The 253920-nt window shown below is 40.5% G+C and overlaps 2 protein-coding genes and 1 long non-coding RNA gene across 4 annotated transcripts; 2 read left to right on the top strand and 1 right to left on the bottom strand.

Annotated features, from left to right (window-relative positions):
* The first annotated feature begins 15881 nt into the window (after positions 1–15881).
* On the top strand, positions 15882–28057 carry GDF7 (growth differentiation factor 7). The gene is made up of 2 exons (XM_032104051.1): positions 15882–16209; positions 18712–28057. The coding sequence occupies exons 1-2, from the start codon at positions 15882–15884 to the stop codon at positions 19632–19634; spliced, it is 1251 nt and encodes a 416-aa protein (XP_031959942.1). The 3' UTR covers positions 19635–28057.
* Positions 28058–31512: 3455 nt separating this feature from the next.
* On the bottom strand, positions 31513–144024 carry LDAH (lipid droplet associated hydrolase). 2 transcript variants are annotated; one of them, XM_032104052.1, is made up of 7 exons: positions 143901–144022; positions 129850–130008; positions 111671–111805; positions 95755–95924; positions 70754–70994; positions 47214–47296; positions 31513–34680 (listed from the first exon to the last, which is right to left on the bottom strand). In XM_032104052.1, exons 2-7 carry the CDS (start codon positions 130001–130003, stop codon positions 34489–34491), a joined length of 975 nt encoding a protein of 324 aa, XP_031959943.1. In that variant the 5' UTR covers positions 130004–130008; positions 143901–144022; the 3' UTR covers positions 31513–34488. The 2 variants fall into 2 exon arrangements, with proteins under 2 accessions (XP_031959943.1, XP_031959944.1); XM_032104053.1 differs by lacking the exon at positions 111671–111805 and having other exon boundaries at positions 143901–144024.
* LOC116441765 lies at positions 112088–119178 on the top strand. Its single transcript, XR_004239234.1, has 5 exons — positions 112088–112218; positions 113279–113407; positions 114047–114168; positions 114295–114362; positions 118313–119178. It is a non-coding gene; the product is annotated as an uncharacterized LOC116441765 (long non-coding RNA).
* Positions 144025–253920: the final 109896 nt, after the last annotated feature.

The following is a 253920-nucleotide window of genomic DNA, read 5'->3' as shown; positions in this document are numbered from 1 at the left end:
TCAGTGGTGCTAACTTCTGAAGTTGTGGAAATAATTGGGTGATTTTTCCATGAGGTTAGGTCAGGGTCTTTCATCAGATGGTGACTGTGAAGAGTGAACCTCTGCATAAAAGGTGCACACAAATCAAACCTATTAGGAGAAAACTAATATGCCAAGAGAGCTGTCTGCAGGAGCTGAGCATCAGCTTGCCTCTTTCAGAAGCAACCACCTAAAATACTTGGGAGTTTGATTCCCGTGTTGCTTTGGATGCTACACAGAAAATTTTTCCACTGAACCCATTTTTTGACTCAATTATCCACTGGAAACCTGCAGGGGAAAGCCTGTGGGAGAATGTGCGAAGAATCTGAGAACCAATACCAATAGCAGTCATCACTTACAAACTTATGTTTTCCTAGCTACTACTTGGGTTACCCTCAGCTGTTGCTCTCTCCTCCATGGTCTCCCTTGCCTCCGTTCAATTGTCTGTGAGCGAAGGAAAGAAAAGGTAACTCTGAAGTTTCAGGGCTATTTTCTTTGGGATTTCTGGCTTTTTTCCCTACCTCTTAACTCTGCAGTACTGACTGGTATGGTAGGTTTCTTGACTTATTGTTACCCATTCTTTTCCTGGTTTTTTTTTCCCTTTCTTTCTGTACCCTCAGCAAACTGAATCAGCATATTCATGCAGTCAGTGTTTACTAGCCTAATTTATGCATAGCTTCTGTAATAAAACTATTAATTCATTTGCATATAATAACTGCATAAATACAAACCAATGTTCTTTTACTGCAGGTATGTGTGGTACTGCATTAGAGCCTCAGTGGTTTCTGCTTAGATGGGGCAAGGCCAAAGATGACTGCTCCAAGTGGGAGAAGATACTCAAAAAAAAGGAGGTCAGTCTGATTTCAGTCAAAAGTCTCTAGAAAATGAAGGAAAAGAATGAGTGGGAGACAAGTAATTAAGCTCAGTAGGAGGTTGAAGGAGTTTTATTTGTGTTCAAGATGTCTGAGCATTGGGAAGTGTCTGTGTAAGAGGAACTCATGCTGGAAAATGGTATCGTCCAGGAAGCCTAAGACAATAGATCTCCGAACATAGAGGTAGTGAAGAAGCCAGGTTTTAAACAGAGTTTATGGAGAGATGCATATAACCTCTATAACTAGAGGTGTAGTTGTTTCATGAGTCAAGTGGCTGTTTCTGGTTTTACTATCACCATCATAAAAAATCTTTTAGCTGTCATTTTGCAGACATAAAAGGAAAATGAGATTAGTTATTCTCAGAACTCAAAACTCAGATACCTACTATAAGTAAATCCCAACTGTAATACAATATTCTTATAAATTTCATGATTCTGGGACACCTTTTGAACATTTGGGTTCAGTAATATGGTTCTGCTGATCTGGGATTACCTACTACATAACTGTGTCCTGAGCTGACTTCCGTAATAACCTTGTTTTTACACTGACATAGTCTGGGTTTCCACTTTACCCAGTGGTTTATCACTTTGTCCTGTGAAACAAGAATATTTTCCCTCAGAGCTACTATGTCCAGCACAGGCAGGGCTTTGAGAGCAGAGGGCTCCTGGAGGCTCAGCAGCAGCTGGTAAATGAACTCATATAATTTTTCCCCATTTCTTTCTTCCCTTCCATGACCAATGTTTCTACTCTCCTTCCACAGTACCTCTCTGCTCTTCTACTCACTGACTACACACAGGAGCAGGAACTGCAGGTGTTTTCTTCAACACAAGGAAAAGCACTGCAGAATAGTGTAAAGGGGTTGAGGTGGTACTTGTGCTTGGAAGTCAGCTCTTACCAGGTGAGGTGGGCATCCCCTGCCACCCTGCACTGCTCTCTCATCAAACCTCTGCCCTGCAGTGTCACATATCAGGAAGACCCAGCTTTGAGCCTTCCTCCCAAATCCTGCTCCCAGAGGCTCAGCACAGGCCCATGGTGTGTGGATATTACAGACCTAATGCCTCAGACACTCAGCTGAGGGTGACTTAGGCTCAGGGACTGCGCATCAGCTTTGTTCTGGAGTAGTTTTTCTGTCCACTAGAGAGCACTCAAATACCACCTATAGACCCGGGATGGGCCACTGGTGCTGACTGCAATCCCCAGCGGTGTCTCATTGTGATGGTTTTGCCTGCAGTAGAGTTAATTGTCTCCATAGTGTCTGGTAAACCATGACACTCACCCTCTGGGAGCCGAGTGCCCAGCTCCTGTCTGGCACCATTCACTCACACACACAATCCCACCAGCTCCAGTGTAACCCTCAGCTCGTGCTCAAAACCTGGCTCTGGGGCCAGTTACACTGGGATTTTCTATAGAACTGAAGTCAGTCAGTGATGTGTTTGCAGTTAGGACTGATGTTTGTATTTGCTTTTGATACAAAGTTTACTCCCTATAGTTAAACTTTCACTGACACATAGCCCAGAGGAGTTTTCTCAGCCGCCTGCCTCAGCATGCATGGAGGGGACCAAGTGGTATGAAAAAGGGGAAGAATCGCCACCTATGCTCAAGGACTGCTCACAAGCCATCTCCTGCAGGCACTGAGGTGCCACAAAGGGTTAAAGGAAGGAAGAAAAACCTCTCAGAGACTGTTAAAATATTGAGTGATTTGTGGCTGGAGTCTGTTCCCTCTGTTCGATGCAAACGGACTGCAGCCCTACAGTTTAATCCCTCTCTGTTCTTCACAGGGGCACAGGGAGATGAAGGGTCTCTATGAGGGTCAAGGTGTGACCCCTTGAACTCATCCTAGGGTCATGTCTGTCTCCTGTACACTGAGCAGGGACCAGCTCTCACAGCACCGCATCCCTGCCTGGGTGTGATTCTTGGCAGCTCATGGATTTGCTTTTCATCTCCCCCAGAGCAGCAGGAGAACAACAGTGAGTTTATAAGCCCAGAGGGAATTGTCCACCAAGTTTTGAATCCCTGGCAGAGGACTCTAGCTGTAATCATGGCAGGATGAGGGGAAATCAGAGCCCTGCTTAGGGTATAGTATATGAAATGTGGGGGAAAAAAGCAAGGGCAGAGGAACATAGTTAAAAACAAAATAAATTGTCTGTGGAAACGCAGTTTAAAAGCTGAACATAAAGCTTTTTTTCAGCCTTGATTTGGGAGAAATGAAATATAATTTCATTACTGGAAAAGGCTGTGCTAAGATTCCAGTGAGATGATCACTCACTTATCACTCCTAACACTATTTGTTTTCAGATGACAATTACGAAACCCAGATGTGAACCACTAGGAGATTTTATATTAGGACTGGGCTTCTCAGTGAGTTTCAAAGGTAGCCAAAATGGTAGATTTAAAGTTCACTCTTGTTATATGATGGGGTAAGGTTGTTGATAGCCTGTCATGGCAGTCTTTTAATCTACACACCTCCTAAACTCAGTATAGATTTATTCTGGAGAGAAGGCAGCAGAGTTATAGAGCTGTTATTCATTATGTCTCATGCTTTTCTCCCTGCTTTAAACATTTAACCTGTAATATGATGAGCCACATGTCAGGAATAATCTAGTAGAAACCATAGGTAATCCCTGCTGAAAAATAAGCCTGGCTCTTGACCTGCTGCAGCCTTGGAATTAAAATTCCACCTCTCTTAAGTTTGGGGGTCCTAGGTAAATCATGGATAAGTTTCATGGTAGCCAGTGAGAAGAAAATATGAGATTTCCTGGTTTGCCCCAGTTTAATAAAGTTGTGCCCTAAAATACAAAAAATTGTCTGTATTATTCAAAAATCACATCTGCAGTAGACATATACAGTAATTTTTTTTTTCTTTCCCCAAAGAAACAATAGTTTTTGGGTAGTTGAATCTTTACATAGCAGCAATGAAAAGTATTTCCCCAGTCAAGGAAAGGTGAAGGAACAGTCAATAACTGCACAAGTTTCCAGGTAGGCTCCTAAATATGTTTGCCAAATTTTTCAGGTCCATCATCACCACACACCTGACTGAAGCTGGTGCTCAAGGATTTTACTTTGATTTCCCTCACTCCCACCAAATAGGTTCTGGAGGTGTTTATGTTTGTGCTAAGTTATTTGGTAAGAGATGAGCAAGAGCCCAAGGTCTGCTTGGTTTGAGTGCTGGCTCCTGGTTGCTCATTACCTGAGAGAAATGTGAAAACTCCCTTTATGAAGATTCCTGACTGCAAGAGTAAAGGCTGAGATTCATGGAGACCCAGGCTTCTCTGCTGAACTACCCACCAGAGCACAGTGTGAACCATTCAGGTTAGAGCTGGCCAGGTTTTGTTCCTGGATTTCCTTTTAAAATTAGGAAACCTTTCAGGGTCATTGTTGGAACAATTCCTCTATTTTATGAATGATCCTGGACCTGGCTAAAATTCTCCCAAAAGGAAAAATTTGAACTTTCGGAATTAGCATGGAAAAGAAAGGGCTGGGAGGTGAGGGGGTGTTAGTATGTTATTCTTCAGCACCTCTTCCTGAAAAGATGTATGCAGTTGCTCCATGTATCTGCCAGTCTCACTGTCTGCTCCCCACTGAAAAACTCTGCAGTAACCCAATGACCCATTTTAACCAAACACAACAGAGGAGGAAATTACTGGACAGCTTTCAGCTCCTCCAACTATTGTGAAAACCTGGCAGCTCGATAGGTGAGAGGCCAGGATTTGTGTCCCTCCAAGGGAAAGGCTGAGGCATAAACTCAGCAGATACTTGTTTGATTTGGCTCAGTCGCCTCTCATGTACCTCCAGTGTGTGATGGAAATAAAATGGAAGTACAATGCAGGTTTTTTGGTAAACTGAGTCGCACTGGTTCTGCTGCACTCTTTTCAATCCAAGATAACTAATTTGGCAGATGCCATGAAAGAGATTTCAATGGCCCAACCTTTTCTAGGTGACAGCAAGCCAGGATAGAGTGACCCAGTTGTCCAAGGAGATCTGCAAGATGCCTCTGTCTCACAGCACAGCCAGTACAACCCATCTCATCAGCCAGTCATTCATACACAACTGTGGTCAGAAGGTGAACATCCTTCCAGGTGAATGGTGTTTCTTCCAGGAGCTGAGTTTAGCTCGCAGATGTTTTACAACAAGTATTTTAAGTCAGATGCTCAGACTCTTACCTAGAAAGTGGCTGAGAGATTCTGGGTTTCACCAGGTCATGGACATGGGTATTTAAATTCATGTTTTTTAATGAAGATATTTGTGGTTGCAATTGTAAAGGTGTTATGAAGCAGTAACAACATGACTATCCAGTTTCACACAGTGAGATTATTCTTGCTTAAAATTAGATTTTGACCTGCTCAGCATCTTGCTCTGTGCTGATCTGGTAGACTTGCTTTGTAGTCAGTGGACAAAAGGAAAAATTCTGGCCCAAAGAGTGGCACAGCTGATATGTGTCCAACAAATCTCATGTTGTAGGTCAAGTGAAATGAATCTACCCTAAATGCTTCTTTATCACACTCCTCCAAAACAGTAAATACTAAAGTGGCACTGTATGGGTGCTGGAGATTTTAGAGAAATGGGTGATAGTGCTTCAGAAAGACAGAGGAAATAACATCCTCAGAGAGATATGTAGCTATTTATGGTACAATGGTGTAGCAAACATTTTGGATATTTCTCTCATGAGTCAAGTTTTCAGCTTTCTGTAGTGCTAGAAGAAGCAACCACCACCTGGTGAGAGAAACAATCAGCCTAGGAGAACGGAAATGAAGTCTCCTTGGGAGACCACATTGTTCAAGCTGCTCCTACAACCAGCTGTATCCATTCCCACTTCATATGACTGGAGCCTAAGCTGGAATCAGTCACTCGGATGTTCAAAGCTACAATTAAAAAACCAGAATGGTAATTGCTACCCAAGCATTACACAGTCAGGGGAAGTGGTTTGGGCTGTGCTGAGTTGGGGAATAAAAAAGGAAATGCAGGAATTCAGGAAAAACTGGTTGCATGGAAGATACTCTTCCTTCCTGAGTCTCCAGCAGGAACATCCATATCAACCCTGTGCAAGGTTGTAAATACACCTTTAGTATTTCCTTAATCCCTTTCCCAAGCTGCCCACAAGAGCAGCCCCCAACAGGGACCTGCTACTACAGAGATGGAAAAACTAAGATGTGAAGGAGAGTGGCTGTCCCAGGTCCCAGCCAGCACTGGCTGAGGTCTCTCCCCAGGGCAGTGTTCTTCATTGCTCTTGCTGCCAACTTCTCAGCTGCCCACCATATATCAAAGGCCCAGACTTTTCTTCCAGGAGCTGAGTTTAGCTCACAGATATTTTATAACAAGCATTTTAAGTTGGATGCTCTGACTCTTACCTAGAAAGTGGCTGACAGATTCTGGGTTTTACCAGTTCATGGACATGGCTATTTAAATTAATGGTTTTTAACTAAATTTTTTTTTTATCGCCTTTCTTCCAACAAGAAAAGCCACTGTTTCTTGGCTGGCAAAGGTCCAGCCCAGCCATGCTGGAATAAGCTTTTGAAGGAATGAGGGCAAGGCCACAGACAATCCTGACAATGACCTAGGTTTTCTACACACAAGCCCATTGGGTACCCCGCCCTGATCTCCAGGGTCTCCAGCATTTCATTTACACAAGTAAATTAAATAGTGCCAGGGAACCAAGTCAGCATTTTCACAGAGTTAAGAAGGTCTCCGGTGTGTTTTTGGACTCAGACCCTGATGAATAGTTCCTGGGGCAGTTCAGTTGCTAACACAGGCCAGGGACCTTTCTCAGCTGACAGCTTGTGCATGACCACCAGCCTTGGAGATGATGGGAGTTTATCCATGTGGACATGGGCTGATCCACAGCACTTGACCTTGGTACCAATGAGTGGTACCAATTTAATTTAGTCTAGATGTAGCCCAAGTGGCTACCTCTACTTGCACAATTACGTCCACCTGAAGAGCTCGTGAGTCTTTACATTCACAACCTAGCTTATAAATACTGTATCTACAAGCCATTACTGTACAAAGGAAAAAGCTATGGAGAAGATTCAGAGGAAAAAAGGTATGGAGAAGATTCAGATTTGGCTTCATTTGCAGTTTCCACATGGCTTATTCGTCAAGGCCAGGACAGCCTTTGACTGTCCCTGTGCCTTTGACTCTTATAAAATAGAACTGTCAGCCCAGACTGAGTCTGCGTGCAGGGTGAGGCCCTACAGAAAGGACAGTGGCAGAATTTAACAGCTCCTTGTTCCAAGTGTGAAGTGTTGGTTAGCAAATCAGCAGCTGCCCTCCCAACAATCATTTAATATCATTTCATTTCATTTCATTTCATACAGGACCTAGTCATATTACATCATTTTGAGCTGCACTTTTCTTCTGGACACAGATGAAGGAGCCCAAAATGGCATATTTTGACTTACTAACCTGGTGAGATCAATGTGTGAACTGTAGAAACAGGCAGAGCTGCCTGTACGCTGCTGAAGTGACCCACACACAGTGCTGTGCTCTTCAAGGATTTCTTCAGTATCAGAAAGTCACATCTTATTTATTTTTTTCCAACTAAATTCTGATGATCTTCTCATAAAGTCGTGCTCAGGTGCTAAAATAGGTACCTGGGGTTTCTCTGCAGACTGCAGGATACCCAGGACACCCCTGATGACTCACAGAATCACTTAGGTTGGATCATTTAGGAAAAGATCTATAGACATGGTGCTGGTCAATGAGGCAGGTTAGAACGCCCCCCTCTATTCTGAGGCAGCAGCTGGAGGTCTGGATGTCTCAGGTGGCACCATATATTCCCATTAAAGAATCTGATATTGTCTCAGGTGCCTGAACCTACACAAGTGTTCTGGTGTGTAAGGACAGACAAGTGGGCAAGGCAAAGCAAGCATGTTGCCTGCATTAAATATAAATCATAGAATCATAAAAATGCCTGGGTTGGAAGGGACCTTAAATATCATCTTGTTCTGCCCCACCTTCCCCCCCACCCCCTTTCCCCTCCCTGTCATGGGCAGGGGCACCTTTCCCTAGATCAGGTTTTTCAGGCCCCATCCAACCTGCCCTTGTACACTTTCAGGGACCGGATATCCACGGCTTCTCTGGGTAACCTGTTCCAGTGCCTCACCACCCTCACAGTAAAGAATTTCTTCCTAATAGCCAATCTAAATCTCTCATCTTTTAGTTTAAATCCATTCCCCCATGTCCTATCACTATCTATCTGTGAAAAGAAAATTGTTCTGCCTCATTTCTATACGTCCCCTTTAAGTACGGTGAGGCTGCAGTGAGGTCTCCCTGGATCCTTCTCTTCTCCAGGCCGAACAGCTCCAGCTCTCTCAGCCTGTCTTCATAGGAGAGGTGCTCCACCCCTGAGATCATCTTTGTGTCCTTCTCTAAATTACAGATCTGTGCCTTTCTTGTTGAGGCAGAAACAGATGCTACCTAAATACTGATGTCTGTACAGCCCACACCAGCTTGTCTTCAAAGAACTGAGATAGGCAGTTGTGAGCACACACCACTATGATGTGTTAGGAAATCAAGGTTGTCCCTAATAGGGCACTTGACATCCCACACTGGAATGTGTCAGTGGCTCCATCCATGCGGCTGTCCCTGCCCAGAGGCATGCCTTTAACTTTAGTGGGAGAACTAAATAAATATGCAGGGGCTGCAGGATGTAATACATTGCATATGTCTCCTTCTATTGTGTTTACCAATGGAAAGATATACAGGCAGAAAGCTTGTTCAGAATTACACCTCAAAACTATGCAAAGAACCCTTCCTTAAGCAAGATATGATTTGCTCTTTGTGTTAACTCGATGACTCTTTGAGACAGAGTCTAAAATGTGAAATAAGATGGAACTTCACCTGATACACCCGTAGTAAAAATTTTAACACCTGATCCTGCAACTCACGCTCAAGTCTGTTTAATGCACAACACAGAGAAAAAGGGATGTCCCCACAAAATGTATTCCCATTTTCAGCCAGTTTTCCATCTCCCTCCTCTGTACACAGCACACACTTGTACTGGGTTGCTTTTCATGTGTTTCACAGCCTACAGAGAGAGAAACCAGAGTGGGTGCCTTCCAAACTGCTAGTGCCTTCCACATTCCATCTGTGCCGCGGGAAACACCTATATGGATTCTCAGTGCTATAAATCCCTTCTCCAGGAGATGGTGCTCCTGCCCTGGGAGAGCCGTGTCCGGGCGCTTCCCGAAGATGCTCGGTCCCACCGCAGCCACTCGGCCCCTTTGCTGAACTGGGACGGGGTCACCCTGTGGGATGGGTTCTTCTCTGAGCTTCATGTGCTGCTCAGCGGATGAAGTAGAAAGAGGCCCACGGCACTAAATGTTTACAAAACAAAAAGTTGGAAAAGGCAAGATGGAAAAGAAAAGCAGAAACTATGGGGTTAAAATGCAGAACTGGATAGGAGACCAGAAGGAACCAGTGGTAAGAATTAGTTTGTGCACTGCTCAGTTTGCCCCATGGTCTGTGCTGGTTTCTGTGGGGCCTTTCAGGTGAGAGTCATCTCTCCTCTGGGCCCAAGCCACCCATGTCTGTCATGAAAGGACATGCTGCCCTGGCAGGGAAATCAGGGACAATCTTTGACAAAGGTGATGCAGACCATGCAAAGTTGCAATCACACGGAACTTTGCGCCACATCTTTTCCCCCACCCACACACCCACCTTCCTCCATCAATTCTCCTCCTTCTCACAGCCCAGCACAGCAGCAGGAATGGAGGAGTGAAGGGAGGAGTGCTGGGCTGGAGCTGAGAGGTGGAAGGTCTTCTCTGGCCCTCCGCACATCTCAGCTGACCCCCAAGGCTTGTTGGTATCCCTGGAGTAACTGTCCAGGAAACCAAATTTGCCAGAATTTAGTTCAATTTGTCAGGTCTATGGTGGAAAATAAAATCATGGGATTCAAGCATTGAAATGAACGAGAGAGAAAAAGTAGCAACAATACCACAGGGATCGAAGATAACTTAAAGGGAAAAAACACCCCAAACACCTTCCTTCCATGTTCATAGTGGTGAACAGCTGCATCCAGAAAGTTATGAGTGAGATAACCAGTTATTATTGGAGTTATTACCAATAACTTCAGTTTGCGATAGAAAGCAAAGGACGTGGGTTTTGTATGGAGTAATTCTGTCTTAAGTGGCAGAGAAGTGAGCATGACACAACAGCCAAGAGCAGCACTGGCTGGGAAGGGATGGGGAGAGGGCAGAGAAGGGATCTCCTAGGAATAGTTGGGAACTAGAAAGATCAGGGTGAGGTACTCTGTTCCTTTTCTGGTGTTCCCTTGGGTGTCCGCTGGCAAATACTCTCCCAGACAGGTCTCCCCTTCTCCTCCCTGATACCTCCAAATCTCAGGAGCCTTCACAAAGAGACTGGGAGCTGGAGGACAAGAAGCTGGGGAGGAGCACAGTGATGTGGGAAACTGGTAAGAGAAAAAAAGACTGAGTGGAGATCTAAGGATTTAATATGTAAAAATAAGGAATCATGGAGCAGAGCTTGAGAAAAGCTGTAGGACAGTGCTTCCCCTGGTGACATCTCACATGTTCATCCAGGGGTGGGGAGGAGGCAGCTGAGGGCTTTCTTCACCTCTGCAACAGCTGTCTCAGCTGGGCTCTGTGTTAACGCTGTAGGAACTGCTTTCTGGAGGTATTGCTCTCCCTCCAGGAACTAGTAATGGGAAGAAGGTGATTAGTTAGGCTGAGAAGGAAGCCAGAAAGCAGGGAAGTGAATCCCACCCCTTCCAACTAGATGCTGGCCTAGACATGCATGAGGACACTTGGGGTGAGTCATCACCATGACCCAGCGTCTGTACTTGGTGCATTGACAAATTACTTGCTGACTCTGCACTTTTCAAAAAACAAATGGGCTTTTTTTTTTTTTAATTGACTGAGTGCTCAACTGTGTTTTGACTCACTATTTTCAGGTGGCTTATGCCAGACCCTGTTGACCAGATGCTGAATAGAACAGTTTTCCCTGAGGAAAGCCTTTTTCAAGAAGCTTTTTTGTTTCCAGAAAGATTGAACTCTCAGCAAAGCATTTCCATAAGTCTCCTGTCCCCTAGCTAGAGCACAGTGCTCAAATAGAAAGTGATGAGAGACAATCACGGCTTTAGGCAGCCAGACTAAGCTGACGTCAGGTCTCTGAGCCTGAAGCAAAGCAGCCTACAGGGTCCTTGAATCCATCTGATGTTTCATGCATGGAGTTTGTACCTTGATTTTTCTTGTCTTCCTTGTCTATCCCTGTGCAGACAATCAGAAAGAATTCAGTTTGGCTTCAGTTTAAGTAAGTTTTGGAAGGAGTTGCTGGAAGATTTGGAAAGAAAAAGATGCTGTTGCTTAGCTACTTGCTGAGCTGGCCCTGCCATCACTTGTAGCCATCTCACTAGAAGACATTTGTTAAGAGAAGCCCCAAGAGGCTTCTTGTGTGGTCACTACATGAAAACACACTCTTCCAAATAGGCACTGGCATCAGTATTCTTATCACTCTGAACTTGCTCAAGACTTGAAAAGTTGGTGGAGCCCTACTGGCTCAGCTAACAGAAACAGCCACAAACACCTCCAGTTTTGAAGCATGGAGGCGTTTTGTCACTGTAGCTTATTTCTGTTCCATCAGAAAGGGCTGGGGACAGGAAAGGTGAGGTGGAGGTGCAGAGCTCTGCGAATGGGCTGAGACATGAGGCATATGGATATTCCTTGAGGATTTCCCTTCTGCCTCAGTTTCCTCATTTGAGAAGTGGTCTTCTATGCCTGGTGGGGTTCTAGTTAAATCAAATTCATTGCTGTGCTGAAGAGCATCAGCAGGGCAGCCCCTCTGCCAGGCTGGGACCTTGCCCATAGCTGCACAAGAGGATGTAGCCATGGTAGGGTGATTCACCCTGACCAGAACTGAACCCCTGTGCATGGAAATGATTCAGTGCTCCACACGCAAAGGTCCCCATCTGCCATGGACAATGCAGAAGGGCAAGCAGGGCGGTGCTGGGCACAAAAATAGGGAGCGGAGGAAGGGGTACTGCAACAGAGGGGACAAGCCCAAGTGTCAGCCAGACAGGAATGATTCCTTCCTGAGCCTGAAGCAATCAGCATCTGGGAAAAATTTTTCCCAGTGAGAAAACTGGCTTAGTGAGATGACTGTCCGCTTATTTCCAAAAGCCTGACCAGAAGGGTCTATTAGTCAAGGAAGGGAGAAACTGTAGTGGGACATGGTGCAAGCTGTTTCAGGAGTCAGGATCCCTCCTGGGCATACAGCCATTGGCTTCATGTTATTTGGGACTGGTTCTTAGGGAAAAATTAGAGGCAAATGCGGCCCTTCATCTTAGGTTTTGGCTCACTTCTGAATTAATACTCGGTGAACAGGGTGTCAGGACAGTCTCAAATCTGTGTTTTTCAGCTTGTGATGGAGATACCCAGAGGATCTGTAAGAGCAAAGAAAGATGGAGCAAGTGAGCAGGGCTGGATCCAGGATCACTACGTTGGCTGAGGGGCCCCATGGCAGGAGCACATCACTGTGCCCACAGCAGTGGGGAGTGCCCTCAGGAGAAACAAGTCTGTTTGCTGGTGAAGCTGAATGGACATAAAATCTCCCTCAGTTATGTGGGTGTTTTTTTCTGTATAAACTTGCTAATTGAGTTGTAAAATAAAACTGCAGCCTTTCCTCTCCAATTTCTGCTGCTGCAGCAGCGTGCTAATTTGGGTTTGGAAGGGGGCTGGTAGAAGGTGGCTTTTTGCCAGCGTGAAATTATGCGCAAAAGTTTTGCAGTGGGAGAGAGGGGAGCCTGTCCCCGGCACAGGGAAGGACTGGGGGCAGGAGCTGCTGTGCTGCTGTGCAGGGCTCGGGAGGCTTGGGAAGGTCTTGCAGCTGGGCTGGGCTGGGCTGATGGAAATTCAAGAAAGCCCAAAAGGGTTTAAATGAGGCTGCAATGGAGAACAGATGGGAAAGTCAGTGCTCGCGTGTCTCGCTAGACACTGTGTGGTTGAGAGGATGGGCTGTGGGATTTCACATCTACCCTCCGGCACGGCCAGGCAGGATTTGCTGCTTGGGTTGGTGTACCTGTGTGTGTGTGCATGTTCATTCATGTGCCTTCTGGTGTGGGCATGTGTGCGTGGTGTGTGTCTGGCTCACAGATGTGTGTCCATGTCACTGGGGTTGTGTGGGTATGTGTGTGCCTGTGTCTGGGTCTCCATACAGACTGTGAGGACAGCGATCTGGCTCTTGTCACCCAGCAGCACAATGCTCTGTCATGGGGACAGCTGTGCACAGGGACAAGGATGGTGTGGTGCAAACCCATTGTTCAGCTCAGCCAGCTTGCACCAGGCAGGGATTTGGTGCCGGTGCCACACTGGGGGCTGAGAAGAGGACTGGTCTGTGGGCAAAAGAAGTGGTGAGGAAAGGATAAACAGGAGGCACAGCTGTCTGTTGTATCAATGTAACTTTAATTTTTGAAAGATACACATGAAAAATGCAGTGACAGTTCCAGTCCCAGGGTGAAGCTTGGGGTTCCACATGTGTGGCAGGTACATGCACCCCAACCTGCAGGAGGATGTACAGTCTTGGGGGCTTGAGGCTAGGCCTACACTCACCATTTTTGTACCTTGCACTGTTTCCCATAAAACTGACTGTGTGAAATGATTCCAGGCAGGATGCTCCAGAAAACATTGCAAGAAGACCAGAGGTTTATGGATACACTTGTCTGCCGATTTGACAGTCCTTCCCATCCCATCATGTTTCCACCCTTTTGCTGACCCTTTTGATCCCTTCCTTGGGCAGCATTGGAAGGGAGTGCTGCCATGCACTGCAGCAGGAGCATCAGGAGCATCAGCAGCAGCATCAGCTTGGAGCCTGGGGCTGCTCTTCGAGGTGGGGTTGAGTGGAACAGGACTGGACAGTACTTTTCAGCCTTCCCATCTTTGGGAAGAGATGCCCTGAGCACTCAGCCCTACTGCCATGTGCTGGTATTGTGGGGGCTCCCGAGTGGAGTCTCAGCACCCTGGCCAGGGGGGAGTGAGGCCTCAGGGGCTGGAAGGCCTTGTCAGACAGTTTTTAAAAATGACCTTTACTCTCTGAAGAGCATCAGGCTGTATTGAATAAGGGACTGACAAAAGAATAACAGTTAGTGAAGCCTTCCTCTTGCTGGCCCTTCCTCTGCCTCCTGCCCCAGCTGGGTTAGGGCTCCCGGGGGTCACTGACTGCTGGGGGGCTGGTGTGTGCAAGGCCCTGTGTGAACACGCTGGGTGTGCAAATGCCATGCAAGCCATGTACACTCCATGTACAGGCTGTGCAAGCCCTGTGCAAAGGCTGTGCTAACTCTGCAAGTGCTGTGCAAGGTGTGCAAATGGCTTCAGGCCTGGCCATCCAGCACTGCATGGGACAGGGATTTCTTGGGATGGTGTCCTGGGAGCAGCGTCTGTGTCTCTGCACAGTGTGTGTGTACATACCGAGCAAAGCCGCTGGTTGGCATTAGAAACCCGCTTGCGATACTGTGACAAAACACCTGTAAAATTACAGCAGAAAGAAATCCAAGAGGCTGCAGTGACAAATGCTCGTGAGAAGCAATTGTTTCGGGGGGGAGAAGGGAAAAAAAATCCGTGTTTGTTTTGGCGAAACACCTACATTCCTTCAAATAAATCATCGCAGCGCTTGTTTTTGTATTTGCGGAGAAATCGCAACAGACATAACCAGGGACTTAAGAGACTTGAAATAACATCCTAGTAAATACCCCACTTTGTTATTTTAATCGACACCCAAGGAAACATCTGAATTTTACCAAGGAAACCCTCCGTGCGAGGGAAAACATCAGCCCGCAGCCCGGCCGGGGCTTTGTTTTGCTCCGGTGTCGGACTTCCGAGGCGGAATTACCGGGGCCGATGGAGGCTCGGGGCAGCCCGGGGCATCTCGGAGCGGTGCAGGAGAGCCCGGGGCCCCGGGGCCGCCCCACAGCGGGTCGCTCCGGCTCCCCCGGCCGCTCCCGGCCCCGGCCCCGCCGGCAGCATCACCCCCGCGGGCCAGTGTCGGGGGAAAGCGGTCTGCCCGGAACGTGGTTCCTCCATTCGAAATAGAGCCGGGGCTGCCTCATCTCCAGTGTGGGACCGGGACCCCCGCCCCACTACGGGGTGGTGGGTGACACCCTCCAATAAGGGGTGAAGTTTCTCGGTCCAGTCATCGGTGGGGGGCTCCCCGCTCCGAAAAACGACCCCTGCACACAGAGATGGCGGTGCCCCCCCAACTTCTCGCCATCCCGAACTGGGGCAGCCTTCCAAAGTCGGACACAACTTCGTCCCACCCCACAGTTAGGCTGGGGTGACGCCGTGGCACGGGGCTGTGGGACGCAGCTCTCCCCGCCAAATGAGGGGTGTGGGTTGTCCCCACCGGGTGGGGGGGCCGGAGCCTGGAAGGTTCTCTCTCTTGCCGGGAGAGCCGGGGCGGGGTCCGAGGGGGGGCCCGAGGGGTATCTGGGGGGGGTCTGTCACCTGCCGGGACAGGCGGAGCGGGCTCCGGGGGGCATCCGGGGGTCTCTCACCTGCCGGGACAGGCGGAGCGGGCTCCGGGGGGGCATCCGGGGGTCTCTCACCTGCCGGGACAGGCGGAGCGGGCTCCGGGGGGCATCCGGGGGTCTCTCACCTGCCGGGACAGGCGGCGCGGGCTCCGGGGGGCATCCGGGGGTCTCTCACCTGCCGGGACAGGCGGAGCGGGCTCCGGGGGGCATCCGAGGGTCTCTCACCTGCCGGGACAGGCGGAGCGGGCTCCGGGGGGCATCCGGGGGTCTCTCACCTGCCGGGACAGGCGGAGCGGGCTCCGGGGGGCATCCGGGGGTCTCTCACCTGCCGGGGCGGGCGCGGGGCGCGGGCGGCGCTCGGGCGGGGTGGGGCGAGCGGCCGGCAGGGGGCGCCCCCGGGCGCGGGCGGCCGCGGCGGCGGCGGCGGCGGCGGCGGCGGCGGCCGGCGAAGACGATGTTCAAAAGCGGGCGGGGAGCGGCGGCGGCAGCAGCTCCGCGCCGAGCCCCGGGCCGCCGCCATGCGCCTCCCCGCCGCCGCCGCCGCCCTCTGCCTCTGCCTGCTGGGCGCCTGCCGCCTCCGCCGCGGGCTGGAGGCCGCCGCCGTGCGCGGCCCGTCAGCGGCCGCTCCCCAGCGACCCTCGGCAGCCGCGCCTTCCTCCGCCTCCTCCTTCTCCGCCGCCGCCGCCTCCCCCTTCTCCTCCCCGCCGCGGAGGGACGGGGCTCTCCGCAACGGCACCGTGGTGCCGCATCACTACATGGTGGCCCTGTACCAGCGCCTGGCCGCCCGCCGCGCCCCCGGCCGCCGCGCCGACACCGTGACGGGCTTCGCGGAGCGGGCGCGCAGCGGTGAGTGCGGGAAGCGCGTCCCCCCGCGCCGCTCAGCGCAGCGCCCGCGGCCGGGAAGGGGAGCGTGGACCGGCCGCCCCGCCGGGACCCCGCCGTCGGGCGGGAGAGAAGTCGATGCTTGGGCTTGGGAATGGGCTTCGGAATGAGGATGGGGCTTGGGGATGGAATTGTGCATGGATGTGAGGATCGTGCTCCTATGTGGATGTGGGGATGGACACACGGGGTTGTGCATCACTTTGAGCGTGAGTTTGGGGACGTGGTGGCACGCGGAGAGGATGTTCACACGTTGGTCCGAGCACGGGGCCGTGCCTGGGATAGGGCTGTGCGTTGGTTGGGGAATAGGGCTGTGCGTTGGTTGGGGAATGGGGCTGTGCGTTGGTTTCCGCACGGGGTGGTTGCAGGGGATGGAGCTTCACGGGATAGGGGCTGCGCATCCCGGTTTTTTAACGGGAATGAAGCCGTGCGCGAATATGAGCGGGGGAGTGCGGGCGAGTACAGGGCTGGGAGTGGGGTTGTGCGTGAGCATATGTTTAGGAGGGTGACGATGGGGACAGCAAACGGTTTGTGCCTGGCACTACTTGCCGACGGACATGAGCGTGGTGCTGAGCGGGGGTCGGGGGTGATGATGGGGTTGCACAGGCAGTCGGGATCAATCAAGGATGACGCTTGGTGCTGGGCGTGCGGTTCGGGACGGGGTGCGAGGTGCAGCCAGCCAGGACGGGGCGGGCGGCCGTGCGGGCGGCTCTCGGGACCTCCCGCCGCCTGATGCGGGGCCGGGGGCTGCGGCGCAGTTTAAGAGCAGCTTCTCCGCACGGCATCCCCGTCCCGCCAGAGCCTTTGCAGCCCGAAAAACTCCGCGGGGCACCGCGATGGGCCGGGCCGAGGAGGGAGCGCAGCCGCGGTGCCCCGGGGGTGCTCGGCCGCCGGCGGCCGCGGCGCTCCGGAGCGGCTCCCGCTAACGCCGCCGGCTGAGCTCGGCATTGCGGTCCCCTTCTCCCTCTTCGTCCTCTTTTGCCCTCTTCATATCTGCGGATCTAATAATGATAATCAAATGCATATAGGCACCTAACGGTATACTTCCAACAAATACATGTGTATATGTACTTCGCTCCCTGCCGGCTGAGTTCGCTCGGCTGGGGGAAAAAATAATACATTCCCGATCGAATAAAATGAAAACGCAAACTCAAAAGCAGCACAGCCGCCCCTCGTCGCCGGCTGCCCCGGGGTGGGAGAGTCCCCCAAGCGCCATCCCCAAACCCCATTCCCACACCCAGAAGGGGCCGTATCCTGCCGGCAGCCTTTGCGGGAGGGGGTTTACTGGAAGCTGAAGGGGAAACGTCGAGGGAGCGAGGCGGGACCGGGGGGAGGATGCTCCGGTGGGAGGGTGGGCAGTGCTCGGCTTGGGAGAGCTGGGCGAAAACTGCGCACAGGTCCTGGGAAGTTTCAGCACAAAACGAAACCAGATGAACTCTTCAAAGGGATCTCCTTATCTGCTCTTATCTGCTCCTCACAGGAATTTTAGATCTGCTTTTCAAATAGAAATTATAATAGCTATAATGAATAATTATACTACTATTAATGATAATAATAGCAGCAGCAGCAGCAGCAAATGACGGGGAGAAAACCCGGCGGGCGGTGCAGGCTGCACCCAGCGGCGCTGCCGCGGGGGGTGGGAGGGTGCCGGGCGGGGGTGTCGAGTAGGGCTCTGCCGGCAGCGAGTCGGGGTGCTCCGGGCACAGCAGAGATGTTTGCAGCAGCCCCAGGCCAGGTTTCTCGTTAACGAGGGAGAAAACAAAAAACGACCCTCCCAGAACTGAATTCATCTCTTCTTCCCAGCTCCACCGCCTTCAGTGTTTTTTTTTTTTTTTTTAATTCACATTGACTATATTTATTCAGTGTCAGAAACTGCACAAGTCTGTGTCAGGTCTTCAGATCCACCAAAAATAGTGACAAACTGAGGCTGGGCTCACTTTCATCCTCTGGGGGTACCTCTATCAGACCTGTGTGCCTGTGCCTATCTGCAAGGCGGAAATGGGATTTTTAACAGCATGTGTATGTGTGTGACACTTGGGGCAGAGAAAATCAGTGACAACCTGCTGATTGGGGATGGTAATGTGCTGCACAGGTTCAGGTGTGGCTTCTGTGCCAAAACAGAATAGCAGTGCATCTGGGGTCACTGGAATACCTGGGAGGAGACAGAGAAGCCTCCTCAGGATGTGGGGAAAGAGTGCTGATGAGAAGCCACTTGTTTGAATTGATTCCTCCCTCCCTCTGTACCTTCTCCTCCTCATTTGTTTTTGGTGCTCCCAGCCAGAGTGATGCTCATGGATGCAGGACACGAAGACTGTGTCCCGCTGGGATGCTCAGGGAGCTGTGCTGCACAGTGAGATCTCTCCCATTAGCTCTGCATCCCTTGCACTTCACCATAATGAGAGCTTTGCTTTGGCTTGCTGATATTTTAATTTTTTTTCCTTTCTTTTTCTTCTGTGTTATCTCTTCCAGATGCCTCCCCATCTGCCTTTGAGCAGCGATACCTCTTTGACATCTCCAGCCTGCCTGAGGCAGAGGAGGTGACGGGCGCAGAGCTGCGGATTCTGCGCTCCCTCCCTGAAAACCGGAGCTTGGCCCTGTCCCCCGAAGGCACCTTCCACCACCTCCTCCTTGCCACCTGCCCCAGCCAGGATGGCGAGGAGCCCCGGCTGCTGGACTCCAGGGCTGCAGACATTTTGGACACGGGCTCCTCCAGATGGGAGGTGTTTGATGTCTGGGAGGCCTTGCGAGATCAGAGGCAGAGATCGCTCTCGGGAAAACTGCTGTGCTTCCTGCTGAGGATTGTCTTGGATCAGTCGGGGCAGCTCCTGCCCCCCCGGCAGCTGGGCTTCGGCAAACCCCGGCCACAGCCCCATGAGCGAGCCCTGCTCGTGGCCTTCTCCCGCACCCAGAGGAAGGAGAACCTCTTCAAGGAGATCCGGGATAAGATCAAGGCCCTGGGCAGCCCCCCCTTCCTGGAGCCCCCTGATCCCAGCCAGGAGGTGTATGCCAAGAGGAGGAAGAGGAGGACCACCATTGCCGCCCGGTCTGGGGGCAGAGGCCATGGGAAGAAGGCAAAGACCCGCTGCAGCAGGAAGCCCCTGCACGTGAACTTCAAGGAGCTGGGCTGGGATGACTGGATAATCGCCCCCCTGGATTACGAGGCGTATCACTGCGAGGGGGTCTGCGACTTCCCCCTGCGCTCCCACCTGGAGCCCACCAACCACGCCATTATCCAGACCCTGATGAACTCCATGGACCCGGAGTCCACCCCCCCGAGCTGCTGCGTGCCCTCCAAGCTCAGCCCCATCAGCATCCTCTATATAGACTCTGGGAACAATGTGGTTTACAAACAGTACGAGGACATGGTCGTGGAGACATGTGGCTGCAGGTAGCAATTTCTGCAGCTCTCCCTACCCCTCTTGGCCTTGCTCAGCAGCCCTGCCCATTTTATATATAGAAATATAAATATATATATATAAAATATATATATACACACATACACATTTTGGTGTGTGCCTTTCCAAAAGCCGAGCTCAGAGCAGGTGTTCCCTGTCTTCCTTGGGCCACCCTGGCCATGACCCCAAGAGTGGGCCCCTCTGAGACTGTGAGGCTGCCACTATCTCTGTGCCTTGCCTGTTTCCCCCCGGAAAGGAGGGACACACAGCCTGGCAGAGCCCCAAGGGAATGTCTCCTCAGCCTCTGAGTTTTGCCTGATACACTCGGTTTGCCAAAGTGGCGCTGACAACATCTTTCCCAAAGGTTTTGGAAAATGTCTAGCCAAAATTTTCTCATTGGGAGTGACGACCTGGGGAGGTTGAGTGGTGTCTGCAGCAGAGGGATCAGGTCAGCATTGCCCTCTGGCTGTGGCGGTGGGATGGAGGTGAGGTAGGAATGCTCTTTCCTTTGAGTTAAAGGAGTTTTCCTGGCTGCCTTCAAATCTCTGCCCTGAGTTTCCTGGTGGAAAAATAAGGGATCCCTGGGGGAAGGCAGCGAGTGGAGAACTCGTGGCTGGAGTGGGCTGTAATCACTTGGTCCAGGACTGTTTGCAGTGGGGAGAGGTTTGTGAGCCTGCTGGCAGAGACAGGAAAGAAGGAGAACTGGATGCTAAAAGAGTCAGGTCTGAAGCAGAGCTTGTGCTCTCAAAAAGATGGGAGTGGCCCCGGGAGGGGTTAGCTGGAGATGCCTCCACTCCACGTGGCACTGGCCCTGTTGTCTACGTCCTTCAGGAGGTACCAGTTGGTGGGTCCCCTCCCTTTCCTGCACAAAACTCCATTTCCAAGTCATACTGGGAACCCGGCATCAGGCCCACAAGTCACACAGCCATCCTGAGCATGTCTGGAGAGAAACAAAGGTCCCGAGTTCCCTAGGGAAAAGCCATTTTGCTCGGGTTCTTCTCTTTCCAAATAATCTCTATAAAAGCACTAGGCTCCACCCTATCTTCCTTTGGCATCGATTTCCCAGGGAACTGCATCCCTCCCTGGACTGCTGGCTGCTCCCTGCTCCATTAAGGGAGCTGGATCCTCCAGGAACAGACCTTTCCCATGCAGAGGGCTGAGTGCTACCCTCTGGGCCTGCTACATGAAGCAGGGTGCTTTGACATGTGCTGAAAGGGCTGCAGGGTTTTACTAACTCAGGAGCTGAGTATAAATTACACCTTTAAACCAGAGAAGCCCTTCATCCATGCCAGGGTGTGCTTTGGATGCTGGGAAGCATTTCTGCTGCACCTCAGTGGCTTTTGGTACCAAACTTTGGCTTCATGGGTGGATTGGCTTGGACCAGAGATGTATTTGCACAGATTTTGTGTTTGATGGTTTGTTTTTTTCTTGTGGGCAGGGTGTTGGTGTGTAAACATCAGTGCTTATTGGTGATGGTAGTTTGCTTTTGGAGGAGATAAATCCCTGCTGGAAAACATGGGATTTTTCCTACATTAATCCAGTTATCCTCCATGGCAGGGGTGTTCTGCTGGGAGGGCTGAGCCTGGCCAGGGCAGAGAGGGCATCACCTCGAAGAGCTCTACTGAGATCCAAATGATTTCAATGGTCAGAAAAGCCTTGGTGAGCTCCAACAGCACCTTCCCCCCAAGTGCATCTGTGGGAAGTAAACCGTGCCCGTTGATAACAGGGACAGATCCACTGAGATAACACTCCCAACCTCCCTCCATCCTCGCCCACAGAGCCTGCTCTGCTTCCTCAGGCTGTGGCTGGTGGCAGCTCAGAGGAGCGAGTGTGTTGCCCTTAAGTCTCATGTACCCCCTTGACACCTGCAGAGCTCCTCTGGCTTTACATCCATGAATCCAAAAGGAAAACCTATCTCCCAGCCTCAGCACAAATGTAAATATATGCTAATGATGTACCTGTCCCCAGGGAGATGCTCAGAGATGGAGGTTGAGAGGGGAGAGGAAGGTTGAGGTCCATGCCATGGGTTTTCTCCCTGTCAGCATTTGGGGAGGCCAAGGTTCCTGAGTGGGTGAGGAGGAGTCAGCATGAGGATTTGTGGATTTCCTCTGCCCCTTGGCTTTAGCACAGCTGGTTGAGGAAGGAGGTTGGCACAGCAGTGCTCAAGCTGCCGGATTCCACATCAGTTATAAAGTTATCAAGCTTTGGAAGTACCTAATTTTTCAATTGCCTTTGGTTGTTTGATAGTTTTTCTCACTGCTGAGACAATTTTTTAAAATGTTTTTGTTTCTTTTACCCCCTCCCCTTCCTCCAAATATTTGTGGTGAAGGTTCACGGGCAGTTCAAATCCAGGCAAGATATATATAGCTCCTGGCAGCCCCTGCTGGCTGGTGGCTCTTGTGAGCCTCCACCAAAAAGGTATCCTGAGATCTGCTCCTGTGGGACTGTGTCCAAGGGGACATGACTCTGGTGTGTGTGACTCCCAGTTCTTGTGGTTTTTGTTCAGCCACAGTTGCAGGGAACAGACAGATGTCACCCTCCTCAGGTCCGGAGGTGGTTGATGGAGAGCAGGGTGACAGGTTGGGTCTTGCAATGCTTCACCCCGGTTCTGGGGCAGTGCCCATTGCTGGAGTTCATATCCTGAACCTCACGATGGCTTTGCTGGTTCTGGGGACAAAAGCAGTGGCTCAGTTTCTGCAGTTCTGTAGCCTGGATCATTATAATAACGAGAGGGGAGGATTTGGGGAGATGCAGAGGCTGCTGCTGGCAGCGATGCTGTCCGTAGTTTCACCCATGTGGGAGCCAGACCTGGCTCACGTGGCTGCAGGGAACCTGAACAGGGGTGTTTGGTGGGGGAGCAAACTTCATCCCCCTGAGGGGAGCCCAGCGGTGCTGGGGCCTGTGCCAGGTGCCACCTGTTCCTTTCCTGGGAAAACAACCTCTGGAGGACAACAGGAGGGCAAAGGATGGAGTGGGAGCCTCTTTCTGCTCCTCTAAGGAGTCAGGGGAGGCAGCTCCCTGCCTGGGGCTGCTCCAGAGGGATGTGTATGAGCAGGGCAAGGCTGGAGGAGAGTGGAGCTGGGGCTTTGGTGAGTAACTGTGCTGCTCCCCCTGGGTGAGTGTATCAGCTGCAGGGCTTGGCTGTCACATTGCTCATTGCTCCCAGAGGAGTATTTCCAGAGCAAAGGCCACCACCGCCCCCTTTATGAATCTCTGCATGACAACTGCAAGGGCTGCCTCTCCATCCCTGGGCAGATTTGGAGATTGCACCCAAACAGTGGGATTAGACTTAGGCAACAACCATCAGAGCTGCTGCAAATGTGTAGAGGTTTAGATTAAATATCGGGGGAAGAAAAGTCACAGAAAGAGTTGTAAAGCTGTGCCCAGGGAAGCGGTGGAGTCACCATCCCTGGAAGTGTTCAAAAACCGTGTGGATATGGCCCTTGAGGAGATAGTTTAACGGTGAACATGGTGGTGGTGCAGGGTTGATGCCAGGACTTGATCTTTTCCAGCCTTAATGATTACATGATTCTATGTGGAAGTGGTGGGGTGAAAGCCTTTCTGGGGCAGGGAGCTTCCTTCAGCTGAGTTGTTGCAGCCCTGCACTGCTCGGGGACAACACAGGGATGTGTCTGTAGAGGGCATGGAGCAGTGAGTCCTGCCTTTGCAGAAGGGTTGGTGGGGCACTGGCTGCAGGATGGTGGTAGCCCAGCCCAGCCCCCATCCCTGGAGCTGCTCCTCCGCAGAGCATCACCCTCTAATGCCAAAGGAAGGGTACAGAAAAAATGTATTTCTGATCAGTTGCCTCTTGCCTGAGCTGATTTTTGGGCACGTGTAAACTTTATAAATAAGAGACTAGAGGCTGAACATGGACAAATATTAATTCAGCAGACTCAGAGTGATTTTAATGGATAATTATAGGTTCTCAATCTGCAGTATTTATACAACCTTTCCAGTTAAAAAAAAACCCAAACAGTTTCCATGCAGTGCATATTCTCCTGGAGGATTTGTTTGACCTTAAGCACCATTTTTATCTGCAGGATATAATTACAGTGAAACTAGAAATATTAAGCATTTTAAACGAACTATGTATCCCTGCTTAACTGGCTCCCTCCTCTCTGACATGGGAATGTAATTGCTCAGGAGTAGGGAAACTTGCAAAATGATCCCATTTGACTTGGAAGCACTGGGGCTGGGATTTGGGGAAGCCTGCCCAGTTGTGACAGGGACTGGTGTGTGTGCCTTGTCTGGGGGCTCCTTGAGCTGGCACCCGAGCCAGTACCTGCAGGAACAGTCAGAAGCAAAATGACTTTATGCCCTGTTTAACCCTGGTGTCCAGGGGTGCTTCTGGCCTAGAAATATTTCCCAAGAATCACAGATTTTTTTTTTTTAAGCAATAATTGCTTTTTAATTCTCTTAAAATAGGGGGCTTGTCTAACCATGTGTGGCCCCCTCCCCCCTTTTTTTTCTTTTTTTACATCATACTTCAAATCCAGTGATAGGAGGGAAATCTCTCTGGTAGAGAGAAGGGTTCATGTGGAAAAGGGCTGATGTAGCTTCATCCTGGCACAGCTGCATTGCTCCCAGTGGCCTCACTTCTGATCAGCACTGGCAGATGGAGCCACATCCTCTTTGCCTGTTGACTGATGGTTGGCATATCCATAAGGAAAAGGCTGCAAAGGCACCAATTCTGATTAAAAGCAAACCCCAAGCCTTGAGCCTTCTGCTCAGGTTTGAGGGCCAGTGACTCCTGTGTGTGTTTGCACCCTGTGGGTTTCAACTCAGTGCTTGGCTGTGCAGCTCTCGTCGGGCAGCGCTGCAGTGATTTATCCCTCACACTCCCCTTGCAAAGCAAGCAGCTCCTTTTACAGTTTTAAGCTCTTATCCCACACACCTGAAAGAGGGATTTAGGGACAGTCACCTGTGCTGGCCCCCAGGGAACAGCAGATACATACACTCACCCTGCTGTTGGCAGGGAAGAGACAAGGGAGGCTGGGGCATCACTTAGGACCCTCTGGGAATGCAGGTTCCAGGGGCTTCAGCTGGGCAAACGGAGCAGAGCATCTTGGATGCTGATGGGATGCCGTGGCTGAACAGGAGTTTTGTGGTGAGCTTCTTGTCATGATTGTATCAATAGCAGCATTTACATTTACATCAAAACCCACAGGACTCATTTAATGTGGCAGATACATCATAAATACCAGCCCAGCTCATACTTGTGTTGGATGAAAAGTGGTGGGAAATGTCACGGTTTCCTGCTGAGCATGGAGCGAGTTGTGAAATCCAAGTGCCTTCTCTTTTGTCTGTGCTGGGGCAGCAGGGCCTTGTGCCAGGAAGAAAAAAACTCCATGGGGCAATGGCAACAAGAGCCTGGGTACTGCACAGAGGCTGTCACCTGAAACAGGGCTGTGAGCCACTGTGTTTGAAAGACAATCAGAACAAAGGGCTATCACTTGGACCCTGGCTGGGCAGTTCCATCAAATCACTTGCTGTGTCCCCTGTCCTGGGTGCAGCTGGAGTTGTGGTGTGAGTTTTTCTCTCTTCCCATCATGCTCTGTGGAGGTGAGTGGATGGGAAAACCTGTGTGGGAAAAAGCAAGGTCTTTGAGAGCAGTGTGATTCTTTTCTTAAGTCCTCATGACCAGCAGATCATGGGTGTTCCACTGGCCTCAGAGAAGCTCCCTTGGCATCAGGGATCACTTATGGTGGGGCCAGAATGGAGATGCTGGGTGGCAGGAGCAGAGTGTAGTGGTGTCCCCACTGTGGGAGTGTCCTCCATGGAAACACAATGAGGAAAGGAGTTGGGGAGTACCCGTTCTGTGGGTTGGGTGTGTCACAGGAGCCTGTGATTTTGTGTGGTAGGGGCAGAGTTTTTCTGTCTTTCCTGTCTACCAATTAATGGCTGGTAAAAGAGTGAGATGTTCCACCAGGCTGGTGTGTGTGACACCTTCCATTTTGTCATAGCTGGGTTATGTCTTCCAAGGTAAAACCAGCTGCATTCAGTCCTTTAAAGCTCTTTGTTCGCAGTACAACATGTTGTGAGGTACATAGAAGTGCAAAGATGTCTCTGGAAATCACTTATGTCTTATCAGCCAGTGATCTGGGCCTTCAGAAAATGACAAAAATTTGGAATTCATGCTGGTGTAACCCACTGACCAAGGAGCCCACCCTACATCTTAAAGGATGTTTTGCATCTTTGCACCTTGAGACACAAATAGCCCTATGGCTGCTTTTCCCTTTTACTGGCAGCAGTACCCAAACAACCGCTGGATTTTCCATGTTGGAGAGGAGCCTGATGTATGTGGTGGTGGGAAGGAGCACTGGCAGGCTGACGGATGCAGTGGGTTTGACTCTTGCTGAATGGATGGGCTAGGGTAGGAAGCTTGGGCTGTGCAGCATTTTCACAGAGCTGCTACTGAAAAATCTTAAACCAAAGCTTGATCCATTCCCATCCATTCCATGGATGAAACCAGAACTCCACACGTTTTCAATGGTTTTTCAGCAGGTTTTACTCTCTATTTTTCTGTCATCACCACTTAATTGTTCAGTTGAACATTTTGCGAGCTCATTTTTCTGCTTTGATACTTGTGCTCATGCTTTGGATTTTCAGGACGGGGAGTGTGGAGACTTGGCTGTGGTGTTTGGTGGGGGAAGAAGGGTGAGGAAGGGATGGCTGAGCCTCAGCAGCAGGAGGACGTGGTGCAGTCTGTGCCTTTGGGCAGGGGACGTTGAGGGGACAGGTCTGGCAGGATTGAAGCTGGTGGGAGGAGGGGACCTGCTCACGATGGGTCACACACTCAAGTGATTCTCTGATGGAAGGTGGGAGTGTTTCTGATGGAAGGTGGGGGTGTTTGGGTATCCCCTCCCCTTCTCTTTGCCACAGTGTCAACCTGTGCTGGTGCCACCCTGGTGTCCGTCATTGGAGGAATGAGACCCAGAGGCTGGGCCAAGCCTGGCCTCCCTGGGAGCTGTGGCATTTGCCTTGGTCTCAATTTTTGGGGAGATGGTAGCCTTCTCTGTGGTGTTTCATTTATATCCTCCATCCTGCCTTGGTGAAGACAGGGAAGGAGAACAGTAGGGAATAAACAGGAGGCAAAATTTAGGGCTGCTTTGCTCCCAAGCTGGTCGTCCCAGGGAGCTGTGTGTCAGGAACTGCTGAGCACCAAGGGGCTCACAGGAGCTCAGCCAGCAGCAGCAGTGTGAAATAGCACCCACAGGCCAGGAGAAGGGATGGTCACACATGGAGGGCCCAGGAAAAGGGATGGTCACACAGAGAGGGGCCAGGCTTTGGTCCTTGAAGGTGCCAGAGTTAAGTGGGTGTGTAGGAAGTGATCAGCTGGGGATGGGGCATTTTGTAGGAGCAGCTCATCCTCTCTTTGCCCAGGGAGGGGGTGATCATCCTGCTTACACTCATCCCACCTGCTGTGAGTGATTAACCTTTTAAAGAAGGGTCTGAGTTCCTGAGGTGCTCCATGTCCAGAGCTCCCACACGCTTCGGCTGAAGCCACATTTGTGCAGTGCCTTTGCAAATGGAGCTCTCACAGCCGGAGGACTCGGGCTGTGCCCACCTGGAGTCACGAGTCCTGTCTTGCTCTGCAGTTCCCACTGGAAAAGCTGGTGGAGATGCTGCTCAAAGGAAATGGACACCTGTCTGTGCAGCACAGACCCGCTCTGCTCCTGGTGCTCCCTGTCTTGGATGAAGCAGGGAGCAATGTTGATCCGGTTTGCTCAGTCCCTTCGTATCCCATCACTGCGCGCTGTTTCCGGAGCCTCAACACTTCCTGGAGTTCCCTTGACAAAATGAGCCTCTCTGCTGGTCAGTCATGGTTTTATTTATATGTTCTTTTCTTTGATTAGAAAGGAAAATGTCAGAAAATGAGAAAGTTTCCAATAACTGTATCTGTAGTAGCTACAATTTTTGAAGCAATACTCATATCCCTGTGTGTGCCTCTGAACTATCCATGTATTTGTTCAGCTTTTTCAGGTCTGGGTGTGTGAAATATCTCTAAAGAAGATAGCTCTGTACGTGATGGTGTAAATGCATTGTTTGTATGTATCTAAAGTTTAAATAGATTGTACATATGGGATTGTAAATGAACTGTAAACAGCAATCTATATTTTCTTGAATATATTATATAGCAGTATATATTTGTTAAATATTCTTGTATACTCTTCAATAACCTTTTTAATATTTTGTACAGATAAGTTTATTAAATATTTTATTGATAAATAGACCTCTGCAAGATTTTCTTTTGATGACTTGTGCCTGTGTCCTGAAACCAGATGTCAGAGCAGCCTTTGTAAACCACCTTTATTCCCTGGGCTACCTAAGGTGTTAAACCAAAAATGAAATACCCATTCATTTTAAACTGCCTTCCAGGGCAGCCACAGGTGTTTTCCAATAAATAAATTCACACAACAGTGAGTGTTTGTGATGGATTTATCATCAAAATGCACATACTTTTTCTTCCCTGTGTTTCTGACTAGTGTTCACCTGCTGTGATGAGTAGCTACCCAGCTCCAGCCAGCCAAACAGGATTCTCTCCGTTGACTCCATCAGCCTGGACAACAGAAAGGCTCCATGGAGACCTCAGTATGGCCTTCAGTGCTTAAAGGGGGGCTTATGAAAAAGAGGAAGAGTGACTTTTTACACAGGCAGATAGTGATAGAACAAGGGGGAACGGTTTTAAACTAAAAGAGGAGAGATCTAGATTGGATATTAAGAGGAAATACTTTCCTGTCAGGGTGGTGAGGCTCTGGCACAGGTTGCCCAGAGAAGCTGTGGGTGCCCCATCCCTGGAAGTGTCCAAGGACAGACTGGAGATGGAGAGTGAGGTGCTTTAGCATGTGCTCCTGCAATGGACATCACCCACGTGCCTTGAAGGCAGAGTGAAGGTAATAAGGATTATGATTCTCTCTGCTATCTCCCTAAGCACACAGTACTGTGAACATGCAGGTATGAAGTAAGGCACATTTGGAGGCATGGAGGAAGTCCTCAAGGCAATCAGGTATGTGGTTTAGACATAGCAGAGCAAATTCAGCTTTCAAGACTCAGAAGAAACGTGGAGAACTGAAAAGAGAGGTTTCCCTGAAGGACTTAGAAATTAATTATTAAAATCCTTGTATTTTCTAGGCTGTCCCTTCCTCTTAAGCACACATGGAAACACATGGCTCAGTTGGAGTAAGGCATGGTCATTTCTATTCCCAGTGGCATATGGAGCGACAGACCAAGCAGGACCCACTTTTTGGTCAGTGTCCTGCATCCCCACATGCCCATTTTATGGTCACACTGGCTAAGGGGATCTCTTGGTAAACGTTCTCTGGGGAGGGAGGCAGGATGGCATTTGCGCCCTTGCCCCCTGGCCCACTCTGTGAGCAGCTTTACAGGAATGTGCCATCTTAACAAAGTATTTTCAACAGGACACTGAAGGGTGAGAGCAAATGGTTATTCACAGGCATCCCACCATGTCTTCACTGAAACCAGTAGGAGTGGTGGTGGGGTTTATGTTCAGTGGACACGGGTTTTTACTCCACAGCACTTCATACTACTCATGTGATTGACAACATATGCTAGTCAGTTTATAACTGAGGAGAAGTCAAAGGCACAGCAAGGACAGAGGAGATGTCCAAGGTCACACATGAATACAATGGAAGAAAATGCAGAGCATTAGTAAAAGAGGACATAGTCTGAACTGGGACTGGATCACTCTGGATGCTTAAAATCCTGTGGGATTATTTTGTGGGTGGAAATACAAGTTCTTTCCTGTTACTTCCAAAGGGAGCCGGAGGAAGGGCAACCCGGTGTGCCATGACCTTCCTATAAAGAGTGTCCTGCAAGGAACAGCTCTTCCAGGGGCGGTGGCAGACTTCCCTGGGCAACAAGTGATTTCAGCAAGTGTAGCGATTTCTCAGCTACAAGTGATTCCAGCTCTTGTGATTCAGCTCTTTGTGAAATCACCCAAGGTGAACTCGGGGACAGAGAGACAGGAGCCTCGTTTGGCAGTTCCACAGAGGTCCCCTTTATTGTCCAGCAGCCCCTGTGAAGGGCTGGCCAGGAACAAAACTCCCTGCATCAGGGCTAGGGGGCAGAGGTTATATGGGGTAGGCAGGGGGTGGGGTAGAAACCAATCAGCCAGCTGGGTGCTGGGTATTACCACACAGAAACAAGGCGTGCTGGGGGTGGTTCACTTTCTCACCATGACCCAGAGGAAGGTTGCTTATTTCTGGGGAAGATCATCTCGCCCTCAGGCTGTTCTTCTCCAAGGGAGAGCAGAGGGCTCCTGTGCCAAGGGCTCCCAGTCCTCCACAAGTCCACCTTCTTTTTTTGCTAAGAACACCTCCCGGCCTTTTTAAAGCAGCGTAGCTTTGAGGTGAAGGGGAAGGGTTGTCTTCACTTTTCCTCCCTTTCCACTTTCCCATGAACACCAGTGAGCTGCAGTACTCCCTGCATGATGAGAACATGATGTTAGCACTTCAAAACATTTATATTCTGTAAATGGTATTCCTGTATCCTACAAGGATAGATTGGAACAGCTGAATCCTTATCAAATTTTAGGGGTGCCTGTTAGGAAAGAGGAGTAGATGAGTCTTGACATTGCAAAAGCCTGTCTTTCCTAATTCCAAGTCATCTCATCTTCATGGATTCCTCTCAGTGTACGAAACATAGTATTTCAGAGTCTGGGGGCTTTGCTGAAGATGTTCACAAAGGGGGAGAGTGGGAGGCACTCCCCACTTCCTCCTTCAGTGTGAATTGCTTCAAACAGGAGGGCAGAAGATCTTTGAGTGTCTGACTGGCAAACCCTGCAGTCAGGTACAGTCAGGCAGATGTTTTAAAGAACACCCTGTATTTTATTAGCTGCTGCAAACTACTTTCCACAACACAACTATTTTCCTGCAAGCACATTCCTGCAACAGGCAAAACCGAGGCTGTTGACTATCAGCTCAAGCACTCTGAAAGACTTTTTAATTAAATCCCTCCCTGCCTGTCCCATCTGAGAATGAATGTTAGCCTGTTCCATAACTTCTGCGTGATGCTACTGAGAGCAGCGATCGCTCCTGGCAGCTGCTTGTGCTGTTACTGCTGGATCTGCTGCTTGTGCTCAACCCCCATCAGCTGTTCCAGAAATATATGCTGTTTTAATAGTTCCTGGTCACTCACAGACGCTCTCTGGATTCCTATTTTGTAAATGTGCCAGGAAAGAGCATTTGCCTGCAAGTGAAGAGCCTCAGAAACTTATTGTAGTTGGGAGTCTGAGCATGACCTGTGACACAGAGTAAAACAAGTCTCTTGGGTCTATTGAGTTTATCCAAACCCAGTAATAGTTTGAGTGACTTTAAAATGATAACATTGAACATCTTGTTTAAAGTCTTTGCTGGCAATTAGCTAGACCAAAGAAAGGGATGGGGAGTGGATAGATGTATAAACCCATTTTTTGTAAAATAAATACATAAATGACCTCAGCTGCAGAGAAGAGATTATCTGCCGTGGCTCATGTATGCAATCTGTCTCCGTGAGTCAAGAATCTGGTGTTTAGCTTGGAGTCCAACTCCAAATTCTTCACCATAAACACTGGGCAAGCACTCATCCAGCTTCCTGAAGGGACAAACCTCACTGATCCACACACTCCATAGCTCATTCAGAGCAGCAAACACGGAGCTGGAGGCAGCAAGGGGAAACTGATTGATTATTTTGGAGGGGCTCTGGATAAAAATGCTTAAGCGAGTCAGGTGCCTACCACCCACGGATTTTCTGTGCACTTGGCAGATGTCTGCATTGCATGTGAAATTTGGGGTTTGGCAAGTATTTTTGTAAATTTTGTATGCATGAAGTAATAAAGGAGGTGAACTAGGACTAAACAAGTTACCAAAACAAAGAATCAAGTTACATTTTACCATAAATTTATTTTTGTTACTGGAGTTGTGTACTTTTAATAAAAGGTATCGATCTAGCAAAACACTTGCACATGAGTCAAAGTCACTGCACTAGCAGGGTTACTCGTGTGGTGAGAATCAAGCACAGATGTGAATGACAGTGAGTAGGTGCTACAGCATACAGTCAATATATTTGTGATAGGTTTTCCAAGAATTCTTAAATAGTCTAAAATAGGCAAGACCACACTGTGTTTTCATGGTAAATTGGCACATTTGGACCACAAGCACTTCTGACACTCTTTGCCTGGGGTGACAATGAACACCATGGGCTTCTGAGGAGCTGGATTCTCACTGTGTGGGATCTGCTCCTCTCAGGAAATACAGCTGTGGAAACTAGGCCCGTGTGTTTTAGCAATGAATAGAGTAGCAAATTTTCAGATCTTAGCCTTACAGTAACAGCTTCTAGGAGGAAGGTAGCAATTGAATCAATATGGTTTTGGTAATTCTAGAGAAAATTATTTTTAAGAAAATTGTAAGGCATTCTTCTGCAGTAGATCTGGTCATCACTGACCAGACCTAATCTCAGTTTAGGTCTTAATGCAGTTAGGATTTAGTATAATGGATTAACATTTGTATAAAAGGCATACACAAGTCAAGTACAAGTATTGCTAAATTAATTTCTCATACAAAGTATACGAATAATGCACTGTAAACAACTGCTTGTCATAGGTGCTTCAGTTTCCAGGCTGTAATAATTGCTTTTCATCTTTGGTTAATACAAGACTTCTTCAGGTCTCAGGAGATCCACTACAACAGCTGAACTCCCACAAACTGAGTCTTTGCTGATTCCCTGATTCCACATACTTTGAAGAACAAATGTTTTGTTCAACCAGATCAATGTGCAAACCAAAACAACCAAGTGAACTGCAGTTTTTATGCTGCTGACACACAAACAGGTGCACATGTACAGGTATGTGTACACTAATGTATCTCCATGTATGTGCACGTCCTCCCCGTCTCTGCCCCAGGGAGCACCTCAGCCTACGGACGCAGGGAGCATCTGCCACAAGGCCACCCAGCTGGGATGATGCCAGCATCTGGGGGCTATGCAAGCACACACAGACACACACAGCTATGGACTTCTAAAGTGAGCTCAAGGATTGTTTTGATCGTGACTGAAAATGGACCTGTAGAAAGAAGGAAAGTCCTGTGACTCTCCAACGAGCAGAATCAGTTGCATGGGCAGCCCTCACTTTGAACGTGTCTGGTTCCTCCCCACGCTGCTGAAACTGTGCTCCCAACATTCCTGCCCCACTCATCAGTACCATTTCATTACATGGCAGTGTAATTGGAAAATCCACTGGCTAGTCTCAAAAGCTGAACCAGTTTCTGATACAAAGAAGGTCACTTAAATCCACTATCAGTCTACAGGTTTGAAAACGAGTCCAAAATTTCCAGGAACTGAACTCTATTACAAGTTGCTCTAAATACTAGTGAAAGGTTCAAGGGGGGGGGTTAGAGAGCAGTGGAAGGGGTGTGTATAATAGTGTAAGAAAATGAAGCAATTAATTGATCTTCCTGCATCACAGAGAACATTCTCCAATACCATTCTCACCCGTATCAAAACTGGTAATAAATCATGTAAGTTAGATAGTCAATGCATCATCTAAATTCATCTGTTTGCAAGGGCAGGACCTTGCCTGACTATACTCTGTAGTGTTTTGCTTATTTATAAATGTCTCTCTGAACTCCACAGGGAGACTATTTCACAGGTTCATGGCTAGAAAGCTTTTCCTGATTACACTTGGCTTTGTTCCCCTTACTTGCAATATTTTCATTTCTAGCTATTCTCTGTAACTTCTTTTGTTATCACAACTGGTAGGATGCTTTTTTCTATTTTTTTCCATCTGTAAAGGAGAGGGTTCACCAAATGTGAGGAACAGTGAACTTGTCAGCACCATGCAAGGGTCTGGTTCTCAATAGTAACGTTCATGCCATGTCATGGGTGCAGGCGTGGCACAGTAACAGATGTTTTCTGATGGTGAACTTACCTAATTTGTGGCTTGGCAGAAAATTTCATACTTCAGTCCTTAGAGCAAAGAACTGAAATTTAGACATGCATCAAAAGTGGTTTAATTCTTTAAAGTTGCTGAGCAAGCACTGTTCTCATGGACTTCATTAGGAGAGCTAGGCCACCTAGAAGTTGTTATACATGGATTCTGCAATCCATTTTAACCTTTAAATACTGGCATTTTTGACCAGTGTACTTTCCCTTCTCTACAGTCAACTGAAAAATGAAACACTTGGCCATGTTCCAGGCAAGAGATCCTTATGTATTCCCTTGCTGAGCAGCCACAGATACCTTACAGCATTTCTAATACCCTATGGAGTCCTGGCAGTGCCCCAAACCCCTGGTGAGACTTGGAGAAACTGTACACCTGATCTACACATCTCCCCAAAACTCATCCTGAACTCATCCTGAACTCAGCCTGACCAACCCTCTCTGATCCAGAGGAGACAACATCAGGGTTGTCCAGGGCCTTGGGCTGTTCTGGCTGCCATGCACCTGGCTTACACAGATGGGTGAGACACAAGGAGAGGGCCAGGCCTTTCACAGCATTCCAGGATCCATGGCCAGGATCCACCCTCATCCCGACACTTCTCCAGCAGTGAGTAAGGTGGTAGTAGCTCAGGTACAGTTGTATCAGCATTGTCTACAGCACCAGCAGACAATAAATATTCCACCCTTTGCCAAGTCTTACAGAGTCCTGAAGACTCAGGATGAAACTACATAAGCACTGAGTCAATAAAACTATACTTTGGACCAGCCAGTCTCTCTTTAACTTTCGCCAAAACATCTCAATAGAAAACAAGCCATAATCTATAGTAAACAGAAAAAAAATAAGACAGACTCTCTCACAAAATAATTACACGTTCACAAAATAATTACATCATTTTCTTGTTAATCACTGAATTAGTGTTTATAATTTGGTCAGATCGTCCTGTAGCCAGTCTGTGATCATGGCAGCCATCTCCTTGCTGGCATCGAGCACGAAGGCGTGGCGGAGCCCCTTCTCACAGAGCCGAATGTCCCCGTCTGGAAAATCCATTTTGATCTCATCGTAGTAGTGCTGTGGACACCAGCTGTCTCCAGTTCCATAGTAAAAAATCAGCTAGAAAGCAAAGCATATCAAATAATCAGTGTGGAAAGTTACTGAAGGAGTAACCAATACAATAATTTGGAAATAAGCAATGCATCAGGTGCTGACATATACTGTGAGGAAGAGCAGATTGGTACTTCTTGGTTGTTTCCAGGTCTGCAGGTATGATGAAGACAATTAAATGCTCTGTGACTCAGTTTCCTCAACTGCAAAACTGTGGAACACAATACAGGCTTAACTCTGAAAACAGAGATCTGCTGATGAAAGCCTGGCTGACTTAAGAAATTTCTTACTATGGCTCAAATAATCAAGTTGTCCATGGAGCCTACCCCTAAGCAGTCCAGCTGTTTTCCATAACTGTTACAAGTTTTTTGTGTTAGCTTTCCAGCTATTTAAAAAAAGCAGTGACCAGGGACATCTTCACCTGTATCAGGTTGCTCAAAGCCCCATCCAACCTGACCTTAAATGTTTTCAGGGATGGGACATCCACCACCTCGCTGGGCAACCTGTGCCAGCGTCTCACCACCCTCATTGTAAAAACACTTCCTCCTTATAGTCTGAATTGATCCTCTTTCAGTTTAAAACCATTGCTCCTTGTCCTATTGCAACAGGCCTTGTTAAAAATTTTGTCCCATTTTTCTTACAGGCCCCCTTTAGGTACTGGAAGGTGCTGTAAAGTCTCCCTGGAGCCTTCCCTTCTCCAGGCTGAACAGCCCCAACTCTCTACCTTATCCTTGTGAAGTTCTGCCTGTGTGGAGCGCAGGCACCTCCCAGAGATCAATGAACTTTCTTCTAGGTTGTAACATGGAACTAAAATTCTGCAGAAGTCCATTTTGATTTGATCTTGCCCAATATAACCTTGGCTGATGACATACATGAAGCAGGTGCTACCTGCCGTAGAGCCCACCTAAACACAAAAGTCCTAAATTCTAGGCAAATATCATATTCAGGGAAGTGTCTTTTCTCTCTGTTAGAAACAGTGAAAGTCACGTTTCCCCAAGTCATCATTTCTCCCCATTTTCATCTTGACTTTGCATGCTATAGCTATGCTTTTCAATTTCTGTTAAGTATATGAGGGGAAAGGACTTGTCTGGGAGAAACCTATGGATTTCAGACTGAACAAGAACAAGATTAATGATGAGCACTCTTCATAGTAAAATGTTTGAATGCAGGTACCAGAACGATGCTGATTGCTCAACACATCACACACACAGCTTGGCCCAATTCCATTATTCGCATTTGTTTCATATTTCATTTCTGTACTTCAGTGAATAACTGAGCAATGCTAACATAAATTAGGGGACAAGAAGTTTTCCTTTCATCAAAAATATCTTCAATTCCATCATTTTTGTAGCCATGTGGAATATAAATAAATGGACCCACTGGGGTAGAGGTGGGCTAAGAGCCCAGACTGCATTTCACAAACTGTTACAAGGTTTTGTCTAACTCACTTTTCTCTTGCTGAAATTTGCCACATCTTGTACATTATTGACTATTGGCTGTACCCAAAATACAGTATCTCAGTTGCACAGACACCAACCCCAGCTATACTTCTATTTATGTGCAAAACATAGAATATAAACCATCCCATGTTAACAGACATTATTGGTTTCCTTTGTCACTCACTACTTACTGAAAACAAGGTGTGTTGTTTGCTCTAGCAGAAAATTTCTTTTGATCTTGTCTTCAATTCATCAATCACAAGATGTCATACTAGCAAAAGTTCTTCAGAAAAGCCAATGTAAAATGTCCAGATGCATTCAGGCCTTTTGGAAGCGAAACATCTAACCAAATTATGTTTAACCCTGGGCTCCATTACCAACAGATACAGAAATAAAGATTATGAAACTGAGGGGGGGAAAAAAGCAATGGAGCAACTCCAGTTTAATGGAGTAGTCCTTGAAATGGTTGGATTTTTTGAAAGGCAAGTCTTAGAGTCTCATCACATGATCATTTAGAAAAAGATGAAAAGCCATTTACACTTACAAAGGTGGATAAAATACTTGGCTTAGTCTGGATGGACTGTGAAATGGGCTGTTCTCCAGGTACGGTTGTAAACTTGAGAACTCACAGATTTGAAAATGCCTAAACAGACGATTTATGTGCATTCTTAGCTGGCCCCTGGTATATTTGCATTACAGTTTAATCTTTCACTGCATGATCCAAAGGATCCTTGACTCTCTCAATCCACTGACAGGATGACATTCAGCTGATGAGCTGCTATTTGATAGTATTTCTCGTTTTAAATTCTGTGTGCGGTCTGAGGATTTATTTACTACATACTTCACAGTTTACAGACAGGATTTATTTTCTTTATGCTCTGCATTCCTCTGGCATGCACCACTACAGGATTTGCATGCTCACATTTATTAATTTAGTTTTGCAACACCTTAGTGGCCAGTTTTATCTCCATTTTGCAGGTGGGAAGCACAGAAATTAATGTCAAACTACATTTATTAATTTGAAAGCACGCAGTGTAGAGTGAAATATCTCAAGCTGGTTTTCCAGTGTGTGCAGCATTACACAGTATTGACTATACTCAAAGCACTCCTGGACCACACTTGCAGGTGTTCTGAAACACTGTTTATCTATCTGTATTATACATTTCAAGGTCTTAAATGAGATATTCAGAAACGTGAGAACTGTGACCACATATGAAAAATACTGATGACTTCACCAAGACACCATTCTCTTTAAAGTTTAGGTGCCTTTACCATGAACTTATTTACTCATATTTCAATAGGCATTTTACCCCTTCTGCCACAGGTGAGGTAGGAGTTCTGCATCCTGCTGTCTCCTTCGTTACACAGGTCTTTTGGTTAGTGAAAGAAGAAAAAGGAAAAGGGATGTTTTAACGAAAGATCAGTGCTGAATGCTTACACAAAAGTGTCTGAATTGAGGTCATTCCTCCCCAACTGTGAAATGTTTGGTAATGCAACATCAACTGGTTTTAGCAGAACTTGTGTGTACAGTCTGCTGGGCTTTGAGGAGGTCAACCAAACCCCAGGTATTTCACACGTAGCACCTACGTGTACTGCCAACAGTGTCAACACCTCTAGATTTGCTGCTTTAGGCCTCTGTTCCTTAAGGTCATGGCATAATTGAAAGAAGCAGCACTGTCAGCTTCTGGCCAGAGGAACATGGGACACCTTTCTGCTGGTGTCACATTGGAGGCATCCAGCACAGAAATTAATGATTTATTTTGAATCTATGGGGTGTTTTTGTCCATATTTAACATACTTTGGTTCACATACTTTGGTTACCATACTTTGGACCACGTGGAGCTCTTCCAACTGAAACTAAAGCAAAGATGCCCTTCAGGATCACACTTAACAAGCTCCGGTCACCAATGGACATTCAGTCCATGGGACCAGACAACTGTTGGCTAAAGTAATAACCCTCTCAGGTGCCTCCACTGGGAACACCAGGTCCTCACCACTTACTATCCATGTCTACAAATTCTCTTCTATAGTGCTGCTTCTGTTCTTAAGGTAAACATAGTCACTGGCACCTGCTGAGAACAGGAGCAGTAAGAGTTTTGAAATTCAGGTTCCCTTCCAAGCAGAAAAGGGCAGGACATCTACGAACTACTTGTCCAGTTACTTGTCCACTCTTTACAGGTATGACTTCTTTTGTCTTGTCCCTTTCTGGTCTCAAGACTGCTCTACACCCCCTTTGGTTCTTTATTTCAGCTCTTTTCTCTCTACCTCATCAATTCCGATTTCTACTACTTCTAGTCCCACATTCTTGCTCTGCAAAGCCCAAATTTTAGTCTCCTGGGTCCTCCATCTCATTCTGTGTCCCAATTCCAACCCTAGTTGTTTTTTCTAGAGCCTCTACTCCCAGTGCTGCTCCTCAAGCACCTCTCAGACTATCAGTTGTTCCTAGCATCAGGGTTGAGTTCAGTTCAGCATAAAAACATCTAAGTACAGGTCACTGTATTGTGGTGTTTACATGTGTACCAGGCATCCCAATTTCCATCACACATTCAGGAAAGATGGCCTTGCTTGGTTAGCTCCAATCCACCACCTCATATAGCACCAGAAGCCTTCCTCTGGCCAAACAAACAGAGCCTTTGGTTCTTCCTGACTCCTCCTACTCTCTGTTTACTGCTCCCTCACTAGTTCCCCTCTTTACTAGCTCAGCATGTGTCTCCTCTACACTGGAATCAGAAGCTTCCTTCTCCAAGCTAGGAATTGTTACCATGAGAAAACAATGCATTTTCCCCTGAGCTTTATCTGTAGACATTGTAGAACCCTTTGGATTGAAATAAACCCATTCAAGGTAGGACAGGCACTTGTGTCATATATGCAACTAAGGTTTGGGTCTGTTATAACCAACTAAGAACAGTTTTTAAACAGGAGACTTGGGGAGCTTGATTTGATGCTGCAGTTATTTTGTCTGCTTATTTCCTGTGCATGTGCTGGTGTGTGTGCATTCTGTCCAGGTGCCCATGCTTGCACATCCAAAACTTTAACAGAAGTGTTTCTTAACTGCAGGATTGTTTTCAAAATGCTTCCTTATTACTGGATTATGAGAAAGAGCAAGACTGCAATGAAGGTGTAAATTTTTAGTGATCCAGATGCTGGTACAGGGCCTAGGAAAACAGACAGCTACTTGACTGTCATTTGTGAAATTGAGGATCTCCTTTTGAATGACAAAATGTCTCTGCTCTTTGCCTGTGTCACACACAGACACAAAATAAATGACTTTAAAATGTCACCCTCTTTACTAATGTATTTAAACAAAATAATTTTAGATATATTTAAGGCAAAGTTTCCAGAATCCATCTCCTCATCTTCATTTTAACATCAGGAGCTTTGCTGTTGCAGCAGGTAGGCAGGAATAATTAACAAATTATAACCATGTGTAGCCAGAGGCACATGGGATCTCCATTAATGCAGGGAACACTGGCATGCACTGAATGGCTTGCATGGATCTGTAAAGTGCATATTTTCCTGTGGATGGTGGATGGCTGCAAAGACATCCTGAGTCAGCACAACCACTGCACCAGCAATGGAAAGCTGCTGCCAATCTAAGCATTCAGAAATGATGAGTCAGGCCCCCCAAATAATTAGACTAGCTAAAAATAAACAGATTTGCAAAACAATAAATAGGAAGTTCTTTCTAATTTTCCTCTGGGCTTAAACTTTCCAATATTTGCATTTTTTTAAACTTTTCTGCCATGAGGGTGAGAGGATTATCTTTTAGTCTTTTGCAATATTGAATGGTGAGACTTCCAGGTATTCCTGACTCAGAAGGGAAATGGCAGCTACCACTGGACATGACAAGGACTTCATGACTCCTGATGCAATATCCTGCTTGCTATGAGTGACTAAAACATGTCCTCTTTCAGGATCTGATGTTGAGGGCAGAGTGAAGGGGACGTGGGCTGTCTTTGCCAGCCATTTCAATGCTGCATTTGAAATACTTATGCAATTTCTAAATTTCAAATAGCTTTAAAATAACAGCAGTATTCTTAGAAGATGATTTACCATTAAATGGCTCAGAAGTATTTTCAGCCTTAGCTTCTGCAAAATAAAACACAAGTGCAAATAGGGCTCTGTCAGCCTCATACCCTGTAATATGGTATGTGTACTCTGACACTGCACAATGATGGCAGCTGCTAAGTAAACATCAGAAGAATCTGAGATTTGTATCAACAGGATGTTTACATTTTAAAGAGTTTCTAAGAAAATAATAAAGATTTCCTGCAGTTGACTCCATTGGCACTTGTTACAGCATGTATGACAGTTTACAGAAGTAAAAATTACAGAGAGATTTCTTTTCTGCCTCTTCTGTAACTGACATTAGCCAGCACTGAAAAGCAAATCAAAAAAGTTAAAATATATTAATTGAGTTTTTTCTATCTCTCTGGAATTTGGTACATGTTATAAAAACTTTAGGATCTTACTCCACGGGCAGGCACCACTCCAGTGATGGCCAAGAGTGAAGGACTGATCTCTGTGGATATAAAGGAGCAGCACACGTGCAATAAACAGTGTCCTTGCTGAAATCCTTGTCTCTGATACACTCACATTTTATCAGTATTACTCCCACATGAATTCACTGGCTGCCACAGCAGCTTCTCTCTGGTTGACACCTCTCGGCAGTAACCAGTGAGTAGTTTCATTTGTTCTTGGATGAAAACTCGTTTAAAAGGCATTATCCCAGAACTAATTTTGAAATTATTGGAATGGAATATGGAATTATGAAAGTGTCTCACCTTACCCTGCCAAAAGAATAGGATAAATGACATGGGAACAGACTGATTTGGGACATACTTCTTTTTTATTTGCTTCAGTTGTACTTTAGCTTCTGGGAATTCAAAGAGCTGGCATTGCCCTAGGAAGCCCTAAATGCTATGGGATATGGTTCTCTGAGATACCATCTCTCTCCCTCATGATCCTGCCATGGTTGAGATCAGCCAGTTTGATGGTAAGGTCCTGGGAACTTGTTCTCAGCTTGTTTTACCAGAACTGGGTTTTCTCAACTGTGCAAGGGCAGTGTGAAGCCAAAGGTTTCCAGTTGGAGTGTTTTGAGAAGAGGCAGTTGACAATCTGGGGTACACGATGCTCTTTTGAAATACTGATCTGTAGGACTTGTAGCTATGCTGTAATGGGTAGTTCAAGAGCTTGTGGAGAGTTTATTTAACACAAAGATGGTGGCCACTTCTGTTAAACCAGTATAAATAAAAACCAAAACCAGCTTCCCTGGCTGTAAAGGAGGTGGAGAAACATTTTACTATCAAAGAAACTAGGATGCAAACCCTTAGACAGGGCCTGATGTAGTGGCTAACTTGGCATATGATTCCAGGTATGTTACTGCTCTCCCCAGTGTCCAGTAAGTGATCTACACAGTTTTCATGCCTTTATTGGTGCTGAAACTTGGTAAATCGACAAAGGGAAAAGGGCTTCTCTTTAACTCTGCTGCAGTGTGTTAGCAGTGCCACCGACTGCTCCGCACAAAGACCCATGAGATCAAGAGAGGCCACTTTCATTTCCACTTTCTCACAGATAATGATGGGTCAAACTCAATGCAAAGTAGAACTGTGCTTTTAAAAAGGATGCACAGGATTTATCAACAAATCAGAGTGATTAACTTATTTAGATTATCTATGTTACTTTTAAAGACTTAAAAGCATTTCAAGGGTATATATTTAGATGTGTCAGGAACATGAGTATTTCAGAAGTCAAGTCTGTATAAATACCAAAATAAAAACAAACAGACCTGAAACCACTATTTAAGCAATACAACTGCTGGGGGACAGATTCTTCCAACCATATTTACTGCAAATAGTTTTTCCCTCTGAGTATCAGCCTGACACTATCTACATTCAGTGGGATGTTATCTAAGGTAAATCAATCAAATTGCTCTTGCAACAGCAGGATCAGCATCTGGCTGTAAATGGCAATGTTCCCCAGTGGTGTGCACAGTAGGAGGTAAGAAATAAAGGGGTAGTAAGGGGTCAGTGGTAACTTTTAAATATTCTTCAGAAGGCTGGGGAAATATCGCTGTCTTTGCTCATTGTGTGCAGCACACACCTTATACCCACCCCAAACATTTTGGAAATTCTTGTCATCAAGAATACCACACTAGAATACCACACAGCACAAATGATGGTAACAGGCACTCAGTTACAGAGTAAGGATATTGTGCTAACTGACTTTTTTAAATGCTCACTGGGATCCTTTTCCACCGAGGAGAGAAGCTGCTGATCCCTGATTAGGCATTCTGGGCGCTTCAAAGAGAAGGTTGTTCTTGTGGTTAAATGACACAGGCACCAAAATCCCCAAGCACATGTGCAACTTCCCTGGCTTCGACTCTGCACCTCCAGGGAACATAGGCCAAAAAGGATGTGAGACCAGCCAAAAAAAGAGGTGTTCTTGGCTCAAGAGAACACTTTGCACCTATTCAGAAAGAGTGCTTGGAAGGTTTTTCACAAATGTAGGCAAGCACCTAACTCAGGCTGTGGGCAGGCAAAATATTTGTAGAATTCTTTTAAGCACGTATCTTCAGATCATGCTCCTCTCACTGGGAATAATTACAAACCCCCATGGATGTCTACAGAGACTCAAACAAAAACACTGGGCAACATGAAAACAGCTGCTTCAGGGGTCAAAATAGTTCTTGGTTGCTTAGTTTTAAAAAATTTCTGTAGCAAGGACAACTTTGCAAAAGAAAAACCTAGCACTTCTCTGTGGAAAGGAAATACTTCATTCTTCAGCTTGTATTCTAAATCTCTGCATGCCAGTATTTAATTGTTACCCTTGGAGAACACATTACGGTATCATTGGTGTGATACAAACTCGCACTGCTTTAAATTCTAAATGCAAGAAGTAGTAAACATTCACTTCATTAATTTAATTTTTTCAAAACTGAATTTCTTCCCCACCTACACATCTACAAAATGAGTGGTTATAAGCCACCTACAACACAGACTTCCATGGTTTAAGTGAAAATAGGTTAATACATCCATAAACTTCCAGTTTATATCTTTCTTCTCAGACAACAGGTTAGTTTTTTCATCTTTGTATCTTTTCTTCAGATGTTTCCTGTCTTTTGCCTTATGTGATCAACGCAACTGCTACACCAGACCACTGGCAAAAAACTCAAGGAGCATATCAACGTTTTTTGGTTTAACATGCTAACCAAAAGAATCCTGATTTGCAGTTGGAGGAGATGGTTTATGATCTTAAAAAATTACGAACCACTACAGAAAATTCACTGATTCAAGAATTCCTGAAGCCTGTGGAAGCTCTTCAATGGATTTAAAAGGGCTTTGGAGCAGATCCTACATTTCAAAATAGGACTACTGTGTATTACACACGGAGTAATGAACCAACTGTATTTCTCAATAAATATAAAATCTGAGGGGTGATTATTTAAAAAGAGAATTTCCTCTGTAAGCCCCCTAGTTCTACCCTTTCGTGCAATTATCTCCTTGATTTATATAAGGTTATATTTATTTTAACAGGTTTATAAGCTTACTTGACAGAAAAAGAGTCAATAAGGCTAAATCTTAAAAGAGAACAGTGAATGGGTCATGACACAAACTTAAGAAGTTAAGTGCAATAGAGAATCTCTCTAAGGAAATAACACTGTCCATTCCAGGCATGCTAGTGAATGCCCAACACATCCATTTTCCTGTGCCTTTTAAATTTCTTCTTATTCTATTTGTAAAAGCTCCATGATGCTCAGTGCTGATCCATCTTTTAAGAACATGGAATTACACCCACTTCCTTTTGTGCAGGAATTACAATAAACTTCCTCTAGTTCAGTAGTTCATCTCTGCCTCCAGCTTCTGTTAGGAAAGGGAGTTGGTGTTATGAGAGTGAAAGAACGTAGGTAGCTCAGCTGCCTTAGACATGATCAGCTAATAATTAACCTCCAGAGCTGAGGAAATCTTTTATCAGTATCCCTTACCTTATTTGTTTGGTGTTTCTGGTTTATCACAACCCCCCATGTCATTGCCGTAAGAAGCTCAAATTCCTGTACATTCATGTACTGCTTGATCTGGACAAATAGTTTTACACAATATTTCAAAAGCTCTATCATATATTACTTATATTAGTTTGTTAGAAGACAGGTCTCCATCCTCCTCATAAAGTTCCACTGCTATTTAATGTGCACAACTTCTGACTTTAAAAGAGTTTAAGTGAAAAACCTCACTTAATTATCCAAACAATATTCCAGATCCCATTCTTTCAACATAAATCCAAGCAACTAACTTTGTTAGACTAAGAATCTGAAGTCTGGTGATAAAATTTCTCCTGGTCCCTAGCTAGTATTAATTATAGTTAAACCTGGACATGGAAAGATTGGAATAATTTTGTGTCTCTTCGTTCAGATCACAGAATGCAAATAACATCCAGAAATAACTTTTCTATTCCACAGCAGCTGGCAAAGTCAGGTGTTAAGATTGGCTTTTACCACATGATCACAGCGACTACTAAACAGTATAAATTTTTTGAAGCAACAGCTTGCCAGCTCTATAGCAACTTGGACTATAGTTCCTGTTTTTATAAACTTCCAACCTTTATAAGTTAAGCCCATTTTTATTGTCAATACTCTTCAAATTTAACATGATGCCAAACTGAAAATTTTTCCCTTAATTCTTACATTCCCAGAAATTACTAGAAGATGAAAAAAGAGAAGCATTTAGCTTCATTTTTAGACCAGTTTTTTCTTCAGTTTGCCAATTCTTGTAGGCTTGCTTTAACTTTTTGTTTTCTTGAGTATGTTTGCCACACATGCATGAGGACATAGAAGAATCAATAAAACAAAGCTAGCACAGGTTTAAAACAGCTCCTGCCTGCCAAGGCTATGCTTAGTTTGACAGAGTCAACAAAAGCACAGATGGAGCAGACTAGTACACCTGCAAACTCTTACTGTTGGCTATGGGCCTTCACTCAGTACAAGAAATCAGATTTTTTGTAATGTGAAGCATCTGACAGACCACCTGAAGTCACCGGAGCTGCAGCTGATTGTCACCACCACTGTCCCATCCAACAAAGCCCTTATGCTTAACTTCAGGCAGGTGTGCTTGTGATTAACATTTCCACAAGCACCTGGACTCCTGCTCCTGCACTCTTCAGTTTGTACCCTGACCACCACAGGGACCTGCAGTCCCACCCTTCAGGGCACTGACAGCCCTCCCCAGCCTTACCTAGCCCCCAGCCCATGCTCCCTGCACAGGGCTCCAGGGTCTCCAGCTCCCTCTTTCGCCTTTGGTCTCAGCCTCCCAAGCTACACTGTAGAGTGACTCCAGCCCTGTGTCCCAGACTGACATCAGACCTACACTGTACACAGCTTGTCACCTGGATGGCTCCCACCTTGCAGCTTCCCTTCCACCATGTCTCTGGCAATCCCTCTTGGGTAGACTTTGGACCCACATTGTAGCCTTGTCGCCACTCCTGCCTCTGTCCCCTTTTGCTCCTGACTGGATTCTCTGGAGGGATGCTGGACCTGGTTCATTGTTTTGCCTTGTCTGGGACAGTCAACAGACCCTGTTCTGTGCTCTGCTCAGGTGCTGTGGGACTGCATCCTGCTTGGAGAGGGCACTGCCTGCGTGGGGTCAGCCTTGGCTCATGTCCAGAGAACAGGAAGGCCCTCCAGCTCCCTGACACTCGGAGGGGTGATTCAGTCAATAAAATCAACCATTTTCCTTGAATTCACTGGGTTTTGGATCGACCCATGGAAAGTTTCATTTAAGACAATGGGAGTATTTGCAGTCTGCAAGATGAGCCCTTCACTCTCACTGAGATTCCCCACAAAGTGCAGGAGACCTTCGAGTGCTGTGCAACAAAAATGAGAAAGCCCAGGCATGCCAGCCGCAGGGATCCCTGTTCATGTGTGCTACTTCAACTCCTTTAAAACATGAACATACCTTTCAAAGTGCAGAGAAGGCAAATGGGCTAAATAAAAAATAAATCTATTTTCAGTCACAAAAAGAAAGACTGTTTTATGAAATGAACTTTGTACCATTTCTATTTAAAAGGCACAGAGTAATTTTGCAGAGATCTAGGACCTCTATCCTAGAAAACCCCATTCTCTGAGGAAAGTCTCTTCCAGTGCAAAGTGCTGGAATCACTCTTCCAGCAAAAAGACAGGGATGATACAAAAAAATTAAGGGAAGGAAGGGGACACAGTAGAATAATATGTTATACTGATTATCTACTCACACAGAGGCTATCTCAATGGAAGTTTATTAAATGTGACAGTTTTCTGGCTCATAAGCCATCTGGAATTGTCTGACCATGGTCACACTATTAAATTATCTCAGCCTCCAAAACATGGTGACCACAGGGTGACCACATCAGAACTCCAATTAGAACAGTTCCTGGCCTGTGCCAACCCCTGAACCGTGACTGGGAAAATGCAATTAGTCCAGATAAGAACTTCACATAATCTCTTTCAACAATAAATCCAAGAAAGCTCAGTGTGAGAAAGGTCCCTGAAATGAATTAATTCACCTGTAGAGCAGCAGCTCCAGCCTCAGGAATTTATCTTACACTACTGTCCAATGTCTAAAACAGTGGAGCCATAATGTTGCTGACTCCTCTCCATCACATTTTGAAGCCATGGAAAGAGCCTGCAGAATCCCATGATAATAACTGACACACCCCAGAACAGAGGATACACGTTCTTCTTGACCTGTCCAACAGCAAAGTCAGAGGATTTGGCCCATCAGCCCCTCATTTCCAGCCTGGCCACCTGTCTGTGTGATCAGAACCCAGGTAACTACAGGCCCCACTGGGAACCACACCTCATGCTCAGCCAGAACACAGACTGCTCCTCCAGCAAGGAAAACAAACCAGACGGGTTGGTACACCTGATAGCAGTGAATGCTACATCTACAAAGGTGTGGATCAACACATTTTAAGGATCAGTGACCCCTTTAGTGGCTTCTCCAAAGTTAATGGAATGACACTCAAAAAAAAAGTACAATCGAGCCTGCTGAAATTCTGGTTTTGTGCAAATATAATGGGTATAACATCTCATGCATGTGGGCTTCCTTTGAAAACTGAGGATTAAATAGTTACCTTCTTTAAATTTTGCTTTATGGTTGTACTGTCTCTCTCCACCACCTTCATCATTTCTTGGCTTGCCATGTACAAGATGTTGGCTGCAGAAAGAGAGATAGGCAATAATGTAAATACACAGCAAAACTTTTAGAAAAAATAATACAGACACAACTCTGCAAAAAAGCAGGGCAACTAGAGCAGTCATCATCTCAACAATCCCAGGGAAAAGAGTGCCAGTGACAGAAAGAGCAGTTTTATCTCACCTAACCAAATGATTAAATGGCATACAGACTGAATTAAGTCACCTCCTATTAATCAAATCCATAATGAATGGAAAGGATCTTTGGATCATAACTCTATCCATTTATCCTACAGACTTCTAGATCAACCCATGGTGATGACTGTCTCTCCCCTGACCAGAGAAAGAACTCCAATGACCGGCTTTCACTACAGACTTTTAGAAAGGTAAAGGTTAAGTATGATGTATCACCCACAAAAGGTTTTCAAGACTGGGCTTTAAATACAAAACATACATTACAAGGTGTTATTAATTAGTAGATGATTAAATTATTGACATCTCAATATGCAAGTCATTAAAATATTCAACACAACAAATAGTAAAAACAATGGCAAGTACAAATACGTGGCTGTCTTGCATAAAACAGATGGTACTTGCCCAGTCAGGACTGGACTGGACACCAAATGTCTAAGTCTTACCTTTCTGGAATGTAAAGTATTAAAAATGGCTCAGTGCAATTTATTTTGAGTTGATCTGCAAGATACTGTCTCGGAGACATAAATGATTGAGTCTAATGTCTGGACACCTAATGAATTTTATGAAGTCTTGAGTTCATAATATACATATCCCATGTATGTTAGACAGCAATGGAAATGACACACTTCTGAAAAGCGGGCTGGTCTGTCTGGGTACCTAAATATTCACCAATTTAAACACTCGGACACAGAAGGATTACACTGTGTCTACGTAGCCTGACTTTTGTTACAACAGAACCTACAGAAGCTCAATGTATAGTCCAAAACCTGGCTTTGAACTAGCACTGTAGATTATGAGTTCCACTGCTCCAACAAACGTCATGTATTCAACTGCAGAATCAGGAGTTGTTCCATGCATTATGTTTCCAGAATATGAGAGGACCTTCAAAGGGTGTTTTAATAAGGACTATCCATTTCTGTCATCAGTGCTGTACTGAAGAAATGTGAAACTAGCCAAAGAATTAGCACTTCTTTTATCTCTCTTTTGGACCAGTCAGCTTACTGGGCTAGTAAGATGGCCAAGCCTCTCCTGACCTCTGATCACAGAGACATTCATAACCTATAAGTGGTAATAAAGGACAATATTTTACTTTCTCACCAGTTTACAAAACCAATGTGGCTAAATTATCTAAAAGCATTTCAATTTCTAGGTCTTAGAATGACTGAAAGTATTTTAAGATACTAAATCCTCTCCTGAAAAACAGGAGAAAAAGGAAAGATTCTGACAATTTTTATAATCTGGACCAATGAAGCTTAGTGCACAAGTAGTTAATGACAGTGTTGGATCTGATACTGCTTTGAGACAGGAGTAAACCATTCTCACACTGTGATATGGGAGAGGAAATGGCAATCACATAGGTCTTTGGTGGTGACCAAAACATGGAATTGGCTGAATTCCAGCAGTGCTCTAAGGAAACAGAATGCCACCAGAGAGATGAGTGATGGCACTGGAGATCAAATGTTAAAAGACAATGCCAATGCTCTCAAATGAAAAAAAATGAATCCTAGAAAGTAGTATCTACTTCTGAGCCAGCCAAAATGTTGCAATTCTGTTGTATGCCTGCAGAGCTCTGCCTTCTTCACCTAGACAAAATGAAAAGGTTATCATAGACAATCCAGCAAATTTGCTGGTCCCATCCTACTCTGCTGAGCAAAGGGGTCTCTGTGCAGTTTCATGTCTAGTAACCCAGTCATTTAATCCTGTGGTGCTGCTGGCAAAAGTCTGTTTATCTACAGCATTGTTGAGTTCATATTCTGACATTGGTCATTGTCTTCTCAATTCAGCTCCAGATGAATTACACACCTTGTTTTTAGAAGAACACGCATCTTTGAATGCATCTTCAAAAATCATCTAGGAAAAACTTAAATAAGAGATAGGAAAGACAACTGGAACAACTCCAGAGGAGAGTCACTAAACTGATCACAGGGCTGGAGCACCCCTCCTGTGAAGACAGAATGAGAGAGTTGAGGCTGTTTAGCCTGGATGAGAGAAGGATTTGGGGAGACTTTATAGCACTTTCCAGTATCCAAAGGGGCATCAAGAGAGATGGAGAGGGAATTCTCACAAGGGCATGGAGTAATAGGACAAGGGGGAATGGCCTTAAGGTCAAAGAGGGCAGGTTTAGATTGGATATTAGGAAGAAGTTCTTTACTGTGTGGGTGGTGAGGCTCTGGCATGGGTTGCCCAGAGAAGCTGTGGATGCCCCATCCCTGAAAGTGTTCAAGGCCAGGTTGGATGGGGCTTTGTGCAACCTGGTTTAGTGAAAGGTGACCCTGACCATGGCAGGGGAGTTAGAACTGGATGATCTTTAAGGTCCTTTCCAACCCAAACCATTCTATGAGTCTATAATGAGGAATTCCTTAAGGTAGGTAATTCATTTCATATTGAGTCCTGTTTCTAATGTGGTAACTATAACTTTAGTGCTCAGAACGCCTACCTATAACTGAAGGTATCTGTCTGTCAAAAGCCCTGCTCTGTGTCAGAAGGCAGGATGTGGAGTGCAGCCCTTGCTACTTTAAGCGCTGGTCCTTCAGGTAACCAAGGTGGCTCACTATGGATTTACAAGACTTCACAAAGCACTAAGTACAAGAACATGGATTTGGCAGGATATCTGTGGCAACAGGGCTTGTACCAAATGCACTACATGAGGATCTTGGCATGTCAAGACTTTCCAGCCCAGAATGAGGTCCTTGTTATCAGGCCACAACAGATAGCATACCTGCAGTCAGAGCTTCTGCATTACCTTGCAGTACCTGCAGTGGATGGAGGGCAGGGATGACAACACCAGTGACCACCAGTGCAGAACCCAACAGATTCAACACCACTGGGACTCTGCAGGCAGCTCTCCATCCCCAGTTCAGTCATACAGTAGGAACAGTAAGTACTGCCCTGCTCCCCTTCTCTCATATTCCTGGTTCCTCTGTCCTATCTCCTGTTCTCCATGCAGTCTGCTCATAGTTCTGGGTGGCTTGTGTGTTTTTTTCAGTAAATAACAAGAACTGAAGTGGCATTCACACACTTAGTAAACTGAGATTAGTCATAGAGATCCTAAAAGTAAAACCATAAGACAGCAAAGGCAGTAAGAGCAGTACTTCAAAAGGAAATGTCTCTGAAGGTTTGGGTAATGTGCAAGAAAGGGAACCAGGAAGGCAGGATTAAGCTAAACCGGATGAACAGCAAGGTTCAAGAGTCTATTTCAACCAAACAGGAATCCTTCAAATTTTGGAAACATGATCCTAGGGAAACCAATAAACAGGAACTTAAACTTCAGCAGGCGTTAAGTAAGAGGAAATTGCAAAGACCAAAAGTAGGTTTCCAAGAACAAACATTAAAGGATTTAAAAATAAACAATAAAATATTCCTTAGGTATACCAGAAACAAGAGGCCTACAACAGAATTTGTACAGGCTAAGGGAGCAGCTAAAGAAGATAATAACACTGCTTGGAAGATAAATGACTTTCCTTGATGGCATTCAACTTTCTTGTTCAGTACATTCAGGAGGTTTCTGCTCTATATATTCTTTTTCTGGCATTAACAACTTCCCTTTCAGTAGTGAGATATCAAGAAGTAGCAACAGTGGAGAATACAGAATATATCAGGGCTAGAAGGCAAATTTAAGAGTTTGAAAGAACTCTAAATAGAGAACTGCTAAGTTAGTAACAATCTTGCTACACAAGAATCACCCTGTCCTATGGCTTTGGGAGTAGAAAATACTATCCAATTGCTACTAATTTTACAAAGGAAAACAGCATTTTACTGATCTGTAAATTCTTCAGTATGCATAACCAGATAACAAAAATTACAGGTTGTTTAAAAACTCCCTCACACATCACACAACAATTTTTGGCTGGAATTAAACATCTGTAAATGAAAGATTGTAATATGATAAGGAACTTGGAAGCAAATAAAAAAACCAGGCTTAAATAATCTGGTCTTCACAACAACAAAGAAGGTCTAGATCCATCACAATTTTAAAAATAATAAATTTATAATAAGAAAATTTAAATAAACAATAGTAAAAGAATACAATTTGAAATTTTGTTTTAAAATCTCTAAATAATCATTGAACACACCTGGCAAATTGATCATTTCTGGGATGGATTAAATCACTTCTCAAGATGACTCTATTTTCAGTGATAACACGTTTAGACCTTAACCTGAATTGAGGTGGAATGAATCCTGGCCTAAGATTCTAGTCCACCTCGATATCAAAACAATGGGTACCTTATTTCTTAATGATCTGGTAAATGGATAAGTACTTTATTCACAGCACTTGTACAGGACATGATGTTAGTCAGTTTGTGAGGAACAGGCAGTGAGAATGTGAGAAATCCAATGAGAAGAGAGAAAAAGAATCAATGCACTAATGAAGTTCAAATTAAAGAAATCAAGATACATGCAGAAAAAAAAGCAGAGTATTTTTTTCCATTACAGGCTTATAAATCAATGCAAAGAATGGAATCAGAATGATTCCACCCAAGATGACTGGTGTTCACTATCTACATTAACTCAGAAGTCCAATCAGACCATGTACTAAGTTTCATAAATAGGAGGAGGAGGATGATAGAGAATTCTGCAGTACAGCTACAGAAATCACACTGTGTGACCACAGCTGAAGGACTGTGTATGCTGACAGCCACATCCCCTGAGGGACACTGCAAAACTGAGAATGGCGGGGAAAACAATCAAAGAAGTACAATTAAAGATCTGTTGCCATCATGTTCGTGATACTTCATGACACACTAGTTTTCCCTCTCTTACAGCACAATATATTTAAATACAAAACAATAAAAGGAAGTACCTTTTAATGTCATATGCAATTAATTATGAACCTTGCTGCCCCAGGAAACTGACCCACACACATATTTGACGCATTCACTTCAAGTGTGTTGCCCTGAGCTCGTCTAACAGCAAACACAGTTAATACAATCAATCTTAGGGCAAATCTCTACAAAGGACAGATAACTTATACGTACATCAACCTCTCCTTTTAGGTACCATTCTCTATGTCTGCTACTATTCTTTCTTGGGTTCCTGTGGATAAGTCCAGTGGCTCACCTCTCTTGAATTTTACTAATGCAGGCTTTCAGCTCATGCCAGTGTCTCTCCCTCTTCAACAGCAGATCTGCACCTCTTTCAGCCCTTGTACCTCTCAGTATGTATGAGAATCATGCCTCACTTTACAACACATTAACCCACATGAACTTGTGACCCACAATATTCCCATGATTTTTTCTTGTGGAACTGTTGCTTAACCAGTAATTTACCATCCTTGTAAGAAATTTATGTACAGAACAACTTGGCTCTTTAAGGAATGACAGCATTCTCCTCTCCTTGCCCCCCAGCACTTCTCTTAGCTTGTGAAGGTCACTTTGATCCTGTCCCTCTCCAGCACATCTGCAGCATATTCTAGCAAGGTGCTATCTGTAACCTCAGCAAACACACACACTGTATTCTGCCACTCACATCCTAACACAGCTACTGAATACTAAAGGAATGAAGATAAGACTGTTACAAAACCCTACTACACACATCTTTCCAGTTTCAAAAATCTTCCTGAACCCCATTTTCCAAACAGTCATATGTCTTTCTAGTAGGTGTTTCAGGTATGTCGTATTTCCCAAACTTTGTTAAAAGAACATAATGGGAGGCACTGTAAAATTTTTTATTAAGGTCAAAATATCCTAAATCCACTACTTCCCTCTAATCCACATTACTGTAAGATGTTTAATGTCAGTGGAAAGCTACATTTAAAGATATCCCATTATAAAGCAGGAACAGTAACATTCTCTCTTGCTGCTGTGGAATGTCAGTCTGGGCTTCTTCAGAAAAGCTATTTTTCTCAAAAGCTAAGTCACAAGTTCAGGGAGAAATCTCTCTGCTATTTCCTAATGCTATACTCTGCTAACCTTGGCATTTTTTAAATATTTAGTTCTTTCCTTTTCAAAAAAACTTGTTCTGCTTCCTTATTTCATGAATACCAAGCTGCTTTTTCTAAGCAAATAACTCAGAACTTACTTCTTTTGTGTGCAATTAGAAAGTCATCGCAAAAGGCTCACAAGGACTGTTACTTTGAGTTTTTCAGTAGCTCTGAAAATCAGGTTGTGAACTGGGCACAACCAGAAGCTGACACAAAATGAATGGCCTCTGAAATCTTTCACTAGGCTTTGAAGAGGAAGGTTGTCCTGTGAGATCACCTTCTCAGTGTTTTCTACGTGGTGTTAGAGTCTCTGGAAAGATTTCCAACCTGTGCCAATGCTTGCTTTAGCAGGAAATCTCTCGAGATTCCCAGAATCATTACCAAGAGTCCTGGAAAAAATATTTATTTGGTTTGTCATGATTTCAAGTAGATTATAAAATGCGATGTAGAGCCCATATGACGAACTCCCTGTGTGATGAAGCTGTTTCACACAAACCTGCAGAACCAATCACTGCACAAAAAAAAGCACATCTAGAAACCTGCAGGACTGTGGCTCAAAATGCAAACACAGGGAATGCACATAATGGGCTGTGTGGAAGCTCTGCTGGAGTTGTGACCTCAGTGTCCGTGCTGGATTAGGGTGAGTGTGTAGCTTCAATCTGTTCGACATTCACCACTAGTCTCCCACACTCACTGAAGAAAGAAATATCCAGGGTTCAGTAAAGGTAAAAGAAAACTGAAATTAGTGTTCTGAAAAATCATTATATGTGAAAGATAAGACTGTGGGACGAAAGGTCAGGAGGCCTGGAATTTTTCTGAACTATCACTGAAACCCTCTGAGACCCTGTACAAATTACAAAATCTCTATGTCTCAGTTTTCTCATTTTAAAAACATGCTTCAGGCTACTATGACAATGAAGAATGTTTTGTAGACTGTCTTAAAAATACTTGCGAGTGAAAAATGTTGTGTAAAAATGTCTATTAATTAGTCCTTGAAAATATATTTATCAATAATGAAATTTAGAGCCAAATTCATCATGTTCCCTTAGAATTGCCCACCACTACCTTGAACGTTGCATTTTACAGTGATCAAGTAACAAAATCTTCACAGCTATCCAATGAAGAAAACCTCAAAAACAGAGCCAAAGGTTAGCCTGTAAGCACCCAAAGTCAAGATGTGCCTCTGTGAGAAAACTGCTTGTTGAACTTAAAATCCTTCTCTGAACTGGCTTAGTGAAGCCAACACAAAAGGCTTGGAGGATCTAATATTGTACCCACGTTTCTGCATATGATGTCTGGCCTCTTGGCTTTTAGCAGGAATGCTTGAAGTGACAGTGTTAAATATTTGAAGGATGAGAAGTGTCCGGTAGTCTGAAACTGGCATGTCTTCCATCAGCCCGCAACTGATACTTAGTTCAACTGAAATAAGCTGATCCTGCCATAAAATTAAGGTCCAAGCAGTGGTTGCCTGAGCTTTATGAAAAGTTGTGCACTTGTAGAGCTTCCTCCCAAAAGCAAGCCAGTTCTACCCTGCTGAAGGAGGGAATTCACCACTGATAAACCATGAGAACACTCAGTGTCTGAAGAACCCCACCACAGCACAGCTATGATGGGATGTGTAAATGAGATGAACACCACTTACATCGGTTCTTTTGGTAACTTGGATATTCAGACCCTGAAATGAGGAGGGAGTTCTCATGGACGTGGCTGTGTGTGCTCCACAACTCCAGTCACAGACACACACAGTGGCTTGAAAGCTCTTTACTGGGCAAGGATGGCCTGCAGTATCAATGCTGGAGTTAAATCCTAAATCCTGCCTCGCAGGGATGTGACTTATGAAGCCATCTCTCTACCCAGTGAGGATACACGAACTGCAGTTCTCTCCTGAAAAGACTTTGGAAGAAAGGAACAAAACCTATTTTTTCTCATCCTTTGCCTGCAAGGCAAAAGGCCAGTACCCCTGCACTTTCAATTCCTATCTAGGAAACAGGCTCCTAAAGATTTGGCTTTGAACTAGTCAAGGATTTCTAGCAAAAGAACATGTAGAAACTCTTTAGCTTTTCCTGTAAACATCTTTTTGCTTATTCAATTTGCTTATTTGGTTTAACAGTCCAAAGCAAATTTGAGTGGGCTTTGTTCTTAATTTTCATGGTATAATCCCATTCCTTCAAATCTGTACTTCTGCCTATACTGGACTGATGCATGATGAGTCAGTCTCAGTCAGTGGGATACTACAAAGCACAGAGAGTGAAGTTTATAACATGAATTTTTCCAGTACCATGGCCTTTGTAAATATTCCTTCATGTGAGTCTGTTTCTCACAAAACAAACAAAAAAATGTGGTTGTAAACCTACAGAAACTGACCAAGGTACCTGGTGACAGCTGTAGAACCCCAAAGTGTTTTTATCATGTTCTATTTCATCTCAAGTTGCCAATACCCCTTGTAATTCATACCCAGGTCATTTTTAATAACAAAAAAAAGCTAGTGTTAATTAACTATCATAAACAATTATGTCTTAGAGCTTAAAAGTGAAATTAAAGTTTAAACAGACAAATACCATGTTTATTGTGTTTATAACACATAAATACCTTCTTAAAATGCTGTAACTTTTTATATGCAGATCTTTTATAATCTTTTATACAGATTACCTTGAAAATGGAAGCCCCTCATTTATTCCCAGGTCAGGCTTATGAAATTTACTGCCAACTTAGCTTCTCCCCATGATCCTGCCAATGACCTTTTTCCTGCCCTGGTAGGATCATTCCCCCTCCATGGATTAAAGGCGATTAAGGATCAGTGTCAGTTCAGTCTCATACATTTGCTAAGCAGAGACGACAAACTGTGCCAAAATGTGTCTGATTTATTTGTGGGGGTTTTGTGATAGAGGAACCCTGATTGGGCTCAAATCAAGGATCCAGAAAAGAAAAGAGTGCTTTATATCATTGGTAGCTCTTTAACCCAAAGTGTCACAGCAAGGACTTAATATCCTTCAGCTAAATTATTAGTTTTCACGAACAATAATGGCTGAAATCAATCAAGCTTTTCAGTGCTTCGGGTTATTTAATCACCCATTCAAGCAGCCAGTTGTTAGATGAATACCTGTATCTATTGAGCTGAACTTCAAACACATTGATACAGCCACAGTGCAGCAAAGCAAACAATGTGTGAAATAGAAAATTTCCCGATTTTTAAGAAATGCATGTCTAGCATTATAATTATTATTTTATGAAGATTTTAGAACTGTATTCTAAACCAACTTCTTGTCCATTGACTCTATGGGTATCAACAGATCTATGCTAGAACTTGGGAAGTTGTGCAAATTTCAGGGAAGAAACACATTTCTAACTCAGGACAGATAAACTTTATACTTGGTTCTTGAAGCAATACAGAGATTTCCTGTATTTGGATTGAAATATGTATTTTTCCTCAAGTCTTTGAACTTCTTGCTTGATTATTGAATATCCAAAGAAGATTTGTCTGCTTATTTGCAAGGAAAGATTAGACTAGGGCTAAATTAATCACAAACTCACACGAAAAACTGTCAGGTCACACTACGTTGTCTGTGGAAATTCAACACGATTTGGAACTATGTCTTTACAGAGAGAAGTCTTGAAAAAAATGACTTACACATGGCACACATACTCATAAAACATAAAAGGTTATGTATTTCTGTCTTAACCCTGATAAACTTTCAGAGATATGCGTGCCCTTGATTAACTCAAAAACAGCTCTGCGCTGTAGTGCCATGACTAGAGCTCATTCTGTGTGGTTTGCTCTGTAGTCTGTATCTTAATTACATAAAAATGATACTGTGTTCTTTGCTGGGCTAAGGAAATGAATTTACTGTGATGGAAAGAATAGACAGAAAGATGCCATACTAATGAAACAAGGGACAATAACAAAGGAAAACAAATCCTTTTCAACTTCATTGGCTAGTGATTTTCAGGAAATCATCAGATTTCCAACAAAAATGAGTGGTTGTGAAGATAGCCCCAATCTAGACAATTTAATGGATGCATGCACATTCTTTAATAGCTTGTTCATCAGACAAAAATAAACATAAGACTACAAAGGGCTACCCAAACTCACTTCATTTCCCTACTGCTGCTGGCTTTAGATTATGTTGACTCTATCAACAAGATTGTGGCTGTAGGTGTAAATTTATTAAGTCCCACACATCAAAATATTGTTATATAAGTTAGTAGGAGCTATGCTCTGGAATGGATACAGGGAGAAACACGAAGCCACATTTTTACTTCAAGGTCCAGATAGTACAGATTCAGCAGTATCAATCTTGGAAGAACATACTGTAAGAGTTTCTAGAGTGGACAAACTCAGAGGAAAAGAAGAGCACGGCCCTGCCTTCATGATGCCTCCCAAATGCAAACCTGGTGCCTCTACTCAGGTCCACCAACCCCTCAAGGAGATGAATACAAAGACTGGAGAGACACCTCACACTGTCTTGTGAAGGTCACATATACTAAGACATTGTCTTTTTTCACTAAGAAATTAATAAACTTTCTTCAGCTAGAACTGGAGGGGTTTGTAAGAGATCAGTGATCCCCTTGTGACTGTAGTGCAGGCTGCAGGTATTCTCAGTACTTCTGTAGAGTATTACGAGACTCTGCAGCACAAAAAGTTTTATCACCCTTCCCATCCACCCCCACCCACCCACTACTGCTGGCTCCCTTGATTCTGTTCCCCACCTATAGGGAACCCATGCTTTACACACTTAAAAAAATTTCTTATGTATTCCATTAGCTTTATTTTTCCAGGCTGAATGTCAGTCAGTTAATTCATTTACTTTTCAGTAAAACAACACTTTCCAGCTGGTCTCTGTCCTCCCTTGTGTTTGAGGCCTTTAATGAAAGACAGCTCACTATTGATTAAAAGCTACAAACCTGAAGCACTACCAGGCCCAGAAGAGAACTCCTATAGTTATTAAAAAATCTTTTGTATATCATTTGTAATATAAAGGAGTATTAAGAAGTAGAACAACATGTGAAAAGAAAGCCATTTTACACCACATAGGACACAACCCATTACCATAAAAACTTGTCACGGCCAAGAAATTAGCAAGAGAGGACAAAGACATTGGAAGTCAAGAAACATTTAGAATTCTCTTCACAAACTATCACCAAAATTTAGAGCTACATAGTTAGTCTTTGTAACTGCAAAAGCCTCAGATCTTTAAGCCTTTACCTCAAAGAATGATGCCTTTACTAACTGGCAGACTTTTCTACTGAAGAGTTTTTGCCCATTTCTTGGAATTATTTTGTTCTGACTACTGCTGGAAATGAGAGACCATGCAAGATGGACTTGGGACCTCATTTCCAGCTATTATTTCCTTTGTAAGTCAATAGTATATCTCAGTATGATAATGTTTATATTCATCCAAATTTGAACTAATTTTTCAGCAATATTTGTCACTATCTCTTAAGAAAACAAGTTCTCATTTAGTACTGTATTATTACAAGTACTGAACATCAGTTCTGCTAGACTCAATATAAAAAATTGAAGAGTGACTACAACTTAGTCCACATTTCTTACATAAAAGTCTGAGCAAAGCTCTTTATTAGCTTGGGCTCTGACATTAGAGTCTTAAAGTACAGGTTTGCTCTTAAACCCAGGGCATAGTAAAGTTCTCTCAGACATGGCTCGATGGTTTGGGAAATGCTAGTGCATTTCATTGTACTTTCATCAAGTACTCACTTGTTATAGAAAAATCTAATTGTTCCATAAATGCCAGGCTGTAAAGCACGTATGTCCACACTGGCTTGCTTTTGATAGCCCTTTGTCTCTTCACTGATCAACAGCATTGTAAAAACCCTTTCCTGCTCTATCTTACCCTTCTGCCAACACAAAATGCAACTTCTCAGCTTCTGCTTTGACAACTGAGAAGTCCAACTTCCACAGTCTGTTTTCTCACAACTGCTCTCCAACAATTGAGCTGTTGTTGCTTTTGCAGGTACAAATATAGACTAGATCTGAACCCCTGTATGAAATGGAGCCAGGAGCTATTCTGAGGCCCTGAGGCCAAGTGGAATAGAATGGTTTGTTTCCACAGAATTAGACTCTTCCTCTACCCAAACTGCTTATGGGGAAGATGCATGGCAGTGCTAACTCCTGACCTGTGCCTGAATGCTAGGAGAATGCTAACTGGAGAAGGCTAAAACCATACCAGAATTCATCATTAATAATTTAGCAGTATGTATGATAATACTCCAGTGCTACCATGACTCCTATATTCAGCTGATTTCTAGAGGTAACGTATCTACCTTTGCAGGTCTTTTTATAACGATTCTGTATCCTGCATTCACTCCCTAGAATGCAGATTCATTCAGACATTCAATCAGACCACATTTTCTGAACTTTCAGATTTGCTTTTAACTAATGTCTGACATTAGGAATGTTTTGCCTGTATTTGTGTATCCTCAATCATTCTGTGTTGTATCTGTTCATCTGTTTTTCTTGGTTCTTCTATAGTAAAGTGCCTCTCATTAAGGGTTCTGAAATTCTCGATGCTACTCTTGTACATTTAATTAGTGTATGACATTACAGGGCTGGAAGGGATCTCCATTGGTCTCTTCTTCTTAAGATGAATCAATGTTATATGTTATTTTCAGCAGATACTTATGCATCCTGTCATTAGGAAGCGCACATGATGAAAGTTTCATTATCTTCATAGAAAATCCCATCTAGAATTCCATTAATATCATTAACTAAAATCTAATCTGAATCACTTTTGTTGCAATACACTCCATTATATATTAGCTCATCTACCATGGACATATAAGTTAAATTACTGCCCTTTACTTGAAAACTCTTACTATGTCCTTCAGTTGTCCCTTGTTCAGTCTAAACAACTCTATTTTATACCTGCCATAGGATTCACCTGATTAAACATGGATATCTAAAGCTTAATTTTTCTTTCTTCACAGTCACAGGAAAGTACACAGTTCATCTCATCCTTAAGTACTGACCTAGATAGATTAGACAAGTGTTACCTATTTCTCCACTGACTATGGCAGGATTTTAAGGGGATTAGTGAATGAATAGAGCTTTATGTTGTAAACATATTAAGTATTTCTGTTCTAGCACAGGTGTTACCCTTTTGTGAAAATATGCAGCAAATCTGCCTCTTGTCTTCAAATTACCCATATCAAACTGCCATATATTCTCTGCTGATTGCTTTCTCTGATATATAAATATATATATATATATGTTTGTGTGCATGTGTGTAAAGCAATGCACTATGAAAATTAGCCGAACAGTCTATGTTGCTGGATTCCTCCCTCTACAACTGTCAAGCACTTTACATATGGCACTTTGGATAGCTCCAAATCTTCTCAGGAGTGCCTTGAATCCATCTGCCATGCACTTGACATGCCTTGAACTCATCATCAAGCCTCCTTAACTAAATGTTCCAATGTTAATCACTTTTTCATAGCTAAGGAAGCCAAAGCTCCCATGACACTTGTCAGATTGAAAGTGCTCCAACCTCTGTGCATACCTGCAAATATCCTTTTGAGGAAGCACAGTGGTTTTAATAGCCAAGTCTTATGCGGGGTGAAAAACAAGCAACCTCATTACCCTGTCATTAGTCTCTCACTCTCTATAGTTTGTATCCATACATCTTTCTTCCTCATATTGACACTGCAGCTTCCCAGGACAGTTCTGATGCTCTTCCTTACAAAAGTATAATTTACTGTCAATTTTTTCACAGAATGAATCTGCTATTTCACCATCTGCCATTTAATTGCTATTACTGCTATTACTTTAGACTCTTATTTGTGTTGGCTAAGGACCACAGCAGAGACTGGGGACATCTTTTGTCAGGTACTGGCAGAACTGACATGGAAAAGCCTGAAGTGATGCTTTCTTCTGTCACACAAGAGACTCCCACAGAACCTCCTCAAATTCTTAGTCTCTTTCTTCCAGAACATTTCACTGATGCCCCCTTAGTAAATCTGCCAGGCAGCAGGATAATTTCACAATAATCTGTTATCACAAAATGCTTCAGACATATTTTTAAATATGCAAAATGACAACTTTAAATTCCCAGTCCTGGCCTCTGTAAAGATAAATTGGACAATATACAATTAAATTGATAAATTGTGGGTATTTGAAGCCAAAGGAGACTCCTGAGTGCCTGACTGGATCTTTTTTTTTTTTGCATCTAAGAAAGAGTTATACTGCATGGAGTGCTAAAGGTCCCAGTCAAGCTGGCTTCAGTGTCTCAGAGGCTACTTAGGCTATCAGGAAAAGTAACATTTCTGCTCAACAGATTTTATAGTTTATTTCTAAATGCATTATTGCTGAACATCGAGTTCCAGATACGCACACAGAGTTTTGCTTGTCCTTCTGAGGGATTACATGCAGAGGGTACAAGAATAAAATAATTTGACTTCAACGGCATGATTATTGCCAAAGACTCTCCTCTGAAGACAGGCTGAGAGAGTTGGGACTGTTGAGACTGGAGAAGAAAAGGCTCTGGGAGACCTTACAGCACCTTCCAGTATCTAATGGGGCTATAAGAGAGCTGAGAGGGACTTTTACAAGGGCATGGAGTGGTAGGACAAGACAGAATGGCTTTAAATTGACAGAGGGAAGTTTAGACTAGATACTAGGAAGAAATTCTTTACTGTGAGGGTGGTAAGTTGCCTGTCTTACTGAAAGGTTCTTCAGTGAAGTGTAACATTAGTTTCCTTTCCAGTTTGTCCTTTGCTCCTGAGGAAGCAATCTCTGTCATTCCTCTGAAGGAGTCAGAAAACAGTGGTAAGGACTAATAATACCAAACAGCACTGTAATTTCCTATGGGGAAAACATATTTTCTACCAGTAATTATTGCCAACAGCAATCTTGGAAATATCGTATAACTTATTGTTTAAAACATCAAACAGAAGGAACTGCTTTGTATCAAGGATGACTAATGCAGGAACATGTGCTTCCACACATGCACACACACATTAGATAAAATGTTGATGTTTAGAGGTTTACAAGATATAAACATTGACTTTGAGGTCTGCTTAAGTTTACACTTGAATTTAGAATGAAAACATAGCAGTTAATGTATAACCACGATGGACATGAATAGGCAAAACCAGCTGCAATTGCTACGGATGGGCTTCTCCAACCTGCTTAGTACTGCAGTTGCAGGAAGATCAGAGCTATACAAGAAAATCAGTCAGCTGTGCTTGAGAAAGCACAGCAGAGGCTAAAGCCACAAATAAAAAGTTATTCAACAATTATACCCAGGTGCTTTACAAACAATAGATGCTTTGTTGGGGAGTGCGAAAAACACTCATTTGCTTTGTGTGATGAAGCATGTGCAGATGAAGCGGGGTGTGTGATGGAAACTGAAGTGTCCACGGGCTTAATCCTGCCCAAAGTTACTTTGGAACAACTCCCACCATCTTCAAATGACAGAACTATCCCTTAGGTAGAAAAATTCATCTCCAGATTAAGCTCTCACAAACCATGGCAAATGGCTGTGATGCTGGGATTTCTGCCAGGGTCCAGATTTTGGTCATGGAAAGTGACTCCCCTTACCCTGCAAGAGGGGCACAGAAGGGCCTTCTTTAGGTGGTGCTCAGTCCACAGGGAATAGCCAGGATGGACACTGCCTGCAGCAATTCAGCATCTCCACACTATGGTTCCTGCCTGAGCTCTACGGGATTACTCTGCTCTGCTAGACAAGGGTTTATGCCTGTGAGTAGCTACATGGAGGTCAGTTTAACTGCCCTTCTGGACCGGGACCTGGTGCTCATTCTTTCTTGAGGAAGCAACTGGAACACTCATCCTTTGAAAAAGGTGAACTTTCTCTCAACTGGAGTGGCTTTGATTAGTAAGAAAGGTGGGCTTTATACCACTTTGTACTTCATAAATGTAATCCATTATTTTTAAAGCTCATTTTAAATAGACCTGACATTTGCACTAACTAGCAAGCAATCTCTTGTGCCACTGGGTTTGCTTAAGATAAGCCAGCATTTCCTTCCCAGATCCATGAAGATTCTGTAGGAATTTTCTCCTTGTCAATATTGTCACATTAAAGAATTAGTGAGTGCTGGCAGACATCTTCATGGTAAGGAGCAGCAGCAAAGTGGATTGCCATACTGTTTTAGCTGATCATAGGATCAGTCCAAACCAGTGTCCCCTTCAGTCACATGGAATAACAGGTACTGCATTAATTACCAGCTTTGTAAATGTCATTTTCAAAAAACCCCCTTATTCCAATACACAAACATCTAGAGTTTACCCATGGGTATGGATTTAGCATGTGTTTAAGTGCTTTGCTGGTACTGCATGATGGAGTTCAATGAATCAAGCTAAATTTCTAACCAATAAACACAAGTTATGACAGAGCCAGGAGTTCTACTTCAGATATTCCTTGGGGGAGTTTAGACAGACAGCTTTGATTCAAAAGGCATGAGCCTACTGCAGAAGGGAGTCCTTCCCATGAATTCAGAGGGCTTTGTATTGGGCCCAGGGAAAATCAAGTGCCAATTTGCAGATGACTGACTGGCATAGTTTAACACAAAGCAACTGTAGCTGGTAGCACTTAACTGGCATATACTTATTTTCAACATCCTTTCTGCTTTGTTGATGTTACCTCTTCCTTTTCCATGCCATTTGCAACACATCATTAGACTCACTGCAAATTTGTGGGCGTAAATTTTATCCCTGGGGATGAAACCTCACCAGGGGTGAATAAACAATCTCCCCTTCCCCAACCAAATCCCAACTGTGCCTCACATTTCATGGAAATGATCAGCAGTTCCACTATCAAAACATTCACGCCTTATGAGTAATATTTATGATGGGAGCTTTTTATGTTGGGTTTTCCCCCCAAGAAAAAAAGAGGAATAATTAACAGAAATAGACCAAATGAGAAATTTCCACATTATTACCCTTATTTTCATAAGGCTTTCACAGGAAAGTAAAAGCTTTTGCAAGTAATAAAAGTCCTCATTAAACATCTTTCTTTCTTTTGGAAATGGGGTAAATGATGAAGCAGATTGACTTTAAAAAATAAATAGGACTATAAATACATAAAAGTCATTGCTTTCCTCCAGTAATTTAATATGAGCATCCTACTCTGAAATAAGGAAAAGTTTATTCACTCACAGAAAGAATAGAGCAGATGTGAGGTTTTTCCGTCAGCTTAAGTGCTGCCTTGGTAAGGTGAGTTGTCCGACTACATTAAACAAACATTTTAGTCAGGCATCACACAGGAAAATAAACAGTAGCAAAGGAAACATGAAAATATTAAAGGCTGTTATTCTTTGGCCCCTTTTCCTGCGAAGCAGGTGATAAAATATTACTGTGTTTCCACAGGTAAGGAAACATGCTCTTAAACACTTTGCAGAAATACATATTACGATCATCACTTAAAATGTCAGAAGTGGATAGGACTCAACTGTGACAGCGCACAGGAGGCTGCCGAGAAACGCTGCAGGAGCAGAAGATTTAGCACACTGGGCCTGGTTGCTGGGCTACCTAAAGCGGCCTTCTGGCAGCAGCAAATTCAGAGAGGCAAAAAACGTCTTGCAGGAGACAGACGTACAGTTACCTGAATTCAGCATAGACCTCTCTTGAATCCTAATTAATCAGATGTTAGTGAGAGGGAGAGACATTATCTGCTGTATCATTTTTGACATCTTTCTGTCCCACTGAGCATCAAAGAATGCACACAGGAAGAGAGCAGACCTGCTGAGCTCCATTGTTTTTGCCCACCTGTGATATACTGTGCTACACTGCACAGATGAAACACGGTTTAGTTTATGTAGATGGAATTTATGTACCATGTCAGTCATTTCTGTTCGCCATGAAATTTTGTCTGGCTATCCATCATGTCTGAAATTCTATACAGATTTAAATATAAAACATCCTTGAAATGGTTTCTACATTGTAGCCAGAAGTTATCTAAAATGTACATTCATCAGAAGAAACAAAGCAATCACTCTTTATTACCAGGGCTTGGATTTCAATAAGCCTGGAAAACCAACTTGAAAATCTCCTGGTCTGCGTTCAAAGATCTGTACAGTTGCCCAGTGCCCAGGGGGTAGGGAAAGATTTTATTCTCCTGCCCACTGTGAAAGATGTAGGTGTGAGATTGCAAGGCGCTACCTGAAATCCTTTGTAGTATCAGTTTCTGTCTCTATTTTAAAATGCACTGCATGCACTGTCTGGCCAGCGTGGTTTGGAGAAGCTGCTCATGACAAACATACATATACATTTATAAGGTTAAACTAGTGGCTAGGCAGGTTCAGTAGAACAACTGCTGCCCTGGGTTGCAGGTCTATGTACAGTTCTGCTGTTGACCAGCGATGTGATGCTGGGCAATAGCTCATCCCTTGTCTCGAACACTGGGTTCTTTTTTCAACATGCTGGTACAGCATTTGAAATAGTAAAATGAAGATGAGAATATAATGTCCATATCCCCCTTAGCTGTGCATGCCTCAATGGACAGGTTTTGTTCCACTCAGCATGGAACGCAGAGCTCTTTTGATTTTGTTCCACAAAAGAAAATAAAAACCAAAAGTACTATGTTGTCTTCTGTGCTGGATTTAGATGTGCTTATCATAACTTCTGTTGTATTTTAATTTAAAAAGCAAAGCAAGAAAGAAAAGTAAACTAAATTTTAGCTGTGCAATTATACTGCTTTTATAAATAATTTTTCAGGGGCAAAACCTCTTATTTCACCATTTCATGTGAAGTTTTTTATCAAGTGATTACCTAATACCTTAAGCACTGGTTTTTACCTCTGAAAAATAGAAGCAGAATAGGTGGAGGTGCTACTGAGTTCCATGAACACAACACCGTGTACTGTCCCTAGCCAAGTATTTTGGTTAGATGGGTATTTCCACAGCACTTCAGTCCCAGAAAAAGAGCTCCAAAAATTTCCCATCTCAACTTGTCAGGAAATTGAGGTGGAAATGTAAAATGAGTTTTCAAAGAAGGCAGGAAACAAACAACACTCTCACTAGAAATCAGCAGCTGTAAATTCTAATGCAGCCAAAGTATGAGATATCTGACTGTCCTGGCAGCAAGGGTAAAAGCTGCATGGACAATTTGGAACATATTGTTTTCTGAAGCAAAATGAACAGTCAGTAGATACTGACTGGCATTTGTGGTTTCTAGTAGAGAGTCCCTCTGTGATCAGTAAAATGCATCAGTCATCTGCAGGGTGTGATTCGCCTTTCCTGCTTTAACGCCAGCTATTCAGACAGCATGATGTCCATAGTGATCAGATGAAGACCACCCATAATGTTGCATTTAAAATCTCTCTGATAAATAAAAAGAACTGGACTAGAAACAGATCTCAAGCCATGATAACTCGTGAGGTTGGAATAATTCAAACCCAGAATGCAGCCTCCCAGTTGGCTTCCTGGAGATAAATAACTTAAGTCAATGTAAAAGCTTCTGTTCCATTTTCATAGCAACTGGAAGCTTACGTTTAACTGGCTTTTGATGTAAATTTATCTCCCAGATGCTATTTGATAGTTGTGCAAAATTTATCCTACAATAAAATGTTTCACTCTGGCACCTCAGGGATGTAATTTTATGTTCCTGTACATCCAACAGGGAGAAGCTGCTACTGCTGGGAGACAAGCCTCCATACCTCATCTGGGACTCACTTCCTATACAGTCCTGTGGGCATAAAAGTGGAGTGCCTGAAACTGCCTTAGCCCTTTTTTTACTCTGTAAAACAAGGGCAATGTAAACACTCCAAATGAAATCTGAACGTCTCCATGCTTAGAACAAGATAAAATTTAAATCACAGCTCTGGAGTTTTATCTTAATTCTTTGTCTTACAACTTCAGTCGGATGTTTTAATTAACTAGGCATCTCCTGTTTCCAGTTTGCACTCGTGCAACAGCCTAAACTAATCTGAAAGCCTTGTTTCAGGCTTCTGAGTCCCCTCCTTCCCAACCTGCCCCAACAGCACAAAGCAGACCTCCCCCTGCCCCAGGCCACAGTGCTCCCCGACCAGGTTAAACAAACAGGGAGATTCCTCCAGGGAAGTCACAGGTTCAAGATCACAAAGGACCCATCTCGTTTGGGCCAGTTGGAGGGTTTTTTTGCTATTGTGCTTATCTGTATCTTCTCTGTCATCCAGACATTAACCTCTGACCTGGGAGCCCGCCTCTCAAAAAAGCCGTGCGGTGTTTACCCATTATGTAATGTCTGTGCTTTTGTGGAAATTTTACAGAAACAAATGGAGGAAGTTTGCCAGTCAAAGGGCTGGACAATAAATCCTGTCCCGTGTAGATAGAATGGTTTACTGTCACTGTAAGTCTGCTACTGGCATCTGTCACCGAAGAAATGTTTACAAATTTCAGGGCACTGGAGTGCCAAAGTATTCCAGCACTGCAGGACTGTACATGATTTGTAGAACCACCACTAGTGTGCCAGATAGGGGTAGCCTTGTTTTGCTAGCCTGAATAAACAGAGTGACAATGTTTCAGATAAGTCAGGGTCACTAATGTTCAATATTTCTGTCTATTCATCTCCTAAGTTCATAAATACAGGTACCCAAAAGCTTGTTTGTTCTTCTTCTTCTGCCCTAAGATACCTTTGCTAGAAGTTAAACCAGGTAAGCACAGTCCCTTCAGCCCCTTTTGCTTATTTCTGATGGGTCCTTTGTTATTTATACACTGTATGTTCCCACCCTTCCTTACAATCCATTTTCTTTACAGTCCCTGCTGTCTCTTCTCCTTCTGTACTGTTTCCCCGTTGGGACAAGACATTTTATTATGTTCCCTTTCTGGACATTGTCATCACAATTCCTCTTGTTGTGTAACTGGAGCTTCTACATATAATCAACTATCAAGTTAGGACAACTGAAATATGTGTTTGGATAAGAAGCAGGAACAAACATGATTTAGAACACTGGGACAGATAGGTAATGTAATTCTTCCTTCACTGACTCTTTCGGCTAAGGGCCCGATCCTGCAGCAACTGAATGGAGCTTTTCACTGTCAGTGTCAAGAGGAGAAGCACTTGGTCTAAGAATTCTGCTCTAATTAAGTTTCAAATCTCATTTCCTTTCAGAGGAGAGAAAACATTGTTGTGACTAAGCTTTGGATGTGGTAACAAATCCCTGGCAGGTTGGTTTGTTTTAACGGACGTATTAGATTTAAGGAAACTTTTACCACCTTTTCTGCCCTTAATCATAGCTTTTATTACAATTATAGTAATGCAACCGAAGTACATGCCAAAGGCAATATGTATATTTTTAATGAGTTGACATGCAACCTTCCTGGAGAGGAGAAACAACTTCATTTGCTGAACATTTCTGAACCATATCTAGCAATTTATTAAGGGACAAGAAAATGTTTAGAAAAGCATCTACCACAAATTCAGAGGCTTCAGCAACTCACAGATGAGCAGTATCATAAGACAGACTCAGTTGTTGTGCTAGATTTAGCAAATTTTTGCTGAATGGTAACATTTTCTATTGTCCTCAAACAATAAAAGAGAAGGTTAACAGGCAATATCCAGACGCTCAAAGATTATTAATCCACGCATGTGGTCCTGAGTCACTGGGCTGTAAAACATCATCAGTTTCCAAAGATGCAAACCAAAGCGGAATTCTGCTTGAGAGAGATGCTATCACAAACCCAAAGGAACTAGTTGCATCAATAAGGCCTATTTATGCAAGTTTTACAAGACACTGGCTCCCAGGGGTTTTCATTCTGGTAGAATTAGTTCAGTCAGTCACATCCTATGAGTGAAGAGCCCTCCGCCTGGTTTCTTGCCTCAATTTACCTTACAGCTTGGACACAGGTCAGACACTGGTGCACGTAAGAAATTACAACAGGCAGACAGGCACACATCTACCAGGCTCATTCACCTGGGGGCTGAGGAGCTCACAGGGTCAGTCTCCAACAGCAGCACACAAAAGCCGTTCTGTTAAATTATTTCTGCCCACTGCTGTGGCCTGGGCCAAACAACACATACAAACAATGGCTGGCCATGCTTTTTTGGAGGTTAACACAGGCCAAGGACCATTTCCAATACAACTCTGGCTACGAATAACCTGTTTTTTAGAGGCAAAAGTTTATCTGTGGGGACCAGAGAAGGATTCCTGGCTTGCGGAGATGTGACCCCACAGACCTCCACATACCTTCCTCTGAGACAAAATTATCAAAGACACTTGAACATCTCGTGTAGGTATGACTGCATGCTTGCTTTCTCCTTGGTCACCAGGAAACTGACATCAATTAATAGGATCTCAAGCAACTAATTATAGGACTCCTATCAGAAATGTGTATTATCAACCCAGGAGCCTGATTTTGTCAGGCACAGGACACTGCGAGGGAGTGACTGTCATAACGTCCGGTTTGTACAATAAAACTGGGGCTGTCCAGGCTGGCAGCACAACCCCCCACTGCCCATCCTGCTTTTGGTCTCTGTACAGTCCTACAGTGAGCCTCCCACACAGACCAACACACCCACAGATCCGTGAAAGGCACAGCCCCTCACTGCAATCCCAGTTACTCTGGCACATCTGTTTGGATGATTAGTAACTAAAATTTAACTGATAGAAGACAGATCCCAACTGGAAATGTAGGAATGTGTTTTTACTACTATTAATGCAATCAAAACTTCCTTCTTGCTATTATTACTGTGTTAGCACGTCAATTTTATTCCAAATTGTTTTAAACTGTTAACTTACCAAAATACCTGGAGTATAGCACAATTCACGTTCTGGTTTTCATTCTAAACTTAACATAATTTATCTGAAATTATTCTGCTTCTTAAAGTTGTTTATCTTGCTAGAATGTGAAAAATATGTGTACAATATGCACTGGAGGAACGTTAATCTTTCTCTTTATACCCAAAAAAATGTTGAAATTCAGTGCATAAAGTAACTTCTAGTGTCTTTGTAGGCTGAAGGTCCTTTTCTGAATTTACCAATATTCCAATTCAGATGACAGAGTCTATACAGCTGGCTAAAACATAGCTTAAAAAAACAGATGCAAAGAACCCTTTGTGAAACTGATGACTGTTTCATATTCACCATCCAATATGAATGAAATGCAAAAAGTAAGCAGACATAAGTCACATAAAGTAGATTGTAAAAAGAGTGTTTTAATCACATGAGAAATCACGTCAGTAGTATAGGTCAGTTTGCTTAAGAAATATATATTCTTTGGGAAAATATTTTGTTATTTTGCCTGTAAGATTTTTTTTTAATTCACTCATATGAGATTTTCCTGTGCCCATGGTCTTAATTTTAGAAAAGACCAGACCTGTTATTCTTCAAAACTGATGCTTTAATATTAAAAAACTAAATCAATATTTACTAAATGAGAAAAATACAAAAGATGGTTTAACACAGAAAAGGTGCTCACCAATGCAGTCGACGCTGAAGAGATTTATGGAGGTCGTTATTGAAGACTCATCACAGGTCTTCATCCCTCGCAGTGCAAACCTCACCAGGGAGGCCTTGACTCCCTCGGGGAGGAAGGACAGCAGGTACACGGGCATGTACAGAGCGTAGCGAAGCTTGCACAGCAAGGGGGTCATGAGCTTCCCCTGGGGGGACTGAGCCATGCGCTCGATCGTCGGGAACAGCAGCACGGAGCGCAGAACCTGCCAGACCACGAGAAACCACTGTCAGCAAGGCCACAGCACCACAGCCCAGCCTGGCAGACTGAATCTTTAAATGAGCCTCCATCGCAATGAAATGGGGCTTCCAGGCGCGTTGCCCCTCAGGCTGTGTGGTGTGCCCAGGTTCAATTTCTTTAAAAGGTGAAGCAAACAAGTACACGGCTATGAAATTATGCTTTATGATAAGACAGGGAAGAACTCAAGAGGTGAGTGGCCTTTGGGAATCAATATGAACCAGGAAGCACCAGCAGGAGTAACCCCAGCAGAGGGCAGCAGGCAGGAGCCCTCCGCTCAGTCCCAGAGGGTTTTTTACGTCAGGAAAAGTACGCTGCTTTTCATTTCACCTGGTAAACTATTTTCTCTAAGTAAACCAACTAATCAAATTAGAAAATGTCAGCTGCTGCGATGATAACTTTACAAATTGACAACACAGAAGGTTTTCAATCTGCAGCTCAATACAGGTAAACTTGGTCAGAACAAGAAGCAGCACACAGCCCCTTCATTTCAGTGTGTACACTGGCACACAATACTGCTTTTTATATGTTAGAATGATATACACATATTCTGAAGCTGGTAATTACTTCATGTTATAATAATACACTATAGCCTTAAAATACAAAGAAATTAATTAAAATCACACCCACACAAATCAAAACTGAGTTAATATACCAACTCTGAGTTATATTTCAATGCTAAGATCAAGCAAATATTCTAAAAGAATAACTTCATTTTTTTTCTATAAGTGAAAATATATTGCAATAATTCATATAGGAATAACCCTCAAAGAGACACACCCCTACCTTAGAGAAGTATCAACAAAAAGAAGTAAGAGGATCTGGATATTGCATTGGCAGGTAATAAGGCATAAACATCTGGGCTTTCTTGGTGACTCAATATCAGTAAATGTAGTTACATATGTCTGCTTACTGCACATCATTCTACATGTTGTGCAAATTAGTATTTTTGTAAAATATATTTTATGATAATTTTCTTTGCTCTCGGACAAGACTTGGCTAATGTATGCCACTACATATGTATGCAGCACTGCTGGTCCCAGCAGGTCTCCAATGGAAGGCAGGGCACGCCACCAAGAGATGCTCCCAAAATCTGGGCATTGTAACACAGCAAACAGCAAACATACAAACATGATAAAATCAGAGAATCCTTTAGGTTGGAGAAGGTCTTTAAGATCACGGGGCCCAGCTGCTAACCTAGCACTGCCACACTCATGAATAAACCATGTTCCCAAGTGCTACATCTACACATCATTTAAATACCTCCAGGGACAGGTGAATCAACCACTTCCGCTGGCAGCCTCTTAAGTGCTTGACAACCCTTTCTGTGAAATCTAATCTATCCCATCTAAACCTCCCCTGGGCACAACTTCAAGCTGTTTCCTCTTGTCTTATCACTTGTTCCTTGGAAGAAGGGACTGATCCCCACTTGGCTCCAACCTTCTTTCAGGTAATTATAGAGCAATATGGTTCCACTGAACCTCCTTTTCAACACTCATCCCCCTCACCCGCTCCTCATCAGACTTGTGCTCCAGAGCCTTTCCCAGCTCTCTTGTCCATCTCTGGACATGCTCCAGCACCTCAGTGTCCTTGTTGTGAGGGCCCAAAACTGAACACAGCACTTGAGGGGTGGCGTCACCAGTGCCCAGTACAGGGTGACAATCACTGCCCTCGTCCTGCTGGCCATCGACAACTGTGTGCCTAAGCTATGTAGTAGATCACGAACCATTTCCCCTCTGATTACGGGGGCTTCATTCTGCTTACTGTCCGTGTCTGGATACCCAGAGAACAAATGATCAGAGTCAGGTATAAATCTGCTGGCTCTTCCTGTTTCTTCCCTCATCGCTCCCTGCAGCTGGAAGCACAGGGAACACTAACCGTGCTCCTGAACCCTTAATCAGTTGTCACAAGGCCTTGAAGTCTCCCTTGATTGTCCTTCGGCTGCTTGTTGCAACTTCATTGCTGTCTACCTGAAGAATCAATAATGGATAATAATCCAAGAGCTGCACCAGGGTGGGAAGATGGGAGGCTTTCTCTCCACATCTTTAACCTGGGCCCAGGGAGGAAGTGGGCTTCCGTAAGAAATGGTCCTTCTGTTTCCTTCAGAATGAGTCTCCTATGAAAATGACACATCTTTCTTTTTCATGGAAGCAGTTTTTATGGAAGCAAGTTGTAGAGTGCCAACCTCAGCAACACCTCCAAGCCAGGTGAACCATTGTCCTGGTTATTGTTCTCGCAGAGCCTCACACCTGTCATTCCAAGGCACCTGGAGAGGTGGGGCAGTCCCAGAGGATATACGCTGGCTGTGCCAGGCAGGAACTTGTCACCACTGCCCCCTGTCCCTTAAGTCACTGTCTTCAGCCAGGCAGAGAGAGGGCAGGGAACCCTCCATGTCATGCATCCATCATCAGAAACTGTACTTCTTACAGTATTTTAAAAGCAGACTTTGAAAGAGTTATTTTTATAAAATACAGAACTATTTTAAGAAATCCTTCTACTTTCCAGCTGATATTACTTTGGTTTGAGACAAAGAAAAATACTGTCTCAGGGAAATCAATCCTGGGCCTCTTTTTATTAAAGGCAACCAGCAGCTGAAGTATAGGAATGCGAAACTTTTACTAAATTACATGGTAGTTTCGTGATACTTCAGCTAGGAGCTGAACCCAAACTGTTGTGATCTAAAGCAGATTTGACCTGCGTTCCCAGGCACACTTTAATCCTTTGACATTGCAGTTTATAGATATAGGATTAGTTGCTTGGAGGGCTGCACTAACCACAGGGGAAGCTGCTAAACCTTGGCAGAAGAAGGACAAACCAAGAAAGCTGTTACCCTGTCCTGTGCATTCCTGCATTTTGTAATGGGCCACAAATTTAAAAGATGGAGGATAATTTAATTTTGGGGTTGTTTTTTTAAATATTTTGCAGACAATAATAGAGGAACGTAGAACTTGCATTTTTCAAACACTTATCAACTATTTCTTAGTTTACTGCTAGATTCACAAACCAGGATCTTGAACTGTGCATTTCACTGCAGAATAGCTGCAAGATGCAGTCCAACTTCTTTGTCATAGAACTGTAGATATGACAGATTTAACCCACTTTGTTATAATGACACATATAATCACAAAAAAGTATGTCGTATTTGTGTCTTGAAATAAGTGAAGTAGAAACATTCATGTAAAATTTAGGAAATTAATAATATTCAAATGCACAACATCAATTAATATTTTTTTTTTTTACTTTTCAAATGCCTGGATCTTATCTATACACAGTTTACACTAGCTGAAATCAGGTAGACGGCACAGAACTATATTCAAGTTAAAATTTTTGTAATTATTATAAGACCAATTATTCTGAAAATGGAGGACATTGCCTGTCATAAGCACCAGGTATTGTCACAACTATGAATGCCACAGTAAATACCATGAAATAATGTGTAAAGGTTAATGATCTCCTTATTTATGGAAACCCTTCTCATAATTCATGAAGTTTCTTGTAATAACCTTCAGTCAAAATACAAAAAGTATTACAAATATTTATTTATATAATACAAAATATAATATATCCATGCATATATATAAGTTTAGATATAATGCACAAATGTTAAAAATATTAGTGAGTGAAATTCAGATTCACCTAGTTTAAACTACCCCCATTTCAAAGTCCAGTAATTTTTATCTGTTAAGCACATGGAAAGGCAGAGAGCTGGACAACTGGAGACACTGGAAAGAGCGACTTGAGTGGATCTGGGGACTACAGAAAGTTGGCCAGTGACTCCACTGAAGGCAAACAGACCTTGTGTCCAGGAGTTGCTGAGAGCTGTGGCCTGTACCACCTATCCTTGACTCTGCTTTGGTCATCCCACTAAAAATAGTACATGTACACTTAAATTGTACTGAAATTGTCACTACTGATGGTTGTGACAATCAACAAACAGTATTTGTACAACTGTAATTCCATTTATTTACCATTTACTTATCATGTATTGAACTGCAAGATTTCAACACTCAGGACGGCACATACACTGAAGTTCACTGTTCCAAGGCATAGACGCTCTCTGGGTTAGTCACTAAGGCAGCTGCATCTATTTCATAATTAATTTTTAACTCTACATTTCACAGAGCTCAAGCCCTGAATGGTTCAAGGGCCTGCAATCTGATGCAGTGTCTCAGAAGGTCCACTTTTTGTTGAGAACCAAAAGCTAACATTACCTGCAAACTCTTGACATAACTCGTGTGGGTGCCAAGGCAGCTCCTACTCCCTCATCTAGCAGTGTATATATATCACTGAGAAAATGAAATGGTGCATGGCCTGAGCACGTGTCCAGAGAACAAACCAGCCCAGAACGTTCTGCCCTTGATTCTTTCAACATACACCACAGGAGGAAGGTGTGGGGACTTTGGGAGCTTCCCTTTTGACACTGTTTATCTGTTTTGGTATCTAGAGCAATCAGTCCAGTAACTTCAGGAATGTATGACCTGCACAGTAAACTTTAGAACACAGAGGGAAGAGAAACTACTTATTTTATAGGAAAAGTGAGCTCTCAAAGCAGAGAATATTAAATACCCATTCCAAAAAAGCATGGCATTAACCAAAGTGCTTTGTTTAGGAAGGATCCCCAATTAATATGATTCACTTCCCATGATAACTGGTCCCTATAAATATTAAAGAATAAAACAAAGGCTTCCAGCAAGCTACCTACATAGAGTACACATATATTCCTGTACATCCAGGCTTTTGATTGAGCTTTTATCTAAATCTATCCAAAGCAAAATGTAACAACGGAGTACCTTCAAGTCTTCACCGCATGATGGTTATGTCAACATGGGTTTGGATTTGCAGTAACAGTTGGAAGTTGTTTTGATTAAAATGAGAACAGAGTACAAAAAGTCAAACAATTAAATTTACAGTAAGTTGCTGTGTAACACTGAGCAATTTAATAGCCTCAACCACAACAGCAAAGGATTTCTGTAAAATGTTTCCATATAAAAACACTGCAAGTATGCAAATTGGATAAAGTTAAAAACATCCCCACAGTAATATTTTCCACTAGTGCCTTCTACTGAATGAGTTGAAATATATTTTCAGAGACAATTTGAAGTTTGAGTGGGTAATACTACTTGTTTAAGGGACAGGTAAATGACAGTGCTGTGGCTGCAAAACCACGCTTAAAACCTGGATGCCGCTTACAACCAGTATTCAAAGAAGTCACTTGATTTTCAGAGCAGTTAAGTCCTTCCATGCCAACGAGGGGAGGTCAATGCTTTTGAAATCAGCCAGTTTTGATTACACAAGAAATGCTGGTTACAGACTCAGGCCCCCAGGTCTGCGCCTTTCTGAGCTCACACAGCCAAGGGCCTGCAGAGGGCTGTCACACTGTGCCACTGTGTCTTAATACAGAGACACTTTGCTAAGAGAAATAAAATGGGAGACAAGAGCAGTCAGGATGTGAAAAGGACACTGACCAACAGAAAGCAGCAGGAGCCATTTCAAAGAATTTTTTCAGAAGAGACTCCAAGTAGGTGAATTCAGTAACTACAGCCAAGCTTTCTCAGTCCTGTCCCTTGGCTCTCAATGGACAGACCACCCATGTCCATGACAGACCACAGGTATGCTCAGATAGCTCTATCAGAGCCATAAAATAGAAAGACTCTGATCCACTGAAGAAAATACTAGAAAGTGAAGCTTCCTCAGAAATAAACCACTGGTTCACTCTGCTTTAATTGCAGAAGAAATGGTTGCTGGAGGCTCTCACTGACTTTTGAGCAGGGAAGTTTTTGAAAAACATTTGCTCCTGCTGCATAACCTGCTCTTGATCACTGGGGTGGCAGAAATGGTCACTACAATAACCACCAACAAAAAGATCACAAGGCTCAGATCCAACACCAGTTATGCATTCTAGAGCCCACAGGGAACTCAGACTTCAAATCAGGGGACAGAAACAAGGAAACAAGCATGATGTGTTATAATGGAGCCATCGCACTGACCGGTGCTCAGTAATGGAGTGTCCAAGCATGGCACTGCCCCTGAACATCTAGCTCTGGAAAGAAAACAAGCAAGGAAGTTTAATTTCAAATTCCTTCAAAACCCTAGGAAAAGCAAGAGCTGCTTCTCTGTCAAAAGCAGCACTTCTTTTGATATATACTAGTTCACCCCATGTATTAGTTTGTTATTCCTCTCCTGTGTTGGCAGAAAAAAAGCTATTACCTGTCAGGTGAAACCTAGTAGATTTCTCAAAGATAACATAATGATGCATTTAATGGTAATCTACAGTCTACCCTTGACACGAAATGTCACATTAATCACACAATTTCTTCTACATAGTATGCAGAAACCTGCAGGCAAAACAACGAGGATCAGGGAAGTATTCTGTGCTTTATCGTCACAGCTGTGCTGAGCAGATTTCCAAGAAAACACACAGGACAAACCAGACAGTGCTGGCTTGGGTTGTTCTCTCCCCACAGCAGGACTTGCTGGGCTTGCCCGTTCACTTTGCTCACTCATGAATTACATATAATATAATACAATAAAATACGTAAAATATAGAGTTCGACTTCAAAGTCTTGAATAATTTCTTCTTCAGCGGATCAAGATGTCATTTGGTTTGTTGTACCAGTGAACTCTGTCACAGGTCAGTATCAACAAATCCACAGGATTTCATGACAGCAGAAGAGCTAAAGAATAGACACAAGTGACAAAACATTGTTTTTCTCCTGGTGTGAAGTCAAAACATACTGTGTGCATTTTCTCTATTTTACCCTATGGATCTCCTGTGATACTAAACAAATGTTTGGGCTTATTAAAGAGGCACCAAAACAAGTATCTCAAACACAGTTAACAGGAAATCTTATCACTGATAATTTCAAAGTGCTTTATAAGAATTAAGTCCCACAGAGAAGTCTTAGCATGCTTTTTATGGACAAATAAACTGAAATTTGTGAAGTTAGATGACTCCACATGAAAATATACTTCGTAAAAGCAGGAATAATTTAAATGACTGTATGGTAAATCTCAATTCTCTGCTCTAACCAAAACTTACTTTTCTGGGTAACCAAACTGCTTCTGTAAAACAAAATGGTAAAAAGTTGCAAATAAATAATTTTGTAGGAAAGTTTGTAATTTTTGTTACAATTTATAGTTCATTTAGTGGCTGCTTAGCTCAAGGGAATCTTCTGTTAACATCTTCTATAGAACCCTCCCAACATACAGGGGCTATAGAACAAGGTAGAGGCATATGCCCTTGATTTCAAACTTTCATTTTAAATTTTCTACAATTCCTATTTCTTACTGCCCAAATTTTTCCTTTGGCATCAGATGTGTTCAATTTTTTCTATTCCTTTCCTTCCAGACTTCTAATTTTATTACACATAACCTGCGAGACTAAGTGACAGAAGGAAAGATTTTTAAATTTTCTACAAAAAATCTTTTCTTATGAGGAACATAATATGCTTCCTGTAGAGCTGAATTTGTTTTCCAAACAAATGCAGAGTGTATGCAACTCTGTGACCATGCTGGTAAAACTCTAAAGAACACACTTAAATTTTCTCAGATGGGCTGAAGGAATTCTTGCTTCCTAGGAAAAACACTTTCATGTTTGTCAGCTCAACTTCACTACGGGATATTTGAATTTTCATAGTTTGAGAACAAACTGGATGAAGGATCCAGTACTGATCACAGGACCTTCTGGTACAATTTCCATAGGCATACTGAGGATCCAGCTAGGGATTGAGTTAAGGGAATCAACACATGCAGGGCTGTGAAGGCACATGCAGGATGCACGGACACTCATACAGGCAGAATTTCTCTCACAGTGTCTGAAGAAATTACTGTTCTGCAGAACTACCATCTTTAAACATACAATGACCCAGTCAGTGTTTTCATGTAGGTGAGAGCACAGCAGCGTAAATGCAACAGAACAACAAAAGAGAGCAATGATCCTAAGGATGAACACGATTTACAAGGTCAGGATGCTGTTTTCCTTTCATATAGACACATATGCACCCAAACACCCAAACACCCAAAGACATAAAACACGAGTATGTAAAATCAAGTGCACTTTTAAGGACTGAGCTTAAAAGCATGCAAGTAGCCCACAGATCCATTTACCACATAAAATTTGGATTGAAGTTTGCTTGACAGCTTCAGTGCCTTTACCTCTAAGGCACTGGGCCTCGGCATTGCCTTGGGCAGATGCCAAGTCCAACACATGCACACACACACGTGCACATACCCAGGTACATGCTTCTAATTCTTCACTGAATAAATATAGCAATACCTAGAGATCTCCTTCCAGCACTCAGGTTACATGAATATTAATGACATCTTACACTAAAAGAGCAAATTCATAAATACAGTAAAGTACGCATATATGCACAGAACTGAGCTGTGCCAGAACAGCAGTATGACAAACAGTTCTCTTTGTCAGTACAGCACTAACCTGAGCTTTATCATAGTAGAGGCACTCAATATTGATTATCCTGCATGGTTTTTTTCCCCTTGTATGTCTTCTGTAAATGGAAAGAGGTGAAACTAATACAAAATTTTTTATCATCTAAAATGTGACAACAACCATGTTTTCCAGTCTGCATCATAATCTCAGTACTGGTAAATGCAGGGGTAAGGCCTAGGCTCCAGGACCAGCATCTTTTAGTACGTTCTCTGGCAGGATTTTGGCCAAAGCCAGCTGGACATCTGGGCACAGGTTAGAAAATAGTGTAGATCAAGGATTCTTCTAAATACAAGACGTTTGTGAAGCAACCATATTTGGGTCTAGGAAGGCTTCATGACTGGAATCTAAGCTGTATTTTGCCACTTGCTGTCAGAAGCCACAGGGTGGGCCCTGGTTTGTCTTATATAAAAAAAGAATTTAAATACAACTCTTAGCATATTTAACCTCAATCGGGAGATACCTTGACCTGTTCAGTGATATTTAATAATCGATTTTGCCTACATGAGATTCTAAACACACTGTGGGTCATCCTTGGCAGCCACATACAGATCCTCCCTCTGTTATCAAGAGATCATTCATCAGATGCTCCGCAAGGAAAGAAGAGCAAGTCACTAGCTCTGTATGTGTTTACATACTTAGGTGTTAAAGGTATCTGCTGAACTTGCACCATGAAATGGTGCAAAAATAACTGAGAATAAATCTTTGCCCTTTTCAGATTTCATTTTGGCTCAGTGCTATCAAAGCTCACCAATAGTTCTTAACTGAGGTTCCTGAGTTAGGAGTTACATCACCCCCAGACTCCCAACTGAAGTCAGTCACGGACAGATCATCAGAAAACACCAAGTGATCTAAAATCACTTTCTAGTGGAATTACCTGCTTCCCGCTAATTAGAAAGGACCTAAGACTTCTAACTAGGAGCTTTGTCATATAGATCAAAATGAGACCCCTCCTCTGTGGGAGAAGCAGCAGGGCACACTTTTCAACAAGTATTTTGAGGGAAACAAATGCTACTATTAAGCAGTATTTGAGCAAGTGTTCTCTAAAGAGGCCCATCCACAGCAGTGTATGATCACCAGCACTGAAAACACTTTGTAAACATATTGGTGTCCCTCAACATGGCAATGTGAAAAGACCAGAATGTATTATTTACTTTTGTAAAAACTGAAAACATGCAGTAATTATGATATTAGGTCAATGTAGAAAATACCTACCCACCAACAAAACCCCCAAAACAACACCCACCTTCACCTCACCCCTGAAGTGGAAAGAGGCGGTATAATAAAGAGGTTCTGCAAAGTTAAATTTGGTGTTTCAATTATTCAGCTCGGAGAACCAACTCAGAGGCTACTACTATTTTTAAATATGTCAAGTAAAAATAATCTAAAGCATGAATGAGTAGCAAAAATCCTGGCAAGTAATACAGTGGTAAAGACATGTGGGAGATGGTGATATGCAAGTTTGCAATATGATATGGTGCAGAAAGCAAACAAGAGAAGCTCTGCAACTTCACATTACACACAGTGAGGAACACATCACAAATGCCAGAGGAAGTTCTGCCTCTGGGAGACAATGCAGATTGCATCCTGTGCTTTACATCCTAAGTGGAAAGATTTCAACCAAGAGGGAGCCACAAATACAGCCTAGAATTAACAAGGGGCTTGGATGATAAAGTTTCTGGAGGATGCTATATATAGAGAAAAAAACATGCATAGTGTGGCAAAATGGGAGCAAGAAGGGAATGGGATGGAGAATCATAGCTACACAAACTTATAAGGGCTATAAATGCAAAGGATGTGAAATAATATTCGGGGTGGAACAAGTGACAAAAATACATGTGATGGAAAGAAATGAAAAGTTAAAATGCTAAAGCAGGTATCAGGAGTCTGTACTGACACAAATTTTCATGCTGCACCAAGGTATAGTGTCCCAGTTGTAGAACTGTTACCAGCAGGAACAAGGTGCAAGAAAGAGAAATGCCACCTTACATGGGCGTACAGACAGCCTTGACTTCCCAAACCAGAACTTTGAGTCAGGAAGCTGTAAAAAACCAGTTAACATAAGGCCTGATGATGTTACTTATATATTCAACTTTTCCCATGCAATACATTGTCCTGGGACTGCATATTACAGATGTTGACTAAATGAATGATGAAAAGCAAATGCATTGACTTAAAATGTGAGGGATTTTCCCCCTCTACTCCTTCTTTTGTGTAAATTTTTAACACATTCAAAAATAAAAAATGTATTTATGTTTCAGTTATACAGCAAGCTGGCAGAATATTTGCAGAGTGGTTATGCTCAGGGAAGAAATATACCCTTTCAGAAGGAGGAAACCAATCACCCATTATTCGCAAAGCTTTTACCCCTCCTCCAAAAAAAAAAAAAAAAAAAAAAAAAATCAGAAAAAGCCATGAAGTTGAGAACACCATGGAAAAAATACTTCTAATTCAAAGAATTCTGTTAATAAGATGAACTTTTCAACACTCCAGCACAAGATTGATCATTAAACCCAGTCCACAACTATTCTGCATTTCCTCTACATCAAGCTGTAAGAAATCCTCCAGCACCCAATGACATTTTTTATGATGCTTTGGAAAAAGATCTAAACCCCCAAAACTGATGATATAGCACAGGATGAGAAGATGGCAGATTCACAATACTATCACTCTCATGGGCCCCCTTTCCTGATATGGAACTCATTAAATTAAAATATTTTTAAAAGCTCAGGAAAGGATTTTTTTTCCACCAACAGAAAATGCTACTGAAACAAAACACAGAGATCAGTGCTGATGGAGAATTCGTTTGTGATTTCAAATATTTAATGAATTTTTCTGTGAGCATGTAAACAAGGTTTACAGTGTTACAGGGAACACTGTATATACTCTCTACCTGTGGTCAATAATTTTTACTGCTTCCAAAGAAGGCAAATGAGGGCACAGAAGCTACACTTCACATCAGGACAAAAAATGTTTGTTGGATAACTATGGGAAAGTCCATAAACAGGAGCTTAGGTCCGAAATATAATACATACTTTATAATAATAATTTCATAAACATATATATATGTATGACATTTACAATATTTACATGGTGCAAAAACTACAGTCACCATAACAGATGTACTCTCTAGCTTTTTTTACAGTCCTTTCCATTAAGTAATCACATCCTAGGCTCAGGCTGGCTGTGCGACAAGGGCTGTTCCCTGTCCAAGTGCTGTTTTCCATATGCCTTTGATGTCAAGGATGTCTCTGCCTCTTGGTGTCTGATGTACTCTGCTTTTTTCATAGCTAACTTTATGTCTTTATAGTTAAAATTACTTATAGCATACTCTAATAGAGTGGGATATTCAACTCAGTCTGAGGAAGAGACCACTTTTGTTTCTCTGTCATCACAGGTACAATCCATGCAGACCCCTCTCACCTCTAAAAAACTTCATCACTATTACTGACCTTAAGGGAGCTGGTCAACCTAGACAAGTCTCCATCACTCTGAATTATAGAAGAGAGAACTTCAGGGACTACAACAGGCTGGCTTCAGGGCAACATAAATTCAAATAACCACATACCCCATGGTTTTGCCTATTCCTATTTGGACCTATGCATAAAGTATCAGCTGTATCAGTCCTTCAGGAAACAGGGTACATAGATATATACTTCCTGGAAGGTTTCTCTGAGGAACAACATATAAATCTTTCTGAAAAGCTCAGAAATGTGCTATTTCCAAACATTTCAAAAGCATTAACTTCCTTGAAGATACAGGGTAATGAAAAACACAGGGCACACTGAGACCCATCTTGTGAAGCTGTGCATAATCCTCACAACTTCACACTGTTCTATGATGGTACCAACTGTTGCAAAACATTAGGTCATACTTGGATTTTTTTTTTTTTAAGGGAAGGTAAAAGTTGTATGGCAATGCTGTCCTCAGTAATATCAGACAAAGTCACTCTTTGTAAATGGCATGTATGTAAATGAAGCAACAGTTAAGGAAATCTAAGGGAAAACTTCCTTTTTGTGTAAGCTCATTCATATTTCCTGACCATCAGTTTTTTTGTATCTTCCTTCTGAAGTGGCCAAATGTAATACAGTGGATCACAACAAGCTGAATTTTTAGAAGTTATTTAACTTATTGCTTCTTACATTCAACATATCCAATATTATCATATGACACCTCCTTCAACATCTGAATTTGACCAACTACTTTCAAATATATATAAACCACACATTTTTTCAAATGCATTAAAACTTTGGCTTATTTTTTTACTATTTTCTTTCAGCTTCTACCTGATGATATATATAGCAGGCAATATTCGCATCTGTTTAAAATACTCTACAGTGATCACATGGTTTTTCCATGTCCTGGCACCTTCTTTATTTAACATACGTTATCCAATTTTATTTGAAATACACCTATAAGACCCCGAGCCTCCAGTGCTTCCTGGCAGTTCCACTTGGATGGAAACAAAATTCAAGGACCAGCATTTTTGTTAATGTATTTGTATTTCAAGCTGTGATCTCCAGTGTAACAACGAATACAGTGCTGGGTACAATGATTACATCCTTAGGTATGAGTGTCATTTGCACCAAGGTGAGGTGTGACTAAATTTATGTCTACTTTTAGGCCACTTTCCACTGACTTAGCATAAATTTGGTTCTAAGCCTTATACACTGGAGTCCTGCATCCAAATTCATTGGATCCTCCATATGAAAAGTCCTGTTAAAACATGAATCACAATCAGGCTTCTATGGTATTAACTTTGTGCTGTATTATTACGAGAATACTAGAACTTGCTCTGAAGAGTTTAATTACAAAAGAACTGAAATGGGACAAAGATAACTGAGGATAAGCCAGTGAGAGGCATGGAAATCTCGTTAGTACCCAGCTCCAGCTGCTGAGAGTAAGAAATCACCTTTGTCAACAGTGATCACAAGCACAGTAACCAAAAAGGAAGAGCCCTAATGAGACTGTGCCCAATGTCCCTTTGAGTACTTCTGGTCCTCTGTGATTGCACCTACAGTACAGCTGGCTGTGTGATTTTGCTCCTTTTGAACCTAGTGGCAAACTTTTCATGAACTTAATATGCCTTAATTCTGCCCGATGAATAAATTCTAATTAAAGGATTATTTTCCAGATATTAAATGTGACAGCCTACACTCAATATAGATCTCACCAAAGACACAAGATTCCCAGCTCTAGAAACCAAGACTCTCTTATCTATTCTTGGATAGACAGATGAAAACCATGGCTGCCATAAAACACTGATCATGGTAGTTAGAGATTAATCTCTTGGATTGACAAGTAAATTGGGACCTTTGACAATTCCCTTCGAAATCAATACGCTTTCAAACACACCTTTCAGCAGGTGTCAGTATGTTCTGTATACTTGACTTCCAGTGCTGAAACCTGTTTAATAGCAATAGGAGAGGGACCTTCCATACCTCACCTTACAAGTGGGTCATGGCACAGGAAAAAATTATCTGTTGTTTCACATTACTTGAAATATTTTCCAGTAAGAAGTACTTTTAGAATTTTTCCAGCTGAAGCCCAGAATTCTGCTAAATATACAAAAGTCTCAGAAGTGTTCTCTACAGACACTGAAACTATTTTTCAACAGGTCAGCTCTACATACTGAACTATTTGCAAATTATTAGAAAATATAAAAAATACTAAACACACAGACTGTTCATTACATTTACAAGTCTCACAGGGCTGAAATGCAAATTACTCTGTACTACAAATATTTGGGTAACTGAAAACTTGCCCAAAATGTTTGAATTAAAAAAAAAAAAAAAAAAAAGGCTTTTTATGGGTTAAGGTAATAATGAGAAAACTGTTCTCCCAAAAAATCTGTATCTTATTGTTGGACTGAAAATAGTTTAATAGAGAAAATATTCATTGACAGGGCAGTATTTTACATAGAGAATTAAGCCCCATCAAAGTGGGCAATGTCATTCCATCTACAAGGGAAGTGCCAAAGGAGACGGCCAAAATTTGCAACGCTGCGATAATACCAGCAGGGATGGATTTGTTGCTATTACGATTAAAGCATATAAACAGAAGAAGATTAGGAGGGGTGAGAGTGAAAAGAGAGGAAGAATAGTTTATTGGTTGGAAGAAGGGCAGGGAGAAGCTTATGTTGGAATGCAGTGTCACAGTTACACACCATAAAGCTTTCAGTTGCTCCCATTACATGAATGTCAGAGCGCAGCTGCCACTTTCCAGCAGAAATTCTTTCCGTTTTCATTTTGGAAGTACAGGGTGGGTTTTTGCAGTGTAGCACTCCCATGAGATCACCATGTTGCATCTGCAGGTACCCTTATGGCACAGGGACTGGCAAATGTGACTTTGTACACATGCTCTGGGACACTTAACACTTAGGATGAACCAGCAACATGCACTTCAAGTGGAGAGGTGGCTCAATCAAAAGAAAGCATTAAGAATCAGATTTTATGTTGTCTTGAACCAACTGCTTTCACAGGCATCAATGTACAACCATACCTACCAATAAATCTCAATGACAATCCATTCAGTTCAAGGAAATGGGGCTGAACAAGGTGAATGAGAAACCAGCTTTACAGTTATAATCTCATTCTGCTGATGAAAAGGAAAGGCCATGATTTTCCATCAGTGCCTTGAGATCCCTGGACTTCCATTTTTAAGTGCTCCACTTAAGATATTTGGAAGGGGTTTATTTCACCGCTCACTGAAGTCAGCCCTCAAAAAGGCATCCAGTCAACCCAGACCCATAGCTCTTCTCGGCTCAAAGGGTTAGGAGTCAGACAAGCTAAGCTGGCATTGAATACTGGAAGGAGTTCAGTCCCCTACCATTTTAATCAATTAAAGTGGCTTAATGATGTACCCTGGAGAAAGAAGAACAGTAAGGTTCTGCCTTGTGATACCAGTGAAGAACAGGATGAGTGAGTCAGGAAGTATACACTGAGCAGGACTTATGTATTTTTGTCAAAGAGAGAAAAGAAACCATGAATATTTGAGGTCTGGGAGAGAACTTATGTCCCAAATTCTTGTCAGGGTATCAGAAGAAGGGAAAAAGAGAGAGAAGGGAATTAGGAATTCTCTCAGTCAGCTCGTTTTTCCATCCTTGCTTTCATCTTTCCAGAACCGTAAGCATTTTAAATAGTAAGGGAAAAACAGAAAATTCCTTTGCAATACTACAGACTACTGCTAGCCTTAATTATTGTAACAAATCGAATATATGCAGGAATCTGCTAAAAGAGCAAAATTATCATATCTATCACACAAATGAAACTGGTCATCAGGTAAGTAAGGGTTTTAGTGCAACTGAGAACAAGAATTTGTAGAATATCTTTCAATTGCCAGTGCCAGTCTGAACCTGCCAGCTGCCATTAAAGGTCACAATTTAAATCGTATTTATTGAGACCTGGGCTTTGTACCTTCCATCTCAGTAAAATACACTAGCAGTAGTCATACTACTGTTTAAAATAGAGGAGCAGAAATTCAATGTTTTCAAGAACAATTAGGACTCAGTGAATTCTGCTCCTTATAAAAAACTATGCTTTGTTTTGGAATTTGAAATGGAGAGGAATGTTCTTAAAAATTTTCCAGTGACTAGAAATGTTGTAACAAAGTTATTAAAAGCATATTTTCATTAACATCAATTGCACTTCCTTACAGGACTCCAAAGGTAATAAGTTTATTAAATACATTGTCCCTTCTGGACTTCCACTTAAATGTACACTTAACACTGAATTCCACATGAAAGAGCAAACTCCAGTAAGTTTTTTTTTTACAAAATGCCAGAGTGAAATAGAATTGCATCCAAACAGCAGATATCAAGTATTTCAAATACTTACCCATGGAAACAAATAGAAAAGAAAGTGGACTTCCATTACATTTAATTTTGAAGATAACCTCAGTCATATGAGTACAGAGGGGGATTCCTAAGAAGAAATCGAGGGCTTGATTTAGTTCCCTAAACATAGGCTTATAGTCACTGAATACATCCTCAGGTATCTGAAAAGATCAGTGGTGGCATTGGCAAAAACTCCCCTAAAATAATCAGCAATCAAAGAAATACTAAAAATATACGGAAAAAAATTCTCCAGTATTTGCCTGAACTTAATTCAACAGGGTATTAGAAATGCCCTCCATGTAGCGAATGTGCTAAGTTCAGAGATAACTGCTTTGTATAAAGTTTGATTCTTTTCACTCCTGCAGTGAACTCTTCAAACAGGACAAACCACTCTTCGGTAGAAACCAAGGCAGCAGAAGCACCCCTTGACTTCACCATAAACCATGTGGAATGAACAAATGAACAATATCGCAGAGTTGCAATTACAACCCTGTCCATCCTCAGTAACCTCTTTTTTAAAGTTCCAAACCAAATCCTTCCTCATTGCTTGAGCAACTGTACCACATATAACATGAGGCAGGAGCTGACAAGCAGCTCAACTTCTCTGCTGAGTGCTCTGGATTGGCAGTGAAATTCCACTTTAATATAGAGCTTCTAGGAACAGATATTGATTACCAGAGTTAAAGCCGAGCTCAAAGTGTAACTACATTTGCAAAGTCTGTGTCCAAAAACTCCACAATGTCCTTTCACCTGCTCCTTTCACGAACAACTCTTTAATGTCCTAACTGGTTGTGTTCTCCTTCACCTACTATTAAAACACCATGAGAACTGCTCTGTGGCCTTCTGTAAAAGCACATTAACTGCAGTATGAAAACATAAAAAAATTTCAAGCTAAGTGCAACATATACTGAATTCCAATCGTTTTATCCAATTCTCTAAAGAGATGAGTCTCTGATTTTCAAGAGCTATGCACACACATCTGCAGAATTTCAAAAGATCTCACCTCCCAGCATAAAATGTTCATTGGGAAATCTGGCTTGTGAAAGGGTGTTGAGCTCTCCTTAAAACATATGCCATAAATCCTAATTGTTTTTGAAATTCACTTCTTGCTTTCAATTCCCTCATTTTTATGCAATCATTTCACTTAGTTATTACAGTATGAATCTAAATTTCTGGAGATTCAAAATAATATTTTATGAACAAATCTTTAAAAATTCACAGTACTTAATAAATCCTGTTATTCTGCCATTTACCATTTTAACTATCTTTTTATTTTTAGTCCTTCATTTCCTCCTCATTCTCATGCTTTACTTTGGATTCTTGATGAATGATCACAGATTCCACTTTTCAGTTTATTTTTCTTTCTTTTCTGTTTGTACATTTGGCTACTTTAATGTCTTCTAACTTCCTAGAAAAAATAATTTTTATAGGTGCATTTGGATTTTGACTACATACACTTGAAATCAGATGTTTCATTAGCAGTGAAATAAACACAATGTTATAAAAAAAATCAAGTCTCTTGAAATCAAAATGACTGTTATTAAGTTCTACTTCTTTGAATCACCACAGATCAAAATCTCGCTTTTTATATTGTTTCTATATTCAACTGAGCAGTAAACCATTATATTAAACAAGGTGAGAGAAGCTGAAGTTTCAGTGAATATTATGAACAAAATACAATTTTTAACAGAAAACCTTGAGAATTAAATTTTTCCTTAGGCCTTCTGATCACAGGCTTATGATCCAAACAATGAAATCTTAGGACAATATTGCTATTAACTCTGATTCCTCACTCCTAAAAATATTAAAAACAGAATCTATCATTCATCTGCCTGGTAATTATAAGCTGACAGATACACTGTTGCTGATTTTGTCAAGACTGTCTTTTAATTGCAATAATTGTCACTCTACCATTTACCAATCTCATCTCATCTTCAACACTTTTGGACTGCAAATATTCTTGACTCAGAAGAGTACTGAACTATATGTAATCCATTATTTCCCATAAAGATCTAGGACTGAGCAGGTGATACCTACCTGCTTCGCCCACTTCAAAAACCACATCTGGAAAGACCGAAGCAAGGATGGAAAAACGAGCTGACTGAGAGAATTCCTAATTCCCTTCTCTCTCTTTTTCCCTTCTTCTGATACCCTGACAAGAATTTGGGACTTAAGTTCTCTCCCAGGCCTCAAATATTCATGGTTTCTTTTCTTTCTTTGACAAAAATAGGAAGTTCGTCTCAGTGTATGTATTATGGATACACATGGCAAACTGTTCAAAATTTAACTTCCCTCAGGCATGTCACATCTGAAGTTGTATCACCTTCAACAGGGTTTATCTAATTTCATTTTAAGTTTCCTAAATTTATTTTTTTGTATCCTTGAGACACTTCACATTCTTTTGTTCTGTATATTACAAAGTGGGGCTGTTTGCCTGTGAAGTAATTTCTGGCAGACCTACACAGCACATGGCAATGGACAGTGCCTGTTCCTACTGACAAAGGCAGTGTCCATTGAGGGTTATACAAAAGAGCCTGTCTGCCTGTTGTCTGCTCCATTTTTTTACAGTTCCCATTTTTACAGCTTTTTTTTGAAGGGGAAAGGTAGAAGAGACTATAACTTGGTCCCTTCAGAGTTAGGGTCTGTCACCAAGCCAGTGAAAATCATGGTTGCTAGCAGTCTCTTGGATCAGCTGACACTCTCAACCCCATTCCGCAGTTATCGGCCTTTGGCTGATGGTGTTCTCAAGGTTTGTTGAAATTTTAAATCCAAGCCTTTAATGAATGTCTCAGTCAGAAGTCAGTATCTCCCTAAAAAACCTTTGTTTGCCGTGAACCCATCTCTTTACTTTGCAGCCTCCCATCTGAAAGAGAGGATATTTTACATTTGCCTTAGATTTTCATGTGAAGGTTATTTCATATTTTCTTTTTTAGGGAAAAAAAGGAAATCTTTCTACAAATCTTTGTAGAAACTTCTTTGATGCTTCAAAGATACAGTATCTTACCCATTTTATTTGGTTAGATTTAATAAATCATTTGCACTACTTCTCTCTTTTTTCAGGTGAGTGAGCTGCAGAACATTTGCATAAGCCCCACATTCCTATTGCTGCTTTACTGCCCATTCCACCAGAACTACTGATACTGCCTGAAGCATCATCCAGAGTTGCAAGGTGGATTTTGCAGACTCTGTAATATATAAGCTGTCAACTTAAGCACGTTTTACTCCAATTGCTGTCTCAGACCACCTGGACTTCCTTGTATATATGCTTACAAAGACTTGATGTATCAAAACCTGATAGAACTGCCAAATCTCTCTCTCTCTCTCTCTCTAATAGAAATAATCCAACTCAGAGACCAACTCAGAACATTCATAAAGTTAAATTAACACACTCCTCTCACTGAAGGCAGCTGAACTTATAGTCATGTTTAAATCTGTGCAAAATTGTGTCAGAGCATGCCTTTTCTTGCTCCCTCAACACTTAAAAGTGGGATGAAGGTGGGTGTATATGAGCCCAATGCCATTTGCTTGTTCTTTTAATATGTATTTCATTTGTATGGATGGATGGACTGAAGAAGAAAACTACACCAGACTCCGTTTATTTTTATGTCATGGCCTAGAAATTCATAGCTCTCCTCAGAAGATACACATTTATCTGAAATGTGCATCAATTCCCTTGTGAGGTCTGCTAAGCATAGCCATCTGGTTTTTTTCCTGCATAATAATTTTACAGATATTGTCACTGAGTTTGTGTTACTGTAAGTCTTTTATTCATTTTAATTTTTAGGGTGATTTTTTGCTCTTTTTCATTTAAGCCTTAAACCAACAAGAAAATCATGTATTTATTACTCCCCTCTTTCTCTCTCAATATATATTTCTATAATATTTCTCTATTTTATGCAGTCTCACTGTACTCTTGAAAATATCTGAGATAAGCTTACTTTTGAAAGAGAGCATTCAAGGTGGTTAAAAATATGCTTTGCTAAGCATATTTTGTAATGGACAGTGAGACCATCAGAAGTTAATTTACCTAGACAACAGCTATGTAAACTTTGTTTTAAGTACCATGACATCTAATTTAGGTAATCAACATTGGAATTAGATGCTATTATATCATATGAAAATTTCAAAAATAGAATAAAAATTTATATTCCTTTTTATCTCAGGTGTGATAATATTTTCATCTTCTCTCTCTTTCTGAAAAGCACTAGAACTTATAGCCAGAACCTGCTACATTACCATCCTTTCAGAAGATGTTTTCTGTAATGGTGATACCAGAGTGTTGGATTACATATTTAGGTTCTAATCTCAGCAAAAAAAAACCTGAACAAATGTCACTGCTTTCATACATTCCTTCCCTCTTCCTTTAATCCTGCTGATTCCCTATTATCTCAAAGGTCAGACATGCTTATTAGTTTCTGTACTGTTAAAAAAACCTCCCTCTTTTAATCTCACAATCTCAGATCCTGTGGATTTCCAGTAATTCCACTATAAAGAACTTTGTTTTCTTGTAGAAATACCCATATTTAAAAACATGGTAGTTTTCTCTTTCCTAACATTATGAAAGTGCTTTCCAAATCCACAGTCAAGTGTTCAACAATTAAAATTAAATAATCAGTATGTGCACAAAAATGATGTATCATGTTTCCAAGCTAGGAATTTGTTATACGCACAACTATTCCAAGTTCTGTGTTTTTAGCTGTCTTTTATGAAATCAAGAAGTTCTAGTAATACCCAATATTCCTTCACACCACTGAGATGTAGTAGCAAAGCATGGGTTTGATTTACATATCATAGAAATTTAATTTGCTTAAACTGATACGTACTCAGAGGCTTTAAACTCCTCCTCATCAGTGAGTTTTACAGGAAGAGCAATACTTACATTGTACTCATTAACAAGAGTTAATTTACTACCACAAAGGTGTTGGCATTTCAAAAGCATCACTGCAAATGAAAGACTAATGCTGTAAGAGACTGAATTTCATTAGCAAGGAAACTTGTCAATCTTTGATTAAATTACTGATAAATAGTGTTTTAGGAAACACTCAGTAGTGTCGCCAGTAAAGCACAAGGAAATCCTCCAAGTAAGGATTTGCATTTTAGAAGAGAATGCCTGGAGGATGTAGCATATTTATGAGTTAGATGCATGTTCCAGCAACTAAGAAAGTAATTTTGTCACTCAGCCTCATTTTTCAGTTCTGCTGTCTGAATAAAGAGCGAAGAAGATTACGAGGTTAAGAGCAAGTATCAAGGAAGCTGTACATTATTGCAGTTTTCCATCTTCACAAAGTGAGGCTGACTTTCTTCCTTCCCAGTGCCAAAATTTTTTAGCTGTCTGGCAAAATCTGGATGCTCTACTTCCCCCGAAGAGATGAATGTTGTTAAGACTTGAAGCCCACCAGGACAACAGGAAAGTGTTTGTGGTTACTCATGAGCCAGAAAACAGACCAGCCAGGAATTATTCTGCGGCCCTGTCACTGAACAGGAGGGCATGGGATGGTCTGTGTCCACATGGAGGAATCTCCTCCTGCCTCCGAACAGTATGTCAGCATCCAAACTAACTCCTGGGAATGGTGCTGGGCCTCTGCCAAGCCCAGAACCATGTAAGGTTGTTGCTAGGAGCTGCTGGCTGCTTTGGGCCAAAAAGTCACTTAAAGAGAAGTTTCAAACATCACTGTCCCAGTGCTCAAACCTGTGCCGTAGCCCCACTTAGTTACAAGCATGGAAGTAACGTGTCTGCCCATCTCAACTAATCAGACTTGGTTAAAGGCATCAACCTAAGAGTAAGTTTGTGTTAATGGGAGTCAATGGGAAAATAGGGATGGGCTCCAAAACTGAATTCATGCTGGAAGAAACTGGCAATTCCTGTTTCATTTCTCTTAATGAAATAGGAAAGCATTATTTCACACAAGTTTAAGGAAAAAATGCAGTACCCCACTGACTTGCAGAGCCTGGGGGCCCTAGATACTAGCAGCATTGGGGTCCAAAGAAGGGCAAAAAAGCTGGTAAAGGGTCTAGATAATAAGTCTTATGAGAAGTGGCTGAGGAAGCTGGGGTTTTCTAGTCTGGAGAATAGCAAACTCAGTGGGGAACTCTACAACTGAAAGGAGGCTGCACTGAGGTGGGAGTCAGTCTCTTCTGCCCTGTCTCAAGTGAAAACATAAGAGGAAATGGCCTTAAATTGCACCAAGGGAGATTCAGATTAGTTACTAGAAATATTTTTTTCACTGAATGAGTGGTCAGGCATTGGAGTAAGTTGCCCTGAGAGGTGGTGGAGTCACTGTCTAGGAAGTGTTAAAAAGGCATCTGGATGAGGCACCTGGGGATAGGGTTTAGAGGTGAATATGGTGGTCCTGCATTGATGACTGGACTTGATGATCTTTAAGATCTCTTTCAACCTTGATGATTCTGTGATTCTGAGAAAACTGACAGCTGAAGAGGAACCAAGAAGGAGAGAGAAGGGGATGTACTTTCTCCTTTTCAGGCATGCTAAGGCAGGGACAATCTAGTCTGTATTTGGCTGAACTACGGAAGAGCTTTAAATTGTGAAACAGAAATTTCTTCAGTGAATCAGGGTCAAGCACTGGAACAGACTGCACAGAGAAGTGGTTGAATCACCATCCCTGGAAGTGTTCAAGAAACATGTGGCTATGGCACTGTGGGGACATGGTTTAGTGCTGAACACAGCAGTGCTGTGCTAACAATTGGATTCAATGACCTTAGAGATCTTTCCCAAACTTAAAAATTCTATGACTCTGTGATTCTAAAAATCAAATTTGCTAAACAGACATTCCAAATATAAATGTTTACTGGATTATTTGAACAATAAATACAACAAATTAACCTCTAGCTCAGAATAAACTGTAAACAATGAAAGGCCCTTATAGCAGAGAATTTTAAGACCAAACCCAAAATTCATATAATGAAAAAATATCACCAAGAACTACATAAAAATAAAATCAAATGATCTAGCTACTAAAATACACATATGTGCTCAAAATCTTGTGGGAATCAAATATTCCAGTAAAAATAAAGGGAGAGATGGAAACACAAGTTTCTTATTATCACACTTCATATGTTATAAAAGCTAAGAGTTAACTTATTTTTGGCAAAGGGACAAAGGTTGCACAATACCCTGGCTTACACAAATATTTTCTATTGTTGAATGCATCTTAAATGTAGCTTGTCCTATATTAACTTTATGCACACAGTGCACCATGAGGTCTAAGAGTGTCCCAAAGATCCCTGTGTTTCAAAACACTGATGAATAGAAAGCTGCCAGCATCCGGTGAGCCAGGTGTAAAAATGTTACTCAAAAACTTACAGTTTAATTGAAACCAGATAAAATAATTTGAGCAATAAAGACTACAGATTTTGACCCAAAAGATGTTGTCACTTTTGGACAAATTAATGCACATGGTATTTTCTAGAATGCTCCTTCCTGAAAATATCTAAGATTTCTCTCAAAAAATGCTCTTGTTTATAATCACTAAGTGAAATATGCCTGTAGAAATATATCAGGTTATCCTCATGTTTCACATTTTTAGTTCATTTTTCCTGTAAAGGAAGAAAAAGTTAGGTGTGCAGTGGAAATGGTTATGAAGAAGTGGATATGCATATATTAACCCCATACATTACATATATTAACCACACGCATATATTAACCCCAGACTTCATGTCACCACTAACATGGCACTTCCTTCCACTGAAGATTTTATAAAGTAAAGGAAGAGGCAATGATTTATTAAGAGTGAATGTTTAAGAATAAAAATTCCTATTCTCCATTTATCAGCCACTAGTAGAGTGAGTTATTACTGAGCATAGTTTGCTATTTCCAGAGGGCAAGGCCACGATCCTGCTTCAGCCTTCGTACTGCTTCACAGTGACAAAGTAAAATGTTCAGAAATACAGAACGTGCAGTAACAGCTCTCACTCTCATTAAGTTACACAAACAAGACCGAGTTGCAGAAGCAGTGATATTTGTATTAAATTTTAAAATCAATGCCTTTCATAGTACTGTTCCCCACAATTTATATTACTATTCATTCCCATACATTTTTCCATGTCTAACCAGCAACCTGTTCACCTCAAGATAAGAAATCACTGTAAAAATCACAACCAGTCTTAATTTTTGGTGTAATACATAATGCAATTGCCAAATATCTAGTGATCTGATTATAAATTATTTAAAGATGAGAACAAGGAAGTCATAAATACATTTCCCACCATTATTAATTATTTATATTCCAAGGGCATTAAAGATCCAAATTCAGACTCAGATTTACACCAATTTGCTTTATTCTATGTTACTAGGATCAGCCTTTTTTTTTGTTTGTTTGTTTGTGCATAGTGGAATAGAGTTTCCACAGGAAATACATGGCATTACCCATAGGCTAAGCATGTGCACTGCTTTGCTAATAAAGTAACGCCCATTCAAGAAGGTTCATGTACCTGAAGCTCTGATGCTCGTTTCATCATCTCCAGGGTGATGTAGCAACCAATAGAATGCGCAATCAGTACCAGCTTTATATCTTTTGATACATTCTTTTTGAGGAAGTTCAGTTTATGCTCTACTTGTCCGTTAAGTCCAAAAACATCCTCTAGCTCCTTAATATCTGTGTCTGAAACATAAAAGAAAAGAAGTCCTTTGGTTCAGTGAAAGAAATTCCAGGTATGTCTTTTTTTCCCCCACACTTCTTTGTAAAACACTGAAATAAACACATACATTAATTGTAAAATCCCCAAACAAACCAAACACAAAAAAACCCCCCACCAGACTTAAAAATTTAATTTTCAGTTACCACCACTGGAAAATACAGACTGATAAATCACATGCACAGGATGTAAAGCCTTATGTGCAGCTTGGGAGCCAGCAAAAGATATGTAAACACATGGAGATTCCATAGCACATCATCCACTATTTTGATCTCGTTCATTCGGAACAAGACCAAACTCAGGGCATTAGATCAAGCTTAAACCAATCCAAATTTACATTGAAAGATCAGGACCTACAAGAGCAATACTGCCCAGGAATGGGTCCCTCCTTGCAGAAGACAAGCTACCATATACGTCATCATGCACTAACAACTTTTGGGTACTCAAAATCTCCTGTCTTAAAGATGCACAAAAATGTCCCATGGAATGAGGAAAAATAGGAAATGCCTATGTGTCAACACAAAACACCAGCACCTACATAAAATATCCCTGTTAATGCAGGTTCTCATCATCGTCAATTCAGCTGAAAAGAGGAAAATCAAGTTAGAGCTTCATGGTTCTAGATTACTGTACTGTTAATTCCTGTTTTGCCAGGGACCTTCTAAAGGAGCTTGGGCAATCCCTCATGATGAGGACTTGGCTTCTTGCTTCCTGGCCAGTCAACAAGACAAACTGAACTGGTGTCTGCAAGAATATACAGCAATTCAGTATCTTTAACTCTTGCTTATTACAAGAGTGGCATCTATCTGAAGTTCCTGAGTCTAAGGGGGTTCACAGCTCTTTCATCTGCTAGAAAAGTGCTCTTTATCCACTAAGCTAAACACTGTGTTAAGGATATACCACTCCAGTTTATGCTGGACTATTCTATTGACATGACTGTAAGAAGAAATACTAAAAAAAAAAAAGAAAAGAAAAGAGACAGAAAGCATGAAGGAATGCATGCCTCTATCTTATCTAGATGAGATGGAGTATCACTTAATCTCTTAACTCATGCTATTACCTCAGGTTTCAATTTCATACTCCAGATTAAACCTCTGATACTTTATGCTCCTTACAGGTCAACTTGCAATGCAGTTTAGTCTGACGTAAGCTAAATCTCCTGGCAGCACGGTTCAGACACACAATGGGGACCAGCTCATTACTGAGCCATGGTCCTACACATGGCTCCTAGGTCCCTGGCAAAAGCCACCCACCTCTAACAACTCAGGAGCAGCTAACAGAGAGTGCACACACAGCCCTAACTGGCCCACCAAGGTGTTTAACTTCCCACTTGATGTCTTTTGATGTGCTCCGGAACAGCTCCCTGTGTGAAAAATAGAGGTGGAAGAAAGTATCCATCAGGAAAAGACACCGTAAAGGTAAATGCATTAAAAACACTGAAATGCATTGAAAAACTGCTGTAAGTCAGAATCATAGTCCTATTTCAGATCGTTCTGCACTTGCTTGAGGAAAGAGGTAACTATGAGTTAACTGCCTGTGCCTATGACTGTCAGTGCTTTAATTTGTACACAGTAAATTTGGTGGCACCTGGACCGTAACCTCAAATACCAAAAATTACTAACACTGCTGTACTGAAGTTATTGGGAGGTTGATAGTGACAGTACTATTTGGTAGCCCAAGAGGGCTGGCACTACATAATCTTTTTGATCATCTGTATGAAACATAACCTTTAGAAGCAAAATAATTGCTCACGATGGCTCTTTTCTGAGTTTAAATTATTACCACCAAAGTCCCAACAAAGTTGTTCTTCAGTTAAACTAGTATTTCTGCTAAAACTATTGATGATCATATCCCAGCATAATTCAGAGTAATTTACTCAAAATGAAAATGGGTTTACCAAAACACAACCAAGAAATGCAAAATTAGATGAGAAGTGATATTTTGTTTACAAGGCTTTCTACAAGTAACAGAAAACAAAGAGTTTGTTCTATTTTATGAAACCCTAAATAAACGCCCGAGTCCAACACATTGTTTTTAAACTTAAGTTTCTATTTTTAACAAAAGCTGCCTTTCCTACATTTAATTACACAGCAGCTCAGCCTCATGCAGGAATAGTTTGTCTACATCCCAAGTCTAATTACAGGTATATATAACACAATAAATGCCAGCCTACTAGAAACATGATGGCCCATTGGATACAGCAACAAGTGAAAGAGTAAGTTATATTGAGTATATATGTATTACTGCGTGTTGGGTTGAGCAGGTCAATTGTCCCTTGTAAACATTTGCTGTCATTTCCATACTGTTTCACTCAGGCACTGACATCTCAGTAGTTTATCAGCACATCTTTTAATGTTTTACATTTCATTTCAGTTCTTGAAATACATGTTTTCAGCTTATTTTCCAGTTAGAGCAAAGGAAAAGGAGGCAAAGTAGGTGTATAAATCTTCTAGACAACTTTTCATGGTTCACAAGATCCCAGAAACCAAGCAGGAAACAAGACAAATTTTTATTTGCATTATTCAGTCTCATGAGGTTAATGGCTTTTCCCTACGTGAATTCAGCATCTGCTGAAAGAGTTGCTGGAGACTGCTGTCATGAAATTAATAAAGAGCACAGCAGAGACAGTCTAGGCCCATCTCAATATTTTCCAAGTTTAGATAATTATGTCAGACACAGTTAATTATTTAAGACATTACATACCTAATTTAATGTTTATTTACCTAATAAATAGCAGTGTAGACATTCTGGCCAGCATATCCATAGCTATTACTGACTTCAGCAGAGATGTGCCTGCTCAGAATCAGCTGTGCTGCCAAAGCAAGAACCCTCAAGAAGGACATAGATGGGGATTGAGAATAAAGTGAAAATGGCTTTTTCTTCCTTGCATTTGGCCAGACTCGAGTTTAGGACTCAAGCACACTCAACTCAAGCCTGTGCACCAGTGTTCCCTTAAGGAAGGCAGGGAGAGCAGAGCCTGCAGAAGCGATTTTTAATTGGATGGGTCAGTTGTGATTGATGATGATCATGGACACTCGTTCTACTGTGGGCCAAATCACCCTCAGCACAGCCCTGCTCACACACTCAGAACAAGGATGCTCTGATTCCCTTGGCTACTGGCCTGCGTTACATACACAGAGAACCTCTCTGAGGCTGCAAGCGAGTCCTGACAGCCAAGGCTGACCCCGGAGAATTGTTTCAGCTGTTTAATACAACTTTCCCTTTTCTTCTGAAATACTGGTTTATTGCCAAATCCAATCACCTTGGCACTATTCCTAGAGAAGCCACACTGGGGAATGAGCATGCAGTGTGGGGTCTGGTAATCCCCATGCAAAACTCTCATCATGGACTGACCCCATGCTTCTCAGGTGAAGCTCCAGCATCACGTCACCCTGTACTGAAATATGCATCCTATTTGACATCTGGACAAATATAAAATTGTCCACGCCTTGTGTCACTTCATGCTTCCCCAACACAAATGCTACACTTCTAATAGTCCAAAATGTGCAAGAGCTGGGCTGCGTCACAAGTTTGAAAGATTTATTTATTTATTTTACAGAATAAAATTGCCCAGGGATTATCCAAAATCAACATGAATTTCTTGGGTGGAGAAGCTTAAATGGATTCTTTGTACAAGCAAACAGACTTGCACAAACACACTGGCAGTCAGCACTCCAATGGCTCTACATCAAAGAAGGGACCAGAGTGACTTCACCTCAGGTGTGGAATATATGCCATGGTTGAAGGAGAGCTCATTTAAGCAGTTTTCAGATAGTAGAAATTATACGACTTGTACCTTATGCTGCAAACACCCCATCTGGGCCAAGACAGGATTTTAAGACTTTATTTAACTGGTGTATTAAAAGAAATACTGTATTTCTTTATTTTCTTTGGCAAAGCATTCATTTTCTGATGTGCTTTCAGAAAAACAAATGCGCCATCACTTTAATGAATCTCTTTTTCTGACCTCTGCTAAAACTACAGGCAGAAAACAATGATAGATTAAAATAAAGTGTTTGCTCTAAGATTAGTCGACAAGTTAATCTTGCTAGGAAAGAGGACTTTGGTTTTCAGGGAAATAACAGAAAATGTGTTTGTTTGTTTTTCTGCTGTGTATGCAAGGGAAATTCTTATGCAGAAAATAAAAAAAAATCATAGCAGTTATGTGAGCAGACTTCAGGCTGGCAATTTATAAAAGTTAGCCTTTCATTAAAAAGTCTGCTAAATCACAGACTTCTTTTTACTGGATGATTCAAAAAGATACCAGAGGCCTGACTTTCTAACAGCACCCTCAAATTTCTGCACACCTTTGTACTTCCCAAATTTCACAATTTTACATGTCCAAACTCCAAACTGCCCTGGTCACAACAGGTGACGGAATATTTTTGCTCAGTACATGTGGACGGACACTTGTCCACTTCTCATGGAATGACTCTGAAGTCTGTCCCAAGATCAGCTCATAAACAAGGCCTCTAAAGGACTCATGAACAAGGAAGGAACCACGTGAAAAGGTGACCTGTGATTACATATCATGAAGGAAAGGGAAGTAAAAACCACTGCTCTACCCGCACTGTTATCTTCCTCTTCCAGGAACCATTGAGTCTAAGAAGTGGTAGCAGTATATCTAAGGACAAACTTCAATGAATCACTTCTATAAACTCGTGTGGTCAAGAATTTTCAGAACTGGACCTTTTGCAGGGTAAGGACAAGTAAGTGTCTGGAGACTGAACTAGGGGGTAGCTTAGGAACACATTTATCCCTCTGCATCCCCACCAAATACCCCAAGTAAAACCAACATATTGGGCCAAGTGTTTTAGATTTTACATGCCACCTCCTTTTTCCACTACAAACACATACACAAACCCTAGTGGAAGGAGCAGCAGTTTCGACTGAATAACTTGTGTTTAGATAAAGCAACACCTGGAAAGTTTTTATCTTTTCCTTTATGTAGTGACAGGCAGATATTACAATTGAATTACTTAGATTAGCTGTGAAAATGATGTGCATAACATGAAGTCTAATTCTGGAAATTAAATAATTTGATTGCTTTTTGTGTTATAGCAAAAGACAATAATTCCCTAAAACTGAATGATGCCATTTTAAAGTGTTTAAATAAAACTGTAAGCTTAAAAATTGAGACTTAAGGTTTGTAGGTCTAGTATGGCCATCCCCTAAAGATATATTGCTCAAAGCCTGAATGTTTCACCCAATCTTTCATTTGATTAGTGAACCATGGATAATTTGTATCAGCAAGCAATAAAATGCCAAAGAAATAGGATGGAAACCCTGAAAGAATGTTAAATAAATACTGAAGAACTCCTCCACCAAGAACCAGGACTTAAAGCATTGTGTTTTAGATTAACCCTTAGACCTTAGTCTGGCCGTAGCACCCTCAGGAACTGTTCATGCAACTTCTAAGATAAACACACCACTCATTAGTGTTTATTGGAGCAATTACTTTTTGTAAAGGTATCCTCCACAAATAAATTACCATTTACTCAAGATACTGAAGTGGTCATATGTATTATTTTCTTTACCAGAAAAATAACAAGACCTTATTTTACAAATTGAACTACTGATTTCCTTTGCTTTCTACACACCTATTGCTGGGACACTTGTTTAACACCTAATATGTTTTTCAAAGGAAGCTGTATTATAATTAAATTAGTACGAGTGTAGTCTGACAGAATGAACTAATAAACATGACAAATACTAAACCACAGATTTTTATTAAAAGCATACAGGAGCACCCTGAACTCTCTAAATTATCTCTTAGAAACTTGTTTTATTTTACATTCGCAGGCTTGCTTCCCTCTGTTTAGAGTAACTATTACCAAGTAATGATGAAGTAACAATACAAACTTTGAAGCAGAATTTTGTTGGTTGTCTCCAATTTTGGCAAGGCAAACACCACTAAAGAGTGTTTTATTTTGCAGTTCTACACCAATCAACATCTCCATTCCAAGCACTTTAATGAACATAAAGCAAATGTTATATGGGTGTTTTACATAATGTAGATGGCAAAGTTTTCTGTATTTCAATGACTGCATTTTGCAGTCAGTAAGTTGAATAACTGCAGAAAGTGCAACCTGTAAGAACTCTTAGCATCATACTATAAAGGGAGAAAACAAACAGTAAAACAAAATTACAAAAAAACCCCACACTTAGCAGGGTACAGGCTAGAGACCCATCACTGTGTAGGAGCAGATCTGAATTTCCAACATAAAATGACCACAAGGAACAAAAAGCAAAGAGGTCTGAGCCCACGAGAAGGTGACTGTCCATGCTATGTTTCTTGTTTCTGGACATACTGAAGCCAAGTGCAAGGCTCTGTCAATGCCCCCCACTTACCCACACAAACAAAACTGCACGTTTCAACAAAACTTTCTTTTATACAAATTAACAATGGAAGAAAACCAGAATAATGATGTTCTACACATCACCAAGAATGAGTAGATGTAGTATAGATGGTAAAGGAAAGGACAGTGGAAATTGTGTGAGTATTGAAGGGAACAAAAACAGATGAGTATCACTTCACACGCATTGATTCCATTGGTTATGACAAATGAGGTGCTGCACCACAGTAGGTAAGTCCAACAGTCACACCTATTGAAAACAGCACTTCAAAACCTTGGGAAGTTCAAACAGATACAAATAGAGAAAGAAGTACTGAGAGCAAACAAGGGAGAGACGAAGTTTGGAGCAGAGTAAAACAGCTGGCCAAGGAAGACAACCCATGTTATTTCACAGACAGGAAATAAAAAGAATTATTTTCAAAGTAAGAGAAAATGAGAAGGCAGACACCATGATGCTAAGAGAAGGAAAAGGGAAAATACAAGGAGCTCAGAGGGCACTTATACAACAGCCCAAGCTACAATACAGAATCTGTACTTCACAGGGATCGGACAGATTGATAGGCAACATTTTCTGAAGTGTTTGATGCTTCTACTGAATTCAAGCTGTAACTTTTTATTTGCCAGGCCAGTCCCAATTTTTCTTGAAAATCCATCCCAAAATTTTATTCAGTACTGTGATATCAACTAAGAAGGACATGCTCAATTAAGTATGACCCTTCAGAATAATACCAAAATAACACTAATGCCCTTCCTGTTGCACAGCTCCTATAAAGGTATTAGGAGGGCATTCAGTAAACCTAGTCCTTTTTCTTTACCCTTGTGTATATTCATCTTGGATGACACTGTTTCAATAGAAATATAAAGGGAAGTGTACGTTTCTATGTTCATTTGTCCATTTGTCCATAGAAATGTTAAATTTAATACCCAGATCCAAATTATGTAACAAGAGCATCCTTTTTATGAGTAAATGATCCACTTAGGCAAGCATAACATTTTTCCATCCTTCATCTGTATCCCTCAAAACTGATGGATTATAAGAAGCCTTCGAATTTATTATCTTATATTCCCTGCTGCTGTACACTGGTGTCACAGTGCTGACTGCAAAGAGCTGTGTTAGTTTATGCCAGCAGAGAACACGACTCCCTGCTAGCAGCGCTGAGGGCTGTAGCACAGCACGTCTGCAAAATATTCTGCAATGCAGTGCTACCTCACAGGACTCAGCCAACACTCCCAATGCTACCCGGCCTTGAAAAATCTTGTAACTTGTGCCTGGGCTCCTCTTCACACAAGGAGTGTGACCTGACAGCAGAGGGAACCAGCCACAGAACAGTGATTCCCAGCACTGACCCCCACTGGCAAAAGAGAAATGGACAAAACAGCATGTGCAAAAGTCTGAATTTATGAAAATCAGTGGCAAAGCTGAGGAGAGCAAATAGAATTTCACTTTGTAATTTGTATAAATGTAGCAGGTTTCTTTATCAGTTGCCGATGCTTTAAATAACCATTTGCATATGCTGTGCAGTGCAAATTTTGTATCTTTGGGGAGGAAACACATTTTTGTCAAATGACTACTTTAAATTCTGATTTATATCTTTTCTCCTCTAGTGTTCTGTTACACTGTTTAAAAATTAATTTTCTGTTACCAAGATAGCAGTTTCCTTTTTAACCTTCCTGAAGAAAATGCTGAAGGTTTCTTTCTTAGCCACCCACCTGAACTGCCCAGAACACAACTATGGCAACATGCCCAAGGTTCTACTGTGATGGCTTTATTCTACTCGGAGTTTTACCTGATAGCTGAAATAGAGACTGAAGTGCCACCAGTACAAAACTGAGTACTTAAAGGGGTTACAAGCAAGCTGGAGAGGGACTTCTACAAAGGCAGGGAGTGATAGGACAAAGGGGAATGGCTTTAAACTGGAAGAGGGCAGGTTTAGATTAGACATAAGAAATTCTTTACTGTGAGGGTGGTGATATACTGGAACAGGTTGCCCTGAGAAGTTGTGGACACTCCATCCCTCAAGAACAGGCTGGATAGGGCTTTGAGCAGCCTTACCTAGTGGAAGGTGTCCCTGCCCATGGCAAGGAGTTGAAGTAGATGATCTTCAACATCCTTTCCAACACAAACCACTCTAACACCTGCCATTACAGATGAATAAGGGATTTTTTGGTCTTCATTTTGCAAAGGTGAGAGGTCCTACATGGAAAGTAAATCAATTCACCACAAGCAGTTCTAGAGTCACGGTTGGACAAAGTTTGGTTTCCTCACTCATTTACATTAGCAGACATTGAAGCAACAGCTCAATACAAACACTTTGAAACTGCCTGAGGCTTTATAGTATAGTTTATATAAAAAGGCATCAACTGAGTTTGACCTGCACTCTAGACATAAACAGCTCCAAATATGATCACATAGAGTTTTATGCTGAAGTGCATTCAGAAACACTGAAATTGCCCTCTTTGTGATTAACTGAAAAATAGAACTTGTTCCTCTAAATCATGTAAACCATAGCACATAAGTCAGTGGAGTCTCTGACAGCAAAGACTCAGCAATAATATGTTTGAAATGATAGTTCTGTTCTGAAAAAACTGACACTACAATGGCAATCCCTGAGAATTTTCATTGTCTGTTCTAATGTTTAACCCAATGGGGAATTATTTGGCAACTAAGTAGTCACCTGACCACAGCAGTAATCCAATAACTGTAGTAAATTAGATTATTTTAATAGATGTATTAATCCACAAAACCTAAAATTCAGCCTTTACAAAGGTAAGAATATGTCTGTCTTAAAGAAAGAGAGTAGTGCCATGTGGTATCAAAACTAGAAAAAAGAAAATCTTAATCCAGCAAACAGTAATTACTGATTATTTAAGAATGAGGCCATTTGCAGTTACTTTTTCTGCACACTGTATCTTACAGTTTCCTGTATTTCCCTGAAATGCCTACATTGCTGCTTAAAGAAAGGGAACTCCTAAAACCAAAACAAACCCAGAAAGGGTTCATGTTCCAAACCTGATTATTTTTAGACTCTGGAACTATGTTGTGCATTACTGACAGCTTCTCAATCTCCCAGCTGTAGACCAATGTCAATTAAAAAAAAAAAAAGTCTTTAAACAGTGGACTGATCTCATCAAGATCTGCACCATTTGTTGCAAGTTTTGTGGGAATCAAAATTAAATCAAAGGTCTCTATCATAAATTAGAAATGCTAAATGAAACTATTGATCAGCTTTCTTCCGGCAGCCAACCTGTGTACTGAATAAACTATAAAAACAAATCCACACCTGTTACACCTTCAGACATGAGGATTATTCCCTGCTATGGGGATACTTCATTGTCATTCTGTTAGCAGAAGACATTGTCATTCTGTTAGCAAGAATATCTTTCAAACTGAGTTGGGTTAAAAGATTCCTAAGCATTCTCCCTGGGGAAAATAATCTGAATTGTCTCAATACTGTGTTTATTAAATTATGTTAGGTTTTTACTTTCCCTTTACCAGTATAATAAACATTTAAACGAGCCACTCTCAAACATCACAGCACTGGTCATCCCAGAGAACTGTGATATGCCTTCAAAAGTCAGGACACCAGACTATGTAACTGTTACCTCTTCACCAGGTTCACATTCTTGAACACCTTTCCCCCCCCGCTAAAAGCCACCTTCATCTAAACAGAAATGGTGGTATCAGCTGGAGAACATATCTATGACATGGGATGAAATGCAGAACATAACCCATAAACAGTTTCAAAACCTACATCCAAGGTTTCCTGGAGTGCAGTAAAGACATTGTGCTCTCCAGTGGATGAATTTTTTTTTTTTCTTTAACATCTTGCTTTCTGGATAAAGATCCAGAAGACTGTATCATGTTTCAGAAGTTGCTCCTTTTAAACCCATCTTTAAAAACAGAATTATATTACTGTTATTTGTAGGTGTGGATGAAAAATTCCAGTTCTTTTAACCAAGGAATTAGTTGAATAAAGTACTAGAATGGATTAGAAAGTTCTTCATGGACATTTTTTAATAGTATTCCAATAGAAAATATGTCAACAGACTCAGTGGAAAACCTTGAAAGAAACAGAGAATGCAGAGAACTTACTTTTCATCTAGCCATAAGAAATGTAAAGACAAAGTCCTATTCCTTGTTATGTCAACAAAAATTAGTCACTACTCCATCAAACTCAACGGAATATAGAGACGCATTAAGTGCTACCAAAACAGCTTCATAGTGTTTAAATGATCTTTGCAAATACATACACGGCTGCTAAGGTATGATAATATGAACACTTTAAATTGTTATCATTTTGGATGGCCAGAAAAGAAAACAAAGAGCAACTTAGAAATACTTCATATATAACAAAATTTTATTTTTCTTTGTTTTGATTTTGAATGGAACAAGACTTTTAAACACATGCTTAAAATAAAGCAGGACTGATAAAGTCAATGCCAAATGCCAAGATTTCACTCTAAGGATGTATTTGCATAATTATGAGCATGGTTACGGGACCTCCATGAATAATTAACTGAACGTGGTTTAAAGGAAAGAAGTAAACGGAGTAGTGCAGCATCCCTAGGGCTGCTTACTTTTCACACATTTAGATTTCAAGCATTCCAGTGGGTTCATAACATGAAATGACCATTTGTTTCCTTAAAATAGACACTTAGCATTAAAGCCGTACACTAAAATTCAGATCTTACCGGGCAAAGACAAAAACCTCAACATTTAAACACCTCATAATAACTTTTACATATGCACATACACTTCCTTCCTTAGGTTGCCTTTTCCAAGACAAGTAAGGAATAAGGTTTCTGGGCAACAGCAGTTACTGGATCAAGAGGGGCAGCAGGACTGCACTGCAGTGAGCTGACAGCTCCTGTCCCATCCTGTGCAAACAACCAGTCCCTCTGTGCACACTCTGACCTAGGATCCCTTGCTGCTGACAAACACCATGTGGGGAGCTCCATGGGATTAATCAGCGCCAAGACCAGCTCCAAGAACAGGAACCTTCCCCCCTTATACATTAAAAATATTACACTTTGGTATGAAATAGTTGCGAAACCAGCAAAATGCCACCTGGATGGCATGCTTGAAACTCGGGGTTTTTAATGTATCTACAGAATGATACCACTAGACTGGGAGACATATAAATCTGCATTAAAGTTAAGTAGAATTTTAATGTGTTCTGGGACATAAACACGACTACAGAGTTCTCTGGGTGTGTAATATAGAAATACAACTGGCTACGCCTCAAAGGAACTTACATTAAAGATAATTAATCTTTCAATGATTCTCAGATATTTTAATTTATACACTTAGGAAGCAAAAAATGTTTAAAATAGAAATTAATGTGAATTAAATGTGTGTAATGTGAATTAAATGAGTATATGCATAAGCTTAAAGTATGCATGTGAGGTGCCAGCCCAGCTGCCTTCCTACTGCTTTTCTCCCTATGTATGTATGTATATATAAATATGCAAGACAAAAACGCTTTTTAAACACAGCTATCACTGCGTACCTCAATGTGGCCACATATCTGCTGCTATAACCAACCAAACAGGGCTGAAACACAGATAAGGATTTGCTGGTCAAAAAACTTCTGAGTATGACAGAGATCAATTCTGAAGTGGTTTTGAACAGACCAGAGACTGCCAGTATCTCTGATCCACCTGATTCAGCAGTGTAGGTATTCCCCATCATCAGCAGTCGCTAAGAACATCTATTCTACTTAAAATAAATTAATCACAAGCCAGGAAAAACTACCAAATGCATTTGGAATCACTGTGCCTGTCTAAGTTCTGTCCCTGGAAATGTTTAAGGCCAGGTTGGATGGAGCTCTGAGTAACCTGGTCTAGTGGAAGTTGTCTGTGTGTCAGGGGCATTGGAACTAAATGACCTTTAAGGTCTCTTCCAACCCAGGCCATTCTATAATTCTGTGATACACAACAAGAAGGACGAGTCCCTATTTTTAGGAGCCCAGTTCTTGGTTCCATGACCTCTTCCTCTCCTGTTTGCAGCAGAGCAGACCACAATCCCACTCCCTGCCAGCACCACACGTTCATGGTGGCACAACATCTCCAAGGGCACTGAAGCAAATGCTTACACAGAAGAAGTGTTATTGGAAAAGTACTCTTAGCTACTATTCATTCCACTTAGCAAGTGGAAAGCGGCAAGAGTGCCAACTCCATCTGATCAGCCAGCTCTTCCTGGACCACAAGCAAGTGTCCTGGGAACCACCAGTGCCCCACAGGCCACAGTTTGGGAATCACGGTCCTAAATAACTCATAGCCCTCTTTTTACGGAACACCACGCTCTTTGTCTTGCTCAGGCTACTATTTTAAGCTCTTTCCTGCCAGCACAGTGTATCATGATGGTAAAAACTTACGGGTCATATCTGCTAATCATGCCCACACTTCTATCTGTCATTTGGTGGACAACTACCTAGCAATTAACAAGATTATTAACTTGCTGGAGTATAAATTCAGTTTTACCCAAACAATTTCTGTCATTTTTTTTAGATTTATATTACTTGAACTTATATTACTCTCATAGTCAATTCTGCAGTTTCATTAGAAGCCAGAGAACTGCAAAAGCAAACTCCATTTAGATGAATTGCAACAACAGCCAAGAAGCAATATATCAAATAAATTTAAGCTACACACCACTTCCAAATTTTCCTGTAATGCTAGAATTTATTTTTTTTTATGCACAACTTAATTTCAGTTCAGAACTTCACACTGATGGTACATTAACATTTTCGGTTCACATAATCAATGTCTTCACAGATAATTTATTATTCCTTCACCTCTGCTTTTCCCATACTATTCCTTAGGATGTAACTTAGTTTCAAAATGGTCTGAAGGCCCTACTCCCCCTGTATAAAGAGAAAGCAATGGAAACACTCTCTTGATGGACTAGAAACCAATCATTACCTATCTCTTTTCACCAAGAACCATAACCCAAGGCTAGTTTAGCAGGTTTTAAGGACACACTATTATCTTCTACAGTCCATATAACATAAAAGATCAAACTAGAAATTTATTTTGTAAATTGACTATTAAGAATGCCACTCAAAATTCCCTGTCATTCAGAACAAAAAACATGCCTTGCTGAAATAAGAAGTATTTTTAATTTGACTGTGTATAGCTCAATACTCATCAGTACAGTTTACAAAGTTCTAGAGATTTATCTTGAACATAATTTATCATTTGACCAAATATTGTATCATTAAGTCACGAATGCTGACTAGCTACTTATAAGGTATATGAAATTTTAACATGTCAATTATGTCTCTTTAGTTGATTGAGATATGAGTAACAGGATTCCATATTTCTGTAGCACTTGGCAAACACAGACTATTACAACAAATAAATAATTTAATTTCGATTTCATTTTTCTTTACTCTCAGTCTTACTTTGCTACCAAAAGTAGTTTGTTATTGGCAGCCCTAAGGACAAACAAAACCAAGCCTTCAATCTTCTTGAAGGACATTGAGGTGCTGGAGCATGTCCAGAGAAAGGAAAGGAGCCGGGGAAGGGTCTGGAGCACGAGTCTGATGAGGAGCAGCTGAGGGAGCTGAGGGTGTTCAACTTGGAGAAAAAGAAGTTCAGGGAGGACCTTATTGCTCTCTACAACTACCTGAAAAGAGGCTAAAGCCAGGTAGGGGTTGGTCTCTACCAGGTAACAAGAGATACAACAAGGAAAAACGACCTCGAGTTGTGCCAAGGAAGGTTCAGGTTGGACACTAGGAAAAATTTCTTGACTGAAAGAGAGGTTAAGCATTGGAGCAGGCTGCCCAGGGAAGTGGTGGAACATCTGGTGGAACTCTTCCACCCCTGGAAGTGTTCAAAAAACAAGTAGATGTGGCACCTCATGATATGATTTTGTGGGTATGGTGGTATTTGGTCAACTTGGACTTTATCTTGGTGGTCTTTTCCAACCTTAATGATTCGGTGATTCTACTCTTATTTCTATCTGAGATGTTCTATTTCTTATTTCTCATCAAGCCACAGCACATGTCCACAGAATTAAACCACTTTAAGACATGGCTATGTATGTACACCTGCTGTCTATGCATATGTATTATGCTAATTTTAAACAAAATAAGACAGAACTAGAAAACTATTCTCCTTTTTGTAATTTTGCCTACACCTAAGGATTGATGTTGGCCTGTTTTACGTTCACAGTAGTGTTCAAAACAAATGTCTTTTTAAAAACTGAGGAGAAGGATAAGGACACTGAAATGGAGGTATAACTTTTGTATTGTATTCACCAAGTAAAATTACTTTGCAAATTGTTTTGCACAGTGGATTTATTGCTGGAAGCAGAATTACACCAATGAAATGTTTAATTAATGATGGGTGTCTCTGTGGAGCAGAGCTTGCAAGAGCTCTCTGAATAGAAGGATATCATACAGAAGTAGAAATGAAGAGTGTAGCTTTGTTCAGTTTCCAAACTGCTAAGGGATATCCCTCCAGTCAATTAGGAAGTAGTCTGTGACTGATGGCTGCTGTTGGAAAACTTGCTTTAGTCTTTATGAGCCTTTCAAAATCTACTTGAACTAAATGTAATCAGGCATATTATTCCCACATAGTTTTCTTCATTTTAGACCCCTTTACAGGCAGCATCATTCATAAGTCAAGTGCACTATTTAAATGCTTGCACACTCTAAGTCAGTGGTCTCCAAAGTGGGGTGTTTGCACAGTGGGATATAGGAAGAAAATGTCAGAAATGCTGAATCAGAAATCAGAAATGCTACATCACTGCAGCTTGACCATGTCCAGAGGACTTCCGACATTAATCAGCTTTCAGGACAGGATTCACTGCTGGTTCCCCCATCTAACAATGCTTGGAGCTGGCTACCATCTCTTGCTGAAGATCTGCTTGTCAAAAGACTCTTAACAGATACACAACCAACCTCTCCCCTGCAGACATCCCATACCCCAGCCTCAGAAAGACGTACTTGCTTCCAAGAAATTCACTGATTCAGTATAGCTATTTTACATGCACAGATAATTGAATCTCTCCTAACGTACTCAGTCTCTGAATTGGACATTTTATTTAAAAACGTACTTTTTAAACCTACTCTTCTCAACAGAAACACATTCTAGACCTTCTTCACTGTAACTTGTCTCTAACAACTGCCAACAGCAAACTCTCTTATTCTCTTAATAGCACATATTTGTCTGGCAAATCTAATTTAACTAAAATACTTCTTTAACTCACTCACTTCTCATACAAGTGTTCTGTGGAAATACAACGGAGACATTTAAAATTCATGTCAATCTGTTTTCAATAGGCACAAGTTTTGCCATTAAAATCAGAGGGGTGCAAACAACTGTATGCACAAGTTACAGTATTGTACCTTCTATCATTTCCATCCCACTAGGAGGTTTACAGTGTCCAGCATGGCTCACAACCCAGACAGGATACTGCTGGTTCAGTCCACAATATAAGGCCTGTATAAACGTCCTGTAATAACCTGCCAGTCCAGGGTTACCTGCCAAAAAACAAAACATACAAGCACAGTCAACATTAACCTTCCGACAGCAAGCAGTGTGCTTCAAAGCAAACTAAACAGCATTATACAGCAATTTGTTAATTTATTTTCTCTAGTACATTTCCAGTTTTTATTTCCCCAATGTTACGCGCTATGCTATTCAACTTGTTTAATTCCACTGACCAATGGCACTCATGGGAAGCATTCCACAGAATTGCTTCGAAATTGCAAAACCTAAAATTGAAGTCCAACACAAGTGAAAACATCTTTTTCCATCAGAGGTCACCCAGCTTGCTTACCTATCCCATCCAGTTACAGGAATGTGAAAATAAAACATCACAAAGACTACAGCATGTATCACCCAATCCAGATGTCTGCTCTCCAAATATCTCAGTGTTACCACTTCAAAACAGGTATGTGGCATTCTTATTATACAAAGGGCTGTCCTGAGCCTAAAAGAGATGATGATTTTATTTTAAACTCATTGGACAAAATTAATCTTTTCCTGCTTGCAACTTCATTTTCTCTCTTTCCCTTTCTACACGAGTGGAGAAGCTCTTTCCTTTTCAAATCTTGTGCTCTAGAACCACGGGAGAATGTGGCCTCCCTCCTGGCATCCCAGCAGCTTTCAAGGACTTCTCAGAAAAGGCTGGTGTCTGACTGGACATGGCTTGCCCTGGGAATTCAAACCACCTTGCTCTAAAATCCACTGTTAAACATGGAAAATATCAACAGTCATACATCACTGCTGAGGTGGAAACAGAACACTGTTCCAAAGATAAAACTATATATATGGAAGGGATCTCTGAATTGCCAAACAAAACTCTATACTCTGCTCCTCCTTTTCTCTTTCTCTTTTGGACATCAATTTACATCAGTGACGTAAATTGGAGAGGAAATCCATATGAAGCTGAAGCAGAACTTTCCTAATTTCCATACGATGCATAAAAATTCAACACAAACATAAGAACATGTAATTCCTATTTATTTATTTATTGATTTTTCTGACTGGCTACACTGATTTCTTATTATCATTTAGATACCAGCAAAGCTCACCATCATGATTGGGACCATTCAGTTATGTGTCTTTGACTCCCACATCAGGCAATTCTTATCTTATCCATATCTTATGATATGGATATCATCAACAGCAAAAGGCAGCAGGAGCAGTATTGTGTAAAAAGGCTGTCATTTTTTAAAACAAAGATATTCCAAAATAACACGAATGTATTACAAAACAAAAAAGCCTTCATTCAAATTTTGTCAACTCCTCTATATCAGTCTGGTTGTAATAAAAGAGGCTGAGCTGTGGAAGTATTGATTGTGACAGAGAAGAAGAATTAGACCTATAATCAAATTAGTACTTGTGAAAATGGTACCTGGAGGTAAAAACAAGGGTTATTCCACTTCTTCTCTTTCTGTAGTGGGTATTTTCTTATCTTCTTCTTTTACTTCCACCCTTTTGCTCTTCAGGTAGCACACAGTAAGCGTGTTACACAGGAAGCACACAGCCACTCAGAGCAGAGCCACGTGCATGGAAGCGGATGCCACGGCTCACCCTGGGATGATGCATGAGCACAGGAGGGGAGCTTTCCCCTCTAGGTAATGTATCTCACACACTTCACCCCTCACTTACATGTAAAAACTGTCTCTAGGGGGTTTTAAATCTTAATAAAACTACTGATCGTACAAAAGCATTGTTTTTACTTTACTACAGATGTAGAGGGAAAAAAATCACCAAACCAAAAACATCACTATCAGTCATTACGTATTTCTAAGCATCTGATTGTAAGCTTAACATTAAAGGAGACTTTAAAAAAATAAACTGTTGTTTTGTAAAAACTCCAGAATACATGACCAAATTATTGCAAGTTGATTTCCAGAAAAATAATTTAAAATTCACAAGGATCACACATCCATACAATTGCATCATGCTTTCATACATCAAAAATATGTAACATAAAGGGCCCCAGAGACAATAAAACATAATCTAGACATCATCTGTCAAGTTCCTTGGATTGATGTTCCACAGAGGAAATCTGTCTTTCGGCAAGGCTGAAGATAAAAGTAGCAGCAATCCAAAATCAATTGTGTCTTTCATAGTACAAATGATCATGATGTTTTGCATTATGTTTAATCCTGGAATATAATGCCATTAGGAATTTTGAGATCAAGGAATCACAAAATTAATCTCAATCACAGCATTTTTTCTTTACATTTTTCTCTTTTTTAATAATGCAGAACAAGGACGGGGGAGAAATGACAGCAGCTGTCTCAGACATTTTGGTGCTCTTTCCATCAGCCAGGTGAACCTAGCACATAAAATCTGCTCAGGATTTGGTCATCAGCTGAAGAACAGTCAGGTAAGATTTGTTTAAGAACAGTGAGGCTTTGCATCAAATATGATACAAAGCCTAAGAAATTGTAATACTTCTTTCAGGGAAAGGGGACTTTTTTCCTGTGATAAATGTGATGTGTATTTTATACAGGTAAAAGAGAAAATCCATAAATGCAGAAGAAATCTCATTTCCCCAGTCCTCGTAAGCATCTGCTCATGGTAAGAGATCTTCTGAGAGGTCTGAGCTGTTAGAACTGCTACTAGCACTTCTAAATGCCTTGAAGGGGTATGAATGAGAAGTGCTGGCACACAGGGGAATGAATATCAACAAGAATTTTAACAGCAACAGTTTCTACAGAGAAATCACATGTAAAGCAGCTAAAAATTTATTTTTTATTGAACTTGCAACTCCAATGGAGTTATTCCAGATTTGTACTGACCTAAGTAAATGCAGTTTAATAGTCCCTGCTCTTGAAAGCCGGCATCTACAATATTTATGAGTGAAGAATATTTATCTCACATCTCTTCAAAGTAATTTTGTATGTTTTTAACTGAGCTGCTATCTGTCAAAATATTATACGGGAAGGAAACAAAAAACCCTGAACTGATTAGGATTTTTTTCATACAACAGAGTAATAGTAACAGCTAATAGAAATAACTGGGACTTAATATGTACAGCAGTCTGTGATCAATAATGTTTTAGGCTGATATATGCAACTGAAATGTGTTCAATTAAATTATTTTATTTTATAGAAAAAGAACAACCAGGTTAATCACAAGGGCACCCAGGCAACACAGTGCTCATTTGTGCTTTTTAAGGATTTCCCAGTACAGTAAACCAGAACTGCCTATGCTCTACCACTCAGCAACTGTCAAAAAATGGAAACCATAAGTAAATGCAGTGTTAACCTCCATGATTTGAAGGTTACTTCAGTTATGTGAATACCACATCAATCCTTAGACACCTCAGGGCAGCTGAATCATTCATGCATGCCAGCAAATCTCAAATTGCAGTCATCTGAACCAAGAAGCACATCTTAAGCAGTTACTCTCAACTGTGCCTAATTTTCAACAGCATTTATGTTGTTTCAGAAGTCTTTTAAACAATAGCTGTAAAAGGTGATCATAACAGAAAAAGACACAAGACTGCAATACACTGAGTATTTGTCTAATTTGCAAAAGATTTCTAAACATTTCATGAAAAGAGTGCAACAAATGGACAATTTATACAGTGAATGAGAACAGTGGGATCACTTTATCTGATGTACCCATAAGCTGCAATAACCAAAGGACTCCTGCCACACTCCCTGTTTTTATCTGTAACACATGACATTTCACCCAGCTATTCTACATTAAGCTCAAAGTCTTTCCATTTTTAATTTGAAGACGGGAATCCACTTTTCCGATCTGTTCCACCCACAGCTGACACAAAACGGTACAGAACAAACGAGAGTGCAGAGGTGGAACTTGGAGCTAATTTAGGAGGTAAATATTCTCCACTGCCATATACTGCAGATACAGGCTTCCAAGAACTAGAACTACTACTCTTTAATCATCCATGTAAATAGAAATATGAACATTACTTCTAAACAGGGACTTGCCTACCTTTCACTTTCAAACATTTTCCTGTTAATGCTTTTTCCATCAAATCAAGATTTTAAATGCCATCTGCTTCCTCAATAAGACACTTAGGCAGCGGAGAGAGAGCCATTTGTACAAACAGAATATTTACCCCAGGATATCACTGCTAAAGAATAACCTTTATCCTGATTTCACATGATTTCCTATACAATGCATCATAAAGTCAAACTTGGCCTGTCTTAAAATGAAATACTAATATTTGAGATGCTGCACTTCCACAAGAGAAATTATTCAGACTTGATAAATTTAAACTAATATACAGTGCACCATCAGTGCAACTCAATCAGCTTAATTATGAATGGAAAACAACAAACACATCGTGCCCATTTAAAAAGCCACAGACCATAGCCATTCTTCACAAGCAATGACAGCTTTTATGGCTTACAAAGTGTCAAATGGAAACTATAATTAAGAGAACTCTAGCATTAGATAACCTTGTGCAAAAAATATTCCAGGTTAAAAATGAAGATATTTACCAAAACATGAAAGAAAAGTCTTCTGTCCAGAAAAATGTAAGTCAAAAATATATACAGCTTGCTCAAAAGAAATTGAGACTAAAACATAAAACTAGGTAATTTTTAGCAGTTCTGGAAGGGATAGCTGAATTGAGAAAGATTTATTTAAGCAGTATACAGTAAAAGCTAGGAGTGGTCAGGAGTGACTAAAAAATTGACGTGGAACTAAGTCACCCCAAACGCGACAAGGCTTCTTGCACCTTGCTTTGAAACAAGAGTTTGGGTTCCATGCACTGCCCTGTGAGACATTCCCCAGTGTCTCCAGATGTGTCTCCAGGAGCCTGACCATCCGTGGGAGCAGCAGCTGGCACTGAGCCGTGGTACTTTATGCACTTCTCCAGCAGTTGCTTTCTGCCTGCTCTGGGACCTCAGCAGGACCATAAAGAATAAAGGCAGCTACATGAATACAAGAAGGGAAATACACAGCCAGCAGTGGGTTTATAGAGAACTTTGAGGAACTGGAAAATATGCCAGCAATTACCATGAGTATAATTTTAGAAATAATCCACAGTTTAAGAATTAAGTGTATGCTGCAGTATTTACATTATAGTCTCCTGCTAGAAAAAACAAATGCAGCTTCTAAAAAGACAAAAAAAAGAACAGCCATAAATCAAATTTGAAATCCAGGGGTGCACAGCAGGACACATAAAAATCATTTTTGTGGCAATGATTCTCCCTCCTCTTCACACAGCTTCCAAAGCTCCCAGCTCCAGCTCGAAGAGCCGCAATGACAAGTTCCTTGCTCAAGGAAACTTAATCTGCCTTTGGCGTCTGACCAGCCACCATGGAAGAAGATGCAACTCCCCTATGTTAATGAATGGAAAGCAGCCCACGCAGATGTCAGAAGAATTTAAATGGAGCATGCAAAAAGCACAATGATGTTCTCACACTTGGGAGAAAACTGCAGAATCTGACACCATGGCTGGTGATCAGGCCTTAAAAGGCAACACACAGGTCTCTCTGACATGCAATGTCAAGGGATTTCAACTAAAACATGCCAAATAACATTTGAGTGACCATCATAAACTCACGTCAATGAAGCTTTCACCTGTCTGCACATCTCAGGGACTGGCATTCTTTGTCCTGTATCCCTTTATAGTCCCTACTCTAGGGGAGCAGTATCAACCAAGGAGCAAAGCATAAGAAGGACGTTATACAGGAACACATGTGAAAACTCTGTTTGATCCTCTCTAACTCTGGAATCAAGATTTTGGCTGGAAAGCACCTTAATATATCTGCTTGGGTTGTGAAAATAGGGAATCTCAGAAGGATTCAGCCAGGTGTCTGTAACACAGCTTATTAGAGAGGTTTTTCAAGAACATTTCACATTTTGTCCCTGTATAGATATACACACATACACTGTTATTAGTTTGATACGGCTATAAAACTTATATATAGGATTTTATAATACACATTATTTGTACACATTTTTCAAAGCCAATAAGCTTGTCTGCTGTTCTCTAATGCTGTTTCACCTTTAGGATAAATGTAGGTTCATTCACCTCTAAAGAAATCCCACAGACAGTCTGATAAACCTGAATTAACCTAACACAGCTGGTTTTGCCCAAGTGACAAGTTTGCCTGAAGCTTATGAATTAAAATTCCCAGCTAAAAATTGTGACAGTACATGGCGGTTTTCCCATGGGAATGATTTACAGCATCTATCCAGGCAGATAAGATATGAAGTCCAAAGAGCTGATTTCATCTACTACAAACCTACTGGACTTTGTGATTAAGCAATACTGCAAGGGTTATAAAGTCCACAGATGTATTTCAATAAGTTCTTCTGCCATCTCAATCAAAATAGGTACATAAATACAAAAGAAGCCTTGATTTTAATTTTTTTAAATGTGTCTGTAAACTAATGTTTTTGGAAGGGAGTTAAGACTGAGACATGAAACTGAAATAATTGAGTTCCTAATGGAATAGCCAATTTTTCACACTTTTCAATGGTAGAACCCAGGATTTTTTAGTGTGTACAATTAAATAACTTTTGTTCCATTTTCCCCACAGTAAATGAAAAATGAAAACATTTTGTTAGATCTCCTACTACACACCTACACATACACAGTCTCTTAAGCAGACGAAGACAGATATAACTATTTTAACATCCCAGAGGTGATTGGTCTGGTCCAATCCATCCTACAACCAATGCTGGCAGAGAGGCTACTGCGAGTTCTGTGCTGGGTCTAGAATTCCCAATGGGAATTTTTAAGCCAGCTTCGCGGTCTGAAGCAGCATTGGACCAGAAGAAAACTAACCTCCTTCTGAAAGAAAGAGGGAGAACAAAGGAAGTTTGTGAAGAGGAACACGAGACTTGATGTCAAACGGGTTCACAAGAAAGCCTACGAAACATCTGAATAACACAACCCTGATGAGAAAACAGCAGCAGGAAAAAGACAAAGACAGGAAAATAAATAATTCAAACCCAAGATAACCACAAATTACTTGTTTTGTGCAGATACACAGCTCTGAAAATTTGATCACTGAATAATATACAAGGAGGAAGCAAACAATACACTCAAAAGGCACCAGAAAGAATATTTTCAAAACTGTATCAGATTTTCCTATGGTGTACTACCGGTAAGAATTTAAAAAAAAAACAAAAACAAAAAGAAGAAAAAGCATAGGTGTGGGTGCTTTGGGGTTATTAGGTTTGGATATTGTTTGTTTTGTTTTATCAAGGTAGCAAGAGACAGGAAGCAAATAGCAACAGAGAACATCAAGACAGTTAATTTCAGAAAAAAAGACTGAAAACGTGTTTATGCAACTTTTGTGTATTGAGACTTCAAGAGAATGTTGTATTTGAAACCAATAGTCTAAGGTGATTTTGTAAACGAATTTCACATTTGCATCTGCTGTGAGTCTTCAGAAATGCAAGATAAAAAATCAGACTGTTCTGAACATGGAAAAACCAAGATTTGCCAATCACATCCTTAGGGAAAGACTCTTTGCATTGACACCACTGTAGGCCTTGTAGTTGGGGTATTAGTACTGGTCCTATGTAGATGCTCCATGAAGACTTCAACTAAAACACTTTTTTGAGGAAAACACAAAACACAAATCACTTCACAAGAGCATTTATTCACCCATTTAAGGTCTATTGAGAAGAGTTTCTGCATCTTAAGAGAAGGCTGTGATAATGGATATAAAATATCTGAAACCTGAAAGTCGAAGGCAGTATTTATGTATCACTATGTATTTACTTATTCCTATGAGAGTTTTTTAATCCAACAAGGATAATCAAGGTTTGTTTTCAAAAATGAAAATCAGGACAATAATCAAAGTCTCCCATCATGCCCATAACAGGAAAACAAGAGCAAGAGTTATGACTTACTGAGTTTCTGGTTCTACTGTTTTCCATAATCCAGATATTAAACATAATGGGTCATATTTATTTCTAATATAGATTCAGTGATCCGTAAGAGTTACTGTTGGATAGAAATGAGGCCATGTGTTAACTAGAATATAAAAGAGGATTTTTATTTTTCATTATTTTCAGATATAATTAAGTCAAAATGTTTAATATCAAGGTAAATTCATATTAGCTCAAGTATTTCTGGTATCAGCTCCCAGAAAGGAAGTACATTATACAGTGCTGCTGTAGTTTTAAACACTTTAATTGCTTTATTTGTACATGATGCACAAGGAAACAATGGATTTCCTTCATAGGTAGGTCCTTCACTAAGCGATTTCTTCTTCCCTCCTGCCTCAGACATCCCATGAAGAGAAACAGATCCTTTTAAAAATTGTCAAATCAAGCAAAGTACCCTAGAACACAACTTTTCCATAACTCTGGCCAACTCAAGCCACTGCATGCTGCAGGAGAGGGATCACTTCCTCTCTTGATGCTGCTCACACAGCCAGGCAGGAAGGATCCATGCTGAAAACGCCTCATTAGTAGGGAGAGGACACCAAAAGAAGACTGTGGATTCAGTCAGTCACTCCAGTAAGTCACATCTGCCACCCAGATTTAGTGGAGGGAAATAGTGTCAAGCACAGTTGGATGTTCAACCATCCTGTCATTACTCTGCCTTCCCAAACTTAACAAGCTCAACTGTGCCAAGCCCCCATCAGAGGTACTTCTGGAGCACTGGGAAATTCAACAAAAATGGCATATTTCAAGCCTAGATCTGACACACAGGCTCCTCTCTGCATGAGGAAGTTTTTATTTTTAATGAAAGACTATGCTTTTTTTCTGTTCTAAAGACAATGGAAGCTCGTGGGCTGACCCAGTAAACAAAGCTCAACTGTCAGCATATTTTAAAATATTAGTCACAAACAAGTAGTCCATAAGCAGCAAAAATAATGGAGAACAGTGTACCTAAGAATTGAATTTTTTAATATGTATTATATAGGATAGAACACACACCTTTCCTTCACAGTGTACTCTACCAGCATGCATGTCTTCTAGCCAAACTCTTATTTTGGTATCCTTTGGAGTCCACTGTGTCTCAGAAAAAACCTGGGGAAAATTCACCGACGTATTCAAGGTTTTATGTGGATTGGAAACAGAAATCCAACAGGTACAGACAAATCTATATTTTCTGTTACAAATAATATTCTCAGGAAGTCAAACTATTTACCTCAGTAAGTAAAGGGGAGGGTCATTTGATATTTATTCCCATTTTATAAATAAGAAACAGACCAAATAATCTGTGCATGAAAATTAAAGTATTACTAGTCACTAAGAGCTCCAGCTTACAGTACCTTTCATGCATGACCATCTGAGAAAACAAGGCTGATCTTGTAACTAAGACATGAATATTTCTGCTAGAGATAAAGAAATGGCTAGAAAAGCGGCTTTGGAAATATCAGGAAAATAAGGTTGTTGTTCTTTGGTTTGTTTCGTGTGTGTGTGTTTATGTGTATGCTTTTGCTCCTGTTCGAAGTGCGAATACACTAAATATGGTGACACAAATCCCATACAAGCATAAGAATAAAAACAGTTTTTAAGTGTTTATGCTTCAATGAAATAGAAAATTGTGCTCTTACTTCCTTACCTGCTCATAAGACCCATCATAGGGAAAGTGAAAAACATTTTATCTTCCTCTATGTACTTCTACCTGGATTGCTATGCTGCACAAACTTTTAGCTCTACAGTGTAGTCTGTTCTCTGTGATTACTTTTGCATACCATATACCAGTTACTGGAGAGTAGGATACCCAAAATTTTATTCAGAAAAAATAAAAAAATTAATCACAATGTAAAATACAAATTCTCCACGTCAGAATCTGACAACTGAGGGTCAAATGCAGAGTTGGCAGCTTCAGCTGGAGCTGTGGTGGAAACAAAAGAAGAAGCCTCAAGGGAGAGGCGTTCTCAGAGAATCACTACCACCTGGAGCGGCTGGTGGGGCACCAGCTCCTGCCAAAGAAGTCTTCAGACAGAGCATGTGAACTCACACGTATTTGCTGAGTGCTGCGGACTGACACCAGAATTTATCAACAGAAAGTTCTGTGGCAAATCCAGCTGAAGGAACTGCCACCTTCCCCCTTGACTATCACTACCACCCTCCTACCATGGCTCACCAGCCTGAATTAAAGTGGCACAACTCTGTGGGGGCCCTGCTGTGGACCCAAACAGGGAACTGTTCCAGCTGTAAAAAGACCCCAGAAATAAATGTATGTATTTATTTAATTCACAGCACGATTTCTCAAAGTATTGTTCTGGCATAACTGAGGGGTGGAATGGCACAGTGTCATGGGAAAAGGAATACCTTATGCCAGTATTGTTGACAAACATTTTGGATTGCAAAATAATGGCCTTAGGAAGTTTTTTAAGTGCTCCAAGCACTAATCTCTTGGATTTCCATTGTCTGGTGAGTCTTAATAAACACTCTACAAACAGTTTCTGAACTCCACACTACTTTACACTCAGGAACATCTGCTTTATACCTAACTTCATGGTTCTAACAGCTGTCTGAAGGCAAGAGCTCTATGAATGGCCCAGTCCTGCTACCCAGTCTCTTCACTGGCTGCCCACATCCAAAGAGAGGTTCAATTACTTAAGAGAGGTGGAATAGGGAAGGACACTCTTGAAAATTTTAGGAACACCAGGTAGCTTTCTGTGAGCCAGCAGCCTAGCAAGGCAAGTAATATATTCAAAGATCAAGAGGTTGCTTCAATCCCTATGGTGCAGGTGAGGCCATGATAAGAGAGAACAACATTTCTCTTCCTCTCTGCAGGAAAGGGCTGCAGACTCACAGCCATCCTCTCCACGCAGTCAGAACAATGTTTTATAGTAAATACTCCGCTCAAATATAGTATCTGCAGAACTAGGTTTAATTCCAAGCACTGCAAATATCACAGAATGGATGAATGCTGCTGCTAAGCTAAAATGTAAAAGAGAAATTGTTCCTAAATAAATAGAGTGAGTATCTGTGCACACACAGAGGGAATTCTGCTCAGCTGTTTGGATATGAAAAGCATATAATCAGGACAGAAATCAGATGCAAAATTCTGAGGTTTTTTGGCTCCTGCTGATTAGCCACATGTGACTCAAGTGTGCCAGCTGGACTAGATGCCATTCTGAGCTCCATAACCCTCCAAACGCCTTGTCAAGAGAGCCAAGACTCCAATCAAATGAGATTTTTAAGTTGATTCCCTGGACCAGATGTGTTAAATAACAACATCTTCACTTTTGAATGCCTAAAATTTCCTTTTTCTCTGCTCCATTGCTTCAGCTGAGAATGGACAACAGCAGCACTGCTCTCCTTGGGATGGTATAGTCAAAATAACCAAAGGTAACAGGACTCACGAAACCTTGTATCTTATACCAGTAGAGGTATGTGAAGATACACACACAAAGCAAAATGTTAATATGATGGAAAACATCCACATAGGAAACAACCTCAGCTTTAGGTCACCAGAACTATGTGATACAGCATTAAGAAAAATGAAGTGTAAGTCTGTATTGAACAGAGGTCCTCTGTAGGTTTTTTCAGCATAAGTACTAATGTAGTTACACTTTATGACTTTCACCTAAAAATTCTCATTGCATGTAGAAGCATTACTTAATCCAACCCCCCAAAAACCAAAGTTAAATGAACAATTCCTTTAAAAAAGACTTGAAGTACTTTTATGTGATGAGTTATTTTTCTTAATGTCCTTTGGGTATTTACTGCTGTACATCGGAAGGTGATAGCTGCCCTGGCACAAGAATTTTTCACAGTGAGTAAGAGTGGAGCTGCCCATGGAGCTGGTCAATGACTTAAACATTCCAGGAGAGGAAGTATTTATTGTCTCACTCCATTGCAGCTCTGCTTCTATGTTAACTTGTTTACTTGGTGTTAGCTGATTGTAAGTGAATGCTAGCTTAGAAACTTAGCTTATTGTATAATTAAAAATACTGTAAATGTGAATTAAGATTTGTTTGGTGATTTGGGACACAATATGTGAGGATGACTGGCCATCTACTGAGAAGCAACCCAACTGAAAGGTGGGAACAGAAGCCCCATCACTCCCAAATCTTATATTCTCTGCTCTAATTTGACTTGCTTTATCTCACTCCTCCTAATGCAAATAAATTTGGATGACCCTCAACAACTAACATAACTGGTTAATCACTGTCATATGGTCTTATAAAACTACTATTTTTTTTTCTTATAAGAATATAGTAGAGAAATAGTCAGTGCTTAACTGTGCATTCAGAGGAGAGCCTGAAACCTGTAGATACATGGTATATCTGGCTATTACAGCAATAACCTTGCCAAAACACACTATTTTTTTTCTAATCTTTAGAACAGCTCCCTCTTCTGGTATACTCTGTTTATACTGTATTTAAGTACCATGCTTCATTCCTTACCAAATTTTAATTCTATTTGGTTCCCAACACCTTAAAAGCCCAATTTCATTGTTAAGGCTCTCACTGTTCAGTACAGCTTTGAAGTCAAACTACAGCTTTTGAAAGGGCAACTAATTCTTATCAAATGTTTATCTAACATCATCCATAGACTTATCTTTACTACTTTTTGAAAGTATCCTAATGTCAACCAAGACCAGAATCCACACATGGACAAGGAGCGTGGACGGCCAGTTATGGGGCCACATTTGCAGGATCACTGAATTTGGAAGGGATCATCAGAGATCTCCAAGCCCAGCTCCTCCCTGCTCACACAGAGTCATAGCAGGCTGCACACACAGCCAAGTTTTGATTACCTTCACAGCTGGAGATTTTACATCTCAGGGCAACCTAACCCCTCAGCAGACAGAAATGCTCATGGCAGTGCCATTCCTATCTACTGGTTCTACGAACTACCCAGAAATTCATGCTCCTTCCTTCAGCATCTGAATTAGGAGTTTAATATTAGGTTGGGTGAAATTGGGCCTTAGAGTCCCTTTCTGAACCAAGTGTCATGTCATGGATTCAGCCTGATCACCCCCAAAAAAGCCCCTCCCCCCCCCCCCCCCAAAAAAAAACAAACCAAAAAACCCCACCAAGCAAAAAGCAAACAAAGAAACAAAACCAAACCAAAGTTCATGAGAGCTCTCATAATCCTGCTGATAGTGACAAAACTGCAGAGGTAATACATGAAGACAGACTTTTTTCCTAGATGATGCTCTGGTACTATTCTTTCAAAAAAAACCCCAAAAAACAACCAACCACAAAACTAGAAAGAAGAAAAAACTGTCTAATGCATTCAGACAGAACAGGTTCTTAACTTTGTTCATAGAATTGTTGCTGAAGCTCATTCAGTGACTGTAGGCACAAAACATGCATGACCCAGAACTTAGCAGTCCCCTTGCCCAGGAGGTTAGAAATCATCTTTCCTCTTAACCTGCCTGTCCATTGCCAGCTACATTCCCGTTCCTCCAGTTGCATTCCAAAGGCAAATTGTGAACACTGCTATGTCCTGGGGAAGGAGACCCTGGCTGCTGACTTGGAAAGTAGTGTCTGAGAAGATAAAGTACCTTCCCTGAGTAACTCAATGGTCTTGGCACCAAAATCAGATTTTGCTCTCATAAACAATTCTGATCCATCCATGTGAGGTGCCAAGACTCCATACAGCATTCCAGATTATATCCTGGCTAAGGTTGCCAGAAGCTACACACTGCAACCTCATCTGCTGATACTGAGGGTCCTTACTAGATCCAATTTAGTTGTTGCAGACCAAGTTACAACAGAAAGGTTATGTACCAACAAGCGCGTCTAGTCACATAAATTTTGTGTAAACTAAAACAAAACTGAAGAGAATTAAATATGCTTTACAGTTTGCAGAATGAGGAAATAGATTCTTTTACCCCTTGGTCTCGGTGGTGACAGTAGACCCTCTGAAGAACAATTTATTCCAGTAACTGCTGAGCAGAGTGAATGATTAATAACTTTCAAAATGCTGGTTTGGTGGGAGTCAAAACAACAAAATACAAAGGAACTAAGCTTCAGGGCTATATAATTAGTGCTGTTGCAAAGTATTATTACATAGTGATTCTTATTATAACTTTTCTTATGCAAATGTTGAGGGTGATGACTGTTAAGTAAACAGCAGGTGAAGACAAAGCCAGATAATGTACTGAAAGCTTTTCAGAGTCCCTGTGACAGTCAAAAATGGAACTTTAAAGATTTTAAAACTAACAGGAAGTCTCATCTCAAGAGAGAACATACTAAATACTTGTCATAATCCAGGAAAACTGTTAGCACTGTTTTCACTGGTGAAAAACATGTCACCAGTCTTCAAGTGAAACAGTGTAGTCGATATAAGTACATGTAACTACCCCTAGGAGGAGATGAGAATCCAAGTCCTCGCTTTCTGTTGTGCGTAAGCAATTCTTGACTCAGAGAATTAGCTCAGAAGAAAGATCTTTATACTTGAAAAAAGTGTCTGTTTAAATCCTCATAGCTCTTAAACATCACCAAGTGACAGCATGAGTTGGTAAAGCAATAAGATGATCCAAAAACTCAGCAGTGATCCAACTGCAAAGAGGCGGATCAAGAAACTTGGCAAAGCACAGGGAGTACTCTGCATGCAGGCCAGAGAACCAGATTCTGAAATTATTTCTGTATAATAATGAATGAAACTTGTGTAACATAATTATCACAAAAAATGTTATTTACATTATATATGCTTCCCAAGTACAAGACTGTAAATTGCAAAATTGCCTTGTTTACTGCAATGGTAACACAAATTAGGAAGCCTGGGACAAAGGTATCCCAATGCAATGAAATGCAAGAAAAAGTCTGATGAAAAGTGAAATGCCATGAGCTAAACAGCACAGTGGTTTTCAAATTTGTAGAGTATTTATTTACAAGGCTAAATGTTTCATAAATAAACAGGCACAAATAGACAGATACTATTAAAACAGAAAAAAAAAATTCCATTACACTCTGTGGATTCTAGTTTTCAATGAACACAAGCAATGTTAAATATTGCTGTAGTAGATTTTGTAATTCACTGCTAATTTTACACTAAACAAACACTGTAAAAGGGAAAACAGTCCTTTAGGACCCAAGAGGAAAAACAGTAAACTTCTCTCCTTTCCATAACAACTACATTTCCAGAAAATCATGCACCTGATCCTTCAACTGTACACATTTAATGTTATTCTCATGAGCAAATCTCATCAATTTTAATAGAAAGGAATTCATATTAAGAAAGTCAAACAAATATATGCATATATTCTGGACTGAGGAAAAATTTGACCTTCTACATAGTTATTACCATAGTAAACACATTATTACTCCTATTCAGAGGTTTTGTGGACACTAGAAAAAAATCTTATGAAACAAAAAAAGTGTGTATTAAACATTTCAACTAATACAGGCAAGCTTTATTAAAATTATAAGTTCACACAGACTGCCACTAATAAAAAAACATGCACTTGTTGCAGTTATATGAGACTAAACTCTGCTGCATGTTCTGTATTCCAAGTGCTTCAAGCACAGTGACCTATCAGTTCTCAGGAGGCAGAATCCTGCCTCATTTCAAGAAGTCAATGGGAATTTTGCCATTGATTTCAGAGCAGAAGAATGTTTTAGAGTTACTTTTTTTAAAAAGCGGGGAGAGGGAAAAGGCTAAGTTGGAGAGAGGAATCCTCCCTGTTCTGAAGTAACAGGATTAAAACACAAAATGAAAATAAATATACAGGATTTATTCTCAAATCTCCTCCAACAAGTCGATTCCAGCAGAAGCTGAGAATTTTGTCATCCTTCTCAATACCCACCCACAACTGTTTGGCCTGACTACATATTAACAACATCATATGCCTGAATTTCATTAGAACTGGAAAACTATGTACCAGAGCAGTTTAATACACAGAACAGAGTAACACATGCAGCAGGACTAACCACTTTCAGTTCAGATCACTCAATGCTTGGCTGTGCATACTCTCTTTTTTTAAGCCAGAGCTGCCCTTGTCTGGATATTGCTTTCCTTGACTTGTGTACCAAGCTGTCCTTTCGCCCCTCATTCCATAAAGAATCTCAACCAGGGATACATGCCTTTCAAGTGTGAAAATTGCTGGACTCCAGACGGGCTCCACGTTTCATACTCGGGAAGTTGCAAAAGCACAAGGGGAATGCTCTCTAATCCTGACTGTTTAGGTACACTAACATGTTTCCAAATGACCCAAATGTTTGGGTCTCTCCTAAGGCTGTGTTTTTCGCACTGGCAGATAAGCCTTCCCTTGAAGGCTAAAAATGAGGCCTGTAACAGTAGTAAAAAAACCCACCATTTGTTTTATGGGAAGCAAAACTGCACTTTGTTATGCCAGGTCCCATTCAGCTCCCTGCCAGGCACAGCAAGGAGCTCGGGTAACTTGATTCACTACTGAATCTGGGCACCTAAAGTGAGGATAGCGTTATAGCGGTTGCTGTGGTTTTAAATTGTTTCCTCAGTGAGAGAACTTCTAGTTTGTTACCAGCATAATTCTGAAATAAGAGCAAAACCATAAATCAGCTGCTTGCAAAAGTCTGAAGACTATGACAGGAAGCACATTGAATATTTCACTGATGTCTATTTCTGAATACCTGTCTAGTTAAGATGTTATTATTAAAGAGTCTTCACAGAACTGTTCTGCAGGAAGTAAACTCCATGTAGCCCTGCCAACACATTTTCTCGCATTAAAAATTTCCTGTCATGAATATAGAGACCATGCAATGTATGTGATTTGGTACATTTTGAGCAAAATAACTTACGTGCCTTGTAGAGGCAACGTGCCTTGGATGCAAATGTTTGACTATCGTGCTCTTCCTCTACATATCTTTCTACTGATATAATTTAGCTTTACAGATTTATTCTTGTTACAGACTCTACTATCAACTCAAACAGAAGGTATCAACCTGAATACAGGTGAAAACTCCAGAACTTGTGGGAAAAAGAAACTCAAAACTTAGCTGTTCAATTAAACCCTCCACAAATGCCTTAACTGAGAGAAAGCAGCAATTGAAAAGCATGAAATCAGGCTTGTACCTCCAGAGAGGTACTAAAGAGATATTGCATAGTGTATTTGGTTTAAAAGGTTATTCCCCACAAAACAGGAACAAGATGTACTCATTGAAGGCTTATTCTTTTCAGTTAAGGAAAGAATTTAAACTTCACTGTCACTGGGTTAAAAGTTATTATTCAACTCCAGGAGGCAAGGGCGTAAAATCACCGTGCCCAAGGAAACTAACATAAAATATTCCATGGACCTTCTAAAACACTGTAAAAAAACCCCTGAAAATTTGAACCTGTGTTCTCTTTCACCACTAAGTAAAGACCAAGATACACATAATCCCATAAAGAGTAACGAGGTACGCTAACAGTGAGCCAAAGTTGTGGATAATCAGAAAAGTCATCATTTGCACTGCTGATTCTAGGGGAAACAACAACAGTACCCGGTACATTCAAATAAACTATAGAAAGCATTAGAAATCTGCAAACTGTAAGGCAGTGAAAGAGTCACAATATCTGTGCTTGAGTGGGCTCAAGCTCTACTTTTGTTAAAGACAATTCATACAGTTCTTTGGCAGACTTCAATGAAATTAGGACTTCTCCTTTAATTTTAACATATGGTAAATGCAAGCTTAGAGCTCTCGTTTTAAAACAGCCACATTTAAATACAGCGAAGAACTGTACAGTACTCACTGAGTTCAAGAGGGTCAGCATAAAAATTCATGTGCAAAAATCTAAGTTAAAAAACTTTTACTATTAAAAACCAACAAGTTAAAGAAACAATTGGATCTAGAATTTTTCCTCAAATACTGTAACTTTCATCTTTCAGTTGGCACACAGCTGACATTGAAGTAACACTTCAAGGTGCAAGAGATAAATGGAAGAAGAGCAATGAAAACAAACAAACAAAAACTCACAATGCTCTCAGTAAACCACCACCATCAAGAAGATGAGTAAGACATCCTAATTTCTCAGTATTGCCTTCTGGCACTGTTACAAATAAAGGTAGCAGTAGTAATCAAATGTAACAAAGAAATTTCACCATTGCAATATTATTGATTTTTTGGCCATGTGCATGAGCCAAAATCTACCACTTACACAGTGGGATTTTTGAACATGAAACCGGACATACCCTTTTCAATCAACAAACTTCTTGACTTAAACAAAAAAAGACCCTTACCAGGAATAATCATGAACAAGAGCCTGGGTAGATTTTTACTTTCATCTTTTGAGAGGTCTTTCCAGGGCCCACACTTCAAGACATGGGTAGCAGCTCCACAACAGTAGATAAATTCTTCGTGTAAGGGGACTGGCTCTTCTGACCCCGACCTCATGTTTGCTGTTAAGCAGAACAAGATACTGTTATAACAGGTCAATACTTACAGAGTTGTCTCTTTGCTATTTTACCTTTCCACAGAATAATTGCAAAAAAACCCAGACAAACCACCCCACCCCCAAACAGCTGTCATATCCAGAAAACTGAGGCCCAGTTCAGTATTTGATGTCTGAAGGGGCTGCAGAAGTTGATACCTGTTACTACTGTCTGAGAGAATGCATCTTTCAGTTTCTGTCACAGAAATACAGAATGATGAACTGGAAAATAACCTCTATACTACCTTAAAGGTAAATAGTTTTAAATTTCTTGCTCATGCTGTCCACTGAAAAGATTCATCTGAAACATACTTGAAGGCAAACAAATGAAAAAATGCCAAACAAACAGAATTAGTGCATGAATGTCTTTGCAAGTTCTGTGTGCCTTGTAATAAAACTGGATATTGTAGCATAACACCATGACCCTTAACCATCAAAAGCAAAGTTAAAAATAACATTAGGCCTTTCAACTACTTTTGCTTAGTGAAAAAGGACCATTCATTTTTAAGTACAAGGATACAAATTCTATTTCCTAGTCAATTTTTGAAATCTCAGGCATGTAAACCAAAGCCTAAAATATATACAGGGTCTGCAGCATCATTAGGCGGGGGGCACTACCCTCACAAATAGCCACTGGAAACTTCTCAGTGCTACACAACTTAAAAGGAACAGATCTGACTGAAATTTTAAGTAATGACACTTGACAATATTAGAAAAGTACACTTGAAGAAACAAGATTTCCTTACTTTCCCCAGTTTTAATCTGGGGTTTTGAAAGGTTTAAGGTAAAGAACAGCCAAGGCAGAAAAGACAGAAAATGTTTTGTTTTGAACTAACAAGTACCACCTTGAAAAAAACTGAATATAGTACAAATGGAAAACACTTCTGGAGGGAAGGGAGAAGTGTTCTTTAATACTGTCAATTACAGCACAATTCTCTGGATGCAACCTTGTACCCCCACCTGCCTACTTCCCCCACATCCCCCCGCCCAAAAGAAGTTCTTTTAATGATAATGGAGACACCTTCACTACTTCATTGTTTGCCATGTTATTATCTAATTTACAGAGATTGAAATGTAAGTAAAGTAAATTTTGTCAAGCTATAAAGAGGTATATATTTTTAATGCATTATCCCTGCTTTTATTTTCTTCATTATTAAAAGCTGAAAGAAACCAAGAGCAGTTCCAACAAAAAAATCCAGTTACACCAACAACCACAGTAAACATTAAGATGTCACCCCTTTTCTGAGGTGTTTACAATCCCAGAAGCAAAAGTAACTAGATCTTACCCAAGAAAGTAGGTTTTGGACAAAGTTTCTGATCACGAACCAATAAAATCTGTTGCTCATTTTCATTTTGAATTGATTTCACAGAACAAATCTAAATGGACATCCCACTGACAACTCCTCATTCAAAAGAAGTATTTGCAATGTTAAGGTCAGAAGTTAAGCAATGAGAAAAGAAAACTCAGCAATACATTTTGGACTGGAGTGGTAGGATTTTCAGGTTCACACAAACCTGTTGTGGTAGCTTTAGTCCAGTTTTTAACTTAACTTCTAATTTCAAAAACACACAGTGTTGCAGTACCTGAAAGGAAGACTGCACACTAAAGAAGAAATTGTTATCTCAAAAACTGCCCATCTGAGACAATTCCAAAAGGCTTCTTTGTACTAGCTTTATGTAATATCTGAGGGATTTTTATATACTTATTGTTAGGATTTTAATTTGTGACTTTATGGCCTTTGGTAATAAAAATGGACAGAAGAGAAAAACAGGGAAAAGATCGTGGATATACTCCCAGAATACTATTCAGACCTGTTTCAAGATGAAATCAGTAATAGCTAAAAATACCTCTGTATCTCCTTCTTCCTAAATGAAGCTTTGAAGAACAGTATTTCCATTACAGGCATCTATCTTTGGCACAAATTGACTTCATTTCCCCTAGAAATATCTTAAGATGGTCTATCAATTTCCAAACAAATTTAACAGGTAGAGGCCTCGAGAGATGAGGTCCCTACTGGCTCTGTCAGCCTGCAGAGAGGGCACATTTTGTGCCACAGCAGCTCCAAGAATGTTGAGGAGACAGAAGGACAAATTTGACTGGTGGGAGTTTCATGAGTTATCACAGAGAAAAGTAACAAAACTCAAAGAGATGCAACTACCTAGGAAATCAGACCTTATTACATCCCAAACAATATTTTCTTCATTCTCTTCAACCCCTGCACTTAAATTCTCTAAACACATGCAGGAACAGTATTACAAGAAATTCAGCTTCTGTCAAGAGTGCTTAATCTAGTATCAAAACTTCTGTTAGAATACAGAAATACGGGTTTCGATTCACAGGGCTTTAGCTCTAAATTAACACACCCTTAAATGTAGGCGTCTACCAGAAAAACTCCTATTACAGGATACAAAGACTTAGGTGGCAATACATGGACAGATTAGGGGAGTAATCATGGGATCAGCTTCTTGGTTGCCACCTCAGGAGTAGAAAAATCCTATCCTGGTTAGCAGAGCCTATAGTAAAAACATAGGAAGACATACACTTGCACCTGCAAACCAACACATATATGTAGGTGTCTCACTACTGATCCAGAAGCCACCTATAGTCATTTTTTCAGACAGCAATATCTGGAAACAGAGTTATCCACAAAGAGCAGATTACCTCTGCCACATGATCAATTTTTTTCCTCTTTGGTTCAATTGACCCCAAAGTAAAATGCTGATAATAAAGCTAAGTGAACTTTGCAAACATTGTGCTAATTATTTATGCATCTTTTCTGATAATATATTTTAACTGCTCCATCCTACACTATTACTTGGACTTGACATTTTGCTTTAAAGATAACTTGGAAATAACAAAATTTGATCTGCACTAAAAGAGTGTTCAATGAAAGAATTATCACAAACTCAGACTAGCACCACATAATGTAATCAGAGTAAGTAAATTGATATTTGGCATATAAACTATTTGATCCCAAGACAGGACAAACAGGTTGGTGTACCTAATCTGAAGCATGATGCTGAAGTGAAAGATGCAATGGTAGCCACAAGGGCAAAGGTAAGTTGCATAAAACAGTGGTGAAACCAAAATAAAGGCGAAAGGACCACTGCAGCAGATTTGACATACAAGGCTCCACAAAATCATAAGAGACACACCCCAAGGTGTCCATGGACAAGGCTACTGTGAGGTCACTCTCTATCCCTTCTGGTACATCGCAATGACATTTGAAAAAGCTATCCAGGAGAGTGGTGGAACCACTATTCTTGGAAGCATTCAAAAAATGTGTAGGTGTGGCCCTTGGGGACACGGTTTAGCGATGAACCTGGAAGTGCTGGGTCAACAGTCAGACTCAATAATGTTAGAGCCCTTTTCCAACCTTAACGATTCTATGATTGGGAAATGTGTCTGCAAACTGCAAAAAAAGGCAACCACCATGCCCGTGTTAGAGTGTGCAGAGAGCTCTAGGCCAGTCAAACTCATCTCAGTTCACAGAAAGTTATAAAAAAAAAAAATCCCACTCAGAGTTGTACCCAAGAACATGAAACAACCATTAACGTACCAGCAATGTCTTTCAAGGATCAGTACTGGGCAATAATGTTCAATGTCTCCCCTGAACACCTGCACAAAGGACAGGAGCCACTCTCAGCAGGTTCATGCAAAATGTCAGGGGGAGGAAGACAAACCAACTGAAACACTGGAGGGCAAGGCTGCTATCCAAATGGACCCTGACAGGCTGGAAAGGTGGGAACTACATGAAAGCCAGGGGCAAATGGAAAGTCCTGCACCAAAAGTTCAGTAACCCAATGCAGCAACACAGGCTGGGGGCTCAAAAGCTAGGAAGTGGCTTTCCAAAAAAAGACATGAATGATTAACAAGCTGAAAAGAGTCAGTAGTGAATCCCTGCAACCATCAAGCCCAAGTGTGTACAAGGCTACACAAGGAGTAGCCTGCACGTCTTTGGACACGTTCATTTTCTGCCGCTTGGCATTGGAAAGACTGGACTACTCCATCCAGTGTTGGACTCCTCAAACAAGCAAGACATCAATATACTGGAGAAAGCCAACTAAAAGATATGTATGCTGAAGCATGTGATGTATGTCCAAAGGACAAGGAAAAACAGTCAAAACTTGCAGTGAAGGAAATTCCAATAACAAAGGTTTTCCCCACATGCACAATTAGAACTATTAAATAATGAAAGTTACCCAGAAAGGCAGACAACCTCCAACTGGACAATGCTTTCAGCAACCTGACCTGCTTTGATCTTTTTGAGAAAGGACCTGCATCTTAGGGATACATCTTGGGGATAACCTATAAAGTTGGATGTATGTAAATTCATGAGAGTGGACTAGATACACCATAAAGTGCCAATTGTAAGGATGCTGTTTATCAAAAACCACTGTAAATCAGGGGAGGTCTTGACGGTTAAGAAGAAAAGGTATTTAAAATCACAGCCATTTTCCATCAGAAAAGGCAAGAAGGAGCACCCAAGGCACTACAGGCTTATCTGGCTCAGCTGAGTCCACAGGTAAAATCACAGGAGCATGTACTGTGTAAGTTCCTCTAATCACATAAAGGAAAAGATGTTAATACAGAATAAGAGACCAGTCTGCCAACAGCAGATCATGCTCAAGCAACGCAATTGCCCTCAATGATAAAATACCTGGCTACAAAAATGAAAGAAAATACATAAATGTAAAGCACGCTGCCTTATTAAGAATTTTGGCACTATCTCCCACTGCATTCTCCTTCCTAGGCCAAGGAAATGCAGGCTGAATAAACTGACTTGCACAGTTTGAAAAGTAACTGAACAAGCTTAAATGATAACCAACTACTGTCTGCCAGCTATCAAGTAATCTTGAGTCAATACTGGAGCCTATAAAACTCAGCATTTTCATCAGAAACATACCTGCAACACTTAGCCCAGCTGTGTTCACCCCGCCAGGTCAAGAACACAGGGAAACTTGGAAGGGTCAAGCAAGCAACTAGGCTAGAGCCTTAGAGGAAAAGCTTTATGAACTGTGCTTTTTCAGTCTCCCATGCTGTAATCAGATAGCAACCTAGAGCCATCTGAAAGAGACCTGCAAAAGCAGCATAGCCAAACCTTTATCTGCAATGGAAGATGGTAAAAACAAGAGGCAAGCCACAAGTTGTGTCTCGACACTTAAAGGCATCACAAAAAAATTAGTTGCTAAGAAGGCAATGGAAGATCGCTAGGAAGGCAGCAGAACCTCTCCTGGAGGTTTTTAAGGCTCAGCTGGACAAAACAGTAATTTTGATCTCAAGAGAAAGATGGACTAAATTTTCTCCAGAGTCTTCCATAAATCAACAGTTTACAATTCCCTTGGCTCTAAAACAGCAGAAAAAAATAAAGCAGGAGGTATAACAAAGATCTCCAACAATTTTTCTAGTACCTTAGTAAATGCAGAATTTCATGAACACAGTACATGACAATAACTAAGTATTTAGGTCAGAGAAAATGAATCTAAACTAGACAAGTCCCCCAAAAATACAGGAAACTTAAGTAGATGTATTCTATCAATTAGCTGTACCAGCTTAAATAAAAAAAGAAACCCTGCTGTAATAGATAATTTTATGTGACTGAATTCAACACTACAATGCAAAAGAGTAACTGCAAAAATAGCAAGATTCCCTCAGCTGCCTTCTACACTAGGCTCTGACAACTTCTACAACATTATTCCCAGAGGAGAATCATCCAGACCTGACGTAAGCTCTTCAATTTGCAGACTGGAACTTAGATGCTCATAGCTAGGAACTAGAAAGGGACAGACTGACCGACCTGGTAAAAAAAACGGCAAAGAGGAACAAGAGAAGTGGAGATTACGCGATGTGAGAGATGAGGTACGACATGACACATGATGCCCAGATCTCATCAAAGATTTATCTGGACAAACTACAAACTATGGATGCCAGATTTTCTCAGGGAAAACAATAAACACAGGCCAAAGACTTTGCAAGCTGTTGTGACATCAGTCACAAATCTTGACCAATTCTGTGTAAGAAAAGCAGCAGCAGCAGCCAGTAGCACATAAAAATGAAACATTTCTTCATCGTATTTTCCAGTACAATTCTCTGTCAAAGTCATATACAAGTCCCTTTTACACTAGCTCTGAATTAATAAATAAAAACTGTTAGGCATTATTTGTAAAAATGAACAAAGCTAAAAATTAACACTATGGACGCATCAAACGAAGCAACAGTTATACAAAATAAAACTGCTTTCCTCTAAAACCAGTGAAGTAATTAGGAGGCCATGTTTTCAGTAATCACTTGATGACCTAGCAATAAGATGCCTTCAATTTGTTTTGTTCCTGTGTCATTCCCTCCATGCCCCTCCCTCAAGGAGTAAAACAGCTGGGAGAATTTCACTGATGACTGTACAAAAATATCAGTGAAACACATGGAAATGGGGCACAGTTTACTCATGTTTAGGGTTGTAACAATAAAAAGCTGAAGTACAGAATGAAAACTGGAATCACTCCTCAGTTCTGAGCCTTGTTCAGAGACAACGCATAGGGGGACAGTGCAAAGACCTAAGGAGGGAGAAACCCAGTTTTAAGATCTGGACCTACCTGCAAAACCTTTGTAACACCATAAAATTTGGATTTTATTACCATTAATAACCTTGTAGCAACAACCAAGAAAGTGCACACAGTCTCAGTGTTAGGGACACAGGGAAAATAACTTCTGGGTATCCATTTTGTACCGGCCAAGTGCTCCTTGTCATTGCCAAACATTTTAAAACAAATTTTTGAGATAGCTTTTCATCAAAACAGGACAGGACTCACAAATCAAAAAATTGTTGGTTTGGAAAGGTCCATTTGAGAACTCGAATCAGTAACAGATCCCCCACCAACCTTGTTCCAAAAAGGTGCTTTCCTCTGAAATGAATAATTCGAAGGAATTTTGGAGTTAGGGAATCAAGAAATCAGAAAACATTTTCAGATTCCACAATGATACATTGGTCTGGCACAAAATTATTCAACAGACAGGATGATCAAAACCCTGGGGAAATGGATTAGAAGGCCCACCATAACTTTTAACCAATCTTTATATGTCACTGCAAGTTTTAGCTTTGAGAATTTTGGCATGTACTAATGACTAAAAAAAAAAAAAAAAAATGGAACTCCTGTTAATTATCGTAATAGAACTACTACAGTACTCTTGCCCTTGACTTCCCCACTACTCTCAAGAGGGTGAAATAGCAAATTAAAGACTTCCACAGGGATCAGGCACAATGGCAACCTTTATGAAAGTAGACACACCTCTGAAAACGTCAACTGCTGGTCTACAGTACTCAACACTCAGCATGCAGATCTGATGTTTCACTGCAGTTCTGGCAACAACGCTCTAAGTTTGATGCCTGGTCTCTTTCTCCTTTGGCAATCACAGAGCTCAGTTTAACAAATGTCACAAAACCCCAGTTATGCTAGCCCAGTGCTCCAAGAGCAAAGTCCATGTCCTTTATTACCAGCAAGATCAAAGCTCCTCCATTTGCTGTTGCAGTTTAACACTTGGTTAGAAACACTGAGCGCTGGAGTCATAGCAAATGTAAAGGAAACCCTGAGAAAGCTACACTGGTGCGGCCAAGGTTCCCTGAGGCTTTACACAATACCAGCCAATACAAATGTACCCAAAAGAATAAAGACATGACATCCCAAAAGTGGGGTATGTTTTATCAAACGCATTTCAGGATACAGTGGAAGAGGTCCTACATATCACGTCCTGCCATTCTATTTAATCACACCGAGATGGTAACTTTCACTTTTTCAAAACAGCTAAAGGATCACAAACTCTTTGTGAACTGTTAAGAGCTACCAGCATGAAAATGACCTCAAAAGAGTTCAGGTTTTTTGTCTTGGTTTGTTTTTTCTTAAAGTGTCTTCATAAGCATAATTAAGGTAGGGAATCCCACAGATTACAAGAAAGTGGTAGCTATGCTCCCAGCAAATTCCCAATTTCCCAGTCAATATGCAGGCCTGATGATAAAGCTAAGAATGTCCATCACTGTTGCAGTGCTAGGTTTAGTTTAGCAAGCTGCAGCTTTCCCTGAGAGCTCAGTGGGGCTGCGTAGGGCAGGGCAACCATTCTGTCCTCCCGCAGTCCTTTTCGGACGGCCCCGCACTCTTGCTCTGGCCAGCTATCAGCTCTACAACACAGTGACGGCGAAGGAGGCGAGAAGGGTCCCTCCCCGAGGGGTTCAGAGGACCTTTAAAGGTTACATCTTGTCCCGGTGATCCCCAAAGGCAGAGAGACCTCATGGTCCGGGCACAGGGGGGTTTTCTCAGGGGCGATACATGGGTGGAGTTGGGGTACAGGAACTGATAGGGAGAACCCGAGGGAGTGGCCAGGACTAGGGACAGGGGAACATGGGAAGGAACAATAAGGGATCAGAAAACCAGTGGGTAAACAGATCACCACACATCACTTAAAATAAAATGAGCAAGAAAGTTGTTGCTCAAAGAAACAAATCCACTCGAGGAAGTAATGGTGGTTTCATTTGCATGAAAACAAATAGGTTGGCTTAATTTGGCATAATATGAAGCATTTTCAGAACAGAAAGTGGGATTTTGGGAAATCTTTTAGTCTCAAAGGAAAAAAAGTTCATTTGCACACAGTACTGAAATTTACTGGTGAAATGAAGTAATTTTCAAAGACAGCTTTCCCTCCCCATACTGCAATAAAGTACTGGACCCAGAAAAAAAAACTTGGGGCTTTTAAAATTGAAATCTCACAGAGGAATAAACAGAAGGTGGTAGGCATGAATAACATGTGGGTATAATAAATATACTTTATATTCTGAGACTAAACTGCAATGTTAGCAAAACCTCAGTAAAATAAAGATAGAGCATCTATGCGAAAGAACATAAAAAGCTGCTGCTGAAGTACAATGTCTACAGTGTAAGAAAGGTTTCCAGGGAAAAAAAAACTACGCCAGGTCTCTTCCAAAAAAATACGCCAGATGTCTTGACCAACAAATTTCAAAGACACACAAGACTCATGTCAAGAGAATCTTGTAAATAAACTTTCCCAGCTGCCCACTGCATTAGAAAGTCAAAGGGAGATAAATCAGTTTGGAATGGATAGCATGACAAAATTGTCACAAATACAGTAAAGTTTGCAAAGTATGCAATTTGTTTATTTGAATTATGGTGAACATCAGTATTTTTGGAGGCAGTGGGCAAAACTGAAAAGTAACACCATGATTACAGACTGGGTTAAAACTTGGCTGAAGTTAGAGGTGGGAATGTTATACTTCATGAACAAGAACCCATCATGCTTATGATACAGAGAGAAGAAACATCCATGGTCTCTAAACTTCAGCACAAATCACCACACAAACCAAAGCATTTTCAAAAGTGAACAGTTATGTGAATTATGGGGGAGAAGACATGGCCTTTCACAGGGTACTGCTTCAAAGGAGAGAGAGAAATAACAAAATATATTGCAAAACAAAAGCCGTGAAGGGACAGGTTATCAAGGACAGATGCACAAGAAGAAACTGAAAACAGTACTGAGAGAGAAAACATATATATGCAAATAAGTTTGCTTGAGGTCTAAGGGTTTGAAAAAAACCCACTTGCTCACTCAACAAAGATGATGCTTCTTTACCATTTGGCTCCTACTATCCACAGGGAAAATGAGAACTTTTCAAAAGAAAGAAAAAAAGGCCAAAAAAACTATTTGGCTCTTCAACCATACGTTCTACACTCTTTCTCCTACATCAAAAGAACTACAGGTCCCACATTTCTGTTAGACAGCTGTTTAAGTCACACAGGTAATCTGCCCAACATTCAATGAAACATAAAAATACAACAATTTAAAGTAATGGCAACCTACATATTCACTGAAACCACAGCTGCCAGAAGTTAAGCATTTGAAGAAATCCATCTTTCAGCAGCAATAATAACAGGCAAAAGCAGATAAAAGCAATTCTATTTCATCTTATGTTCAATAACTCCTTTTCTACCTCCTATTGGAATAAGATTCACTAGTTCATGGAGAGCACTATTCTTTCCTTTGTCTTGTCAAGTAGTGCAAAGTTCAAAGAGCATAATGAATACTAGGCAGAAGCAGATACCAAATTTAAAAAAAAAAGTCCACAAGTACAACTAGCACCACACTGCCCTTGATTTGGCTTCCCTCATCCTGTCCTGTGCTGTTCAGCATACATCTCCCTATGGAACTATCCCTTATTTCTTTGTTTCTTCCATGTTTCCATGTCAGTTATTCTCCTTTAACCTAAAATATGCTCCAAATTCAAAACACTTTCTTCTTCTTTTTTTATTATTTAAACTTGCATATGTTCTTACATCAACTGTTTATCCTCCTTCAGCTTAGCTCTCCAGCTGCTGCTGGTTTACTTGCTTTCTAACAAGGACATAAAAGAATGAGTCAAAATTCTATCTACTCGAAGTAGACCAACTTACTAGTCTCAGCTGCATTCTCCAGTAACCCCTCAACCTGTGCTTGCTGTTACCAACTCCTCCTTATGTTTCCTGCAGCAGTAGTACATTCTAGTACTCATCCACTCACCTAAACACGTTAGGAAGGCACCCCAAGCAGAGACATGAAAACAAACAGAAGCAGACTGTATGGAGCTCTGTGCAAAGTACAAAGAAAGTCAAATAGGAGAATCAATGAACAGGAGATATGAATAACACCAGGTAGCATTAGACCCCTTTCCGAGTCACTACAGCAATGTAATTGTCTGTACGGCTGATATGAGGCCTGGAGTCCGAGTCCTTCCCAGGAAGAAGCACTGGTTCTGCTCATCAGGAGGACAGGACAGGGAATTGAACAGCCAGGCTGGACACAGTGGTACAGGGGCCAGAAGGTTTCCCCAAGAACCAGTGCTGCAGGAAGGCCTGCATATGCCAGTGCTCTGACATACAGACTTACAGTTCTAGTCACAGGAGGATCCAAAGACAATTCACCACGCTGGGAAAACTGCAGCTTGTTCCTCACCACACCAGTAACCCCTGAAGTTACTCTATTACAGCACTTTGCACAAGGGCCCAGTTCCTCCCATCAAGATAACTCTGCTAAATCCTGATAACCCTTGACTGTGAAAGAATACATACAGGAACAAAGCCTGTGATCATCACAGGTTCAAATAAGAAACCAGTTATCATCTGATACTCACTCCCAACTGGTGTTACAATTTCCTTCAGGAGGTAAAATATGAGGAGTCAGACTTCTGCAAAAAGTTTGTATCACGAGTGTTTTGGGTTTTTTTAAAACCAAAGATTTGAGTAAAGAATTGGTCTAAACAAAGGACAACGGGAACAGAATCTAAACAGAAGCCGGAGATGAGACAGAAAAAGGAAAGAACCAAGCAAAACAGCATGGTAGCACCAGGAGGAAGCAAAGATAATGAGGAAAGAAACCAGGATAATGTTGAAAGAAACCCTGCCAAACTTGAAGTTGTAGCATCGCTGGTTAGATATTGTTCTGGTACATCAGGATTACCTAACATATGGTAACAAGGCACTGTCACACTACATGAGGTGGTTGTGCAACCCCAACGAGGTAAACAAGCAGTTTCATTTTCATTCATTTCACCACTGCCTAGTCAGGCTTGCATTCAGTGTGAAAACTTTGATTTGTTTCATGCTTAATTGTTCTTTAAGCACGTCTTTTTTCCTGTTATGAATATTCTTTTACCAGAATAATTTACTTCCCCCAGTATAACCTGTTTACAAGCCTCACAAGACACTTAAATGTCATCATTCAACATGTAAGCTGGAATCCGATGTTGTCAAACATTTCACGAGGAATTCAGTGCTACACAGTGGTTTGTCAGGAGCAGAAAAAACATAGTTATATTGCTAATAAGAGCATGCCTGATTTAAGTAAGTGAAAATTACCTGTTCTTCACATCCTGCAAACATATTTTCTGTACAAATGCATGCATAGCATGCTCTAAAGTTGAAACCTTGAAATTCTGATTCTAATACTCAGCAAAAATAACCTAGACATCATCCAAAATGGGGACCACCCCTTTTTCCAGACAAGGTGACCTCATTATAATAAACAACAAGAATGGAGAAGCTTTAGAGTAAATCTTGTCAAATTTACTGGTAAATTTTTTGGCTTGGCAGTCATATTGGAAATTTTGTTTTACCATTACCCATACACAATTTATTGCAATTGTCCTTGTGAATCCAACGAAGTAGATAAAGGGGTAATAATTCATCACTGTCTATTCTAATTTAAAAAGTAGGAAATACTACAAAGAAGTAGCAGAAAGTGTGTCAAAAACCAACAGAAGTTAGTGAGTTAGTGGATTTTTGACCCACAGAAATACTTGAGGCTGGATGCTTGGAAAACTAGAGCTACACATGGATCAAAGGCAAGGATGAGTCAATGGAGAAATCCACAGTGGATCTTTAAGACCTCAGCACAGCTGCTCCAGAAAGTTCCTGGACTACATTTTGTTGCAAGCTGAATGGATACTCACAGAGTGCGACTAGGTAAAGTAGAATCATACATGCTTGCCTTTTTCACAGGCATCTGCTTAGGGCACTGTCCAATATTCATAAAAAAATCACTGACTTTGACTGCTTTGATACAATCCTTGTAGTAATTCCATGATGGAAAGTATTAAGTCTTAGTGTTGTCGCTTACCCAGGTCTGTAAACGTGTGACCACTGCCCTCATTGACATCATAAGCAAGTGTCACAACGAAACAGGAAGCTGCAATAATCTCAATTAATAATTGAAGGCTTCTAGTCTCTGAGACACACAGAATACAGATTCATTTCCAGATGCTGAGATGGGCCCACATGGATGGACTCTCAGACCTTAACTGGTCATTCCAAGGTCCCAGAGGGCAAGGAGTATACAACACCTAAAAAAATAAGAGTCTGCATCATCCAAGCCATTCAAGGCTTTAATATTATAGTTAAGTTGCAAAAAAAGAAGCTGTTTCTTCATTTTTGCAACACAACAAAAACTTACCAGTAAGAAAGCTCTCAACAACTGTCATGCCTCAAACAGCCCTTATCTTAATTTCTTTCACCATACATTTCCATGCTAGCATTTACTTGCTTCCTGAACCTGCTGCTCATCCCGTCTGGCACAGGCATCTCTTCTCTTGTGTAGTAAATACAGGCTAGAAGGTGGGTGCTGACAGTGATGATGCCCTGGGACCAGCAGTGAGAGCAAACCTGACAGACAGAGGGTTCCTGAAGGAGGGTGTGAGCCTGCGGGTCTCTCTACTTCTCCAAACCAGTAGCTCCTCTACTAAAAGATGCTTTTTTCCACTTAAAAAAATCTCATCTCACGTCTAACTTCTAAGAATGTATAACCTTATTTTCATCTTTTCTTATTTATGTGCCCTTCAGGTCACAGACTTTTCCTTCCTTTCTTGTTTTATAACATGCCTCCAAAATAACAAGCGTCACTCAGCTCCGAGAGATGCTTCAAAGGAACAAGCGCTAACACACAGAAAAAACCACTACATATAGCATCACTTCAATCACTTCCTGGAAAAGGAGACACCACTTAGAACTCGTTTCATGAAGTCTCCTCCATGACAAAACAAGTCAAGAGAACACGTACGAAGAGCTTCTTTCTGCATGGGATGTGTTAGCCCATCCTCAACCGCACGCCTACAGATCACCAGCATTATTCGGCGGAACAAGTCTCTATATAGACCTGACACCCGACACAGCCGGGCTGGCGGCACCTCCCTGCTGGGCGAGGCTCCGGGTCAGCCCCGCACAGCGGCGGGGGGTGAGCGCCGGCGGGCTCGGGGCGGCTCTCGGACCCGGCACAGGGACAGGGGAGGCAGGGGAGGGCAGGGCAGGGCCGGGCCGGGCCGCTGCAGCACGTACCTTCCCCGTTCGCAGGCTCCCCGACACCCGGCACGGCGGCGGCCGGCGCTGTCTCTGCTGACACCGGGCGGAAGCAGCCGGCGAGGAGGGGCGGGAGCGGCCGGGCCGCTCCTTCCGCCGGGGCCGCGGAGCGCGCTGAGGGCGGGCCCGACCCGCCCCTTGCCGCCTGCGCCGCGAGGGCGGCGGCTGCGACCCCCCGGAGGGAGGGAACAGCCTTTCCTATCAAGCCTTTCCTTCCCAGCGCTGCCCTCCTTCCCAGCGCTGCCCTCCTTCCCAGCGCTGCCCACCTGGTGTCAGGTGCCCGCCCCCCGCTTGCGAATGGCAGGAGCAAGAGTGGAGATCACCCCGGGACGCGCCTCTTGGGGGTTTCCTTCTCCCTGTCATTCACGCTTTCTCAAAGCTGACAGTTTATTTGGGAATTCTGGCAAAGGAGAAAAAAAATAGGTAGTTTTGAAAGAGGAAAATGAGCTCGGGTTCCTAAAAAATGGCAGAGAAAGGGGTAGCGAAGTGCAGGCTTATCCTTCAACGTGTTTGAAGGCTAGAACCGTAGAATCACCAAGGTTGGATCATCTGGTCCAACCATCAGCCCAGTGCTGGTGCTGCAACCCCCAAACCACTAAACCACATCAACCCAGCAAGAGATCCAGATGCCCCTTAAACACCTCCAACGATGGTGACTCCACCACGTCCCTGGACAGCGTAATCCAATGCGTGACCACTCTTACAGTGATTTTTTTTTTTTTTTTCCTAGTATCTAGTCTGAATCTCCCCAGTCTGTTTAAGGCCATTTCCTCTTGTCCTCTCACTGTAGGCATGGTAGAAAAGACCGCCCACCTCCTCACTATCACCTCCTGTCAGGTGGTTTTAGAGAGCAACGAGGTCTCCTCCCCTGAGCCTTCTGGAGACTAAACAAGCCCAGCTCCCTTAGCCGTTCCTCACAGGGCATGTTTTCTGGACCTCTCATGAGCCTTGTTGCTTTTCATGAACATGCTCCAGCATGTCAATATCCTTTTTAAAATGAGGGGCCCAAAACTGAGCACAATACTTAAGGTGCAGCCTCACCATGGCCAAGTACAGGGGAATTATCACTTCCCTAGTCCTGCTGGCAACACTGTTCTTGATATGGCCCAAGATGCCATTGGCCTTCTTGGCCACCTGGGCATGCTCCTGGCTCATATTGAGCCAGCTGTCAACCAGCACCTGCAAAGATGTTTCCATTAGCTGCATCTAAATGAGGAAACTGGACCAGAGCACCTGGACTGTAGCAACACACTAAAGCACACACATCCCTCCCCCCTCCAAAAAATAATAAAAAAAGGTTTTGAGGATCAACTTGCAAAAGAACGCTGTCCAAGTAGCAATAGGACAGGAGGACATGGTCTTAAGATGTGCCACGGGAAGTTTAGGTTGGACATTAGGAAGAAATTCTTCACTGAAAGGGTGATTAGACTTTGGAATGGGCTGCCCAGGGCAGTGCAGGAGTCACCATTCCTGGAGGCATTTAAGGAAAGACTGGACATGACATTCAGTGCCATGGCCTAGTTGACTTGCTGCTGTTAGGTCATAGGTTGGACTCTGTGATCTCAGAGATCTTGTCCAACCTAATTGATTCTGTTATCCTGTGAAGATAAAAAAAGTAGCAGTAAATCCTTTCCCTAGGCACCAGGATCCTGACACATGGTCTGGATGCCTGCTAGGTAAGGTATGAAAGGGACGCAGGGAATATATAATGAAAAAACGAAACCCTATGCTTATCAAAGAGGAGCTGAGGGAGGTTTTCATGCCAAGATGCTGCTTTTTGGGTAGAAGTGTTGAAAGAGCTGTTTCCAGCTGAAGCCATGGTAGCAGGTAAAAAGAAATAAACTGAATAGTAGGAAATAGGCAAGATTGCATATTGTTTATTCAGGAGTTACACAGGGATTCGGGCATGAAGCAGCTGGACTGTGTAACCACATGCTACAGGAGGCCTTGGAGGACTGGCGAGTGCCGCCTGTAGCCAAAACCTGAGCAGCTTCAAAAGAGTCCCTAAGGCTGGAGTGCATGTTGATCAAATCAGTGGGAAGAATAACAAACACAAGAGGAAGTGAAATAGAAGTAGATATGATACACTTGAGAACCATGAGCATAATTTTCTGTGGAGGGACATGGTGCCTCAGAAATCTATGGGAGTCTTTGGAGGAGCCAAGTGACCTCATCTGCCACGGCAAGCCAGGTCAAAGAATCATAGAATCATAGAATATCCTGAGTTGGAAGGGACACATCAGGGTCATCAAGTCCAATTCCTAGCTCTGCACAGGACACCCCAAGAATCCCACCATGTGCCTGAGAGCATTGTCCAAACGCTCTTGAAGTGTGTCAGTCTTGGTGCTGTGACCACTGCCCTGGGGAGCCTGTTCCAGTGCCCTACCGTCCTCTGTGTGAAGAATCTTTTCCTAACATCTAACCTAAACCTCTCCTGACGCAGCTTCCTGCCATTCCCTCAGGTTCTGTCACTGGTCACGAGAGAAAGAAAGATTGGTGCCTGCCCCTTGGCTTCCCCTCGTGATGATGCTGAAGACTGCAATGAGGTCTCCCCTCAGTCTCTTCTCCAGGCTGAGCAAGCCAAGTGACCTCAGCTGCTCTCGTATGGCTTTCCCTGTAGACGCTTTACCATATTTGTAGCTCTCCTTTGGATACTTTCTAATACCTGTAGATCTTTTTATAATGTGATAGCCAAAACAGCCCCCAGCACTCGAGGTGAGGCTACAGCAGTTCAGAGCAGAGCTGGACAAGCCCCTCCCTTGCCTGGCTGGAAATGCTGTGCCCAGTGCACTACAGGGCATGGTTGTCCCTCCTTGTTTAGGCAAGATTCTCAGTAAAGGTTTTTAGAAGATTCAGCAGTCATGATTTATTGAGCCACTCAAGATTTGAGCCCCTCAAGATTTGACTCAAACTGCAATTTTTTTTAGTTGTCAATCAGTAGCTATAACTAGGCAGTTCTGATTAAGCAATTGCGTTGTGAACATTGCATGCTTGGCTAATCTGTTGTTTTAAGGAAAAGGGAAGACAATCCTATGATGAATGAGCTGTCTGGATGACAGCCACCAGGAGTGAAGTCAGCAGAACTGAGCAGTAACTGAGGGAGAGGTAATTCCAGCAGTGGGAAATTATGACCACCGACTCATTGATCACCTACCCCCAGCTTCACTGGAGGAAAGAACTGTGCATTTGGACTAATTACTGTGAGAAGCAAGAATTATAACTAGAAAATAGGGGGATTGAGTGCTAATTAATGAAAAAGTTGTGTAATGCTTTGTAATTGTTGGCTAAAACATATAAATCATATAAAGTGATACCACTTTTGGGGAGTCAGCCTTTTGTGGCTTAGCACCAAGCTCCCTACCTTGCACTAACTCGGAACAAATATTCAAATACTTTGCCTCGGTGTGTGAGTTGGTGGTGTGCACTGGTTAACAAGCTCAATGAGATAAAGATTACAACCTTCAGATGGGTGGATACTTGGTGGGAAAGGTAGGGTAGAAAAGAGAGGTTAGGAATTGATTACCATTTTTTTCAATGGATTGTGTAACAGGTAGGACTGAATGGAAGTTTGCATGAAGGTTCAACATGGGCATAAATACTCTGGAAAAAGGGGTGGACAGTGGAGCAGTAAAATCTGTTGTTCACATTGAGTTATTTAGGTTAAGAAAAATAATTGTCAGGTTGCTGAAGTACCTCTTGATTCCTATTGAAGAATAAAATGATGTTTGAGATAAACTTGAGTATTTAGATGGACTATAAAGCCTTGAACTTCCAAAATCAAGTAATATTTAGTAGCCATTGGGAAGTGAATGGCATAATTCTTACTCTGTGTGATGGGGATGTGTTCTCTGCTTAGGTGGGGTCTGCAGGTCTAGCAGTTCCTGCCTCTCAGAAAGGGTACCGTAAATATACAAAAGATACAGAAAATGTGACAAAATTTTTCACAGATTTGAAATTCCTCCACATAGCTAATAGAAAATAAAATGGAAGTTGGAAGACAACTTGAAAAAGTAGCTTGGGAAGACGAGGACAGCGGTTTGTGAAATCAAGTGAATGGACAGTGATTTCTCATTGTAATTTCTAATGCAAACCTTTGGAAAACAAATTAAGCTAATAGGCAGCAGTTTCAAAATGAAAACTATTTTAAGTAGTCTTAAATTTCATTGGAAATGTCACAGATTCCTAAAATTTCACAGGAATTTGCAAAAAGATAAGGCAGATTTATGGAAAGAAAATCTCTCAGGGACTGTTAAACATGAGAATACTTCTTCAAGGCTTGGAAGCTCCGAGAGTTGTCACTCTGCTGGAGTGTGTACCAGGGAAGTAGCTCAATGTGCTTGCACTTTCCTTGGCAAAACTGTTGGATGCTGTCAAAGGCAGAATGGACTCTTGGCCTGATCTGATACAGTTTTCATGTTCCTATTTGCAACTAACATTGCTTTTTTCTGAGATTCGCATCAAATCCTGCAGGTCATTTCTTATTGCAGAACTCAGTTTGTCTAATGTGCGACGAATATGTAAGAGATCCACCTAGGTACTTGACGTACTGTTGATCAGAGTACATTTTATTAAACTGCTTATAAAATTGGATTGTCAGCAGCAGGTTAGCTCGTGTGTGATATTAAAATAATGAACTCATGTATTTATTTTGATATGACCTGGAGTTGGTAAAGTTACTGTAGTGAAGTCACAAAAAACTCTTTCACTTTGTAGAAGAGGCGCTTTGCCCTGGCCTGTGGGAAAGGGGTATCTTTAAGTAGGAAAATATTGTCATTCCACATCTCCTTGGAAAAAACTGAACTTGACATAGTGTTGATTGTCTCATTGTGCCCTGCTGTGTGAGTACATGCAGACCTTGTGCCTTTGAGCTTTGTTCCTATCATAAATGGCAACAATAACATTTTAGTAGGTATTCCTGTATTACAAGACTAAAAAAGCCAACTGCAAGGTTTTGGAATCGGAAGTTGGTTGGCGGTTGTATATTTTATGTATCATATATATAGTATTGCTCTCATATGCTTCTTTTTTAAAATATATAAAGCCACAGTACAGCAAACACAAAACTTTGAGCATGTGAATTATCTAACATAGAGCAATGGTCACAGAGTTTCTGGATATGCATAGGGTTGCTTAAACAAACAACATCCTGGAAAACAGTGATATTAAAGTGGCTCACATGCATAAAAATTTTGCTGGATCATAGGGTTGCTTAAACAAACGACATCCTGGAAAACAGGGATATTAAAGTGGCTCACATGCATAAAAATTTTGCTGGATCAGGATGGAATACAATAAATACATTTAAGGGCTCGTTTAATTCAGGGATAGGGAAAAAATGAAATTTATGTTATGAAAGCTTGGGGTAGTGCTTTATAAGTCAGATTTTCATGAGTATTTGGCATTACTTCCCTGGTTACGTTTTTACTGCTACATAAAACAGGACCAGTGTGTGTCCTTCAGTGCTGAACCACTGGTTGTTCAGATTGGTCAAGCATTCCCCTGTTCTGGGTCTGTGAATGCTCTGATGAACAGTTCTGGGTGCAGTCCAGGGCACGGACTTGCACCAGAAGCCATGCTCAGTAGTCAGGATGAAAAAGCTTGCACCAAACATGATGTTCTCTACCTTGCATGGTCTTCCAGAGCCATCCTCGCAGCCTTTGTCCTCTCACCCAGCACATACTGTCATGCTGCATCCAGCCCACATTTTGGAAATGGAAAAGTCACCTTGGAGGGCTGCAGTAGAGTCTTTGTATTTTTCAGGCACTTATAAATGAAAAAATCCCTACATAATTTAACAGTATTGTCTAATGGTCACAGTGGTACCACCCAGCTCCAAAAGGAGAGCTGGGCCAAGTACTAACAAAGTGTAGATGTGGCCAGGCCGTGCCCCTTGGCTGGCTAAGGGTTCCTGGTGCTACTTCATTTAACTGCTGGGGCAGGGCTTCTGAAAAGGGCCAAGTAGGAACATTTTATATAGCTGGGTACCAGGCAGGGCTTGAGGAATATTGGTGCTGAAACAAATAAGCCTGGAATATTTTTGCTGGCCTCAAATGAGAGGCACAATGGCATTCAAACATGTTTGAGAAATTAGTTGGTAGTATCTCCAAGCACCAAATAAATCTGCAGGAGATAGGTTCTTCTGGCCAGAGCCCTGGAGGCCATCTGCTGCAGACTTGTTTAGTAATGTAAATAACACAATAATTGCTATGACCTATGTATTTAAGGCTATTTTCATGGTTCAGTTTAAAATGCTTAATCCAAAGAAAGCACAATTAAAGTCCAATCCAAATAGAAAATGCCCTTTACATGTCAACAGTTATAGGATAGCAAGTCCTGTCGAGGAACAGATGGAAGTGTCTTTGTTAGTGTTGCCCCACAGATGAGTGGAAATTAGTTTTAAGGCAGCCGAGAATGAAAGAAAGTGCATATATGTGGAAACTAACATACAGAATTTGCTGAAACTGCGTAAATACATGAAAAAAGTTGCTGGTAAAACTTCCTGAAGAGACATTTGGTTCTTGAAAGTACCCACTAGTGTAAAATGTGTTTGTAGCTAGCTGTTAATGCAGCTGTATGTACTGGAACAACTCACACGGCAACTGCCTCGTATTTAATAGCTGCAAACTGTAATACAAAATAAAACATTGAATTTCAAGAAAAGAAATTCCACTTACAAGTACATTTGAGAACTAGTCAAATAATTTGTTGTTTCTTTTTTCTCTTGCCTTCTCCTGTTGCTATCTAAAACTGACCATCAAAACTGTTAGTCGTGAATCACAGCACTGTTTGGCTAAGAATCTTCATCAGAGATTTTCTGGTGTTTCAGAGGGTGCAGGCTTCATCTCAGGTACAGAACTTAGTCTCTTGTAAAAAGTCAGCTCTAGCCCTAAGTTTTGCCTAAGCAACATGGATCACATTTTTGCTTAGCCTTTGCAGAATATTAAATTTTATTCTGAAGTGGTATTTTTGATTACTTGTATATGGTCTCCCTTGAAGCATTCACAGACCCATATGTGGAGTTCAAGGGAAACAATGAAATACAAACCACTACGAAGTGCTGGATTTTCCAAACACCTTTCTACATTTTTTCCTTCTTGTTAGTGATGAGACCAACTACTTTCCCCTTGAGGTCAATATGCAGCAAAAACCTGCTGTGGTAATATTTTGGTTTCAGTCCCAATGCAGATAGTAAATTAAAATGATTTCTGCTCAGCCATTTTAAATACATCAAATTGTTCTCTTTTACAACAGCTTTTGCATAAGTTTAGCTACATTAAATCCCCTAAAATGTCATGTGTGTTTTGTCTGTGTCTTTGATAATAATGCAATATTCTTTATACTCCAAAACTGTGTTGTTGATGAAGTAAAATCTGTGGCTGAATTTTAATTTAGTGATGTATGATAATTTTAATTTAATTTATGTCAGTGTTACATGAAAGAAAGTTTTAATGTTTTTGAACTCTTTTTCTCCTTTCCCTGCCACCATTATATTGGTGTCATACTTTATAGGGTCGAGTAGGTGACTTTGATTTTCTATTCCCTTGTTTAATTTTGGAAAGAGATGTAGTTCCAAAACAAACACGAGGTTTAGACATAAAAAATGAAAGAGAGGTCAACCCATCTGCTTCTGAGTCTAGCACAAGTGGTGAATGGAGTACATGGACAAGTGTATCTACATAGTTATAATTTCACTCTAGAAGTTAAACATAGGACAGACAAACCAAGATGTTATTTTTCTGCTTTTTCATCTGCCCTTTTAAACTATGCTTACAGATTCACAGACTCACAGGAAGGATAACATAGGAAGGGACTCTGGAGATTTTCCAGATCAATTCCCCTGCTCAAAGCACGGTCAGCTGCAGCAAGTTGCTCAGAGTTCTGTAACCATTTGAGTTTGAATCTTCCCCAGGGATGGAGACTCCACAAGTTTTCTGGGCAACCTCTTCCAGTGTTTGACCAGTCTCACTGTAAGAAAGTTGGTTTGGGGTATTTTAATTTTTAATTTTATTTTCTATATTTCTGTTTATGCCCACTTCCTCTTGTCATCTGACTGGCTCCAGATTCTTTACTCCCCTACATCAGGCATCTTTAGTCCCCTAAACATTGTTGGGAGCTCCCTGAGATTTCTCCAGGTTGAACAGTCCCAGCTCTCTAAGCCTTCTCTTGCTTCTACACCTCTGTCATCTTTGTGGCCTTTTGCTAGACTTGCCCATGTAAGTCCATGTCTCTCTTGCATTGACTGGATACAGCACTCCAGATGAGGCCTCACCACTGCTGAGTGGAAGAAAAGGATCACTGCTGTCAGCCTCCTAGCAATGCTTCTCCTGCTACAGCCCCAGGATACTGTTGGCCTTCTTTGTTGCAAGGACTCATTACTGGCTTACAGTAAAACTGTTGTCCACCAGGACCCTCAGGTCCTTCTCTCCAGAGCTGTTTTCCAGCTAATTGGTCCCCAGCCTGCTTGGGTGTGTGGGATTATTACTTTTCCTGGTACAGTGCTTCATACTTTCCTTTGTGGAACTGTGTGATGTTCCTCTATGCCCATCTCTGCAAACCACTGAGGTTCCTCCCCATGGCAGCACCTCCACCCCACTCCTCCCAGTTTTGTTGAGGGTCCGTCCTGTTGTCCAGGTCCTGAATGCAGAGATTAGATTGTACTGGTCCCACTATCGACCCCTGGGTGCGCTGTTACTGAGTGGCCTTCAACTGAATTTAGGGCCACTGATTACAGCCCTTCGAACCCAGCAGTTGTTGATATTTTGCCATGGTTTCTGGCAGTTTCCCAATTTGCAACACATCAGATTTTCTTACATTTTCAGTGAAAGTGCCTATAATGGCTCATCTGTTATTCTCTGATAAATTCTTCTGCCTCTTCATTGTACTTATGTTTCTGAATTCACAGGACATCATTTTCCCCTGCACAGAAGAAGGGAACCTCATTCTGGCTTATATTTTCAATCAGTTGGCAGTAGTGGAGAAGCTTTTCCTGCATGCCTCTCTCCAGAATGCTGGGTGGGTACAGACTGCGCAGAGAGTCTCCATCTATCTTTCTTTAACATTACTCCACTTTTTTTCTCTGCAGGCTTCTAAAAGATGGCAGACTTTTCTTCTGGATTATAGACAGACACATCCCTCTAGTTTCTACTGCTTTTATCATTCAGGTCCAAGGCAGGTGCAATTACTACATAATTTGGGGAAAGGGTGAGGAGGAGGCCAGAGATTGGGGTCTTTGTTGCTCTCGAATACTTACCTGTTTAAAAATATAAAAATATATCAATGATACAAATATTAGACTGTGGCTAGCTGGCACATGACAAAAAACCAAGAGGGTAGATTACATTTAAGGACAAAATTATTGATGAGCTTGGTGAAACACTGGAACAAGTTGCTGAAAGGGGTGTTGAATGCCTCATTCCTGGAAGCATTCTAGGTCAGGTTGATGGGGCTCTGAGCAACCTGATCTAGTTGAAAGTGTCCCTGCACATTGCAGGGGGGCTGGACTAGACGACCTTTAAAGGTCCTTTCAACCCACACTACTCTAGAATTCAGTGATTTTATGACTGACAACAAACTCCTGTTAAGTTACAAGATATATTGAAATAATAAACCCGAACAATTCAGTTTCAGAAATACTCTGTAATGTTGTATGGCTGTTTTCCATTATAGTCTAGGGGAACCTATTGTTTTGGTTGTTTGGGTTTCTTGAGCTTTCCTTTGCAGGATTTACATTTCAAGTAGTTGTTGTTTTGAGTACAATTATTTTTGAATAGCACAAAGGTGGGATTAGGCTGTTACTGCAGCTACTGAGCTCGGCTGTTTCGCTGTTGTGGCCAGTTTTGCTGTTCCCTCTATTCAGAAAGCCATTGGAAACTGGATTCAGTTTTTAATGCTTACACGTAGCAATCCAGTGCTATTTGACATGTTCTTGTGCACCTAAGGCATTGCTAGGGGTCTGGCACAGGGGAGACAGGACCTATTAGGCACTTTCTAGTCTGCCAGCTGATGTCTGAACATCTCTGGACACAGCGACATCCCCTAGGACATCTTGGCTGGGACTTTCAGGTGTTCGTGCAACCGAATCCTATCCTGGCAGGCAGCCATCACTGAGTGAAGTCCAGTGAGCAGCACCACCTTACCAATTGTATTTTAAAAGCCTCTAAAATTAGCAACATTTCCAAATTTACCAATACATTCATTGTTACTGTGCCTGAAAGAGGGCAGAAGAAACATGTATGTGTACCAATACCTCTACATGTGGCATGTGATTACACATGCAGTGGTTGGCGGGAAGACTATAAAAAGGTCTTTAATAAAATTATGCATTACCCAGATGCAAAATAAAAAAGAGTATTTAACTAAGAAAACAATTCCATTTGCAAGCAAGGAAGCACGCATGCTTACAGAAGAATACATTTGCTGTATTTTTAGAAATTCTTAACAGCCTATGTTACAAAGGTGACATTCTTGCCCTGAGTTTTAAAGTGTTAACTGGCCTCAGCATAAATGTGCATTAAAGCTGCTCTTGTTACACACGAACTGGACCTGGGGGCATTGTACTCATGTAAGTGCCGAACTTTCTCCACTAATTCCTGGGCAGGAGCCCTGTAATCCTCTGGGAAGGTGTTTTGACAGTCCTTTTCATTGCTGAAAGCAGTGCTGAAAGGAATTTCCTGCCTTAGATTTCAGAGGTCTATTGGAATTGCTTTACTGGGGAGACTGACTCTTCAGCAGGCAGGAGGGAGGTGGCTACAGTAGGGCAAGGCTTGCTCCATAAAACTTGGCCTCGCTATGCCTTCCAAGAAAAAGAATGGAAATTGGTCACTTTTTCTTCAGACTCAGAAGTCATCAGCTTGAGATCCCATAGCATTTTTGAACCTTCTCCCCTTCCTTTCTATTTCTCTTGTGCTGTCTGTATAATTTAAGTAGAACAAGTGGGTTCAAGAATTTGCTATCAGCTTTTTCTAGGTCATATTTCTGAAGACCTCACAAGCATCACACTGCCATTTGCCAAAAAATTAACATATGGTAAAGTGAAATTCCAGCATATGGCTGGAAGAAATCCGAGTGCAATATGTAAATAATCAGACTTTCAGCTTCTGCCCTTTACTAAAGGTGTTTCCTTTGTTACAATCAGTTCTTTATTATTTGAATATCTCATGCCATTCTTTTAATTACCAAATTCTCCTCCATCCCTAGTGTCTTCCTTTCTCAAATAAAATATGTTTTGCTAAAACATACTGGGTTCAACATTTTAATTTTTTTCACAGTGCTTCAAATTAAATAAACTTGGAGTATCTCTTTATTTTAAATCTTACATTGCTAAAAATGTCGAAGGAAGTTAGGATAAAAAGTAACACTTCTTTTGACTGCTGAAATTCAAATTCAACTAAATATAAACATTTTTTTTCTCCTTGAGACTGAGATCATAAGCAGACAGCCAAATCTTTCCCAACTTCAACTGTCTAAATCTAGTTACAGATTTATTTTAAGCACATAATGCCATTGCTGATGAATCTTTTATATGTTTATCTTCACAATATCCTTGTGAATGCAGGAATTGCTGTTGTCTGTCCTCAGAAAACAAACGCATCAGTTGCATTAGGTACTAAAATTATAAAAATCTAGCCTGACTAGAATGAGATTTTCATGTATAGATGGCTTCTTGCATGAGTTTTCAGAGATGTATTTGAATTATTTGTGAAAATCAAAATTCTATAAAATTCATAGATTAAAAAGCAGTCTCTGAATTCACATTGTTATAAAGTAGTCAGTTTTTTCATCCAAAGCTGTACAATGGTGTGAAACAATTCTTTTCTGCTAGCACTGAAGGAAAGTTCTCAGAATAAAGTTTTCCCTGGTTTGGGGGACATATTCCTGTGAACCTGAGAAGGGAAGCCTCTCTTCCCAAGCGACCATGTTCTCTGGGTACTAAATATGAGTCTTGCTTGGCTACTACTGTCTCTGATTTCTTTTCCTACTTGTCTGGCAGATGATGAGCCCCTGCGAATCAGCCATCTGCAGTCCCTCCTTTGATCAGTTTGAACCCCTGTGCTGCCAAGTATCAGTTGCAGGAGCAAATGGGTGTTATTTGCATGGGTTTTGTTGCAGCTCACAGATAGTGAGCAAGTTTTGAATCACCGCCATAAGACTCCCATTACTTATGCTAAAATTGCTCACTTTGGATGCTGGGGACATAAATTAGCAAAATAAGGTTTCAGATGGTTTGGGGGAGTCTTCTGTTTCAGAGGTTGCCTTTTCTTTCTCTGCTTTTTAGAAAAAATTAATTAAACTTTAGTATTCTGGGTACATTTTTTTAAAGTATAGTCTATGTTTATATTATTTGTCTAATGCTATTTGTATGGAGTGGCCACCACCTGCATTTAATTTATCTTGTGACAGGTCTTTCCTGCCTTGATCTAAAATTCTTCAGAACATAGGAGAAATGACTATTTTCTGCTTGGACTTTACTGGCTAGCTCCAGTTTGATTGTTGTGGGCCTCTTCGAGCCTGAACAGATAACATACATCCAGCACACAGGTTTTTAACTAATTACTAATGTTCTTAAAGCACTTTGAAGAGCAAAAGAACAATACATGTGTTAATTATTATTAAGAACTTAGCTTTGAACATGTTCTGATATGAAGAATGTTTAGTGAGTCTTCACCAAATTGTAGCATTATAAATGTATTTGATTAAGAGGTCATTAAGACATTAAAAGGCATCATTACTAATCTATACATGATCTAAGCTTGGCAAACCTCTGTAATCCAGACTCATTATATTAATATGAGTGCCTTTCCGGCCAAAAAAGTGCTGAGATTTTGCATGGTAGCGTTTCCATTTATCAACGGTATTACAGATGAAATAAAAACTCTGATTTTTGGAAAATCTCCCTTTCTAGTCCCATTACTTTTTCCTGGGCTTGATATGGTGCAGTTGTTGTTTCTGGCATTAATGCCTCTTAGGTTCAGTGTTGCATACATTATTTGAGTTGAGTAGTCTTATACATTAAGTGCAAGAGATCTTCAGCAGGCTCTGTCCAGGGGTTTCTTGGATGTGCATCAGTGGATTTTGTGGGAGAAAAAAATCTTTCTGGTAAATAAGATTTATACATGTTCTTTGATAATGTGTTTTAGAGAAACTGTTAATTTTTCTAAATTACCAATTGTGATGTGTAGCACAATAAATAGGCTGTTGAAAATCATGGTGATTTTCTTTAAAGCATGTATGATAAAAAAACAGACTAAGTGATGAACTTCCAGAATGAAAAATCCTCAAAGAAATCTGTTAAGAAAAATCCAAGAAACCCAGTGGGCTGCCTTTTCAGTTTTCCTGCAAGATTTTATCTGTCATTTATAAGTGCACAGTTGTTTCTTAATTAGAGCTTTTCTGCTTTGAAAACTAAAAGCGTGGCCAGCCATTGACATGTGAAGTCAGTGTTCTTATTGCAGTGTATTTCTCTAAAATGTGACAAAAAAAAAAAAAGAAATCTTTTCTTAAAACGTGAAAGCAATTTTTCAAAATAAATTTGAGGGTTCAAAATGTGAACATTTGTCTTTTCTGGGATAATTTGATGTACTATAAGAAAGTGTTAATAAATTTTTAAAAACATGTTAAATCAATCTAAGGATAAATGTGATGATTTAATATAATGACTGAGATCCACAAACCCTGTTTTGCATGTAATTGCAATATTGTAATGGTACAGTGCAATCATCATGTCAGTATTCTTGCTTATAAATTCTGAAGTATTTCACCAAAACCATCAACTGTGGCCAATGTATTTACTTTACTGTAAAATTCATTTTATTCAGAAGAATGCAGAAGATTTTTTAAAGTCTTGAGCTTGCAAATGCTCACATATCAGGTCATTTAATGCTTATTTAATATAGTGAAGTGCATAGATATGCAGCACTGGAATTTGCAAAGTTTCTAAATGTCTAGTTCTATGTATATAGTTAAAAATTAGGGATTTTACCCCTGACTTCCTGTAAGCTTTCTGTAATATAATTCTGGTCAATATGATGGTTTGGAAAATACTTTCTTTCCAGTTATGGAAATTTACACTTAATATTAGATGCCAAGTCAAAACTCCATTTGGGATTTAGATTCAGATTCAGATGCAAGCATCAAAATTGAGTTGTCTACAGTACAGTCTAGGAATTACCCAGAGAAGTGAACAAACTATATGGCCTTGATCCAGTTGTCCACACTTAAGTATCTGCTGCCACCTGAGATGCCCCTGGGCTGTTGAGACAACTGCTTCTGATGCAGATGTGATGGAGGATCTGTGAGAGCTCCTTGCCCTGCTGGGCATGTGGCAGTGGTGAAGAGTCCTGCATGTAGGAAAATATATTTGAGGTCCTCAGGAGAGCATGTCATGATGATACCATTTAGACTGTGACGTTAGACTGTTATATTGGAAGCTATGAAATTCCACTGTTTCTCCAGGAGAATAACGGGGCTATCAGCCACAGAATTCTCTATTTGCGCTACAGTTTTGCAATGTAAAAAAGAAAATCCACTAGAGACTCCAGTGGCACCAGCCAAGTGAGTTTAGTCCTATTTGCAAAGGTGACAGAACACTTTTAGGTTGAGGGTTTTGTCATTGTTATACAGTGCCCTACTAGAGATTGTTGTGTGGTTTCCAAACAAGCTGACAGGCCTGTACAGCACAGCCCTTTTGAAAACTGATATCCAGTTAAAGTCTTGTGACTTTAGCTGGACATGTTTTGACAAATATTCTTGAAAAAGGAAGAGTTAACAACCAAAAAAGGTACATATTGTCTGAAAAATGTTATGCTACAGGAATACTAGTGATGCCTGCAAAATAGAAACTGGGAAATGGAATATTCTTTTTATTTTACTTTCCTCTTTGTAAATAATATTAAGTGCTCTGTGCAAATATGACCAAAATAATATCCTTTAATATTACTAGAGCTGGTTTATGATGCAATGTTAACATTTTCTACCAGAACTTAAAAGCTTTGTACAGAAGACCTGCCTAGTATCAATAAGTTGAATATATAAGACCTGCACTTTTTCATCACAAACTGACTGACTCCTTTATTCCAATCAGATCTGTTGAGTCATAGTTCAGCATTACAGAGCACACTCTTAAGTTGAGTATCAGATAGCAGACTAATACGCTGCAGATTACATTAATCTTACTTGTTATCTTTTCCTCTCTACCCTTTCTTTCCTAATTTTTGTGGTTTTGATTCTATGTTTGTTTTCACTGTTCCATAAGAAAGATTGTCTTTACAGGACACAAACTATAATTATATATAGGCATGCCTCCTATATCTCATTTACTTATGACTGGTGTTTGAACTCTTAATTTCTTTGCTGGATTATATACACTCTGTAAAGAATAGTTTAAACCCCCCTCCCCCCCAACCTTAACTGATTTATAAGCTTTTGTGCTTATCAGAAGAAAGCTTGAGAGCACTTGGCTATGATATTAAACATGTAGTTATGGTTGAATAAAGACTTCCTCAGTTGGCACACACTTAGATTTTAATATCTTAAGACCCTATGCATCAACCCGTGGAGCAGCAGCAATGCCTTTTGTATAGAAGTTTCACAGTTTCACAGTTAAGGTATGTACCTAAAAAATAGGGTTGGGACTGAAAAGCTATCTCATAGTCTAAGGAAGTTTGCTAACCATGAAACAGTCTGTCAGCTGAAGAGAGGAAAAAAGCAGTAAGATGGTTAATACCTTACCTCTGTTGTTGAAGTTAAGATATTGTGTATCTACGAATGAGAAAGTAATGGTGTCTGCAAGGAGAGGAAGCACCAGGAACCCTGATTTTGAAGTTTACTCAGATTTCACTGCTAACAGTATGGAAACTGGTTTTACATTATCCAGTGACTAAGATAACAACCCCAGTGTCAGCATCTCTTATCCCAGCAGAGTGCTCTTTTCTCTTTGCATTTGGGTTTCCTTATCAATCTTTCTTGTTAGAGTGGCTTCAGTTTTTAAGATGACCAAATGTTCTACTGCTGTAGCTTTTGAAAGACAGCCTTCCACATCCTAGATGGGTAGGCATCAGCAGCGAAGAGTCAGGTTTCATAGTCATCAACTCACAGTGCAGCTGAGGTTGTCAGAAATGTCTGGAGGTTCCTTAGTCCAATCCACCTGCTCAAACTAGGGTCGGTTAGAGACACTTGCACAGAGTTGTGTGTCCAGCAGGATTTTGAACATCTCCCAGGATGAAGTCTCCACAAGCTTTCTTGACCACTTCGATTATGTTCACAGTAAAAAAAAAAAGTTTTTCTACTTCTGAAATGGAATTTCTTGTGTTTCAGTGCATCTCATCCTGTCACTGGGTGACACTGTGAGGATTCTGGCTCCATCTTTTTCATTCCTTCCCATTTGAATTCTTTGAACCAGCAAATGTAGGAAGCTTTTAGTACTGTAGACTATACAGCACACTTAGATATTAAGTTTGTTAAAAATTATTGTAGTTCTGCTCAAATACAGTCATCTTTTCAAAAAGGCACAGCCAAAAGCTTTAGAAAAAACTTAAGCAGTCTTACAAAATGTCCTACCTTTTCTCAAAAGTGAGTAAAAAAAAGGATGAAGGATCCTAGAACAAAAAATATCACTGAGAATACCACACCATTAATAGACCTTGGTGTTTTAATCTGTATGCTCTAATGTCAGGCCATGCAAGTAAGCTGCATTTTTAATGTACTATAAAGAGAGGTGATATCTATCAGTTTATATGACCAAAGTCACTGCGTCTTTTATATCCAGAAGCCAATAGCCTCAGTTCTTTCCAGAGACAAAAATAAACCTGGAGATCCAGGAAGAAAAAAAGAACAAATTTCCCCTTGAGTAAATGGACTCTCCAAAGCAAAACATCTTCATGAGTGCAGAAGAAATATATGGACATTTCCACTAAAATCCACTGACACAGAGATGGTAAGTATCCCCAGGGCAGGGAGAATCAAAATGTCATAAAGGAAAGAAAATGCTTGACTTGCTTAAAACACTATGCAGTTACATGTGTTTGAGAAAAATAAGCACAGTATGGAACACAGTCATGGTAATAAGATGAGAAGGTGATCAATTACAGGAATATGCAAAATATGTTGCTTGGAAAAGGGAATTTTTGTTTTTTCTAGCTGTATTAAGAGCGATTACCAATAAAAGGAATAGAGTTAGTTAAACTAAAGAAAAATCCCTTTGAAAACTGAAGTAAATCTATTATTATGTAGCAGTAAAGCCTGACTCTTTTTGCAACAGGACATTGTTATTTCTTCTCTCACAGTGTCATCTGAAAGCTTAAGAGTCATGTTCTGTCTCCTATTATTTAGGTCATTAATGAAAGTATACAGTGTGGTGTGCTACTCATGCTTAAAATTAATTAGGCACATAAATGTTTGCAAGACAGATTCCTTTGTGGTGCATCAGTCACAGAGGTTTTGGCAATTTTATACTTTTTAAATCAGTGGAAGCTTTTGGGGGTTTTATTTGTTTTGGTTTTTTGTTTTGGTTTTTTCAATAAAGCCATAAATTGCAAAACGAGCTTTTTAAACTTTTCTGATATTCTCTTTTTCTGACCTATTTGAAAGTGTATGTAAATCTTATCTGCAAAGTTTGGAATTTTCCATTAATAATAATGAAGAAAAAGAAAAGAACAATAAACTGGTTGAGAAGAGCCTGGAATTTTTCACTGAGAGTTATTCAATAGAGTAGAAAACTGAACAAAGATATAAACATCAAACAAATGAAATTTTGATTGTCATTTATGAGGAGAAAACATCTGTAATGGATAGAACAAGCAATCTTGAATCTTAATATTCAGACTTTAATGAGTAAACAGATATTTCACCATCTTGTAAAACAATAGTATTATGAGCTCAGTCTGGTTAGAACTACTCGGGTGCTTAAAGACAGCCTTAAGTGTTTTTCTGGATCAGGCCAGAATGGTCAGCACCCTGCCAGATTAATTCTTGGAAGAGTTTACGAAAGATAGTGAGAAAACTTCTTGTGCATAGCAAGAAATCCAAAACAGTGACCAAACAATGTGTATTGACAACAGGATAAGCCAAGTTCTTGAAGAGAATGATCTGAGGTACAGAGTGTCAAAGAAAAAATGATTTTTTTTCTGGTTTTTTACTGGAAAAATTTTTGTCCTCAGTGACAGTTGAATGGATTCCAGACCAAAGCAGAGTTCCAAAACTTTTTTTTGTATAAAATACCAGGTTTGAAAACCCATTTCCATTTGCACAAGCAGGCAAGTGAGCTCACTTGTGGTTGGGTTTGTGGGAAATGCTAATGTAAAGAAAATCACCACTTTCTTCCATAAAACAGTGCAAAAAGCAGGGAGTGTGCCTAGATGTATGGAAACTGCTCAAAGCTGGGAGAACTTTGAAATAACTTGCCTGTCTTGCTGGCTTGATAACCCCTTTTCATCAGAAGAAAGAATTTGCATGTACTGTTCACATTGCAATGTTTTCAATAAAATGTTTTAGACTTCTACTTATGCTTCTTGAACTACATCCCCTTCTTTGCTCCCCACAGGAGGGTGCAATTGCAGGTTCTGTAATACTGCATAAGGATGGGATCCTCCACCTTCATGAAGCACTTTGTTTTCTTCTCTCTGCCCTTCTTGTGGGATTGCTGAAACTCTTGCATCCCATTCAAGGCCAGGTTGGATGCGTTTATGAGCAACCTGGTCTAGTGGAAGGTGTCCCAGCCCATGGCAGGGAGGCTGGAACTGGGTGATCTTTAAGGAACATAAGCCTTTCTGTGGTTCTATGTGGTTTTAAGAACAATGGGATCCTTGTTTAAGTCCCTATTTGCTGGTAGTTTGTGACTCTTCTACATGCTTCTTCCATCCACAATTCATCAACGCAGTTACACTTTAATTAGTCTTTATTACGTATTTACTATCCAGCCACTCAGACAAATTCTGATTTCCTTGGGTTGGAGTTAATTTTCATCACAGCAGCCAGTGTGGTGCTGTGCTTTGGATTTGTGGCTGAAACAGTGTTGGTAACACATCAGTGTTTTGGCTTTTGCTGAACAGTGCTTGCACAACATCAAGGCTTTCTCCCCCCTTGCTTACCCCCAGTGAGAAAGCTGGGGTAGGGCAAAATGTTACAGGGAGGCACATCTGGGACAGCTGATGCCCACTGTCCAGAGGGATATCCCGTACCATATGTCATTGTGCCTAGAAATAAAAAATGGCAGAAAGAAGGGGAAGGGGGAGTTACAGCGTTTGTCTTGTCAAGTAATTACTGTGTGTGCAGAGAGCCTGCTAACCCAGGAAGAGGCTGGATATCTGCTGGCCCATGGGAATTAATGAACTCATTCCTTACTTTGTTTCTCTTGCACATGCAACCTTTGTTTTCTCTGTTAAACTGTTATCAACTCTGTCTGTGAGTATTCTCACCTTCCTTCTACTTTCTCCCTGTCTCAGGAGAGAGAGGAGTTGAGTGAGTGAGTGGGTGAGTGTTTGGCAGCAGCCAGGGCCAGCCCACCATCTTGGCTAATTGAATTGAGTAGGAACCCTTTCATTGTATAATAACAATCTATGAAATTTATCATTTGGCTTGATCCTAAAAATATAATTCATCATAAAGTGTGTAAAATCCTGGTTTTTTTGTTCATTTTATCCATCTTTGTTCTATAATGTTTAAATTTCTTATGTGTTTCCAAGTCTGTAGGAGAATGTTATGTTGGCAAAACCGCAGCAATTTTACAGGCTCCAACCTCAGTCACGTATTTCATGTTTTCAGTTCTTTCACTACCTACAGTACATCTGAAGGCCTTGTCAGTTTGTATGCAATTTTACACGTTTTTGCACTGTCTGGGTAGACTTTGGTATTTTACAAGAAGAGTTAGCTGATCTTGCCTTTGAAGTCTGGAAGCACTGCTGCAGAGATTGGCTATTAAAGGAAAGGAGGCACGGTGCCTGCCGTAAGGGGATTTCAGTCCTCATCTCTTTCACATTTCCAGAAAGCAAATAATCCTGATAACATGGCTGATCAGGGTAGTCTTTAAAGCAGATCCATACTGATAAAAGCAGAGAGGTAAACTCAGTGAATTGTGTATGTATCCTGTATTTACTTAGCTCTGAATATTGCAGTGGTTATTTGTAAGGTTAATGAATACTGAGACACTTGATAGATAAGCCTCCAACATTTAATTAGTGTTCCTTTTAGGAACTTGAAGTACATGTCCATTGAGAAGCCAAAAATAATAGGAATATCTATAATTTTCTGACTTCCCTCAATTCAGTGGTTACCTGAAAAGCCAAATATTAGAACATAGTTGCACAGTATTGTATAAGGCACTGGAATTATTGACTTCTTTAAATGCAGAAATAATTACTGTGTCTGTGATGTTTTGGTTGTTGCAGGCACCCATCAGTAATCAAGGAAATACCGATAGCAAATATTCATGGACAGAGTAATAATTCTGATCGCAGCAGGGTCAGTGATTTATTAATTTAAATAGTTGAATAATTTAAATAATTTAAACAATTTAGATATCATGAGAGTGGCTTAAGAGCATAACATAAGCAAGTCTTCCTTTTGGCTACCAGTTCTGGATCAAACGCAGCACTATTAATTCTTTGGTCAAGCATTGTTTGATGCAATGAAACATAAATTTGCTCCCAGTACAAAAACCAGTGCAAATAAGAAGAGGCAACAGGTCACAGTAATAGGTAACTCCCTACTGGGAGCTGGTATCGGGGATATCACTGAGAGACTGCCAAGCCTTGTACAGTCCACAAAGCATTATCTGCTGCTGTTGTGTTGTGTGGGCACCAGTGATACAGCCAGGAGCAGGCTGAGGAGGATAAGGAAGGATTACAGAGCCCTAGGAGTGACAGTAAGGGACTTTGTAGAGCCAGTATTTTTTTCATCAATCCTCCTAGTAACAAGGAAGAGGTGTCAGTTAAATCTGGTTGATCAACAAATATTTACAAGACTGGTGCCACAGCCAGGGGTTCAGCTTCCTCACAGCAGGATTTTGAGATCTGTAGGCCGGCAAGGAGGGCATGCAGCAAACTCACTACCCTGGACTTCAGAGGAGCAGACTTTGGCCTCATCAGGGATCTGCTTGGTAATGTACCGTGGGATAGAGCCCTGAAGGGAAGAAGGGCACAAGAAACCTGGTCAGTATTCAAAGTTCGCCTCCCCCAAGCTCAGGAGGGATGCGTTCCAACCAAATGGAAGTCAGGCAAAAGCCGTAGAAGGTCTGCGTGAATGAACAAGGAGCTCCTGGACAAACTCAGACACAATAAGAAAGCCTACAAGAGGGAGGAAGCAAGGACAGGTAGGCTGTGAGGAATGCAGAGAAATTGTCTGAGGACCAGGGATCAGGTTAGGAAAGCTGATAGAATTAAACCTGCCCAGGGATATCGAGGGCAGCAAGCAAACGTAGGTAACTTAGTGATAAAAGGAAGACTAGGAAAAATGTGAACCCTCTCTGGAAGGAAATGAGAGACATGGTCACCCAGGATGTGGAGAAGGTTGAGATACTCAACAATTTTTTGCCTTGGTCTTCACCAACAGGTGTTCCAACCACACTGCCTGAGTTGCAGAAGGCAAAGGCAGGGATTGGGAGTATGAAGAACTTCCTGCTGTAAGAGACAGGCAGGTTTGAGACCATCTAAGAAACCTGAAGTTGCGCAAGTCCACGGAACCAGTGAAATGCATCCACAGATCCTGAGGGTGGATGAAATCACTAAGCTACTACCCATCATATTTGAGAAGTTGTGGCATTATGGTGAAGTTCCCACTGACAGGAAAAGGGGAAACATAACCCCCATTTTTAAAAAGGGAAGAAAGGAAAACCAGGGAATTACAGGCTGGTCAGTCTCACTACTGTGCCTGATGAGGTTGTGGAGCTATACTGAAGCAATGGAAATCAAGGAGTTGGTTTGTGATAGCCAGCTGTGTGGTGTAAACACTGGAGGATAACATGAAGAGTAGGATTAATCTTCTGTAATTTGAGGGGTAGAATTCAGCTTTAAATTCAGAATCTATTTCAAATTCAGACCCTAAACCTAAATAACTGTCAATATTTGTGCGTCTGCATGTGAGCTGGGTGTCTAAGATCCCCTTACTGAAGATGTAGGCAACTGTTCAGTTGCCTAAGTATAAATTCCTGATGCTTGTGACATATGGTACCTGAGATGTCTCCCTGGAGCAAACAATGTACAATAGACCCATTGGGAGGCCAGAGAAGGTTCTATGAGACATATGAAATGGCATGGGACTCCTTTGTATTGACACCTGCCATAAAGCTAGATGAGACAAATCATTTGCTGTGGAAAGAGTATTTAGAACAAAAAGAATTGTTATGGCCTGCAGTCCTCCAGAGGTGGCTTAAGACTACCTTTCTATTTTACACAGCCTATAGAGAAACTGTCCAATGGCAATAACCAGTAGCCACAGATTACTTAGTTTACATTCCCAGGTATCCTTAGCTCTGGGGAAATGAACCCGTGTGGGGATTTTTCTTTTTCAAAAGAATGTTACATTTAATTATGTATTTCCTTTTTATAATTATTCCTCCCATTACCGTTATGATCATACAGTTCCCTCAGGATTTGATTTCTTCAATAAAACTTTCTCTGTGTTGCAGCAGCAAGTGGGTGGGTTGCATTATTTTACCTTTTGACTGCTGACCCAATCTATTTGCTGTTGCTCGTTGTGTGCTTGATAATCACCGTAAGCCATAAATATAGTAGGTCTGTATTCTTAGGAACTTCTGATATGCAAGACTAAGGTCACAGAAAGAAGAATTTGTGGCAACTCAGTTTAGCAAGTACAGCTGTAGGTAGTTCATTTACAGAAATTGAACAAGTTCAACTGGAAAACATGACATACTGCTTAGGATGCCAACCTTTACTTGGCAAACTTTTTTTTTTAGAAAAGAAAAGACAATAATGTAACTTCAAAAAAATCACTGTAAGGTTATAATACAGCTACATTCTCTGACTCCATGACTCTTGATAGTTTTGCTCATTACATAGTACAGAAATACCCATAAGCCTCTTAAAACACAAGATCCATCAAAGTGTGCATCTCTGAGGAGGCATATTATCTTGTTATACTTAAATCTGTAATATTGTAAGACTTCTTCTTCCTTTTTCACAAATATGGGAAGAGATTAAAAACTCAGGTATGGAAACAAAGCAGCTCTGCACTGTTTCTAGCATCTCTAAAGGCAGCCAAGTGCAGAAACAAACTTTCCTGAGTAGGAACAAGTAGCAATGACTCTTCACTGCACATTCTGCTTTTCACTTTGTGGGTATCTACAACATATTACTTCTTGCCTTCTTAAAATATATTTTATAAAGATTCTGCTCTGAATCATTAATTTATACCAATATATTTAATATCCTTCTAATGGTCTGCAACTTCCTTGAAGGAGATAGAATGCTTACTTGCTTTAGAAAAAAAGGTTGTTAAGAAGATCCTTATGGGTACTATGGGTTTTTTAAAAATATTGATGCTTGACATAAATGTTACAGGGTTTTGTGAAATACAAAAAATATTTAAAGAAGCCATAGATGCCTCCAGCTGAGTGCTAGGGCATCCTGACCGCAGATCTGGAACTACAGAAAACAAGTCATAAACCTCTGGACCTTGGAATTAAGAAATCTGGCTCAAAAAGTCAAAACCTATCTGTTCATCCATAGTTAACAGTTACGCCTTTTTCACAATTGTATATACAGAAGAAAAACACATTTTGTTGAATAAACAATGCTTTCCTCAAGCAAAAACAGCTGATGCTATTGGAAAAGTTTGAAAGATATTGAGGAACAAAATGATCGTCAAGCTTGAGGCAAATGCAGAAAAGGCAGAAAAGAAATGCAGAAAAGAAATGTGTAAGAGACAACCAGACCTCTGGTGCTTTCCCCAGCTGACTTTGTTTCATTTGTTGCCTTTTTTCATCCTCTCTAGCACCAGTGTGTGTGTGCAACAGAAACTGAGGTACAATGGAGAACCTGGGGAACAAAAGGACAGAAAAGGAAATGGAAAATAAGAGAAACTACACAGTAGTGAAAGAAAATGGTATAAATAGCACTAATAGGAAAGGAAGACAAGTAGGAATGAGGAGGCAGAAAAGATGATTCACACAGAATTATGCACAAGGGTAAGGAAGATGGTGGAAAGTAGAGAGAGTCTGTAAAAGGAAAAGATGAAACTAGTTACTGATAAAACGGGAAAATTTTAATATTCTAGGGTGCAAGGGAGGAAAAAACCAACCCAAAACATAAAGGAAAAAGTAGGTAGGGTACCATTAAAAAGGAGATGGAATAGCAAAATAGAAAAGAGTAAAGAATAATTGAGCAGAAGCACTAGAACCTGCTGGAAGACCTGCAAGTAGCTGAAAATTGAATAGGCAAGTGTATCAAATTGCCAAAATATCTTCAGGGGACCACACTTGCTAAGTATCAGTTCCTTCTGATGATGCAAGTCTTCCTTGCTCCTACACAAGAAGTGTATTTTGTGAAACGATGTTTCCAATGTACTACCCTGCAATTCTTCCTCCTCATCCTCAGAAGCTTTATTCAAGTCATTTGCCTTTGTATTGTCATGCCGATAGGACAGTCAGGTTTCTGTAAACCTGCCAGGTTGTCTTCTTTCTCAAATTCTCTGTGGCTAAGGCAGAGAGTTGCTGAATTGGGGAGGACTAATAAGAAAGGGAAAAAATATGGCAGTTCTAATTTCATTGCATATACTTCCCACCTCACCTCCTAGGAGGCTGGCTTAGATCTGAAATGTGATGTTGGGGCCTTGTTGGTGTTTTATGCTAAAAAAAATAGAGCAGTAATTAATATCAGGCTGCACTAGGCAAGTGGTAAAACAGAACAGTAGGTAGAAAGAGCAAAAATCAATTCTAGTGTGGAAAGCAATTCCTCTAAACAGGAAATCCTGTGGAGAGAAGTACCATTGTTCATAAATTGTTTCTCTTTCTTAGCTAATTAAAAAACAGTTTTTGTAGCGTGGTTAGGCCTCAGCTGGCTGGGATACAAAATCCAGTCATGTGAGGCTTGATGAATTAAAATCACAGTTTTCTTGTCTATTCGGCTTGCAAAATTTTCTCCATGTTTCTTTTATTAAAAAGAAAAAAGAAAAAAAATCCCCTTGTTTTTTGTAGTATTTTGTTTTACGTTGATAGCAATGAAATGTTTTGGTGAGTCTTTATGCTGTCTTTTATCACTGGTTCCAGCCAATAAACTATGTATGACTTCAACAGATGTTTCTTCTGCTGCGGACAATAAGATGTTTTGAAGTCCTCAGAAGCAAATTAAAGTAAGAAAGAGAAGTTGCATGGAAATGAGAGACATTTTTCCATAAAGATTTAAAAAAAAATAACCTTTGATGTCGTATTTAGGCCTAATAATAAAAAGCAGAAAGATGTTCAGGTAAAGACATAACTCTGCGTAGGAAGGAACATCTACAACAGTCACAATTAGTCACAGTTAATGTTAAATCTGGACTTTAGATGCATCATGCCAGATTTTCCTTTGGTGCGACTGTAACTTCTTTGACTTTGATAAAGCTGGATGGACTGTTTTATATCAGGTAGGATCTGCCCCTCTGAGTCATATTGTGAACAAGAAGAAAAGAAGGAACAAAACTTGAAGAAGGATTAGAAGATGCCTGGTTTTTATCTCATTTAAATTCCTGTTGGTTTTCCGAAGCATCATGAAGGCTTTTGTGTTTTGTGATGCTGTATGCAGCATTATTAAAAGTATCTGTAATGTAATTCTTCTTTAAGTAGAAATTATTTTGATTCAGATTTTAGATATATGTTCAGACGTAGAAGAAATACTCATAGTATTTCCTTCTCTTTTCCTCTCTGGGCTAAACCCAAAGGTTTGCTATCTTTGCCCATTTCTGTAACATTTTTAGGCTTTTAATGGTGCTTAATTGTCTTATATAAAAATGTTGAGGCCTCAGAAATGTAGGGAAAAGAACCACAAAATCAAATCCTGGACTCAGTGTTTATGGGACTTAGAGTGAAACTACACAAAATTAATGCATTTCTGGCAGCATTACTTATAAGATCTTGTCCATGAGAGGACAATACTGCAGAATGTCATCTAACGAGACTGATGTTCAGGAAAGCAGCAGTACATGTGAAGTGACCAGTCATACTCCATAAAGTTGGAGGAAAACTGTGCTAGAAAGAGAAATGATCCCAGAGAGAGGACAGAGGAGACAAAGGAGGAAGTGAAAAGGATTCATTAGTCAATTTAGTAAATTCCCATAAAGCTGAACTCCAACCAACAGACCAAGAATTTCTACTTTGGTAGAAACTTTGATCTATGGATCAAATTCCAGACTAGGGGTGGAACAGTGGTGATAGACTGCATAAATGGGATTCATGAGACACCATATGTAAGATCTCACCTGACTTTCAGTTGGTGAAATGTGTGGCTTTTCTGTAGGTTCTGTTTAACACCTGTCAGAAGCTTCAGATATTTAAAATGACATCTAAGATGGCTTCTGATGCCTGGATTTCACCAGAGGATCTTGGTTCATTTTCCTCTGAGCTGCTGCTGCTGCAGAACATCCATCACTGTGCGATCATCTCAGACGCAACAAACCTAACATGACGCCAGACACCTACATGTGGGCAAATGAAGGAAATCCCAAAAGGGACCATGTAATTCAGCTTTATGACAGTCTTTATTTTCAATGAAGAGGAAAGATTACCTCCTCTCTCCTGTTGTACATATCTCTATTAGGATGGGATGAATGGATTTTACTCCCAGAGGACTCTCATGCTTCCCAAAGGTAGCAGATGCCTATGTTTAAGTAACCAATTCCTACCCTAAGTACACCAGGTGAGTTGAATTGCCATTTCAGTGCCACTGACTGTACTGCTTAAATTAGAAGTTCAGATTACAGTGGGAATACTTTTGTTTCCCGAGTGACCTCCAGCTGCTGCTCCAGAAAACTGTTGGTGGTCCATCAGAGCTGCCACTTCTGTGGGTGCCTTACTGTCCCTTATGTGTTCAGTCCCTTCACCTGAGTATATGACATCTAAACTTAGATGACTGAAACAACTTCCTAACATTCATTAGTATTAGAATTAGGTGAGAGGTATCACAGCCTAAATGTGTCTATACACAATTATTTAAACACAGAACTTTTAGTATTAAATATGCCCTTCTGATTTTAACATAACACCACGAATAATACTTGTATGAGGTATTACTTATGGTATTCAATAACTGAAGTCACTACTGTTTCTTGGTTACTATGTTAATAACTATATTACTATGTAATACTATCATAACTAAATATAAATTGTTCATTGAATTTATTTATCGATTTCCATATCTAATCATATTACAGGTATAAGTAGGGAGGTATACAATAATTTTTAAACACTCAGCAAAACAAATAAATAACTGCCTTGATCAAAGACACTTCCTGGAGGAAAAGAATTCAGAACATACGGTCAGAATTGAACTACAATTGTTTGAAATTAAAATATATAAAGATTTTTTTATCAGATTATTTTTATTAATTATTTTGGTTGTTAATATCATCATCATTATTTGATTTCCTCAGTATTTTTTGTGTAGCATTAAAACCTACTCTCAAAATTCTTTAGGCTGATTCAATAATTTTTTGTCAAGCAGGAGGGAATTTCAAATTTTTGAAGACAGTGGAATATTCTGAAGAAATATGTAGAGAGCTAATCTGAAATCTTTGGTTTATCCATTAAACTAAACTAGTAATGTACCCTCAGAGCACCAGTACAGATACCTGTTCCTAAATGACATTTTATGAGAAACAGTTAAATATTTGTTTAATAAATGTCTTCAATCTGTATCTGTATCTGACTTAGTGTATAAGCATATAGCTTATAAGTTTGTAGAATTGTATAAAATACAAATCAAAAGCAGAATTAGTTAGTTTTCTATCACAGTAAAATGTTGCTAAACTAATTTGCAGGTGTACTCTCTGGAAAGAGACCAGGAGAAATGCTTCTAAAGTTGCACAGTGAAATCATAAGAATTTGCAAACAATGATGGGTCATGCTTTTAATTCTACAAAGAGGTATGCATCTAAGCAGGCAAAAGGGGTTTTAATCATGGCTGACAGTTTGAGGAAATGCCGTCTTGTTTTAAATGTTTTGTATGTTGCAAATCTTTTCAATCTTTTTGCTTTTTTTTTTTTTTATATATTTCAGATTCTTACTGACAGCCTTTTAACAAGTAATAGTTGCTGTCCTTAAGGTAAAGCTTTTCCTTAAGCAGGAAAAGTACCATCTAAGGACCAAACAGGTAAAGAACTCTGAAGAAGTCTGAATGTTTCTGAATGTATTTGAAAAGCTTGGTCCTGTAAATTTGGCGCATAAAAAGAGACATATGGGTTTAATCCTCCACTTCAGTCCAACAGTTTTGCACTGGTGTAACTTCATTAGAGTTGCAAGGGTGTAGAATTGGAATAACAAAGTAGAGAATCAGACCCACATGTGTTTCATATCCCCTGGGAGTCGTGTATCACGTGCTTCTCAGATCTGGTGCATGCGGAGTGGCATGGAATATCCGTGGGACAAATCCTATGTTGTGTTAACTCATGTGAACCAATATATTATCAAGTGTATGGTAGTGGATAAAATATGTACTCGGCAGGTTCAACCTCTGAAAGGGGAAGAAAAGTGTTATAAATTTATGCAAAATCCACTGTTGGAATAAGCAGTAAGTAATTTCAGGTCTGCCTGTGTTCTGGTATTTGAGATAAAGGGTCAAGGCACTGGTCCAGTAGTTAGGAAAGGTTCACCTCTAAAAGAGGTGAGTAAACCCTGTATTGATTTTCAGTGAGTACAGATAAGTGAATAATTTCACTTATGGAAGGCCATCACTGCTTCTAAAAATCATCTGAGTGGAAGTTTGAGGTTTTGTTTTGTTTTGCTGAAATTGCAACCAAGCTATGACCCAGCCCAAGCCTGTTAATGTTACAAGAACTGGTGGATCTGTAGTATGAGGCAAAAAGACTTGACTAACAGCTGTAGGAAAACAGTGCCGCATCCTGATCTGTGTACAAGATTCACAGCATATGTTAAATAGTTATTGTGTACAATGGAATGAATTTAATTGTATTTAGCCATTCTGTAATTTGCAAACCAATTGTTAAAACATGCTGCAGGATGTCAAACTCATATTTTTAATAAGCTGGGCAAACTATCAAGTGGTCAATGTTCTTGTGATTCAGCCTTTTCTGATTAGTTGCCTTGCAGGCGGGTTTGGACAGTTATATGGAAACAATACAGGGATGAACAAAGAAGAAACTGGAGTGATAATTTGAGAGAGTAACTGGGAAATTGGTCAAAGGAGAAAAAACCATGATGTAGATGGTTCATGGCATGTTGCTTTTTATCCTGGTCACTTAAAAACAATGTGCTGTAATTTATGAGTAAACAGACCTGGTTAATGCTTGCTTGGTTTATGTAGATGCTTGGGTGTCCAAAAGCCCTAAATCAGTTTTATAGTATTCATTGCATGTACTGTTGACTGGCTGACCTGAATAAAATGAAGTTTACAAAGTGGTTTTGATTAACCATGTCTGAATGTAGACATTTAGCCTATTATTAAATTTAGAAGCCACTAATTTATATATTGTTTTATTGCTAATCATCTTTTACATTACTGTCAGAGTTTCCATAATGTCCAATTAAAAAACAAACATTGTGCAGAGATAAATAAAAGCTCTCCAGGCTTGTGAGAATACTGTAGACTGTGTTTGGAAAGCACCCATTCAACTGCATTGTATTTCTATGGAAGAATTACTGCCAGAGACAAAAGATGTCTCAGTCTCTTTTCTCTACAGCAGACAGGATGGATGGTCTGTTAGTTTGACCAACACAGCTCCACTGGGTTTACTTACAGCAACAAAAACTACTGGAAGCACAGCTTCCCTGGCCATTCATCCTGATGAACGAGTGCCGTCCTAGACATGGAGTATTTCTGTTTGGAGGCATAGAGTATAGGGCACCCAGAAACAGTCCTGAGGGTGTCCCATGCTGGGCTCTCATGGCTTCTCAATACTTTGACATTAAATAATTAGAGCTACACGCTCTGATTCCATCTCTTCCAATAATATAATCACTGCTGGCGCAGGTCCAGGCACTGCCACATGTTGTCCGTATTGTTTGCTAGCACACAGTCTCGGGCGTGCATTTCACTTGTGCCAAGAACCTGTCTCCCAGGTGATGCCTGAACAGAGACCAACGGGTGGCACACACCAGAGTGTGTTCCCAGGAAAAGTTCAGAGGTACCACCAGGTTTGAGGAGCAAGACAATTCAGTTGTATGGATGAAACCTCTGCTATGTCAGCTGGGCAGAGAATCAGTTGTGGCTCATTTTCATTGCTGCTGTAAATGAGGCCATTAAGTTGCAGAGAGGTACAGCTGAAGTTCCTGAGGTATGTACTGCCTCAGAGGAGGCCCTGAACAATCCATTTGCATGTGTGCGTCTCTGAAAGGGAAAGCACACAATTTGAAAACCTATTCTGCTTTGGGATGCTTACAGGGGGCTTAGCTTCCATCTGAAATCTATTTTTCCTGATTCAGTGCTTTGAATATGGCAACTCATTAAGATATTAAGTATCTTAATGTGTGTTACCAGCAAAAAAACAAACTATAGATTAAAATCTGTTTTGCGTTGAACCGGTGGGACTGAAGTATTCCACTACAACTCCAGCATTTACTTTGAGTATGTGAAAAGTCTGGGAGCAATCAACTGCTGAAAGAGACTCACCTCACCATATCTCAAGTTGATTTCCAGCTTCCATTTCAGGGGAAATATTTGCATATTTTCCCAATAAAAATAGTGAAAAGAGAAACAAAAGTAGAAGTGATGTGCTAACAATTAAAGAAACATCCAGCTAGAATTGAGAGGGGCAGGAAATGGCACATCACAAACACCTTTCACACAGCAGGAGCTGACCATGTCGTGTTGCGTGCACCTCCACAGCCCCTGGTTTGGCTTGATTTCAAGGTGATGATTGTGGAATGGGACATACTTACATTTGGAGGAAGGTGGCAAAAAATCATTCATTGTCTGTGCCTCAGATCGTTGAGTTTTATCAGACCTTTGTGAGTATTGTTTGCAGTTCCCTTGAGATGTACATAAGAATGCAGCCCTTATTGCCTCCAGCCTTTGCTCCTCCTCAGCTGAGACTCAGCTGTGTGTCTTACAGTGTGTCTGCTAACAAACCATCCCCTCCAGCTTCTTGACATCCACAAAGTAAATACTACATCTCGTAAAAGAAACCAAAGCTCTTAGGAGGAGCAATTGCAATGAGTCTCTTAACCACACTGCACAGTCTGCAGAGCTTAAAATGTGATGTGAGTTGGGAGCAAGCTTCTTTCCTCATAAGTCAGGAGGGGATTGCTATTTCCAAATTACCACACCTGTTGAGTGGAAACACGACCTATTCCTGAAAACTGGAGAAACATGGATGCTGTGAGAGTAAAAGAAGCCCTGTTTTCCATCTGACTGTCCAGTAAAACAGACCTACCTTTACCATCTTTCTGCACCCCATGGATCCATCCACTGCCTCACTGGAGGCCATGTGGAAGGCTGAGGTCCCCCATTCCTGCTTCCCTAAGGAACATTTGAACAGTCAAGCAATGTGAGCAGAGACAAATGCTGCATGGGAAATAGGAGTATAAATAAATCTGATTGGGAAAAAAACAAAGCAAACCAAACCTATATTGAATGTGTTTTCAAAAGTTTTATAAAAAAATGGGAAAGTTTTAGTTTTATAGAAGGTTCAAAATGTGGAACTGATTAATTCTTTTACTGTCGTAAAAGCAAGTTTTCTCCTGTGAATGTTTCATGCATCACTGCCCAGCTGGTTATTTTTTTTTACCTTAACGTCTTGGCAGAACATTGTTGGACTGTGTCAAGAAGTTCAACTTTTTTGTGTAGGATTATTTTTCCCCAAAAATTTGAAGATCAAGATTTCCTGGGCTTGACTTTCTAAAACATTTTACTGCATCAGAATGACATGTGGATTTCAAAATAAAGAATTGTTATCATCACAGACTGCAATAAGTACATCCTATAAAGTTCATGGAGTTCACGACCAGAATAATGCCATATTAATCAATATAATCTTATTAAGCAGAGTATCTATGGTAAAAATCAAATAATACTGCTTCTGATACCTTGTGGTTGGTTAACCTGTAGTTGCAGGAGAGTCTTGATGTGAAGATACTAAGAGGAAAACCAGATATCATATCACTGTGTAATTTGTTCCAGTGAATACTTTTGGAAACATGTACTTTTTCCTACTTTAAATTTTCTATATTAAGCTTATACTTATGTGTAAGTTGTCAAACAAGAGCTTGCTTGTTAAAAGTTTCAAGTGTTCCTTTTAGATTTTGGGACTTGGCAACTTTTAAAATGTTAAATTTTGAGACATTAAAAATTATATCTAATAGCATAAAAGTTGTAAAAGTTATAAAGTTTATAAAAATATAGTGGGATCATTCTCATAAGTTCAGCTGTAATTCAGTTACAGAAAACTATTATCCTCACAAGTTAAAATGCACTTAGTAAATCTCAAATAGAGCAAATCCCTTTTTCATTTATGAGAGTGTAGGCAACAGTAGGAAAAACAGCATCATCTGACAGATTTGATTATTCTGCAGTAGGCCTGAAAGTCGTAACTATATTCCAGAGAGGTGCATATGATGGGATGATGTCAAAACACCTGGGTGGAACTCTGTCAGCTCCTTGTCTCCTGTTTGTGTGATTCCTGTGTGGCTGTCAAAGAGGCTCTACAGTGTGTCAGGTTTAATAAAAGCAGTGAGTGAAGGGAATGAAGCAATTGCAGAGCCATTCAGTTGAAAGCAGGTCCTTCACAAATGATTGGATAATTAAAAATATGAATGTAGCTAATCCATGTTGACATTTTTATAGCCTTTACATGAAACAACCTTTAAGGGTATGTTGGAGTAGAGAGATAAAATTCTATGGGAGGACCACTGGCAGTTGATCACAGAAAAAGAAGATATTGTATGAAGAAAATGCTGGTTTAAACAGAGCATAAGAAAATAAACTGGATGCCTAAAAATAAACATCAATGGGAATCTCCTACATAAAAACCACTGCTAAAGTAGATGTATACATAATGATGAATCTGTAACAACAAGCACTAAGCTATCCCAGGGGTGACTAAAGTGCAGTGTTGCACACCCTTAAGTGACATGGAGACTGGCAAATAGTGAGCAGAAATGAGGACAGTATTCTGCCTTTTATAGCACTCATATAACTTATTCATTTAATACTGCAGCTTCTGGCATACTGTTAATTCCCTGTGTCTGTATGTTATAAAACAAAAAAGCTTAAGAAGCAAAAGAAGGGATCACAATTTGAAAAATAAACATAAAGGACTTCAGTGATATATAAAACAAATTAACAGATTTGTTAAAATACATCCATATGTACAGAGAACAAAGCAATTAATATTCCAGCATTCTTCATTGCAATAAAGAAAAGGCATGAAAGAATACAATAGCAAAGACTTCGAAGACCAGGGAAAAATAGAAGTATGCAGCTTCATTTTCACAGTGATGTAGTTCCCAGTGAGTGTTGTGCAGTCAGGACTGCAATGGGTTTGACATCATGTAAAATAAATACATAATTGAAATCTTTCTAACTGATAGATTCTAGCTGTCAGTTAATAAACCATGGGACTTGGTAAACAAGTTCCAGTGCTCCATAATGCTTGGTATAAGGTATTTGGCCAGTGCTATTAACCAGACAAAATCTTAATACCATGCATTGGAGGATGATGGATTCTTTTGGTATTCTTCATATTTGTATGACATTAGACTTTTAAAATCAATCAGACATAAAGTCCAAAAGAGTTTGTACACAGAGGTGGTTTCTAACCAATGTTATAGCATATGAACTGGTAAAAGTTGGGGACCACTGGGTTAGAACAGCATAAAATATTTAGTGATAATATCAGGAGGTCTTTGAAAGTATAAGTGGTACGGGTAGGACTCTCAAATTCAGGAGTGGCTTTTTTGCCTATTCCTGACCCCAACCACACATTAAACTAGCCCTTGAGAATATTTTTACATATCAGTAGATCTCTTCAGCTGCCCATGACCTGTTCTCTTAGTTCATGGTGCCTGAATGTGTGCTGCTGTTCTTACATACTCTCCCTCTTACCTCTTCCTACAAATTGGGCGACACTCTCCCTCCAGCCAGGGAATATGTTGCCACTACAAAATTAGGAGCAAAACAGCCCTTAAGATCTCTTGGATGAATTGGGGGAGATAATTCATAACAGTAGTCAGTGAGATTTTGGCATGAGTCACCTGTACAGAATCTGAAATGTCACAGGCATATAATAATGAAAAAAGGGGAAAACAGACCAGGAAAAAAAATTACTCTTTATAAAAGAAGTAATGAAAATCTGCACTGTGGTGCCCTGGGATGTTGTGGAGCCAGTGTCAGCATATTCAAAACAGTATTAGCCAAATTAATGGACAGCAGTCCTTTATCAGATACATGAAAGACCAGACAGGTGTAAGTTCTCTGGCATCCCTCACATGTTGGCTTGGGGGTTTGGGAGATTTTGAAGGGCATGTGCTACAAAAAGTAACTGTGATCATAGGCTGTCTCCTTTTGCCACTGCTGGAGACAACAGGGTTAAGTGGTGTGAAGACAAGTTCTTTGCTCGAGGATTGCCACAAAAACGCTCACATTGAACAAAGTTCTGCTGTCAGTATTAACCCAGGGGAAGACTGTGAACTAATTTTACATTTGCAAATAACTCTGGAATATAAAGCAGCACATTTAAATTTCAAAGAATATATTAATAAATGTGGCACAAAATATCCCAAAGTAGAAAAGCCTTTGAAGAAACCTTGATTGTATTCCTTTAGAAAAGAGACTTCTATATGCATAATATTCTCCTTATTTTGTATAATGAGAAAAAGAAATAATAGGTAATTTCTCATCTGTGAAATTAACAGAGGTCACTTGAATATGGTGTAAATATTCTGCTATGCACAAACTGAGTGACTGACTTAAAATTCTTAAGTCAATGCTCTCAAAGGTATTAACCAACTACTGAGCTAACCCTGAAATCATGGAAACTTTGACAGAGGGTGGATCCCAAGAAATTTAAGTGAATTAGTCTCATTTCATGTGGAAAATTGGAGAGAAATATGCATGCATTAAGGAAATATGCAAGCTGATGTTCTAAATGTTTATTGTTTCCATGTGTTTGTTTCTAAACAGAGTAATTTAAGAAGCTCACTTTGGGCATATGGAAAAATATAAGAAAAAAGTATGATCGAAAATATAAAGAAGAAAACCTAAAATGAGATGCTTTTTGAGCTTTTTCTTCAGTTCTTTCCATCTGCAGGAATGATTTTTAGTAGCAAGTTTCTTAGGCTGCTGGTGTTACTGATTGGTGCACTGCTTGCTCATCTCTCCCTCTTCTCTTCTCTTCTCTTCTCTTCTCTTCTCTTCTCTTCTCTTCTCTTCTCTTCTCTTCTCTTCTCTTCTCTTCTCTTCTCTTCTCTTCTCTTCTCTTCTCTTCTCTTCTCTTCTCTTCTCTTCTCTTCTCTTCTCTTCTCTTCTCTTTCCCCTTACCCTTCCCCTTGCCCTTCCCCTTGCCCTTCCCCCACTTCTTTCCCTTGTTCTGCCTCCTGGCTCTCCAGGTAGAACTGCAGAGCTTTCTTCCCTGGCCCTCTCCCTCTCTTTGACCCACTTTGATTTTGTACGCATTCAGCAATCCATTTCATCATCACAGCAGGATCAACTAAAACCTGAGTATCACTTTCCTTCCCACCTGTCAGCACCTGCAATAGCACCTGCTCATCAGTGTCCATATTCACATGATGGATGTTACCTTTCTTATTTTTAAAATTCTCTTCTGACTGTTGTCTTTACTTTCTCCATTGTGACTTCAAAACACCTTACTGTCTCTTTATCCAATAGCCAAAATATTACATAATCCCTTCTTTCTTCTCCTTTTCCTTCACACCAGCCCCTCCAAACACATTTCACAGTAATATTTCTGTCTAATATGAGCAATGAGAGAGTGGGAGGGGCATGGTTATATTCCATAAATGCTGTACCTGCCTTTTCTTCCTTCTCAGATGTAACCTACATACTAGAACTTTTCTAGATTCTCTCCTTCTAGGCATTGGCCACTTTAAGTCTTGGAAGCCATACATTTCCATTATAGTAAAAGAGAGGGAGTCATTTAACTTGTTCTCTGGTATTCCATGTGGAAATCTGCTCCTAGTTAGGGGATGCTTTCTTTTCAGTCAGCAGGTGTAATCTCACACTTTTGGTATTGAAGAGGATCTTTGGGAGTGGCTTGGAGTTGATTTATTATGAGTTGGTAGTCTCAACTAAGTAAATAAATAAAAAAATGTACAAACAAAACTAGAGAACCAAATCCCATGTCATTCCTGATAACAATGCCCATTGAGCACTGCTTTGTACAGCAGGCAAAGAAGTGGAGTGGAGTAATTGTACTGCTGGGCTGACCACACAGTAAACCCAACACCAGTAATAGGAACTGGGTGAACAATATTGAGAGGAAGTGGAAAAGATGAACCCCAAAAATAATTCTTTTCTTTCCCTATCCTAACAGACTTGCAACTAAACCACACTGAACTAAATCCCAATAATTTCATTATTGGTTGCAGTATTACTGAAATGTTTCAGATCCTTGGGATCCTGTTGTGCTAAGTGTAAAAAAACAAAGGAAAAGAATCCTGAAGGAATTTACAGTCTGGTTATAAGCCAAAAGACAACAAATAGTCATGGGGGAATGGGAAGCACAGGGAAGCTGTAAAGTAATTTTGGTCATCATGGCAAACAGTGATCTCAGCACTTGAGCTTTCTCACTAGCGGTAAGTGTTTTGTAGATGTCATGGAAAATACTGGGGGGAAACAAAACTCCTATTAGTTGCTATAAATAGAGGGTTCAGAAATCTTTCTGTGGTCTGTTACAATCGTAGAGCTATCCATTTAAAATTGACTGATACCAATTTTTCTCATTGTGTAGCAACAAGACAAGCAACTTAATAAAGAGAAGGAAAGAACTGGGGTCATGAGCTTTGTCTTGCAAACAAAAAGTTCCAAGTGAGATGTACCCGAATAAGGCTTACTGAGAAAAACATGGCTTTGCTGATATGTGAGCCTTGGGCCAGGACAAGAACTGTAGTTAGGATCATGGCATGTCATAGGCATAGTGTTATAAAAATATATGTATTTTATTAAATGAAATTATAAAAGGTAACCTGCATGTATTCTTTGAAATTCCTGGGACCATGGACTTTGGTTCCAGGCTCCAGGTCCACACAGAGGAGAAAGAGACACGGCTGAGTCAGAAACCTTGGAGGAACCTTGTTTCTGCTGCCACTATCACAGTAGGGGATAAAGGGATCAAGGTGGCAACTTGGTGAATCAACAGAGATCTTATTATGAGTTTCTGCTCAGCCTACTCTATTTCTCCTGCTTCCATGTGTCTTATGGTTCCTGTGAGATGAGTCTTTAAGTGATAAAACTCCATGACTAAGATCCTAATGCAACTCAATGGCAATTTTTTGACAACACACCCTTTCACCATTTATTTGAAATGGAAACTGTTTGCAGGTTCTCTGTTTCACTTCTGCATTGAAAAGGTGTCCTGCTTTTGGCTGGGATAGAGTTAATATTCTTCCTCTTAGCTCTTTCAGAACTGTGTTTTTGGATTTAGTATGAGAATAATGTTGACAACACACTGATGTTGTAGTTGTTGCTAAGTAGTGCTTACCCAAAGTCAAGAACTTTTCAGCGTCTCATGCTCTGCCAGTAAGGAGGTGCACAAGAAGTCAGAGGGAACATGGCCAGGACAGCTGTCCCAAACTGGACAAGGGGATATTCCATACCAAGGAATGTCATGCCTAGTGCATAAATTAGGGGGAGTTGGCTGGGAGCTGCTGATCACTGCTTGGGGATGGGCTGGGCATCAGTCAGTGTGTGGGGAGAAATTGCACTGGGCATCACTTGGGTTTTATTTCTCTCCCTCTTTTTGTTGTCTCTCTTTTAATTACAATTATTATTTGTTGTTTTTATTATTGTTAAATCATATTTTATTTCAGTTATTATACTTTTCTCAACCCACAGGTTTTACCTTTTTCTTATTCACCTCTACAGCAGGGGCAGTGAGACAGCATCTGCATGGCACTTAGTTCCAGGCTGGGATTAAAAACAACAAAAAGTAGCAATTTTTAGCCTAAAAGTGCTCTTCAAACAACATATAGCACTTGGAAAAATATTCTAGATGATCAAAAGAACAGCAAAATATTGCAACATACCCAATATTTCTATCAATGTTTAAATTTCTGAACAGGAGCACATACATCCTAAGTGACACAGTAATGAAACTGCTGGACTCAGTTCAGACATGTCTCTGCTCAACTCAATAGAAAATTGTCTTGGGGTGACTTTATGATGCTGATGCCCTATCACCTGCTTCTTGCCCAGACATGAATCCTTTGCCTTTCTGTGCCTTTAAGCTGGGTCTGAGAGAAAGGTGAGGGAAGCCGAGCAAATTCTTCAGCACGGTTTGTGTTCAAGGACTCACCAAACGTAAGGTGCTGAGGAAGGTGCCAAGGAAGCACCTTCCTGCTGTTTAGTCAGCTTTCAGCTGTCTCTCAGGAGAGAGACAGAGAGTTAAAATTCTTTTCTTTTTAGCTAGCCTGCTAGCTGAGGCAAGAAAGTTTTCCTGGAACTGTTCGGCTTTGCTCTGGTCTGGAACACCATCACCGGGAGGCCCCACACCGCGGCCCAGAGGGGCCCACGCCGCACCCCAGCTCCAGAGAGAGCAGAGCCACACCTACAGAAAGGACTCTGAATCTACCAGGTCTTCTCCACAGCGAGAGGTTTTATTATTTAATATTATTCATTCTCTCATGCCTATGTGCACCCTGCTTGTTAAATAAACAGCTTTTTTTTCCACTTTCCTCCAGGAAAGTTCTTTCCGAACCCATGGGGGAGGAGCTGCCTAAACCTGCCTTTCATTAGAGGGACGTTCATCTCAGGATGTTTTCTCCCAGTTTCTCTCAAACCGAGACAAAAACCTAAAGCACTGGGGTGCTGCAGGAGTTAACAGCAGGGGCTAAAGGTCTGTTATGTTGTGGATATCTAAGATGAGATCCAGAATAATACAAAGTTGCCCAGAACACAACTGATGTGAGACACCTAAATCCAAGAATAATAACCAGGATTGTTATAAGGTCTGAAATATTCTGGTAAAAGCTTAAAGTGTCTACAGTTTGGCTGCAGCATGTGCTTTAAGGCAGCTTTTGCTGCAGCTGAATGTTTTAAAAGCATGTCCTCAGAAGGCTGTATAGCTTTTACACGAGAAAATAACACACGGCGCCTGAGCTGCCTGGTGCATAGGTGATGTTAAACCCAACATGGAGCATAACAGTCACAGCTACACTTAAAATACAAAGTCAAGGGAGAAAATGGGGAATTCAAAGCAGCAGCTACTGCTTCTACTTCCCAGGACTGTGGGTCGCTGAGCAGATTACACAATCAGCCTTGGTTAAGTGTCTGTCTGGCCCCACGAGTCTTGGATCCTTGGCTGTGTCACAGAACAGATTTCAACACCTTCTCCCCTTCCTCTCTCTGTGTACATGCTCACATGTTTGCACAAACAAAGAGTAGTGCATCGCCTGCAGTTCAGTGTGCTGGGAAACGGGAGCTGAGGATTCAGGCTCCTTGGAGCTGAATGGGGAGCTGAACTCCAGGTCTGTTCCTTCTGCTCCTGTGCTTTACTTACAAGTGTGTGGTGGTGTAACCAATGAACTCTTCTCCAAGTTTCACACTGAGTGAAGCAGGCATAGAACCATAGAATGGTTTGTGTTGAAATGGACCGTAAAGGTCATTTAGTTTCAGCCTCTGGCCATGGGCTGGGACACCTTCCACTAGACCAGGTTGCTCAAAGCCTCATCCAACCTGGCCTTGAACACTTCCAGAGACGGGGCAATCCACAGCTTCTCTGGGCAACATATTCCAGTGTCCACCACCCTATTAGTGATGAATTTCTCTCTTCCATCTAATCTAAACCTACCCTCTTTTCAATTTTAACACATTCCTCCTTGTCCTATCGCTTCATGACATTGTAAAAAGTCCCTCTCCATCTCTTGTAGCCCCTTTGGGTACTGGAAGGCCACAATAAGGTGGCCTTCTCTTCCCCAAAGCCTTCTCTTCCCCAGACTGAACAGCCCTGACTGTCTCATCCTGTCTTTACAGCAGAGAAGCTCCAGTCCTCTGAGCACCTCCTCTGGACTCGCTACCTCAGGTCCATGTCCTTCCTATGTTGGAGGCCCCAGAACTGGATTCATTATTGCAGGTAGAGTCTTGGGAATTAAGAGTAGAGGGGCAGAATCACTTCACAGAATTCTTCTTTTAAAGCAGCAGGACACATTTGGCTTTCTGGGCTGCAAGCTCACTGACTCACACTGGGTCATTTGTGCCTGTCATCCACCAGCTCCCCAAAGAGCTTCTCCTCAGGGCTGCTTTCAATCCGTTCTCAGCCCTGCTGTATTTGTGCTTGGGGTTGACCCTACCCATGGGCAGGACCTTCTTCTTGGCCTTGATGAGTGTGAGGTTTGCACTGGGCCACCTCTCAAGCCTGTCAGGTCCCTCTGGATGGCATCCAGATGGCATCTGGATCACGCTTCTATGTATATTATCAGGAATTGGTGAAGGTGTATTTAAAGGAAAAATTAGTGACACCACAGCTGAATGAATAGTTTCAAGATAAATTGTCTTGAAAAGAAAGCTGATGTTGAGCAGCCTGTGTGACGGATGGAGATTGCCACGCACATCTGAGCAGTGCAGTGCAACATATGAATACAGTTATTTACTGAGAGAGTTCTGATTAGTGCAGCTGACATCAACCTATGGCTGAACTGGTTCTTCAAACATTGTCAAAGTAGCCCTGGTCTGGGTTGTCAAGTGCCTCTCCAAGATCCAACAAAAGCAGGAACAAAGCATCAATAATTGTTACCATGTTTATTTCATGTTTCTTAGTTTCAGAAATTAATTACAGTCCAATAAAAAAATACATATATAAAATATGTGAATTCACGATTAATATAGGAGTGTCACCTGTGTGGGTCTCACAAGGTAAAACAGATATTCAATCCAAGTTCAAACCCTAGGCAAATGAAAACTGTTTTTTTTTCTGTCTGCTTCCTGCTTATCTTTCTGCCTTCAACTCCCCATCCTTCTCTTTCCCTTCTTGTTCCTCTGGTTAGAATCCTGGATCATCTTGTATATGGTTTTTAAAAAGTCTGGAAAGGGGCAAATGCTGGACCAAGTGAGATGGCTAGTTTATTCTAATCAAATTCAAAACAATTAATGCAAAATTCAGATTACAGAAGTCAGCCAAGTCTCTGTTTCTGTTGGAACCTTAGCATGTAGATTTCTTTACTGTTTATGATTTTTAACTGTACAAGCCCATGAGAAAAAAAAACTTATTCCTTTCTACTTCTTTGGTTTTTTCCTCCCCAGATAAAAAGATTAGGGCTCTGGGGGCAGGAGAGGACTTTGGGGCCTGCCAAAATGACAGGAAAGGTTTAGCTAGGAATGTCCATTGCCATTTTGCTAAAAAACTGGAAGTTGAATAGCTGTTGCTGGCTGTTACCTCCCATGTGGGAGCCTGTGGTGCCTATACTGAGGAAAAGTTCTTACAGTAGGCAGAGGTACTGTAAAGTCAAGCTACCTATGTTTACATTTTATTTATTTCTACTAATAGCAGTTCACCAGTATCTGATACCATTGCTGTCTGGTTCTAGATCCATTACTGCAAAACTCTTCCTAAGGAAATACGGTCCAGTGGGTGTGATGTGTCATGGAGTCACAGAATCACTTCGGTTGGAAAGACCTCTGAGATCATCAAGCCCAACCGATGACCCAACACAAATGAACTATGGCACTAAGGGCCACGTCCAGTCTTTCATTAAGCACCTCCGGGGATGGTGATTCCACCACCTTCCTGGGTGGCCTGTTCCAGTGTCTAACCGCAGTGAAGAAATTCCTCCTAATGTCCGACCTAAACCTCCCCTGGCACAGCTTGAGGCCATGTCCTCTCACCCTGTTGCTGGTTACCTGGGAGAAGAGTCCAACTCCCACCAGACTACTTCTTTCAGGAAGTTGTAGAGAGCAATAAAGTTCCCTCTGAGCCTTCTTTTCTCCAGGCTACACACCTCCAGCTCCCTCAGCTGCTCCTCATCAGATTCGTGCTCCAGACCCTTCACCAGCTCCATTGCCCTTCTCTGGACTCGCTCCAGCACCTCAATATCCTTCCTGAAGTAAGGGGCCCAGAACTGGACACAGCGCTCAAAATGCCCATCACCAGTGCCAATCACTTCCCTGCTCCTGCTGGCCATACTATTCCTGATACAGGCCAGGATGCCATTGGCCTTCTTGGCCACTTGGGCACACACTGTACAGTGCTGTCAATCAGCACTCTCAGCTCCTTTTCCACCTGGCAGCTTTCCAGCCACTCCTTCCCCAGCCTGTAGCGCTGCAGGGGTGGTTGTGGGTTGTTGTGGCCAAAGTGCAGGACTGGCACTTGGTCTTGTTAAACCTCATACCTTTGGTCTTGGCCCATAGAGCCAGCCTTTTCAGATCCCACTGCAGAGTCTTCCTACCCTCTGGCAGATCAACACTCCTTCTCAACTTGGTGTCTGTGAATTTACTCAGAGCAGTGCAGCTTGGTGGGGCCGAGCTCTTTAGCAAAGTTTCCCTGGGGTGGTAGGGAATGTCCAGGTGAGGAAAACCCATAAACCTGCTTGAATGTGTCTGCAGGCATGATCTCAGCCTGTGACCTCATGATTTTTCACCGAACACTTCCTATATACCATGAGCAAAAACTGGGATGTGACTGTTCCAGCCTGGATGTGGTGTTGGGAATACATTTCCTCTCACTTTTGCAATGGCACAGGAGAAACTGAGGGAGAAGGAAGAGAGTGAAGAACATTACCTGATACAGCACAGCCTGATCCTTCCCTTTTGTTTGTTCTCTGCTGTACTCATGGGAGAAGCAGCAGTGCAGGGAAATGAGAATGTGGTTCAGCTATTGAGTAGGTCTCTGCAAACTTGGATTGTTTCATCTGCACCACTATGGAAGTCACTCAAAAGATGCCAACATAAAATATCCCAGCTTAAATTGAGTTCTGTCTGCTCAAAGTCCTAAGACTTTTTGAAAATCACAGCCTTATTTTCAGCACAGTGCTCCAATTTAATCAGATCTCAACCAAGGACTAACATGAGTGAGCCTGATTTACTTAAAGGAATAATTATCTACTTTATATAAAGGAAAGAAAAAAGAAAAATAGCAAGAGCAATAACAGAGCACCCCCCTGCTCTACAGCTGCAGGCTCCTTCTCTGACTGATCTCTCCTTTGAGAAACACTTGCAGGCTGACTCCCTCCAAATGCTTTTCAAGGATCACCAGACAATTGGCCTTTATCTCTTGAGCTGATATCAGCACAAACCACCAGGATCTTTTTGACAGACCTACACATTGTTGGGGCAGCAGAGTACTGCAACTGCACTGGCAAATGCCCACAAGAACTCCTCAAAGGAGAGATAAGTCAGAGAAGGAGAAAGAAATCAAAGTCAAAGTGGTCCTCCATGTTTCTGTGTGGCACCCTTGCTCATCCTTTCATGCCATTTCACTAACAGAAGGTTGCACTGGAGGGGTCAGCAGGGCTCAGCAGACTCCTGCCTGAGCATAATGAAATACAAGAAGTACAAACTGTTTATTTTTTTTTCATGAAAAAGAAGAGAGTAACTCATGTGATGCATGAATGATTAAGTTGTTTTGTTCCATGCAGGCCATGAAATATTTAAAATTCTAAATCAGCTTCGATGTACCGGTGGGAAAGCATCAGTGAGGTTTCCAGAAGTCTGCAGCAATTCAGTTAGGTAGCATCAGTTTTACTTTAGTCTTTTTCAGAAGCCCAGAACACAAAAGAATGTCTGGAAGAGCTTAATAAGCAGAGGGACAGAACTGTATTCTGTGATAAATTACATACATAATGAGTAATGACAGAGCTTTTTGCTTTTCTTTTCAATTTTGGTCACAAATAAGCAAAATAATTAACCAAGTCCTTTCAAAAGGGACATTTTTTTCCTCAGTGAGCATCAGTGAGGACTGTATTTTTTCAGCTGCACTGATTCAGAGTATTTTGTATCACCTTTTACAAAGCCAAACAAAGCTTAATGGTATTTCCATTAAATTTCAATTGAAATACTTCCAAAACAGTTCTTCCATAAAGATAGGCTATTTGTCCTGATTCAGCTCTTTGATAAGACTTTATCTGGAATAGCATGTACTGTTCTGGTAAGCATTTTCCAGAAAGCAGAATAAGTCCAGCACAATAAGTGGAATTAAGTTCTCATGAGATGTACTGGAAGTACCAAGATTACTCAGGGCAGAAACAGGCAGGGAGTACCACTTGCTGTCAAGTGACACCCATCAGAGAGGGGTGAATACACAGAAGGAACAACTACTGGAGAGCGCTGGCCCAAGAAAAAAATTGAGGTGAAAGGGCCCTGAAGTCTGACATGCAGAGTTGAAGGGTTTTAAGCATCATGTTCTTGGATGACATTCCAGTGGATGTAAAGGGCTTTTTTTAGCTTTAGGGCAGAACTTGCTCACTTCACAAAAGAAATTGAATAATATAATTCCCTCTGACAAAAACGGATATTCCTTTCAGTCACATTTCCCACGACAGCAAGTCCTAATGGATGTGTTCTTTACCATCTCAATTTTTTTTAAAGCAGAAATAAGAAATTTTAAAATGAAGCCAGTCAAACTGGGCAGGGCAAATATTGACTCTCTCTGAAGAGAACATATTATTAAAAACACAAGTAAATCCGTCTCTCTCACCATGCAACCATTCCATGGTAAACCAAAAAAGCATCAGGTTGCATCAAGGAAAAAAGAGAAAACTGATGTAATGGCTCTGTTTCTCTTCCCATTGGTGTTAATAAGTAATGACTGTGAAGTAAATAGAATTATATCAATGAGACTAGAATAAAATCCAGCCTTTGTAGGAGAACAAAACAGGAAAAAAAGGATTTCTTTTATGTGTGATACATGTAACTAACTACTTACCGAAATTGGTGAAATACTATTGTCAATTGGGTGTAAAATTACAGCATAAAATTATAAAAGAATATAGTTTGCACTATAAAATATTGGAAAAACCTGGCAGTTAGTTTTTTTGACGTGACTTAAAAGGTTACCATGTTTGATCATGTCTTGCTATAACTTTGTCTTTTCAAGATAGGCATTTTGATGATAAAAGTTCCATCAATTTTCAGCTGGTGCAGTTAACACATAGGACTTCAAAGTTATGTGCGTGATTGCTGGAGCAGTTATACAAAAACTTGCAAAACTGTCAGTTCTTGCAGGTGGTCTTTTCTGTAGACTAGCAGCAGATTTAAAAAAAGCTTCTAAAACTAATGGTCCCCATAGGTACTTTCCAGAGCTTTTCCTGCTTCACATACAGTTCATTCCAATGTATTATATAGGAAAACACTGGTTTCTACCTTAAATAATGAGTGAGATTATTTCTCAGAAGTTGTTGGCTGTTAGTATAATAACTGGACGAGGTTCCTTATATGGAAAAGACAGAGCTTAGGGGCCATTTGTTACAATGAAAGTTGTCATCAAGAGGACAAATTTAGCAAGAGAGTACTTGCTATTTTAGAAGACAGGGCATGTTACTCAGTCATCCACTGACAGCCCCCACGATCAACAGGGAGTTTTTATGCCAGCTTTGCAAAATGACTGGCTGATGATATGATGAACTGATACTCTCCTCAAAGGCTTTTAATGTAGTATTTGAACAACAAATATGAAATCTGCAGAGTGTGTTCAAGTAGCACTGTGAGCTAACACTGTATTAAAACCTGTGATTACATAATAGTAATGTATGGTTAATATAAACCACAGATAGATCATATCCTTCTCCATCCTTTCTGACAACTACAAGCAAGCATCCCAAGTAATGAATCTACAGTTCCCTTTTATTCCTCCGAATTTGTCTCATATCTTTTTCTTTCCTTTGCTTTCAGCCTGTGATGACTCTCCAGCCTGCCCAAGGCATGGAGAAAGGTGTCACTTTTCACAATAAATTGAGTTGTTTTCATGATCTTGCTCCCTAGCTGTGGATCAGAAAACGGCTGCACAGGTGGATGGGTGGATGTTTTCCACAGATAAAGCTGTGGACAACTTTATTTGTGATCTCCCATCATGTCATCTAGCTGGACTAGACCTTTTGAAGACTAATGATAGAGACTGCCTGCACCAGATGTCCAAAATCTGCTCTACAGAAGATACCTGAAGAGCATTGTGGAAAACAGTGGAGTCAGATTTAATGCAGCACTGTTTTCATATGAAGTGACACAGGTCTCCAACATGCTTTCACTGTAGAAAATGTCCTTTTACCTGATAAATTCAAAAAGTGTTTTTAAAATTGTCGTTAATTTCTTGGACAAATAAAGCTTCTAAGCTATGCTTTTCCTTTAAATATTGTACCACAGGATAGATCTTCAGAGCTCTTATAAAAGCAAAACTGAATTTCATTTAAGGAATCCTCCTTAGGTCTCCTCATTCTACCCCCATTCTCATAAGAGTCTTCGCCTTCCCCCTGCCCATGGCAGAGAAATAGAAAGGTCGGTGCAGAGGCCATTTTAGTATCTTTTATAATATTACACATTTTCCAAAAGTTTAAATATGGAATGTATTACAGCACTATGCTATGTTACATGATTAGAAACACATTTTGCTGGAGATACAATCTGTGTTACCAACAAAATAAGTATGTATAAGATCTGGTTTAACTTAGTTATCCTTTTGTCCTTTTTTTCTGCTTATTGTTATGTAACAGTTGTGATGGTGAAATGCATAATGACTATTCCGGACAGTATGATAGAGCATCATATGGCATTTATATAGGAGGGTAAAGCATATAAACATATGAAAGTCATTTAAAGATACAATTAAACTTCTAAACAAAGAACTTCATAAATATTTCATTCGAAAACTCAGCATCGACCAACTACCTGAGGGCTAAGGGGAATTTTTTTAATACAACATAATAAAGATTTAATAAAAATGCTGTTGTTAGAAGTGCAAGTGTGTAAACTGTCTCTGACAGAGGGCTATTAAAATGTATCCTTCAGTCAGTTCATTCTTGCATTTTATTTAAACCAGCAAGGTCCTGTGAGTTTACTGCCTAGGATTATGGTAAACAATAGAAACAATATTTACTAGTAATATTGTATCTTATATATCTATATAACCCTTTAATTTAGATAACTTTTTTTTATCCTGGGGATTTTCTGCTGGTTGATATGAATTCTGAACTATCCACATAGCCTGTGATCACTTTTATTCAAGTCAGTCCTTTGCTGCCCTCAGTACAACAGAACAGACTTTGTGGATTTTCTTTCAATGTAAGGCTAGTGCTGGATTGTCTTTCATGACTAAATCCATGGTTCCAAAGATGAGGTATATTTGCCGTTATATTATGATTTTACATCCAGAGTGAATATGATTCTGAATCATGTTCTCTAGCAAATAAAAAAATTATGTGAATAAGCGGGTAATTATTGTGGAAGATTTATAGAATGTTATGCAAGACTGATTAGGCAGTCATAAAAACCTCTTTGACTTTAAAAAGTAGGAACTATTGAATAAATGTGATTTTCAACTGTCTTAAGCACTCCAAATTGATACTCCTTGAATATCACGGGTGTATTTAATTACAGGACAGTGTTTTGTGATAAAATTGCTCAAAAGTCAGTGAAAGACATTTTAAAGTTTTGAAGTAAGTCCTGGCCCATGAGACTGAAAATAGATTATTTTCAATATTTTGGGTACTGACAGAATGGTAAAATGAGAGAGAGATGAAAAAAGAGGCTTCCCCAGATGGCAACACACAGAGAAAATGAAAATACAGTATCTGGAGATTCATTATGCTAAATTAAAGGAGCCAGAAAAATGTCAGAAGTTAGGCCCTAGACTAGCCATGCTTTAATACAGGGAAGAAAGGAAGCTCAAGGACTCTAACTTAATATTTACTTCTTTTTTTTATTTTCTGCCAGATTAAAGCAATGTTTTTTGTTCTTCTGTTTTTGGACTGAGGTGAAGAAAGCTCAAGACACATGCTGTGTTAAGGTGGAGAAATATATGTGTCTTTATTTTTCAGAGTCAGGATGTGATATTTCACATTTTTGTATGTTTGTTTTTACTCCTTTTCATTTCACTAGGACACGTTTTAAAAGGACTTTTCTTGATATTTGTTTACACAAATAATATTTTTTTATGTTTAAAGGTTTTATAGGTGATAGAACTGCCTATTATTAAAATTACCTAATACTTCCTATTATGAAACTTCGATTTTGTCTACTTATAATAGTGCCAAACTGTAACTGCTCTGACTGAAGTTTTCCATGCCAAGTAGCTGTCCCAGGCTTTACTTTTCTGGAAAGCTCCTGTCAAAACAGTTCTGCCATTTCTAGGAATGATGCAAGGAAAAAGAAATGTATTTTCTGCCCGTGTCCCTGAAGTTCTTGAAATCCGGGCTTTGAAATGGGCCAGCGCCTCTACACTTAGGGCAAGAAAAATTAAAAATTTCAGGGGATTAGTTTGTAAAAAAAAGGTTTGCCTTCAGTGGTTATTTTCCTACTTCAGTGAACACGCAGGTAAGACACCTTAAGTTTTATGGATTAAAAGCTCCAAAGCACCCTCAAGTGTCTGATTGTCATAGACCTTTCTCTACTCAGTAGGCACCATCCCTCACCAAGGAGCTGAGCGTGCCCCAGCTCTCAGTGGTAGAAACAAAGGTGGACTTTCTGACTTACATGGTCACTAAAATGAGAGCAGGGAACTGATCTCACATTATATTCTTTATGACAATTATCTATTTTCAGCTATAAACCTTGTTCTGTCACAAAAAGATGAAGAAGGAATTGTGTTCAGATGCAATAGAAACAAAAGCTAAATTGAGAAAGAAAAGGGCTGGACTGAAACAATATATCTAAAGAAACAAGAACTCAGGGATGTAAGGGAAAACTAAAGGAAAACAGAAAACTAGAGAGGAAATTCAGAGAATCATAGAATTGTGGAATGGTTTGACTTGGAATAGGGCCTTGAAGACCATCTAGTTCCAAGCCACTGCCAGGGGCAGGAACACTTTCCACTAGACCAGTTTGCTCAGAGCCCCATCCAACCTGGTCTGGAACACTCTCAGGGATGGGGCATCCACAGCTTCTCTGGGCAACCGGTGCTATGGCCTCACCATCCTCACAGTAAAGAATTTTTTCCTAATATCTGATCTAAAGCTACTCTCTTTTAATTTTAACTCATTCCGCCTTGTCCTGTCACTACATTACCTTGTCTTTTCTTTCCTGTAGGTTCCCTTCAGGTACTGTAAGGTAACAATTAGGTCACCCTGAAGCCTTCTCTTTTCCAGGCTGAAAAATCTCAACTCTCTCAACTTTTTCTCGTGGGAGAGATGCTCCATCCCTCTGATCACCTTGGTGGCTTCCTCTGCACTTGCTCCAACATGTCCATGTCCTGCCTGTGTTGGGACCCCAGGGCTGGGTACAGCACTGCAGGTGGAGTCTCACCAGAGATTAGAGGGGCAGAATCCCCCCTCACCTGCTGCCCATGCTGCTTGGAATGCAGCCCAAGACACATTTAGCTTTGTGGGCTGCCAACACACATTGCTGGGCCTTGTCCAGTCTCTCATCCACCAGCACTCTCAAGTCCTTCTCCACTGTCAATTACCTGGGCATGTAATTAATAATAGGGAAAACAGTAGTGTGAAATGAGACATTATGAACATCAAAAATTCTAGACATCAAAGAACAGGGAATTCTGCTTTAAAGATTTGCCTATGCATCATGGCAACTTTTAGTTAGAGGTCCATATATTTTCATCCCTAGGATCTCTGCCCCCATGAGAGGATGGAGATTATCTTTCTGGAGTTTGTACCACAGATAAGGTTGTCTTCATCACCCATTTGTTGCAGAACTGGGAAGGAATGTAAAGCCAGAGCAAAAGATTTCAGTTAGAGAAAGGGAGAGACTGAATGCCATTCTAGACACCGAATTCCCATCTCAGCTCTGGATATGTTACTGAGGAAGTAACTTGAAACAAATTTTGCATAGATTGCTGCTAACAGAATGTATTTCAGTTTTCTGGTACCCAGATTCAGACTGGGGAAACATATTGGAAGACATGCTGAAGACTCCCAACTGCAACTTAGGGCAATGGGAGCTGTAAATCAAATCCCAGGTGTGTCAGATGGGATACTCAAAGTCCATGGATATTATTAACTGTAATCTCCCTGCTTCAGTCTCCTGTTTGTAGGGTGTGCATAAAACTCACATGGATACTGTGGATATAATTGATATTTGTAAAGCTTTCAAAATTATACTGATTAGCATCATAAAAGAAAACTCATGGGGAGGTTAATTAATGTCCCTTAGAGAAGGGATTGAATAGTGTGCAACAAAGATGGCATGAGGCCATCCATTGAACAATGGGGCCATGTACTGAACAATGAAGTAAATATTGAACAGCTGTTCATTAAGTAAACACCATCCATTCTGAGAACTGAAACGGCTGGTGTGCTATGGAAAAAACGTTAATGATCGTGTAATGAAAGCATGGATCAAAATGCATATTCTCAAGATTAATCAGTTGAGGTTGCATGGGCAAGCTTATTTCTGTCACACTCTCACTTCTGCATATAACTTTAAAATATTTTTGATATTATTGTTTCACATGCATGCTCTATATGCTCTATATGCTCTATATGCTCACCTGTTAATGAATACAGTAAGCAATAGGGATAAAGAATAGAAAAAAAATTGAGATTATGGCTAATAAAAAGTATCTATGAATGGAACAGAAGAATGGATTCAGAGAAGGGGAAAGTAGAGAAAGATGTTCTTATCTCTGCCTCAAAGGTCTGTAGGACAACATGGAAAGACTAATTCTCCATCATGTAAATGCTTCATATTTCCAGTTGAAAAGTGCATTTAAAGTAATGATCTTCAAATCCTGTTCTGAAAATGAGACATGAATTTCCCACTGATTCCCATTACCTATCGAACCTTTTAGTCAATGTTCAAAAATTCCCAGCCTTTGAGTTTTCCACATCCATTACAGATCAGTATGTGCATCATTGGCATCCATCTGACTTCCTAAACAATATTGTTTTTCCAGGAGCTTAACAAAAATGTGCGTACAAGTTCACAGTTCTTCACTTATCCTCTTGCTTCCATCTCATTCAGCATCTTCCATAATGTTTGAAAGACACTTTCCTGTGACAAGTGTCTTATTTTTCTATAGCTTTTATTTCAAATATTTTCACCTTGTCTTCTACTGTGAAACAAGCGAAGTTTAATAGCTAATAAGAAAAATGTCTGAAAATACTTTGTACAGGAGTACTTTGGAAGGCAGTAAAATCATGTAGAATATATCACAGTGTGCTGTCAATGTGTTGTCCTTTGTACTCAGAGAACTGTTTCATTTCTGTTCTTTTCAAATACACATTTGTATCCCTTTTTATTTTTTTGTCACATGCTGTTTTGCAGATCAGTAATGAATGGTCACTGAGCAATTGCTGTCCATACCTTTCTCATTATTATTTCATGCCTTTTGGACTCATTAACTTATCACCTGCTGTCTAAGACGGGTGCTCTTCAGTGTAGTTATTGTGATTTTTACAAGGTTTGGTAATATTCTATTTGACAAAGTTGGAACTGCTATCTGCTCTAAGAGTATATAAAATGTTATTCCAGAGTGAATTTTTTTCATTAATTTTTAGACTAAGACTAAGCTAAGTATTGCCCCAAATTGTTCTTGAAAGTAAAGAACCAGAAGCACAAGGAAGAGTAAAGTTAAGTAAAAGATAGACTGGGTGCAGTTGCTATTCATAAATACTGATATTCTGTACAAACATTCCCATGATACTGCTATAATCTGATCTTTTGAGAGTGCATTCTCAGTAAAATTATGCTGAAGATATTAAAATATGTTTCTTGACCTAACCGTTTAATTTTAACAGAGGTAGGGATGATCATAATGATTTTGAGGATCTCTAGGTCAGAACTAGAGGTTCTTTAATAAAAGCTTGATACTTCACATAGCTTGACTTTTATACTGGAATTTTATTATTTCTGTAACGTATCCTTTGCTTATAATTACTTGTGCTTCTGTAAAGTCCTTGGCTTGACTGTTTGGAATGGTGAATTGTTACTGATTTTTTTTATGGTACTGTCAGAAAAATAGGTAAGAAAGCTTTTTAAAGAGTCTAATATTGCACTCTGCAACACAGGGCACTGTGTTAAATACATAGAATTTCCCTTAAATACACGATACAACTTTGTTGTTAAACTCCATTTGATGTTTTCTTAACTTACATTACCTCAGTGGGCAATCATTCCCTGGAACATTTTGAAACAAGTGGTAATCTCAATTCTAACCAGCACACAGTCTTTCATACAACACTCTTCGCCAATCACCATGCCATGTGCAGGCCTATAATTTTAAAATCCTTATCAAGGTAGAGAAGAGAAATGCACAAATCATGGGAATATAGGATATTCTGATTATGTAAATGAGCCTAAGAAAATTATTTCCTTAATATATAGCCCTCAAAAAGAGAGGAACTACAGAATCAAATAAATGATTATTGTACACATGTGCAGTGGACAAATATTACAGTAAGTACAGTAAAAAACACCCATACTGCTTCAGGAATTTTAATTAGGTAATTATCCATAACATGTTTCTTATGAATTTATTGAATTTTTACTTGCTCTGCAACTAAAGAAACTTGAAACTCTGTGAATTCAAAGCAGAATTTAAAGTTACATAAAAGCAATATGAAGCAAAAATCATTTGTTTTTAGTTTATATCACATCATTTAGTAAATCAAATTACATAAAATAATAGGGCTCAACAGTGTATTTATACTGATTCTATAGAATTCTGAAGTAAAAAGAAACTTGAAATCTGGCATTTTCCATCCAGATTTTTATTCAGTTTGTGAGCAGGTCTTTACTGTGCTTAGAATTTATGGGACTATCAATAATCCCATAAATAGTTCAATCAAAGGAACATTAGAAATTTAAACTACTTAAATCAGTTTAAATTAACATTCTTACACACTAAGAATGATTTTTTTCCCCATTAGATACAAAATCCCACAGTTATTCTAAGGTCTAGTTATTGGTATATACAGTGTGGTTATTTGGTATTCAGTATTTTGTAGCTGCTCACTAAAATTTAGTTAAAGCCCTCTGGTCAATATGATTCTAGAATAAATGAATGTTCTTGGAAATTACTAGAGAATAAAACCACTGTGTTTCAAAAAACTGCATAAGTATCATTATTGTTGAGTGATTATAGTACAATATGACTTAATTTCCCCAGCTAAGCAAATCCGTATTTTGACTTTGTGACGAAAAAATATTCTAAATTTGGCTTTTTAATTTTTTTTTCCTTCAGTTTAACTCGTTGGAAGGTATAACTGCCAGCAATTTACCCAAATTTAGTTTGATATAATTCTTATTTTATTTGACAAAATTTTAAAACAGCTGTTTTTTATGTATTTTATAATTAATATATAATATAATATATAATATAATATATATATTATATATATATATTATATATATATATATATAATATATATTATATATATATAATATATAATATATAATATAATTAATTTTTTATGTATTTTATAATACATATCCTTCTTACACAACCTTCGAGATTCTATTTCCTTTGAGGAGCAGTTAATTTCAGGTGACTCTACCGGTCTGTGGAGATCCATTATCTTATATTTGTGTGATATAATTTTTGTCATGTATCTTTGCATGCAAACACAGTTTAAAGTGTTATTTAGAATGTGGAAGATATTTCCTGCACTCATTTTTCCAGTTGTTCAGTTTATTACATTAATGTGTTACCTATAAATTAATTACAGTTCATGTCTGAAGTTTCTAAACAGCATCTATCTTAAAACAAGCACGTGAACCCTTCCCAGAACAGAGGTACTCAAACTCTACCTGAGTCACTGGAGTCTCCTTCAGAGTTTTATGCTTCTTAGGCAACTCACCTGTTAGGGTAGAAGTAATTTGAAACTGATGGGCTGTGTGATTATGAGGGCAGATGTCTTGGAAAAGAAAGGAAAAAGGCAAAAGCAGTCTTCATCTTAATTTAGTTATTACAATAATAGTCGAAGAGGGAGCACAGATGATGTCTGACCTCTGGACCACTTCCATTTATTTTATCCATTTATGCAATGCTTGTTCTGGGGGACTGGGTCTGGTACCCCACATGTGCCCCTTCCAAGGGGATTACTGCTCACCACCTTTGCCCTTCTGGTCTTGGGACTTCTGCATCCCTTCTTGTACACTGACTTAGTTTCAAGGCTGACTTGGAAAATTTTGAACAATCTGCTTGAGAAGAGTTAGCTTGAAACATAGAAGATGAGGCATCAAGCCCCTTTTAGTTTAACATGGGGATAGATTTTTCCTGCAGAAGGCAATTCTGTGTACGGCAAGCAGGGTGTAGACCAGGGGACAGAATGATACAGCTCCATTGACCAATTGTACCTAGGGCACCTCGCTTTTAACACTGTGAGTGGAGCTTGAACCAAGAGGAGCTCAGATGTTTATGCTGGGAAGATGAGATCACTCTTTCAAGGCCAGGTATCAGGATGCAAGTGAGGGTCAGCTGCTCCCTAAGGGCTGAGTAGCTGGGAGACATGGTCAGCAGGGCAGGGGCCTTGCCAGCCCATCCCACTGCCTCCAAGCAAGGGAGTAAGGCAGGCCTAGGGATGGCAGCTGGGATTGTCCAGGAGTGCAGATCATCGTGCTAGTCCATCGTGACAGGGGAGGCCAGGATAAAGACAACATGAGTCAGGGTCGGGGTCAGCTTTGGTAGTGGTAACTAGAATTGGAGACAGTGCAGTGATCCCCAGGCTGGTCCAAGATTAAGCCAGCAACTGAGACCACAGGTCTGAGTCCGAAACAGCAGGATCTGGGGCCAGAGGTGGAGACAGGTACCTATGATTTGGCTCATGGAGGAGCTGGAGGCTCCAACTTGAGCCAGGGCATGGGCAGGAGGCAAAGGTGGCAGCCCCAAGTGAGGCCAGTCAGGGCCATGACTCCAGATACGTGAAATGGAGTCACAATTGAACCTAGGATATGTGCCCCAACAAAAGTATTGATCAGCAGTCTTTAATTCATCCCCAAAAGAATTATCATCATCCTGCTAATTAATCTCATTTATTGACTTGGTCTAGAATGTTTTCCTGGCTTGGCCCAGTGGTCTCCTTGTCCTCTTCCTTTAAAAAAGCTGAGAGGAGCTTATCAGAATGAAATGTATGCTTTGCCTTGAGTGGCACAAACCAAATGCATCTGTAGGTACCATCACAGTTTTGTCCAACGCAATTATTTCCTTTATGTTCTCACAGTCGGAATTCAGGCCAGATAACTATAGGTACCAAGTTCAGTGACATTTTCGTGAGACACGCCATGTGCAGTGTATTCAAGTGTCTGGGCAAGTGTTAGTCCCCAAAAGAGTGGAAGAATTAGAAATGCCCTCTGAAGCAGTGATTAATCAGTGGATACCTTGCACCATGGAGGTCATAGTGGAGTAAGATTCTGAGAGTATCAGTAAAACTCATACTCAGAGGTGGGTAAGAGCAGTTGGTGACCAGTCAGAAATTAAGGCCTGGGAAGAGCAGCCAACAAGAAAGAGTGCAGGGAGTTGTACCATTCCATCTCAGGTCTGATGAATATTTGAAGGGAAAAGCATTCCACAAAAGGTTTAGGCCACTATATGAAAAGTCACAGGTGCTTACTCTCGTAGCTGTACCAAGAGGAGAGATACATGGGACTAGGCATTACAAATCCATGCTCCTGCCAGTACTTCTCTAGGCTCCACTAAAGAATTCTGGGCAGAACCTTCACTTAGGTAGGTACCTTTACTCATTCCTTGGGGTAGTCTCTCCTTCTGTTGACACCGTAAGAAATACACAAGTTAGGAGATAGAAACACTGGCCATTTTAAAATTTTTTGTATCTAGAATTGTATGTTTGTGGGAACTGTAGTCTTGTGTACAAAATATTAATGGATTACATTAGTGTAATCTAAGTCTACTCTACATGTCTTTTTTTAGAATGTGTTGCTTTGCCATTCCCTTCTATAAGTGCTTTGTGGAGCTTCCACTTGGTCTTTCTTTTCAGAGTAGTGTTTCTTAATATTCCCATGAGCCGTCTGAGGTTAAAATTTTTTTTGTCAGTAACTTTTATTTCTTCTTTTAAAAAACCCATTTTGAAGCTCTGTGGAATTTAGAGAGAGTCTTTCCATGCACTTTTGGTTGCATTTAATTGTTTTTCTCATAAATCACATACTTTGTTTTGATGCAAAACACAGCGACAGAAGAGAATCTGACATTTTATGTAACTGGCATGTCATTTATAAGATCTCCATTAGACGAAACATTTGTTTAGATACTCTGTTATTCATTTATTTTCGTGTCAACACCAAAACCAACTGCAGAAATGAACAGAGATGAATAATAAGACAAACTGTTTTAGTATCAATGTACTCTGCCTAAGGCAATATACTGTGCAACTGGTGAAGAATGCTTATTTCCTTCCCAAAACCTCTGCTGAGAACCAGCTCTTATAAACAATCTCTTACTCCTTTGTCTTAAGGGACTATTTTCAGCTATCTCCAAGAGAAAATTTCAGTTTATATTTCACTTAGAATATTTTTTTATGGTAAATTGGTAAATAATAGCTTTTAATTATGACTATCTTCTCAGCAGTTGCATTATCTTTGCTGCATCTGCTCTTGGCCAATTGCTTTTCTCAGTGTGGTATAAAAAACAGACAGCATACAGGAAATAAACAATAGTCTCATTAGCAGACAGATTTAACAAGATATAGCTTCTGAGAGAGAGATGTAAATTTGATAGACATTACAAACAAAAATAAACATTTCCACTGATCTACTGCAGCAATAACAATGTTCCTTGCCATCAGAGCTTGGAAGTCTTTCTTGAAGAAAGATGGTGTTTACGAAGTAGTTGAGGGTACCTGAAAGCATGTATCCCCCAAAGTTGCCTTTGGAAGAGAAAGGCAACCAGGAGTCATCTGTCCAACTATTAATAGCAGAAGACATCTCAGACATCACCTTTGACAGCCAACTAAGAGATCCCAGAGACTTCTGGGTGAACTTAGCTGGGTAATGTACATACAGTAAGTGTACTGGTTCCAAACGCCGCAGGAATCCTCGATTCAGGTATGTGGAAGTAATGCACGTGCAGTTCAGCTGATTCACAGATGTGCATTACCTTTGCTGCTGTCTGGGAGCTCTACACTTACACACATCTAGAAATTGAACATGTGAACCAAGTTTTTCATGGTAAGGCATAAATGTCTCCCAATGTGGACAAAAGAAGTTGCAACTTACCCAGCCAGAATGGTTAAACAGGTCAGAGTTTAGAACTTTAAAATACATATATGATGTTGTTATATTCTCTGCTTAATATTTATCCTTCTGAAGTTCACGTATTCATTTAAATCAACTGCTATAAAACTTTGGACAATTTATGTACATTTCTCTGTATTCCCTCCAATTTATCAATAACTTCCAAGCATTGAGGTACAAAGGACCAAGGCAAAGTCCAGGAGATAAAAAACCATTTCTTTTCCTGTATAATGTAGTTCAGAGCTATATTTGCCTCTATAAAAGCCATATAATTTTGTAAATGTGCACTGAATTTGCATTTGCTTCTTACACAAATGTTTTTCCAGCGTTACTGCTTGCTAGGTATCTTCTTCAATTTGACCTGTGTGTCTCTGCTCTGGTCTGTTATTTTTTCTAAGAAGTTTGGGTTTTTTACATGTCAAATAATATTCTTTTATCTGTTAGCATTTTATTTTCTACATCCTGGAGTTAAATATGTGCATTCAGAGAGCCTTGGAAAACCTATTGTTTAATATAATGATTAGAAAGCTTGGGTAATATATTGCTTTCCAAAGACTTCAGATGGCAGTAGAAAACAGGTATGTTAAGAATGGAAATCTGGTGAAGGATTTGTTAGGATACAGGGGAATTAAATTCTCTTTGACAAAAAAAGAATCAGGAGCATCAGAAGATTCAACCCCCAATAATAGTTTGGTGGTAGAATATTCACTTAAGGGTCTTAGCTTGTGTTTTCTCTCTACTCAAAACTTACATTTTCTTCCTGACCAGTAGATACAAAAATGTCTCACAGATACTCTTCATGGCCTAGAAGGGGCAAAGGAAAAGGCTTACAAGTAGAAAAACACATTTTGATTCTGAATATTGTTACCAGCATCCTTGAGTGGGTCAGAATGTTTGGGACTAGGATTTAGGCCCCGGTGGTATTCCTCTGCCTGCAGATATTGAAGTTGCTATTTCTGTGGAACACTGATAAACATACTGCTACTTCCTTCTCTTATTTCTCTTAAAAATTAGTTAAATTAACAAATCTTTTGCAGCCATTTGGCCTTCTAATGAGTAAAAGAAAGAAAACACTTTCTGCCAAATTTTCATATGAGCAGGATAGCCACACACATGTGGAAACTAGTTGAGCTTCCTTATGATGGCAGAAGGTTGAGCAACCTCTTTAGTAAGGGTAGAGAATTTAAATTCCAGATTTGGGTTAGGTGAGAAATAGTCCAGGAGTAGTTCACCGACTCTTTTGCGGGTTTAGCCTGAAATGTTACATTTGTTTACGCTGGTTGGTTTACAAAACAGGGTGGAGGCCAAGGAAGAGAAATTACCAAACTATTCCATCTTTTTCAAGTTTATAGAAGAGTGTGAGTTCCTGCTTTGTCCTAAAATAATTGCTAAATTTTCAGATGTGTGGCAGGCCTGAAAAAGATGGTCAAAACTGAAGCTGAATGCTGAGAGATCTGCAAGTGAAAGACATTCCCTGAAAGAATTCAATGACTTGAGTAATTAGCTTTAAGCATCCTCAATATCCCTGAAACAGCTTTGTTCAGCATTTAACTAAGCATAGTTTTGATACGTGCCCAGTCTATACTGGTTTTGGGTTGTCACTTAATGAAGATTTGGTTTTTTGTATGTTTATTATTGAGGAATTTATAAGAGCCATAACTGTTGAAGCCCTGTTTGTCACTGACAAAGGTAATTTCTCTATTGATAGGGATTTCTCCTAGAATAACGTGGGACTGAAGGGAGGTAGAAATCATTCCACCAACTCAAAGTTTTTCCTCTTGATGCATTGACTAGAAATGGTAAAATGGAGAGAAAATTTCATTAATAATTTAATGATGAATCTGTGTTGATCATCCCAACTAGACAATAAATATGACATTTCGTAAATTTCCAACCTGTCCATAGAATGCAATCCAGAAAGGTGCTTTTCAAAAGAAGTCAGGAAAAATGCTTCTCTGGTTAAAAATCTGATGTTTGTGGGTTTTTTTACACATGTAGATGTGTCCATATTTTATTTTGTATAGCACAGAGTAGTCAAAAAAAGATTTAGGCTTTTCCAGCTGCATAGATTGTCTACTCCCCTTTTTTAATATATGTGGAATAGATAGGAACTTGCTTGATTTCCAGATGCTTCTGGTAGACCAAGTGGTGGTTTTGTTCTTCTGTCAGATGTATTTTACTTTTTTTCTTATCTTTGAAGTCTGGTGCATAAGTGTTCTCAGTGGAATCCAGTATTCAGAATACAATTCTAGATTAATTGTGCTTAAAAATAAAGTGGAAAATTCTTCAATGCCCACAGGTAATATTTGTAACAACACAGATCAGGATGTGAGTAAGTCTTGTAAGTCTTGTAAGTCTTTAAGTCAAGACTGAATGCCTTTTCAAGGAGGAGAAGGTCAAGGCAAACAGTAGTTAAGAATACAATGTATTAGTATTTTGGCCTGTATATTTTGAGAGTTCAGACCAGTGGCTTTTCTTTACTTTCTGAATCTACATGAACTGTTGGTACAAGAAAAAATGGTGGGTTCTTCAACAAGAAAATACTTAGAATGTTGTCTATGAGATGGACTAATTAGACAAGGCGTAAAAACTATTAATGCAGTGACAATGATGAAATGTCTTTTAAGAAAATTAGTTTTTTGAATACTGCATTAAAGTTAGAAGTGGTAAATTTTTCCATTCCTAGTGCCATGTTTGGACATAATCAGCTAAGACAGAGTTACGACTCCCTGTCACTCACCATAGAACTTCCTTGTACCAGCTGGTTTCCATGTACCTGTGAAAACGGTTGACATTTCCCCAGCTGTAATTTTGGCATGGTGGTAACTTCTGCTGTGGTAGCACCTGCATGAAGTGATGGTTTCTTTGAAGGGGTTTCCCCCCTTCGCCAATAAAATGCCAAATTATTTCCTACTCTCTTGATTTGTTTTACAAAAAAACCAGATTAATGTGTGGTTACATGGGCTTTCTAGAGTGTGACTGCTTTTTTTCTAATGTGCTGGCTCTGTTGCTGATGTGTTCTTTCATGGTTTGAACCTACTCCCACTGAAATCAATGGAGAAGTTTCCCCTTCTTTACTGAAAGTAGCATTGTAGACTTGATTACTAATTTGGTGAGTTTTACCTGTTTATTACAGCCCCAGTGCCAAACCTCTGTATTGGATTGTAGCTCCACGGAAGTGCCCAGGGTGTGTGGATTCAATTCCAGCTGAGCAGCTTTGTGCCTTGCAGTTATATCTTGCTTTTCCTCACTGTGCTCTCCCAAATACTGTTTTCTTTGAGAATATCCACTCTGTACAAATAGAAGGAAGGAATTTTTTAAATGACTATACTTAGTGTTTGATATCGTGTCAAATTGATGCTGGGAAGAAATCTACAATTTAGCTCACCTGCTGTCCCAGCTGTGCTTGCTGTCTGTCTGCCAGGAGTTTTTCCTCCTCTTCTTTTTTTTTTTTAATAAAAGAAGAACAAGAAAATGGAAATAAAAATCACAATTATGGGAACAATAAGAAACAAAAATTCTATGCATGCATATATTAAACCCTACTGTACCTGAAAGTTAACTTTCCTTGGCCAAAAAAGCAAAGTGGCAAAAGGCTGAACTTGACCCAACAGATTGTATACACCTTATCTGGCAATATTAACATGCACTTGAAAGTTATTAGTGCCCCAAACCTTTCAGTGCCAAAGTGTGCCCTAAATGTTATTTGATACTAGATGTTACATAAATTTGTATTTTCATTACTAAGCAACTTTAGGATATGTAGTGTGTGTTTGAAAAAAGGCATGGTAATAACTCACTAATAATGGGTGCCATGTGGGGGGAAAAAGGCAATATTACCTACCAAAGAAATATAAAACATGGTTTATATTTTCAACAGTTTGAGAATGAAATGAAAACAGAATATTTGGTGCACCTGTAAAAACATATTTGATCATAATGGCAAGTACAGCATTCTTAGTGTGGGATTCATATTTCATAACTCATGTTCAAACAAGAAAAATGATTATAATGTTAAGTATTTCCTGAGTTTATTTTGATGGATGGCAGAATAAGTATCTTTTACTCATTAAAATACAGATTGGTATAATTTAATAAATGAATTTAATACACAGATGTTCAAGACTGTTTGAACAGAGTGCATATTAATCAACTTCTCTATAACTGATCCTCTTTTATATTTTTTAAAAGAAATTTGCAGGAGCCAAAAGTTTATTAGATCTGTATGATCTTGGTCCGGTATCAGATATCAAGTATGTTGTTTGAATCATGTCAGGTGATCAAAGTGTTTCTTTTTGATTGATGAACCTGTAAACACCAAACTATTTGAGTGGTCATTGCTTTTGCATCTGTTTGAGATCCTGACACATTCTTTGAAAAAATGGCCAAGATTTTTAAGAGTGACTTCCAATACTGAGACTTCACTTTGGGTGCCCTGCAGAAGACTGATTGTTAGACAGCATTAAGTACTCTGGTTTGCAAAGCTGTTTCAAGTTAGATACTTCCAAAATAGGGCCCCAGAATCATTTGTCACGTACAAGAACTGAAACTAAGAAGTGCAGAGCCTGATTTTTCCTATAGTTTGTTTTGCTTTCCCGGTTTCAGTCACTGGTTTCAGTGAAGTTGCACTGAATTTACATGCACATAAATGAGAAAAGAAATAGGACCTTCACTTTTTAAAGCATGTGTTATGGAAATATGTGGAGCTGCAGGGTGTCCAAGTGAGCTTAGGAGGTATTTGCAGAAAAGATTGGACTTCAGATAAGCCTTGGCCAAAGAACCGCAGAAGATTGTCACTATTGTCACTATCCTGCTGCTCTTCGGGCACCTGAAGGAGACTGGGATCTTGAATGGACTCCAGAGTCTGGCAAAGGTGCCCGGGCAGCCTGCAGAGTGATGCTCAGGGCTGAGGACCTGGATATGTGACATTCTGAGCTGCCTTTGCTTGCCAAATGCTGAACACCTGCATGTTTCTAAAATTAGTAATATAAATCTCTTTCTTCAGGATCTGTAATTTGGTTGTCTTTGGTGAAATAGTGCTCTGTCTGGTTTTAGTGATAAGTTAGAAGGATTTTTTGCTCTTGAAGTGGGATGTGTGTGGGGTGCCCTCCTTCCTGCAGCAGATCAGGACACTGTGGTGTGACAGATTCAAATCCTTTCTCCTCCACTGAGAAGTGATGTAAAAAAAATCAGGTGCTGTGCAAATCTACAGTGGGCATGATTGAATTTAAGCCCCTTTGCACATACGATCTCACACTTTCCTTTGCTAAGAGGGACCATGGGTGAGCAGGGATTCCCTACAGTTGACTATAGGTGAGTGAGGACACCCATCCTCCAAGGATTATTTCCCCTACCCTGATTTAGATTTAGTTCTGCCATTAAACAACTGAGCAGAACAAAAGTTATTCTTCTCTGTCTGTTTCAAGAAAGGTTTTGGTCTGTAGCTTTTGTTCTGGGTTCTTGTCTTGTAGGTGAGTTCTGAGTTCACATCTCAGATTATAAATGTAACAGTGCAGGGGCTGGCATCTTGGCTCTGTCTTCCTATTGAACAGGGGGTTCAGATACAAACAGCCTTTTAAGAATGTTTCCTGGCTTTTGTTAACTTCCTGACTCTGCCCAGAAATTTATGAGTGATAGTTGACCTGGGCTATAGATATGCCAGGATGTACCCTAATAAATTCACAGAGCAGCTTTTTGAATGCCATTGCATATGCCAGTGTGCAGGTGCTGCTTACAGCACTGGTATGTATACACAATAGTATATATGCTATACACGTGTGTTTTTCATATGTGGGTATTTCTATATAAACATGCTATATATACAGCACCATACATATAGCTACATGCTTCCTCCTAGATTAAACACTGCAGGTAAATCTGTCTGGGTAGTATCTAGTTTGTGAAACACCTTTGAGCAGAGTCAGCTCTATTCTTGTCCCTCAGAACAAGAAGCTGGGTGCTTGGCAAACTGGAAGAAGCCCTGCTGAGCATTGCCAGGGTCAAAGAGAAGCTAAGAAGGCTTCAGTGGTAAGGGCGGGTGTTGTGGGAGTGCATGAGCATTGGTGATGTTTGGTCCCAAAGGACAATCTGACCTTTCAGTCCAGGCTTCATCCATAAAGGGGAATACCAGATTAGAGGTAGAAAGTGACAATGAAGAGACCTATAGTTTTTTAATTCTTAGAGGTCATTGTTCCATGTAGTGACCACCTGTTCCTGGGTGCATTCTCTGTGGTCAGGTAAAGCATCTGGGAAGAGGGCACTAAGGACAAATTTTAGGTGATCTCACAAGTTTCCTTTCTGGTGTGGTTAAGCCTCCCAGTGCTCAAATTAAAGAATTCTTGCTTTCATAGCAGCAGTTCCAGTCACCATGGCATCAAAACTGGTAGCCAGGTGGGCCACTGAGAATTAACTGCCTTGTGCTTGTCCCGGACTCTGTTCCTCCCAATTTACCAGAACATCTGGAGGGAGCCAGTGCTGCAGTGACTGACAGAGTTCATCTGGGGGCTGCTGGTGAGCAGGGTGGCTGCCTGATTTGGATTCAAATTCCCAGATCTTTCTGAACTCCATGTTCTTGCTCCTTCTGTCTGTCCAGCACCTTCTAGCCATTTGCACCCATACAGAGTGAATGTAAAAAACTGCCAGTCCAGACAGCAACACTTCTCACCTACTTTACGCAGGTTTAAAAGCCTGCACAAGCTGCAAGGAAACGAGAACTTCTGCTGAGGGACTCATTACAAGCTACATGGTCCCACTTTCCCAAAGTGGGAGAAAGGCAGGAGGAGTACATGGAAATATTCTTTGCAGCAACCTTTTCATCTCTAATAGTCAACAGGAAAAGTACAGCTTTGCTTTGTTTTTCAGATAGCTTAGCTGTGATATCATAATGATAAGAACTTTGCCTTAATGTCCACTTCTGTAATGTATCAGCCAGATAATCAGTTTCTGCTCCAAGAATTTTAACGAGAGGTTTGTGGTCTGCAATCAGAACAGCTTCTTCCAATGTAAAGACTCGTGGAATGTCCTCATACCAAAATGCAATAGTCAGAGGGTGAGCCTTTTTTCATATGTTTCATGGAAGTGGAAGCAATTAGCATCTTTGTTCCATTATTATTTTAGGTGAGAAGCATCTATTCCTACATCAACTGAACAGGAAGAAGGGGAAAGGTAATGTTTTTTTCATCTCTTCTTAACTTCTTGATTTCATTAAATAGCTTCTAAAAGTTTTCAGTCTCAGACTGTCCAAGTAACATTTTTGTCATTGGATTTATTATTGCAGATAAGTCATGGAGAAATTTGCTATAATAATTAGCTGTATGCAAAGAGGATCTGTAACAATGTATTCTTTGGCACAGTGCTTTTTTTGTCATTCATAACCTTACTTTTTCTGGAAGTAGTTTAAAGCCTTACAAGTCACTTCCATAACCCAGTCAGTTGCTTGTGAATGGAAAAAGCCATGTTTGTCCTTTTTCTTACCTTTACCAAATTGCATCAGACATTGCAGCAAAGATTACAGTGCTTTTTCACTTGGATTTGAATAAAAATCTCTTTCTAGTTACGTCTTGCACACTTGTTATGTTACAAATGGAGGTGTCACTAGTACACCAGCTATGTGCTGCTATTCCAGAAAAGAACCTTATTCATGTTAATGATGATGCATATCAAGACCCTGGTTCCAACTCCATCTGCTGGTAAGCCTGAGACAGACCTACCTTTGTAAGCTGCAGCTCCCCTTTCAGCAGTGGAAACATCCTTCTGAAACTTCGCATAGGTCCCGGGATTAATAGCTATGTACGCTACAAGTCACATTTCTCTGAGATTTTACTTGACTACAGAATGTGATCCTCTGTGCTTCAGAAAGAGGCATTATTTGGGGTAATCTTCAGAGACCTAACCTCTGGCTTTAAGGATGGAGGTTTTTACAACACTGACCTTTTATCTTTTTCTCCAAACTTGATGTTCTAATTGTATCTATAATAACTGAAGAATATGTGGTCAATTACCACACTATGAGTAATACATAAAATAGCTCACTAATGTACACTTATTCAAAAGTACAGCACGCAGATTCAAAGACAAAGGTTCTTTCTTTACATCTGGATTAATTATTTCCCAGTGTCAGACTGAACAGTTAATGCTTCCATTCTAAAGATTAAACAGATTAACCTGTTGCTGAACATCACCTGGCCTCCACTTTTTATTTTAATGTTAAGGTAACTTAGAGAAACTACAAATATGCTCAACAGAATCGACCTACCTATAATATGTTTACATAAACATGTGTCCACTTCAGATGTTCAAAGAAACACAAGCCTTAATTGAAGTTTTTGAACTAGAAACTTTACAGAGTCCTGGCATCACTGAGTTATGAACTAACATCATGGTGATGTCTTCCTTTGGAAGTGTTGTGCTATTGTATCAAGTTTTGGAGACTTACTGTAGTTTTGATTCTTGTAAAATGGGACTCAGAAATCTGGGCCCTCTCAGCAAGTTGCAAAATCTCAACTAATAAGTAACACACTGAGAAATCTCTTTGTGTGTACCTTTGTTTGTGTGTGAAATAAAGAATTTTTTTTCAAGAATAATAAAATCAAGGTAAGTTGAATGGGGAGCCTCAAGGATTATGTTTTTTTTAAAACTTCCCCATCTTTTGTGCCTTTGGCACTCCTTCTCTTGCAACAACAGATATCAGGTACCTCACTTAAGAACTGCTTATTAAAGCAATAATCACTGATCTTCACAGTGGGAACTGCAGTGCTGAGCCAGTCACAGGTGCCAGCTCCACCATATTTGGCTGCAAACCTTTATACATCATCTACTGTCCTGCTGCTTTTTTGGCCATTAGTCTAGGAATTCCAGTCAATTGGCAGGCTTGTTGGAGAAGTTCAATAGCTCCAGTGAAGCTGCCCTATGCTCAGAGATCCTGGGCAAATGGCCACTGCAGATGTACAAATTGATTTCACATTTGTCTAAAGGATTAGATATGTCAGATCTGCGGTATCGGTGTGGCAAGGCTGCAGCAAGTTGAATTCCATGGCTATGCCCATGCTAGTAAGTTGGTCAGTGCCAATGGATGTTTCTGGGGGCTGGACCCTGGTTCTGTTCCAGCAAAGTGTTTGAAGGCCTCTGCCATGGTTTTCTGTTAGACTTGAAGCAGCCTTGTCACAACACTCTGGTGCTACAGCTGAGTTAAAGCATGTTATGGAGAGGGAGGCTTTAGTAGTTCAAACAGGCAGCAGTGCTGGTACAGCCCAGCTGTCTCTGACAATGGGCTCGTGTGTCCTCCCTGAAGCATTTTGGGCTGGCATTAACTGCTTGTCTCTGCAGCAGAGTGAAAAGGGGCTCCTTTAGGTTCAGGAACAGAGCCTACAGGAGGAGGCAGCTTGGACATAAGAGCAGAAGTTGTGTCTTACACTGGGCAAGTGCAGTGGCACTGGGGTGATATCCAGAGACCCCTGAACCAGCCCCAACCATCAGGCACAAAGCATTGCATAGCCTGGCCCCGTTGGAAGCGGGGTCAGTCCTGTTAGAGCTGTGTGTGTCTTTGCCCTGAAGAAGCAGGACTTATCTTCTTGTCTATCACCCTGTCCTGATTCCGGGTCTAGCAGGACATTTCTGCCTTGCACTGCCTTGCACAAAGAAAATGTGTTCTAAGGCTAGCATGGATCCCAAAGTCAGTGGTAAGCAGATCTTAAAAGCTGAGCTGTTACATGAAATGCTTACCCTCAAAGTTATTAATTGGGCTGTATGTGTGCCCACCATACATACCCACATACATCAGAATGAAAATTGACCAGACACACAAGTGTCAGAAACTGGAAACAGGCAGTTCCACTATTAAAAGTTCTTCAAAGTTTTGCCGGGTTAAAGCAGGCCACTTTAGGTTGCAGATTAACCCATTTCTAAACATGTAAATATCTTCTATATCCAGTGAAGAGGGAGAAAATAGAATTTAAGATATTAAAAATTACTTTTTTCTTTTATCTACCTTGATTATTCCAAGCTTTATTGCAGTTATAGCAGTATTATTGGAGTGACGAGTGAGTAATGACCTCGTTACAGGGCAGAGGGAGCAGGGCTCAGCATGGCTCCCCAGGTGTCTGGAAATGTGCCCTTTGCTTGTGACGCAGCAAAACTTTATAGCAAAAGTTGAAACTAGAGTGTAATTAAAACAATATACATATATCTGATGCTTTTTATCTTACTGTGATTTAATTTAAGTTCTGATCAAATCATAGGAATCTCCCAAGTGCTCTCTTTTTTAGCATCACTGCAAAAAATTCAAGGAAGCTCTGTTGAGAAAAAGCTGTTTTCCAAGTTATGCTTCCTAAAATTAATGTACACTATCTATAAAAGATTATTGGTTAACCTCTACCTCATTTTTTTCCGATGTACAGATTGAGTTTGAATTTCCACCTGCTTTTCCTGACTGACATCCAACATAAAGTGAGATAGATTTATGCTTATTTTAGTACATTGTGGTGAAAGTAATAAATTTTGTTTTAGCTTGGCAGTTTAGAAAACAAGGAAGGGAAATAATTGTCAGTCAAGGCAATTTAAATTATTTTGATTTTTATTCAGAGAGAAAAAGTTGAAAATATTTTGAGTAAAAAAGCGCTTTGTTTCACTTGAAATGAATTATTTTGATTTCTAAGGCATTTGACTTTTTGACATATAAAAAAATACATTTGAAATCCATTTCAAAGCTTAAAGTGACTTCAAATGGGAAATCAGAAATCTTTCAACTTCTAGGGTGTTTTCCAGTTCTTTTCTGTTAATGAACAATTTGTTGGAATTTATCAGAAGTCAAAAAATGTCTGGTCTCTCTGAACCCACATTTTCCACAGGAAAAAAATGGAAAATGCCATGAGCTATTAATTTATCTACCCAGAGAAGAAAAAAGAAAATAAAGAAAACCAAAACCCAAACCAAAGTGGAGGCCATGTAGGCAGCTCTTGTGGTCTTTCTTGCCCTTAGTTTCACATTTTTCTTCCCCTGCTGACAGACCCCTCTCACCCACTAATTGTAGAGAGAGGGGAGGAAGTGGTGTAAGTTCCTTTCCAAATTGGCTGTCAGGTACTTGGTCACATATTTGCTACTTGGTTGTACTTGGTTGGATTTTGCAGAGAACGTTTTTTTTTTTTTTTTTTTTTTTTTTTTTAATTGAATTTCAGGTCCTGAATTTCTGATATGTCTTGTATTCTGCCATATTCTGTTACATCTTTTCAGACATGGCAGTGTGAAATAACACAGTGTGACAGCCAGGAGCCAGTCAGAGCTTGAAACATTGTACAGCTGTGTGGAAGAGACTTCCACATTTCCTTTTTGAAGATTGTTTCATAGCAAAAAGTAAGGTTAGCATGACACAAAAATACAAATTCAGTAATCTTATTACACATGACTTTGGTCAAAGTGGTATTGCTGAACATGTCTCTAAAGAAATGTGCAGTATATACTGTATCAAAGCAGAGTAAATGAGAGTTATGATCACCTTCATGTTTAGCTGCAATGACAAATTTGACTGTTTAGCTGACCTCAGCAGAATCCAATCCAAAATCAATTTAATGATTATAAAGTAGTAAGTTTCAGAATTGCACAGATGAGCTGGACAATTACTGTCAGTTTCACTGACATATTTAACTAACATTGACATCCTTCAATACAGAAATATGGCAATTTATTAATTTCTTTCCCAAACTCTATCATACACCTCATATTTTTCATAATATTTAAAGAGGCCAAGTTCATAAGTTAAATAAATACTTTTAAGAGATGGTTGCTAATGGGTTACAAATCTAGCTAGGACTTTTTCCCTCTAAGCTTGGGTAATATCTGTAAAAGGCCATGTCATTTGGAAAAGGAACCACTGAAAGTTAACAAACCTTGTGCAATCCAGGCATTTAGATCCATTACAGCATCTGGCTTTGAGATCCAGCTCACAGGGACATGCCTGACTGTCAGAGGAGGGACACTGAGCATCCACAGAGGCGCTGGCTACCCCAGCTTCCTGCACTCCACTGGTGCTACTGCAGTCACATCAGCACAGATACCTTGCTAGATGTGCTAAAATAAACTTGAGAAGGTGTCTGGAGGCCAACCACACCTGATTGTCACACTGACTGAACCAACTAGACATGCCTCCTCCCTGGCACAATGATGGGAAGACAGCTGAGTCACCTTGTATCACACCTGGCTGCCTTTGTCTTTGGTACCCCTACAGGGATTCAGCTCAGAGCTACCAGATTTTCACTCCTCAAATTAAGAGCATTCAGAATTGAAGTCTGACTTCTATACAGTAGGCCATTGCTTTTCTGGCATATTGTTTGTGTGAAAGCTGCATCACATCATGGGGTTTTTTCTATACTGCAGTATTATGCGTGTTTTTAAGACCAGACTGTGAATTTTCACATCTCAATACTTACTAGTTAATGTTTCAATACTTGCTAGTTAACAATTCAAAACTTCCTAGTTAATTAGACATTCCATGTTATGCAATATAGTTATCAAATGCACGATTCCAGTATAGAACACACACCCCTACATATGAATTATATCTGCACAAGCTCTCTCTCAAGCTCTCTCTTGAGCAGATAAGCACACACATGATAAATAGATCACTCTGTGTACAAAGGCAGACGAATTTCCTTAATCAAGATGATGTTTCTTATGCACCTACACAGATTTCATAGAATAAAGCTCTGCTGGAATTTGCCTGAAAATAACAGGGGGCAAATTAAATTTTCAAGTGGAATTCAGAACAATAGTAATATTTCCTGAAAGGCTACTAATTCTAGTGAAGCTATTTCAAAGGCCACATTCTTTGCAGGTCGCTATGGAAGGCTTGCTCATGTTATAAAATGATAGCACCCTTTTGTGGTCTGAGCTCTCTGTTACACCTGCTGTGTCCACTTTTTTCCTCCTCATTTTCGGTTCTGCTTGGTCTAGCACAGACTGGTGATGCATGAATAGAAAGCAGCAATATAAAGAAACCTGTCCCATATCTCAGGGTTTTTTTTTCCTTTTTGACTGTGTCTAAGATGCAATTAACTTCTCATAAGACATAAAATAACATCATTCAAAGCCAAAATTACAAAGCTGGTATTATTCCATGTGTTAAATTACCAGAACACTGAAGCTAAAGATGGGAAACACCCTATAAAATAACTCATTATGAACAATGCCGGTTTTATCTTCTTGTTATTTTGGGTTTGCACATCCCTTTGATAAATTTTGTTAAGAGGGATATTGCACCCACTCTATTGCTGAGGGACAACAAGAAAAAAGCCTGTTCCAATCATAAAATATTTTCAGATGAACCAGCTGGGTGTACGCTCTAGAGCTATTTTATATTTATTTACGTTTCTGTGAAGATGCCAATACATGTCAATCACCCTTAAAATAAGCTCCTTCAGACCATGAAGAAATGTTCCTGGTGGTGTGTGAAGTTCAGCTCCTATAGAAAAATCTGTTCGTAACCTGTAAATACTCAGAGGATGAATCAAATCTTCCTCAACTGTGGCTAAATTGGTGTCAAAAGGGTTTTAGTCACGAGAATACACCTGCTCACTTGTAATAGCCTTCTCCAGTATTTTTCCACAGAAGCTTCCTCATTTTTGGTAAATCAAAACTTTGTTACCTTTTTTCCCTCCAGTGAGACTTATCCGATCTCTCATGTCCTAATTCCCCTGTCTAAAAGTCTGCCATACCCGTGACCAGAGTATCTTCATAATCCATGGTGAGTCTACTCCTGCAGCTATGGAGGGGGAAAAGGGAAATAATTGACAAGCAACACAATTCAGACTGGAGAGTCTTCTCAGATGGAAGGAACAAGAAAAACAGAAACTAATATTTTCAGGGCATCTGAGATAGAGTCTTGAATACCAATGATATAAAATCAAGCAAAAAGACATGGGGGGAAAATGGAAAGTGCCTCATGCAGATAGGGATGCCTTTGAAGAAGCAGTGCTGAAAGATGCAGCAAATAGTTTTGCACTCAAAAAGGAGGTAAGTAGCAGATCTTTTTACAGTTCTGTGCTTTCTTGTCTGTGCTACTCAGGTCTGCAAAGAGGATTGTCAAGAAAACACTGACAACCTACAGAGAAATAGTGCAGGTGGTTCTGGGAAAAACTAATAGAGAATTCAAGTTTCCTGTGGATGAGTCATGTGCCTCTTCTCATCACCCATCCACTGCAATTATCTCAGACTCTTCCTTCTCTGTGTCTGTGATCGCCTCCCCCTTCCATGTCTTTGGAGCATCTCCAATTCCCCGCCTCACATCTGCCGGACTCTTTCACAAGCTGGAAATCAAGATTCATGTCTGTTCTCATGCTAAAGACTTTCTCACAGTGGGCAGAGTAGCTACATCTCTCTCCTCTACTCAGCCCTTGGTTCATCCAAAACTCCCAAATGGTGCAGAGTAACCTCTGTAAATACTGAATTTGGCCAATGGCTCCCAGTCTTTTTAATGGAGGACTGAGAAATAGACAGATCCTATGATCATGTAACTTTCTTCACTTGTGTAGGAAATCAGGCTGAAAAATAGTTAGAAGCCTCAAAGGACTGATTTATGAGGAAAGATGATCACTGTGGTATTTGTTATTATGAGATAGAACTGTCTCCCTCTCTCTCTGTGGTTTTGATCAGAAATTCCATTCTGGACCTGAGGAAATTTTCCCAACAAAAGTTTTTAAAACTTGCATGTTCCCATGAAACATGTCAGTTTCTAGAACTGGCATTTTTCCGAAGAAAAAATATTTTCTTGAAACACTTGACCAACTCTAGTGACCACATGAGCTATAATAATTTGTATTTACAGACTGGGCAGAATGGAAGAGCAGAAAATGTTAAACCAAACAGCATCCACCCAAGCTAGAATAACTAAGAGAGATTCTCAATCCTTTGTTACAGGATACCGCTAATCAGCTGGGAGTATGAAAGCTTTCATCCTCTAACAGAACATTATAGTTTCAGATTCCTATCCAATCAATAAACTTATTTTGCACTACTTCAGGATAGAGAGACCTGAAAAGTCCACATTTATTTTGAGGAAAAGTCTTGTGGGATTTTTTTCACCACATTTCTTGAATAAAAGCTCTTTGAACTGTGATATCTCTTCTCTTCTGTGGTAGTACCTCATTGCCCATAAGATCTGTGTTTTTCAGCATAAGCCATGGCATCAAATCTGTCCCTCATTTTGGAGTTCAATCACTCTTATCAGTGACTCCATGGCTAGGAATGTTCACTGGGGAAGTGAGGTCAGCTTTTGCTTGTAAGAGGGCTATAATTTAACGAAGGAAATCCTTTCCATTTGTGTGCTGGTTGTTTGTTTGTTTGTTTGTTCTAGATAAAATTTTCTAGGCCTTATCTAAAACCCTGTGCTTCACTTGTCCATTGTTTACTTTACTAACAGGTTGCAGCCCAACCCCTGCAAAGCAATAATTAGAGAGGTTTACTTTTCATTGTTGCATTTAAATGTTCCTGGAGCAGTGGTTGGTTGGCTGGAGGAGAGGGAGCAATTGATATGCATTTTTTTTCTTTTTAATCTGTCATCCAGCATCTCTCCTATTCCAACAGTGGGCCTCCTGCCTTTGTTCATTGTTTTAAAATTAACTGGAAAAATGTTGCTTTTGAAAGGTGAAAGCATAAAGAATTGCGAGCAGCCCAGTGAGCTTTGCTACATCCTTCAATGTACTGCTGCTTGCTGGTAGTCCTAAATCATTAGCTGGGAGAGACAAGCCGTTTTGGAGAACTTGTGCATTGTGCACTTTATACTAAGAGAACCTGGAGGGTTTTCTTTCCTTTGTCTCTTTCCATTTGGCTCCTTTGCAAGTGGAACCTCTACTGACATCCACTGGTAGCCACAGGACAGCTGCACTCCTGCAAACTGCTTGTAACCCACCCGTGCTAATCCCCTCTCCTGTGCCAAGTCACTGATTTAGTACCGTGCTAGATGTCAGCTCAAATGTAAGGTCAAAATAATGTAATCCTTCCAATTTCTCCCTCCTTCCCAGAGGAACAGCCCCTTTCCCCTTCCATGGTGGTAAATAAATTCAAGAGATGAAAACCTGCTAGGAATTTCTTTGGCTGTGCTCACCAATTAGCAATACAGAAAATCAAACCACAGTTTCCTAGGTGTAGTGGGAATTTATAGGGAATGAGCGCTACCAGGAACATGAGCTTGTATGTTACTCATTATACTTTTTTTTTTTGTTTAAACTCCAGTAAATTAAGACTTAATGATCAAGGGTGCAGGAATGAGGATTAGAGACCAGATGGGAAGAGCTGAGGGTGCTTCACTGAACATGCTGTGCCACTGACTCTTTCTAGTCATTAATCCCATGGCCTGGCTTGTCCGTAAGTACTACAAGTACCGCAGTATGAGATGAGTTTAAAGATAACTACAGCATTAGCTTCTTCTGGCTCTGTGTGACTCTTCCCAGACTGTGGGGGCCTGTCTAAAAAATAAAATTCCAAGAGGTGTGGGGCTTTGGTTTGGGTGCCTGTAAATTTGCATGTCTTTGCACAAAGGAAATAGAAAAAAAACTGTGTTGTAAATGTTGTGAGACTTAGTGGGTAAATCAAGAGCCAAAAGAGCGTGCTCATTAAAGTTTGGCTAAGTATGTTATTTTCTATAATTTTTAGCCAGTTCTTTGCACACTGACTTATTTCTTAGTTAACTAGCTTGGTAGTTATATTCAGTGACTAATTAACAACCCTTACACTTACTTGTAATCTCTGCATTTCTTGTGTGTATTTCAAATTTTTCTTTAAATCACTTTATGGTCACCTTAGTTACATGTTTCTTGTTTCAGGTTTGATAAATGTAATTAGTAAGGAGGGCTGGTAAAGAACAGGAGGCCACGGTTTGAACCATTCACTTTTTACTTATAAAGGAGGAATAAAAGCCATTTTAAGAATTAGAAAAGTATGGCAGAAATCATTAAGGTCTTTCCTTTTTGTGCATCACAACCTCAGTGCCAACCTATGTCACTGTAACTAGAGCACAACGCTGAATATGGTCATGGAGGCTCAGCAAAACATTTTGCTGATCCCAAATTTAGAGGTCTGTCTTGTAGTCCCACCCCCTAAGGACTCCCAGCACCAAGGACTCAGTATGCTTGTCCTTCACAGAAATTTCTAGAATAGGATTGACTTTGTATTTTCTGGAGGAAAGCACCAGCTGTGCTGGTCACTCATGGTGTTGCTTCTAAGCTGCACTATTTCTGCAACAGCAAATAATTCTCACTGGTGGTAGCTGAGAAAACTGAGGAGCTGAGTTGCTGAAAGCAGCAGCAGCAGCAGCAGAGCTGAGAAGTACACACATACCCCGCAGCCATGCAGTCAGTTCCGATGTGTGCTGTGTTTTTGTCTGGCTTTTGCTTATGAGGAGCCTTACAGTGGGACTAGGAGAGGCAGAGCTGTCACTGCTGTGGTGACACTCACAGTGGCTACTCATGGAAAGATGTTTGCGTTTGTTTTGAGCACCATCCCCAAGCTCCCTGATCTTTTCCTGACGGCTCCGATGGCTCCCAGCCTGTATTCAGGCTGGCTCATCTAGCCCTTCATCCTCGGCAGCCACATAAGGGTTGTGTCTCTCTTGCTAAGGAGCCTCAAATGAGTCCTGCAGCAAATGGACAGTAGTTTTTGTCAACTGAGGTGTGGAAAAGCCTTCTGTTGCTCTGTTTCTGCAGATTTTTAAGATTTATATATTTTTAAAACCACAAATGATTAATCTGCAAGAAAGTAAAGCTGAACAGCCGAGTGGTCGGGTTCCCAGGGACGTGAAAGGAGTTGTCCAAGTGGGCTGTTAGTGGAACCTAACTTTATTTGGCCAGGTCTTTGAGCTCCTCTGTTTCCCCAAGATATTCGATGCTATTTTCCACTGTGCATATGCATCTGTTCATGTAATTTAGAAATTAATAGTTTAAAAACACTCCAGAAAATTACTTGGTATGTTTCAGCTACTTTTAAAATAAAACCTATAAATTCTCTCTGAATGAAACTTGGGGGGGGGGCAGGGGGGGTGAGAAATGGAGCATACCTACTTCATTGCCCAGGCTTTGGTGTGCTAACTGGGTGCACATCATCTTTACTAAGGCATCCACTGCCTAACATCATAAGGATAAGCATTAGTATTTTCTCCTGGACCTCAAACAGTATTTAAATTGGAAGTTGGAATGTCAAAGCCCAGAGATCTGAGTGTGCCTTTTCCTTATGGAAAGTTCAATGCTTGGGAGTTCTTAATCAAGATTGTCAGACGTTTCCTGCTCATTTTCAGCCACCAACGGCAGGCATAGGTGACTCCCTCCTTGCTGTCGAGGGGCGGACAGAGCAGTACTGTGTGATCTGTTGCCCACTGAGCCACCTGCAAGTCGTTTCGCTCCAGCTGTGGTAGACCTCATGCAGAAACACAGCCCCGAAAGAGCTGGCTCTTGGCCAACAACACTGTTAGGGGTTTTTAGCTCAATTCTTTCACTGACCTCCTCCTGAGGAGCATAATTCATTAAGTACAGTATCATAAAGGCCATGGCGATTAGAAACAGAAAACACTGCCACCAGTGTAGCCCATAAAGAAGGGATCAACAATACAGTGTGTATATATTTTTTTTAATTTTTTTTTCTTATTAAGTTCATGTTAGTTTATTCTGGTGTTAGGAGCTGAGAAGGAAATGTCTCCGGCCTTGCTTGCTTGGGATCTCTAGGTATAAGTTTAAATGGATAATATTTAGTCTGTGCTACTGTAAATCCCAGTGTGGGGCACAGCAGGCTGTCTAAAGTGATCATGCTCCTAAGCAAGGATGTGTAGCAACGATAAGGGTCACAAATCAGAGCACTCCATGGAGTCCTCCGCTGTGAACGGAAATACAAAATCTCACATCACCTCACAGCATCACTACTTAAGGTGAAAAATAGAACAAAAGAGGGTAGGATACACAGGGCTAAGCATGCTCAGAGTCCATTCCATACGTTTTCACACGATGACCCAGAAAAACTGCTATGTTTAAGAACAAATATCATTCTGTTATCCTGCCGACGACGTTTCGAGTAACTCAGGGTTATGACTTCCAGGCAAACAATCTTGTTAATGGATACGGTTTTGAGACATCCTAAAGGTGTAAGACATTGGATAACCTTTTTTGATCAATCAATCTCATCGTAAGTAGGACTATTATGAAGCTATTATTAGGGTATAGCCATATTTATTTTTGAATTGAATCAAAAGAAGAAACTGTTTATCTTCAAAGGCTGATGACTCATGTAATGATTATTAGCAATAGCAGACTTAAAGGGTTTTTCATTCAAAAGCTGAAGGAATTTGAAGTTTTAGTTATGTGCTCATTGTTGCTCTTCCTTGTCCGATGGTTAAAAAAGAAGAGGAAGACCAGTATTCCTGATGAGGGTCATATCCACTGTATAACCATTATATGTTTAATCACAACCATCCTGCTTCCTCTTCTCCAGTCTTTGGTTTCTCAGTTCATTTTTTTTTCCAGGAATTTATCACTTCTTCTTCAACCTGCCTGTGGGTGCAATTCAGATTTCATGTCTGACCAAGGCACAGAGGCTCATAAATACTGATGGTAAATTACAGCTGATTTTAATTCAATAAACATTGAAATGCTTCTTTTTTTTTTTTTTTTGCACAAGGCTCCCACATCCAGATATAAATAGTAGTGGAAGACTGTGAGAAATGGAATTAACTAAAGAGTTGTCAGCAATCTACAATAGAACGTATACTGTGTAATTTTTTCCAACCTAAGTTGTCTTGCTTCAGTTCTTTTAACTATTTTGATTGTTTTAATTCTGAGTTGGGGCATTGGTGGATCTTTTCAAATTTAGGGGAACTCTAATTCCTAGAGGAAAATGAGAACCTTAGGGATGTTCTAACAACTACTGCAGTAAACAGATCTTGAAGATCAGACCATTTTTTACCTGGAATGACAATTTTTTAAAATTTACAATAGGAAACATTCAGAATTTAATACTTATCCAACCTCTCTGAATACGGTTTCCTGACTCAGTAGCCATATACACATTAATATGAAAACTGTTTCATACATAGGACTTGCTTGCTTTATTGGCAGCATGATAAAACTTACAGAGGTATCAATTATCTTCAGGACTTGAAACATTCAGTCTCTCCTCATTACTGGAACACAGCACAGTACAGCACTCTGAGGGCTGCATTATACCTTGTACACCATCAGGAATGAAGTGTTGAGAGATAACACTGCAACCATGAGCTCCCAGGTCTTTCCCAGTCGGTGCACCCTGTCTTCAGGGATAGGTCACACTGAAGAAAAGGCAATGTACACCTTTTCCTTCCCTGAGTAGTTCCCCTTGGAGGCTTAGATGAGTGTAGGAACATGAGCCTAACTCTCTACCTGATCAACTCAGTTAGCTCCTATTCCTGGGAAAGGAAGGTCATGAGAAAGGAGTTAGTTGTTCTGATTGGGCTCCTGGTCAAGCCATGTCATTTGGTAATAAAATGTCGTCACTTGATTTCTTGCTGTGGGATACTCAGGACCAGATCCAGAAATAGAAGGGGGTCATTATAGTGTCCAGTGTTGTGACATTTAAAAATTATACATAGGAGTGGTATTCAAAATACTGGGGTGTGTGCCAAAGTTGCTGAAATATGTAAAGATGAATAGTAGGCAGCTCAGAGTGAGATTCACAAAAGGTATCTCTTTAAAGGAGAAAATTAAAAAAAAACTTGAAAAGAGAGATTTCTCTTGGCAGTTTCAGGATTGCAGTTAGATGATGCTGTGAAATGGATTTCATGTCCAAAACCCCTCCTGGTTTTCAGTCCCAGTTCTGGAAGATGACAACTTCCAGATGCATTAGACCTAATTATAGATTATATTTTCATTGTTTTTCAGTGACATTCTTATGTTACTTATCTAAAGCCCTTAAATTGGGATAGAGAACAGTGTAGGCTTCTCTGATGAGGGGTTAGACAATTCCAGCAAAAATTCGGCAAGCATCCCTTCTGAACTGCCTTCTCAGGGCTATGTATACTAACCAGTAAATTCAATAACGCTAAGCTTCCCTCTTTGGCCTCTAGGCCAGCTGGTCCTCTTTGATACTATCTATATTATTACACTCTCTTACTTTCCAAAGGAAGATGGTTATGCTGAAATTGCCCCAGGCAAAAGTCATTGGCCTGTGGTAATTCTCAGATTGTCTGGGGGAGTACCAGTTGCTCTGGGTCAGCCATGGACTAGAACAGTAACTTGCATGGTCACACTGCAGGGCAGGTGTTCATGCCCTGGCTCCATGCACAGAAGCAGCATAGAGGAAATTTCTCCCCACTGATTTCAGAGTGGTCTCAGGGTGACTGGCATCCTCATTTAGGAGGTCATGCAGGTGCACAAGGCCAGTGGGATATATATGGGTCCAGCTGTTCCCAAAAGTATCTGCTGGACTAGGTGCTCCACATTATTCAAATGATAATGATTACCACTTTGAACACCACATGAAAGAATTATCATGTCTGGCCGCTGAGGTGACTCCATGTCTGGACTGATCTAAACTTTTCTGTCACCAGTTTAAGCACATCTAGGAGTTCTGTTAGTATACTGGCCATGTCATTGTGTAAAGACTGATATCACTTTCATGCAGAAGAATTCATTTTCTGACATCTTTATGTTCTGTTTTGTTATTGGTGATAGATGAGATCTGGAAAGTGAAGAAAATTGTTTTAAAAAGAGCGATTTTTTGCTCTTCTCATTAGGTAATTTCTCTTTCTCTTCTCATTCCATACATTTATTTATTATCAGTATTTTGTTTTTTTGAGACAATTCTCCTGAGTGGAAGTTAATTTTTTTGAAAGTTGATCTATAAAAACCAGATGAATAGTAGAAAGTTTCACAAAGGTTATAATATCCGCTGTGAAAGGGCACCTTAACACCAGAGGCAATCTGGCATAACATTTTTAATTTTAGTATGTTGGTTATTTCTATTTGTGGTTCTACCATATTCTTTTCTGCCTATAAATTAACAAACTTAATTTTTCTGGCTATTGCACTATTTTCTCCCAAAAATGCAAAAGCAAATACAAATACCAGATCAGAAACCCGGACAGGAGCTCATATGAGAAAGATCTGCAGGAACTCAATCCCAGATCATACAAGAAAGAAAACATTCCCTCTTTCTTTCACTGCTGTTCTGTTGTCACCTGGACCTGAATATTATAGGCACTGCAACAGGGCTGGGGTCAAAGTAAGATGGAACAATGAGTTTAAATTAACCATGTTTTGCCTTTGCTTTTGCTAGAATTTTCAGCCCTTTACTCAAGGTGTTCCACTCTTACCTAGTTGAATTGCTGCCCAGAGATGCCTCTGACTTGCCATTCCCTCTAGAGGGAGCCTAGGATGTAAGTGGCTCAGGAAAGCACCTAAAGTTGCATAATTTAGGCTTCTGGGTACATCACGTTGGGGGTCAATCTGATATTTTGCTCGGTTTCTTGGCTGAATGGTTACGAGAGCAAGCGCAACTCCCTTCCTTACTGCTCAGAGAAGACCAGCCCTTTGGGGAAGCCTGTTGGTTGCATCCAAGGAGAGCAGGAAGGGTTAACCCTTCAGTGGTCACAGGACCACTCAAGAAGTCATTTCCTGTGGTAACAATGTAAAGCATATGCTGCTTGTTAATACCGATGGGCAGTGAGCTAGCAAGGCATTTTTAAAGTCCTTCAGTGCTGCATGGTGCAGTGAGAATATGTTCACTTGAGCCAGTCAGAAGAATGTTTGTCCACAATTTCATTACAGTTAGTGTCTTCATTAAAATGATAAGTTTCTCTAAGAGCTACAAATGACAAGTGACCTTATAATGTAACATGGTCTTGCTTTGTCTGCAGGAAAGTATTAAATGTCAGGACTTATAATTGTAAGGATTTGATATTTATGAAGGTCAGTTCAAGTGTGAGTAATATAACATAATATTACATTTAAACTGAGAACTCTGTTCCTAGGAACCTTTTAAAAACACCCAGCTGCCACCGCTGAAATAGTGCAATGATAGATGATGACTTTTTTAGACTTAACGCCGATTGTGAATTTGCAACTCATGTAAGGTTTGTATTAAAAGCTGATATGATATTTTAATTTAAATAGGGGTTAGATTATTAAAGTTGCTGAACAGCCAGAAGTATATAAATCTTAAAAATGTCCATTTACTTGACTTTTGCTTTCCTTTGTTTTTATTGGTAAATATGTGAATAAATTCACCTGAATTGCTGCACATAACTAATACTGTCATTCAAAAAATAGCATATTTTGCCTTTATTTGAGGCTTGACTTTGCAAACCAGTTTATAATAAACTTTTTCAATGACAAAGGGAGAAAAAATCCCATTCCACAGGTTGTGTATCTCATTAACATTAAATTTATTCAGGTCCATTCACAATTCAAAATGCTGGAAATTAAAGACTTGAAGTTGCATTTCTATTGTGTGTTTCTTGAAAAGACAATTTCTTGAGAATATTTTATTCCTCTGGAAACCAATAACCACTTGTTCACATGTTGAACAGACACAGATTAAGCACATTTCACAGGAAGTTAATCTGTTTTGATAGATGCAGAAGGTCTGGGATTATCATTAGCTATAAAACCTCACTGGATGCCCAACATCTTTCAGCACCTGGCAGGATTATGCTTTGCATTTGTATCTTTCCTCTTTCCATCATCAGGGCATTTCACATCTAATCAGCAAAGCGTGGAAAGTGCCCATGGAAGACATTTGATACTTTTCCTGGTTTTCACAGTGTGCTTGATCTTTTGGAAGAGTTACTGTAGAAGGAACATGCCTAATCCTTAATGAATTGCTCGGTCTGATCACTGAGGTGGCCATGGCACCTGCTTCGACCACTGTGCAGTGCAGAAGGGAGGGTGTGTTATCAAGGAGCTGCCTCACAGCAAATGCCATACAAGAAATTAGAAAGGTAGGATCTCTCGTGATTCATGACAAGGGTATTAGAGTTTTTTAGTTACAGAGAGGTTGTAACAATGAGGACGAGTTTGGAGCTGGGCCCTTCATGGCTGTGGATTTATTGGTAGAGCTGTGGTTTGTTATTTAAGGAGGATTAAATGATGTGATTCCAACTTTTTAAATTCTGCAAGCCTCCTGTCAAGGGATGTAGATAGCTTGAAGAGCATTAATACATTAATAAATGTAGGTAGCTATAATGCAGACAAGTCTGAGCAAATTATCAAAACTCCTCATACAGTCAGGGGAGAGAAACAGAAACTTTTAGGATGCAGTCACCAAAACAGACATCTCTGTTAAGTGAATCATTCTCTGAAAGAGTTTATTTCTCTTGTCAACAGGACAATTTAAAATCAGTATTTCAATATAACTATAATAATCTATACTCTCTGTCTCTGCAAGACAGTGAAATAGTCAGAGATAATGTGGATATCTTATGTAAGGGGCATTAATGGTTCTTCCTGGGTTAATGTTAAGTAGGATCCAGCTTCATCTTTTTTTAAATACAAGCATTTTGCTGTTGTGTTTAATTTAGAAACCCCGTCACCAAAAGTTACCCTACAGTTTCCAGTTGTCCTACAGTTTCTGTTATATGTAATGGAAACAGAAGGCGTATTCAAAGGATGACCTGGGGCTTAGGTGGTTGGAATAGCTCTCTTTAAATGCTGATTTGTGTGAGGGGCCATGTGCCACATGTGTTACAAAATGCTTGCGACACCTTCAAATCCCTCTCTCATACAGAGCTACCTGGGTCCAGAGGTCTATAAATGTTGAGTTGAACCCACAAAATTATTCAATCATGATTAGAAAATTTGATATCAGAGTTGTCTGAAGACAAAAAGAATATATGCTTCAGCCCCAGTGAATCCAAATCTTTGTGTGGAATAGTTTTGATCATACAGTCCCCTAGCTTTGATGTCTCTAAGAAATCCCAATTATAATCCACCTACTCCATTTAGCCATCCTACCTTCAGACTTACCTTTGCTTCAGCTATAGCATGTTCCTCTCCCACACTTTTAGGTGGATCAAGTAACCATTCCTTTCTCTAGAGAATGATTACATAAGCAAAAGACAGTGTGATAAAAGAAGTATAGTTGTGTTGCAGTCACTAGGTTTAGTTTAGCAGGTTGCAGCTTTCCTGAGAGCTCAGCAGGGCTGCTTAGAGCAGTGTGACCATATCGCTATCCCGTAGTCCATTCTGGACGGCTCTGCGTTTTGCTCTGGTAGCTATCAGCCCTACAACCAGTGATGGCGAAGGAGGTGAGAAGGGTCTCCCACGAGGGTTTAAGATGACTTCTTAATAGTCACATCTCATCCCTGTGACCCTCAGAGGCAGAGACACCTTGTGGTCCGGGCACAGGGGGGTTTTCTCAGGGGCTCAGGGACAGTACATGGGCAGAGTTGGGGTACAGGAATCAATAGGGAGGAACTGAGGGAGTGGCCAGGGCTAGGGGCAGGGGAAAAGCGGGGGGGGAACAATATGGGATAGGAAAAGCAATGGGTAAACAGATCACCACATAATTGTCCCAGGAAAGGCAGGAAGAGAAGTGGTTTGGGTTTCTGGAGACTTTCTTTCACTTTTCTTTCTACATTCACTACCTCAGCATCATCTTCCCAGTACACAGGAGACTGCAGCATCCCTACGTAATTCTTTCTGGGGGAGATCAACAAGAGGATAGAGCAGTCCATCAACAAAAGTTTCCCTTCCTCCTTCTTCATCAGGAACATGAGAGAGCTGGTTGGTATTTTGGAATGAGTATTTGCTGTGTTGGTAGCCCATTGCAGCCTACTTAACCGTCTGTATATGCTGACAAACAACTCATAGAAGCTCAAAGATAAGGTTAAAATAGACCACACACAGGAAAGTTGTCAGTGCACGTCCTATCCAACAACAAAGCTGGAAAGGGCAAGGTATCTGATTTAACTAACAAATTCATCTAGCTCAAATGGATTCAGTTTTGCACCAGGACCTGAGGAGTCTTCACACCTTCCACTAAGAGGATCGTTTAAAAAGATAATTACAGGAGCTGTACGGAGGAGAGTGCAAAGGGGAAAAGAGGAGCCTGCACAACACTGAGGCAGGAGGTGGCTGATGAAAAAGTATTGGCTAAGTAGTAAGAGTTGGGAAGAGGAAATGAAGTAGGACCTTGCATGTGAAAAGGGAAAATTTTCAACTGATACAATGCAGAAGGTAAATAGGACAATATGCAGAAGAAAAAAGTTTCTTGGTACTCCTGGGCAGCGCAAAGAGGAATGACTCAGAAAGAGAAATTCCCTCATTAAAAACAAACAACTTCAAATAAAGGGTGATCAAATGCATCCCACATCAGTGCAATCACACATCAGTTACACAAACACTAGTGTAATTGCACATGGAAAGAAGAGTAGAAAGAGAGGGTGATTACATAGGTGAAAAAAGTGCATCCTTTCTTCATAGGAAGAAAGAAAGTTAAACTAACTTTCAAAGTACAAAAGGAGTAGCATTGCTTGTGGAAAAAGATGGAGTTGCGTGTGTTTCAGAGATGGGGACACCTTGGCACATCTTTAGTATTGAAAATATATTTTGTTAGTTGTAAACCTACAGATGAAGCAAAGTTTGTGCACACATTGGGTATGCGGGAGGTTGGGCTGGAGTGGATAAAGTGTGGCAGCCTGTTAGATCACAAAGTGCATCCATGCTGTCATGTGCAGTTCTGACTATGTGGTGGTGGGTGTTTTGAGTGCTGTTATACACTTGAAAAGTAATTTCACTGCCTTTCAGTGGTGGCAGTGATAGGAAAGATAATTTAGCAATTTTAGGTGTAGTCTGAATTAGGCTGCATATATGAATATCTGTGTAATGGCTGTCTAGATTGAACCAGATATTTTATTTTAACACACCAGGGTTACTTTTGGTAACTGGTTGCTTTCAGTGTCCTATAGGATTAAAAAGGGTTATGAAAATGTTGGTCAGCCCAGGCCTCCAGCTCCAGCACAGTTTGCTTTGACTGCAGATGGACACCATGATGAGGTGAAGGACTAGCTCTGATGTGTGGGAAAGAAATGCAGTATTTCCTTCTGCGGGGACCACGTGTTGTCTTTCATAGGAAAATGTGCATGCTTTTTTTCCGTTTGATCTTTACACAGTATTTTCTCTGTACTGTTGAACTACACCAAATGTCTCTCTGAGAGTTAGGCAAACAAACATTAACCTTTTGCCAACTGGTGTGAAATTTAAAAAAAAAAAGATTTTAAAAAATCTATTTCAACTGCTTTACTGTCAGACAATGATTGTATAATTGAAAGACATCCAGTTGATAAAAAAGAACATGTTTTTTATTGGCAGCACAGTAACATGAGTTCAAAGACTGTATTTGCCAAGAGTGCATAACTCTGTAATGGCCGGCATACTTTTACAAGTGTTCTGTGGTATTACTGACAGAAAGATCGCTTTGGTCCAAGACAGATGTAAAATACTTCATTTAACAAATATTTACTCCACAATTATCTGAAAATGTAGAAAGTACAACCTGACATGTTTGAATATCTAAGGAACCTGTTTATGGGGTATTCTATTATTGTTCCTACATAATAATCCAAAAAATATAGTTGCAGGGGAGGCTGGTTGATTTAGGATATTGGTAATAGGACACAAAGCCTTTCACTTCTTGGTCAGCAGTTCAAATCTGGCTTAGGTTGGTAGTAACTCAAAATGATTGCTGCACTGTGTCTAGGGTTAATCACAGGTTGGTGCCTTCCAGCTTCAGAGTCCACCACCATAATGACTAAATTGGCATGAAGACCACAGGCTAGTGGCACTTTTGCAGGAATTAGGGAAGACCATGAAGGTGGCTGCAGAGGTGTAGGACCCCAGCACCTCTTGCAGAGAACTGTACAATTACCTACTCCAGGAACCTGTCAGAAGTTTTGTCTTAACCCAGTAGTGATGGAGACAGTACAAACTCCTGCAGATGGAACATCATGGGATGTCGGCATGTAAGTGTTGGGAGACATGTATGTCACTGAACTGTCATAGCAACAGCCATGCTGATGGAGGACTCTGTGGCGTAATTACTGGTGAGTAATCAGAAGACTTGCTGAAGGTGAGGTTTATCTCAGTTTTTGTTTAGTATTTTGAGTTTGGGAAGCAACAGAACACTGAGGTTTTGGTAGCAGTGTAGATTTTATGCTTGAAAGTGAATGTAGTGGCATATTTCAGATGGATGGAGGGCTGCATTTGATCATGTCCTGTGTCTATCCCTGGTGGCCCAGCCTTTAACTGGGAAACCAAAGGCTGCTGGTGGCCATTTCCTATCGCCACGACCGGCTGCAAGACCGAGCTCAGACCCATACTCTTCAACAGCCTTGCTGTCCAGCACAGGACATCATAGTAAAGTTACTGACAGACAGTAAAGTTACTGACAGACACATGTTAATGCCCACAGTGTGCTTAGGAACAGTTTTGGAGAATATTAGCTGGTCCAGGCCAAAACTATACTAGGGACCACCTTACAGGCTAACGGTTCAAACAGTCCTGCTCTGGTTGTAGGCATATGGTCAGGCAGTCTTCAATTCAGTATTGTAAGGAAAGCTGTGTGACCCTGTCTGAGAGGTTTTTTCTTCCCCTTTGAAGTGAAAATTGTGGCATTTTTGATTCTTGCGCATTTAGATTTTTTTGAATAAGATTTGTCAATTGTTTGAGCCATGCTTCATAAAAGGCAACAAGTTTGATCCTTATCTCTAGTCCTGGTATGAAAATTATTGTATGTGAACTTAAGTTCAAGGTTCAAAGGGTGTTTTTGCTCTAGCAGATCTAATTTTTATGCATCCAGTTCTCATATGCTGATGTATAAATGCTGTACCTAATGAATTCAAAAATTCCAAGGAATTTCCTTGGTGTGAATAAACAGAATGTTACTGATTTCATGTAAAAACCAGGCAGGTACTAGGCATTTTAAAATTTTAAAATTTTGTCTTTATTCTGAAGTACTTAACAGTTATGAAACAGTAGGAAGAGACTGAAGAAGCAGTTGTAAAATGGAGACGATTCTATTTCAACCTTCCACTGTGAATTTTCCAGGGGCGAGTGAAGGGGCATGCAGGTTCCTGGGTCAGATGGAGCTGAGCATCACAGAGTGGTTGGTTTGGAGGAGAGGAAGAATGAGGAGCATTCATCTAAATGGCCTAGCTTGGGGAAGAGAGTGGAATGTGGGGAGGAAGAAAGGCAAGATGGGTAGGGAAAGGTAAAGGATGAGAAGCACAGACAATTTGTCACACTGGAGGAGAGAGATCTGTGAATAAGGCTGGGCATAACATTGGGGGAGTATATTTAGGAATTTTAATTTAATAGATACATTATTTGTTAGTTATTAAGCTAAAAAAAGTTTTACATTCTCTAAAACAATACAGATTTTGTAGAACAACAGTTTACATCTGCAGTTTTCCTCTTTCGAATATATACACACATGGTGTGATTCTTGGGATTATCCTGGGAATGGCTAGGAGATGGACTTTGTGGGTCTCTTCCAACTCAGGATATTCTATTATTCTATATTTAACAACTTTTCTCTCCTTAATACTGGCAAACTGAGAAAGACTGCAGGGACATCTTGATAATTACAGAGTTTTCTCAGTAAGGGAACAAATTCCAACACTGCTGCATTTTTTTTCTTTTTTTTGAAAAAGGTTTTAGGTTGTTTAAACTTATTCTTTGATTTCAAGTTCAGATACTCAGCAACAGAAGGTGGTATACTGACACCACTGGTTATAGGATCATTCCCAAAATGATCCAGTGTACTTCTACCATTTCTGTCCTAATTTACCATCAGGTAAAAGTGATAGAAGTCTTTATTTTAAATTATATTCTTTCTCTCTGTCAAATGTACTGTCTAGCAATGACTGATGACTCTGCACTTTAGAAAGTTGTTTAAAAATGTGCATACCAATACAGGTGGTTACTTAAGTTACATAAGTTTGAAGAAAAATGTTTAAACACAGAGGCTTGGATTCAGGTAATTCAACTAAGATGCCAGAATTAGGGTCAAAGCCACAGTTTGTTCTCTCTAAGTATCAGAGAAATAGGCACCACCAGGAGTAATTCAATATCCTCCAGCATATAATTACTGTGTAGGACCTGAACCACATTCTGCAGATCCCTGTCTGTACTGATGGATAGGCAAAGACAAAACCAATCCCGTCCATGATGGTGCTGCCTAGTATGGGATGAGCCCAGGTCACTGCACCTTAGAGGAGCTGACTTTCTTGGCTTTCAACTGCTTTTGGAGTATCTTAAATTTGGCACTGTGAAAAATTTGGCTTATTTTACCTAAGTCACTTTCAGATACCTGAGTCCATATAAACTGACAGATGCAACAGTAAAAGGCAGAGCAATGCTCTCCTTCAGAGAGGCAAGGACAAGGGGAAGTCAGGCCAACCAGCCACTCATCTTGGACACTTCTATTTGTTTGTTTTGGCTCTGCCACATGATGGTAGTGGATACCACTTCTTATTCTGCAGGACAAGAAAGCAGAAAGTCCTGCACCTGGATGGTCTGGTGAGGGGCAGGCAGACCTATGAATCCCTGGTTCACATCAGTTGCTTCCTGGGAAAAACTTTAAAGGCTGCAGTAGCCCCAAAGTGTTCCTTTTTTGTTTTATGCAGGTTTTCCATTCTGAAACACAAATCCTGTTTGGCAGCCATATGGAACTCTGCACCCTTTATGCTGCTTTAGGTAACATAAAATGGAGGGCCAGGAGCTGTTTTCCCTCTGTACCTGTTCTGTCTTCGTTTGCAGTGTGCAGACCTGGGCCAGTCCACAGTCACAATCCTCCTGCCTTGTGCATGCCTTGCCCTGTTGGTTTGACCATGGTTGCTCAGTTACAAGTGATAATGAAATGAGATTCAATGACACTGCATGGATGGAACTGAGAGTTGTATTTTGGTATTTGTTTGGTATTGTTTAAGTACTCGTAATTGAAAGAGAAAAAAAAATCCTTTAAAAATGAAAAACAGACTCGAAAAAGTTGGTATATAGATTTTTTTAAAGTGTACTTCTACCGACAAAGCTTATAAAAACATTCCAAAGTAATGTAGTGTGATGACCTTTGCTCATAATCACAGAAAGCCTCTCCAAGTTTTTTTTATTTTTTAATAAGCCTATCATTAATCTTCAATGAAAATAATATAGATTTTATGAAGAAAGCTCAACAAAGTTCTTGGAAAACTTACAAGACATTTAACAGCTGAACAGTGTATCTCACAAATGGACTTTAAAGGTGCTCTTTCAAACTGAAGCCTTTATTTGATCTGGTTTTATAGTTAGCAATGGCTTTGGTCTGAAACTTCACCCATCCTTTCCAACTAATAAACAAAAGAATCCTGAAATATAGCACTTGTTGGAGGTACAGCATGACAGCCCCTGAACCAATTAGTCTTACATCTTAGACTATTGAGTTTGGATTTATTGTTTGGTCTAAGACATCCTACTGTACCAGAACTGTGTATTTGTACATAACAAACAGCATAAACTACAGGGTTAGCAGTATTTATATACATATAATAAACGTGTAGAAGAAGTGATGGATTTTTTTTAAGCTTCCTTTTGTGATTTTATTTGGTAACATTGAGCATTACTCAAATGTTTTCTCCAGTAACTTTAATCTGGATTTCCTTTCTGATAAAACTCTGCTTGTTTGCAGATCCACCCGTCAGTTTTATGAGGATATCTTTGAGACATCACAATTATAAAACAAACTGGAAGGAAGAGCAGCTGTACTTACAAACAAACATCACAGGCACAATTAATCTGTTTCAAGGGTTTATGAGAGGAAGCATAAAATATCAAATAAAGGGTAATGGGAAATATTTAAAAAATGCTGAAGCTGGTTACAATCCACAGAGCAGAGCAGCCAGTGCACGTTCAGGAAACAAAGTGTAGTTAGTAACTCATTTGTTTGGAAGCCACCCATTCTCTACCTCCCAACCTGAACTGCAGGGCTGTTTCATGCTCCTGAAACAGATGCAGTTCTAGATATATATAGTCCATTTACTTTGTAGATTACAATTTAAAAGATATTCTTTTTTTAAAAGTTAAGATGGTAATAAAGTCTCAAGAGGCCCATTTTATTTTCTGTTGTTCAACTTAAACCAGGCATGATCGCATTCTTGTGGTTGAAATTTGTGTCCCTGCTTAGATAAAAGCGTATACATACAAGTGCTCTTTCAAGCTCCTCTTTGCTTTCACCCACACACCTCTGTGCCAGCAAGTGTGCCGGAAACAGGCATTGAATCAAGCAGGTGTGTGACTGCTTTGGATAATTTTTTTAAAATCTCACAGCATAATTTAAGATTTTAAAAACTAAAGATTCTACTATACATAAAAACAAATTCAACTCCAAAATTCCGTTTTAGAATCTGAATTAGTTGGATAATGTATTTGTGATTTTCTTACCCTTTTCTTAACCTTAACAGAAAGTTTCAGCATGTACCAAACTGAACAGTTTGGTATATAAAATTTCCTGAGGTTTAATATTTGAGACTTCATCTCCTCATGCCACATGTAAAGCATTTTTATCACTTTTGTCTCCACTGTTCATGGAATCATAAAAGTACCAAAGAGACTCTGGTGGTCTGATCTGTTCATTGTGGCATTTCTGCACTATCTACCATATATTTCTAAGAGGATTCTTTTTGATGTGATAGAATGTACATTAATGGATAGATGTTGTCCTTAATATGATGTAAATTCCCATTTGTCCGAGAGAAAAGATTTTGTTCAAGATACACAACAAATATAATCAGAACAGTTCTTTAAAGAAAAAAAAATGCTTCCCTCACCTCACTGGAACACAGAGCAAAAATTCACTTGGGTTTGATTGTTCATAAGCTTTTTATCAACAGACTGTCAGCTCGGGACACTTCCTATGAATCGGTCACGAGTGCCACGTACTGTCTCAAAAGAAGCTCCATGTTAGATCTTTCTTGTTTGAGCTCTATAAACATGGAGGGTTTTGTCACAGGGACAATTCCAATTTAAACTTTGGTTTCAAAGGGTGGTCTAATTAGTCTTTTGGAAAGGATATGTCTGTGGTTGATTCTGATCTGCAGTTGTGTAAATACAGTATGAGATTCTGTCTTGTAAAGCAGTTCCTTGCTGCCTATTTTGAGGAGAATGTACTTAAAAAAAAAGAAGTGTAGAAAACAAATCAATTTTTAAAAAATAAAATAGAAACTCATGTTAAAGAGCAACAGTCCAGTGAATATTTCCAAGATGAAGGCATAGTGCCTTTGGATTCCTGCCTGTTTGTGCACATGAGGAATGTTGGTGTCTTGGGATAACCACACTCCTTGTCATGTATTTTGCTTTACATGGACTCAGAACTGTCATCGCAACGCATATAAACATTTTTTATTTTCTTCACCTGCTCATGTGGCGCACACCTGGGGCCTGCTGGCAGCACGCTTGGCTGCAGCAAGCGAGGAGAGACACTGCCAGTTTGGAAAGCTAGCCCTGTTCCCTTCATGTAAGTTAAGCCTTGTCAATCCCCCACTGTTTTTATGGAGTGGTTAAAGACAGGGCTGAAAATCTTTACCTTCTACAGAAAATTCAAAAACATGGGGAGAAAGTGAACTATAGTAGAGACTCAAACAGCCCCATCAGTGCTTTGGTGAGACCTTTGGAGCCTTTCAGCTCTGAAGTTTACCCTGGTGACTGCTGAGTTTTTTGTCTCTGCAGTATGAGCAGCACCAGTGCAAAGTGCTGTGCCAGGTGGACAGCAAGTGGCCCTTTAGAAGTCAGACACATGGCACAGGGTCTGTTGTTGCTCTATTAACGTAATGGCTTGGACTGAAACCTTTGCTGCTGCTTAGAGCTTCCTGGAGTAAAGGAAGTGTCAGCTATGGATTGCTCAGAGCTGGCTGAAACATTTATAGAGGAACTGAAATTTTCATTGATTTGAGTTCATGGGTATTACATAAAAATTCAAGGCTTCCTGCTAGGTTTTTTGCATTAGTAAACATTTTCCTGAAACACTTTCCAGTGTCTGGTTGTCAGTCTCTGTGGCCTGAAAGCTGCAGGAGAATGGAAACAGCACAAGGGGAAGCTGTTGGAAGGTGTCTTTTGATGAGCAGTGAATTGAAACTTCAGTGCTAAGGCATCTTCTGGACCACAAACAGATGCCACCCTTACACATGTGCACACCGGCACACAGATACGGGCATATGTGGCAGTTAGGGGACTGAAACCCCACTCCTGCTCAGAAGGAAGAGGTGTTACCTGTTTTTTTCTGGAAAATGGATGCCTACAAGGTCTTACTGATTCCGTGGCCAACATGTGTGGGCCATTTTGGGGTAAGGGAAAGCAGAGACCTGTCCCTGCCCATGCCTGCCTATTCTCATCTATTCATAGGTACAGATTGTCCCTTGCTTTGCTATAGTGGGAGTTGCTTTCTCTTGGAAAGATGTCATTCCCTTTATTGCTGCAGGTGCAAAACATTGTAGTCATAACTGAGTTTGAAATATGAGAATTTTGTTGATTTATTCTGCGGAGACAACTCGTGCTTGGAGTTAGGACTGATATTCACTGCTGATGGGGGGGAACAAATTGAGCACACTTGGATTTGATTTGTGGGTGTGATCTTTGAAAGTGAAACCCTGCAGTGACAGTTATAATGTAAATAACAGCGCCAGAACCACCAGTTTGGAATATCCTATGTACCTCTGGCATCCTGTTTCCTCTATGTACCCCAGTCAGCCAGAGGATGGATGCCTACCTGTATCTTTAATTAACCTAATCCACAACTATGTAAGTGATCAGAGTATTTTCAGGTGCAGTGCTTTAGGAACAGCATTCATATTTCAGTAATCCCTGCAAGGCTGTCCTAGACATGAGTATTCCCACACACAGTGTGTGGCATTCTGAGGCAAAAAAACTGAAGGGTGTTTCCAGTTAAAATCTGGCCTTCACATCGAGTTCATCCTTTGGCAGAAGAGTTTGTATTAGGTCATGAAGAAGTCCGATAATCCTATGAACACACATCCTTGAGGTATGGAGCTTTTTTAAAAATTAGGACTATGTACCATGTTATCAACATTTATCCAGCTGATCAGAAAGTGAAAAGACAGAGTGAGAGACTATACAAGTGTGTATATGTCTTTAATAGATTACTGAAATAAGCAGCAGAACGATTCAACTCTCTTGGGCTAATTCCACAATTATTTCAAAACAATGTTTATTACAGAACATGGAGGTCAAGCTGTGGAATTTGTCTCTTCACTTCCTGTGTCTTTCCACTCACTCACCAGCACACACTGAATTCGGTGCTGTCAGTTTGTGATGGTGGGAGGGATTTGATGGGACCTGTTCTAAGGATAGAAACTGAATAATTGCTGATTCAACAGAGGATTTTGATTTCAAAGTTCATGGCTATTCATATCCCTGCTTTTGATTTTTGCCCATACATATTTGCTAACATTTTTGTAAGTGACCACTGTCAGAGAAAAGATTTTGGTCTAGATGGACTTTTGATCTGACCCAGTACATCTGTTCTTACGGCAAGTGATGCATTGCACAGGAAGTAGGTGATGCAACTTCACAGATTGCTGGTTAGGTCTGGACTGGAGTGAAAGATACTCTTTTTCCCCCTGTAAAGCTGGAGATGTTTTGCACTTTGGCCACCACATAGCTGCACCTCTTTCCTTCACGGACACTCCAGCTAGCTGTTCTCTGATGGAAGATAAGGACTGTTACTAATACAGTCTGCCTCACTCAAGCACATTTTTCTGCTTTGGCCAATAAAATCCTGATTTGTAGATCTTTGGAACATTCTGTCTTGTTCATTTATTGATTTATTTATTTACTCTTCCTGGCAGAAGGACAAAAATTGCTTATTTGTTGCACACTAATTATGAATTTTATCTGAGGTCTTCATGACTTAGATTAATTAGACTCTGTTACAGAATGTTTCTGGGTTTAAACACCTGTGGAAAGCAGGGAAAAGGATTCTTGAGATGCTCCACAGCATTCTTTGGCTGCATCAGCAGACCAGGCAGATCCAGGACATGCAGTCACCCGTATTGCCAAGATGTTCACACAGTTCTGGGTTAGACCACTTCCACAGACAGTTTTACCCTACCTTCATGTTCACTCCTCATCGGACTTTATTAGTCAATGCTTTACCAAAAGTCAGTTTTTTGTAAATTTTTTTTATTCTCTAAACAGTCTTGCTGAAAAAAAAAGGCAGAATATCTATAAAAATAGTGATCATTTCCTTCTATCTGGGATTTGTGTCCAGGGTACTGCACCCAGTTCTGGGCTCCCCAGTCAAGAAAGACAGGGACATACTAGAGCAAGTCCAGTGAAGAGGAATTGGGGTTTTTCTGCTGCCTACAGCTACCTAATGGGATGGTATGGAGAAGGCAGGGCCAGACTCTTCTCAGAGATGCTCTGTGATTATATTCTGATGTGAAAACCACAGGAAATTCCAACCAAATCTTAGGATACAGTTTTTCACCATGAGGGTGGCCAAAAACTGGAACAAATTATCCAGAAAATCTCTGGAACTTCCATCCTTGGAGTTAACTCAAAGCTTGACTGGACAAGAACCTGAGCAACCTGATCTAAGTTGAGCTTGCTTTGAGTAGAGGATTGGAGATATTCAGAGGTTCTTTCCAACCTAAATTATGCTATGAGTCTATGATTATATCCAGGAGATAAATCTAAGGGAAGCTTACCTTCTTTTCCTTCAGAGACTGTTAGTACTTGAGGTTTCTAAGTGCAGAAAGGCACATATTTTGTTACTTATTTGGACTTTTACCCCCTTCATTTACATCAAATGTATCTACATTAGTGTAATACCACTTGTTCTATATAAAATTCTAATGATTCGTACTAAGAAAAGACAATTTCAATGAGATCTTATTTTGAGTTTGTAGCTTTATTCTTCCCTGTAGAGAAAAATAGAGTACTAGTTCAGACAACTATGGGACTCATTTCTGAAAGACTTTTGATGTGACTACTAAATTTGTTGCCTCAGATTCACTTAATTTAAATACTAATAAATTTAATAATTTTTTTAAACATTAGAGCTTGTAGTTTTGGCTCAGTCACCTGTAACCTAGTTGCAGTCAACAAAAGCAGAAAATATATTAGCATGTCCACAAAACAGAAAATTAGTTTTTCTGATTGGGTATGCAAAACCAGAGCCTTATAAAATCTGAGATTATTTCTGAAAATCTGATAAACCCTAGTAAGTGAAATCCAGCAATCAGAATAAGTGCAGAATGCTAATCAACTTGTAATCAGTTTAAATGCCAATAAAATTGGTGTCAGTCATTTAGACTGTTCAATGAACGTCACCCTTCCTTTTCGGATATTCAGTGTTGTAAAGACGGACACTCAAATCACAAGATTAACCACAGAAATACTGTGATAAAAAATACCAAAGGATGTGATTTATAGTGTTAATACACTGAGCTTGTCCGGTGTGAACGAGATGTTCCTGAAACTTGAGCATAATCATTTGTATTTGACTATTTATGGAGTCAATAAAATGAAGGATCTCTGTCTTCTCTCCAGCCAGCTGACCTCATGAGTGTATGTTTGATCTCGGAAAGGGGAGTGATGATCATAAAAGTAGTGTTTTTCTGAAGAAAGAGGAGAAATTTAGAATCTCATTTGGTTTTCAGACTTGAAAAAATTTAGTAAGGGATAACTCTTTGGATTATTACTGTGAATATAATTGCTCTTTCCTCAAACTCTTTGCATTCTTCCACTTTTCCAAAGTAAATTTAAAAACAGAAGAAAGGAACAAACTGAAATTAATTTTAAAATTTCTAATATTCATAGCTATTTCATGACAGATAATTCTACATGTTCTCTAACAACTGGGTGCAACGTGTGTTTATGTTTGCCCAGCTTTGAGTGTGTTTGTAACTGCATTTACTTTGTGATGAGTGGCAGGGAGAGGAAAACACAAGAGGCTGCAATCCCACAAATTCGGAAGAACACTTACTTTGGAAAGGCTTGAGCTGATGTTATGAAAATGCTAGAATGTAAATAAAAACTATTTTCATGCCAACATCCTGGCCTTTGTGAAAAGTGATGTTCATTTCCCAGACCTTTCTCTGGAGTAATTTGCAGTAATTTATAGTCACTGTGAATAGCCACATCTCCTTTGTGCAGCATACATTTGTTTGAAATATTAATCAGTTCCATGAAAGGAATTGCATTTTTGAACATTTCCCACTGATACGTGACAGAGTATACAGTCATTACTATTTTCTGTGGTTTTTCTAAAGGTCTGTTTTCCCCTCATTATTACATCACGAGAATGGAAGGCGTTTTCAACACCTGCTACAGTAGCTCTAAAATGAGAAGTCAGAAGAAGACCATCTGCTTGCCGGCCCTTCCTCTTGTGACTCTGTTTACATCAACTGTTCCTGAAAACCACCCCCTGTTTCCATACTAGAAATATTCTTCACGTCTGGAAAAGGAGTTAACTAAGAAGAAACTCGTTTTTTTTGATGAAGCCCTACATTTTAATGGAATTATGTTGCAGTGGGAATTCTTGCAACACGTGTATCAGACAGCGAGGCCCATGGAAAAGAATATATGGACCGATTCTTGGTAGATATTTTCATATTTATGTTTATTTTTCTAGCCGCCTGGTCGGCGACTGCTGAAGAACTGAACAATCTCAGGACCAGAGGGTCCTTCCTGGGCAGGGGAACACAAAACAACCAATGGGGAACGAGGTTGACCAGGGAGTAGGGAAACCCCGTAGGCCCTGCCTCTACCCCGGGGCCCCTCTCCCAGGACCACATGGCAGGGGGGAGGAACCCCAACAGAATTATATATGTCAAACCTTACTAAGTCAATGCCATTGTATATTATGCAAAGTACACCAGCTGTTAAGAAAGCTGCGATCAATGAGAAACCACTGAGATACTTACTTTTTACTCTACACAGTCACCACAGATCAAACAAACTGAAATTTCAATGCTAAGTGGGTTTTTTGCTAGCACTGATCTATCAAACATATATTGACTCAAGTGTCAAAGTCCAGAATGATCTGGCCAGTTTGTTTTTAGGTAGTCTAAATATAATATATAATATTTAATGTTTAATACCAGTTTTACTTACTTAAAAATTTATGATATTAAGAAGTGGTACAACAATGTACGAAAGTGTATGTACTATAACTAAGAGAGATTAAAATAATTTCATGGAATGATAAAATAATTTCATATAATGATCCCAGAGACAGTGTCAATGTTTATTAGTATTTTTCAAAGAAGCCAGAAAATATTTTCCTGGAAGCCAGAAAAGCAGTGGTCTCTAGAGTGGATATTGTTATCAATTGTCATTGAAAACAATCTTCATATTATTATGTGTGACCAAATTAACTGCTATGCATAGGATAATAGCATGATAGAATCATTAAGATTGGAAAATATCTCCACGATCACCAAGTCCAAGCTTTGACTGAATATCACCATGTCAACTAAACCACAGCCCTAAGTGCCACATCCAGTTGTTTCTTGAACATTTCCAGGGATGGTGGCTTCACTGCCTCCCTGGGCAGCCCATTCCAAAGCATAACAGCCCTTGATGTCCAACCTGAACCTCCCCTGGCACAGCCTGAGGCCATTTCTTCTCATCCTGTTACTGGCTGCCTGGGAGAAGAGGCAAAAGCCTACCTTGATACACCTTGTTTTCAGGTGGTCGTGGACAGCAGTAAGGTCCCCCCTGAGTCTTCTTTCCTCCAGGCTAAACACCTCCAACTTTCTCAGCCACACCTCACATGATTTACTCTCTAGACCGTCCACCAGCTTTGTTGCCCCAGCACGTCAATGCCTCTCTTGAAGTGTGGGCACCTCATTCCACCTCATCTGTAAATGGGGTGGAATCATTTAAGCCTTGTTCTGAGGATATTCATCAGAGCTATTATAAATATTGCAGGCTGGCTGGATTAATTTCTCCTATCTATTAGCCCTTGAGTTATATGGTATAAGACCTAGGGTTTTGTTAGACCAATATGAAAGCAAAAAGATAAGGGGTTGCTTGTGTTTTTCAGTGCTAGTCAGATTCTGGTGTAATGTTAGAAAGCACAAAACAATGATTTGCATCCTTGATATGCAATGAATGAACAAATACTATCTGTATATGTTTTGTGCTTTATTACTCTCAGGATTCATGCACCAGCCCACATATAGTCATTCCAATGGATGTAGAAAAGTTTTAGTAAAACATGTGTTCTATTGTGGTCCCAGAGGTCACAATCCTGAGTACAGTGACACTTCATTTTGCAGAGTCAGTGTAAAGGAAAGTGCTTGTCACTTACAGCAACACAAAAAATTGCTTGTGATGCATATAGCCTGGATGAAAGTTCTTGTCCTAAATTTTTCCAGATTTCAAAATGATCTTTTCTTGGCCATTTCTCTGCTTTATTCCTGAAAAAATCCAAATTCCTTTCCTTGGCTTAAGTGTCTCTCGGAGGCTTCCCCAACTCGACTGCCTGCTGCTGTGTTCCAGAGTTGCCAATCACTTAGCACATATGGACCCCAGAATATTACCCTTGGCAAGATCCCCAGGCTCTTTGCAAAATAAGAATTCACACTTCCCAAGCCAAGTGTAAGTGGAAGGTTCCCACAACATTGATGAATCCAGAAAAGTTCTTGAAGGCTGTTCACATCCAAACAACTGAAGAGTTTAAAGCTGTTGATGGGTAATTCTGCTTACAGTCCATTCTTGTGGTAAGAAGCAAGTTATTAAATTTTCCTTTTGAAGGCATACTGCTTGAAGATGCCAGAAAATAAGAACTTTTCTTAGCCAGTGTTAATAACATGCAGTTTAAGCTGGAGGATTTCAATTTATCCAAGTTCATTTTATTTTGCATGGAAGAAAACCTGCTCCTTAGCAACAATTTGAGTATGGTAAAAATAAAAGTTTGGTGGAATTTTTTTGTCTGTGAGTCCCCTATCTGCTTATCCAGTAAAAATATGCATTTATCAGTCCATCTCAATGCTTGGAGCTGGAATCAGTGGGAATAAAATCACAAGCAGAGGAAAATTATACTCCCATATTGGCTTTAAGCTGGCTTTAGCAAACTAACCTTTCCCAGCTATATTGATATCTACTGACCCTTGACTCAGAGGCAAATATTAACAATACTTCTGCTACTTGGCTTTACAAGTTAGCAAACACGTGGTGCATGGTCTAAAATCTCCAAGAATTAATTCATGTTCATCCAAGAAGGCAAAACTACATCTAGGTACTGCCACCTGAGGGTTACAGCTGCAGAGGAGATTCTCCCTGAGGTTTCATGGATGTGGTGCACCCTTGCACACCATCCTTCTGTGGGAGGTTGATTTTAGCATCAGGAGCTTCATAATAGGGTTCATTTTGGGGAGAACGAAGTCACTAGTTGGTTTCTACTTTACTGGCGGCAAAAAGACTTCCATGTGGTGTTTTTATAGGATTCTGGGATGTCAATCCATTCTTCCATGTTACAATTCGTTCTTCCACCTTACAGATTCTGTCTATATGTACAGTACATGTGTAGATCCATACAGGAATCTTTGTAAGCTGAGAAACCCCTTCTCTTGATGCTGACATCAGACCAGAGTACAGGCTGGTACTGAGGATTGACGGCCTGGTTTACTTTTGTACTGCAGTAGACTGAATCACTGTCAGTTTTCCAAAATATATACTTCCTTTTCCTAGAGAATGGTATGCTGGTTATCAACAGTGTTTCACAGAAAAAGTGGAAAAGTTTGCCACTAAATTTTCCTTTTGCTTCGACTCATTTCCACAGGCCAGGCAGTAAGAAATCATTAAAAAATGCAGTTGGAAATATTGCCCTTTGGACGGTTTTGAAACTAAATTTAGCATAGGAGCAGGAGTGGTAAAATATTCCTCCTCCAATAAAAGGATTCTTGTAGGATTTATTTTAAGTTTAAATGTATCTGGGTACATACCTAGCTCTTTAGAACTCCATCTAGAGTTCAACTGCAGCTTCTCTTTTCTTATAATGACATTCTACAATTGTAATAAAAAAACTTTTTTATGCATATCACTTTTTTACTACAACGGTAGTAAAAAAGTGATATGCATATTCCAGGTTCTTTTAATTTGACTGATTCACGTATCAATAACAACCTATGGAAGGCAAAATACACCTGACTGTGGGCTGTGTGACTCTGCTTCTCCTCACTATTCCCTTAATTAGATAGATGAGGAAAATTAGTTTTAAGTATAAAGTGTCATCAAGTACTTCTCCATAATCATACATAATGAGATATAATGAGATTGACAACAAACATCAAGAAACCAGAAACAGCTAAGAGTACTACTGATGGCATTGGGAAACATTAAACCATTACTTGCTATATATTTGCATCATAAGTAGGAAGCCAATTAAAAGAATAAGAATAGATTCTACTGCATAGTTCTGATTTCTGTACACACAGCACAGCTAAAGGCTTCTTTCCTTTCCTATGCGTGCTTGCATTTGTTATCTCTTAGCCAAACGGTTTGCAAAAATATGAAGTGATAGAACTAGCTCAGTCCCTACAGAGAAACAAACGCTTATCTGACAATGATGTCTGCTGGCAAAAGCCCAGCATCCATGGGTCACTTGCAAATTATAACCTCAGGCCATTATCATCTCATAGCCCTTCAACTGCTTGTGTGAAATGTGTTGATGGTCTCAATCCAATTCCTAGCAGACAGGTGTCTCCATCACTGGAATCACCAGGTGGAGATGACTGCATTTTTTCCCATTAAAAAAGGTGATTATAGCTAACACAGTTTACAACATTAATATAAAGTACTTATAGTTCCCACAGCAGATGTTACAGAAACTTGGAATCCTGCTCACTGGAGAAAATTGTGCCCAGATGCTTGTACTTAAACTTTATGGTCCGAACTCTGCCCTCAGATGTACACATAACTCCCAGAGATTTCAGGGGGAGTAATGTGCGTAGATGTCAGGGCCATGTCTAACTCCTTTCACAGAGTCCATATGGATGTTCAAGTATATTGTGGGATGTATGGTCAAAACCCAGCAGCATGACTGAAGATGATGAGGATGATAATAGCAGAGTAGCTCATAGGAGCCTCATTCAACATCAGGGCCAAAAGGTACCAAGCATTTCTCAAACATAAATTCATGTTTTGTGTTCTGATAAAGCTCAGCTTCAGAGACTGGGAGCCTTCAGACAGTTTCACTTTCAAGAATTGTGCAGTAGGCCCCTGTGGAGATGTTAGCTGTGTGTCCCTTCTGTATTACTGCTCTACTTGTGTATTAGCCACTCCCAGAAGTTCTAGGTTGGTTCAAGACATCAGTGTGTGTACTGACCCACCAACACATCTGTTTGAGGTCACAATGTGCCTGTCACCAAAGCATTTGCACGCTTGTATATAATAGCTTGATCTTTGACACAGTTAATAAGAACATTAATCTTAACCACTACGTGAGCTGCTACACTATCATTATGGTATGTACATCCTGGTTTATTATTAGGTTTTTTAAACATTAGAGCATCAGAAGAGCCCAAATTAAAACTGTGTTCAAATAAAAGTTTAAGGTGTACTTACTGTTCTTTATGCATACATGTAATGTTGGAGATGCGATATGATGTGCCATAAATTTAGCTAACACAGTGTGATTAATCTGTCAGCATAATCTGCAAATAATGTCCTTAGGGCTGTTGTAAATCAAGCTCTTAACAAAAGCAGAGGCTAGATGTATGTTTTTAATGGTCATTAATAATGATATATAGAAAAAAAGGATTTCTCACTTTAAAGTGGGATTTTGAAAAGTTATGTTCAGCTCTGAATGTTGAGTGTCTGCAATGTACAGCTACATGCTCCCTGTAGGGAAGTAGACACATCAAAATGTGTTTAATCTGATCCTGAAATGAGTAGAATGAAACCTCCCTGGAGACTCCTTCATCTTTTTCTGATGACTATTGAGTAATCCCAACACAGCACTTTTAAATAAAATCACTAATTTTTACCTTGCCCCTCACCAAGAAGATTGTGTTGGAAATGTGTGATTAACATGGCTACATTTGTCCCTGGGCAAACTAACATCTGTGCAGGTATGGTCCTTCACCATAAATAACACCTATGAAGATAAGGTCCTTCAAATAAACATTTTATTTCAAAATTTCTTGGCTCTGCAAAATGCACACATTTCTGTTTTGGGAGGACTAGTGCTAGTTATACTGCAGAGATTAATCACGGGTTGAAAAGTATTTTGAAAATATCCTAATAAGTCATTGAAGAGGTTTTGATATATTTTGGATCCATAATAATAATAATAATAATAATAATAATAGTAATAAGAGCCATAATAATAATAATAATAATAGTAATAATTACTCATTATATTTAGTATTCAAGAAAGGAGACCAGGCAACCAAATGACATCATTATATGACATTATCTTTGCCAGATTGGAAGCATCAGGATCAGGCAGCATTCTCCACAGTTCTGGGAAAAGGGCTTATGTGCTCTTGGTCTGAGCACAAGCAGGAAGAGGGTCCACCACCACAGACCTTCCTGAAGGTACTCCCTGGTTGCCAGGTCTCAGTACAGCCAATGTGAAAAATGCTTTTTCTTGCATGGGATGGAGAGTTGAATATCTTGTCCAACCCTCTTCCAATCTTTGCAAGGTTCTTGCATTTTGATGAATCGTTTGATTACTTCTGGTGCAAAAAAAAAGGCTGTACGTCAGACACTGAAGAATTTCTTGGAGAACTTCTGGAGAACTGAAGTTCTTCAAAATTTCACAGTGAAACCAGGTAGGAAGCATTGTACTGACAGAAGAAGGGAAGGCAGGAAAGCCCTGAGAACAGTGGAAATTTTTGCATCAGAAAAACTGAGATCAGAGTTTTAATTAAAATATGAAATACGGAACCAAGAAAGAAAATGAAGATCAGTACAGATAAGATATGAATTCATACATGGCACTGGTATGAAGTGTAGAAAATACATGATCACATCAATAGTAAAGGAGAGAAAACATACGCAGTAAATTATATTAAAAAAATCATTAAATGTGAAACTTCCATTTACCTTGAAAATTCTTAGTAGATGGCCAACCTGCTAAGAAAGAAATCCTAAATTTGGAAGCTGCTGGTAGATGGGATCCTTTTGCCTAAACATGGGCAACCAGGCGTGTTTGAGGTACCTCAAACTACCCAATATATCTGAGTGGAGCTGAGAGATGTTTCAGGCCTTCAAGGAACTCTCTTTTCTGCGGACTCAGGTGGAGGCCATGTAGGACACAGCTCGGTGCCTAGAATGACACTGAATCCTTCAGTTTAGGCAATGGAGTCTCCCCCTGGTTACAAAACAGATTGTGCATAGCTGCTGAAGTACCCTTATGTAGGACTGGAGAGACAGGGCTGTAATAAACTGTACCAAGGAGCCCAACCCTTCTCTTCCAAGTTCATCGCAGATAAAAATCTTTGTTTCACTGCATATAGGAAAATCGGATACCAGTAATGCTAAATTACCCCTATCTGAATAAGACAGATATTTTTATTTTAAATTTCTAATATGAAGTTATTCTGTCTGACACCACAAGTGTACCACTTCTGGCTGGGTTTGATCAGGTTGGCTTTTTGACCATTTCTGCCCATGAAATCTCCTGTTTATTTTAACCTCTTAATCTCTGCCTCTTTGATATTTTCTGACTGCGTTATATAATGTTAATGTGATTATAATTCAATGTTGGAAAGACCTGCAGTTTGCATTTATATTCTTCTATGCTGCTTTTCATACTGTGATGTTAATTTATTTCTAAATTATTTTCAGTATTGGTTGTTACAATCAAATCAAATAAGCACCGCCAATCTTCAGTGTCTTGGGAAAGATGAAGGATTCCTTTTGGGGGACTTCAGGAGTCTGGGGAACGCTGGCTGGTGGCTGCATGTTGCCAGAACTGAATGTCCCGAGAATTTAAAAATATTGTTCATGTTGATTGTCTAAGTCAGAATGTGTTGCATACAGTGCAGGGCAATCCTGTGTTAGACACTAAATTAGTAGAAGAATTTCCCAATGCTTGTGGTTCAGCTCAAGTGTTTGTGACTTGATTGTAGTTGCTTTGAATAAACATAGTAAAATCCTGACCATCTGTGCATGGCTGTACAGGGCACACACGGACACACAGCCGCACGCACTCCCAAATGCTCACACACACACACGGATTAATGCCTGCAGCGTGTGTGCCTGTGCGTGTGTGCATGTGTGTGCATACCCTGTGTGCCTGGCGAAGATCAGTTTCACAAAGCTGAAAACAATTATGAAACAAACCATCTGGGAGGAAAAATTTAATCAGAAAAATGTGAGTGGTAATTAAAAACTGTTTACAAACCCTAAACACTGTAATCCCATGACTGAAAACCTTGTTTAAAAGAACCAAAACACTTACCAATGAAAGCAGCAGTAACTATACCTATATCTGTAACAGGTGTAGCAAAAAATCCCTATTTATAATGTGGATTTGGTTGGGGTTATTCTGTTGGAAGCTGCAGAAAACTGACACTGTAAGAGGAAATCTGGCTGTTAGTGTTAAGGACAGTATGAAGAAAGCAGTTTTTGGGACTAAAATAAAATGAACAGGTTATTGATCTATTTTTATAACAGTAAATAACAATACATACAAAGACATCTGTGTTTAATATATATATTTTTACTCTGCATGAGAAAGGTAAATAATACATTATATAAAATGCTATTGTCCAGTAATAAGTGTTCTTAAATAACAATCAACATTAGATCCAGCTTATTTTCATTTTTAAATTTTAAAATAGCCGTCCAAGGAAGATTTTAGAATCTACAGCATTCTCTTTCAGTGAGTATTTCAAGACTTTGGAAATGATAGACTATTGGAAGAAAGATAGTGCCAAGACTAAATGTAAAAGGAATAATTAAACTGATGCTAGCAATTACAGGATTGTCAGGGGGATGATGATTTCAGACAAAACTATGGAATACATAGTTCAACCAGATTCATAACAAATTTGAAGAATTTAATTAAAGGCAACTGTCATTTGCTTATGAAAATAGATTTCAAAATACTTAGATGTAGCAATAATATTACAGCAACATATTACACTGATGATGAGAGAAAAAGATCAGTGTTAGAGATTTTAATTTTTGTTGATTTTTTTCATTAAGAAGGAGGGGGCACAGAATCCACATAACATTAAATAGAAGTAATCTGCCTAAGCAATGAGTCCCAATAAATTATTTTAAGTGGGTGATAAAGAAGGTAATTTCTTTTAAAAGGATCAAAAATGATGGTTGATAAACAGCTGCAAACAGACTTCTAAGCAGACTAATGGTTTCATTCATCAATAGCTCCTCAGATTTGGTGCAAACCACCCTGGGGCTTTATTTTGATGTCCACAGTGCAAAGATCTATGAAGAACAATGAGATGGCATCAGAGAACGGCACCAAGGAGTGAATCAGTTTCTGAAGAACTCAACTGAAACTAGTAAGTTGGCTTTTAGCACCAGCAGGAAATTAAACTCCGAATACTTCCCTGCCACTTCCCTGTGCAATCGTGATACTGATGGTGGCAGTTCTACCAACAGACACCTTCTAATCTTCTCACCCAGACTCCAGGTGGTTTCTGGAGCTGCTCCTTGGTGGGATGGGGAGTGTGTGGAGGATCATTTCCATCAGATTCTTACCTCTACCTCCCATCCCCCCACCTTAAACCCATCAGGGAATCTACAGCCTGGGCTGCCCCTGCCAGGCTGCAATCACAATGTGTGCAGGTTCTCCGATTTCCCTTGGGATGTGTTGATATTTTCCTGAGATCATTTTTGACTGCACCATGGAAATGGCCTGTAAGTCGCATCAATGGCCTATGAGGCCATTGCAGCTGACAAAATTCTGGCCTTGGGTCCCTTTGTCTGCATTTGCAGAGCTGTGGTCTCACCATCTCTTGCCTCACTTCATAATCAGAGGGAGCGATCCTCCCAACCCCTTCCCCACTGCAGCTGGGCTCTACAGCCCCTCGCTGGCTCTGTCTGCAGGTACTGGCTGAATGTCATCTGTGGGTGGCAGAGCAGGGCCAGCCATTGGGCATTTGCAACTTTTAAAAGCGAAGATGAGCTAGAACCATTCGGTGTAGGTTTTTGCCACAGAGAAAAACCTTTTAGTGATTTTCAAGTGGCTTTGGTATTTGTTAGCAGTCGGTATTCCTAATGGCCTTGTGAAAATCAAACAGACTGGAAGTGCCAGTAATTTGCAGAACCTTTATGTTCACTGTCTTGATGAAGCTTAAAAGTTCAATTATTTCAGATCCCAGCTGTATCACTGCCATCAGTTACTTTAGTCCTTAAAATGTATATCTGCACTGCAGCAAAAAGCTTAGTGGAGGATGACTTCTCATTTCTTTAACTCAGGAAGTAGCATGGAATCCTGTTTTTTTTTTGTTTGTGGGGTTTTTTCCCAAGGTCAGTTAATTAATCTTTCACTTATAAAATCAGTTATTATTTCATTTTCTGGTGAATTAACATGGCTAAAGAAAACTCACAAATATTTTGCCTAGGGTTTAATGAATCCATTTTTCCTATAATCTATATAGTCTGTTGCAATGTTCTCAATGTGGCAACTTTGAGTGTTTGCTTTTTTAAAATAAGCTAAAAGACTTGCAAATATTTTAAAATTAAAACAACTTCAGAATTTTTATTAGTAGTGAAAAATTTTTCATTTCTATCCTTGCCATTAATATTAATATCCTGAATGGATATTTTAATAACTAGAACAGACTGAAAGAGTCTAAAATTTTAAAAATGAAAAGAGATCATAATTATATTTATTGGTGCACTGAGTTCTCAATGGCAAGGGAAATTAATTAGTCTGAACATTTTCCTCAAGGAATATGAAAATAGAATAAAAATAGACTCCTCCATTTGTTAGAAAATATCTTATAAGGATTGATATTGTAATTACAAGTCTTGCAACCCTCTGTGCCAGTTATCTTACTGAGCCGAGCACATTTAACATATGAAGTTGAAGAAGTCAAACAAACATTTTGCAAAACAAGTCAAAGATCTTCTGAGCTGAGCCATGGCGATGGTTAAAGTCCTGTCCTTTGGGAGAAGGGAGCTAGTTACAAGCCTTCAGTGTAGATGTTTTTGAGTAATTTCCTTTCTGACTTCCATAAATCACAGAGTACTTTAATTGCAATTGCATTACCAGCAGATCATGGCCTAAACAGGATTATGGACTTTCACTTGTTCATAAGATTAACCCACATTTTTGTAGTTTACTTAAGATCCTTTCAAATGTTTTTCTCTTATCTATAAACTATAATAGTGATTGCATTTTGGGCTGCTTAATTATTAATCTCTATTAAACAAATGTAATAATTGAATATTATTTGATAGAAAGCATATTTTTGTTAAACATTGAGTTCATTTTCTGGCTAAATGAAATGAGAAGTAGGAGAGGAAAAGACAAATATTGAACTTTTCCCATTTAAGCCTCACATTTTCCAAGTTCATAACGTTGTTGTAAAAATGAATTAATTTTGCAAACTTCTGAGATCTTACAATGATGTTTCCATCCACCATACAATTTGTCTGCAAGTTCTAGAAATGACTTTTGAGCCTCATTTGAAATAGAATGATTGGTTCAGATTGCTCAGTCAGTCCTAAGGTGTTCATTCTGTTAATTAAAGATTTCCAGATATGCTGAATCCAGCCCATCCAGTCAGGGGGCTTCAAAAGCAAATGTTTGGTTTTTGGGAATCTTTAAATTACAAGGAAGTGGAATAATCTGCTCTTCACAGCCATGATCCATAGAACAAGATGTAACCAATTTAACTTGCAGAGAGGGACAATTTTATTATATATTAGGTAAAAAAGGCACAGTCAAGGAATGGAATAAATTTTCTGGAGAGGCTATAGAGTCCCAGTCACCAGAGGATTTAAAACCAGAAATGCTCATGCCTGTAATGGTGACCATGTGGATTCTGTGTGGGCGTGTGAATATACTAAATGTGTTAGTTATATAATTTGTGACCCTTTTTTCTGTTATCATCTGATTTCCTATCCTTTCCCTAAGTCTCCCTCAGATTTGCAGTAGCGTACTCTGTGGTGAAGCATGGAAAGAAGGATGTATGGAACGATGTGCTGCTTCCGAAGGAGTATGGAAAAGAAGAATAATAAATGAGGATGAGCAGGAACTCACAGTACATGCAACAGATAGTGCTTCTATCACTTAATGTACCACTGGCAAATGATTAGAATTTAGTGTTGGAAAGGTTATAAAATCTAGACTAGAAAATCTCACCCAGGCCAGCACGGTAAGGAAAGGAGACCTTCTTGATTGTTCCTTGAAACACAGTGGAAAAGTACAATTTTTCTAAAAAAAGGCAGTCCAGAGACAACATAAGACTCATCAGATGGTGATGAGGAAATTAAACTTTCTGTTTTGAGGCAGGGTATGTGATAACACAGTTGGATTGAAGTGTTCTATAGGGGTGGTCTGTGCGAAACAGGGAACTGGACTTGGTATAGTCCTTTGCGGACTCCAGCAGCCATCCATCATGAGATAATATTTAGAATTTAGAGATGATTCAGCTAGCTGAAAGTTTGCCTTCTCTCAGCTTGTTTTGCTGTTGTTTATATTTCCTGTGCTTGTATATTTTATGACTTGGATAATAAACAATAAAATATGCCTTAACTCTATTTTATAACTTCCAGTAATAAATAATAACTTGGACATATTTTGGGATCCTTCTGGGATACAAATTAGCCTGCCTGCTACCCTTCTATATCAGCATTAAAGCCATCTACTTTCCATCGAGCAGTGCCAGAAGTTCTTGGAGGTCATGCACTCTGATGCGGACTTGTTTCGGTTCTTGTCTCATGCTGAAAGCTGGTGAAGATGTATTTCAAGACAGGAGTGGGCCTTGAGGAAGATATTGCTGGCAATGTATCTATGAGCTAATCAACAAAAATCAAGTGTCTGCTACTAAAGGGTCTGCATGATTTTTTTCCCCTCTAAATATCCTGGCCCAGAGTTTTAATGTAAATTCTTATTAGTCAAAACAATCAGAGGAGCTTTAAAGAATTGGCTGCAATGCACAGAGGGCCCTGTGAGAACACTGACAGTTAAGTGAAGCCATGTGAAGGAGAAAAATTTTAAAGACTGTACAGTACTCATAAGATTAAAATAAAGTTGTCATGGACATGGGTGTTATGTATACATATCCATATTTATCAAAGAATGCTGGCCTTAATCTGAGTGTAAATCTTGGGAGAGGGAAAGGTTGTCTTGCAGAGCAAGGAGGATGGAAGTGAAAGGATCTCTTCTTTGGTGAGAGGTATTGCTGAAAAAAGTGGACTAGAAAACAAAAGCAAAACAGTATGGCAATTGAACCAAGGTCATGCACAATGAGACGAGGAGAACACCTTCACAGAAACTGCACGTGAAATGACCTACCCCACCATGACAGAAGTAACCTGGGAAAATAGAAAGGGATGTTCTTTGGCTCATTGAAATTAGGGTTAAAAATCCTACTGGATTCACTGCAGCCATATGTTTTATCCATGTTTTTTATAAAGACAATTTATCACCTGATCACATATTCAGTCTGGCGTGAAAATGCCAGCTCTTCTGACAAATGCGCATGGTCAGAGAATACCTTTTACTGAACAAAGGGGTTTTTTCCCTCTTTTTTTTTTCTTTTCTTTTTCATAAACTGGTGAAGAAACTGTTTGACATAAAATACCACCAAAAAACTGAGCAATGTCCAGCAAAAGGTAAAAGGAGGCTCAAGATGTGTGCCACAGAAGAAAAAGGGTCCTGTACCTTTCAGCTGATGTAGTACCACTTGAAAACTATGGACAGAAGAAGTTATTAACTTGTCAAGTCTTCCTGGAGAAAATATTCAGCTCCAGAAAGAACATTATAAAAAGAAAACCAGAGGATATGATGTTATGTCCACTTGCAACATATTATATCCGTGTAAGTGCTGTTTGTGGGCATCTGTGTTTATGTAAATATTATGTGTATATTTCATAGTAAGTAAATGTAATGCAAAATTTTTTATATACTATACATAGTTGTCATTGAAATAGATGGATATAGAGCTGTACTTGTCTGATGAGAGAATCACAGAGGAGCTGAGAAGGTCCTACTTAAGGTAGCTGCCAGTTCCCAGACGATGTTGTTTTTCCCTTTAAATGAGTCCTCAAAGGAGGACTAAGAATATATCCTTGTATATATGACCAACACAGTTTTCAATGGAAATTTCAAACTATGAAAAGTATTGTAAAGTTTCAAAACCATCAGCCACCAACATTACCAAAACTGAGGTGATAAGTGCATATGATACATCCAGGACAGGAAGAGCTGTTAGAGCATGGGTTATTTAAGAAATATCATGCTAATGT

The sequence above is a fragment of the Corvus moneduloides genome, chromosome 3 (genome assembly GCF_009650955.1).
Source record: "Corvus moneduloides isolate bCorMon1 chromosome 3, bCorMon1.pri, whole genome shotgun sequence".
NCBI lineage: Eukaryota > Metazoa > Chordata > Aves > Passeriformes > Corvidae > Corvus > Corvus moneduloides.
This window is presented reverse-complemented; position numbering and strand designations above follow the sequence as displayed.

Bases quoted from the DNA above. Each gene is read 5' to 3' on its own strand.
- LDAH (XM_032104052.1), bottom strand. From the start codon at position 130,003: ATGAGGTCGGGGTCAGAAGAGCCAGTCCCCTTACACGAAGAATTTATC. The intron at 111,806-129,849 runs GTAAGGGTCTTT...GTTTTTTGGCAG, and splicing joins CTTGTTCATGATTATTCCTG to GTAACCCTGGACTGGCAGGT. The intron at 34,681-47,213 runs GTAACTATTTAA...TTTGCTTTCTAG, and splicing joins TAAAGCAAAATTTAAAGAAG to CTGATTTTTTACTATGGAAC.
- GDF7 (XM_032104051.1), top strand. From the start codon at position 15,882: ATGCGCCTCCCCGCCGCCGCCGCCGCCCTCTGCCTCTGCCTGCTGGGC. The intron at 16,210-18,711 runs GTGAGTGCGGGA...TATCTCTTCCAG, and splicing joins CGCGGAGCGGGCGCGCAGCG to ATGCCTCCCCATCTGCCTTT.